The sequence below is a fragment of the Amblyraja radiata genome, chromosome 27 (genome assembly GCF_010909765.2).
Source record: "Amblyraja radiata isolate CabotCenter1 chromosome 27, sAmbRad1.1.pri, whole genome shotgun sequence".
NCBI classification, from domain to species: domain Eukaryota; kingdom Metazoa; phylum Chordata; class Chondrichthyes; order Rajiformes; family Rajidae; genus Amblyraja; species Amblyraja radiata.
Window position 1 is genome coordinate 18,733,538 of NC_045982.1, and position 204,081 is coordinate 18,937,618.

General features: G+C 45.1%; 4 protein-coding genes and 5 long non-coding RNA genes across 19 annotated transcripts in view; 7 read left to right on the forward strand and 2 right to left on the reverse strand.

Annotated features, from left to right (window-relative positions):
- The first annotated feature begins 9,420 nt into the window (after positions 1-9,420).
- On the forward strand, positions 9,421-11,372 carry LOC116988548. Its single transcript, XR_004415986.1, has 2 exons — positions 9,421-9,572; positions 11,214-11,372. It is a non-coding gene; the product is annotated as an uncharacterized LOC116988548 (long non-coding RNA).
- An 11,108-nt stretch (positions 11,373-22,480) lies between these two features.
- LOC116988545 lies at positions 22,481-23,923 on the forward strand. Its single transcript, XR_004415983.1, has 2 exons — positions 22,481-22,605; positions 23,755-23,923. It is a non-coding gene; the product is annotated as an uncharacterized LOC116988545 (long non-coding RNA).
- Positions 23,924-27,049: 3,126 nt separating this feature from the next.
- LOC116988536 (interferon alpha-inducible protein 27-like protein 2B) lies at positions 27,050-170,996 on the forward strand. 8 transcript variants are annotated; one of them, XM_033045336.1, is made up of 14 exons: positions 27,050-27,064; positions 27,405-27,511; positions 29,712-29,738; positions 30,936-30,971; positions 31,644-31,805; positions 61,950-61,985; positions 62,545-62,706; positions 105,233-105,268; positions 105,941-106,102; positions 157,876-157,902; positions 159,730-159,765; positions 160,443-160,588; positions 165,953-166,103; positions 170,617-170,996. In XM_033045336.1, exons 2-14 carry the CDS (start codon positions 27,460-27,462, stop codon positions 170,832-170,834), a joined length of 1,251 nt encoding a protein of 416 aa, XP_032901227.1. In that variant the 5' UTR covers positions 27,050-27,064; positions 27,405-27,459; the 3' UTR covers positions 170,835-170,996. The 8 variants fall into 8 exon arrangements, with proteins under 8 accessions (XP_032901227.1, XP_032901231.1, XP_032901230.1 ...); XM_033045340.1 differs by lacking the exon at positions 165,953-166,103 and having other exon boundaries at positions 160,443-160,592; XM_033045339.1 differs by lacking the exon at positions 160,443-160,588 and having other exon boundaries at positions 165,942-166,103.
- On the forward strand, positions 69,940-98,269 carry LOC116988541 (interferon alpha-inducible protein 27-like protein 2A). Of its 2 annotated transcripts, XR_004415979.1 has the most exons (5): positions 69,940-69,950; positions 86,104-86,160; positions 91,882-91,925; positions 96,882-97,043; positions 98,101-98,269. XR_004415979.1 is itself a non-coding variant. In XM_033045351.1 (4 exons), the coding sequence occupies exons 2-4, from the start codon at positions 91,886-91,888 to the stop codon at positions 98,187-98,189; spliced, it is 291 nt and encodes a 96-aa protein (XP_032901242.1). In that variant the 5' UTR covers positions 86,037-86,160; positions 91,882-91,885; the 3' UTR covers positions 98,190-98,269. The 2 variants fall into 2 exon arrangements, 1 of the variants encoding a protein (XP_032901242.1); XM_033045351.1 differs by lacking the exon at positions 69,940-69,950 and having other exon boundaries at positions 86,037-86,160.
- On the forward strand, positions 79,349-83,383 carry LOC116988542 (interferon alpha-inducible protein 27-like protein 2A). 3 transcript variants are annotated; one of them, XM_033045352.1, is made up of 4 exons: positions 79,349-79,459; positions 80,138-80,181; positions 81,423-81,584; positions 83,225-83,383. In XM_033045352.1, exons 2-4 carry the CDS (start codon positions 80,142-80,144, stop codon positions 83,302-83,304), a joined length of 282 nt encoding a protein of 93 aa, XP_032901243.1. In that variant the 5' UTR covers positions 79,349-79,459; positions 80,138-80,141; the 3' UTR covers positions 83,305-83,383. The 3 variants fall into 3 exon arrangements, with proteins under 3 accessions (XP_032901243.1, XP_032901244.1, XP_032901246.1); XM_033045353.1 differs by having other exon boundaries at positions 79,349-79,439; positions 80,133-80,181; XM_033045355.1 differs by lacking the exon at positions 79,349-79,459 and adding an exon at positions 79,986-80,009.
- Positions 111,323-131,486, forward strand: LOC116988539 (interferon alpha-inducible protein 27-like protein 2B). The gene is made up of 6 exons (XM_033045347.1): positions 111,323-111,466; positions 113,416-113,522; positions 120,481-120,507; positions 121,853-121,888; positions 122,565-122,714; positions 131,080-131,486. Exons 2-6 carry the CDS (start codon positions 113,471-113,473, stop codon positions 131,205-131,207), a joined length of 393 nt encoding a protein of 130 aa, XP_032901238.1. The 5' UTR covers positions 111,323-111,466; positions 113,416-113,470; the 3' UTR covers positions 131,208-131,486.
- On the reverse strand, positions 148,608-153,756 carry LOC116988544. Its single transcript, XR_004415982.1, has 3 exons — positions 153,646-153,756; positions 153,075-153,077; positions 148,608-148,652 (listed from the first exon to the last, which is right to left on the reverse strand). It is a non-coding gene; the product is annotated as an uncharacterized LOC116988544 (long non-coding RNA).
- LOC116988547 lies at positions 167,161-170,612 on the reverse strand. Its single transcript, XR_004415985.1, has 3 exons — positions 170,565-170,612; positions 169,180-169,182; positions 167,161-167,248 (listed from the first exon to the last, which is right to left on the reverse strand). It is a non-coding gene; the product is annotated as an uncharacterized LOC116988547 (long non-coding RNA).
- Positions 170,997-202,453: 31,457 nt separating the features above from the next.
- Positions 202,454-204,081, forward strand: part of LOC116988242 — a 16,915-nt gene continuing 15,287 nt past the window's right edge. Inside the window, exon 1 of the long non-coding RNA XR_004415892.1 lies at positions 202,454-203,007. This is a non-coding gene — a long non-coding RNA (uncharacterized LOC116988242). The remainder of the gene's footprint in view (positions 203,008-204,081) is intronic.

The following is a 204,081-nucleotide window of genomic DNA, read 5'->3' on the forward strand; positions in this document are numbered from 1 at the left end:
TGGCAAGAATGTCTTTCCTCAGATTAGGAGACCAAAACTGTACGCAATACTCCAGGTGTGGTTTCACCAAGACCCTGTTCAATTGCAGTAGAACCTCCCTGCTCCTATACTCAAATCCTTTTGCTATGAATGCTAACATACCATTCGCCTTCTTCACTGCCTGCTGCACTTTCAATGACTGGTGTACCATGACACCCAGGTCTCGTTGCATCTCCCTTTTCCTAATCGGCCACCATACAGATAATAGTCTACTTTCCTGTTTTTGCCACCAAAGTGGATAACCTCACATTTATCCACATTATACTGCATCTGCCATGCATTTGCCCACTCACCCAGCCTATCCAAGTCACCTTGCAGCCTCCTAGCATCCTCCTCACAGCTAACACTGCCCCCCAGCTTCGTGTCATCCGCAAACTTGGAGATGTTGCATTCAATTCCCTCGTCCAAATCATTAATATATATTGTAAATAGCTGGGGTCCCAGCACTGAGCCTTGCGGTACCCCACTAGTCACTGCCTGCCATTGTGAAAAGGACCCGTTTTCTCCTACTCTTTGCTTCCTGTCTGCCAGCCAGTTCTCTATCCACATCAATACTGAACCCCCAATACCGTGTGCTTTAAGTTTGTATACTAATCTCTTCTGTGGGACCTTGTCGAAAGCTTTCTGAAAGTCCAGATATAACACATCCACTGGTTCTCCCTTATCCACTCTACTAGTTACATCCTCGAAAAATTCTATAAGATTCGTCAGACATGATTTACCTTTCATAAATCCATGCTGACTTTGTCCACTTTCACCACTTTCCAAATGTGCTGCTATCCCATCTTTAATAACTGATTCTAGCAGTTTCCCCACTACCGATGTTAGACTAACTGGTCTGTAATTCCCCATTTTCTCTCTCCCGCCCTTTTTAAAAAGTGGTGTTACATTAGCTACCCTCCAATCCTCAGGATCTACTCCAGAATCTAAAGAGTTTTGAAAAATTATCACTAACGCATCCACTATTTCTGGGGCTACTTCCTTAAGTACTCTGGGATGCAGCCTATCTGGCCCTGGGGATTTATCGGCCTTTAATCCATTCAATTTACCTAACACCACTTCACGGCTAACCTGGATTTCACTCAGATTCTCCATCTCATTTGACCCCCGGTCCCCTGCTATATCCGGCAGATTATTTATGTCTTCCTTAGTGAAGACAGAACCAAAGTAGTTATTCAATTGGTCTGCCATGTCCTTGTTCCCATGATCAATTCACCTGTTTCTGACTGCAAGGGACCTACATTTGTTTTAACTAATCTTTTTCTCTTCACATATCTATAAAAACTTTTGCAATCACTTTTTATGTTCCCTGCCAGTTTTCTTTCATAATCTATTTTCCCTTTCCTAATTAAGCCCTTTGTCCTCCTCTGCTTAATTTCTCCAGTCCTCCAGTAGGCTGCTTTTTCCTGCTAATTTGTAAGCTTCATCTTTTGTTTTGATACTATCCCTGATTTCCCTTGTTATCCACGGATGCACTACCTTCCCTGATTTATTTTTTTGCCAAACTGGGATGAACAATTGTTGTAGTTCATCCATGCAGTCTTTAAATGCCTTCCATTGCATATCCACCGTCAACCCATTAAGAATCAATTGCCAGTCAATCTTGGTCAATTCACGTCTCATACCCTCAAAGTTACCTTTCTTAAAGTTCAGGGCCCTTGTTTCTGAATTAACAATGTCACTCTCCGTCCTTATGAAGAACTCAACCATATTATGGTCACTCTTGCCCAAGGGGCCACGCACAACAAGACTGCTAACTAACTCTTCCTCATTACTCAATACCCAGTCTAGAATAGCCTGCTCTCTCGTTGGTTCCTCTACATGTTGGTTTAGAAAACTATCCCACATACATTCCAAGAAATCCTCTTCCTCAGCACCCTTGCCAATTTGATTCACCCAATCTATATGTAGATTGAAGTCACCCATTATAACTGTTTTACCTTTGTTGCACGCATTTCTAATTTCCTGTTTGATGCCATCCCCAACTCCACTACTACTGTTATGTGGCCTGTACACAACACAACAGTGGTAGAGCTGCTGCCTCACAGTGCCAGAGACCTGGGTATGATCCTGACTATGGGTTCCGTCTGTGCTGAGTTTGTACATTCACCCTGTGTCTGGGTTATCCCCGTGTGCTCCAAAGATGTCCTGGTCTACAGGTTAATTGGCTTCTCCTAACTGGGACAGGCCCTTAAGTAGAACAGTTCATAGAAAAAGTGTCTCACCAGTGACATAAATTCTGGTAGAAGCCATTTTCAATTACAATCATTGCTGAATGGATAATATTATATCTATCTTTGTTTCCTTCTTATGCAGTCTCATTGGATCCAGAATTACTTGCTTTCATTTGGGATCTGTGTGATGAGGAATCCTTAAGGACCTGTCCCACTTGGCAATTTTTTTCGGCGATTGCCAGCATCATATCAGTGTTGCCAAAAGATTTTGAACATTTCAAAATCCAGCGGTGACAAAAACAATGTTGCGTCACTTGAAAAAACACCACGCGTCATACGTCATCACTCCGCGTCACGCCGCAAATTTTTCAGTGATCTGATACGTTAGTCAATGATGCTGGCAGTCACCGAAAAAATCGGCAAGTTGGACAGGCCCTTTAGACTCTGTACCTTTAGAGAAAGCCTCTGAGAGATGTGAAGAGGTAGAATCGGATGGATGCACAGAATCTCTTGCCCAGAGTAGAGGAATCGAGGACCAGAGGACATTGGTTCAAGGTGAAGGGGAATAGATTTAATAAGAATCTGAGGGTTATCTTTTTCACACAAAGGATGGTGAGTGTATGCAACAAGCTGCCAGAGGAGGTAGTTGAGGCTGGGACTTTCCCAAGGCCTTACAGATGTACATTGGGAAGCAATCTGAGAAGACTCAAACTACTTCAACAAGCTAGAGTAAACTATAGGAGTTTTATATCCTCATGACACAATGTTTACTTGTGGAGTTGAAATAAACCATCATTAATCAATGTCTGCAACCTTCCATCTTTGTCTTTCCCTAGAGTTAACCTTAACCGTACGTTAGGAAAGGGTTAAGAGGAAAGGAGCTGCACCCTCGAGATGCTGGGGAGATGAGGATGGAGTGGGGAGATTGAGGGAGAGGAGGGGTTAGAAAAGGAGAGGGAGGAAAGTGGGGGAGGTAAGGAGGGAGAGTGGGGGAGGAGGGGAATAGAGGGATAGTGAGGGGGATAGGGGGAGGTAGGGGATAGAGGGATAGGAGGGGGTAGGGAGGATAGAGGAGTTATGGAGGGAGGGAGTGAATGAGGGTAGGGGCAAGGAGAGGGAGGGAGAGGTGAGGAAGGGACTGGGGAGGGGAGGAGGAAAGGGGAAAGAAGAAGGAGGGTGAAGAGGAAGGGAAGGGAGTGCTGCGGGATGAGGGGAAATGAGCCGCGCTTGCGCAGTTGGGGGCTATGCGTGAGTGGTGGAATATTGCGTTGGGGGAACGGGTTGCGTGGGGAACCAGGCCTCCCGTGTGACAGGGACCGAATGGGTCTAGTCTAGTCTTCCTTATAATTGTCAAAATTCCCAGCAATATTCCTTTAATATTTTCTGTTCTTCGCTGTAGAAGCTGAAATAGTTTAATGTTGAGTTTATCACTTCTGGTACAATGAAATTTGCATTTCATCAAAATCGAAACTAGTTCTCAGAAAATGAAACTGATCTGATTATCTTAGAATGACGTCTGGCCAGCTGTTTATAGTGCAGTGCAGCCAACTTGGTATCCTAGGTAACTGCTGGAGTGTAATTTAGGCCAGATTCACAACAAACTGCAATGTGGTATTCTATTTATTTTTGAAGCAGGGTTTGAAATAATCTGAATAATTGACAAAGCATAACAACACACAATTAACCTTAAACTTGCTTTTAACTCCTTCAGTTTGTCTGTGCTGTCTGTTAATACAGAAACTAGGATTTATAGGTTTTTTTAAACAATTCTATATTCCCACAACTCTTGGAATTTCCAATAGCAATTTCCCCAACACCCAGAATGTATTCTGTTGGTAAGAAACTGGCTTGTGGGGACTATTCAGTTTCAAAAGTCTATCAGCGCTCGCTCGATGGATAAGGTGCTGCTAGGCCCTCTCCTCTGCCTGTTGGTGCAACAACTGAAATTGTGGAGATATTGCAATTTTCACCAGTGCTTCATGGTATCAGGGTTGCTAACTCTCACGCATTACGTATAAAAATTTGCATTGCAGACAGCACCTCATCCTAGTTCCCACCCCCCCCCCACCCCAACCTAGTTACAGCGGCCCATCATTCTTCAGTTATATAATTTCACTTTCCAGCCTCTTCCTCTATCTTCTGTCGCCTCTCTCCCCATCTTCCTATCACCCTCCTACCTATTGCACTAGCCTATTTCTAAGAAAACCCTCCTGCTTGCCCTCCCACTCAGTTTCCTTCCACCAACTAACTCCATCTGCCCATCATCCTGCCATTATCTGGTCACTGATTATCTTTCAGTGTCGGAGAGAGGGGGGGGGGAGAGTGGGGGGAGAGTGGGGGGAGAGGGGGGGGGGGGGGGGGGGGGGAGAGGAGAGGGGGAGAGGAGAGGGGGAGAGGAGAGGGGGAGAGGAGAGGGGGGGAGGTGAAGGGGGTAGGAGAGGGGGAGGGGGAGAGGGGGAGAGGGAGGGAGAGGAGGAGAGGGAGGGAGAGGGGGGAGGAGAGGGGGGAGAGGAGAGTGAGGGGGGAGAGGAGAGGGAGGGGAGGGGGGGAGGGAGAGAGAGAGTGCCTTTTTACTTCAACCCAAGCCCAAACAACCATTTGCAGGCAGTGCTTTTTTTTACCTCTAACCATATTTTCTTTTTCAAACCAAATTAAGGGTACTCACAGTGCTGTAGACATTTGTCAGTGTAATTCAAAGCTCTGATTGAGGCACACCACTTGCAGAGACTGATTGAGGCACACCACTTGTAGAGACTGATTGAGGCACACCACTTGCAGAGACTGATTGAGGCACACCACTTCCTGGTTTTATAGTCCCTCCCCCTCCCTCCAACAGGGGCAGCAGAGAGAATGGGGAATTTTGTAAAAACATTAATATCTCTGTCAATTTTCATCAACGGGAGAAATCCTCGGCACACATGTGGCGGAGGGGGGCTCTGAGTGAGGTGGCCAAAAATGACGGCCGTAGGTGGCGGCGTACTCTCGGAAACCACAGCACAGAAAGCCAAAACCAGTAATGTAGAAGATTATCCCCCCCACCTCACTTGGTTACGTCAATCGCCTACCAGCTCCTCTCACCCTCCCTCTTTGTGCTGATGTGGAGTCTCACCCAAAACATCATCCATCATCTGTCCTCTTTCTCCACAGATGCTGTTTGACCTGCTGAGTTCTTCCAACATGAATCTGTCTTTTACACCAGGTTACTACATCTGCAGTCTTTTCTGTTGATAATAATAAATGAACACACAGCTTCTGTTTCAGGCTGGAGAGAAACAATTAAAATTGATCCCAGCTCAGCACCTTTGGAGCATTTAAAATTCATTTTGTATTTGCAAGAATATTATTGAATGAAATGCTGATGTAACATCAGTTCTGAGGAAATGAAACTGAATAAAATAAAAGTAAATTACCGGCAATTTAAGGTATTTACTAAATAAACAGAGCTTTAAGAAGATACTAGACTGTGGGAGCATCACACAGGTGGTCTGGTCCCCCAACGCAATATTCCAGATCTCCACCAATTCCAATATTGGTGGCTAGTGGAGGGGGGGGGGGGGGCTGCTATCTGGAGCGCTAGTATGGGTGTTGTGGGCTGTAGGGACTGGTTTCCAGAGGTCTAGTTTGGTCATTGTGGGCCAAATGGATTATTGGGCTGGCGTCTGTAGCTCAAGCCTGTTGTGTTGGCAGCTCACTCACGGCTGGTGGGCTGGCAGTTGATTCACAGCTATTCCTTGAAATTCCATTTCAAGCAGGGTGCAAGGCCACCAAATTCAAGTGCAGTTTCATACCATTTCAAGCAGGGTGCAAGGCCACCAAATTCAAGTGCAGTTTCATACCACTTCAAGCAGGGTGCAAGGCCACCAAATTCAAGTGCAGTTTCATACCATTTCAAGCAGAGTGCATGGCCACTAAAGACAGCGAGTCGTGACCTCTCCCTCCTCCATATTGCAGAGACTGAGCCACGCCCACACTTCCAGGTTTTATAGTCCCTCCCCCTCCCACCAGAAGGGGCATGGCCTTCATGGTGTGAATGACAGGAGAGAGAATCTCAACATTATTTAAACACTAATAACTCTTTTATTTTTCATCGATGGGAAAAATCTTTGGCACCTGATGAGCGGAGGGGGACTCTGAGTAAGATGGCCAAAAATCAAAGCTGTACGTGGTAACATTTTTCTAAAATCAATATAAAGCACAAACAGGAAGTGATCAAGATTATATAGAAGGCAAGGCAACTTTAATCAGGCAAGGCAACTTTAATCAAGCAAGGCAAATTTAATCAGGCAAGGCAAATTTAATCAGGCAAGGCAAATTTAATCAGGCAAGGCAAATTTAATCAGGCAAGGCAAATTTAGTCAGGCAAGGCAACTTTAATTAGGCAACACAGCTTTAGCATTTCCAAACCAAAGGCAACACAGCCTTAGCATTTCCAAACCAAAGACAACACAGCTTGAGCATTTCCAAACCAAAGGCAACACTGCTTTAGCATTTCCAAACTATATTTTCAAACCACATTAAGGGCACTGACTGGTCAGTAAAACCACTCACAGTTTAGTAGACATGTGTTCAATGTTATTCACAGCTCAGACTGAGAATTGCGACCTCTCGCTCCCCCATCTTGCAGAGAACTGAGGCACTTGCACACCTCCGGGTTTTATAGTCCCTCCAGAAGCGGCGTGAACTTCAGGAGAGAGAATCTCAATATTTTGAAAACACTAATAACTCTTTTATTTTTCATCAATGGGAAAAATTATCTTGTCCTGCGCAGCGGAGGGGGACTCTGAGTAAGATGGCCAAAATTTACAGCCGTAAGTGGCAGCATTTTTTCTTAAATCAATATACAGAACAACAGGAAGTGGTCAAGATCAGATATTTAGTAATATAGAAGATTTAAGCTCCTGAATGCTGTATGATATTTGCAAATATAATTTACTGGTTGGTACACATTCTTGCTCTATACAAGGAAATACTTTAAATCTTGGGTAATTGCCTCAAATAATGACTAACTTTAGGACCCAGAAGAGTACACTTGGCTTGCTATATATATTGGTTCTTCAGCGAATGTTGAGAGAACTTGTTGGCAAAAGACAACAGATACTCACGGAACCATCTGGAAAGGTGATGTAGAAAATATTTAAATTAAGATTTATGCAATTAAATTACAAGGTGGAGGTTGTGTTAACAACTTCCTGATAAATATCTGTGTTTTTTGGGACCAGTGGGGTTTGTCATCTTTTGTAGTCAGACATTGACAAGTAAAATGCAACTTGGATATCTGGGCAGGTTTGCGGAGATGAAGGAAGGAAAAGGGAAGTAAAGAAAATGGTATATAAAGATGGGAACACATAAAGTTGGTTAAAGTAAATGAAATGTAAAGATGCCTTAATTTTTTTTCCTTTATAAAATCTTTGACGTTTTAAACTTCTTGTGCAAAGGGTTTTACAGCAGTTGTAATGGCAGAGGCCAGTTCTCTTTGACAGCATTGAGAACTTTGAAATACATTGAAATACATTTCTCTTTGAAATACATTGAGTGAGTCATTTTTTTCACTGGCCTGGAGAAGTTGGCACACAGAGTGGAAATGTGGAAATCCTGAAGCCACTGCCAGTTCCTGCCTGGATAACAGAGAACTGATGGGAACGAGTGATCGCTGGTTGGTATGGAAAAAGTGGGCCGAAGGGTCTTTTGCATGGTGTATCTCAGAAAAAAACGTTACCTTTAAACTATTTGCTGAAGTATTTAAATACAAGTTCAAAGCAAGGTTTATTTTTAAATGGTTTATTTTTCTCTTCACTGAAAAATGGATTTAGAAATGCTTATACTGGCCGGTTCTGTCGCTGCAAAGATGATGGGTTTAGGAACGCTTATTCTGGCGGGCACTGGTGGTGGTGAGTAGAATCAATAAGTAAACTTTTGATTTATATAACTTTAAGTGACCCCGGCATTCCCTCTCTCTCCATCCCTTCCCCACCCAAGTTGCACCAGCTTCTCGTTTTCACGCGGTCTTCTTGCTCGTGCTGCCGGGAGCGAGTGATTATTGTGTTCGAGAAACTGCCCTCACCTCTGACGACGCACCCCCCTCCCCCCCCCCTCCTCTCCCCGCTCTGTCTCTGCCCCCCTCACACTCCCTCTCTCTCCCCCCTTCCCTCTCTGTGCCCCTCTCTCTGCCCTGCATTAGTCAGGATTCTTCTAACTTGAAGGCCAAAAGCATTTAACAAAGACTATTCTAAGGTCAGATGCCATAAGTATTAGAAATTATTTACTGTATTTTAATAGTGTGGGCAGGACTGTGTTGTGACTACTAAAGCTGCTGCCTCACAGCTGCAGTGATTGGGTTTAGTCCTGACCTGCCTTCGTGGAGTTTGTCAATTTTTCGTGCATAGGTTTCCTCCAGGTACGGAGGTTTCTTCCACATCACCAACGCATGCAGGTTGGGGGATTAATTGTCCAGCGTCAATTGCCTCTTACCTGAAGGTGAGCGGTACCCGAAGGGAGTAGATACAGTAAGATACTTATGTAGGGGGAGAATTAAATGAGATTAGAGTAAGTGGATGCATATTAGTCTGGTTGGGCCGAAGAATCAGAGCACAGAATTTTATTACATTAATACCGCAATTCAATATTTTATTTTTCTGATTGTTGTTCAGAGAGATGTAGCCCTTGTGTAGGAAGGTGCTGCTGATGTTGGTTTACACCAAAGACAGGTACAAAATGCTGGAGTGACTCAGCGGATCATTGTGTTACTCCAACATTTTGTGTCTATCTTAGATGTAACCCTTTCTCCTCAGTGTCTCTGCACTGCACAGTTTCTTGCTACTTTTTTGATCAGGTTTCATTAGAGGCTGTGCTGAGCCGAGGGAGGAAGTCCTGTAAGATACTAAGATGAGATTAGATGTGCTGTGTATGTTCCCCTTCAGTTTTATACCAGCTACAACTTGTGCCCATAGCATAGCCCCTTTGATTTGGTACTGAGGTGACCACAAAAATGTAGTTTGGTGGCACATCTCCCATAATATTCAAGTGAGTAGTGCATTCGCAGGAAAGAATTGCAGATGCTGGCATAAATCAAAGTCTGAAGAAGGGTCTCGACCCGAAAGGTCACCCATTCCTTCTCTCCAGAGATGCTGCCTGTCCCGCTGAGTTACTCCAGCATTTTGTGTCTTACAGTAAATGTGCATGTTGGGTGGAGTGCTATCTTACCCATCATTGCTGCAGCCCCCTTTGTTTTGGGGGCAGCGGGCTTCACCGCTGGTGGGATACTGGCCGGTTGTGTCGCTGCAAAGATGATGGGTGCCGCTGCTGCTGCCAGTGGAGGAGGTGTTGCAGCTGGAAGCATGGTGACTATTCTTCAATCGGCTGGTAAGTTCCAGTGAAGAGAAATGGGCATCTCTCAATCTTCCATGCTTAAATTCTTTGTGCTGAACATGGCGCGGAATAAAATTTTCATATTAAATACACCAAGAATGTATCTTTATAGCAATGAATTTAATTCTGTATATTTTAATTACACCAACGTAAAAATAAAATCTGTTTTGGCTTTTCTGTAAATAGAAATATAAAATTAAGATCATTTGAAGAACAATTCCTCTGAATAACATCAGCTAAGGCCAGTAGGCTGTGTGAGCTTCGGTACATAATAGGGTAATGAAAAGTCTTGGTCTGCAGAAGTGGGAAAGAGTTATCAGTGAAGAAAGCAGACGGGCACTTCTCTGGGTGAGAATGAGACTCCAGAGTGGTCTGGTGCCACTGTGGTTCCATGGTATATGAAGTCTCAGATCAGTAGAGAACATTATGAGGGGAGAGAGAAACAACAGTTAGAGGTTGGGTAGAAAGAGGAATAAGGTCCTGCAGACTGAAATTTAAAAGCCGGATCTTTCTGTTTGTGATCTTAAGATTGCTTGCACTTGTGAGGGTTTAAATAGGTGGACATGATGTGTGCCTAGCTAAAGAGCTTGGGCAGGCGAATAATTGGGATTGCTTCTGGAGGCGGAGGGACCTAAGCAAGAATGATGGATTGCACCTAAATGGAAGGCAACCGTTATCCTAGTAAGAGATTTATGTGTGCTCCTCAGAAGGTTTTTAAACAAAATTGGCAGGTGGAAGGGAAGATTAGTGCAGCAGTTGTGGAGGCATTCTGGGGAACGTAGAGGATTATCAAACAAATCCAGTGGGCAGAGCAGAGACAGGTTAGGAATCATGGAAAGGCTAGCAGAGTCGACTGTGTTTGTGTTAATGAAGCAGACCCCACAGGTAAATCATTTGGGCATAGAGCATGGATCAGCACTTGGAATTATGATGTTATAGCAACCACAGAAATATGGTTGAAGGAAGAGCGGGACTGGCAACTTAATGTGCGGGTGCGTAGAAATTTCAGATGGGACAAAATGAATGCAAATGAGAAGGGAAGCGTCACACTACTCATTATGGAGAAGACAATAGCTGTACAGAGATTCATAGAATATAGAATGTACAGCACAAGGAATGGGCCCTTCGGCATTTAAGAGACTTTTGCATAGGCACATGGATATGCAGGGAATAGAGGGAAATGGATCATATGCAGACAGATAAGACTTGGTCTTGGCATCATGTTCGGCACAAACATTTGGGCTGAAAGGCCAGTTCCTGTATTGTCCTATATTACGTGGGAGAAAAAAAGAAAATGTGCATAAATTGCAATGGTAGTGCAAACCTCAATAGATTTCCATTGTTGAGTTTGGATTCGGGCTGATTTAAGAACCTGATAGATGCAGGAAAGAAACTGTTCCTGGACCTGGTGATGTGTGACTTTGTGGTTCCATACCTCCTGCCCAGTGATAGCAGTTAGAAAAGGCATGGCTTGGATGGTGGGGATCCTTAATGATAGATGCTGCCTTCATGTGTTAGTGCCAGGTGGCATTGTACCTATGCTGCTCAGGGATGAGGTGTCGGTTGTTAATAATTTCAGGGTGTCTCAAATTGTTTACAGTTCATTCTTATTTGTTGTTTCCTGCTTTTCTTTAGGAGCTGCAGGACTGTCTGCCACTGCTAATGCACCAGTTGGGGTTGGAGGTGCATTAGTTGCTGCAGCGATCGCAATCTAAAGAGAAGAATGGCCTAAATAAAATTGAACAAATTACCGTTCTTAAATTCTGAAATTAATAAAACTTACATTGACTCATCTGTAACTGTTCAGGCTGCTTACTTCTTCCTCTTGTGTGTAGCATGCACAGCCTAAAGTTGTAGGACAACTTGTTCTATTTGATCTTATTTGATTGTGCGCATTAGTCGAAACAGGGCGGACCACGTGAAGGTTGCAATCTTGCACCCCGGCTGCTTACTGGGATGGGGAACATAATATTTTGAGAGGTTCTGATGTTTCTTCTCACAGGAGATGTTCTAGAACTGAGGGGCATAGTTTCCAAACAATGGATCACCTATCTCAGGTGAAAATTAGGAAAGATTGCTCTCAGATGGCTGTACCTCAAACTTCTGTACCTCTTGCCTCATGGCAGAGGGGAGATGAAGGAATGACTGGGATGAGACTGGTCCTTTATGATGCTAGATACCTGGCTATGAGGCACCGTGAAGTGTAGAAGCAGACAATAGAAGAGAGGACAATAGAGGTATGGATATGGACGATATGGATATGTAATGCCATGGATGAGAATGTACAAGATATGATTAGTAAGATTGGAGAGAAACCATTAAAATTGATCCCAGCCCAGCATCCTTGGAGCATTTAAAAATGTTGTGCTATCAACCAATTTACTTTGCATTCGCAAGAGTATAGGGAGGTTGCACGAAAGGTCATAGGGCTCGACGCACGGAGCCGCTAAATCCAACTGGAAGTGAATCCGTCACTTCCGGTATATGTTATTAATGCTAGAAACGTGTACTTTCCTACTTGTTAAAAACCGCCAAAATGTTGAATTTTTGCGCTGAAATAAATTGTGGGAGTCGGGGTAAGTGTGAGAGACATCTACCCAACTTTAGAATTCCAAACGTGAAGCGAAATGAAGGTATAGAGAAGCGAGAACTGAAGGGACAACAGCAGCTAAAGTGCTTGGTAAACATTGAAAATATTGGGAATTATCGCGTTTGCTCACTGCATTTCATCAAGTAAGACATTATTTGTGTTTTTTCTTGATTCCTTTGGTATCTAAAAATTCTCAGAAGTGATAAATCTGGCTGTAAATTTTTCTTCAGATTAGTAAATTTGTGGATGACACAAAAATAGGTGGTAACATATGGAGTGAAGATGGTTATAAACTTGTTGCGGGATATTGGTCAGCTGGGCAGGTTGGCCGAGGAATGACTAATGGAGATCAATTCAGATAAATGTGAGGTGTTGCATTTTTGGAAGTCGTACCAGGGCAATGAATAGTAAGGCAATGTGGAGTGTTGTAGAGGTGAAGGATCTCAGAGTACAAGTAAATAGCTTCTCCTCAGACCAATATCCTGACCTTAACTGATTCACTGATTACTTTGTAGGCTCTGCCTCAAACTTCTCCCCTCCCCAACCCCAATCTGACTAAGCATCATCCCCTCACCTCACCTGGTTACACCTGTTGCCTACCAGCCCGTCTCATCCTTCCCTCATTGGCCTGATGCAGAGTCTCGATCCAAATCATCATCCATCCTCTGCTTGACCTACTGAGTTCCTCCAACAGGAACCTCCCTTTTCCACCAGGTTACTACATCTGCAGTCTTATATGTTGAGAATAAATGACCATACAGCTTCTGTTTCGGGCTGGAGAGAAACCATTAAAATTGATCCCAGCCCAGCATCCTTGGGGCATTTTAAAATGTTGTGCTATCAACCAATTTACTTTGCATTCGCAAGAGTATAGGGAGGTTGCACGAAAGGTCATAGGGCTCGACGCACGGAGCCGCTAAATCCAACTGGAAGACATCCGTCACTTCCGGTATATGTTATTAATGCTAGAAACGCGTACTTTCCTACCTGTTAAAAACCGCCAAAATGTTGAATTTTTGCGCTGAAATAAATTGTGGGAGTCGGGGTAAGTGTGAGAGACATGTACCCAACTTTAGAATTCCAAACGTGAAGCGAAATGAAGGTATAGAGAAGCGAGAACTGAAGGGACTACAGCAGCTAAAGTGCTTGGTAAACATTGAAAATATTGGGAATTATCGCGTTTGCTCACTGCATTTCATCAAGTAAGGCATTATTTGTGTTTTTTCTTGATTCCTTTGGTATCTAAAAATTCTCAGAAGTGATAAATCTGGCTGTAAATTTTTCTTCAGATGCGTTTTCATTTTGTACGTAAAAACCCACGAGAACCATGGGCGATTTAAAAAATCACAGCCAGATTTATCACTTCTGAGAATTTTTAGATACAAAGGAATCAAGAAAAAACACAAATAATGCCTTACTGTTGATGAAATACAGTGAGCAAACGGCCAATGTTCGCCAAGCACTCTGGCTGTTGTTGTCCCTTCAGCTCTTGTTTCTATCTACCGTCATTTCTCCTCACTTTTGGAATTCTGAAGTAGGCTAAATGTCTCACACGCTTATCCCGATTTCCATAATTCTTTACAGCGCAAAAATTGACAATTTCAGCGGGTTTTAACGGGCCCGCTACGCTGGAAACAATGGTAAATGCCTACCTGCAGTTCATCGCGTGTAATCCATTTGGAGTAGTGTAGCAACAGTACGGGTCATGGGTCGTGACCAAAGGTCTTAGAGTCCGCTCTAAGATCTTTGGTCGTGACCCGACTGCCGTGAAACCAAAGATCTGCTCTAAGATCTTTGGTGAAACCTCCCTATAACTGAATGCAACGCAGATGTCATTGCCTTGAATAATTGCCTCGAATAATGACTACTAACCTTCGGACCGGGAAGTGTACCATTGGCTTGCTACGTATATTACGCTATTCAGTGAATGAGAGAATCTGTTAGCAAAAGACAACAGAAACAAACGGAGCAACCACGGCAGGTGATGTAGACATTTTAAAAATAAGATTGATGCAATTAAGGTGGAGGTTTTACTAACAGCTTACTGATAAATACCCTGGGTTTTTTTTTAATCGATCATTCATTTTTACTTGTGTATGAAGGAACTGCAGATGCTGGTTTAAACCGAGGATAGACGCCAAAAGCTGGAGTAACTCAGCGGGACACGCAGCGTCACTGGAGAGAAGGAATGGATGGGTCTGAAGAAGGGTCTAGACCCGAAACGTCAGAGATGCTGCCCGTCCCGCTGAGTTACTCCAGCATTTTGTGTTTATATTCACTCGGGGCAGTAAAGGGGTTGGGAGCAGGGTGGGGGTTGTCAACCGTTACGGTCAGACATTGACCAGGGAAATTCAACTTGAATATCTGAGCAAGTTTGCAGGGATGAAGGAAGGAAGGAAGGAAGGAAGGAAAAGGTCAAAAGGTCAAAAACTTTATTTGCCATTTGTGCTTACACACATAGGAACTCTTGTGCGGTTATTCAGAGAGTCAAGTCAAGTCAAAGACACACAGAAGACACATAATCTATAAAAACATATACTACTCTAGAAAGTGAGAGCATTGTAACTTGCACAAACCCTATATCAGGACATCAGTTCATTTTGTTTTGGCCAAGAGTCTCACTGTTGCAGGGAAGAAGCTCTTTAAAAAGCGTGTTCTGTTTGTGGCGATGCTGTCTGCTCGTCTGTGCCTGAGGTTGTATGTGCAGTTTTTGTGTTTGAGCAGGGAGTGAGCTGGATGTAGTGTGTCTCTGATGATTCTCTCTGCCCTTTTTTGACAGCGCTGTGTGTAGATTGTGTACATTGTGTAGTTTGTGTAGAAGGAAGGAAGGAAGGAGTTTGTAGACAAGGCACTCCGGGGAAAAGCAGGGCTGATGTGGAATTCCCGAGTCCGCTGCCAGTTTCGCTAAATTATAGGGAGGTTTCACCCAAAGACCTTTGGTTTCACGGCAGTCGGGTCACGACCCATGACCCGTACTGTTGCTACGCTACTCCAAATGGATTACACGCGATGTACTGCAGATAGGCACTTACCATCAAAGATCTTAGAACAGATCTTTGGTTAAAACCCGCTGAAATTGTCTATTTTTGCGCTGTAAATAATTATGGAAATCGGGATAAGCGTGTGAGACATTTAGCCTACTTCAGAATTCCAAAAGTGAGGAGAAATGACGGTGGATAGAAACAAGAGCTGAAGGGACAAGAACAGCCAGAGTGCTTGGCGAACATTGGCCGTTTGCTCCCTGCATTTCATCAACAGTCAGGAATTATTTGTGTTTTTTTCTTGATTCCTTTGGCATCTAAAAAGTTTCATTAGTGATAAATCTGGCTGTGATTTTATTTAATCGCCCATGGTTCTCGTGGGTTTTTACATACAAAATGAAAACGCACCTGAAGAAAAATTTACAGCCAGATTTATCACTTCTGAGAATTTTTAGATACCAAAGAAATCAAGAAAAAACACAAATAATGCCTTACTTGATGAAATGCAGTGAGCAAACGCGATAATTCCCAATATTTTCAATGTTTACCAAGCACTTTAGCTGCTGTAGTCCCTTCAGTTCTCGCTTCTCTATACCTTCATTTCGCTTCACGTTTGGAATTCTAAAGTTGGGTAGATGTCTCTCACACTTACCCCGACTCCCACAATTTTTTTCAGCGCAAAAATTCAACATTTTGGCGGTTTTTAACAGGTAGGAAAGTACGCGTTTCTAGCATTAATAACATATACCGGAAGTGACGGATGTCTTCCAGTTGGATTTAGCGGCTCCGTGCGTCGAGCCCTATGACCTTTCGTGCAACCTCCCTATACTCTTGCGAATGCAAAGTAAATTGGTTGATAGCACAACATTTTTAAATGCTCCAAGGATGCTGGGCTGGGATCAATTTTAATGGTTTCTCTCCAGCCCGAAACAGAAGCGGTGTGGTCATTTATTCTCAACATATAAGACTGCAGATGTAGTAACCTGGTGGAAAAGGGAGGTTCCTGTTGGAGGAACTCAGCAGGTCAAGCAGAGGATGGATGACGATTTGGATCGAGACTCTGCATCAGGCCAATGAGGGAGGGATGAGACGGGCTGGTAGGCAACAGGTGTAACCAGGTGAGGTGAGGGGATGATGCTTAGTCAGATTGGGGTTGGGGAGGGGAGAAGTTTGAGGCAGAGCCTACAAAGTAATCAGTGAATCCGTTAAGGTCAGGATATTGGTCTGAGGAATTCAACATTTTGGCGGTTTTTAACAGGTAGGATAGTACGCGTTTTTAGCATTAATAACATATACCGGAAGTGATGGGTGTCTTCCAGTTGGATTTAGAGGCTCCGTGCATCGAGCCCTATGACCCAGTGACCTTACGTGCAACCCCACTGGTGAATGCCGGAAGTTGGTGCATCATCATTTACCAGCGCAAAGTCTGAGAGATTCCGCTGAAACTCTATGTTGGTGGTGGAGGACGAAATTGCGGACGGGCTCGGCCACCATAAAAAACACTTTCAGCTGATACCCAGTAGGTTTTGCCGGCAGCCGGAGAAATGGTTCAAATCGTCCAACACAAAATAAAATTACATATCGCCTTGGGCCAAGATCGTACATTTTAGAGACTTGGTAGCTAGCTGTAAGATAGCACCAGCCCAGAAGAGTTTACACTACTCGCCTGTAAAGTGATTTAACTGGGGGAGCACACAAGGGAATGATCCCAGGAGTGAGTGGGTCTACATATGATGAGCGTTTGACGGCACTGGGCCTTTACTCGCAGGAGTTTGGAAGGTTGAGGGGGGGGGCCTCATTGAAACTTACCGAATAGTGAAAGGGTTGGATAGAGTGGATGAGGAGAGAATGTTTCCACTAGTGGCAGAGTCGAGGACAAGAGGTCATAGCCTCAAAATTCCTTCAGCAAAGAAAATGAGGAGGAATTTCTTTAGTCAGAGGGTGGAGAATCAGTTGAATTCTTTCGCGCAGAAGGCTGTGGACGCCAAGTCAATAGATGTTTTTAAGGTAGACATAGATAGATTCTTGATTACTACTTATGACCTTATAACAAGCTGTATCTCCACCAAGTGAGAGTAAATAAACTAAACTAAAAATGAAATTCATGAAGAAAATAACTTATTTTGGGAAAAGAAGATGGAAAAACAATCTCGGCAACATAATAGTTTGGTTACTTTATAATGTTGAGGAGAAATGATAGAAGGGGCAGGCACAGTATTAAGTCCAAGCCGTCACATTTGGAATCTTGGTCTCCCCCACGTTTCCAGCAGCCCCGCAAAGTAGTGCGTACCAGGGGTATCATCGCTAATAAACATCCACTCTGACACTAAGGTTCAATCTTTACTGCAGGGAGTCAAAATCCTGTCTATTAGAAGTTCTTCAAACACATAATTTTAAATTACATTGTTTTATAAGTTTTTTCTGTCCCTCTATTTCCATATTTACAAAGTTGTTCAAAGTGCCCAATTTACCTTCACACTGCCATGCAGAACATCGATAAGCAAGGCAGCTTTAATTATGGGTCTGAAATAGGGCCTCACCCCGAAACATCAGCCATTCCTTCTCTCCAGAGATGCTGCCTGTACTATGTGAGGTCTGCCATATGATTCTACAGGGTTGTATGTACAGCAAAGCATTTGACTGTACCTGTACCTGCTCACACATGACTGCGCTGCCAGATTCAGGGACAATAAGATCATAACATTTGCGGATGACACAACAGTGGTGGGACTCATCAGCGGAGATGACGAATCACTGTACAGGGAGGAAGTAAAACAACTAGTGGACTGGTGCGGCAACAACAATTTAGCATTAAATATCGACAAAACAAAGGAGATGATTGTCGACTTCAGGAGGGTGCAGCCAAAACACACACCCCTCAACATCAGTGGCACCACAGTGGAGGGAGTGGAGAGCATAAAGTTCCTTGGAGTGCAAATTACAGACAGTCTCACCTGGTCCAGGAACAACACTGAGATTGTCAAACGGGCCCATCAGCGACTGCACTTCCTGAGGAAACTCAAACAGGCCTCACTCCCCACCAACATCCTCAGGACTTTTTACAGGGGCACGGTGGAGTCTGTACTCACGTACTGCATAAACACGTGGTACTCCAACTGCAACTGCTCAGATAGGAAGGCTCTGCAGAGGGTAGTGAGGGTAGCAGAGAGGATCATTGGCGTCTCCCTACCCTCGGTACAAGAACTGTTCCAGAGCTGCTGTCTGAAAAAAGCTCTGAGAATAGCTAAGGACAAACTGCACCCCCTCCACACACACCTGGATCTCCTGCCATCAGGTAAGAGATACCGTAGCATCAAAGCCCGGACTACCAGACTGCTAAACAGCTTCCTGCCACAGGCTGTGAGGCTGCTAAACAGTCACTCTGTACTCAGTCACCTGACTCTGCGGCTTTGCACTGACATTTTAATAACTCTGGCACTGGCCACTCAAATCAGCTGCCCTGGACATTTTAATGATTGTTTTTACTGTATTTTAATGTTGCTGTTTTATCTGCTTTTAACTATTTATACTGTTTCATCAGGGACTGGATTGTTTTTACTGTTATTATGTGTGAAATGTTTTAAGTTTCATGTGCGATGCTCTGGGAAAAGTCTTCTCATTTTGCACTGTACAACTGTTGCTTTGCAAGATGACAATAAAGGTTGATTATGATTATGATAATAACGCATCATCATCAGAGAGAGAGAGAGAAAGACTGAGTTAGAGAGAGGGGCTGGGAAGAGAGAAAGTGAGTGGTGAGGGAAGAGGGGGAGACATAAGTTAGTCCCTCTTCTGAAACACTAACTGAACTATTGAGTTTTTCGAGCATTTCTGTGTTTGATAATCATATCAAATTATTTTAATATTTCCCACCTTTCTAGATAATGAGAACGTACTCTTCTCTTTCCTAGTTCCAACTAAACGACATAGCATTCTATGCTTCTACTCACCTGGCGTTCCTTTGCACTTAGTTACAATTTTTTGCCAATGTTGCAGTGAAGGTGAAATTGGGGTAAAAAAACGACTATGTGGTTTACAAGATTAATTTTGGAGTATCCGCAGGAACAAAGAGAGGTTTAGTTTCCTGATGTGTGAGCCATGATAGGGACCTGTGAATCGGGCTTGTACATTCAAGTCACACTTGAGCTTTGAATCCATTCTGAGAACTCAGTGGGGTACTGGTGATTCAATGCTGAATCTGACATCCCTCAAATAAGAAATTCAACCAAACTTCCCTCAAGTCCATATAAATTATTCTCTTTGCTATGAATCAAAGAGTGCCAGGAGAGGGAGTAGATCTTGTTGTCCAGATGAATATACATACTCCTTATTCAATAACATTATCTGAAGAAGGGTCTTGACCCAAAATGTCACCAATTCCTTCTCTCCAGAGATGCTGCCTGTCCCACAGTTACTCCAGCATTTTGTGTCTATCTTTGACATTATAAGAAATGATGTGTTTGTGACCACATTATTGTTTGTTGAAGAGCACATGTTATAGTATACAATTACCTTGCATGATAAATGACAACAGTGGGGCAACGTAAGCGGGATAACGTAGAACTTCTGTGAATGGGCATAGATGGTCGGCATGGGCCTAAAGCCCTTTTACATGGTGTATCTCGTGGGGGAAAAAACTTTACCTTTAAACCGTTCTCCAAAGTATGTAAACGCAACTTCAAGGCAAGATTTATTTTAAATTGGTTATTTTTCTCTTCACAGTGACATGGTTCTTAAGGAAGTTCTTCTAATGGGCGCTGGTGCTGGTGAGTGGAATCAATAAGTAAACATTATGGGAGCGGTTAGGGTTGGCCTATTCATTGGCCTGGACCAGCTGACACTCGTAGAGTAGTTCCAGCCACAACTGCACATAGATCCTCTTATTTCTGAGGTTCTGGGGAATGGGTGGAATCCTTTACCATTACTGAACTGCTTCTATATTTTCACCGTTTAGTGACCATGGTTGCTCAGAACAAAAACGTCTTGCCCTCTGTCGGACGATGCTCTCTTCTTCCTGCAGTTCAGGATCAGCAGGAATATTTGGCAGATCTAGATTACTGAATGACCAGAGGCCTCTGACTGAGTGGGAGCCCAGGAAGGAACTTGTTCTTGGGTCTGATTTGGGACTGTGGAGGGGACGGGGAAAGTGGGGATGGGATTACATGAAGGGGTAGTTCGTTTAGTTTAGAGTTAAGGGCCTGTCCCACGGGCGTTATTTGCGACATCATTTACGCGTCACGATGCACGATGCAACATCATTTACGCTTCACGATGCACGATGCAACATCATTTACGCGTCACGACGCACGATGCAACATCATTTACGCGTCACGATGCACGATGCAACATCATTTACGCGTCACGACGCACGATGCAACATCATTTACGCGTCACGATGCACGATGCAACATCATTTACGCGTCACGCAAATTACGCCCAAGTGGGACAGGCCCTTTACATCGCGGAAAAAGGCCCTTTGACCCACCAAGGCCGCACTGACCATCAATCCCCGCTAATATATCGCTTAACATTGCTAATATATACCAAAATAAAAGATACAACATGCTCAAATGTATCACCTCTTATCTCAACATATGTGTAATTACGTAGCAAACTTAATACAGAATCCATTATTATTCCAGCCTTGTGGTCTTGGACGTATAAACAGTCATAAATACTGGGCCATGTCATTACAACACTTCACACGAATGCGACATTGAGAAAGAGCAAATGACCTGTGACCAAATGGCCTGAGGGGCCCATTGCCTAATCAGACTTTTTAAGATATAACTTCTTTTCAATACAAGATTATCTAAGATACATTTAATATAAAATATACTATACTGCCAGCCCAAGAATCCATTTAGTCCACAATGTCCATACTAGTACTCTGGAAACCAGTCCCTTCAGCCCACAACACCCATACTAGTGCTCCAGAAAGCCCCCTCCCCCCTCCCACTGACCCAACAGGTCCCACTTAGTCTAGTAATCTTATAGAGCAAGGGTTAGTGCTAAGAGCCTGAACCTCCTCTAAATGTTTATATTATAGAGGAGACATTCACGAAGCTGTACTTGTTATCTCGCTTATGTTATATTATTTTCTTAGCCTTGTTAGTGTACTGAGAACAAGGGTTACTGCTTTTTGCTGGCTTTGCAATTTAATAGGAGAAGGTGAAGAGCTTATCTTAGTTTTAGCTGAATCCATTTTGTAAAGTTTAAATCTTTTAACTTCCACACAATATGGGTGGGAAAATAAAATGATACTAAATAAGATTAAACCAACCTGATCTCCCGGAGGCTCAGCACTTCAACTCCCCATCCCATTCCAAATCTGACTATTCTGTCCTGGGCCTCCTCCATGGCCAGATTCCCACCACAATTTGGAGGAGCAGCACCTCATATTTAACTTGGGAAGTTTACACCCCAGCGGTATGAAAATTGACATCTCCAATTTCAGGTAGTCCTTGCTTTCTCCCTCCTTCCCCTCCCCTTCCCAGCTCTCCCACAGCCTACTGTCTCCGCATCTTCCTTTCTTCTACCCACACCCCCACATGAGTCTGAAGAAGGGTCTCGACCTGAAACGTCACCTGTTCTTTCGCTCCATAGATGCTGCCTCACCCGCTGAGTTTATCCACCATTTTTGTCTACCTGAGACTAAATGAGATTAGTGCAAGTGGATACATTGGTTTGGGTGAGCTGAACAGTCAGAGCATAGAATTTTATGACACTGATACCCTAATTCAGTATTTTCTTTTTCTGACTGCTGTTTAGAGAGATATTATCCTTTCTCCTCAGTGTCTGTACTGCACAGTTTCTTGCTACTTATTTGAACAGGTTTCATTAAAGGCTTTGCTGAGTCGAGGGAGGAGGTCCTGTAAGATACTAAGATGAGAGATGTGCTGTGTATGTGCCCCTTCAGCTTTATGCCAGCCACAACGTGCCCATAGCACAGCCCCTTTGATTTGGTACCGAAGTGATCATTAAAACGTAGTGTTGAGACAAATCGCCCATAATAGACGTGAGTAGTGAAGAAGGGTCTCGACCCGAAACGTCACCCATTCCTACTCTCCAGAGATGCTGCCTGTCCCGCTGAGTTACTCCAGCATTTTGTGTCAATCTTCGGTGTAAACCAGCAGTTCCTTCCTACACAGTGAATAGTGCATGTTGTGTGGAGTGTTACCTGGCCCATCATTAAATTGCATAGACTGTACCGCCTAAATGCCTGTGTGTTCTTGGTTGGTGTTCAGCTCCTGTTTTAATGTACTCTGATCAAATGGCATGTTTCTTCCTCTAGTCGCTTTCATTGCTGCAGTCCCTGCCGTTTTAGCGGCAACAGGCTTCACCGGCTCTGGGGTAACAGCCGGTTCTGTCGCTGCAAAGATGATGGGTGCCGCAGCTGTTGCCAATGGAGGAGGTGTTGCAGCTGGAAGCATGGTGGCTACTCTTCAATCAGCTGGTAAAGTCCAGTGAAAAGAAATGAGCATTTTTTAATCTTCCTTGCTTAAATCTTTTGTGCTGAAAATTGATGTAGAATAACTTTTTACATTAAATGCTCAACAGTTACAAAAATGTTTTCAACAAAAGCTTTTCATTATACCTCTTATACGCGACAATAAACTAAACCTAAATCTTGTCTAAATAATATAATTGTGCTACTTTTTAATTTCAACAGGGTGCAAATATAATCTGTTTTGGCCTTTCTGTAAATGAAAAAGAAAGAAGTTAATAAGTTATAGGAGCAGAACTAGGCCATTTGGCCCATCAAATCTACTCTGCCATTTAATCATGGCTGATTTGTCTTTCCCTCTCAACCTCATTCACCTGCCTTCACCTCCCCTTATCCATGACACCTGTACTAATCAAGGATCTGTCAAATTCCACTTTAAAATATCTTTGGGCTATGGTCCTAGACTCTGCCACTAGTAGAAACATCCTCTCCACATCCACTCTAACCAGACCTTTCACTGTTCAGTAAGTTTCAATCCTTCCCCCACATCCTTCTAAACTCCAGCGAGCGAGTGAGTACAGGCCCAATACCATCAAACACTCATCTGTTAACCCAATCATTCCTTGGATCATTCTCCTAAACCTCCACTGGACCCTCTCCAAGACCAACACATCCTACCTCGGATGTGAGGCCCAAAACTTCTCTCAATACAGCCTGACCTGTGCCTTATAGAGCCTCAGCAAAGTTGAGTTAATTGCAAACTAACTTTATGGGAATCCTGCACCTAAACTGTAGGCCCCCAATATCCTAGAATGGAGATTTAAATGTGCTACACGGGAGGGGGAGGGGGAAATTAATGCAGCAGCTATGGAGGCAGGCAAAGGTATGTAGAGGATAATCGAACAAATCCAGTGGGCAGAGATGTAGGAAAGAAGCTGTTCCTGAACCTGGTGATGTGTGACTTCAGGCTTCTGTACCTCCTGCCCAGGCATGGTTTGGATGGTGGGGATCCTTAATGATAGATGCTGCCTTCTTGAGTGAGCGCCAGGTGGCATTGTACCTATGCTGCTCAGAAATAAGGTGTTGATTGTTAATAATTTCAGGGTGTCTCAGATTGTTTGCAGTTTATTCTTATTTGTTTTTCCCTTTCCTTTATAGGAGCAGCAGGACTGTCATTCGTTGCTAAAGCAGCAGTCGGGGCTGGAGGTGCTGTAACCGGTGCATTGCTTGGACTCTGGAGAAAATAACCTCAATAAATTACCATTCTTCCTAAACCCTGAATATGATCCAAAATGTATTTGATTATTAAAAGTCCACATGTAAAGCATTCAGTTTTACTGATCTGAATTAATTATCTTGCTACTGGTTTAATTTACAATTGTTTTGATATTATAAACCACATTTCAATGAACAACCTTAGAAGCATTTGGCATTGCTTCTCATGTGTAGTTTGTTTACACAGTACACCTAATTTGAACTGTTGTGGCTTGAATTAAAGATGTGAGAATTATTCTGAGGTATACATATTTAAATAAACACCATTTTCCTTTATCCATGACTGCATCCTAAATGTCCAGATTTTGGGAAGCCAAGAGCAGATTAATCATTGAAGCACCTTTATCTAGAATATCCAGCCCCAATATTGCCGGTGTAACGTTTGAGAGACTAATACACAAGACCCAGCCCAACTGAGTTCAGGAACCTGGAATTGATCATAACCAAGTCCTCTATATCCCTTTCCAGAGCTTCTTGCCAAACACACTGTCCACAAAGAGGTGGACAATTATTAGGGTGGACAAACCACAGCATGCAATGGGACTGAGACTGGCTGTGCATGAGGTATCTGATGAGGAGTGCCCTCACAACAGCAAACTAATGCCGGAGATTGTGTGTGAGTTATGGTGTTCTTGGTATTCTCCCAAATGACTTAGTCATGGAGTCTTACAGCTTGGAAACAGGCCCTTCAGCCCAACATACCCACACTCACCCACCTCCCCGTGTTTGGCCCATATCCCTCTAAACCTGTCCTATCTATGTACTGTCTAAATTTTTCTTAAATGTTGTGATAGTACCTGCCTCAACTACCTCCTCTGGCAGCTTGTTCCATACACCCACCAAAAGATGCAAAAGGTGAAAAAGATGCCCCTCAGATTCCTCTTAAATCTTTCCTCCCTCACCTTAAACCTGTGTCCCCATCTCCGGAAGAAGAAATCCCACAGAATCAAACATCTTCTCCTCTTGAGGCTGGACCACTGATTCACAAACTTGTGATCAAAGGTGTTTAGAAAGAAACTGCAGATGCTGGTTTACACCAAAGATAGACACAAAATGCTGGAGTAACTCAGCGGAACAGGCTGCATCTGTGGATAGAAGGAATGCGTGACGTTTTGGGTCGAGACCCTTCTTCAGACTGACTGCAGGGGAGAAGGAGTTATCGAGATAAAGTATAAGAGACCAAAAGAAATGAAGATCAAGGACAATGTAGAATAGATCATTGTTAGCTAGGAGAAGGTGAGAACAACGCAAACTGATAAAATGTAATCAGGGGGACAGTCAGACTGGTGTTAGAACTGGGTGGGAGGAGGGATGGAGAGAGAGGGAAAACAAGGGTTACTTGAAGTTAACAAAGTCAATATTCATACAGCTGGGGTGTAAGCTGCCCAAGCAAAATATGATGTGCTGTCCTCCAATTTACACTGGGCCTCACTCTGACAATGGAGGAGGCCCAGGACAGAAAGATCAGTGTGGGACTGGGAGGGGGAAGTTAAAATGTTTAGGACCTGGGAGATCAGGTAGGATTAGACGGACTGAGCGGAGGTGTTCAGCAAAACGATCGCCGAGCCTGCGCTTGGCCTCACCGATATATAGGTCCACACCTGGAGCAGCGGATACAATAGATGAAGTTGGAGGCGGTGCAAGTGAACCTCTGCCTCACCTGGAAAGACTGTCAGTGTCCTTGGATGGAGTCGAAGGGGGAGGTACTGGGACAGGTGTTGCATCTCCTGCGGTTGCTGGGGAAAGCACCTGGGATTGGGGTGGTTTGGGTTGGAAGGGACAAGTTAACCAGGGAGTTGCGGAGGGAACAGTCTCTGCAGAAAGCGGTAATGGGTGGAGATGGGAAGATTTGGATAATGGTAGGATCCCGCTGGAGGTGGCGAAATGTTGGGAGGATTATGTGCTGTTATATGGCTCAATTGTAATCATATGTTATCTTTCCACTGACTGATTAGCACACAACAAAACCTTTTTCACTGTACTTTCACTGAACTGAGCCAGGTGTTTAAGAAAGAACTGCAGATGCTGGAAAAAGCAAATGTGGATATAAATTGCTGGAGAACTTCAGTGGGTGAGGCAGCATCTATGGAAAGAAGGAATGGTGACGTTTTGGGTCGAGACACTTCTTCAGAACTGTACTGGGGATCAGCCAGCAGGTTTAGCCCGATTGCCCCTTCAACTCACAATTGATCTGATCTTTAATCTGCCCCTACAGTATACATCTAACGCAGGGTGCTGGAACATTGCTAACTGGCCCATTCAAGACTGCAGGAATACATGCAGTGGGAGGGAACTGAAGCTTGGTGCAGCCAATGCAATACTGTCGGGAAAGACCACAGTTTGGGGTAGTTTTACTGCTGGATATTGAGGGGTAGAGTTCAGTGGGGGCATCCTTCAAACAAGGGAAGGGAGATTACCCCAGGGGGACCACATGAGTGGCAATGGTGTTCTTAGTTTGGTTTAGTTTAGTTCAGAGATACAGCGCGGAAACAAGCCATTTGGCTGACAGACCACGCCGACCAGCGATCCCCGCACGCTTACATTATCCTACACCAGGGACAATTTACAATTTACCAAGGCAATTATCCTGCAAACCTGTAAGTCTTTTTGGAGTGTGGGAGGAGACTGGAGACCCCGGTGAAAACCCACACAGGTCACGGGGAGAACGTACAAAGTCCGTACAGACGGCACCGTAGTCAGGATCGAACCAGGGTTCTGTTCGGGTGTCAACACAACTCAATAGGACACTATGGAATGTACAGACACTAAGACAATTTTTGCAGGATTTATGTTTTTTTTTACATTAATAAAATTTATTATTGAAATTTAAAAAAGACACCGTGTGGTACAGATCCCAGTTCAAATGAATTCAACTGAGTCAGGCTGGGGGTGGAATCGATTTCAGTGTGACTAGAGATGTAAATAGATCCCAAACAACTCTCGCTGGAAACCAAGCAAAACAAAAGAGCCAATGTTCTTCGAACAATTCCTCTAGGTTTCTTTTCAGATTCCAGCATCTGCAGCCTTTTGTGTGTTTGAGGAAAACGAAACTGAACTTAATGACGCGGTTTAGTTAAATAACGCAGCCGCAGTGGAAGCAATTTTCCGGAGGCAAACTGTGTCTGTGCACAACCTGCGCTTGGAGTCAGTGCATGTGATTACAAGTGCATTTTGCAGCATATTCTAGCCTTTGGTGAGTGTTTTGCTATTTTGTGCTGGATTTGGGTTTAGCAGCAAGGATATGTTGATGCAGTGATTCAAGGCAGAATTTAGTTTCCAATTATATGACTTTTCCATAATGCCATTTCTATATTCATTGCGTATGCATCGGTGTATTTATAAAAGGGACGACGTTGACACTTATTGTGTAGGAAGGAACTGCAGATGCTGGTTTACAAAAAGCTGGAGTGACAGGGAGCATTTCTGGAGAGAGGGAATGGGTGACGTTTCAGGTGGAGACCCTTCGTGCTGAGTGAAGAATTCACACACAATCTTTGCTTAAAACTTTTTTTAATGTAATTTACTTCACACAGGAAAATCACATTGCATTGAATACTGCATTATTGATCCTTGAAGATATTGTGAAAAATGCTGCACCTGGTTTACACCGTGTTGCTCTTATCTGCTGCTTTCAATACAGGTGAGAAATGAATGCATATAATGATCCTGATTGATTTAAAATAATTGAGCATTTATCGTTATTTGTAGTGTTCTAGATACCGTGTAACATTGAACCTGCCACCAGCTTACTGAACAGTCTCTCTTTAATAGTAAAATTATTTTATTAAGAACTAAGTGAGCAGTAAAGTTGCATTGAGAATTTTAAAAATACTGAATAGGTATCTTGAACCTTAGATTTAAAAATGTAATACAAACAGAAAATGGTGGAATTACTCACAAGGTCAGGCAGCATGTATGAAGAATGAAACAGGTTTAATCTTCCTGGTTATCAGATGATCTCCAACCTGAAATATTAATGTGATTTATTTTTCACAGATGCTGCATGACCTTCAAAGAGATTCCAGCATTTTCTCATTTCATTTCAGATTTCCTGAATCTTACAGCTTCTTTGTTTTTTTAGAAATGAAAGGGTTGGGAACAGAAGGAAGCAATGTTTAGGCAGTTGGGACTCGATACTTTCTAGACTCCAGATGCCCAAAGTATTAACTCCACAAACTTCATTCATTAACACACTGTATGTGGGATATGCTTGAGTTTTGGGTGCAAATTCTTCAGCTATTAGGGTGGCACAGTGGTGCAGCAGTAGAGCTGCTGCCTCACAGCGCCAGAGACCTGGGTATGATCCTGACTATGGGTTCCGTCTGTGCTGAGTTTGTACATTCACCCTGTGTCTGGGTTATCTCCGTGTGCTCCAGTTTCTGTCCGCGCTCCAAAGATGTCCTGGTCTACAGGTTAATTGGCTTCTCTAAATTGACCCTAGTGTGTAGGACATGGAACTAGTGTATGGGTGATCGACAGTTGGCGTGGACTTGGTGGACCAAATGGACTATTTCTACACTGCATCTCTGAACTCTAAACAATAGCATCAAAGGAAAAGTTAGAGGGGAAAAAACGACCTAACAATTGAAGTTGGCAACTATACCACCTAAATGGGGAAATGGTCCAAAGGAGGATTGAGAAAAGGTATAGAGGGGTTGCACGTAAGGTCATCGGGTCAAAGGGCGTGACGCACGGAGCAGCTCAATCCATCTGGAGGACATGGCAGCTTCCGGCATAGACTGTTATCACACAAAGCATGTACTTTCTTACCTGTTAAAAAACGCCAAAATTGTAAATATTTGCGCTGTAAATTATTGTGGAGCGTGACTGAGCACTCTGAATCAAATGCTCCAGTATCTTTGCTCTGAACCCGAGCACCAAGGTGTAAACGGCCGAAGGAGCGCATCCCTCGGGTCAGCCCCGACTCACCCCCCAAGGTCAGCGCTGTCCATGCACTGCCGCCCTCCGCCCACCCTCCCCCTGTGCAGCCGCACTGTCACGGGCTATGGGTCTGCAGCGCCCACACACAGGGCTGGATGGAGCGGGGCCGCAGCTCCTGGCATCAGACACACGGGGACGAAAACCCGGAAAGGTCCCCGTGCACACCCCCACCATCGACCACCCCCACAACCCACCACCGACCACCCCCACCACCCACCCGGCAACATCCCTGTCAGCTGCAGCAGATTTGGAGACATTCTGGTCCCTCCGCCCACCCAGAGTCACTGACCACGCTGCATTGGCACTCCCCCTCCCCCCCCCCAGACCACTGCCCCCCCATCCCCCACCCCCCGGCCGTGGGGATAGACAGCCCGGGGTCTGCGAGTGTAGAATCAGTCAATGTGGAGTCCAGATGCTGGGAAAGAAGACGGGCCCGTTACACTGGAAAGATTGGTAGGTGCTTACCTGCAGTTCACTGCGTGTACTCCAGTTGGTGTTGCATGGCAACAGTACGGGTCAGGGGTCATGACCCGACTGCTGATGCAACCTCCCTATTAACAAGTGACCAAGAGGGGCACAACTCAAAGGACTGGAAGAAAATCATTCACATAGAATGAGGATGAGCACGGATGGAAGCTTAAGATCCCTGAGACCCATCAAAATGGAGAACATTGAGAATAAAATTTGTGAGGTAGATAAAAGTTAGAGATTATTACCCAAGATGCAGTGTAATTTGTGATGGACAATATCAATATTTTCACCAAAAGACGACGTGTTGAAGGACGTTAACACATCTGGCAAGGGAATGGGGGATTGGTGAAATAGTTGGCGTGAGTGTTTGTATATGAAAAATTAATATTAAAATGATCTCATTCTGCTATTAATCTGCTCTTTTATAGGTTCAAGCCTACCTTCGTTTGACATAGGTAACTTCCATTTCTTTCCACTCAACCCTCATCTTCTCACCCTCCTTTCTCCCAACATAATGCATATGGATTAATTTTAACTGTTAATATTGTGCTGTAGGGAGTCGCTTGCTTTGCTTGCATTTCTTTCCTTTTTCATGTGTTCATTGATTCAAGCGCTGGCGGACTGAATGTGGAAGCAATTCCCCACTTTGCAGCAGCACAACGGATTTAAGACTCAGATTCACTTTAATGTTCTATATATACACCAGGGTGCAATGAAATTCCTTGTTTGCATGAAGCTCACTAAGTAAACAACGATGAATACAAAAGAGCAGAGTGGTTCAAAGATACGTGGTTCTGCAAGTGACGTTGATTAAGTTTTGTACCTAAAGTTATAGTTTTGAGAAAACAGCCTTGTGACTCTCATGACTCTTGATTCCCCATTATCTATAAAATGAGCAAGATTTTCCTACTCTTGTATTCTATCCATCCTGCACATTGACTTATTTATTACCCGCAATACCTGAAGTTAGTAGCCTATGGAGCAACCTTTTACAGGAATTCTGATGAATGCCTTTAAATAACTAGATAACCCCACCCAGCTAATTATGCCCTATCATATTATGGTTTTCTCAGTATATTTTTTATAATTTCCTTAATAATGGTCACCAACACCAGATGTCAGACTAACCCTCCTCCCTTTCCTTTCTCTCTCCCTTCATGGATAGTGTATTCTATTTAGAGGTTTCCAATCTATTAGAAACTTTGCAGCATCTGGAACATTTTGTAAGATCACTATCAGCAGCTTAGATCCCCTTTCTTACATAATTGCTTATGAATCTGTTTTAGTTTTTCTTCCTCGTTTATTCTCATTTTATTCTCTTTCTCCTTTATACATTAATTGTGTCTGTCATTATTTACACTTGTATCATGAGGAAAAGTACTTTGGACATTGCAAAAATAACCTGCAAAAAACCTGCAGAGAGGTATCATAATTTAGCATGGTTGACTTGTTACAAGTATAGCCATCAGATCAAATGAGAAGGGAGACACAAAATGCTGGAGTAACTCAGCGAGATAGGACTGGGTGACATTTCGGGTCGAGAACCTTCTTCTTTCCTACACATTTTGTCCGCTCCAGGTCAAAATGAGAATCTTGCATTTGGTCTTATTGAATACTCGACTAATGTTTGTATTTGGTCCTTGCATTTACAGATTGGTCGACAGTTGCCTGGGTTGCTGGAGGTGCAGGTACATAAACAGCTTACATTGATGGAACCTTATGACATTTTCTTGAACTTTCTCAAAGTGTTTACAAGCAGTCACTGTTGTTACCAAAGCAGATGTAGCAACCAATTTGTGGGTGGAAATGGCTCATGAACAGGAAATGAACAAATAACTACCTATGGCATTTATTTCATGAGTTGCCCAGAGCTGGACTCCCTGTCCGCTGCTGTTCATTATATGTGACATCTTCTGTTGCACTGTGGAAGCAAATGGTTAATTTGAAGCCTTATCTCATCTAAAGAATAAGGCCTTTGACAAATTGGGTTTTCCCTAGCACTCCAATAACTACACCTCAACTGGATGTCACATTATCAATTGGCATTGAAAGATGGTGGCACAGTGGTTATAATAGTTGGTTAGTGATCTAGACATTACAGTTCACGTCCCTCCATTCAAAGTCAATTAATAAACTGGAATTGATCAAAGTTATTAGTTCTCATTATTAATCACCACAAAATAAATAATTCACCAATGTCCTTTAGGGGAAATCTACCCTTTTTACTTGATCTCCAGATCCACCAAATATGGTTGACTCTTAAATTCTCATTGGTGGCAGCCAACAGCCCAAATGCATTGGTGTGTTATAACACACATTTTTAGTTCTCTTATCACCTCATTTTATGTCCTACTTTGCAGTTACTGCAGTGGTTGCTGCCCCACTTGCTGTCGGGGCACTCGGGTTCACTGCCGCTGGAATATCAGCTGGATCTGCGGCAGCAAGTGCGATGTCCGCGTTTGCTGCTATGAATGGAGGAGCGACAGTGGCTGGTGGTGTTGTGGCAACTTTGCAGTCTGCCGGTATGATTTTATGCTTTTTATTATGGCACCCTTTGTTCCAAAGTCTTTCCAGATTATCCATTTTGCCGGACAAACTGAGGTCACGTTATAATGATACAACAATGTACCTCTGACCCACTCATTATTCCTCTCCCATGTCAGTGTATCATCATGGACTGCCAGAAACCTAAATAAAACAAATATTAAATGTGTTTATGCTTGACACCACGACTGTCACTTGGACCATGGTTCTAATCCATAGCTACTGTTATATGTAAGCAAGATCAGATTGGAATTACATATAGCCGAGGGATTACCACCAACAGCTGCAGATGTAAACAAATAACTAATTTGGGACGGAAAGAGCATTCGCCACACGCAGCGCCACCTGTGGCCACCCAGTGAACATCATGTCACCTCTCGTAATTTAAAGGAGGTGCGGGACCATCAATTGCAGGAAAATCACTGGTGGACCTGTATTGCTATATGTTTAGTTATGTGCTGCTTAGTCGGCACAGTTGCTCGTAAGTTAATGCTGCTACCTGCCACATTTGGTTCTAACTACTCTTGCTGTCAATGTGGATCTTGTACATTCTCCCAGTGATTGTGTGAGCTTCCTCTGAGTGTTTCAATTTCCCTGTGCTGGTGAGTTAACTACCAACTGTAATTAGTTCCAAATCTTAGTGGAAGGCAGGAAAATTGTGGAGCAAATGTCACGTGGACATGGGCTGTTGGGGAATGGGATCGATAGTCATGTACTGTAGCCCAGCTGGTAGAGTTGTTGCCACACAGAACCAGAGACACTGGGCTCAATTCTGACCTCGGGTGTTGTTTGCGTGGAGTTTGCACGTTCTCACATGGGTTTCCTCCCACAACCCACAGACGTGCGGGTTTATAGGTTGATTGGCCTCTGTAAATTGCCCCGTGTGTTTAGGAAGTGGATGAGAAAGTGGGATAACATCAAACTTACCATGTTTGATCGATGGTCGGTGAGCCGAAGGGCCTGTTTCAATGCTGTGTCTCTAAACTAATCTCTGAACTCATAACTAATTATGCTGAATGTCTTCTATGTCGTGGGAAAATATGACAAATATATTTTTCTTCTATTCTTCAAGGAGCCATTGGATTAACTGCAAGTGCAACGGCTGCCGTGGCGGGCACGGGCGCTAGTGTTGGCTATGCTGCCAAATCAGTTATTGAGTAGTCTTCAGATGAAAATTGTGTTATAATGTTGAACGGGTGGGGCTTTCTGTAAGTTTATCACTAAATGCAACTCCAATGTGTTTTTGCCTGGTCCATTCTGAGAATAAAATTATCTGTTCTGGATCATCAGATTGTTAATTTCAGATGAACAAAAGCCTGTCCCAGAAGAAACATTGCAAGGTTGCATTGCTCATCGAATTGTTGCAATAACATTGACAGAGGTCGAATGGAGACTTTTGAAAATGTTGTTAACATTCACGTTTTCCCTATACTTTATAACCTATGAACCTATCTCCATTGATGTATTACAGGTAACCCATTCCACCTCCCTTGTTTTTCTGTTGTGTGTTTTTTTTTTTTTTTTTTGCTTTCTTTTTTATTTGTAACTTTCTACCCTCTCTTTTTCCCTCTTTCTATAAAAAATAAAAACACTAGAAGCAGAAGTAATTGATAATGGAAAAATTTAATAATGTATGACTGATGTATATGAAAAGTTTTTTACTATAATATGTAACTACATTTTATAATATGTCTTCTTCTAATAAATAAATAAATAAATAAAATAAAATAAAACATTCACGTTTTCCTTCAATGCTACTGTTCAAGAGAGATTCTAGATGAATGCAAAATTTAAAAAAGTTATATCGCAATATCTTCGACCGCCGGCCTGCAGCCTACACTAACTTGAAGCCGCGGTCTCCGGTGGCGAATAGCCGATTCTGTACTTACCTGGACTTTAACCTGTCTGCACATCTGGACGCCCACAGCCGCGGCTGCGGAGGGTTGAGGTCCGGTTGAGGTCCCGACCACGGGGGAAAATGGACGTGCCTTGCCATATGTGCAATGTGACGAATAAAACTGATTGATTAATTGATTGATATTCTATCTCAGTATATGAAATAATTGGGGAAAAATTAATATGGTGTTGATGATATCTCTACAAACTATTCTAACATCTAATGTTAGGGTGTGAGGGGTTATGGGGAGAAGGCAGGAGAATGGGGTTGAGAGGGAAAGCTAGATCAGCCATGATTGGATGGCGGAGTTTACTGGATGGGTCGAATTGCCTAATTCTGTTCCTAGAATTTATGAATGTGGCTCCGTAAGAGGTCTTGCAGGGTTCAAAATTAACGGTTGCCAATGGCCAGCTAAATTCCCGCAGGGCAACCTAAAAGCCGTATCATTTTTCCCAGCTTGGCAAGCGAAGGAAAGCTTGGCTGATGTGGACAGCGGACGGCCTGATGCAAACTGTGCCGGCGCTTCTCAGGGAGATCCTGCCTTATCCTTGTTCCCTGCCTTGCCCTGTGGAGTTGCTGCTTGTTTGTGAACCAGCGGCTCAGTCAGCGGATTGGCGCTCGACACGGCTGCAAATTGTTCTGTTGCTGTTGTTCCCGTAAAGGGCCTGTCCCACTTTGCGATTTTTTTCAGCGACTGCGGAGCGTCGGTGTCTGACCCACGTAAAACAGTCACTGACGCTCCGTAGTCGCCGAAAAAATTGCAAAGAAACATGCCCTTAAGCCCAACATACCCTCACCCACCCACCTCCCTTGGTTTGGCTGATATCCCTCGAAACCTGTCCTATCTATGTACCTGTCTAAATTTTTCTTAAATGTTGCGATAGTACCTGCCTCAACTACCTCCTCTGGCAGCTGGTTTCAAACCCCTACCACCCTTTTTGTGTGAAAATGATACCCCTCAGATTTCTATTAAATCTTTCCTCCCTCACCTTAAACCTGTGTCCTCTGATTCTCGATCCCCCTTGATTTCTGACTTTGACCATCTCCTGCAGAAGAAGTCCCACAGAATCAAACATTTTCTCCTCTGGAGGATGGACCACTGATTCACAGGCTTGTGATCAAAGGTGTTTAGGAAGAAACTGCAGATGCTGGTTTACACCAAAGATAGACACAAAATGCTGGAGTAACTCAGCGGGACAGGCTGCATTGTGGATAGAAGGAATGCGTGACGTTTTGGGTCGAGACCCTTCTTCAGACTGACTGCAGGGTAGAAGGAGTTACAGAGATAAGAAAGTATAAGAGACCAAAATAAATGAAGATCAAGGACAATGTAGAATAGATCATTGTTAGCTAGGAGAAGGTGAGAACAATGCAAACATAAAATGTAATCGGGGACAGTCAGACGGTTAGAACTGGGTTGGAGGAGGGATAGAGAGAGAGGGAAAACAAGGGTTACTTGAAGTTAACAAAGTCAATATTCATACAGCTGGGGTGTAAGCTGCCCAAGCAAAATATGATGTGCTGTCCTCCAATTTACACTGGGCCTCACTCTGACAATGGAGGAGGCCCAGGACAGAAAGATCAGTGTGGGACTGGGAGGGGGAAGTTAAAATGTTTAGGACCTGGGAGATCAGGTAGGATTAGACGGACTGAGCGGAGGTGTTCAGCAAAACGATTGCCGAGCCTGCGCTTGGCCTCACCGATATATAGGTCCACACCTGGAGCAGCGGATACAATAGATGAAGTTGGAGGCGGTGCAAGTGAACCTCTGCCTCACCTGGAAAGACTGTCAGTGTCCTTGGATGGAGTCGAAGGGGGAGGTACAGGGACAGGTGTTGCATCTCCTGCGGTTGCTGGGGAAAGTACCTGGGATCGGGGTGGTTTGGGTTGGAAGGGACAAGTTAACCAGGGAGTTGCGGAGGGAACAGTCTCTGCAGAAAGCGGTAATGGGTGGAGATGGGAAGATCTGGCTAATGGTAGGATCCCGCTGGAGGTGGCGAAATGGTGGGAGGATTATGTGCTGTTATATGGCTCAATTGTAAACATATGTTATCTTTCCATTGACTGATTAGCACACAACAAAACCTTTTTCACTGTACTTTCACTGAACTGAGCCAGGTGTTTAAGAAAGAACTGCAGATGCTGGAAAAAGCAAATGTGGACATAAATTGCTGGAGAACTTCAGCGGGTGAGGCAGCATCTATGGAAAGAAGGAATGGTGATGTTTTGGGTCGAGACACTTCTTCAGAACTGTACTGGGGATCAGCCAGCAGGTTTAGCCCGATTGCTCCTTCAAATCACAATTGATCTGATCTTTAATCTGCCCCTACAGTATACATCTAACGCTGGGTGCAGGAACATTGCTAACTGGCTCATTCAAGACTGCAGGAATACATGCAGTGGGAGGGAACTGAAGCTTGGTGCAGCCAATGCAATACTGTCGGGAAAGACCACAGTTTGGGGTAGTTTTATTGCTGGATATTGAGGGGTAGAGTTCAGTGGGGGCATCCTTCAAACAAGGGAAGGGAGATTACCCCAGGGGGACCACATGAGTGGCAATGGTGTTCTTAGTTTGGTTTAGTTTAGTTCAGAGATACAGCGCGGAAACAGGCCATTTGGCTGACAGACCACGCCGACCAGCGATCCCCGCACGCTTACATTATCCTACACCAGGGACAATTTACAATTATACCAAGGCAATTACCCTGCAAACCTGTAAGTCTTTTTGGAGTGTGGGAGGAGACTGGAGACCCCGGTGAAAACCCACACAGGTCACGGGGAGAACGTACAAAGTCCGTACACACAGCACCGTAGTCAGGATCGAACCAGGGTTCTGTTCGGGTGTCAACACAACTCAATAGGACACTATGGAATGTACAGACACTGAGACAGTAAGAAGACTTTTTGCAGGATTTATGTTTTGTATTTTTTTTACATTAATATAATTTATTATTGAAATTTAAAATATACACCGTGGGGTACAGTTCCCAGTTCAAATGAATTCAACTGAGTCAGGCTGGGGGTGGAATCGATTTCAGTGTGACTAGAGATGTAAATAGATCCCAAACAACTCTCGCTGGAAACCAAGCAAAACAAAAGAGCCAATGTTCTTCAAACAATTCCTCTAGGATTCGTTTCAGATTCCAGCATCTGCAGCCTTTTGTGTGTTTGAGGAAAACAAATCTGAACTTAACCCGGCTCTCCCGGCAGAGCCATTGTCTCTGCGTGTTCGTGACCCACCGAACTCATCTCCACATACCTTGACTCCATCCTATCCCCCTTGGTCAAATCCCTCCCCACCTATGTTCTAGACACCTCAGACACTCTCCGCCACCTCCACGCATTCCACTCTCTGGGCCCTCACCCCCTCATCTTCACCATGGATGTCCGGTCACTCTACACCTCCATCCCCCACCAGGATGGCCTCGGAGCCCTCCGGTTCTTCCTCGACCAGAGGAGCAACCTATACCCAGCCACTGACACTTTCCTCTGCTTAGCGGAGTTGGTCCTCACCCTCAACAACTTTACATTTGACTCCTCCCATTTCCTCCGAACACAAGGCGTAGCTATGGGCACACGGCTGGGCCCCAGCTACGCCTGCCTCTTTGTCGGGTACGTTGAACAATCCTTGTTCGAGACGTACCAGGGCCCCATCCCCGACCTCTACCTCCGTTACATTGACGACTGCTTTGGGGCCACCTCCTGCACCTACACACAACTGACTGACTTCATCCACTTCACCACCAACTTCCATCCGGCACTCCAATACACCTGGACCATTTCCGACACTTTCCTACCATTTCTTGACCTCACCATCTCCATCGCAGGGGACAGACTCCTGACCGACATACATTACAAACCCACTGACTCACATGGCTATCTGGACTACATGTCTTCCCACCCTGCCTCCTGTAAAGACTCCATCCCCTACTCCCAATTCCTCCGCCTACGCCGCATCTGTTCCCAGGATGAGACATTCCATACCAAGGCATCGGAAATGTCCTCGTTCTTCAGGGAACGGGGATTCCCCTCCGCCACCATAGATGAAGCTCACACCAGGGTCTCATCCATACCCCGTAAAACTGCTCTCTCTCCCCATCCCCGCACTCGCAACAAGGGCAGAGTCCCTCTGGTCCTCACCTTTCACCCCACCAGCCGGCAAATACAACACATAATCCTCCGCCATTTCCGCCACCTCCATCGTGACCCCACCACTCGCCACATCTTCCCATCTCCCCCCATGTCTGCCTTCCGCAAAGACCGCTCCCTCCGCAACTCCCTCGTCAATTCTTCCCTTCCCTCCCTCACCACCCCCTCCCCGGGCACTTTCTGTTGCAACCGCAAGAAATGCAACACCTGTCCCTTCACCTCCCCCCTCGACTCCATTCAAGGACCCAAGCGGTCGTTCCAGGTGTGACAAAGGTTCACCTGCATCTCCTCCAACCTCATCTACTGCATCCGCTGCTCTAGATGTCAGCTGATTTACATCGGGGAGACTAAGCGGAGGTTGGGCGATCCGACCTCTCTGTCCTGGGTCTCCTCCATTGCCAGAGTGAGCAACAGCGGAAATTGGAGGAACAGCACCTCATATTCCGTCTGGGGACCTTGCGTCCGGATGGCATTAACATTGAATTCTCCCAATTTTGCTAGTCCTTGCTGTCTCCTCCCCTTCCTCAACCCTCTAGCTGTCTCCTCCCACCCTCCCATCCGCCCGCCCTCGGGCTCCTCCTCCTCCCCTTTTCCTTCCTTCTCCCCCCCAGCCCCCATCAGTCTGAAGAAGGGTTTCGGCCCGAAACGTCGCCCATTTCCTTCGCTCCATAGATGCTGCTGCACCCGCTGAGTTTCTCCAGCAATTTTGTGTACCTTCTGAACTTAATGACGCGGTTTAGTTAAATAACGCAGCCGCGGCGCCAGGTGCAGTTGTCGAAGCAATTTTCCGGAGGCAAACTGTGTCTGTGCACAACCTGCGCTCGGAGTCAGATTACAAGTGCAGTTTGCAGCATATTCTAGCCTTTGGTGAGTGTGTTGCTATTTTGTGCTGGAGTTGGGTTTAGCAGCAAGGACATGTTGATTCAGTGATTCAAGGCAGAATTTAGTTTCCAATTATATGACTTTTCCATAATGCCATTTCTAAATTCAATGCGTATGCATCAGTGTATTTATAAAAGGGACGACGTTTACACTGTTATTGTGTAGGAAGGAACTGCAGATGCTGGTTTACAAAAAGCTGGAGTGACAGCGAGCATTTCTGGGGAGAGGGAATGGGTGACGTTTCGGGTGGAGACCCTTCTTCAAACTGGTTTGGGGATATTGGAAACGAGAGATATAGTCGGTGATATAGAAAGGCCATTGTTAGCTGTTTAGCTGTGTAACGATAAGCTAATGTGACATGGGTGGGGAAGGGATAGAGAGAGAGTGAATGTCGGGGCTACCTGAACTGAGACAAACCAATATTCATACCACCTGGCTGTAAGCTGCCCAAGCGAAATATGAGATGCTGGTCCTCCAATTTACGTTTAGCCTCACTCTGACAATGGAGCAGACCAAGCACAGAAACGGCGTCTGTGTAGCAATGGGAAGTAGAATTAAAGTGTCCAGCAACCAGGAGATCAGGTAAGTTCAGGCGGACTAAGTGAAGGTGATCTGCGAAACGATCGCCCATTCTGCGTTTGGTCTCGCCAATGTATATCTTGAACAACTGATACAGCAGAGGTTGGTGGAGGTGCAAGTGAACCTCTGCCTAACCTGAAAGATCTGATGGGGTCCCTGGACAGAGTCGAGGGAGGAGGTATAAGGATAGGTGTTGCATCTTCTGCGGTTGCAGGGGAAGGTACCTGGATGGGGAGGGGGTCGTTTTGGAGGGAAAGGATGAGATAGTCAGGGAGTTGCGGAAGGCGGAAAGGGGTAAGGATGGGAAAATGTGGCTAGTGAGGGTGGAATCCCGTTGGAGGTGGCGGAAATTTCGGAGGAATATGTGTTGTATGCGACGGCTTAACAAAGGTAAGGAATACACTTATTGTGTCACTAATTTAATTGTGCCATTTGTACCAACAATTAAACTCTCTTGAAGGTATACCACCAATGGGCGCCGCACAATGGCTATGGCAAACCAAATTCCTCCTATGTTGCAAAACATACTTGGCTAATAAATTATGATTATGAAACGACAGGTCAATCAGCCTAATATATGCAATTAGCAAACTGCGTGAATCCATTATTGAAGAGGATATATGGAAGTGAGCAGACTCCAGGTGTGTTTTTGAGATGGAAAGTGTGTTTGACCTATTTGCCAGAGTTCATTGAGGATGTGACGCGAGGTGGATGAAGGGGAACCAGAGGGTGGGATGTATTTGGATTTCCCAAAAATACATTACACCTGGAACCAATGGTGTAAAACTTATATTTTCAATGACCAGACAAAATGTTAAGGTACACAAAAATGCTAGAGAAACTCAGAGGGTGAGGCAGCATCTATGGAGCGAAGGAATAGGTGACGTTTCGGGTTGAGACCCTATTTCAACAAGTTAGAGAGAGATACAGCAGGGAAACAGGCTCATCAAGTCTGCATTGATCAACACACATTTATTTATTTATTTACACAAATTGTACATTATTTTACCTACATCCTCATCAACTCCACAAAGATTTACCACTCACTACATACTAGGTGCAATTTATAGTGCCCAAATGTACCTACAAATCCTTACCGCTTTGGGACTTGGGAGGAAACCCACACAGCAAGTGAGAATGTGTAAACCCCATGCAGATGCAACCAGAGGTCAGGTTAGAACCAGATGCAATAACAATTTGAATCAACTCTGATGTTCATATGTTGAAAAGAGCATAATGGCTGATCTATCCTACAATCATCTATATTTCCCTCAACCCCATTCTCCTTCCTTCTCCCCATAACTGCTGACTTCTGCTGAGTGAAGGTTTCACACACAATCTTTGCTTAAAACTTTTTTTTTAATGTAAATTACTTCACACAGGAAAATTACACTGCATTGAATCCTGCATTATTGATCCTTGAAGATATTGTGAAAAATGCTGCACCTGGTTTACACAGTGTTGCTCTTATCTGCTGCTTTCAATACAGGTGAGAAATGAATGCATATAATGATCCTGATTGATTTAAAATAGAAACATATAAAATAGGTGCAGGAGTAGGCCATTCGGCCCTTCGAGCCTGCACCGCCATTCAATATGATCATGGCTGATCATCCAACTCAGTATCCTGTACCTGCCTTCTCTCCATACCCCCTGATCCCTTTAGCCACAAGGGCCACATCTAACTCCCTCTTAAATATAGCCAATGAACTGGCCTCAACTAACTTCTGTGGAGGGAAGTAGTTCAAACAGTCCGTTACAGGGGTGTGATGAGTCTTTATGGATGCTGACGGCCTTGCTGAGGCACCGTGTGTGGTAGATGCCCTCCAAGGCTGGTAGCTCTGTCCCAATGATCCTCTGCGCTCTGTGGACGACGCGCTGAAGAGCTCTCCTCTCCGCCTCCGTGCAGCTGAGATACCACACAGACATGCCATACGTTAATATGCTCTCTGTGGTGCAGCGGTAGAACGTTGTCAGCAGCTGTTGGGGCAGACCAGTCTTTTTTAATGTCCTCAGGAAGAACAGTCATTGCTGTGCCTTCTTGACAAGCGCAACGGTGTTGGTGGACCATGTGAGGTTCTCTGAGATGTGAGTGCCCAGAAACCTAAGGCTGGAAACTCTCTCCACACTTTCCCCGTAAATGGAGATTGGGGCGTATTCTCCATTATGGGACCTCCTGAAGTCAATAATCAGCTCCTTGGTCTTGGAGGTGTTTAGTGACAAGTTGTTACGTGTGCACCAGTCCGCCAGGTTCTGCACCTCCGCCCTGTATTTTATTTCATCACCGTTGGTGATCAGCCCGATCACTGTTGTGTCGTCTGCAAACTTCACGATGGTGTTGGTGTCGAATGCAGGAACACAGTCGTGAGTGAAGAGGGAGTAGAGCATGGGGCTTAGTACACAGCCCTGTGGTGTGCCGGTGTTCAGGGTGATAGTGGAGGACAGGTGCGGGCCCAGCCTCACTGCCTGCGGTCGCTCCGTCAGAAAGTTCAGGATCCAATCGCATATAGGCGAGCTGAGGCCTAGCTGGTGGAGTTTGGTGGTGACCTCGGTGGGGATGACCGTATTGAATGCAGAGCTATAGTCAACGAAGAGCATCCTCACGTACGTGCCCTGTCTGTCCAGGTGAGTCAGGACAGAGTTAAGAGCCAGAGAGATGGCATCCTCTGTTGATCTATTTGCCCTGTATACAAATTGATGAGAGTCCAGTGAGGCAAGGATGCTGGATTTGATATGGGAGAGGACCAGCCTTTCGAAGCACTTCATTGGGATTGGAGTTAGGGTAGTCGTTCAGGTTGGTGACTTTGGACTTTTTCGGCACCGGCACTATGGTGGCTGTTTTCAGGCACTTGGGGACCGTTGCCAGAGATAGAGATAGATTGAAGATTCTCGTGAATACCTCCGCCAGCTGTACAGCACAGTCCTTTAGTACCCTTCCCTGTACTCCATCCGGGCCTGCAGCCTTGCGTGGATTGATCCTACGCAGAGCGCACTGTACCTCCTGAGTGTTCAGTATGAAAATATTGGGAATTGTCGCGTTTGCTCACTGCATTTCATCAAGTAAGGCATTATTTGTGTTTTTTCTTGATTCCTTTGGTATCTAAAAATTCTCAGAAGTGATAAATGTGGCTGTAAATTTTTCTTCAGATGCGTTTTCATTTTGTACGTAAAAACCCACGAGAACCATGGGCGATTTTAAAAAATCACAGCCAGATTTATCACTTCTGAGAATTTTTAGATACAAAGGAATCAAGAAAAAACACAAATAATGCCTTACTGTTGATGAAATACAGTGAGCAAACGGCCAATGTTCGCCAAGCACTCTGGCTGTTGTTGTCCCTTCAGCTCTTGTTTCTATCTACCGTCATTTCTCCTCACTTTTGGAATTCTGAAGTAGGCTAAATGTCTCACACGCTTATCCCGATTTCCATAATTCTTTACAGCGCAAAAATTGACAATTTCAGCGGGTTTTAACGGGCCCGCTACGCTGGAAACAATGGTAAATGCCTACCTGCAGTTCATCGCGTGTAATCCATTTGGAGTAGTGTAGCAACAGTACGGGTCATGGGTCGTGACCAAAGGTCTTAGAGTCCGCTCTAAGATCTTTGGTCGTGACCCGACTGCCGTGAAACCAAAGATCTGCTCTAAGATCTTTGGTGAAACCTCCCTATAACTGAATGCAACGCTGATGTCATTGCCTTGAATAATTGCCACGAATAATGACTACTAACCTTCGGACCGGGAAGTGTACCATTGGCTTGCTACGTATATTACGCTATTCAGTGAATGAGAGAATCTGTTAGCAAAAGACAACAGAAACAAACGGAGCAACCACGGCAGGTGATGTAGACATTTTAAAAATAAGATTGATGCAATTAAGGTGGAGGTTTTACTAACAGCTTACTGATAAATACTCTGGGTTTTTTTTTAATCGATCATTCATTTTTACTTGTGTATGAAGGAACTGCAGATGCTGGTTTAAACCGAGGATAGACGCCAAAAGCTGGAGTAACTCAGCGGGACACGCAGCGTCACTGGAGAGAAGGAATGGATGGGTCTGAAGAAGGGTCTAGACCCGAAACGTCAGAGATGCTGCCCGTCCCGCTGAGTTACTCCAGCATTTTGTGTTTATATTCACTCGGGGCAGTAAAGGGGTTGGGAGCAGGGTGGGGGTTGTCAACCGTTACGGTCAGACATTGACCAGGGAAATTCAACTTGAATATCTGAGCAAGTTTGCAGGGATGAAGGAAGGAAGGAAGGAAGGAAGGAAAAGGTCAAAAGGTCAAAAACTTTATTTGCCATTTGTGCTTACACACATAGGAACTCTTGTGCGGTTATTCAGAGAGTCAAGTCAAGTCAAAGACACACAGAAGACACATAATCTATAAAAACATATACTACTCTAGAAAGTGAGAGCATTGTAACTTGCACAAACCCTATATCAGGACATCAGTTCATTTTGTTTTGGCCAAGAGTCTCACTGTTGCAGGGAAGAAGCTCTTTAAAAAGCGTGTTCTGTTTGTGGCGATGCTGTCTGCTCGTCTGTGCCTGAGGTTGTATGTGCAGTTTTTGTGTTTGAGCAGGGAGTGAGCTGGATGTAGTGTGTCTCTGATGATTCTCTCTGCCCTTTTTTGACAGCGCTGTGTGTAGATTGTGTACATTGTGTAGTTTGTGTAGAAGGAAGGAAGGAAGGAGTTTGTAGACAAGGCACTCCGGGGAAAAGCAGGGCTGATGTGGAATTCCCGAGTCCGCTGCCAGTTTCGCTAAATTATAGGGAGGTTTCACCCAAAGACCTTTGGTTTCACGGCAGTCGGGTCACGACCCATGACCCGTACTGTTGCTACGCTACTCCAAATGGATTACACGCGATGTACTGCAGATAGGCACTTACCATCAAAGATCTTAGAACAGATCTTTGGTTAAAACCCGCTGAAATTGTCTATTTTTGCGCTGTAAATAATTATGGAAATCGGGATAAGCGTGTGAGACATTTAGCCTACTTCAGAATTCCAAAAGTGAGGAGAAATGACGGTGGATAGAAACAAGAGCTGAAGGGACAAGAACAGCCAGAGTGCTTGGCGAACATTGGCCGTTTGCTCCCTGCATTTCATCAACAGTCAGGAATTATTTGTGTTTTTTTCTTGATTCCTTTGGCATCTAAAAAGTTTCATTAGTGATAAATCTGGCTGTGATTTTATTTAATCGCCCATGGTTCTCGTGGGTTTTTACATACAAAATGAAAACGCACCTGAAGAAAAATTTACAGCCAGATTTATCACTTCTGAGAATTTTTAGATACCAAAGAAATCAAGAAAAAACACAAATAATGCCTTACTTGATGAAATGCAGTGAGCAAACGCGATAATTCCCAATATTTTCAATGTTTACCAAGCACTTTAGCTGCTGTAGTCCCTTCAGTTCTCGCTTCTCTATACCTTCATTTCGCTTCACGTTTGGAATTCTAAAGTTGGGTAGATGTCTCTCACACTTACCCCGACTCCCACAATTTTTTTCAGCGCAAAAATTCAACATTTTGGCGGTTTTTAACAGGTAGGAAAGTACGCGTTTCTAGCATTAATAACATATACCGGAAGTGATGGATGTCTTCCAGTTGGATTTAGCGGCTCCGTGCGTCGAGCCCTATGACCTTTCGTGCAACCTCCCTATACTCTTGCGAATGCAAAGTAAATTGGTTGATAGCACAACATTTTTAAATGCTCCAAGGATGCTGGGCTGGGATCAATTTTAATGGTTTCTCTCCAGCCCGAAACAGAAGCGGTGTGGTCATTTATTCTCAACATATAAGACTGCAGATGTAGTAACCTGGTGGAAAAGGGAGGTTCCTGTTGGAGGAACTCAGCAGGTCAAGCAGAGGATGGATGACGATTTGGATCGAGACTCTGCATCAGGCCAATGAGGGAGGGATGAGACGGGCTGGTAGGCAACAGGTGTAACCAGGTGAGGTGAGGGGATGATGCTTAGTCAGATTGGGGTTGGGGAGGGGAGAAGTTTGAGGCAGAGCCTACAAAGTAATCAGTGAATCCGTTAAGGTCAGGATATTGGTCTGAGGAATTCAACATTTTGGCGGTTTTTAACAGGTAGGATAGTACGCGTTTTTAGCATTAATAACATATACCGGAAGTGATGGGTGTCTTCCAGTTGGATTTAGAGGCTCCGTGCATCGAGCCCTATGACCCAGTGACCTTACGTGCAACCCCACTGGTGAATGCCGGAAGTTGGTGCATCATCATTTACCAGCGCAAAGTCTGAGAGATTCCGCTGAAACTCTATGTTGGTGGTGGAGGACGAAATTGCGGACGGGCTCGGCCACCATAAAAAACACTTTCAGCTGATACCCAGTAGGTTTTGCCGGCAGCCGGAGAAATGGCTCAAATCGTCCAACACAAAATAAAATTACATATCGCCTTGGGCCAAGATCGTACATTTTAGAGACTTGGTAGCTAGCTGTAAGATAGCACCAGCCCAGAAGAGTTTACACTACTCGCCTGTAAAGTGATTTAACTGGGGGAGCACACAAGGGAATGATCCCAGGAGTGAGTGGGTCTACATATGATGAGCGTTTGACGGCACTGGGCCTTTACTCGCAGGAGTTTGGAAGGTTGAGGGGGGGGGCCTCATTGAAACTTACCGAATAGTGAAAGGGTTGGATAGAGTGGATGAGGAGAGAATGTTTCCACTAGTGGCAGAGTCGAGGACAAGAGGTCATAGCCTCAAAATTCCTTCAGCAAAGAAAATGAGGAGGAATTTCTTTAGTCAGAGGGTGGAGAATCAGTTGAATTCTTTTGCGCAGAAGGCTGTGGAGGCCAAGTCAATAGATGTTTTTAAGGTAGACATAGATAGATTCTTGATTACTACTTATGACCTTATAACAAGCTGTATCTCCACCAAGTGAGAGTAAATAAACTAAACTAAAAATGAAATTCATGAAGAAAATAACTTATTTTGGGAAAAGAAGATGGAAAAACAATCTCGGCAACATAATAGTTTGGTTACTTTATAATGTTGAGGAGAAATGATAGGAGGGGCAGGCACAGTATTAAGTCCAAGCCGTCACATTTGGAATCTTGGTCTCCCCCACGTTTCCAGCAGCCCCGCAAAGTAGTGCGTACCAGGGGTATCATCGCTAATAAACATCCACTCTGACACTAAGGTTCAATCTTTACTGCAGGGAGTCAAAATCCTGTCTATTAGAAGTTCTTCAAACACATAATTTTAAATTACATTGTTTTATAAGTTTTTTCTGTCCCTCTATTTCCATATTTACAAAGTTGTTCAAAGTGCCCAATTTACCTTCACACTGCCATGCAGAACATCGATAAGCAAGGCAGCTTTAATTATGGGTCTGAAATAGGGCCTCACCCCGAAACATCAGCCATTCCTTCTCTCCAGAGATGCTGCCTGTACTATGTGAGGTCTGCCATATGATTCTACAGGGTTGTATGTACAGCAAAGCATTTGACTGTACCTGTACCTGCTCACACATGACTGCGCTGCCAGATTCAGGGACAATAAGATCATAACATTTGCGGATGACACAACAGTGGTGGGACTCATCAGCGGAGATGACGAATCACTGTACAGGGAGGAAGTAAAACAACTAGTGGACTGGTGCGGCAACAACAATTTAGCATTAAATATCGACAAAACAAAGGAGATGATTGTCGACTTCAGGAGGGTGCAGCCAAAACACACACCCCTCAACATCAGTGGCACCACAGTGGAGGGAGTGGAGAGCATAAAGTTCCTTGGAGTGCAAATTACAGACAGTCTCACCTGGTCCAGGAACAACACTGAGATTGTCAAACGGGCCCATCAGCGACTGCACTTCCTGAGGAAACTCAAACAGGCCTCACTCCCCACCAACATCCTCAGGACTTTTTACAGGGGCACGGTGGAGTCTGTACTCACGTACTGCATAAACACGTGGTACTCCAACTGCAACTGCTCAGATAGGAAGGCTCTGCAGAGGGTAGTGAGGGTAGCAGAGAGGATCATTGGCGTCTCCCTACCCTCGGTACAAGAACTGTTCCAGAGCTGCTGTCTGAAAAAAGCTCTGAGAATAGCTAAGGACAAACTGCACCCCCTCCACACACACCTGGATCTCCTGCCATCAGGTAAGAGATACCGTAGCATCAAAGCCCGGACTACCAGACTGCTAAACAGCTTCCTGCCACAGGCTGTGAGGCTGCTAAACAGTCACTCTGTACTCAGTCACCTGACTCTGCGGCTTTGCACTGACATTTTAATAACTCTGGCACTGGCCACTCAAATCAGCTGCCCTGGACATTTTAATGATTGTTTTTACTGTATTTTAATGTTGCTGTTTTATCTGCTTTTAACTATTTATACTGTTTCATCAGGGACTGGATTGTTTTTACTGTTATTATGTGTGAAATGTTTTAAGTTTCATGTGCGATGCTCTGCGAAAAGTCTTCTCATTTTGCACTGTACAACTGTTGCTTTGCAAGATGACAATAAAGGTTGATTATGATTATGATAATAACGCATCATCATCAGAGAGAGAGAGAGAAAGACTGAGTTAGAGAGAGGGGCTGGGAAGAGAGAAAGTGAGTGGTGAGGGAAGAGGGGGAGACATAAGTTAGTCCCTCTTCTGAAACACTAACTGAACTATTGAGTTTTTCGAGCATTTCTGTGTTTGATAATCATATCAAATTATTTTAATATTTCCCACCTTTCTAGATAATGAGAACGTACTCTTCTCTTTCCTAGTTCCAACTAAACGACATAGCATTCTATGCTTCTACTCACCTGGCGTTCCTTTGCACTTAGTTACAATTTTTTGCCAATGTTGCAGTGAAGGTGAAAATGGGGGAAAAAAACGACTATGTGGTTTACAAGATTAATTTTGGAGTATCCGCAGGAACAAAGAGAGGTTTAGTTTCCTGATGTGTGAGCCATGATAGGGACCTGTGAATCGGGCTTGTACATTCAAGTCACACTTGAGCTTTGAATCCATTCTGAGAACTCAGTGGGGTACTGGTGATTCAATGCTGAATCTGACATCCCTCAAATAAGAAATTCAACCAAACTTCCCTCAAGTCCATATAAATTATTCTCTTTGCTATGAATCAAAGAGTGCCAGGAGAGGGAGTAGATCTTGTTGTCCAGATGAATATACATACTCCTTATTCAATAACATTATCTGAAGAAGGGTCTTGACCCAAAATGTCACCAATTCCTTCTCTCCAGAGATGCTGCCTGTCCCACAGTTACTCCAGCATTTTGTGTCTATCTTTGACATTATAAGAAATGATGTGTTTGTGACCACATTATTGTTTGTTGAAGAGCACATGTTATAGTATACAATTACCTTGCATGATAAATGACAACAGTGGGGCAACGTAAGCGGGATAACGTAGAACTTCTGTGAATGGGCATAGATGGTCGGCATGGGCCTAAAGCCCTTTTACATGGTGTATCTCGTGGGGGAAAAAACTTTGCCTTTAAACCGTTCTCCAAAGTATGTAAACGCAACTTCAAGGCAAGATTTATTTTAAATTGGTTATTTTTCTCTTCACAGTGACATGGATCTTAAGGAAGTTCTTCTAATGGGCGCTGGTGCTGGTGAGTGGAATCAATAAGTAAACATTATGGGAGCGGTTAGGGTTGGCCTATTCATTGGCCTGGACCAGCTGACACTCGTAGAGTAGTTCCAGCCACAACTGCACATAGATCCGCTTATTTCTGAGGTTCTGGGGAATGGGTGGAATCCTTTACCATTACTGAACTGCTTCTATATTTTCACCGTTCAGTGACCATGGTTGCTCAGAACAAAAACGTCTTGCCCTCTGTCGGACGATGCTCTCTTCTTCCTGCAGTTCAGGATCAGCAGGAATATTTGGCAGATCTAGATTACTGAATGACCAGAGGCCTCTGACTGAGTGGGAGCCCAGGAAGGAACTTGTTCTTGGGTCTGATTTGGGACTGTGGAGGGGACGGGGAAAGTGGGGATGGGATTACATGAAGGGGTAGTTTGTTTAGTTTAGAGTTAAGGGCCTGTCCCACGGGCGTTATTTGCGACATCATTTACGCGTCACGATGCACGATGCAACATCATTTACGCGTCACGCAAATTACACCCAAGTGGGACAGGCCCTTTACATCGCGGAAAAAGGCCCTTTGACCCACCAAGGCCGCACTGACCATCAATCCCCGCTAATATATCGCTTAACATTGCTAATATATACCAAAATAAAAGATACAACATGCTCAAATGTATCACCTCTTATCTCAACATATGTGTAATTACGTAGCAAACTTAATACAGAATCCATTATTATTCCAGCCTTGTGGTCTTGGACGTATAAACAGTCATAAATACTGGGCCATGTCATTACAACACTTCACACGAATGCGACATTGAGAAAGAGCAAATGACCTGTGACCAAATGGCCTGAGGGTCCCATTGCCTAATCAGACTTTTTAAGATATAACTTCTTTTCAATACAAGATTATCTAAGATACATTTAATATAAAATATACTATACTGCCAGCCCAAGAATCCATTTAGTCCACAATGTCCATACTAGTACTCTGGAAACCAGTCCCTTCAGCCCACAACACCCATACTAGCGCTCCAGAAAGCCCCCTCCCCCTCCCACTGACCCAACAGGTCCCACTTAGTCTAGTAATCTTATAGAGCAAGGGTTAGTGCTAAGAGCCTGAACCTCCTCTAAATGTTTATATTATAGAGGAGACATTCACGAAGCTGTACTTGTTATCTCGCTTATGTTATATTATTTTCTTAGCCTTGTTAGTGTACTGAGAACAAGGGTTACTGCTTTTTGCTGGCTTTGCAATTTAATAGGAGAAGGTGAAGAGCTTATCTTAGTTTTAGCTGAATCCATTTTGTAAAGTTTAAATCTTTTAACTTCCACACAATATGTGTGGGAAAATAAAATGATACTAAATAAGATTAAACCAACCTGATCTCCCGGAGGCTCAGCACTTCAACTCCCCCTCCCATTCGAAATCTGACTATTCTGTCCTGGGCCTCCTCCATGGCCAGATTCCCACCACAATTTGGAGGAGCAGCACCTCATATTTAACTTGGGAAGTTTACACCCCAGCGGTATGAAAATTGACATCTCCAATTTCAGGTAGTCCTTGCTTCCTCCCTCCTTCCCCTCCCCTTCCCAGCTCTCCCACAGCCTACTGTCTCCGCATCTTCCTTTCTTCTACCCCTACCCCCACATGTGTCTGAAGAAGGGTCTCGACCTGAAACGTCACCTGTTCTTTCGCTCCATAGATGCTGCCTCACCCGCTGAGTTTATCCACCATTTTTGTCTACCTGCGACTAAATGAGATTAGTGCAAGTGGATACATTGGTTTGGGTGAGCTGAACAGTCAGAGCATAGAATTTTATGAAACAATGGTTCTGAACTTAAAGAAAGGTAACTTTGAGGGTATGAGACGTGAATTGGCCAAGATTGACTGGCAATTAATTCTAAAAGGGTTGACGGTGGATATGCAATGGAAGACATTTAAAGACTGCATGGATGAACTACAAAAATTGTTCATCCCAGTTTGGCAAAAGAATAAATCAGGGAAGGTAGTGCATCCGTGGATAACAAGGGAAATCAGGGATAGTATCAAAGAGAAGGATGATGCGTACAAATTAGCCAGAAAAAGCAGCATACCGGAGGACTGGGAGAAATTAAGAGACCAGCAGAGGAGGACAAAGGGCTTAATTAGGAAAGGAAAAATAGATTATGAAAGAAAACTGGCAGGGAACATAAAAACTGACTGCAAAAGTTTTTATAGATATGTGAAAAGAAAGAGATTAGTTAAAACAAATGTAGGTCCCTTGCAGTCAGAAACAGGTGAGTTGATCATGGGGAACAAGGATATGGCGGACCAATTGAATAACTACTTTGGTTCCGTCTTCACTAAAGAAGACATAAATAATCTGCTGGAAATAGCAGGGGACCGCGGGTCAAAGGAGTTGGAGGAATTGAGTGAAATCCAGGTTAGCCGGGAAGTGGTGTTGGGTAAATTAAATGGATTAAAGGCCGATAAATCCCCAGGGCCAGATAGGCGGCATCCCAGAGTACTTAAGGAAGCAGCTCCAGAAATAGTGGATGCATTAGTAATAATCTTTCAAAACTCTTTAGATTCTGGAGTAGTTCCTGAGGATTGGCGGGTAGCAAACGTAACCCCACTTTTTAAGAAGGGAGGGAGAGAGAAAACGGGGAATTACAGACCAGTTAGTCTAACATCGGTAGTGGGGAAACTGCTAGAGTCAGTTATTAAAGATGGGATAGCAGCACATTTGGAAAGTGGTGAAATCATTGGACAAAGTCAGCATGGATTTACAAAAGGTAAATCATGTCTGACGAATCTTATAGAATTCTTCGAGGATGTAACTAGTAGCGTGGATAGGGGAGAACCAGTGGATGTGGTGTATCTGGACTTCCAGAAGGCTTTCGACAAGGTCCCACATAAGAGATTAGTTTACAAACTTAAAGCACACGGCATTGGGGGTTCAGTATTGATGTGGATAGAGAACTGGCTGGCAAACAGGAAGCAAAGAGTAGGAGTAAACGGGTCCTTTTCACAATGGCAGGCAGTGACTAGTGGGGTACCGCAAGGCTCAGTGCTGGGACCCCAGCTATTTACAATATATATTAATGATCTGGATGAGGGAATTGAAGGCAATATCTCCAAGTTTGCGGATGACACTAAGCTGGGGGGCAGTGTTAGCTGTGAGGAGGATGCTAGGAGACTGCAAGGTGACTTGGATAGGCTGGGTGAGTGGGCAAATGTTTGGCAGATGCAGTATAATGTGGATAAATGTGAGGTTATCCATTTTGGTGGCAAAAACAGGAAAGCAGACTATTATCTAAATGGTGGCCGACTAGGAAAAGGGGAGATGCAGCGAGACCTGGGTGTCATGGTACACCAGTCATTGAAAGTGGGCATGCAGGTGCAGCAGGCAGTGAAGAAAGCGAATGGTATGTTAGCTTTCATAGCAAAAGGATTTGAGTATAGGAGCAGGGAGGTTCTACTGCAGTTGTACAGGGTCTTGGTGAGACCACACCTGGAGTATTGCGTACAGTTTTGGTCTCCAAATCTGAGGAAGGACATTATTGCCATAGAGGGAGTGCAGAGAAGGTTCACCAGACTGATTCCTGGGATGTCAGGACTGTCTTATGAAGAAAGACTGGATAGACTTGGTTTATACTCTCTAGAATTTAGGAGATTGAGAGGGGATCTTATAGAAACTTACAAAATTCTTAAGGGGTTGGACAGGCTAGATGCAGGAAGATTGCTCCCGATGTTGGGGAAGTCCAGGACAAGGGGTCACAGCTTAAGGATAAGGGGGAAATCCTTTAAAACCGAGATGAGAAGAACTTTTTTTCACACAGAGAGTGGTGAATCTCTGGAACTCCCTGCCACAGAGGGTAGTCGAGGCCAGTTAATTGGCTATATTTAAGAGGGAGTTAGATGTGGCCCTTGTGGCTAAGGGGATCAGAGGGTATGGAGAGAAGGCAGGTACGGGATACTGAGTTGGATGATCAGCCATGATCATATTGAATGGCGGTGCAGGCTCGAAGGGCCGAATGGCCTACTCCTGCACCTAATTTCTATGTTTCTATGTTTCTATGTTTATGACACTGATACCCTAATTCAGTATTTTCTTTTTCTGACTGCTGTTTAGAGAGATATTACCCTTTCTCCTCAGTGTCTGTACTGCACAGTTTCGTGCTACTTATTTGAACAGGTTTCATTAAAGGCTTTGCTGAGTCGAGGGAGGAGGTCCTGTAAGATACTAAGATGAGAGATTAAATGTGCTGTGTATGTGCCCCTTCAGCTTTATGCCAGCCACAACGTGCCCATAGCACAGCCCCTTTGATTTGGTACCGAAGTGATCACTAAAACGTAGTGTTGAGACAAATCGCCCATAATAGACGTGAGTAGTGAAGAAGGGTCTCGACCCGAAACGTCACCCATTCCTACTCTCCAGAGATGCTGCCTGTCCCGCTGAGTTACTCCAGCATTTTGTGTCAATCTTCGGTGTAAACCAGCAGTTCCTTCCTACACAGTGAATAGTGCATGTTGTGTGGAGTGTTACCTGGCCCATCATTAAATTGCATAGACTGTACCGCCTAAATGCCCGTGTGTTCTTGGTTGGTGTTCAGCTCCTGTTTTAATGCACTCTGATCAAATGGCATGTTTCTTCCTCTAGCCACTTTCATTGCTGCAGCCCCTGTCGTTTTAGGGGCAGTGGGCTTCACCGGCTCTGGGGTAGCAGTCGGTTCTGTCGCTGCAAAGATGATGGGTGCCGCAGCTGTTGCCAATGGAGGAGGTGTTGCAGCTGGAAGCATGGTGGCTATTCTTCAATCAGCTGGTAAGGTCCAGTGAAAAGAAATGAGCATTTTTCAATCTTCCTTGCTTAAATCCTTTGTGCTGAAAATTGATGTAGAATAACTTTTTACATTAAATGCTCAACAGTTACAAAAATGTTTTCAACCAAAGCTTTTCATTGTACCTCTTATACGCGACAATAAACTAAACCTAAACGTTAATAAGTTATAGGAGCAGAACTAGGCCATTTGGCCCATCAAATCTACTGTGCCATTTAATCATGGCTGATTTGTCTTTCCCTCTCAACCTCATTCACCTGCCTTCACCTCCCCTTATCCATGACACCTGTACTAATCAAGGATCTGTCAAATTCCACTTTAAAATATCTTTGGGCTATGGTCCTAGACTCTGCCACTAGTAGAAACATCCTCTCCACATCCACTCTAACCAGACCTTTCACTGTTCAGTAAGTTTCAATCCTTCCCCCACATCCTTCTAAACTCCAGCGAGCGAGTACAGGCCCAATACCATCAAACACTCATCTGTTAACCCAATCATTCCTTGGATCATTCTCCTAAACCTCCACTGGACCCTCTCCAAGACCAACACATCCTACCTCAGATGTGAGGCCCAAAACTTCTCTCAATACAGCCTGACCTGTGCCTTATAGAGCCTCAGCAAAGTTGAGTTAATTGCAAACTAACTTTATGGGAATCCTGCACCTAAACTGTAGGCCCCCAATATCCTAGAATGGAGATTTAAATGTGCTACACGGGAGGGGGAGGGGGAAATTAATGCAGCAGCTATGGAGGCAGGCAAAGGTATGTAGAGGATAATCGAACAAATCCAGTGGGCAGAGATGTAGGAAAGAAGCTGTTCCTGAACCTGGTGATGTGTGACTTCAGGCTTCTGTACCTCCTGCCCAGGCATGGTTTGGATGGTGGGGATCCTTAATGATAGATGCTGCCTTCTTGAGTGAGCGCCAGGTGGCATTGTACCTATGCTGCTCAGAAATAAGGTGTTGATTGTTAATAATTTCAGGGTGTCTCAGATTGTTTGCAGTTTATTCTTATTTGTTTTTCCCTTTCCTTTATAGGAGCAGCAGGACTGTCATTCGTTGCTAATGCAGCAGTCGGGGCTGGAGGTGCTGTAACCGGTGCATTGCTTGGACTCTGGAGAAAATAACCTAAATAAATTACCATTCTTCCTAAACCCTGAATATGATCCAAAATGTATTTGATTATTAAAAGTCCACATGTAAAGCATTCAGCTTTACTGATCTGAATTAATTATCTTGCTACTGGTTTAATTTACAATTGTTTTGATATTATAAGCCACATTTCAATGAACAACCTTAGAAGCATTTGGCATTGCTTCTCATGTATAGTTTGTTTACACAGTACACCTAATTTGAACTGTTGTGGCTTGAATTAAAGATGTGAGAATTATTCTGAGGTATACATATTTAAATAAACACCATTTTCCTTTATCCATGACTGCATCCTAAATGTCCAGATTTTGGGAAGCCAAGAGCAGATTAATCATTGAAGCACATTTATCTAGAATATCCAGCCCCAATATTGCCGGTGTAACATTTGAGAGACTAATACACAAGACCCAGCCCAACTGAGTTCAGGAACCTGGAATTGATCATAACCAAGTCCTCTATATCCCTTTCCAGAGCTTCTTGCCAAACACACTGTCCACAAGGAGGTGGACAATTATTAGGGTGGACAAACCACAGCATGCAATGGTACTGAGACTGGCTGTGCATGAGGTATCTGATGAGGAGTGCCCTCACAACAGCAAACTAATGCCGGAGATTGTGTGTGAGTTATGGTGTTCTTGGTATTCTCCCAAATGACTTAGTCATGGAGTCTTACAGCTTGGAAACAGGCCCTTCAGCCCAACATACCCACACTCACCCACCTCCCTGTGTTTGGCCCATATCCCTCTAAACCTGTCCTATCTATGTACTGTCTAAATTTTTCTTAAATGTTGTGATAGTACCTGCCTCAACTACCTCCTCTGGCAGCTTGTTCCATACACCCACCTAAAGATGCAAAAGGTGAAAAAGATGCCCCTCAGATTCCTCTTAAATCTTTCCTCCCTCACCTTAAACCTGTGTCCCCATCTCCGGAAGAAGAAATCCCACAGAATCAAACATCTTCTCCTCTTGAGGCTGGACCACTGATTCACAAACTTGTGATCAAAGGTGTTTAGAAAGAAACTGCAGATGCTGGTTTACACCAAAGATAGACACAAAATGCTGGAGTAACACAGCGGGACAGGCTACATCTGTGGATAGAAGGAATGCGTGACGTTTTGGGTCGAGACCCTTATTCAGACTGACTGCAGGGGAGAAGTAGTTACCGAGATAAAGTATAAGAGACCAAAAGAAATGAAGGTCAAGGACAATGTACAATAAATTAAATTAAATTAAATTTCTTTATTTATATAGCACATTTTTAGTCAACTTGCATTGACCCCAAAGTGCTTCACATAATTACATTCACACACACAGGCAAAGGTGGGTGAAGTGTCTTGCCCAAGGACACACACAGGCAAAGGTGGGTGAAGTGTCTTGCCCAAGGACACAACGACAGTATGCACTCCAAGCGGGATTCGAACCAGCTACCTTCCGGTTGCCAGCCGAACACTTAGCCCATTGTGCCATCTGTCGTCCACAAGATAGACACAATGAATAGATCATTGTTAGCTTGGAGAAGGTGAGAACAACGCAAACTGATAAAATGTAATCAGGGGGACAGTCAGACTGGTCTTAGAACTGGGTTGGAGGAGGGATGGAGAGAGAGGGAAAACAAGGGTTACTTGAAGTTAACAAAGCCAATATTCATACAGCTGGGGTGTAAGCTGCCCAAGCAAAATATGATGTGCTGTCCTCCAATTTACACTGGGCCTCACTCTGACAATGGAGGAGGCCCAGGACAGAAAGATCAGTGTGGGACTGGGAGGGGGAAGTTAAAATGTTTAGGACCTGGGAGATCAGGTAGGATTAGACGGACTGAGCGGAGGTGTTCAGCAAAACGATCGCCGAGCCTGCGCTTGGCCTCACCGATATATAGGTCCACACCTGGAGCAGCGGATACAATAGATGAAGTTGGAGGTGGTGCAAGTGAACCTCTGCCTCACCTGGAAAGACTGTCAGTGTCCTTGGATGGAGTCGAAGGGGGAGGTACAGGGACAGGTGTTGCATCTCCTGCGGTTGCTGGGGAAAGTACCTGGGATTGGGGTGGTTTGGGTTGGAAGGGACAAGTTAACCAGGGAGTTGCGGAGGGAACAGTCTCTGCAGAAAGCGGTAATGGGTGGAGATGGGAAGATTTGGCTAATGGTAGGATCCCGCTGGAGGTGGCGAAATGTTGGGAGGATTATGTGCTGTTATATGGCTCAATTGTAAACATATGTTATCTTTCCACTGACTGATTAGCACACAACAAAACCTTTTTCACTGTACTTTCACTGAACTGAGCCAGGTGTTTAAGAAAGAACTGCAGATGCTGGAAAAAGCAAATGTGGATATAAATTGCTGGAGAACTTCAGTGGGTGAGGCAGCATCTATGGAAAGAAGGAATGGTGACGTTTTGGGTCGAGACACTTCTTCAGAACTGTACTGGTGTCAGCCAGCAGGTTTAGCCCGATTGCTCCTTCAACTCACAATTGATCTGATCTTTAATCTGCCCCTACAGTATACATCTAACGCAGGGTGCTGGAACATTGCTAACTGGCCCATTCAAGACTGCAGGAATACATGCAGTGGGAGGGAACTGAAGCTTGGTGCAGCCAATGCAATACTGTCGGGAAAGACCACAGTTTGGGGTAGTTTTACTGTTGGATATTGAGGGGTAGAGTTCAGTGGGGCATCCTTCAAACAAGGGAAGGGAGATTACCCCAGGGGGACCACATGAGTGGCAATGGTGTTCTTAGTTTGGTTTAGTTTAGTTCAGAGATACAGCGCGGAAACAAGCCATTTGGCTGACAGACCACGCCGACCAGCGATCCCCGCACGCTTACATTATCCTACACCAGGGACAATTTACAATTTACCAAGGCAATTATCCTGCAAACCTGTAAGTCTTTTTGGAGTGTGGGAGGAGACTGGAGACCCCGGTGAAAACCCACACAGGTCACGGGGAGAACGTACAAAGTCCGTACAGACGGCACCGTAGTCAGGATCGAACCAGGGTTCTGTTCGGGTATCAACACAACTCAATAGGACACTATGGAATGTACAGACACTGAGACAGTGAGACAATTTTTGCAGGATTTATGGTTTTTTTTACATCAATAAAATTTATTATTGAAATTTAAAAAAGACACCGTGGGGTACAGATCCCAGTTCAAATGAATTCAACTGAGTCAGGCTGGGGGTGGAATCGATTTCAGTGTGACTAGAGATGTAAATAGATCCCAAACAACTCTCGCTGGAAACCAAGCAAAACAAAAGAGCCAATGTTCTTCGAACAATTCCTCTAGGTTTCGTTTCAGATTCCAGCATCTGCAGCCTTTTGTGTGTTTGAGGAAAACGAAACTTAACTTAATGACGCGGTTTAGTTAAATAACGCAGCCGCAGTGGAAGCAATTTTCCGGAGGCAAACTGTGTCTGTGCACAACCTGCGCTTGGAGTCAGATTACAAGTGCAGTTTGCAGCATATTCTAGCCTTTGGTGAGTGTTTTGCTATTTTGTGCTGGTTTTGGGTTTAGCAGCAAGGACATGTTGATGCAGTGATTCAAGGCAGAATTTAGTTTCCAATTATATGACTTTTCCATAATGCCATTTCTATATTAATTGCGTATGCATCGGTGTATTTATAAAAGGGACGACGTTGACACTTATTGTGTAGGAAGGAACTGCAGATGCTGGTTTACAAAAAGCTGGAGTGACAGGGAGCATTTCTGGAGAGAGGGAATGGGTGACGTTTCAGGTGGAGACCCTTCGTGCTGAGTGAAGAATTCACACATAATCTTTGCTTAAAACTTTTTTTAATGTAATTTACTTCACACAGGAAAATCACATTGCATTGAATCCTGCATTATTGATCCTTGAAGATATTGTGAAAAATGCTGCACCTGGTTTACACCGTGTTGCTCTTATCTGCTGCTTTCAATACAGGTGAGAAATGAATGCATATAATGATCCTGATTGATTTAAAATAATTGAGCATTTATCGTTATTTGTAGTGTTCTAGATACTGTGTAACATTGATCCTGCCACCAGCTTACTGAACAGTCTCTCTTTAATAGTAAAATTATTTTATTATGAACTAAGTGAGCAGTAAAGTTGCATTGAGAATTAAAAAAATACTGAATAGGTATCTTGAACCTTAGATTTAAAAATGTAATACAAACAGAAAATGGTGGTATTATTCACAAGGTCAGGCAGCATGTATGAAGAATGAAACAGGTTTAATCTTCCTGGTTATCAGAAGATCTCCAACCTGAAATATTAATGTGATTTATCTTTCACAGATGCTGCATGACCTTCAAAGAGATTCCAGCATTTTCTCATTTCATTTCAGATTTCCTGAATTCCAGTAGAGCTGCTGCCTCACAGCGCCAGAGACCTGGGTATGATCCTGACTATGGGTTCCGTCTGTGCTGAGTTTGTACATTCACCCTGTGTCTGGGTTATCTCCGTGTGCTCCGGTTTCTACAGGTTAATTGGCTTCTCTAAATTGACCCTAGTGTGTAGGACATGGAACTAGTGTATGGGTGATCGACAGTTGGCGTGGACTTGGTGGACCAAATGGACTATTTCTACACTGCATCTCTGAACTCTAAACAATAACATCAAAGGAAAAGTTAGAGGGGAAAAAACGACCTAACAATTGAAGTTGGCGACTATACCACCTAAATGGGGAAATGGTCCAAAGGAGGATTGAGAAAAGGTATAGGGGGGTTGCACGTAAGGTCATCGGGTCAAAGGGCGTGACGCACGGAGCAGCTCAATCCATCAGGGGGACATGGCAGCTTCCGGCATACACTGTTATCACACAAAGCATGTACTTTCTTACCTGTTAAAAAACGCCAAAATTGTAAATACTTGCGCTGTAAATTATTGTGGAGCGTGACTGAGCACTCTGAATCAAATGCTCCAGTATCTGCTCTGAACCCGAGCACCAAGGTGTAAATGGCCGAAGGAGCGCATCCCTCGGGTCAGCCCCGACTCACCGCCCAAGGTCAGCGCTGTCCAGCCACTGCCGCCCTCCGCCCACCCTCCCCCTGTGCAGCCGCACTGTCACGGGCTATGGGTCTGCAGCGCCCACACACAGGGCCGGATGGAGCGGGGCCGCAGCTCCTGGCATCAGACACACGGGGACGAAAACCCGGAAAGGTCCCCGTGCACACCCCCACCATCGACCACCCACCGACCACCCGGCAACATCCCTGTCAGCTGCAGCAGATTTGGAGACAGTCTGGTCCCTCCGCCCACCCAGAGTCACTGACCACGCTGCATTGGCACTCCCCCTCCCCCCCCAGACCACTGCCCCCCCATCCCCCACCCCCCTGTCGTGGGGATAGACAGCCCGGGGTCTGCGAGTGTAGAATCAGTCAATGTGGAGTCCAGATGCTGGGAAAGAAGATGGGCCCGTTACACTGGAAAGATTGGTAGGTGCTTACCTGCAGTTCACCGCGTGTACTCCAGTTGGTGTTGCATGGCAACAGTATGGGTCAGGGGTCATGACCCGACTGCTGATGCAACCTCCCTATTAACAAGTGACCAAGAGGGGCACAACTCAAAGGACTGGAAGAAAATCATTCACATAGAATGAGGATGAGCACGGATGGAAGCTTAAGATCCCTGAGACCCATCAAAATGGAGAACATTGAGAATAAAGTTTGTGAGGTAGATAAAAGTTAGAGATTATTAATCAATATTTTCACCAAAAGACGACGTGTTGAAGGAAGTTAACACATCTGACAAGGGAATGGGGGATTGGTGAAATAGTTGGCGTGAGTGTTTGTATATGAAAAATAAATATTAAAATGATCTCATTCTGCTATTAATCTGCTCTTTTATAGGTTCAAGCCTACCTTCGTTTGACATAGGTAACTTCCATTTCTTTCCACTCAACCCTCATCTTCTCACCCTCCTTTCTCCCAACATAATGCATATGGATTAATTTTTACTGTTAATAATTGTGCTGTACGGAGGCGCTTGCTTTGCTTGCATTTCTTTCCTTTTTCATGTGTTCATTGATACAAGCGCTGGCGGACTGAATGTGGAAACAGTTTCCCACTTTGCAGCAGCACAACGGATTTAAGACTCAGATTCACTTTAATGTTCTATATATACACCAGGGTGCAATGAAATTCCTTGTTTGCATGAAGCTCACTAAGTAAACAACGATGAATACAAAAGAGCAGAGTGGTTCAAAGATACGTGGTTCTGCAAGTGACGTTGATTAAGTTTTGTACCTAAAGTTTTAGTTTTGAGAAAACAGCCTTGTGACTCTCATGACTCTTGATTCCCCATTATCTATAAAATGAGCAAGATTTTCCTACTCTTGTATTCTATCCATCCTGCACATTGACTTATTTATTACCCTCAATACCTGAAGTTAGTAGCCTATGGAGCAACCTTTTACAGGAATTCTGATGAATGCCTTTAAATAACTTGATAACCCCACCCAGCTAATTATGCCCTATCATATTATGGTTTTCTCAGTATATATTTTATAATTTCCTTAATAATGGTCACCAACACCAGATGTCAGACTAACCCTCCTCCCTTTCCTTTCTCTCTCCCTTCATGGATAGTGTATTCTATTTAGAGGTTTCCAATCTATTAGAAACTTTGCAGCATCTGGAACATTTTGTAAGATCACTATCAGCAGCTTAGATCCCCTTTCTTACAGAATTGCTTATGAATCTGTTTTAGTTTTTCTTCCTCGTTTATTCTCATTTTATTCTCTTTCTCCTTTATACATTAATTGTGTCTGTCATTATTTACACTTGTATCATGAGGAAAAGTACTTTGGACATTGCAGAAATAACCTGCAAAAAACCTGCAGAGAGGTATCATAATTTAGCATGGTTGACTTGTTACAAGTATAGCCATCAGATCAAATGAGAAGGGAGACACAAAATGCTGGAGTAACTCAGCGGGATAGGACTGGGTGACATTTCGGGTCGAGAACCTTCTTCTTTCCTACACATTTTGTCCGCTCCAGGTCAAAATGAGAATCTTGCATTTGGTCTTATTGAATACTCGACTAATGTTTGTATTTGGTCCTTGCATTTACAGATTGGTCGACAGTTGCCTGGGTTGCTGGAGGTGCAGGTACATAAGCAGCTTACATTGAGCCAAAACCAAGAAGGCCTAAGGCATTTATTTCATGAGTTGCCCAGAGCTGGACTCCCTGTCCACTGCTGTTCATTATATGTGACATCTTCTGTTGCACTGTGGAAGCAAATGGTTAATTTGAAGCCTTATCTCATCTAAAGAATAAGGCCTTTGACAAATTGGGTTTTCCCTAGCACTCCAATAACTACACCTCAACTGGATGTCACATTATCAATTGGCATTGAAAGATGGTGGCACAGTGGTTATAATAGTTGGTTAGTGATCTAGACATTACAGTTCACGTCCCTCCATTCAAAGTCAATTAATAAACTGGAATTGATCAAAGTTATTAGTTCTCATTATTAATCACCACAAAATAAATAATTCACCAATGTCCTTTAGGGGAAATCTACCCTTTTTACTTGATCTCCAGATCCACCAAATATGGTTGACTCTTAAATTCTCATTGGTGGCAGCCAACAGCCCAAATGCATTGGTGTGTTATAACACACATTTTTAGTTCTCTTGTCACCTCATTTTATGTCCTACTTTGCAGTTACTGCAGTGGTTGCTGCCCCACTTGCTGTCGGGGCACTCGGGTTCACTGCCGCTGGAATATCAGCTGGATCTGCGGCAGCAAGTGCGATGTCCGCGTTTGCTGCTATGAATGGAGGAGCGACAGTGGCTGGTGGTGTTGTGGCAACTTTGCAGTCTGCCGGTATGATTTTACGCTTTTTATTATGGCACCCTTTGTTCCAAAGTCTTTCCAGCTTATCCATTTTGCCGGACAAACTGAGGTCACGTTATAATGATACAACAATGTACCTCTGACCCACTCATTATTCCTCTCCCATGTCAGTGTATCATCATAGACTGCCAGAAACCTAAATAAAACAAATATTAAATGTGTTTATGCTTGACACCACGACTGTCACTTGGACCATGGTTCTAATCCATAGCTACTGTTATATGTAAGCAAGATCAGATTGGAATTACATATAGCCGAGGGATTACCACCAACAGCTGCAGATGTAAACAAATAACTAATTTGGGACGGAAAGAGCATTCGCCACACGCAGCGCCGCCTGTGGCCACCCAGTGAACATCATGTCACCTCTCGTAATTTAAAGGAGGTGCGGGACCATCAATTGCAGGAAAATCACTGGTGGACCTGTATTGCTATATGTTTAGTTATGTGCTGCTTAGTCGGCACAGTTGCTCGTAAGTTAATGCTGCTACCTGCCACATTTGGTTCTAACTACTCTTGCTGTCAATGTGGGTCTTGCACATTCTCCCAGTGATTGTGTGAGCTTCCTCTGAGTGTTCTAGTTTCCCTGTGCTGGTGAGTTAACTACCAACTGTAATTAGTTCCAAATCTTAGTGGAAGGCAGGAAAATTGGGGAGTAAATGTAATGTGGACATGGGCTGTTGGGGAATGGGATCGATAGTCATGTACTGTAGCCCAGCTGGTAGAGTTGTTGCCACACAGAACCAGAGACACTGGGCTCAATTCTGACCTCGGGTGTTGTTTGTGTGGAGTTTGCACGTTCTCACATGGGTTTCCTCCCACAACCCACAGACGTGCGGGTTTATAGGTTGATTGGCCTCTGTAAATTGCCCCTAGTGTGTAGGAAGTGGATGAGAAAGTGGGATAACATCAAACTTACCATGTTTGATCGATGGTCGGTGAGCCGAAGGGCCTGTTTCAATGCTGTGTCTCTAAATTAATCTCTGAACTCATAACTAATTATGCTGAATGTCTTCTTTCTATGTCGTGGGAAAATATGACAAATATATTTTTCTTCTATTCTTCAAGGAGCCATTGGATTAACTGCAAGTGCAACGGCTGCCGTGGCGGGCACGGGCGCTAGTGTTGGCTATGCTGCCAAATCAGTTATTGAGTAGTCTTCAGATGAACATTGTGTTATAATGTGGAACGGGTGGGGTTTTCTGTAAGTTTATCACTAAATGCAACTCCAATGTGTTTTTGCCTGGTCCATTCTGAGAATAAAATTATCTGTTCTGGATCATCAGATTGTTAATTTCAGATGAACAAAAGCCTGTCCCAGAAGAAACATTGCAAGGTTACATTTCTCATCGAATTGTTGCAATAACATTGACAGAGGTCGAATGGAAACTTTTGAAAATGTTGTTAACATTCACGTTTTCCCTATACTTTATAACCTATGAACCTATCTCCATTGATGTATTACAGGTAACCCATTCCACCACCCTTGTTTTTCTGTTGTTTTTTTTTTTTTTTTTTTTGCTTTCTTTTTTATTTGTAACTTTCTACCCTCTCTTTTTCCCTCTTTCTATAAAAAATAAAAACACTAGAAGCAGAAGTAATTGATAATGGAAAATTTTAATAATGTATGACTGACGTATATGAAAAGTTTTTTTACTATAATATGTAACTACATTTTATAATATGTCTACTTCTAATAAATAAAAAAATAAAAAAAAACATTCACGTTTTCCTTCAATGCTACTGTTCAAGAGAGATTCTAGATGAATGCAAAATTTAAAAAAGTTATATCGCAATATCTTCGACCGCCGGCCTGCAGCCTACACTAACTTGAAGCCGCGGTCTCCGGTGGCGAATAGCCGATTCTGTACTTACCTGGACTTTAACCTGTCTGCACATCTGGACGCCCACAGCCGCGGCTGCGGAGGGTTGAGGTCCCGACCACGGGGGAAAATGGAGGAGGACTGGCCAAATTTTGTGCCTTCCACCACTGTGGTGGATGCTGTGGTGGATGTTTGTGTTAAATCTTTTGTGTCTTTTTGTGTGTTCTTTATCATTGTACCGATGCTGACAAATTAATTTCACTTGCACTTTATGTGCAATGTGACGAATAAAACTGATTGATTAATTGATTGATATTCTATCTCAGTATATGAAATAATTGGGGGAAAATTAATATGGTGTTGATGATATCTCTACAAACTATTCTAACATCTAATGTTAGGGTGTGAGGGGTTATGGGGAGAAGGCAGGAGAATGGGGTTGAGAGGGAAAGCTAGATCAGCCATGATTGAATGGCGGAGTTTACTGGATGGGTCGAATTGCCTAATTCTGTTCCTAGAATTTATGAATGTGGCTCCGTAAGAGGTCTTGCAGGGTTCAAAATTAACGGTTGCCAATGGCCAGCTAAAGTCCCGCAGGGCAACCTAAAAGCCGTATCATTTTTCCCAGCTTGGCAAGCGAAGGAAAGCTTGGCTGATGTGGACAGCGGACGGCCTGATGCAAACTGTGCCGGCGCTTCTCAGAGAGATCCTGCCTTATCCTTGTTCCCTGCCTTGCTCTGTGGAGTTGCTGCTTGTTTGTGAACCAGCGGCTCAGTCAGCGGATTGGCGCTCGACACCGCTGCAAATTGTTCTGTTGCTGTTGTTCCCGTAAAGGGCCTGTCCCACTTTGCGATTTTTTCCACCGACTGCGGAGCGTCAGTGTCTGACCCACGTAAAACAGTCACTGACGCTCCGTAGTCGCCGAACAAATTGCAAAGAAACAGGCCCTTAAGCCCAACATACCCTCACCCACCCACCTCCCTTGGTTTGGCTGATATCCCTCGATACCTGTCCTATCCATGTACCTGTCTAAATTTTTCTTAAATGTTGCGATAGTACCTGCCTCAACTACCTCCTCTGGCAGCTGGTTTCAAACCCCTACCACCCTTTTTGTGTGAAAATGATACCCCTCAGAATTCTATTAAATCTTTCCTCCCTCACCTTAAACCTGTGTCCTCTGATTCTCGATCCCCCTTGATTTCTGACTTTGACCATCACCTGCAGAAGAAGTCCCACAGAATCAAACATTTTCTCCTCAGGAGGATGGACCACTGATTCACAGGCTTGTGATCAAAGGTGTTTAGGAAGAAACTGCAGATGCTGGTTTACACCAAAGATAGACACAAAATGCTGGAGTAACTCAGCGGGACAGGCTGCATCTGTGGATAGAAGGAATGCGTGACGTTTTGGGTCGAGACCCTTCTTCAGACTGACTGCAGGGGAGAAGGAGTTACAGAGATAAGAAAGTATAAGAGACCAAAAGAAATGAAGATCAAGGACAATGTAGAATAGATCATTGTTAGCTAGGAGAAGGTGAGAACAACGCAAACATAAAATGTAATCAGGGGGACAGTCAGACTGGTGTTAGAACTGGGTGGGAGGAGGGATGGAGAGAGAGGGAAAACAAGGGTTACTTGAAGTTAACAAAGTCAATATTCATACAGCTGGGGTGTAAGCTGCCCAAGCAAAATATGATGTGCTGTCCTCCAATTTACACTGGGCCTCACTCTGACAATGGAGGAGGCCCAGGACAGAAAGATCAGTGTGCGACTGGGAGGGGGCAGTTAAAATGTTTAGCCACTGGGAGATCAGGTAGGATTAGACGGACTGAGCGGAGGTGTTCAGCAAAACGATCGCCGAGCCTGCGCTTGGCCTCACCGATATATAGGTCCACACCTGGAGCAGCGGATACAATAGATGAAGTTGGAGGCGGTGCAAGTGAACCTCTGCCTCGCCTGGAAAGACTGTCAGTGTCCTTAGATGGAGTCGAAGGGGGAGGTACAGAGGCAGGTGTTGCATCTCCTGCGGTTGCTGGGGAAAGTACCTGGGATTGGGGTGGTTTGGGTTGGAAGGGACAAGTTAACCAGGGAGTTGCGGAGGGAACAGTCTCTGCAGAAAGCGGTAATGGGTGGAGATGGGAAGATCTGGCTAATGGTAGGATCCCGCTGGAGGTGGCGAAATGTTGGGAGGATTATGTGCTGTTATATGGCTCAATTGTAAACATATGTTATCTTTCCATTGACTGATTAGCACACAACAAAAACTTTTTCACTGTACTTTCACTGAACTGAGCCAGGTGTTTAAGAAAGAACTGCAGATGCTGGAAAAAGCAAATGTGGACATAAATTGCTGGAGAACTTCAGCGGGTGAGGCAGCATCTATGGAAAGAAGGAATGGTGATGTTTTGGGTCGAGACACTTCTTCAGAATTGTACTGGGGATCAGCCAGCAGGTTTAGCCCGATTGCTCCTTCAACTCACAATTGATCTGATCTTTAATCTGCCCCAACAGTATACATCTAACGCTGGGTGCAGGAACATTGCTAACTGGCTCATTCAAGACTGCAGGAATACATGCAGTGGGAGGGAACTGAAGCTTGGTGCAGCCAATGCAATACTGTCGGGAAAGACCACAGTTTGGGGTAGTTTTATTGCTGGATATTGAGGGGTAGAGTTCAGTGGGGGCATCCTTCAAACAAGGGAAGGGAGATTACCCCAGAGGGACCACATGAGTGGCAATGGTGTTCTTAGTTTGGTTTAGTTTAGTTCAGAGATACAGCGCGGAAACAGGCCATTTGGCTGACAGACCACGCCGACCAGCGATCCCCGCACGCTTACATTATCCTACACCAGGGACAATTTACAATTATACCAAGGCAATTACCCTGCAAACCTGTAAGTCTTTTTGGAGTGTGGGAGGAGAATGGAGACCCCGGTGAAAACCCACACAGGTCACGGGGAGAACGTACAAAGTCCGTACACACAGCACCGTAGTCAGGATCGAACCAGGGTTCTGTTCGGGTGTCAACACAACTCAATAGGACACTATGGAATGTACAGACACTGAGACAGTAAGAAGACTTTTTGCAGGATTTATGTTTTGTATTTTTTTTACATTAATATAATTTATTATTGAAATTTAAAATATACACCGTGGGGTACAGTTCCCAGTTCAAATGAATTCAACTGAGTCAGGCTGGGGGTGGAATGGATTTCAGTGTGACTAGAGATGTAAATATATCCCAAACAACTCTCGCTGGAAACCAAGCAAAACAAAAGAGCCAATGTTCTTCAAACAATTCCTCTAGGATTCGTTTCAGATTCCAGCATCTGCAGCCTTTTGTGTGTTTGAGGAAAACAAATCTGAACTTAACCCGGCTCTCCCGGCAGAGCCATTGTCTCTGCGTGTTCGTGCCCCACCGAACTCATCTCCACATACCTTGACTCCATCCTATTCCCCTTGGTCAAATCCCTCCCCACCTATGTTCTAGACACCTCAGACACTCTCCGCCACCTCCACGCATTCCACTCTCTGGGCCCTCACCCCCTCATCTTCACCATGGATGTCCGGTCACTCTACACCTCCATCCCCCACCAGGATGGCCTCTGTTAGGCGCTTCCCCCTCCTGGTGAATGCTATGTACTTACCTTTCTCTGTTTCTCTCCCTAAGTACAGGCCTCGTGGCTGTGAGTCTGGAATCGAGGGGTTAAAGGCTCCTGTACCCGATTGGCCAAGCTGCGTCAGGTGACGGGTGACTCATCTGAAGTATAAATACCAGAGCTTCCCAGGATTCTCCTCTTCGTCGTAGACTCTGACTGATGAGCAACCTGTTGGTGGGGGCCGAGGAAGCCTGATCACATGGCATAGAACTTTGTGTATTTTCACCATTCCTTGTTAACAGATATTGAATTGGGACGGATAAGGGCTGACCTTAGAGTTTTCGTGTATTTTGGTTTCAGGGTTGTATCTCTTTGGGCAGGTTTTGGAATCTCCGGTTCGACGGCCCATGGCGTGGCTGGCTGGAGCATTGTTAAATTGTTTGTCGGTTTATCCATATCCCTGACTGGGTTGTTTAAATCAGGTTTTGTGTTCCAATGAATAATTAAAACTGTTTTTTGAACCTGAACCTGGTTTTTGACTTGTGTTACGTGGCTCTGAAGTACTTGCATTCGGGAGTCGTAACAAAATGGGGGCTCGTCCTAAGTTTTGAGGACCCTAGACGTTTTTAGGGGGGTTTTTTGGTAGGCTTCTGGACTGAGGAAGTCTGTGTGTTGTGGGGGAATTTTTTCTTCCCTGTTTGTGGTAGCATTAGTGCCCAGGTTTTAGCTGGTGGTTTGGGGCTACATTAGAAATGGAATTTAAGGTGAAAGAATTTGTTGAGGCTCCTAGTCGGGAGTTGTTTGATAGATGTACGAAGGAGCATTTGATTTTGCTGGCTGAGAACTATGCCGTGACTATTGACAAGCATTCAAAGAAACACTCCATTAAATCGGAGTTGTGGGCTGCGTTGGTGGAGGGTGGGGTTTTGCCTGGTGGTGCAGACAGTCCCCCACCTTCTGTTCAGCCAGTTCAGAACATGGAGGCCGTCATTAAACTGAAGGAGATGGAGCTTGAGTCACAGAGAATTGCCTCTTTGTTAAAAGAGAAAGAGCTCATGCATGTTCTTGAAATGAAACGGCTTGAGGAGGAAACCAAAAGGGCTGAATTTCAGCTGCGGGAAAAAGAAATAGATAATTCCCGGGTTTCTTCTAGGGAACGGGAGTTTGATATGAGCAAGAACATCCGCCTGGTTCCCCCATTTCGTGAGGAGGATGTGGACAAGTATTTCACAGTGTTTGAACGGGTGGCTTTGTCCTTGAAGTGGCCTAGGGACGTGTGGACCTTGCTATTGCAGTGTGTCCTTGTGGGTAAAGCACGGGAGGTGTACTCTTCTTTATCTGTTGAAAGCAGTCTGGACTATGAGTGTGTGAAGTCTACAGTATTAAGGGCTTATGAATTAGTTCCAGAGGCGTACCGGCAGAAGTTCCGGCGCTTTAGGAAGTTTGATAGTCAGACTTATGTGGAGTTTGCTAGGGAGAAGGAGGCACTTTTTGACAGGTGGTGCGCTTCTCAAGGAGTGAAGGATTTTGAGCTACTGCGGGCCTTGATGATTATGGAAGACTTTAAGAACTGTCTCCCTGAGAGGGTTACTACTTACCTTAATGAGCAGAAGGTGAATGAGGTGTCTAAGGCTGCGGTGTTGGCAGATGAGTATGTATTGACTCATAAATCTGATTTTGTTGGGCGATCCTATAGTTTTGGTGCACGGCCGGTTGATCGTGGTGGTGTCGCCGGTGGCAGTGTCAAAGCTGTTTCTGTGCCTGCAAATGGCAGCACGTTGATACAGGGGGAGGTCCGAGCTGATAAGGTTGACGGAAATGTAAGGACTGATGAAGGTCCTGTGTGCTACTATTGTAGAAGGAGAGGGCACATGTTAAAGTCGTGTCCCGTTCTGAAGCAGAAAAATGCAAAGCCTGTGGCTTTGGTGGGTGCACAGAAGGCACCTGTCGTACCTGAGGTGCCTGAGTCTGATGAGTGTAGGAATTATTCTGCGTTCATCATGAATGGTTTTGTTTCTCTAGAGGATGGGGGTGATAGAGTTCCAGTATCCATCTTGCGTGATACTGGTGCTACTCAGTCCTTTATATTGGATGGTGTACTGCCGTTTTCTGGGGAATCATCGGTTGGGTCAAGTGTCCCAGTGGTAGGATTCGGGATGGATGACATGGTAGTGCCTTTGCATACCGTGCGTCTCGAGTCCGAGTTGGTTTCAGGCCGGGTAACTGTTGGGTTACGGCCGTGTTTTCCCGTTGGGGGAGTTTCTGTGATTTTGGGGAATGACTTGGCAGGAGGTAGAGTTTTAGTCACTCCTGAGGTGACGGCTGTTCCGATGGTGCAGAGTCCTGATAGATTGGCTATGCAGCATCCAAAGGTCTTCGCAGCTTGTGCTGTCACGAGGGCTATGGCTAAGAGCCAGGCGAAGTTTGAGGATGTGGTGGACCTGAGTGAGAGCATTTTTGGGGATCAGAATGATAGATCCTGTGTTGTGAAGGGTGTTTCTCCATCTCAAGATGGGATAGTGTCTGGAAATGTGCCGGTGTCACTGTCACGTGACCGGCTGGTTAAGGAGCAAAAGAGTGATCCAGGTTTATCTGATCTGTGCGACTGCGCAGTGCCTGAGGGGGATATGGATTCCACAGCAAAGGGGTATTTTCTAAGGGTTGGCTTACTGATGCGAAAGTGGTCTCCCTTGGATATATCTGGGCATGATGATTGGAGCGTGGTTGATCAGATTGTGATGCCTCGTCGGTATAGGGACGAGATACTCTGTTTGGCTCATGATGGTCCTCTGGGTGGACATTTGGGGGTCAATAAGACGTATGACCGCATCTTACGGAATTTTTTTTGGCCAGGGTTGAAAAAGGACGTGAAACAGCACTGCAGGTGTTGTCACATTTGCCAGGTGGCAGGAAAGCCGAACCAATCGATTGTTCCTGCGCCTTTATATCCAATCCCTGTGGTCGGTGAGCCGTTTGAGCGGATTCTAGTTGATTGTGTGGGCCCTCTACCTCGGACAAGGGTGGGCAACAAGTTTTTATTAACAATTATGTGTGCGACTACCCGCTTTCCGGAGGTGGTCCCTTTGCGTAGAATTACTGCCCCTGCAATTGTTAAGTCTCTCACTAAGTTTTTTTCGTTGTTCGGTTTGCCCAAGGTTGTGCAGAGTGACCAAGGTACCAACTTCATGTCGAAGGTTTTTGGTCAGGTAATGAAGTTGTTAGATATTAAGCATTGTTACTCCAGTGCGTATCATCCTGAGAGCCAGGGAGCTCTCGAGAGGTTTCACCAGACTTTGAAATCTATGTTGAGGACTTACTGCCTGGAGTTTGAAAAAGACTGGGATGAGGGGGTTCATCTAGTTATGTTGGCGGTGCGTGAGGTCGTGCAGGAGTCTTTAGGGTTCAGTCCTGCTGACCTGGTGTTCGCGCATTCTGTACGTGGTCCGTTGAGGGTCCTGAAGGAGAAATGGTTGCAGGAGGATACAAAACGTAGTATTTTAGACCACGTCTGTACTTTTCGCTCTAGACTGAGGAGGGCATGCGAACTGGCAATGGGTAATCTTGCCTCTGCTCAGTCTAGGATGAAGGACTGGTTCGACAGGAAGGCTTCTAGTAGTAATTTTTCTCCGGGTGACAAGGTCCTGGTGTTGTTGCCTATTCCTGGTTCCAGTCTGCAGGCTCGGTATAGCGGTCCTTCTAAACCTGTTTTGGCTGCAGTGGTGCTGCCCCCTGACACGGGTGGTGATGTGGGGGAGGCACGGTTGTCTGTGGCAGTAACGCAGGGAAAGCTGAGTAACTCTGAGGCTTTGGAGACGCTTCCCCTGCGGTTGTCTCATTTGACTGGCATATCCGTGGCAAGGATGATGTATTGGCTGATGCATTGTCGCGCCAGTGATGTCTGTGCTACTGAATAGTTGCTGAAATTTGGTGGTGTTTTTTAGTTCATTTTCAGAAACTTATTCAGTATCTTTGGGTGGGGGTGTTAGGCGCTTCCCCCTCCTGGTGAATGCTATGTACTTACCTTTCTCTGTTTCTATCCCAAGTACAGGCCTCGTGGCTGTGAGTCTGGAATCGAGGGGTTAAAGGCTCCTGTACCCGATTGGCCAAGCTGCGTCAGGTGACGGGTGACTCATCTGAAGTATAAATACCAGAGCTTCCCAGGATTCTCCTCTTCGTCGTAGACTCTGACTGATGAGCAGACTGTTGGTGGGGGCCGAGGAAGCCTGACCACATGGCATAGAACTTTGTGTATTTTCACCATTCCTTGTTAACAGATATTGAATTGGGACGGATAAGGGCTGACCTTAGAGTTTTCGTGTATTTTGGTTTCAGGGTTGTATCTCTTTGGGCAGGTTTTGGAATCTCCGGTTCGACGGCCCATGGCGTGGCTGGCTGGAGCATTGTTAAATTGTTTGTCGGTTTATCCATATCCCTGACTGGGTTGTTTAAATCAGGTTTGAGTTTTGTGTTCCAATGAATAATTAAACTGTTTTTCGGCACCGGCACTACGGTGGCTGTTTTCAGGCACTTGGGGACCGTTGCCAGAGATAGAGATAGATTGAAGATTCTCGTGAATACCTCCGCCAGCTGTACAGCACAGTCCTTTAGTACCCTTCCCTGTACTCCATCCGGGCCTGCAGCCTTGCGTGGATTGATCCTACGCAGAGCGCACTGTACCTCCTGAGTGCTCAGTGTTAAGGCCTGTCCCTCCGCCATGGCCGGGGTTATTCCACTCCTGGTGGTGTTGCCAGTTTCGAACCGGGCAAAGAAGGTGTTCAGTTCGTTGGATAGTGTGATATCACCGTGGGGGCAGGCGGGGCTGCTCTTGTAGTCAGTGATGTCCCTGACACCCTGCCACATGCTTCTGGTGTCCGCGGCATTGAAGTGGTCTTCCACCCTTTGCCTGTGGATGTCTTTGGCCTTTTTTATGCCTTTGTTCAGGTTCGACCTGGCCGCACTGTAAGCAGAAGTGTCCCTGGATTTAAAGGCATTGTTGCGTGCCCTTAGCAGATCCTGAACCTCCTTGTTCATCCAGGGTTTCCGGTTTGGGAACATCTTTATTTGCTTGTCCACTGTGACAGTCTCCACACAGCAGTTTATGTAGGAGAGCACAGTGGATGTGTACTCCTCCAAGTCTACCTCTGTATCACTGGTAGCCTGTTGTGCAAACAGGTCCCAGTCGGTGCGATCAAAGCAGTCCTGGAGTTGTAGAGTGGCGTCCTCGGGCCATATTTTGACCGTCCTTATTGCAGGTTTGGTCTTGCGGATGAGGGGTTTGTATGATGGCAGTAGAAACAGTGAGAGGTGATCAGATTGCCCCAGGGATGAGTACAAACCAAGTCCATCCAGTCTTTCTTCATATGAAAGTCCTGACATCCCAGTAATCAGTCTGGTGAACCTTCTCTGTACTCCCTCTATGGCAAGAATGTCTTTCCTCAGATTAGGAGACCAAAACTGTACGCAATACTCCAGGTGTGGTTTCACCAAGACCCTGTTCAATTGCAGTAGAACCTCCCTGCTCCTATACTCAAATCCTTTTGCTATGAATGCTAACATACCATTCGCCTTCTTCACTGCCTGCTGCACTTTCAATGACTGGTGTACCATGACACCCAGGTCTCGTTACATCTCCCTTTTCCTAATCGGCCACCATACAGATAATAGTCTACTTTCCTGTTTTTGCCACCAAAGTGGATAACCTCACATTTCTCCACATTATACTGCATCTGCCATGCATTTGCCCACTCACCCAGCCTATCCAAGTCACCTTGCAGCCTCCTAGCATCCTCCTCACAGCTAACACTGCCCCCCAGCTTCGTGTCATCCGCAAACTTGGAGATGTTGCATTCAATTCCCTCGTCCAAATCATTAATATATATTGTAAATAGCTGGGGTCCCAGCACTGAGCCTTGCGGTACCCCACTAGTCACTGCCTGCCATTGTGAAAAGGACCCGTTTTTTCCTACTCTTTGCTTCCTGTCTGCCAGCCAGTTCTCTATCCACATCAATACTGAACCCCCAATACCATGTGCTTTAAATTTGTATACTAATCTCTTATGTGGGACCTTGTCAAAAGCCTCCTGAAAGTCCAGATATAACACATCCACTGGTTCTCCCTTATCCACTCTACTAGTTACATCCTCGAAAAATTCTATAAGATTCGTCAGACATGATTTACCTTTCATAAATCCATGCTGACTTTGTCCACTTTCACCACTTTCCAAATGTGCTGCTATCCCATCTTTAATAACTGATTCTAGCAGTTTCCCCACTACCAATGTTAGACTAACTGGTCTGTAATTCCCCATTTTCTCTCTCCCGCCCTTTTTAAAAAGTGGTGTTACATTAGCTACCCTCCAATCCTCAGGATCTACTCCAGAATCTAAAAAGTTTTGAAAAATTATCACTAACGCATCCACTATTTCTGGGGCTACTTCCTTAAGTACTCTGGGATGCAGCCTATCTGGCCCTGGGGATTTATCGGCCTTTAATCCATTCAATTTACCTAACACCACTTCACGGCTAACCTGGATTTCACTCAGATTCTCCATCTCATTTGACCCCCGGTCCCCTGCTATATCCGGCAGATTATTTATGTCTTCCTTAGTGAAGACAGAACCAAAGTAGTTATTCAATTGGTCTGCCATGTCCTTGTTCCCATGATCAATTCACCTGTTTCTGACTGCAAGGGACCTACATTTGTTTTAACTAATCTTTTTCTCTTCACATATCTATAAAAACATTTGCAATCACTTTTTATGTTCCCTGCCAGTTTTCTTTCATAATCTATTTTCCCTTTCCTAATTAAGCCCTTTGTCCTCCTCTGCTTAATTTCTCCAGTCCTCCAGTAGGCTGCTTTTTCCTGCTAATTTGTAAGCTTCATCTTTTGTTTTGATACTATCCCTGATTTCCCTTGTTATCCACGGATGCACTACCTTCCCTGATTTATTTTTTTGCCAAACTGGGATAAACAATTGTTGTAGTTAATCCATGCAGTCTTTAAATGCCTTCCATTGCATATCCACCGTCAACCCATTAAGAATCAATTGCCAGTCAATCTTGGTCAATTCACGTCTCATACCCTCAAAGTTACCTTTCTTAAAGTTCAGGGCCCTTGTTTCTGAATTAACAATGTCACTCTCCGTCCTTATGAAGAACTCAACCATATTATGGTCACTCTTGCCCAAGGGGCCACGCACAACAAGACTGCTAACTAACTCTTCCTCATTACTCAATACCCAGTCTAGAATAGCCTGCTCTCTCGTTGGTTCCTCTACATGTTGGTTTAGAAAACTATCCCACATACATTCCAAGAAATCCTCTTCCTCACCACCCTTGCCAATTTGATTCACCCAATCTATATGTAGATTGAAGTCACCCATTATAACTGTTTTACCTTTGTTGCACGCATTTCTAATTTCCTGTTTGATGCCATCCCCAACTCCATTACTACTGTTAGGTGGCCTGTACACAACACAACAGCGGTAGAGCTGCTGCCTCACAGCGCCAGAGACCTGGGTATGATCCTGACTATGGGTTCCGTCTGTGCTGAGTTTGTATATTCACCCTGTGTCTGGGTTATCCCCGTGTGCTCCAAAGATGACCTGGTCTACAGGTTAATTGGCTTCTCCTAACTGGGACAGGCCCTTAAGTAGAACAGTTCATAGAAAAAGTGTCTCACCAGTGACATAAATTCTGGTAGAAGCCATTTTCAATTACAATCATTGCTGAATGGATAATATTATATCTATCTTTGTTTCCTTCTTATGCAGTCTCATTGGATCCAGAATTACTTGCTTTCATTTGGGATCTGTGTGATGAGGAATCCTTAAGGACCTGTCCCACTTGGCAATTTTTTTCGGCGACTGCCAGCATCATATCAGTGTTGCCAAAAGATTTTGAACATTTCAAAATCCAGCGGTGACAAAAACAATGTTGCGTCACTTGAAAAAACACCACGCGTCATACGTCATCACTCCGCGTCACGCCGCAAATTTTCAGTGATCTGATACGTTAGTCAATGATGCTGGCAGTCACCGAAAAAATCGGCAAGTTGGTCAGGCCCTTTAGACTCTGTACCTTTAGAGAAAGCCTCTGAGAGATGTGAAGAGGTAGAATCGGATGGATGCACAGAATCTCTTGCCCAGAGTAGGGGAATCGAGGACCAGAGGACATTGGTTCAAGGTGAAGGGGAATAGATTTAATAAGAATCTGAGGGTTATCTTTTTCACACAAAGGATGGTGAGTGTATGCAACAAGCTGCCAGAGGAGGTAGTTGAGGCTGGGACTTTCCCAAGGCCTTACAGATGTACATTGGGAAGCAATCTGAGAAGACTACTTCAACAAGCTAGAGTAAACTATAGGAGTTTTATATCCTCATGACACAATGTTTACTTGTGGAGTTGAAATAAACCATCATTAATCAATGTCTGCAACCTTCCATCTTTGTCTTTCCCTAGAGTTAACCTTAACCGTACGTTAGGAAAGGGTTAAGAGGAAAGGAGCTGCACCCTCGAGATGCTGGGGAGATGAGGATGGAGTGGGGAGATTGAGGGAGAGGAGGGGTTAGAGAAGGAGAGGGAGGAAAGTGGGGGAGGTAAGGAGGGAGAGTGGGGCAGGAGGGGAATAGAGGGATAGTGAGGGGGATTATGGGAGGTAGGGGATAGAGGGATAGGAGGGGGTAGGGTGGATAGAGGAGTTATGGAGGGAGGGAGTGAATGAGGGTAGGGGAAAGGAGAGGGAGGGAGAGGTGAGGAAGGGACTGGGGAGGGGAGGAGGAAAGGGGAAAGAAGAAGGAGGGTGAAGAGGAAGGGAAGGGAGTGCTGCGGGATGAGGGGAAATGAGCCGCGCCTGCGCAGTTGGGGGCTATGCGTGAGTGGTGGAATATTGCGTTGGGGGAACGGGTTGCGTGGGGAACCAGGCCTCCCGTGTGACAGGGACCGAATGGGTCTAGTCTAGTCTTCCTTATAATTGTCAAAATTCCCAGCAATATTCCTTTAATATTTTAATGTTGAGTTTATCACTTCTGGTACAATGAAATTTGCATTTCATCAAAATCGAAACTAGTTCTCCGGAAATGAAACTGATCTGATTATCTTAGAATGACGTCTGGCCAGCTGTTTATAGTGCAGTGCAGCCAACTTGGTATCCTAGGTAACTGCTGGAGTGTAACTTAGGCCAGATACACAACAAACTGCAATGTGGTATTCTATTTTTTTTTGAAGCAGGGTTTGAAATAATCTGAATAATTGACAAAGCATAACAACACACAATTAACCTTAAACTTGCTTTTAATTCCTTCAGTTTGTCTGTGCTGTCTGTTAATACGGAAACTAGGATTTATAGGTTTTTTTGTTTTTAAACAATTCTCTATTATGGTTGCACACAGATCAACCAAGCAGTGACCTGGTGCACAGACCATGACCTCTCACTCAATTCATCAAAAACAAAAGAACTCATCATCGACCTCAGACGCCAGCCACCCCCCAAAACTCCTGTGCTCATCAACGGTGAATCCATCATCATCACTGACACTTTCAAACTCTTTGGCACCCACATCAGCAACAATCTCAAATGGAGGACAAACGCAGACCACATTTATGGAAAAGCCCAGCAAAGACTTTTCCATCTTCGGCAGCTTAGGAAGTTCAGAGTAAGGCCTCATCTGATGCTCTGCTTCTATACAGCCATTATTGAAAGCATCCTCACTTCATCTATCACAGTTTGGTTCGGCAGCCTCGACTCACTCTCCCGGAAGAAACTACAACGCATTATAAACAGAGCTTCCAAAATTATTGGCTTACCCCTTCCATCACTTGAATCACTCTACCATAAACGGACACTTCACAAAGCCCGCAAGATCATCACTGACCCCACTCACCCTGCACACTATGCCTTTCAGCTACTGCCCTCTGGGAGGCGTTACAGGTCAATTGCCTCCAAAACAACCCGTTTCAAAAACAGTTTCATTCCTACCGCAATTAACTTTTTAAACTCCGTACGGTGAGGAAATACGAATAAGCATGGCCCTTATGTATTATGAAATGTGTCTGTTTGTATGTATATCTACGTTACGAGTTGAATGTTTGATGAAATGTTGGAACCTGTATCGAGCTGTACTGAGAACAAATTCCACCAGCCTGGCTGTGTGGTCATTAAAAAATACAATACAATACAATACAATACAATTCCCTCAACTCTTGGAATTTCCAATAGCAATTTCCCCAACACCCAGAATGGATTCTGTTGGTAAGAAACTGGCTTGTGGGGACTATTCTGTTTCAAAAGTCTATCAGCGCTCGCTCGATGGATAAGGTGCTGCTAAGGCCCTCCCCTCTGCCTGTTGGTGCAACAACTGAAATTGTGGAGATATTGCAATTGTCACCAGTGCTTAATGGTATCAGGGTTGCTAACTCTCACGCATTACGTATAAAAATTTGCATTGCAGACAGCACCTCATCCCCCCCCACCCCCCACCTAGTTACAACGGCCCATCATTCTTCAGTTATATAATTTCACTTTCCAGCCTCTTCCTCTATCTTCCGTCGCCTCTCTCCCCATCTTCCTATCACCCTCCTACTTATTGCACTAGCCTATTTCTAAGAAAACCCTCCTGCTTGCCCTCCCACTCAGTTTCCTTCCACCAACTAACTCCATCTGCCCATCATCCTGCCATTATCTGGTCACTGATTATCTTTCAGTGTCTGCCTCATCCTTCAGTAAAACCACTCACAGTTTAGTAGACATGTGTTCAATGTTATTCACAGCTCAGACTGAGAATTGCGACCTCTCGCTCCCCCATCTTGCAGAGAACTGAGGCACTTGCACACTTCCGGGTTTTATAGTCCCTCCAGAAGCGGCGTGAACTTCAGGAGAGAGAATCTCAATATTTTTAAAACACTAATAACTCTTTTATTTTTCATCAATGGGAAAAATTATCTTGTCCTGCGCAGCGGAGGGGGACTCTGAGTAAGATGGCCAAAATTTACAGCCGTAAGTGGCAGCATTTTTTCTAAAATCAATATACAGAACAACAGGAAGTGGTCAAGTTCAGATATTTAGTAATATAGAAGATTTAAGCTCCTGAATGCTGTATGATATTTGCAAATATAATTTACTGGTTGGTACACATTCTTGCTCTATACAAGGAAATACTTTAAATCTTGGGTAATTGCCTCAAATAATGACTAACTTTAGGACCCAGAAGAGTACACTTGGCTTGCTATATATATTGGTTCTTCAGCGAATGTTGAGAGAACTTGTTGGCAAAAGACAACAGATACTCACGGAACCACCTGGAAAGGTGATGTAGAAAATATTTAAATTAAGATTTATGCAATTAAATTACAAGGTGGAGGTTTTGCTAACAACTTCCTGATAAATATCTGTGTTTTTTGGGACCTGGGGGGTTTGTCATCTTTTGCAGTCAGACATTGACAAGTAAAATTCAACTTGGATATCTGGGCAGGTTTGCGGAGATGAAGGAAGGAAAAGGGAAGTAAAGAAAATGGTATATAAAGATGGGAACACATAAAGTTGGTTAAAGTAAATGAAATGTAAAGATGCCTTAATTTTTTTTTCCTTTATAAAATCTTTGACGTTTTAAACTTCTTGTGCAAAGGGTTTTACAGCAGTTGTAATGGCAGAGGCCAGTTCTCTTTGACAGCATTGAGAACTTTGAAATACATTGAAATACATTTCTCTTTGAAATACATTGAGTGAGTCATTTTTTTCATGGCCTGGAGAAGTTGGCACACAGAGTGGAAATGTGGAAATCCTGAAGCCACTGCCAGTTCCTGCCTGGATAACAGAGAACTGATGTGAACGAGTGATCGCTGGTTGGTATGGAAAAAGTGGGCCGAAGGGTCTTTTGCATGGTGTATCTCAGAAAAAAACGTTACCTTTAAACTATTTGCTGAAGTATTTAAATACAAGTTCAAAGCAAGGTTTATTTTTAAATGGTTTATTTTTCTCTTCACAGAAAAATGGGTTTAGGAACGCTTATTCTGGCGGGCACTGGTGGTGGTGAGTAGAATCAATAAGTAAACTTTTGATTTATATAACTTTGTGACCCCGGCATTCCCTCTCTCTCCATCCCTTCCCCACCAAAGTTGCACCAGCTTCTCGTTTTCACGCGGTCTTCTTGCTCGTGCTGCCGGGAGCGAGTGATTATTGTGTTCGAGAAACTGCCCTCACCTCTGACGACGCTCCCCCCTCCTCTCCCCTCCTCTCCCCGCTCTGTCTGCCCCCTCACACTCCCTCTCTCTCCCCCCTTCCCTCTCTGTGCCCCCTCTCTCTGCCCTGCATTAGTCAGGATTCTTCTAACTTGAAGGCCAAAAGCATTTAACAAAGACTATTCTAAGGTCAGATGCCATAAGTATTAGAAATTATTTACTGTATTTTAATAGTGTAGGTGAGCGGTACCCGAAGGGAGTAGATACAGTAAGATACTTATGTAGGGGGAGAATTAAATGAGATTAGAGTAAGTGGATGCATATTAGTCTGGTTGGGCCGAAGAATCAGAGCACAGAATTTTATTACATTAATACCGCAATTCAATATTTTATTTTTCTGATTGTTGTTCAGAGAGATGTAGCCCTTGTGTAGGAAGGTGCTGCTGATGTTGGTTTACACCAAAGACAGGTACAAAATGCTGGAGTGACTCAGCGGATCATTGTGTTACTCCAACATTTTGTGTCTATCTTAGATGTAACCCTTTCTCCTCAGTGTCTCTGCACTGCACAGTTTCTTGCTACTTTTTTGATCAGGTTTCATTAGAGGCTGTGCTGAGCCGAGGGAGGAAGTCCTGTAAGATACTAAGATGAGATTAGATGTGCTGTGTATGTTCCCCTTCAGTTTTATATCAGCTACAACTTGTGCCCATAGCACAGCCCCTTTGATTTGGTACTGAGGTGACCACAAAAATGTAGTTTGGTGGCACATCTCCCATAATATTCAAGTGAGTAGTGCATTCCCAGGAAAGATTTGCAGATGCTGGCACAAATCAAAGTCTGAAGAAGGGTCTCGACCCGAAAGGTCACCCATTCCTTCTCTCCAGAGATGCTGCCTGTCCCGCTGAGTTACTCCAGCATTTTGTGTCTTACAGTAAATGTGCATGTTGGGTGGAGTGCTATCTTACCCATCATTAAATTGCTTGAATGTACCTTTCATAGAAATAGTGCCACCTAAATCCCTGTGTGTTCTTGGTTTGTGTTGAGCTCCTGTATTAATGTAGTCTGATCAAATGGGGATGTTTCTTCCTTTAGCCGCTTTCATTGCTGCAGCCCCCTTTGTTTTGGGGGCAGTGGGCTTCACCGCTGGTGGGATAGTGGCCGGTTCTGTCGCTGCAAAGATGATGGGTGCCGCCGCTGCTGCCAGTGGAGGAGGTGTTGCAGCTGGAAGCATGGTGGCTATTCTTCAATCGGCTGGTAAGGTCCAGTGAAGAGAAATGGGCATCTCTCAATCTTCCATGCTTAAATTCTTTGTGCTGAACATGGCGCGGAATAACATTTTCATATTAAATACACCAAGAATGTATCTTTATAGCAATGAATTTAATTCTGTATATTTTAATTACACCAACGTAAAAATAAAATCTGTTTTGGCTTTTCTGTAAATAGAAATATAAAATTAAGATCATTTGAAGAACAATTCCTCTGAATAACATCAGCTAAGGCCAGTAGGCTGTGTGAGCTTCGTTACATAATAGGGTAATGAAAAGTCTTGGTCTGCAGAAGTGGGAAAGAGGTATCAGTGAAGAAAGCAGACGGGCACTTCTCTGGGTGAGAATGAGACTCCAGAGTGGTCTGGTGCCACTGTGGTTCCATGGTATATGAAGTCTCAGATCAGTAGAGAACATTATGAGGGGAGAGAGAAACAACAGTTAGAGGTTGGGTAGAAAGAGGAATAAGGTCCTGCAGACTTAAATTTAAAAGCCGGATCTTTCTGTTTGTGATCTTAAGATTGCTTGCACTTGTGAGGGTTTAAATAGGTGGACAGGATGTGTGCCTAGCTAAAGAGCTTGGGCAGGCGAATAATTGGGATTGCTTCTGGAGGCGGAGGGACCTAAGCAAGAATGATAGATTGCACCTAAATGGAAGGCAACCGTTATCCTAGTAAGAGATTTATGTGTGCTCCTCAGAAGGTTTTTAAACAAAATTGGCAGGTGGAAGGGAAGATTAGTGCAGCAGTTGTGGAGGCATTCTGGGGAACGTAGAGGATTATCAAACAAATCCAGTGGGCAGAGCAGAGACAGGTTAGGAATCATGGAAAGGCTAGCAGAGTCGCCTATGTTTGTGTTAATGAAGCAGACCCCACAGGTAAATCATTTGGGCATAGAGCATGGATCAGCACTTGGAATTATGATGTTATAGCAACCACAGAAATATGGTTGAAGGAAGAGCGGGACTGGCAACTTAATGTGCGGGTGCGTAGAAATTTCAGATGGGACAAAATGAATGCAAAAGAGAAGGGAAGGGTCACACTACTCATTATGGAGAAGACAATAGCTGTACAGAGAATCATAGAATATAGAATGTACAGCACAAGGAATGGGTCCTTAGGCATTTAAGAGACTTTTGCATAGGCACATGGATATGCAGGGAATAGAGGGAAATGGATCATGTGCAGACAGATAAGACTTGGTCGGCATCATGTTCGGCACAAACATTTGGGCTGAAAGGCCAGTTCCTGTATTGTCCTATATTATGTGGGAGAAAAAAAGAAAATGTGCATAAAATTGCAATGGTAGTGCAAACCTCAATAGATTTCCATTGTTGAGTTTGGATTCGGGCTGATTTAAGAACCTGATAGATGCAGGAAAGAAACTGTTCCTGGACCTGGTGATGTGTGACTTCATGGTTCCATACCTCCTGCCCAGTGATAACAGTTAGAAAAGGCATGGCTTGGATGGTGGGGAACCTTAATGATAGATGCTGCCTTCATGTGTTAGTGCCAGGTGGCATTGTACCTATGCTGCTCAGGGATGAGGTGTCGGTTGTTAATAATTTCAGGGTGTCTCAAATTGTTTACAGTTCATTCTTATTTGTTGTTTCCTGCTTTTCTTTAGGAGCTGCAGGACTGTCTGCCGCTGCTAATGTAGCAGTTGGGGTTGGAGGTGCATTAGTTGGTGCAGCGATCGCAATCTAAAGAGAAGAATGGCCTAAATAAAATTGAACAAATTACCGTTCTTAAATTCTGAAATTAATAAAACTTACATTGACTCATCTGTAACTGTTCAGGCTGCTTACTTCTTCCTTTTGCGTGTAGCATGCACAGCCTAAAGTTGTAGGACAACTTGTTCTATTTGATCTTATTTGATTGTGCGCATTAGTCGAAACAGGGCGGACCACGCGAAGGTTGCAATCTTGCACCCCGGCTGCTTACTGGGATGGGGAACATAATATTTTGAGAGGTTCTGATGTTTCTTCTCACAGGAGATGTTCTAGAACTGAGGGGCATAGTTTCCAAACAATGGATCATCTATCTCAGGTGAAAATTAGGAAAGATTGCTCTCAGATGGCTGTACCTCAAACTTCTGTTCCTCTTGCCTCATGGCAGAGGGGAGATGAAGGAATGACTGGGATGAGACTGGTCCTTTATGATGCTAGATACCTGGCTATGAAGCACCATGAAGTGTAGAAACAGACAATAGAAGGGAGGACAATAGAGGTATGGATATGGACGATATGGATATGTAATGCCATGGATGAGAATGTACAAGATATGATTAGTAAGATTGGAGAGAAACCATTAAAATTGATCCCAGCCCAGCATCCTTGGAGCATTTAAAAATGTTGTGCTATCAACCAATTTACTTTGCATTCGCAAGAGTATAGGGAGGTTGCACGAAAGGTCATAGGGCTCGACGCACGGAGCCACAAAATCCAACTAGAAGACATCCGTCACTTCCGGTATATGTCATTAATGCTAGAAACGTGTACTTTCCTACATGTTAAAAACCGCCAAGATGTTGAATTTTTGCGCTGAAAAAAATTGTGGGAGTCGGGGTAAGTGTGAGAGACATCTACCCAACTTTAGAATTCCAAACGTGAAGCGAAATGAAGGTATAGAGAAGCGAGAACTGAAGGGACAACAGCAGCTAAAGTGCTTGGTAAACATTGAAAATATTTGGATTTATCGCGTTTGCTCACTGCATTTCATCAAGTAAGGCATTATTTGTGTTTTTTCTTGATTCCTTTGGTATCTAAAAATTCTCAGAAGTGATAAATCTGGCTGTAAATTTTTCTTCAGATTAGTAAGTTTGTGGATGACACAAAAATAGGTGGTAACATATGGAGTGAAGATGGTTATAAACTTGTTGCGGGATATTGATCAGCTGGGCAGGTTGGCCGAGGAATGACTAATGGGGATCAATTCAGATAAGTGTGAGGTGTTGCATTTTTGTAAGTCGTACCAGGGCAATGAATAGTAAGGCAATGTGGAGTGTTGTAGAGGTGAAGGATCTCAGAGTACAAGTAAATAGCTTCTCCTCAGACCAATATCCTGACCTTAACTGATTCACTGATTACTTTGTAGGCTCTGCCTCAAACTTCTCCCCTCCCCAACCCCAATCTGACTAAGCATCATCCCCTCACCTCACCTGGTTACACCTGTTGCCTACCAGCCCGTCTCATCCCTCCCTCATTGGCCTGATGCAGAGTCTCGATCCAAATCGTCATCCATCCTCTGCTTGAGTTACTGAGTTCCTCCAACAGGAACCTCCCTTTTCCACCAGGTTACTACATCTGCAGTCTTATATGTTGAGAATAAATGACCACACAGCTTCTGTTTCGGGCTGGAGAGAAACCATTAAAATTGATCCCAGCCCAGCATCCTTGGAGCATTTAAAAATGTTGTGCTATCAACCAATTTACTTTGCATTCGCAAGAGTATAGGGAGGTTGCACGAAAGGTCATAGGGCTCGACGCACGGAGCCGCTAAATCCAACTGGAAGACATTCGTCACTTCCGGTATATGTTATTAATGCTAGAAACGCGTACTTTCCTACCTGTTAAAAACCGCCAAAATGTTGAATTTTTGCGCTGAAAAAAATTGTGGGAGTCGGGGTAAGTGTGAGAGACATCTACCCAACTTTAGAATTCCAACCGTGAAGCGAAATGAAGGTATAGAGAAGCGAGAACTGAAGGGACTACAGCAGCTAAAGTGCTTGGTAAACATTGAAAATATTGGGAATTGTCGCGTTTGCTCACTGCATTTCATCAAGTAAGGCATTATTTGTGTTTTTTCTTGATTCCTTTGGTATCTAAAAATTCTCAGAAGTGATAAATGTGGCTGTAAATTTTTCTTCAGATGCGTTTTCATTTTGTACGTAAAAACCCACGAGAACCATGGGCGATTTAAAAAAATCACAGCCAGATTTATCACTTCTGAGAATTTTTAGATACAAAGGAATCAAGAAAAAACACAAATAATGCCTTACTGTTGATGAAATACAGTGAGCAAACGGCCAATGTTCGCCAAGCACTCTGGCTGTTGTTGTCCCTTCAGCTCTTGTTTCTATCTACCGTCATTTCTCCTCACTTTTGGAATTCTGAAGTAGGCTAAATGTCTCACACGCTTATCCCGATTTCCATAATTCTTTACAGCGCAAAAATGGACAATTTCAGCGGGTTTTAACGGGCCCGCTACGCTGGAAACAATGGTAAGTGACTACCTGCAGTTCATCGCGTGTAATCCATTTGGAGTAGTGTAGCAACAGTACGGGTCATGGGTCGTGACCAAAGGTCTTAGAGTCCGCTCTAAGATCTTTGGTCGTGACCCGACTGCCGTGAAACCAAAGATCTGCTCTAAGATCTTTGGTGAAACCTCCCTATAACTGAATGCAACGCTGATGTCATTGCCTTGAATAATTGCCACGAATAATGACTACTAACCTTCGGACCGGGAAGTGTACCATTGGCTTGCTACGTATATTACGCTATTCAGTGAATGAGAGAATCTGTTAGCAAAAGACAACAGAAACAAACGGAGCAACCACGGCAGGTGATGTAGACATTTTAAAAATAAGATTGATGCAATTAAGGTGGAGGTTTTACTAACAGCTTACTGATAAATACTCTGGGTTTTTTTTTAATCGATCATTCATTTTTACTTGTGTATGAAGGAACTGCAGATGCTGGTTTAAACCGAGGATAGACGCCAAAAGCTGGAGTAACTCAGCGGGACACGCAGCGTCACTGGAGAGAAGGAATGGATGGGTCTGAAGAAGGGTCTAGACCCGAAACGTCAGAGATGCTGCCCGTCCCGCTGAGTTACTCCAGCATTTTGTGTTTATATTCACTCGGGGCAGTAAAGGGGTTGGGAGCAGGGTGGGGGTTGTCAACCGTTACGGTCAGACATTGACCAGGGAAATTCAACTTGAATATCTGAGCAAGTTTGCAGGGATGAAGGAAGGAAGGAAGGAAGGAAGGAAAAGGTCAAAAGGTCAAAAACTTTATTTGCCATTTGTGCTTACACACATAGGAACTCTTGTGCGGTTATTCAGAGAGTCAAGTCAAGTCAAAGACACACAGAAGACACATAATCTATAAAAACATATACTACTCTAGAAAGTGAGAGCATTGTAACTTGCACAAACCCTATATCAGGACATCAGTTCATTTTGTTTTGGCCAAGAGTCTCACTGTTGCAGGGAAGAAGCTCTTTAAAAAGCGTGTTCTGTTTGTGGCGATGCTGTCTGCTCGTCTGTGCCTGAGGTTGTATGTGCAGTTTTTGTGTTTGAGCAGGGAGTGAGCTGGATGTAGTGTGTCTCTGATGATTCTCTCTGCCCTTTTTTGACAGCGCTGTGTGTAGATTGTGTACATTGTGTAGTTTGTGTAGAAGGAAGGAAGGAAGGAGTTTGTAGACAAGGCACTCCGGGGAAAAGCAGGGCTGATGTGGAATTCCCGAGTCCGCTGCCAGTTTCGCTAAATTATAGGGAGGTTTCACCCAAAGACCTTTGGTTTCACGGCAGTCGGGTCACGACCCATGACCCGTACTGTTGCTACGCTACTCCAAATGGATTACACGCGATGTACTGTAGATAGGCACTTATCATCAAAGATCTTAGAACAGATCTTTGGTTAAAACCCGCTGAAATTGTCTATTTTTGCGCTGTAAATAATTATGGAAATCGGGATAAGCGTGTGAGACATTTAGCCTACTTCAGAATTCCAAAAGTGAGGAGAAATGACGGTGGATAGAAACAAGAGCTGAAGGGACAAGAACAGCCAGAGTGCTTGGCGAACATTGGCCGTTTGCTCACTGCATTTCATCAACAGTCAGGAATTATTTGTGTTTTTTTCTTGATTCCTTTGGCATCTAAAAAGTTTCATTAGTGATAAATCTGGCTGTGATTTTATTTAATCGCCCATGGTTCTCGTGGGTTTTTACATACAAAATGAAAACGCACCTGAAGAAAAATTTACAGCCAGATTTATCACTTCTGAGAATTTTTAGATACCAAAGAAATCAAGAAAAAACACAAATAATGCCTTACTTGATGAAATGCAGTGAGCAAACGCGATAATTCCCAATATTTTCAATGTTTACCAAGCACTTTAGCTGCTGTAGTCCCTTCAGTTCTCGCTTCTCTACCTTCATTTCGCTTCACGTTTGGAATTCTAAAGTTGGGTACATGTCTCTCACACTTACCCCGACTCCCACAATTTTTTTCAGCGCAAAAATTCAACATTTTGGCGGTTTTTAACAGGTAGGAAAGTACGCGTTTCTAGCATTAATAACATATACCGGAAGTGACGGATGTCTTCCAGTTGGATTTAGCGGCTCCGTGCGTCGAGCCCTATGACCTTTCGTGCAACCTCCCTATACTCTTGCGAATGCAAAGTAAATTGGTTGATAGCACAACATTTTTAAATGCTCCAAGGATGCTGGGCTGGGATCAATTTTAATGGTTTCTCTCCAGCCCGAAACAGAAGCGGTGTGGTCATTTATTCTCAACATATAAGACTGCAGATGTAGTAACCTGGTGGAAAAGGGAGGTTCCTGTTGGAGGAACTCAGCAGGTCAAGCAGAGGATGGATGACGATTTGGATCGAGACTCTGCATCAGGCCAATGAGGGAGGGATGAGACGGGCTGGTAGGCAACAGGTGTAACCAGGTGAGGTGAGGGGATGATGCTTAGTCAGATTGGGGTTGGGGAGGGGAGAAGTTTGAGGCAGAGCCTACAAAGTAATCAGTGAATCCGTTAAGGTCAGGATATTGGTCTGAGGAATTCAACATTTTGGCGGTTTTTAACAGGTAGGATAGTACGCGTTTTTAGCATTAATAACATATACCGGAAGTGATGGGTGTCTTCCAGTTGGATTTAGAGGCTCCGTGCATCGAGCCCTATGACCCAGTGACCTTACGTGCAACCCCACTGGTGAATGCCGGAAGTTGGTGCATCATCATTTACCAGCGCAAAGTCTGAGAGATTCCGCTGAAACTCTATGTTGGTGGTGGAGGACGAAATTGCGGACGGGCTCGGCCACCATAAAAAACACTTTCAGCTGATACCCAGTAGGTTTTGCCGGCAGCCGGAGAAATGGTTCAAATCGTCCAACACAAAATAAAATTACATATCGCCTTGGGCCAAGATCGTACATTTTAGAGACTTGGTAGCTAGCTGTAAGATAGCACCAGCCCAGAAGAGTTTACACTACTCACCTGTAAAGTGATTTAACTGGGGGAGCACACAAGGGAATGATCCCAGGAGTGAGTGGGTCAACATATGATGAGCGTTTGACGGCACTGGGCCTTTACTCGCAGGAGTTTGGAAGGTTGAGGGGGGGGGGCCTCATTGAAACTTACCGAATAGTGAAAGGGTTGGATAGAGTGGATGAGGAGAGAATGTTTCCACTAGTGGCAGAGTCGAGGACAAGAGGTCATAGCCTCAAAATTCCTTCAGCAAAGAAAATGAGGAGGAATTTCTTTAGTCAGAGGGTGGAGAATCAGTTGAATTCTTTCGCGCAGAAGGCTGTGGAGGCCAAGTCAATAGATATTTTTAAGGTAGACATAGATAGATTCTTGATTACTACTTATGACCTTATAACAAGCTGTATCTCCACCAAGTGAGAGTAAATAAACTAAACTAAAAATGAAATTCATGAAGAAAATAACTTATTTTGGGAAAAGAAGATGGAAAAACAATCTCGGCAACATAATAGTTTGGTTACTTTATAATGTTGAGGAGAAATGATAGGAGGGGCAGGCACAGTATTAAGTCCAAGCCGTCACATTTGGAATCTTGGTCTCCCCCACGTTTCCAGCAGCCCCGCAAAGTAGTGCGTACCAGGGGTATCATCGCTAATAAACATCCACTCTGACACTAAGGTTCAATCTTTACTGCAGGGAGTCAAAATCCTGTCTATTAGAAGTTCTTCAAACACATAATTTTAAATTACATTGTTTTATAAGTTTTTTCTGTCCCTCTATTTCCATATTTACAAAGTTGTTCAAAGTGCCCAATTTACCTTCACACTGCCATGCAGAACATCGATAAGCAAGGCAGCGTTAATTATGGGTCTGAAGTAGGGCCTCACCCCGAAACATCAGCCATTCCTTCTCTCCAGAGATGCTGCCTGTACTATGTGAGGTCGGCCATATGATTCTACAGGGTTGTATGTACAGCAAAGCATTTGACTGTACCTGTACCTGCTCACACATGACTGCGCTGCCAGATTCAGGGACAATAAGATCATAACATTTGCGGATGACACAACAGTGGTGGGACTCATCAGCGGAGATGACGAATCAATGTACAGGGAGGAAGTAAAACAACTAGTGGACTGGTGCGGCAACAACAATTTAGCATTAAATATCGACAAAACAAAGGAGATGATTGTCGACTTCAGGAGGGTGCAGCCAAAACACACACCCCTCAACATCAGTGGCACCACAGTGGAGGGAGTGGAGAGCATAAAGTTCCTTGGAGTGCAAATTACAGACAGTCTCACCTGGTCCAGGAACAACACTGAGATTGTCAAACGGGCCCATCAGCGACTGCACTTCCTGAGGAAACTCAAACAGGCCTCACTCCCCACCAACATCCTCAGGACTTTTTACAGGGGCACGGTGGAGTCTGTACTCACGTACTGCATAAACACGTGGTACTCCAACTGCAACTGCTCAGACAGGAAGGCTCTGCAGAGGGTAGTGAGGGTAGCAGAGAGGATCATTGGCGTCTCCCTACGCTCGGTACAAGAACTGTTCCAGAGCCGCTGTCTGAAAAAAGCTCTGAGAATAGCTAAGGACAAACTGCACCCCCTCCACACACACCTGGATCTCCTGCCATCAGGTAAGAGATACCGTAGCATCAAAGCCCGGACTACCAGACTGCTAAACAGCTTCCTGCCACAGGCTGTGAGGCTGCTAAACAGTCACTCTGTACTCAGTCACCTGACTCTGCGGCTTTGCACTGACATTTTAATAACTCTGGCACTGGCCACTCAAATCAGCTGCCCTGGACATTTTAATGATTGTTTTTACTGTATTTTAATGTTGCTGTTTTATCTGCTTTTAACTATTTATACTGTTTCATCAGGGACTGGATTGTTTTTACTGTTATTATGTGTGAAATGTTTTAAGTTTCATGTGCGATGCTCTGGGAAAAGTCTTCTCATTTTGCACTGTACAACTGTTGCTTTGCAAGATGACAATAAAGGTTGATTATGATTATGATAATAACGCATCATCATCAGAGAGAGAGAGAGAAAGACTGAGTTAGAGAGAGGGGCTGGGAAGAGAGAAAGTGAGTGGTGAGGGAAGAGGGGGAGACATAAGTTAGTCCCTCTTCTGAAACACTAACTGAACTATTGAGTTTTTCGAGCATTTCTGTGTTTGATAATCATATCAAATTATTTTAATATTTCCCACCTTTCTAGATAATGAGAACGTACTCTTCTCTTTCCTAGTTCCAACTAAACGACATAGCCTTCTATGCTTCTACTCACCTGGCGTTCCTTTGCACTTAGTTACAATTTTTTGCCAATGTTGCAGTGAAGGTGAAAATGGGGGAAAAAAACGACTATGTGGTTTACAAGATTAATTTTGGAGTATCCGCAGGAACAAAGAGAGGTTTAGTTTCCTGATGTGTGAGCCATGATAGGGACCTGTGAATCGGGCTTGTACATTCAAGTCACACTTGAGCTTTGAATCCATTCTGAGAACTCAGTGGGGTACTGGTGATTCAATGCTGAATCTGACATCCCTCAAATAAGAAATTCAACCAAACTTCCCTCAAGTCCATATAAATTATTCTCTTTGCTATGAATCAAAGAGTGCCAGGAGAGGGAGTAGATCTTGTTGTCCAGATGAATATACATACTCCTTATTCAATAACATTATCTGAAGAAGGGTCTTGACCCAAAATGTCACCAATTCCTTCTCTCCAGAGATGCTGCCTGTCCCACAGTTACTCCAGCATTTTGTGTCTATCTTTGACATTATAAGAAATTATGTGTTTGTGACCACATTATTGTTTGTTGAAGAGCACATGTTATAGTATACAATTACCTTGCATGATAAATGACAACAGTGGGGCAACGTAAGCGGGATAACGTAGAACTTCTGTGAATGGGCATAGATGGTCGGCATGGGCCTAAAGCCCTTTTACATGGTGTATCTCGTGGGGGGAAAAACTTTACCTTTAAACCGTTCTCCAAAGTATGTAAACGCAACTTCAAGGCAAGATTTATTTTAAATTGGTTATTTTTCTCTTCACAGTGACATGGTTCTTAAGGAAGTTCTTCTAATGGGCGCTGGTGCTGGTGAGTGGAATCAATAAGTAAACATTATGGGAGCGGTTAGGGTTGGCCTATTCATTGGCCTGGACCAGCTGACACTCGTAGAGTAGTTCCAGCCACAACTGCACATAGATCCTCTTATTTCTGAGGTTCTGGGGAATGGGTGGAATCCTTTACCATTACTGAACTGCTTCTATATTTTCACCGTTCAGTGACCATGGTTGCTCAGAACAAAAACGTCTTGCCCTCTGTCGGACGATGCTCTCTTCTTCCTGCAGTTCAGGATCAGCAGGAATATTTGGCAGATCTAGATTACTGAATGACCAGAGGCCTCTGACTGAGTGGGAGCCCAGGAAGGAACTTGTTCTTGGGTCTGATTTGGGACTGTGGAGGGGACGGGGAAAGTGGGGATGGGATTACATGAAGGGGTAGTTCGTTTAGTTTAGAGTTAAGGGCCTGTCCCACGGGCGTTATTTGCGACATCATTTACGCGTCACGATGCACGATGCAACATCATTTACGCGTCACGATGCACGATGCAACATCATTTACGCGTCACGATGCACGATGCAACATCATTTACGCGTCACGATGCACGATGCAACACCATTTACGCGTCACGATGCACGATGCAACATCATTTACGCGTCACGATGCACGATGCAACATCATTTACGCGTCACGATGCACGATGCAACATCATTTACGCGTCACGATGCACGATGCGACATCATTTACGCGTCACGATGCACGATGCAACATCATTTACGCGTCACGATGCACGATGCAACACCATTTACGCGTCACGATGCACGATGCAACACCATTTACGCGTCACGATGCACGATGCAACATCATTTACGCGTCACGCAAATTACGCCCAAGTGGGACAGGCCCTTTACATCGCGGAAAAAGGCCCTTTGACCCACCAAGGCCGCACTGACCATCAATCCCCGCTAATATATCGCTTAACATTGCTAATATATACCAAAATAAAAGATACAACATGCTCAAATGTATCACCTCTTATCTCAACATATGTGTAATTACGTAGCAAACTTAATACAGAATCCATTATTATTCCAGCCTTGTGGTCTTGGACGTATAAACAGTCATAAATACTGGGCCATGTCATTACAACACTTCACACGAATGCGACATTGAGAAAGAGCAAATGACCTGTGACCAAATGGCCTGAGGGGCCCATTGCCTAATCAGACTTTTTAAGATATAACTTCTTTTCAATACAAGATTATCTAAGATACATTTAATATAAAATATACTATACTGCCAGCCCAAGAATCCATTTAGTCCACAATGTCCATACTAGTACTCTGGAAACCAGTCCCTTCAGCCCACAACACCCATACTAGCGCTCCAGAAAGCCCCCTCCCCCTCCCACTGACCCAACAGGTCCCACTTAGTCTAGTAATCTTATAGAGCAAGGGTTAGTGCTAAGAGCCTGAACCTCCTCTAAATGTTTATATTATAGAGGAGACATTCACGAAGCTGTACTTGTTATCTCGCTTATGTTATATTATTTTCTTAGCCTTGTTAGTGTACTGAGAACAAGGGTTACTGCTTTTTGCTGGCTTTGCAATTTAATAGGAGAAGGTGAAGAGCTTATCTTAGTTTTAGCTGAATCCATTTTGTAAAGTTTAAATCTTTTAACTTCCACACAATATGTGTGGGAAAATAAAATGATACTAAATAAGATTAAACCAACCTGATCTCCCGGAGGCTCAGCACTTCAACTCCCCCTCCCATTCGAAATCTGACTATTCTGTCCTGGGCCTCCTCCATGGCCAGATTCCCACCACAATTTGGAGGAGCAGCACCTCATATTTAACTTGGGAAGTTTACACCCCAGCGGTATGAAAATTGACATCTCCAATTTCAGGTAGTCCTTGCTTCCTCCCTCCTTCCCCTCCCCTTCCCAGCTCTCCCACAGCCTACTGTCTCCGCATCTTCCTTTCTTCTACCCCTACCCCCACATGTGTCTGAAGAAGGGTCTCGACCTGAAACGTCACCTGTTCTTTCGCTCCATAGATGCTGCCTCACCCGCTGAGTTTATCCACCATTTTTGTCTACCTGCGACTAAATGAGATTAGTGCAAGTGGATACATTGGTTTGGGTGAGCTGAACAGTCAGAGCATAGAATTTTATGAAACAATGGTTCTGAACTTAAAGAAAGGTAACTTTGAGGGTATGAGACGTGAATTGGCCAAGATTGACTGGCAATTAATTCTAAAAGGGTTGACGGTGGATATGCAATGGAAGACATTTAAAGACTGCATGGATGAACTACAAAAATTGTTCATCCCAGTTTGGCAAAAGAATAAATCAGGGAAGGTAGTGCATCCGTGGATAACAAGGGAAATCAGGGATAGTATCAAAGAGAAGGATGATGCGTACAAATTAGCCAGAAAAAGCAGCATACCGGAGGACTGGGAGAAATTAAGAGACCAGCAGAGGAGGACAAAGGGCTTAATTAGGAAAGGAAAAATAGATTATGAAAGAAAACTGGCAGGGAACATAAAAACTGACTGCAAAAGTTTTTATAGATATGTGAAAAGAAAGAGATTAGTTAAAACAAATGTAGGTCCCTTGCAGTCAGAAACAGGTGAGTTGATCATGGGGAACAAGGATATGGCGGACCAATTGAATAACTACTTTGGTTCCGTCTTCACTAAAGAAGACATAAATAATCTGCCGGAAATAGCAGGGGACCACGGGTCAAAGGAGTTGGAGGAATTGAGTGAAATCCAGGTTAGCCGGGAAGTGGTGTTGGGTAAATTAAATGGATTAAAGGCCGATAAATCCCCAGGGCCAGATAGGCGGCATCCCAGAGTACTTAAGGAAGCAGCTCCAGAAATAGTGGATGCATTAGTAATAATCTTTCAAAACTCTTTAGATTCTGGAGTAGTTCCTGAGGATTGGCGGGTAGCAAACGTAACCCCACTTTTTAAGAAGGGAGGGAGAGAGAAAACGGGGAATTACAGACCAGTTAGTCTAACATCGGTAGTGGGGAAACTGCTAGAGTCAGTTATTAAAGATGGGATAGCAGCACATTTGGAAAGTGGTGAAATCATTGGACAAAGTCAGCATGGATTTACAAAAGGTAAATCATGTCTGACGAATCTTATAGAATTCTTCGAGGATGTAACTAGTAGCGTGGATAGGGGAGAACCAGTGGATGTGGTGTATCTGGACTTCCAGAAGGCTTTCGACAAGGTCCCACATAAGAGATTAGTTTACAAACTTAAAGCACACGGCATTGGGGGTTCAGTATTGATGTGGATAGAGAACTGGCTGGCAAACAGGAAGCAAAGAGTAGGAGTAAACGGGTCCTTTTCACAATGGCAGGCAGTGACTAGTGGGGTACCGCAAGGCTCAGTGCTGGGACCCCAGCTATTTACAATATATATTAATGATCTGGATGAGGGAATTGAAGGCAATATCTCCAAGTTTGCGGATGACACTAAGCTGGGGGGCAGTGTTAGCTGTGAGGAGGATGCTAGGAGACTGCAAGGTGACTTGGATAGGCTGGGTGAGTGGGCAAATGTTTGGCAGATGCAGTATAATGTGGATAAATGTGAGGTTATCCATTTTGGTGGCAAAAACAGGAAAGCAGACTATTATCTAAATGGTGGCCGACTAGGAAAAGGGGAGATGCAGCGAGACCTGGGTGTCATGGTACACCAGTCATTGAAAGTGGGCATGCAGGTGCAGCAGGCAGTGAAGAAAGCGAATGGTATGTTAGCTTTCATAGCAAAAGGATTTGAGTATAGGAGCAGGGAGGTTCTACTGCAGTTGTACAGGGTCTTGGTGAGACCACACCTGGAGTATTGCGTACAGTTTTGGTCTCCAAATCTGAGGAAGGACATTATTGCCATAGAGGGAGTGCAGAGAAGGTTCACCAGACTGATTCCTGGGATGTCAGGACTGTCTTATGAAGAAAGACTGGATAGACTTGGTTTATACTCTCTAGAATTTAGGAGATTGAGAGGGGATCTTATAGAAACTTACAAAATTCTTAAGGGGTTGGACAGGCTAGATGCAGGAAGATTGCTCCCGATGTTGGGGAAGTCCAGGACAAGGGGTCACAGCTTAAGGATAAGGGGGAAATCCTTTAAAACCGAGATGAGAAGAACTTTTTTCACACAGAGAGTGGTGAATCTCTGGAACTCCCTGCCACAGAGGGTAGTCGAGGCCAGTTAATTGGCTATATTTAAGAGGGAGTTAGATGTGGCCCTTGTGGCTAAGGGGATCAGAGTGTATGGAGAGAAGGCAGGTACGGGATACTGAGTTGGATGATCAGCCATGATCATATTGAATGGCGGTGCAGGCTCGAAGGGCCGAATGGGCTACTCCTGCACCTAATTTCTATGTTTCTATGTTTATGACACTGATACCCTAATTCAGTATTTTCTTTTTCTGACTGCTGTTTAGAGAGATATTACCCTTTCTCCTCAGTGTCTGTACTGCACAGTTTCTTGCTACTTATTTGAACAGGTTTCATTAAAGGCTTTGCTGAGTCGAGGGAGGAGATCCTGTAAGATACTAAGATGAGAGATTAAATGTGCTGTGTATGTGCCCCTTCAGCTTTATGCCAGCCACAACGTGCCCATAGCACAGCCCCTTTGATTTGGTACCGAAGTGATCACTAAAACGTAGTGTTGCGACAAATCGCCCATAATAGACGTGAGTAGTGAAGAAGGGTCTCGACCCGAAACGTCACCCATTCCTACTCTCCAGAGATGCTGCCTGTCCCGCTGAGTTACTCCAGCATTTTGTGTCAATCTTCGGTGTAAACCAGCAGTTCCTTCCTACACAGTGAATAGTGCATGTTGTGTGGAGTGTTACCTGGCCCATCATTAAATTGCATAGACTGTACCGCCTAAATGCCCATGTGTTCTTGGTTGGTGTTCAGCTCCTGTTTTAATGCACTCTGATCAAATGGCATGTTTCTTCCTCTAGCCACTTTCATTGCTGCAGCCCCTGTCGTTTTAGGGGCAGCGGGCTTCACCGGCTCTGGGGTAGCAGTCGGTTCTGTCGCTGCAAAGATGATGGGTGCCGCAGCTGTTGCCAATGGAGGAGGTGTTGCAGCTGGAAGCATGGTGGCTATTCTTCAATCAGCTGGTAAGGTCCAGTGAAAAGAAATGAGCATTTTTCAATCTTCCTTGCTTAAATCCTTTGTGCTGAAAATTGATGTAGAATAACTTTTTACATTAAATGCTCAACAGTTACAAAAATGTTTTCAACCAAAGCTTTTCATTGTACCTCTTATACGCGACAATAAACTAAACCTAAACGTTAATAAGTTATAGGAGCAGAACTAGGCCATTTGGCCCATCAAATCTACTGTGCCATTTAATCATGGCTGATTTGTCTTTCCCTCTCAACCTCATTCACCTGCCTTCACCTCCCCTTATCCATGACACCTGTACTAATCAAGGATCTGTCAAATTCCACTTTAAAATATCTTTGGGCTATGGTCCTAGACTCTGCCACTAGTAGAAACATCCTCTCCACATCCACTCTAACCAGACCTTTCACTGTTCAGTAAGTTTCAATCCTTCCCCCACATCCTTCTAAACTCCAGCGAGCGAGTGAGTACAGGCCCAATACCATCAAACACTCATCTGTTAACCCAATCATTCCTTGGATCATTCTCCTAAACCTTCACTGGACCCTCTCCAAGACCAACACATCCTACCTCGGATGTGAGGCCCAAAACTTCTCTCAATACAGCCTGACCTGTGCCTTATAGAGCCTCAGCAAAGTTGAGTTAATTGCAAACTAACTTTATGGGAATCCTGCACCTAAACTGTAAGCCCCCAATATCCTAGAATGGAGATTTAAATGTGCTACACGGGAGGGGGAGGGGGAAATTAATGCAGCAGCTATGGAGGCAGGCAAAGGTATGTAGAGGATAATCGAACAAATCCAGTGGGCAGAGATGTAGGAAAGAAGCTGTTCCTGAACCTGGTGATGTGTGACTTCAGGCTTCTGTACCTCCTGCCCAGGCATGGTTTGGATGGTGGGGATCCTTAATGATAGATGCTGCCTTCTTGAGTGAGCGCCAGGTGGCATTGTACCTATGCTGCTCAGAAATAAGGTGTTGATTGTTAATAATTTCAGGGTGTCTCAGATTGTTTGCAGTTTATTCTTATTTGTTTTTCCCTTTCCTTTATAGGAGCAGCAGGACTGTCATTCATTGCTAATGCAGCAGTCGGGGCTGGAGGTGCTGTAACCGGTGCATTGCTTGGACTCTGGAGAAAATAACCTAAATAAATTACCATTCTTCCTAAACCCTGAATATGATCCAAAATGTATTTGATTATTAAAAGTCCACATGTAAAGCATTCAGTTTTACTGATCTGAATTAATTATCTTGCTACTGGTTTAATTTACAATTGTTTTGATATTATAAGCCACATTTCAATGAACAACCTTAGAAGCATTTGGCATTGCTTCTCATGTGTAGTTTGTTTACACAGTACACCTAATTTGAACCATTGTGGCTTGAATTAAAGATGTGAGAATTATTCTGAGGTATACATATTTAAATAAACACCATTTTCCTTTATCCATGACTGCATCCTAAATGTCCAGATTTTGGGAAGCCAAGAGCAGATTAATCATTGAAGCACCTTTATCTAGAATATCCAGCCCCAATATTGCCGGTGTAACGTTTGAGAGACTAATACACAAGACCCAGCCCAACTGAGTTCAGGAACCTGGAATTGATCATAACCAAGTCCTCTATATCCCTTTCCAGAGCTTCTTGCCAAACACACTGTCCACAAAGAGGTGGACAATTATTAGGGTGGACAAACCACAGCATGCAATGGGACTGAGACTGGCTGTGCATGAGGTATCTGATGAGGAGTGCCCTCACAACAGCAAACTAATGCCGGAGATTGTGTGTGAGTTATGGTGTTCTTGGTATTCTCCCAAATGACTTAGTCATGGAGTCTTACAGCTTGGAAACAGGCCCTTCAGCCCAACATACCCACACTCACCCACCTCCCTGTGTTTGGCCCATATCCCTCTAAACCTGTCCTATCTATGTACTGTCTAAATTTTTCTTAAATGTTGTGATAGTACCTGCCTCAACTACCTCCTCTGGCAGCTTGTTCCATACACCCACCAAAAGATGCAAAAGGTGAAAAAGATGCCCCTCAGATTCCTCTTAAATCTTTCCTCCCTCACCTTAAACCTGTGTCCCCATCTCCGGAAGAAGGAATCCCACAGAATCAAACATCTTCTCCTCTTGAGGCTGGACCACTGATTCACAAACTTGTGATCAAAGTGATTAGAAAGAAACTGCAGATGCTGGTTTACACCAAAGATAGACACAAAATGCTGGAGTAACTCAGCGGAACAGGCTGCATCTGTGGATAGAAGGAATGCGTGACGTTTTGGGTCGAGACCCTTCTTCAGACTGACTGCAGGGGAGAAGGAGTTATCGAGATAAAGTATAAGAGACCAAAAGAAATGAAGGTCAAGGACAATGTAGAATAGATCATTGTTAGCTAGGAGAAGGTGAGAACAACGCAAACTGATAAAATGTAATCAGGGGGACAGTCAGACTGGTGTTAGAACTGGGTGGGAGGAGGGATGGAGAGAGAGGGAAAACAAGGGTTAATTGAAGTTAACAAAGTCAATATTCATACAGCTGGGGTGTAAGCTGCCCAAGCAAAATATGATGTGCTGTCCTCCAATTTACACTGGGCCTCACTCTGACAATGGAGGAGGCCCAGGACAGAAAGATCAGTGTGGGACTGGGAGGGGGAAGTTAAAATGTTTAGGACCTGGGAGATCAGGTAGGATTAGACGGACTGAGCGGAGGTGTTCAGCAAAACGATTGCCGAGCCTGCGCTTGGCCTCACCGATATATAGGTCCACACCTGGAGCAGCGGATACAATAGATGAAGTTGGAGGCGGTGCAAGTGAACCTCTGCCTCACCTGGAAAGACTATCAGTGTCCTTGGATGGAGTCGAAGGGGGAGGTATAGGGACAGGTGTTGCATCTCCTGCAGTTGCTGGGGAAAGTACCTGGGATTGGGGTGGTTTGGATGGGAAGAGACAAGTTAACCAGGGAGTTGCGGAGGGAACAGTCTCTGCAGAAAGCGGTAATGGGTGGAGATGGGAAGCTCTGGCTAATGGTAGGATCCCGCTGGAGGTGGCGAAATGTTGGGAGGATTATGTGCTGTTATATGGCTCAATTGTAAACATATGTTATCTTTCCACTGACTGATTAGCACACAACAAAACCTTTTTCACTGTACTTTCACTGAACTGAGCCAGGTGTTTAAGAAAGAACTGCAGATGCTGGAAAAAGCAAATGTGGATATAAATTGCTGGAGAACTTCAGTGGGTGAGGCAGCATCTATGGAAAGAAGGAATGGTGACGTTTTGGGTCGAGACACTTCTTCAGAACTGTACTGGGGTCAGCCAGCAGGTTTAGCCCGATTGCCCCTTCAACTCACAATTGATCTGATCTTTAATCTGCCCCTACAGTATACATCTAACGCAGGGTGCTGGAACATTGCTAACTGGCCCATTCAAGACTGCAGGAATACATGCAGTGGGAGGGAACTGAAGCTTGGTGCAGCCAATGCAATACTGTCGGGAAAGACCACAGTTTGGGGTAGTTTTATTGCTGGATATTGAGGGGTAGAGTTCAGTGGGGCATCCTTCAAACAAGGGAAGGGAGATTACCCCAGGGGGACCACATGAGTGGCAATGGTGTTCTTAGTTTGGTTTAGTTTAGTTCAGAGATACAGCGCGGAAACAAGCCATTTGGCTGACAGACCACGCCGACCAGCGATCCCCGCACGCTTACATTATCCTACACCAGGGACAATTATACCAAGGCAATTATCCTGCAAACCTGTAAGTCTTTTTGGAGTGTGGGAGGAGACTGGAGACCCCGGTGAAAACCCACACAGGTCACGGGGAGAACGTACAAAGTCCGTACAGACGGCACCGTAGTCAGGATCGAACCAGGGTTCTGTTCGGGTATCAACACAACTCAATAGGACACTATGGAATGTACAGACACTGAGACAGTGAGACAATTTTTGCAGGATTTATGTTTTTTTTTACATCAATAAAATTTATTATTGAAATTTAAAAAAGACACCGTGGGGTACAGATCCCAGTTCAAATGAATTCAACTGAGTCAGGCTGGGGGTGGAATCGATTTCAGTGTGACTAGAGATGTAAATATATCCCAAACAACTCTCGCTGGAAACCAAGCAAAACAAAAGAGCCAATCAATGTTCTTCGAACAATTCCTCTAGGTTTCGTTTCAGATTCCAGCATCTGCAGCCTTTTGTGTGTTTGAGGAAAACGAAACTTAACTCAATGACGCGGTTTAGTTAAATAACGCAGCCGCAGTGGAAGCAATTTTCCGGAGGCAAACTGTGTCTGTGCACAACCTGCGCTTGGAGTCAGATTACAAGTGCAGTTTGCAGCATATTCTAGCCTTTGGTGAGTGTTTTGCTATTTTGTGCTGGTTTTGGGTTTAGCAGCAAGGATATGTTGATGCAGTGATTCAAGGCAGAATTTAGTTTCCAATTATATGACTTTTCCATAATGCCATTTCTATATTCATTGCGTATGCATCGGTGTATTTATAAAAGGGACGACGTTGACACTTATTGTGTAGGAAGGAACTGCAGATGCTGGTTTACAAAAAGCTGGAGTGACAAGGAGCATTTCTGGAGAGAGGGAATGGGTGACGTTTCAGGTGGAGACCCTTCGTGCTGAGTGAAGAATTCACACATAATCTTTGCTTAAAACTTTTTTTAATGTAATTTACTTCACACAGGAAAATCACATTGCATTGAATTCTGCATTATTGATCCTTGAAGATATTGTGAAAAATGCTGCACCTGGTTTACACCGTGTTGCTCTTATCTGCTGCTTTCAATACAGGTGAGAAATGAATGCATATAATGATCCTGATTGATTTAAAATAATTGAGAATTTATCGTTATTTGTAGTGTTCTAGAAACAGTGTAACATTGATCCTGCCACCAGCTTACTGAACAGTCTCTCTTTAATAGTAAAATTATTTTATTAAGAACTAAGTGAGCAGTAAAGTTGCATTGAGAATTTAAAAAATACTGAATAGGTATCTTGAACCTTAGATTTAAAAATGTAACACAAACAGAAAATGGTGGAATTACTCACAAGGTCAGGCAGCATGTATGAAGAATGAAACAGGTTTAATCTTCCTGGTTATCAGAAGGTCTCCAACCTGAAATATTAATGTGATTTATCTTTCACAGATGCTGCATGACCTTCAAAGAGATTCCAGCATTTTCTCATTTCATTTCAGATTTCCTGAATCTTACAGCTTCTTTGTTTTTTAGAAATGAAAGGGTTGGGAACAGAAGGAAGCAATGTTTAGGCAGTTGGGACTCGATACTTTCTAGACTCCAGATGCCCAAAGTATTAACTCCACAAACTTCATTCATTAACACACTGTATGTGGGATATGCTTGAGTTTTGGGTGTAAATTCTTCAGCTATTAGGGTGGCACAGTGGTGCAGCAGTAGAGCTGCTGCCTCACAGCGCCAGAGACCTGGGTATGATCCTGACTATGGGTTCCGTCTGTGCTGAGTTTGTACATTCACCCTGTGTCTGGGTTATCTCCGTGTGCTCCGGTTTCTGTCCGCGCTCCAAAGATGTCCTGGTCTACAGGTTAATTGGCTTCTCTAAATTGACCCTCGTGTGTAGGACATGGAACTAGTGTATGGGTGATCGACAGTTGGCGTGGACTTGGTGGACCAAATGGACTATTTCTACACTGCATCTCTGAACTCTAAACAATAACATCAAAAGTCAAAGTTAGAGGGGAAAAAACGAACTAACAATTGAAGTTGGCAACTATACCACCTAAATAGGGAAATAGTCCAAAGGAGGATTGAGAAAAGGTATAGGGGGGTTGCACGTAAGGTCATCGGGTCAAAGGGCGTGACGCACGGAGCAGCTCAATCCATCTGGGGAACATGGCAGCTTCCGGCATTCACTGTTATCACACAAAGCATGTACTTTCTTACCTGTTAAAAAACGCCAAAATTGCAAATATTTGCGCTGTAAATTATTGTGGAGCGTGACTGAGCACTCTGAATCAAATGCTCCAGTATCTGCTCTGAACCCGAGCACCAAGGTGTAAACGGCCGAAGGAGCGCATCCCTCGGGTCAGCCCCGACTCACCCCCCAAGGTCAGCGCTGTCCATGCACTGCCGCCCTCCGCCCACCCTCCCCCTGTGCAGCCGCACTGTCACGGGCTATGGGTCTGCAGCGCCCACACACAGGGCCGGGTGGAGCGGGGCCGCAGCTCCTGGCATCAGACACACGGGGACGAAACCCCGGAAAGGTCCCTGTGCATGCCACCCACCCGGCAACATCCCTGTCAGCTGCAGCAGATTTGGAGACAGTCTGGTCCCTCTGCCCACCCAGAGTCACTGACCACGCTGCATTGGCACTCCCACTCCCCCCCCCCCCCAGATCACTGCCCCCCCATCCCCCACCCCCCGGCCGTGGGGATAGACAGCCCGGGGTCTGCGAGTGTAGGATCCGTCAATGTGGAGTCCAGATGCTGGGAAAGAAGACGGGCCCGTTACACTGGAAAGATTGGTAGGTGCTTACCTGCAGTTCACTGCGTGTACTCCAGTTGGTGTTGCATGGCAACAGTACGGGTCAGGGGTCATGACCCGACTGCTGATGCAACCTCCCTATTAACAAGTGACCAAGAGGGGCACAACTCAAAGGACTGGAAGAAAATCATTCACATAGAATGAGGATGAGCACGGATGGAAGCTTAAGATCCCTGAGACCCATCAAAATGGAGAACATTGAGAATAAAATTTGTGAGGTAGATAAAAGTTAGAGATTATTACCCAAGATGCAGTGTAATTTGTGATGGACAATATCAATATTTTCACCAAAAGACGACGTGTTGAAGGACGTTAACACATCTGGCAAGGGAATGGGGGATTGGTGAAATAGTTGGCGTGAGTGTTTGTATATGAAAAATTAATATTAAAATGATCTCATTCTGCTATTAATCTGCTCTTTTATAGGTTCAAGCCTACCTTCGTTTGACATAGGTAACTTCCATTTCTTTCCACTCAACCCTCATCTTCTCACCCTCCTTTCTCCCAACATAATGCATATGGATTAATTTTAACTGTTAATATTGTGCTGTAGGGAGGCACTTGCTTTGCTTGCATTTCTTTCCTTTTTCATGTGTTCATTGATTCAAGCGCTGGCGGACTGAATGTGGAAGCAATTCCCCACTTTGCAGCAGCACAACGGATTTAAGACTCAGATTCACTTTAATGTTCTATATATACACCAGGGTGCAATGAAATTCCTTGTTTGCATGAAGCTCACTAAGTAAACAACGATGAATACAAAAGAGCAGAGTGGTTCAAAGATACGTGGTTGTGCAAGTGACGTTGATTACGTTTTGTACCTAAAGTTATAGTTTTGAGAAAACAGCCTTGTGACTCTCATGACTCTTGATTCCCCATTATCTATAAAATGAGCAAGATTTTCCTACTCTTGTATTCTATCCATCCTGCACATTGACTTATTTATTACCCGCAATACCTGAAGTTAGTAGCCTATGGAGCAACCTTTTACAGGAATTCTGATGAATGCCTTTAAATAACTTGATAACCCCACCCAGCTTGTTATGCCCTATCATATTATGGTTTTCTCAGTATATTTTTTATAATTTCCTTAATAATGGTCACCAACACCAGATGTCAGACTAACCCTCCTCCCTTTCCTTTCTCTCTCCCTTCATGGATAGTGTATTCTATTTAGAGGTTTCCAATCTATTAGAAACTTTGCAGCATCTGGAACATTTTGTAAGATCACTATCAGCAGCTTAGATCCCCTTTCTTACAGAATTGCTTATGAATCTGTTTTAGTTTTTCTTCCTCGTTTATTCTCATTTTATTCTCTTTCTCCTTTATACATTAATTGTGTCTGTCATTATTTACACTTGTATCATGAGGAAAAGTACTTTGGACATTGCAGAAATAACCTGCAAAAAACCTGCAGAGAGGTATCATAATTTAGCATGGTTGACTTGTTACAAGTATAGCCATCAGATCAAATGAGAAGGGAGACACAAAATGCTGGAGTAACTCAGCGGGATAGGACTGGGTGACATTTCGGGTCGAGAACCTTCTTCTTTCCTACACATTTTGTCCGCTCCAGGTCAAAATGAGAATCTTGCATTTGGTCTTATTGAATACTCGACTAATGTTTGTATTTGGTCCTTGCATTTACAGATTGGTCGACAGTTGCCTGGGTTGCTGGAGGTGCAGGTACATAAACAGCTTACATTGATGGAACCTTATGACATTTTCTTGAACTTTCTCAAAGTGTTTACAAGCAGTCACTGTTGTTACCAAAGCAGATGTAGCAACCAATTTGTGGGTGGAAATGGCTCATGAACAGGAAATGAACAAATAACTACCTATGGCATTTATTTCATGAGTTGCCCAGAGCTGGACTCCCTGTCCGCTGCTGTTCATTATATGTGACATCTTCTGTTGCACTGTGGAAGCAAATGGTTAATTTGAAGCCTTATCTCATCTAAAGAATAAGGCCTTTGACAAATTGGGTTTTCCCTAGCACTCCAATAACTACACCTCAACTGGATGTCACATTATCAATTGGCATTGAAAGATGGTGGCACAGTGGTTATAATAGTTGGTTAGTGATCTAGACATTACAGTTCACGTCCCTCCATTCAAAGTCAATTAATAAACTGGAATTGATCAAAGTTATTAGTTCTCATTATTAATCACCACAAAATAAATAATTCACCAATGTCCTTTAGGGGAAATCTACCCTTTTTACTTGATCTCCAGATCCACCAAATATGGTTGACTCTTAAATTCTCATTGGTGGCAGCCAACAGGCCAAATGCATTGGTGTGTTATAACACACATTTTTAGTTCTCTTATCACCTCATTTTATGTCCTACTTTGCAGTTACTGCAGTGGTTGCTGCCCCACTTGCTGTCGGGGCACTCGGGTTCACTGCCGCTGGAATATCAGCTGGATCTGCGGCAGCAAGTGCGATGTCCGCGTTTGCTGCTATGAATGGAGGAGCGACAGTGGCTGGTGGTGTTGTGGCAACTTTGCAGTCTGCCGGTATGATTTTACGCTTTTTATTATGGCACCCTTTGTTCCAAAGTCTTTCCAGATTATCCATTTTGCCGGACAAACTGAGGTCACGTTATAATGATACAACAATGTACCTCTGACCCACTCATTATTCCTCTCCCATGTCAGTGTATCATCATGGACTGCCAGAAACCTAAATAAAACAAATATTAAATGTGTTTATGCTTGACACCACGACTGTCACTTGGACCATGGTTCTAATCCATAGCTACTGTTATATGTAAGCAAGATCAGATTGGAATTACATATAGCCGAGGGATTACCACCAACAGCTGCAGATGTAAACAAATAACTAATTTGGGACGGAAAGAGCATTCGCCACACGCAGCGCCACCTGTGGCCACCCGGTGAACATCATGTCACCTCTCGTAATTTAAAGGAGGTGCGGGACCATCAATTGCAGGAAAATCACTGGTGGACCTGTATTGCTATATGTTTAGTTATGTGCTGCTTAGTCGGCACAGTTGCTCGTAAGTTAATGCTGCTACCTGCCACATTTGGTTCTAACTACTCTTGCTGTCAATGTGGGTCTTGCACATTCTCCCAGTGATTGTGTGAGCTTCCTCTGAGTGTTTCAGTTTCCCTGTGCTGGTGAGTTAACTACCAACTGTAATTAGTTCCAAATCTTAGTGGAAGGCAGGAAAATTGGGGAGTAAATGTAATGTGGACATGGGCTGTTGGGGAATGGGATCGATAGTCATGTACTGTAGCCCAGCTGGTAGAGTTGTTGCCACACAGAACCAGAGACACTGGGCTCAATTCTGACCTCGGGTCTTGTTTGCGTGGAGTTTGCACGTTCTCACATGGGTTTCCTCCCACAATCCACAGACGTGCGGGTTTATAGGTTGATTGGCCTCTGTAAATTGCCCCTAGTGTGTAGGAAGTAGATGAGAAAGTGGGATAACATCAAACTTACCATGTTTGATCGATGGTCGGTGAGCCGAAGGGCCTGTTTCAATGCTGTGTCTCTAAATTAATCTCTGAACTCATAACTAATTATGCTGAATGTCTTCTTTCTATGTCGTGGGAAAATATGACAAATATATTTTTCTTCTATTCTTCAAGGAGCCATTGGATTAACTGCAAGTGCAACGGCTGCCGTGGCGGGCACGGGCGCTAGTGTTGGCTATGCTGCCAAATCAGTTATTGAGTAGTCTTCAGATGAACATTGTGTTATAATGTTGAACGGGTGGGGTTTTCTGTAAGTTTATCACTAAATGCAACTCCAATGTGTTTTTGCCTGGTCCATTCTGAGAATAAAATTATCTGTTCTGGATCATCAGATTGTTAATTTCAGATGAACAAAAGCCTGTCCCAGAAGAAACATTGCAAGGTTACATTTCTCATCGAATTGTTGCAATAACATTGACAGAGGTCGAATGGAGACTTTTGAAAATGTTGTTAACATTCACGTTTTCCCTATACTTTATAACCTATGAACCTATCTCCATTGATGTATTACAGGTAACCCATTCCACCTCCCTTGTTTTTCTGTTGTGTTTTTTTGTTTTTTTTTTTGCTTTCTTTTTTATTTGTAACTTTCTACCCTCTCTTTTTCCCTCTTTCTATAAAAAATAAAAACACTAGAAGCAGAAGTAATTGATAATGGAAAATTTTAATAATGCATGACTGATGTATATGAAAAGTTTTTTACTATAATATGTAACTACATTTTATAATATGTCTACTTCTAATAAATAAATAAATAAATAAAAAAAATAAAAAAAGACATTCACGTTTTCCTTCAATGCTACTGTTCAAGAGAGATTCTAGATGAATGCAAAATTTAAAAAAGTTATATCGCAATATCTTCGACCGCCGGCCTGCAGCCTACACTAACTTGAAGCCGCGGTCTCCGGTGGCGAATAGCCGATTCTGTACTTACCTGGACTTTAACCTGTCTGCACATCTGGACGCCCACAGCGGCGGCTGCGGAGGGTTGAGGTCCCGACCACGGGGGGAAATGGAGGAGGACTGGCCAAATTTTGTGCCTTCCACCACTGTGGTGGATGTTTGTGTTAAATTTTTTGTGTCTTTTTGTGTGTTCTTTATCATTGTACCGATGCTGACAAATTAATTTCACTTGCACTTTATGTGCAATGTGACGAATAAAACTGATTGATTAATTGATTGATATTCTATCTCAGTATATGAAATAATTGGGGAAAAATTAATATGGTGTTGATGATATCTCTACAAACTATTCTAACATCTAATGTTAGGGTGTGAGGGGTTATGGGGAGAAGGCAGGAAAATGGGGTTGAGAGGGAAAGCTAGATCAGCCATGATTGAATGGCGGAGTTTACTGGATGGGTCGAATTGCCTAATTCTGTTCCTAGAATTTATGAATGTGGCTCCGTAAGAGGTCTTGCAGGGTTCAAAATTAACGGTTGCCAATGGCCAGCTAAATTCCCGCAGGGCAACCTAAAAGCCGTATCATTTTTCCCAGCTTGGCAAGCGAAGGAAAGCTTGGCTGATGTGGACAGCGGACAGCCTGATGCAAACTGTGCCGGCGCTTCTCAGAGAGATCCTGCCTTATCCTTGTTCCCTGCCTTGCCCTGTGGAGTTGCTGCTTGTTTGTGAACCAGCGGCTCAGTCAGCGGATTGGCGCTCGACACCGCTGCAAATTGTTCTGTTGCTGTTGTTCCCGTAAAGGGCCTGTCCCACTTTGCGATTTTTTCCACCGACTGCGGATCGTCAGTGTCTGACCCACGTAAAACAGTCACTGACGCTCCGTAGTCGCCGAAAAAATTACAAAGAAACATGCCCTTAAGCCCAACATACCCTCACCCACCCACCTCCCTTGGTTTGGCTGATATCCCTCGAAACCTGTCCTATCTATGTACCTGTCTAAATTTTTCTTAAATGTTGCGATAGTACCTGCCTCAAATACCTCCTCTGGCAGCTGGTTTCAAACCCCTACCACCCTTTTTGTGTGAAAATGATACCCCTCAGATTTCTATTAAATCTTTCCTCCCTCACCTTAAACCTGTGTCCTCTGATTCTCGATCCCCCTTGATTTCTGACTTTGACCATCTCCTGCAGAAGAAGTCCCACAGAATCAAACATTTTCTCCTCGAGGATGGACCACTGATTCACAGGCTTGTGATCAAAGGTGTTTAGGAAGAAACTGCAGATGCTGGTTTACACCAAAGATAGACACAAAATGCTGGAGTAACTCAGCGGGACAGGCTGCATTGTGGATAGAAGGAATGCGTGACGTTTTGGGTCGAGACCCTTCTTCAGACTGACTGCAGGGGAGAAGAAGTTACAGAGATAAGAAAGTATAAGAGACCAAAACAAATGAAGATCAATGACAATGTAGAATAGATCATTGTTAGCTAGGAGAAGGTGAGAACAATGCAAACATAAAATGTAATCAGGGGGACAGTCAGACTGGTGTTAGAACTGGGAGGGAGGAGGGATGGAGAGAGGGAAAACGAGGGTTACTTGAAGTTAACAAAGTCAATATTCATACAGCTGGGGTGTAAGCTGCCCAAGCAAAATATGATGTGCTGTCCTCCAATTTACACTGGGCCTCACTCTGACAATGGAGGAGGCCCAGGACAGAAAGATCAGTGTGGGACTGGGAGGGGGAAGTTAAAATGTTTAGGACCTGGGAGATCAGGTACGATTAGACGGACTGAGCGGAGGTTTTCAGCAAAACGATCGCCGAGTCTGTGCTTGGTCTCACCGATATATAGGTCCACACCTGGAACAGCGGATACAATAGATGAAGTTGGAGGTGGTGTAAGTTAACCTATGACTCACCTGGAAAGACTGTCAGTGTCCTTGGATGGAGTCGAAGGGGGAGGTATAGGGACAGGCGTTGCATCTCCTGCTGTTGCTGGGGAAAGTACCTGGGAATGGGGTGGTTTGGATGGGAAGGGACAAGTTAACCAGGGAGTTGCGGAGGGAACAGTCTCTGCAGAAAGCGGTAATGGGTGGAGATGGGAAGATCTGGCTAATGGTAGGATCCCGCTGGAGGTGGCGAAATGTTGGGAGCATTATGTGCTGTTATATGGCTCAATTGTAATCATGTATTATCTTTCCACTGACTGATTAGCACACAACAAAACCTTTTTCACTGTACTTTCACTGAACTGAACCAGGTGTTTAAGAAAGAACTGCAGATGCTGGAAAAGCAAAGGTGGACAACAATTGCTGGAGAAATTCAGCGGGTGAGGCAGCATCTATGGAAAGAAGGAATGGTGACGTTTCGGGTCGAGACACTTCTTCAGAACTGTACTGGGGATCAGCCAGCAGGTTTAGCCTGATTGCTCCTTCAACTCACAATTGATCTGATCTTTAATCTGCCCCTACAGTATACATCTAACGCAGGATGCAGGAACATTGCTAACTGGTCCATTCAAGACTGCAGGAATACATGCAGTGGGAGGGAACTGAAGCTTGGTGCAGCCAATGCAATACTGTCGGGAAAGACCACAGTTTGGGGTAGTTTTATTGCTGGATATTGAGGGGTAGAGTTCAGTGGGGGCATCCTTCAAACAAGGGAAGGGAGATTACCCCAGGGGGACCACATGAGTGGCAATGGTGTTCTTAGTTTGGTTTAGTTTAGTTCAGAGATACAGCGCGGAAACAGGCCATTTGGCTGACAGACCACGCCGACCAGCGATCCCCGCACGCTTACATTATCCTACACCAGGGACAATTTACAATTTACCAAGGCAATTACCCTGCAAACCTGTACGTCTTTTTGGAGTGTGGGAGGAGACTGGAAACCCCGGTGAAAACCCACACAGGTCACGGGGAGAACGTACAAAGTCCGTACACACAGCACCGTAGTCAGGATCGAACCAGGGTTCTGTTCGGGTGTCAACACAACTCAATAGGACACTATGGAATGTACAGACACTGAGACAATGAGAAGACTTTTTGCAGGAGTTATGATATTTTTTACATTAATAAAATTTATTATTGACATTTAAAAAAGACACAGTGGGGTACAGATCCTAGTTCAAATGAATTCAACTGAGTCAGGCTGGGGGTGGAATCGATTTCAGTGTGACTAGAGATGTAAATAGATCCCAAACAACTCTCGCTGGAAACCAAGCAAAATAAACAAGAGCCAATGTTCTTCGAACAATTCCTCTAGGTTTCGTTTCAGATTCCAGCATCTGCAGCCTTTTGTGTGTTTGAGGAAACGAAACTTCCAGCATCCTGAACTTAATGATGCGGTTTAGTTAAATAACGCAGCCGCGGCGCCAGGTGCAGTTGTCGAAGCAATTTTCCGGAGGCAAACTGTGTCTGTGCACAACCTGCGCTCGGAGTCAGATTACAAGTGCAGTTTGCAGCATATTCTAGCCTTTGGTGAGTGTGTTGCTATTTTGTGCTGGAGTTGGGTTTAGCAGCAAGGACATGTTGATTCAGTGATTCAAGGCAGAATTTAGTTTCCAATTATATGACTTTTCCATAATGCCATTTCTATATTCAATGCGTATGCATCAGTGTATTTATAAATGGGACGACGTTTACACTGTTATTGTGTAGGAAGGAACTGCAGATGCTGGTTTACAAAAAGTTGGAGTGACAGCGAGCATTTCTGGGGAGAGGGAATGGGTGACGTTTCGGGTGGAGACCCTTCTTCTAGCGATAATGGAAACGAGAGATATAGTCGGTGATATAGAAAGGCCATTGTTAGCTGTTTAGCTGTGTAACGATAAGCTAGTGTGACTTGGGTGGGGAAGGGATAGAGAGAGAGTGAATGTCGGGGCTACCTGAACTGAGACAAACCTATATTCATACCACCTGGCTGTAAGCTGCCCAAGCGAAATATGAGATGCTGGTCCTCCAATTTACGTTTAGCCTCACTCTGACAATGGAGCAGACCAAGCACAGAAACGGCGTCTGTGTAGCAAAGGGAAGTAGAATTAAAGTGTCCTGCAACCAGGAGATCAGGTAAGTTCAGGCGGGCCAAGTGAAGGTGATCTGCGAAACGATCGCCCATTCTGCGTTTGGTCTCGCCAATGTATATCTTGAACAACTGATACAGCAGAGGTTGGTGGAGGTGCAAGTGATCCTCTGCCTAACCTGAAAGATCTGTTGGGGTCACTGGACAGAGTCGAGGGAGGAGGTATAAGGATAGGTGTTGCATCTTCTGCTGTTGCAGGGGAGGTACCTAGATGGGGAGGGGGTCGTTTGGGAGGGAAAGAATTAGATAGCCAGGGAGTTGCGGAAGGCGGAAAGGGGTAAGGATGGGAAAATGTGGCTAGTGGTGGAATCCCGTTGGAGGTGGCGGAAATTTTGGGGGATTATGTGTTGTATGCGACAGCTTAACAAAGGTAAGGAATACACTTATTGTGTCACTAATTTAATTGTGCCATTTGTACCAACAATTAAACTCTCTTGAAGGTATACCACCAATGGCTATGGCAAACCAAATTCCTCCTATGTTGCAAAACATACTTGGCTAATAAATTATGATTATGAAACGACAGGTCAATCAGCCTAATATATGCAATTAGCAAACTGCGTGAATCCATTATTGAAGAGGATATATGGAAGTGAGCAGACTCCAGGTGTGTTTTTGAGATGGAAAGTGTGTTTGACCTATTTGCCAGAGTTCATTGAGGATGTGACGCGAGGTGGATGAAGGGGAACCAGAGGGTGGGATGTATTTGGATTTCCCAAAAATACATTACACCTGGAACCAATGGTGTAAAACTTATATTTTCAATGACCAGACAAAATGTTAAGGTAGACAAAAATGCTAGAGAAACTCAGAGGGTGAGGCAGCATCTATGGAGCGAAGGAATAGGTGACGTTTCGGGTTGAGACCCTGTTTCAACAAGTTAGGGAGAGATACAGCAGGGAAACAGGCTCATCAAGTCTGCATTGATCAACACACATTTATTTATTTATTTACACAAATTGTACATTATTTTACCTACATTCTCATCAACTCCACAAAGATTTACCACTCACTACATACTGTACTAGGTGCAATTTACAGTGCCCAAATTTACCTACAAATCCTTATGGCTTTGGGACTTGGGAGGAAACCCATACAACAAGTGAGAATGTGTAAACCCCATGCAGATGCAACCAGAGGTCAGGTTAGAACCAGATGCAATAACAATTTGAATCTGATGTTCATATGTTGAAAGGAGCATAATGGCTGATCTATCCTACAATCATCTATATTTCCCTCAACCCCATTCTCCTTCCTTCTCCCCATAACTGCTGACTTCTGCTGAGTGAAGGATTCACACACAATCTTTGTTTAAAACTTTTTTTTTAATGTAAATTACTTCACACAGGAAAATTACATTGCATTGAATCCTGCATTATTGATCCTTGAAGATATTGTGAAAAATGCTGCACCTGGTTTACACCGTGTTGCTCTTATCTGCTGCTTTCAATACAGGTGAGAAATGAATGCATATAATGATCCTGATTGATTTAAAATAGAAACATATAAAATAGGTTTAGGAGTAGGCCATTCGGCCCTTCGAGCCTGCACCGCCATTCAATATGATCATGGCTGATCATCCAACTCAGTATCCTGTACCTGCCTTCACTCCATACCCCCTGATCCCTTTAGCCACAAGGGCCACATCTAACTCCCTCTTAAATATAGCCAATGAACTGGCCTCAACTACCTTCTGTGGCAGAGAATTCCAGAGATTCACCACTCTGTGTGAAAAATGTTTTCCTCATCTCGGTCCTAAAATATTTCCCCCTTATCCTTAAACTGTGACCCCTTGTTCTGGACTTCCCCAACATCGGGAACAATCTTCCTGCAACTAGCCTGTCCAACCCCTTAAGAATTTTATAAGTTTCTATAAGATCCCCCCTCAATCTTCTAAATTCTAGCGAGTAATAATAATAATATCTTTTATTGTCATTGCACGTCAGTGCAACGAGATTTAGTATGCAGCTCCAACCGATGAAAAAGAAAAGTAAAATAAATAAATAAGCTGTGTGACGTGACCATCCGAGGGAGACAGTCCAGGGGGGGGTGGGGGGCACTCAGCAGGGCCGGTTCAGAGCCGCTATAGCTCTTGGAATACAGCTGTTTCTGAGTCTGGAGGTTCGGGCGTAGAAGGCCTTGTAACGTCTGCTGGAAGGAAGTAGTTCAACCAGTCCGTTACAGGGGTGTGATGAGTCTTTATGGATGCTGACGGCCTTCCTGAGGCACCATGTGTGGTAGATGCCCTCCAAGGCTGGTAGCTCTGTCCCAATGATCCTCTGCGCTCTGCGGACGACGTACTGAAGAGCTCTCCTCTCTGCCTCCGTGCAGCTGAGATACCACACAAAGATGCCATACGTTAGTATGCTCTCTGTGGTGCAGCGGTAGAACGTTGTCAGCAGCTGTTGGGGCAGACCAGTCTTTTTTAATGTCCTCAGGAAGAACAGTCGTTGCTGTGCCTTCTTGACCAGCGCAGCAGTGTTGGTGGACCATGTGAGGTCTTCTGAAATGTGAGTGCCCAGAAACTTAAAGCTGGACAGTCTCTCCACACTTTCCCCGTAAATGGAGATTGGGGCATATTCTCCATTATGGGACCTCCTGAAGTCAATAATCAGCTCCTTGGTCTTGGAGGTGTTTAGTGACAAGTTGTTACGTGTGCACCAGTCCGCCAGGTTCTGCACCTCCGCCCTGTATTTTATTTCATCACCGTTGGTGATCAGCCCGATCACTGTTGTGTCGTCTGCAAACTTCACGATGGTGTTGGTGTCGAATGCAGGAACACAGTCGTGAGTGAAGAGGGAGTAGAGCATGGGGCTTAGTACACAGCCCTGTGGTGTGCCGTGTTCAGGGTGATAGTGGAGGACAGGTGCAGGCCCAGCCTCACTGCCTGCGGTCGCTCCGTCAGAAAGTTCAGGATCCAATCACATATCGGCGAGCTGAGGCCTAGCTGGTGGAGTTTGGTGGTGAGCTTGGTGGGGATGACCGTATTGAATGCAGAGCTATAGTCAACGAAGAACATCCTCACGTACGTGTCCAGGTGAGTCAGGACAGTGTGAAGAGCCAGAGAGATGGCATCCTCTGTTGATCTATTTGCCCTGTGTGCAAATTGATGAGAGTCCAGTGAGGCAGGGATGCTGGATTTGATATGGGAGAGGACCAGCCTTTCGAAACACTTCATTGGGATTGGAGTCAGGGCAACCGGGCGGTAGTCGTTCAGGTTGGTGACTTTGGACTTTTTCGGAACCGGCACTAGGGTGGCTGTTGCGAGAGATAGAGATAAATTGAAGATTCTCGTGAATACCTCCGCCAGCTGTACAGCACAGTCCTTTAGTACCCTTCCCTGTACTCCATCCGGGCCTGCAGCCTTGCGTGGATTGATCCTACGCAGAGCGCACTGTACCTCCTGAGTGCTCAGTGTTAAGGCCTGTCCCTCCGCCATGGCCGGGGTTATTCCACTCCTGGTGGTGTTGCCAGTTTCGAACCGGGCAAAGAAGGTGTTCAGTTCGTTGGCCAGTGTGATATCACCGTGGGGGCAGGCGGGGCTGCTCTTGTAGTCAGTGATGTCCCTGACACCCTGCCACATGCTTCTGGTGTCCGCGGCATTGAAGTGGTCTTCCACCCTTTGCCTGTGGATGTCTTTGGCCTTTTTTATGCCTTTGTTCAGGTTCGACCTGGCCGCACTGTAGGCAGAAGTGTCCCTGGATTTAAAGGCATTGTTGCGTGCCCTTAGCAGATCCTGAACCTCCTTGTTCATCCAGGGTTTCCGGTTTGGGAACATCTTTATTTGCTTGTCCACTGTGACAGTCCCCACACAGCAGTTGATGTAGGAGAGCACAGTGGATGTGTACTCCTCCAAGTCTACCTCTGTACCACTGGTAGCCTGTTGTGCAAACAGGTCCCAGTCGTTGCGATCAAAGCAGTCCTGGAGTTGTAGAGTGGCATCCTCGGGCCATATTTTGACCGTCCTTATTGCAGGTTTGGTCTTGCGGATGAGGGGTTTGTATGATGGCTGTAGAAACAGTGAGAGGTGATCGGATTGCCCCAGGGATGAGTACAAACCAAGTCCATCCAGTCTTTCTTCATATGAAAGTCCTGACATCCCAGGAATCAGTCTGGTGAACATTCTATGTACTCCCTCTATGGCAAGAATGTCTTTCCTCAGATTAGGAGACCAAAACTGTACGCAATACTTCAGGTGTGGTTTCACCAAGACCCTGTACAACTGCAGTAGAACCTCCCTGCTCCTATACTCAAATCCTTTTGCTATGAACGCTAACATACCATTCGCCTTCTTCACTGCCTGCTGCACTTTCAATGACTGGTGTACCATGACACCCAGGTCTCGTTGCATCTCCCTTTTCCTAATCGGCCACCATACAGATAATAGTCTACTTTCCTGTTTTTGCGACCAAAGTGGATAACCTCACATTTATCCACATTATACTGCATCTGCCATGCATTTGCCCACTCACCCAGCCTATCCAAGTCACCTTGCAATCTCCTAGCATCCTCCTCACAGCTAACACTGCCCCCCAGCTTCGTGTCATGCGCAAACTTGGAGATGTTGCATTCAATTCCCTCGTCCAAATCATTAATATATATATATACACTGAGCCTTGCGGTACCCCACTAGTCACTGCCTGCCATTGTGAAAAGGACCCGTTTTCTCCTACTCTTTGCTTCCTGTCTGCCAGCCAGTTCTCTATCCACATCAATACTGAACCCCCAATACCGTGTGCTTTAAGTTTGTATACTAATCTCTTATGTGGGACCTTGTCGAAAGCTTTCTGAAAGTCCAGATATAACACATCCACTGGTTCTCCCCTATCCACTCTACTAGTTACATCCTCGAAAAATTCTATAAGATTCGTCAGACATGATTTACCTTTCATAAATCCATGCTGACTTTTTCCAATGATTTCACCACTTTCCAAATGTGCTGCTATCCCATCTTTAATAATTGATTCTAGCAGTTTCCCCACTACCGATGTTAGACTAACTGGTCTGTAATTCCCCGTTTTCTCTCTCCCGCCCTTTTTAAAAAGTGGGGTTACATTAGCTACCCTCCAATCCTCAGGAACTACTCCAGAATCTAAAGAGTTTTGAAAAATTATCACTAACGCATCCACTATTTCTGGGGCTACTTCCTTAAGTACTCTGGGATGCAGCCTATCTGGCCCTGGGGATTTATCGGCCTTTAATCCATTCAATTTATCTAACACCACTTCACGGCTAACCTGGATTTCAGCCAGATCCTCCATCTCATTTGACCCCCGGTCCCCTGCTATTTCCGGCAGATTATTTATGTCTTCCTTAGTGAAGACAGAACCAAAGTAGTTATTCAATTGGTCTGCCATGTCCTTGTTCCCATGATCAATTCACCTGTTTCTGACTGCAAGGGACCTACATTTGTTTTAACTAATCTTTTTCTCTTCACATATCTATAAAAACGTTTGCAGTCACTTTTTATGTTCCCTGCCAGTTTTCTTTCATAATCTATTTTCCCTTTCCTAATTAAGCCCTTTGTCCTCCTCTGCTTAATTTCTCCAGTCTTCCGGTAGGCTGCTTTTTCCTGCTAATGTGTAAGCTTCATCTTTTGTTTTGATACTATCCCTGATTTCCCTTGTTATCCACGGATGCACTACCTTCCCTGATTTATTTTTTTGCCAAACTGGGATAAACAATTGTTGTAGTTAATCCATGCAGTCTTTAAATGCCTTCCATTGCATATCCACCGTCAACCCATTAAGAATCAATTGCCAGTCAATCTTGGTCAATTCACGTCTCATACCCTCAAAATGACCTTTCAAGTTCAGGACCCTTGTTTCTGAATTAACAATGTCACTCTCCATCCTTATGAAGAACTCAACCATATTATGGTCACTCTTGCCCAAGGGGCCACGCACAACAAGACTGCTAACTAACTCTTCCTCATTACTCAATACCCAGTCTAGTATAGCCTGCTCTCTCGTTGGTTCCTCTACATGTTGGTTTAGAAAACTATCCCGCATACATTCCAAGAAATCCACTTCCTCAGCACCCTTGCCAATTTGATTCACCCAATCTATATGTAGATTGAAGTCACCCATTAAAACTGTTTTACCTTTGTTGCACGCATTTCTAATTTCCTGTTTGATGCCATCCCCAACTCCACTACTACTGTTAGGTGGCCTGTACACAACTCCCACTAGCGTTTTCTGCCCCTTAGTGTTTTGCAGCTCTACCCATATCGATTCCACATCCTCCAAGCTAATGTCCTTCCTTTCTATTGCGTTAATCTGCTCTATAACCAGCAACGCTACCCCACCTCCTTTTCCTTTCTATCTGGTCCATCAGGAAGGATCTTTATTATTGTTATGTTTTAGCTGAAAGGACTCTGCACGGAGAGGACGCTGGCGCTGTTTGTTCGCCGCTTCACCGTCTGCTATTGCCTCTTGTGTTCTTGTTTGTGTTCTGTTTTTGTTTTTTGTTTGCCTTGTCTTGTAAAGCGACTTTGAGTCCTTGAAAAGCGCTATATAAATTCAATTTATTATTATTATTATTATTATCCCTCCGGAATATTGAATATCCCTGGATGTTCAGCTCCCAGCCTTGGTCACCCTGGAGCCATGTCTCTGTGATCCCAACTATATCATAGTCATTAATACCTATCTGCACATTCAACTCATCCACCTTATTACGAATGCTCCTTGCATTGAGACACAAAGGCTTCAGGCTTGTTTTTCCAACACTCTTACCCCTAATACAATTATGTTGAAAAATAAGTGAGCATTTATAGTTATTTGTAGTGTTCTAGATACCGTGTAACATTGATCCTGCCACCAGCTTACTGAACAGTCTCTCTTTAATGGTAAAATTATTTTATTACGAATTAAGTGAGCTGTAAATTTGTATTGAGAATTTAAAAAATACTGAATGGGTAACTTAAACTTTAGATTTGAAAATGAAATAAAAATAGAAAATGGTGGAATTACTCACCAGGTCAGGCAGCATGTATGAAGAAGGATACTTATCAGAAGGTCTCCAACCTGAAATATTAATGTGATTTATTTTTCACAGATGCTGCATCACCTTCAAAGAGATTCCAGCATTTTCTCATTTCATTTCAGATTTCCTGAATCTTACAGCTTCTTTGTTTTTTAGAAATGAAAGACTTGGGAACAGAAGGAAGCAATGTTAAGGCAGTTGGGACTAGATACTTTCTAGACTCCAGATGCCCAAAGTGTTAACTCCACAAACTTCATTCATTAACACACTGTATGTGGGATATGCTTGAGTTTTGGGTGTAAATTCTTCAGCTATTAGGGTGGCACAATGGTGCAGCAGTAGAGCTGCTACTCACAGTGCCAGAGACCTGGGTATGATCCTGACTATGGGTTCCGTCTGTGCTGAGTTTGTACATTCACCCTGTGTCTGGGTTATCTCCGTGTGCTCCAGTTTCTGTCCGCGCTCCAAAGATGTCCTGGTCTACAGGTTAATTGGCTTCTCTAAATTGACCCTCGTGTGTAGGACATGGAACTAGTGTATGGGTGATCGACAGTCGGCGTGGACTTGGTGGACCAAATGGCCTATTTCTACACTGCATCTCTGAACTCTAAACAATCGCATCAAAAGTCAAAGTTAGAGGGGAAAAAACGACCTCACAATTGAAGTTGGCAACTATACCACCTAAATAGGGAAATAGTCCAAAGGAGGATTGAGAAAAGGTATAGAGGGGTTGCACGTAAGGTCATCGGGTCAAAGGGCGTGACGCACGGAGCAGCTCAATCCATCTGGAGGACATGGCAGCTTCCGGCATAGACTGTTAACACTCGAAACGTATACTTTCTTACCTGTTAAAAAACTCCAAAATTGTAAATATATGCGCTGTAAATAATTGTGGAGCGTGATTGAGCACTCTGAATCAAATGCTCTAGTATCTTTGCTCTGAACCCGAGCACCAAGGTGTAAATGGCCGAAGGAGCGCATCCCTCGGGTCAGCCCCGACTCACCCCCCAAGGTCAGCGCTGTCCGGCCACTGCCGCCCTCCGCCCACCCTCCCCCTGTGCGGTCGCACTGTCACGGGCTATGGGTCGTCAGCGCCCACACACAGGGCCGGATGGAGCGGGGCCGCAGCTCCTGGCAGCGGACACACGGGGACGAAAACCCGGAAAGGTCCCTGTGCACACCCCCTCCACCGACCGACCACCAGGCAACATCCCCGTCAGCTGCAGCAGATTTGGGAACAGTCTGGTCCCTCCGCGCACCCAGAGTCACTGACCGCGCCGCATCGGCACTCCCCCTCCCCCCCCCCCGCATCCCCCCTCCTCAATCTGGCAATTGGTGACAAAGGGAAATAGTTGGCGTGAGTGTTTGTATATGAAAAATGAATATTAAAATGATCTCATTCTGCTATTAATCTGCTCTTTTATAGGTTCAAGCCTGCCTTCGGTTGAAATAGGTAACTTCCATTTCTTTCCACTCAACCCTCATCTTCTCACCCTCCTTTCTCCCAACATAATGCATATGTATTAATTGTAACTGTTAATATTGTGCTGTAGGGAGGCACTTGCTTTGCTTGCATTTCTTTCCTTTTTCATGTGTTCATTGATACAAGCGCTGGTGGACTGAATGTGGAAGCAATTCCCCACTTTGCAGCAGCACAACGGATTTAAGACTCAGATTCACTTTAATGTTCTATATATACACCAGGGTGCAAGGAAATTCCTTGTTTGCATGAAGCTCACTAAGTAAACAACGATGAATACAAAAGAGCAGAGTGGTTCAAAAATACGTGGTTCTGCAAGTGACGTTGATTAAGTTTTGTACCTAAAGTTATAGTTTTGAGAAAACTGCCTTGTGACTCTCATGACTCTTGATTCCCCATCATCGCCATAAAGTCCAAAACTCTTTCTCAGCCTTTCATATACTTCCTGACTTGACATTCTCAGTTACCTGAAGTAGATTTACAACTTTCACATAATGCTCTTAAATGGACTCCCTTTTGTGTGAGACATTGTTATATTTCGAGATTACCTCACCAGGAAAATCATCCTAGTCAAATTAAGCCACTTGGTATCTTTAATATTTCAAAAGATCAGCTACATTTCTAAACACAAAGGACTACAGACCCAATATACTTAACCTTTCCTCATAAGACTCCTTCATCAGAGATTGAGACACTTTACTGCATGAAACTGGATGCAATAACTCCAGGTCATAGCTTTCATAGCCTTGTATAAAATGAGCAAGATTTTCCTACTCTTGTATTCTATCCATCCTGCACACTGACTTATGTATTACCCTCTCCCTTCTTGGATAGTGTATTCTATTTATAGGTTTCCAATCTATTAGAAACATTGCAGCATCTGGAACATTTTGTAAGATCACTATCAGCAGCTTAGATCCCCTTTCTTACAGAATTGCTTATGAATCTGTTTTAGTTTTCCTTCCTCGTTTATTCTCATTTTATTCTGTTCCTCGTTTATACATTTATTACCTCTGTCATTATTCACACTTGTATCATGAGGAAAAGTACTTTGGACATTGCAGAAATAACCTTCAAAATACCTGCAGAGAGATATCATAATTTAGCATGGTCGACTTGTTACAAGTATAGCCATCAGATCAAATGAGAAGGGAGACACAAAATGCTGGAGTAACTCAGCGGATAGGACTGGGTGACATTTCGGGTCGAGCCCTTCTTCTTTCCTACACATTTTGGCCGCTCCAGGTCTAATGAGAATCTTGCATTTGGTCTTATTGAATACTTGACTAATGTTTGTATTTGGTCCTTGCATTTACAGAGTGTTCGACAGTTGCCTGGATTGCTGGAGGTGCAGGTACATAAACAGCTTACATTGATGGAACCTTGTGACATTTTCTTGAACTTTCTCAAAATGTTTACAAGCAGTCACTGTTGTTACCAAAGCAGATGTTGCAACCAATTTGTGGATGGAAATGGCTCATGAACAGGAAATGTACAAATAACGAGCTGTGGCATTTATTTCATGAGAAATGTTGCTCAGAGCTGAAGTCCCTGTCTACTGCTGTTCATTATATGTGACATCTTCTGTTGCACTGTGGAAGCAAATGGTTAATTTGAAGCCTTATCTCATCTAAAGAATAAGCCCTTTGACAAATTGGGTTTTCCCCTAGCACTCCAATAACTACACCTCAACTGGATGTCACATTATCACTTGGCATTCAAAGATGGTGGCACAGTGGTTATAATAGTTGGTTAATGATCTAGACATTACAGTTCACGTCCCTCCATTCAAAGTCAATTAATAAACTGGAATTGGTCAAAGTCATTAGTTCTCATTATTAATCACCACAAAATAAATAATTCACCAATGTCCTTTAAGGGAAATCTACCCTTTTTACCTGGTCTCCAGATCCACCAAATATGGTTGACTTAAATTCTCATTGGTGGCAACCAACAGCCCAAATGCATTGGTGTGTTATAACACACATTTTTAGTTCTCTTATCACCTCATTTTATGTCCTACTTTGCAGTTACTGCAGTGGTTGCTGCCCCACTTGTTGTCGGGGCACTCGGGTTCACTGCCGCTGGAATATCAGCTGGATCTGCGGCAGCAACTATGATGTCTTGGTTTGGAGGAGCGACAGCGGCAGGTGGTGTTGTGGCAACTTTGCAGGCTGTCGGTATGATTTTATGCTTTTTATTAAGAAAATTGAGTAAAACAATGAAGAATATTGCTCTGAATGTAATCACTAGCCCAATGACATAAGCTATCCATCCAGGTACAAGTATAGGTATATGGGTATGGTTTTTGAGGATCAGAGGTTACTCAGTTAGTTATTTAATGTGGATATTGATAAACAGAAATTAGCAGCATAGTTAATATAGCTGAGTGGGCACCATGATCAACATTTCCCTCAGATTATGCAAATACAGCTGCACCACCGATTTTCTGGCACGCTTTGTTCCAAAGTCTTTCCGGATTATCCATTTTGCCGGACAAACTGAGGTCACGTTATAATGATACAACAATGTACCTCTGACCCACTCATTATTCCTCTCCCATGTCTCCGAAACATGATGTACTGCCAGAAATCTAAATAAAATCACATGTCAGTGATTCTGCCTCTGGGCTTATGACAGCATGGGCGCGTCTTGAGGAGTGCTATGAGGCACCAGAAACAATTAAGAAGGCTCTTCTGGACAAACTTGAGAGGTTCCCCAAGATTGGTAATAAGGATCCCCTCAAATTTAAGGGAGCTGGGCGATCTGCTACGAGAGTTGGAATCAGCAAAATCAGACGGTTATTTATCTGGGCTCGTCTACTTGGATACATCTCGAGGTGTTAATCCAATTGTAGAGAAACTGCCATATGGGCTACAAGAAAAGTGGATAACACAAGGCTGTTCGTACAAGCTACAACATCAAGTCCAGTTTCCACCATTCTCCTTCTTCACCGATTTTGTCTGCAGAGAGGCCCAGACTCGTAATGATCCGAGTTTCACACTCAGCTCCTCTGGCATGACAGCAGGAAAACCAGACATTCCTGTGAAGAAGTACACTTATGCTAGAGGCCAAGTCTCATCCCACAAAACAGAGATCATGCCAGCACCTGCCACTAAGACTGCCTTTAACAAGTTGGATGTCGACGGACAGTGCCCGATTCACAATAAGCCTCATCCCCTTAAGCGATGCAGAGGCTTCTGAGCCAAGACACTAGAGGAACGCAAAACATTTCTTAAAGAGACAGGGATTTGTTTCAAATGCTGCTCCTCAACCAATCACATGGCTAAAGATTGCAAAATGACTATTCAGTGCAAAGAGTGTGACAGCAATAAACACGTCACAGCTCTTCATCCGGGACCAGCTCCATGGACCATCAAAGACCACGACTTTGTGGATGGCGGGGAGAAAAGGGAAGAGGTTTCTCCTGACATCATTTCCAAATGCACTGAAGTGTGTGGTGAAGCCAATCACTCCCACTCTTGCTCAAAAATCTGCCTCATAAAGGTGCATCCTAAAGGACAACCAGACAGGTCAATGAGAGTCTATGCTGTACTTGACGACCAAAGTAATAGGTCTCTCGCTCGGTCAGAGTCCTTTGACCACTTTAACATCGGGGGCGCAAATTCTCCTTACACTCTGCGCACATGTGCTGGAGTAACAGAGATGTCTGGGAGAAGAGGAACCAGCTTTGTTGCTCAGTCTGTAGATGGGAGTCTCAGTGTGCATCTCCCCACACTCATCGAGTGCAACCATATGCCAGATGATAGATCAGAAATCCCTACTCCTGAGGCTGCCAAACACCACTCCCACCTTGAGGCTATTGCTCACCTCATCCCTGAACTCGACCCTGGTGCACAAATTCTGCTCCTTCTTGGCCGAGATGTCTTGCAGGTCCACAAAGTAAGAGACCAACATAATGGGCCAAACAATGCTCCCTATGCCCAAAGACTCGACCTTGGCTGGGTCGTAGTTGGAGACGTTTGTTTGGGTGCTGCTCACAAACCAAAGGTAGTCACCACATATCGTACTAACGTTCTGGAGAATGGCCGTCACTCTCACTTCAGCCCATGTCCCAACCATCTTGTTCTGAAAGAGAAGCTCACCGTAAGGACAGGCACAAACCCTCTCAGCTCCCAAAACCTACAACACTCTCATTTCTCTGGCAGCACAGTTCAGAAATCTGATGATTATTCACTAGGAAGTGAGATCTTTGTAAGAACAGAGGATGACTACAAGGTTGCCCCATCTATTGAGGACAAACGGTTTATTCAGTTGATGGACAAGGAAATGTTCATGAATAATGCCAACAGTTGGGTGGCTCCTCTTCCCTTTCGTACACCAAGGCCACGGCTGCCCAACAACAGAGAACAAGCTCTGACCCGCTTCACCAGCCTCTGTCGTACTCTCGAACGAAAACCTGAAATGAAGAACCATTTTCTGGCTTTCATGCAGAAAATCTTTGACCACGATCATGCTGAAGTGGCTCCACATTACACGACGGAGAAGAATGCTGGTATCTTCCCAGTTTTGGTGTGTACCACCCACGTAAGCCTGGTCAAATCCGCGTCGTGTTTGACTCCAGTGCTCCACATCTTGGCGTCTCATTGAATGATGTGCTCTTGACAGGACCAGACTTAAACAACAGCTTGCTGGGAGTACTGATCAGATTCAGGTGTGAGCAAGTAGCTGTCACAGCGGATATTGAACAAATGTTCCACAGCTTTGTCGTCAGTGAGGACCACAGGAACTTTCTCCGATCCCTGTGGTTCAAAGACAACGACATCACCAAAGAAGTTGAGGAATATAGGATGAAAGTCCATGTATTCGGCAATCGTCCCTCTCCGGCAGTTGCTACCTATGGACTACGACGAGCCGCTCTACATGGAAAGGACGAGTTTGGTGCAAATGCAAAGCAATTCATACACAGGGACTTCTATGTTGATGATGGACTAAAGTCACTGCCATCTGCAACTGAAGCCATCAATTTATTGAAAGCAGCCCAAGGTATGCTCGCCATCTCTAACTTGAGGCTTCATAAGATAGCATCCAACTGCACAGTCGTCATGCAGGCATTTCCGTCAACGGACCATGCAAAGGACTTGAAAGACCTTGACTTAGACATTGACTCCCTTCCTGTACAATGTAGCCTAGGGCTAAGCTGGAACCTTGTAAATGACACCTTCACATTCCATGTTGCTAGCAGTGAGAAGCCATTCACTCGAAGAGGAGTGCTTGCAACCATTAATAGCCTATTCGATCCACTTGGTCTTGTGGCTCCTATTACCATCCAAGGTAAACTCTTACTACGTCAGCTCATGAGCGATGCCAGCGACTGGGATGCTCCCATACCATCTGAAAAGGAAGCAGAATGGATTGCTTGGAGAGATTCACTGCAAGATCTCGAACAGTTTCAAACCCCTCGAGCATACACCACATCTTCCCTTGCTCAACTTACAGAGATCCACATCTTTTCTGACACTTCCATAAAGGCCATTGCAGCTGTGGCATACCTTAAGGTGGTGGATGTTGAGGGAAAATGCCACATTGGTTTCATAATGGGTAAAGCCAAGCTAGCGCCCATGTCAGTTCACACTGTTCCCAGGCTTGAGTTAGGTGCTGCCGTTTTGGCAGTGGAGATTGCTGAGCTGGACATCAACCCCAACAGTCTGAAGTTCTATACTGACAGTAAGGTGGTGTTGGGGTACATCAATAATGAAATCAGGAGGTTTTATGTATACGTCAGCAACAGAGTGGAACGGATAAGAAAATCCACATGACCTGAACAGTGGCATTATGTTCACACAGGTCAGAAACCTGCAGATGTTGCTACCAGGTCAGTGTCTTCAGCCCAACTCTCCAACACCAACTGGCTCACCGGCCCAGATTTCCTGTTAAATCTTGTGGAGACAGACAAGGCAGAGGAGACATCCTAAGACCTCATCGATCCAGAATCTGATCTGGAGGTCCGATGCCACGCTAACACAGCCACAGACTCCCACCAAGGTATTGGCTCACATCGCTTTGAAAGGTTTTCCAAGTGGCAACCCCTTGTCAGAGCTATGGCTTCCCTCATCCACATCATTCACACCTTTAAGCCTAAGAAGGATAGCAGCACACAAGGTTGCAATGGTTGGCATTACTGTTCAAAAGCCCACACAGTTGAAATACTGTCACAAGCAAAGGCTGTCATTATCAGATGTGTACAAAGGGAAGTATACCAAACTGAGGTGTCCTGTCTAGAGAAAGGAAGGATCATTCCCAAAAACAGTTCCCTAAAGAAGCTCAATCCGATCCTTGATGGTAAAGGACTCTTGAGAATAGGAGGCCGGTTTCAGCATGCTCCACTTGAGATAGAGGAGAAACACCCTCTCATTATTCCTGGTCGCAGCCAAGTCAAGTCAAGTTTATTTGTCACATACACATACGAGATGTGCAGTGAAATGAAAGTGGCAATGCTCGCGGACTTTTGTGCAAAAGACAAACAACCAAACAACCAAACAAATTATAAACACAATCATAACACACATATTCTTTTACATAATAAATAATGGAAGGAAAAACGTTCAATAGAGTTAGTCCCTGGTGAGATAGGCGTTTACAGTCCGAATGGCCTCTGGGAAGAAACTCCTTCTCAACCTCTCCGTTCTCACCGCATGGCAACGGAGGCGTTTGCCTGACCGTAGCAGCTGGAACAGTCCGTTGCAGGGGTGGAAGGGGTCTCCCATGATTTTATTGGCTCTGGAGTTGCACCTCCTGTTGTATAGTTCCTGCAGGGGGGCGAGTGAAGTTCCCATAGTGCGTTCGGCCGAATGCACTACTCTCTGCAGAGCCTTCTTGTCCTTGGCAGAGCAATTCCCAAACCAGATGGTAATATTTCCGGACAAGATGCTTTCCACCGCCGCTGCGTAGAAGCACTGGAGGATCCTCGGAGACACTCTGAATTTTCTCAATTGCCTGAGGTGGTAAAGGCGCTGCCTTGCCTTACTCATGAGTGCTGAGGCGTGTGATGCCCATGTCATATCCTCAGAGATGTGGACTCCCAGATATTTAAAACAGTTCACCCTATCCACAGGATCCCCATTTATCCTCAATGGAGTGTACGTCCTCGGATGATGTGCCCTCCTAAAGTCCATGATCAACTCCTTCGTTTTTTTGATGTTCAAGAGGAGGCTGTTATCCTGGCACCAGAGTGCTAGATCAGCCACCTCCTCCCGGTAGGCCTTCTCGTCGTTGTCTGAGATCAGGCCCACCACCACAGTGTCATCAGCAAACTTAATTATTGAGTTGGAGCTGAACCTAGCCACACAGTCATGTGTGTACAGGGAGTAAAATAGGGGGCTGAGGACGCAAACCTGGGGCGATCCTGTGCTCAGGGTGAGGGACTTCGATGTATTCCCTCCCATCTTGACTACCCGGGGCCTGGCGGTGAGAAAGTCCAGGACCCAGGTGCACAGGGAGGTGTTGAGCCCCAATTCCATTAGCTTCCTGGCCAGTCTGGTGGGGACTATCGTGTTGAAGGCTGAACTGTAGTCTATGAACAGCATCCTCACGTAGCCCCCCTTCTGGCTGTCCAGATGGGAGAGAGCGGTGTGCAAGACCTGGGAGACCGCATCATCCGTGGATCTGTTCGGACGGTATGTGAACTGCAATGGGTCCATGTTCCGAGGGAGGAAGGCACAGATGTGTTTCTTCACCAGCCTCTCAAAGCATTTCATGACTACCGAGGTAAGGGCCACCGGACGGTAGTCATTCAGCCAGGCTGGGGAGGCATTTTTTGGTACCGGTACAATGATGGATTTTTTGAAGCAGGCAGGGACCACGGACATATCCAGGGAGAGGTTGAATAATGTGGTGAGCACTGGAGCTAGCTGCGTAGCACAGGACTTGAGTACTCGCCCCGAGATGCCATCGGGGCCTGCAGCTTTTCTAGTGTTCACCCGTGTCAGAGCCCTCCTCACGTCGTGCTCGGACAGCGAGATTGTGTGCACATTCCTCCCTTCAGCTTCGGTAGCCAGCCCGCTGGCGTTATTGTCGATAGTCGGCAGACCTGGGGTGGTGTTGCCCCTCTCGAAACGAGCGTAAAAGGAGTTCAGGTCATCAGCTAGGGAGGTGCCGGCACTTGCGGATGAGGGTGGGGTGCTCCGGTAGTTGGTTACAATCCGTAACCCCTGCCACAGGCTTCTGGTGTCCTGCTGCTCCATCTGTAACTCCATCTTGTCCCTGTACCTTCTCTTTGCGTACTTCACCGCCCTTCGCAGTCGGTAGGACTCTGCCTTGTAGACGTCTATGTTTCCTGATGCCAGGCCCAAGTTGTAGGCAGCGGTGCGAGCATTCAAGGCCACACGAACGGACCTGTCTACCCAGGGTTTTTGGTTCGGAAAGGTGCTTACCCTTACCGTGGGGACAATGTTGTCGGTTACTGTTGCGATGAAGTCCGTGACTGCTTCCGCGAACTCACTGACGTCACTGGAGCTTGCTTCGAACATATTCCAGTCGACATCACTCAGTGCATCTTGCAGCATGGCCTCTGACTGGTCGGACCATCGCTTTACGTCCCTCGTCTCTACCGCTTCCCGAACTATCCTCTGTTTATACTCCGGCAACAGGAAAATGGCAGCGTGGTCAGATTTTCCTAGGGGAGGGAGTGAAACGGCCTTGTAGCCTTTCCTGAACGGCATGTAGCAGTGGTCCAAAGTTCTCTCCCCCCTGGTGGCACACGTGATGTGTTGGTAGAAGTTCGGCATGACCTTCTTGAGATTTGATTTATTAAAATCTCCAGCCACCACCATAGCCGCATCCAGGTACTTGTTTTGATGTCGACATAGCACATCGTGTATGTACATGTGTATGTACAGCCATGTTGCGAGCTTACTTGTAAATCACTACCATGAGAGAGTTAGACATCAAGGCAGAATTTTCACCGAGGGAGCTGTCCGCACAGATGGTATCTGGATTGTGGGAGCTAAGAGATGCATTGCCAGCAATCTGCATAGATGTGTCACATGTATCAAACTCCGTGGAAAGACAGCAGAACAGAAAATGGCAGATCTTCCATCTGATCGTCTCAGCACAGAACCCCCTTTTACAAACGTGGGTTTGGATGTGTTTGGCCCCTGGAATATCTCTACTCGCCGTACCCGAGGAGGTGCAGCGAATAGCAAAAGGTGGGCTGTATTGTTCACATGCCTAAGCATACGTGCTGTTCATATCGAGCTGATTGAGTCGATGGACACATCAAGCTTCATCAATGCTCTACAACGCTTCTTTGCAGTGCGTGGTCCAGTAAAGGTGATCCGCTCTGACTGTGGGACGAATTTTAAGGGAGCCTGCAAAGAGTTGCAAATCATCCTACAAGATGAGAATAACATCTCAAAGTATCTTAATGAGGAAGGATGCATGTGGCTTTTCAACCCACCCCACTCTTCCCATATGGGGGGAGTGTGGGAAAGAATGATCGGGGTTTCAAGACGGATCCTTGACGCCATGCTTTCTCAGACTAGCTCCTCGCATCTTACTCACGAAGTGCTTTCGACTCTTATGGCTGAGATTACCACAATACTAAATGCAAGGCCTCTCGCACCTATCTCAGCTGATGCAGAATCACCCTTTCTTCTGACCCCAGCCACGATCCTGACACAGAAGGTCTGCACCACTTCTCCTCCACCAGGATCCTTTGAAAATGCAGATCTATATCATCAGCAGTGGAAAAGAGTCCAGCATTTGGCAAATGCCTTTGTAAGCTGCAGTTGTAAACAAATAACCCATTTGGGACGGAAAGCGCATTCACCACATACAGCGCCATCTGTGGCCGCCCAGTGAACATCATGTCATCTCATGTAATTTAAAGGAGGTGCCGGACCATCAATTGCAGGAAAATCACTGGTGGACCTGTATTGCTATATGTTTAGTTATGTGCTGCTTAGTCGGTACAGTTGCTCGTAAGTTAATGCTGCTACCTGCCACATTTGGTTCTAACTACTCTTGCTGTCAATGTGGGTCTTGCACATTCTCCCAGTGATTGTGTGAGCTTCCTCTGAGTGTTCCAGTTTCCCTGTGCTGGTGAGTTAACTACCAACTGTAATTAGTTCCAAATCTTAGTGGATGGCAGGAAAATTGTGGAGCAAATGTCATGTGGACATGGGCTGTTGGGGCATGGGATTGACAGTCATGTACTGTAGCCCAGCTGGTAGAGTTGTTGCCACACATAACCACAGACACTGGGCTCAATTCTGACCTCGGGTGTTGTTTGTGTGGAGTTTGCACGTTCTCACATGGGTTTCCTCCCCCATCCCACAGACGTGCGGGTTTGTAGGTTGATTGGCCTCTGTAAATTGCCCCTAGTGTGTAGGAAGAGGATGAGAAAGTGGGATAACATCAAACTTACGATGTTTGATCGATGGTCGGCGGGCCGAAGGGCCTGTTTCAATGCTGTGTCTCTAAACTAATCTCTGAACTGGCATTAACTTATTATGCTGAATAAGTCGTTAAGTCTTTCTATGTCGTGGAAAATATGACAATTATATTTTTCTTCTATTCTTCAAGGAGTCATTGGATTAACTGCAAGTGCAAAGGTTGTCGTGGCGAGCACGGGCGCTGGTGTTGCCTATCTTGCCAAATCAGTTTTTCGGGAGTCTTCAGATGAACATTGTGTTATAAAGTTGAATGGGTGATGTTTTGTGTAAGTTTATCACTAAATGCAATTCAAATGTGTTTTTGCATGGTCCATTCTGAGAATAAAATTATCTGTTCTGGATCATCATATTGTTAATTTGTTAATTTCAAAGGATGAACAATAGTCTGTACCACAATAAACATTGCAAGGTTCCCTTTCTCATCGAATTGTTGCAAAAAATTGACAGAGGTCGAATGGAGACTTTTGAAAATGTTGTTAACATTCACGTTTTCCTTCAATGCTACTGTTCAAGAGAGATTCTAGATGAATGCAACATTTTAAAAAGTTACTAGACTAAGTGGGACCCGTTGGGTCCCATGTTCACACGGGAGGGCTGGTCCCCCGACGCAATATTCCACCTCTCCACCAATTCCAATATTGGTAGCCAGTGTGGGGGGGGGGCTTTCTGAAGTGCTGGTATGGGTTCTTGGGGTGGCAGCTCAGTCCCTCAAGCCTGATCTGCTGGCAGCTCACTCACGGCTGGTGGGCTGGCAGTTGACTCATGACTATTCCTTGAAATTCCATTTCAAGCAGGGTGCAAGGCCACCAAATTCAAATTCATGTTCCTACCATTTCAAGCAGGGTGCAAGGCCACCAAATTCAAGCGCAGTTTCTTACCACTATGAGCAGGGTGCAAGGCCACTGAATTCAAGTGCAGTTTCATACCACTTCAAGCTGGATCCAAGGCAACCAAATTCAAGTGCAGTTTCATACCACATTCAGCAGGGTGCAAGGCCACCAAATTCAGTGCAGTTTCATACCACTTCAAGAAGGATGCAAGGCCGCCAAATTCAAGTGCAGTTTCATTCCACTTCAAGCAGGGCGCAAGGCCACCAAATTCAAATGCAGCTTCATACCATTTCATGCAGGGTGAAACCACCATAAAACCACACACAACAACAAACTCACAGTTCAGTAGACATTTAGTGTGTTCAGTTGATTCACAACTCAGACAGAGTCATGACCTCCCCCTCCCCCTGAGCCACACCCACACTTCCAGGTTTATAACCCATCCCCCTCCCACCGGAAAAGGTGTGGCTTTCATGGCGTGATTGACAGGAGAGAGATTCTCAACATTTTTTAAACACAAATAACACATATTTTTCATTGATGGGAAGAATTCTCTGCACCTGCTCAGCGGAGGGGGGATTGAGTAAGATGGCCAAAAATCACAGCTGTAAGTGGTAGCATTTTATCCAAAATGAATATATAGTGCAAACAGGAAGTAAGTGCATTTGCAGTAGTGCATTTTGACTTCAAGACAAAGCACCCAAGCCACCATTTGCAGTGAGTAGTGCCTTTCAACTTCAATTCCACAATTTGCAGTAAGTAGTGCCTTTCAACTTCAAGCCAAAGCACCCAAGCCACCATTTGCAGTAAATAGTGCCTTTCAACTTCAAGCCAAAACACCCAAGCCACCATTTGCAGTAAATAGTGCCTTTCAACTTAAAGCCAAAACACCCACGCCTCCATTTGCAGTAAGTAGTGCCTTTAAACTTCATGCCACCATTTGCAGTAAGTAGTGCCTTTCAACTTCAAACCAAAGCACCAAAGCCACCATTTGCAGTAAGAAGTTTCTTTCAACTTCAAGCCAAATCACCCAAGCCACCATTTGCAGTAAGTAGTTGTAGATCAGTGCATGCTCCTTTAACATAGTGACCTCACCACTACTAACCACTCCCCATTGTCTCCAGTATAATTGTAGGTTCCCCACCTCCAGCTCTCTCTCTAGCTCCAGTGATGATCACGGACAGCTAGTGCATAATGTGTGTAGTGCGTATAATAAAGTTATATAGTAAAAGACTTTGTGTGACAAGCAAGACATTTTACATGGTGTCACAGCGGTAGACTCGCGTCTCCTGTTCATCGGCTTTATTTTTATTATTTGTTTTCTCCCAGTTGTGTCCCCACCCCCCCCTATTCTTATTATGTCCAACTCGTGTCGTCGTCCCGACACGCTCGTTTTTGACACGGACATTGTACACCGCTGGACTGTCTTGAACACTATATCGCAATCGCTCATCCTGGTGCCACTCCTGCAGTACAGGCTCACCTGCTCCTCAACCTGGCTGGTCCAGAGGCAATGGAACACTATGCCTCGTTCGAGTTCGCCCCTCCTGAAGACCGTCACGACCCGGTATGTCTCATAGCCAAATTCACTGCCCTCCGCGATATCCCTACCAATAACATTATCGAGCGCTTTAAGTTCTTCCAAAGGCGTCAGATTCCCGGTCAGCATATTGACGCTTTCATTGCCTCTTTGCGTCATATGGCGCGGCGGTGCCGCCTTGAAGCGATAACACCGGACAAAATGATCAGGGACGTCCTGGTCAACGGTCTCCTGAACTCTAAGCTGCGTGACGAGCTCCTGATGAAGCCTGACCTCACGCTAAGGGATGCTATGGATGCCGCTCGCATGGCCTCTGCTGTTGGCTCCGTATCTCAACCGGTGTCCCAGGACATTAACTTCACCGGTACTGCTGGCCGCCGGCGGATCAATGGCCCGCCACGCCAGGGCACCGCCGCTGCGCCCGCTAAGGTCACCCCTCGTCGCTGCCCAAATTGTAATTTCTCTTCCCACCAATTCAACGTGTGCCCAGCTCAGGGTAAAACTTGTAATTCCTGCGGGAAGCTGAACCACTTTTCTGCGGCATGTCGATCTCATGGGAAACCTGTCCCTGCTCCTAGAAGGAGTCTAAACAACCTTGTGGACTGTGATAGCGCGCCTGGTTCCCTGTACCAGCCGGATGAACTCCCTGACTCTGATACGAGCTCCTCCCACGGTGATTCAACTGTGTTTTTGCTTTTGGGTGCACCTGCATTGATAACAGATCCCTCTGTACATGTCACTGTGAATGGCCACTCCTTCCCTGCGAAGGTCGATACTGGTGCTTTTGCCAATGTTATGTCTGCTAGCCTCTTCAAACAGATAAGTTCTGGGGAGAGGGTTACTCCCGATGGCTCCCGCCTTCATGCCTATGGGGGAGGTGTTCTGGTCCCTGTGGGGAAGGCCACGTTTATCTGTACAGTTCTTGAGACCTCTCGGCCCCTCACTTTTCTCCTGCTGGATTCTGAAAACGTCACCCTGCTGGGCGCCTGTGCATGCCAGGACTTTGGCTTGGTCTCTTTCCACCGCAACATCCACTTGATGCAGGCCCCCATGGACCCCCCGAGCGAGTACCCCGACCGCTTTGATGACGTTCTGGGCAAATTGCCCTGTGCTTACAAAATCGTTGTTGACCCGGGGGTCAACCCGGTGATTAGACCGGCCCACCGCGTTTCTTTTGCCATGAAGGGCCGCGTGACGTCCACACTACGTGACATGGTGGCCATGGGCATCCTCAAGGAGGTGAGTGCTCCCACCCAGTGGGTCTCCACCATGGTGGTCGCTGCCAAGAAGGACAAAAGCGAGATCAGGATCTGCATCAACCCGAAATACCTGAACCTCGCCATCAAACGCCCGCACTACCCCATGCGGACAGTGGAGGACGTCGCTGCACAGGTCGGTCCGGCCGCAGTCTTCTCGGTCCTAGATGCCAAGAGCTCCTTCTGGCAGATCCCTCTGGATGAACGTTCCTCCTTTCTGACCACCTTTATCACACCCTTCGGCAGGTTCCATTTTCTCCGCATGCCTTTTGGGATCAACTCAGCAAGCGAGGTTTTCCAGCGCACCATGGAACAGCTGTTTGCCGGGTTGCCGTGCGCTATCATCGTGGATGACATCCTGGTGTACGGGAGGGACGTCGCTGAGCACGACCTGCACCTCCACCAGGTCCTGGACAGGGCTCGTGAGATCAATCTCAAACTCAACCCGAAGAAGTGTCGGTTCCGCGTTCCGGAAGTCACTTACGTAGGCCACGTTTTCACGGCCGGGGGTCTAAAGCCAGACCCCCAGAAGACGGCAGCGGTCACCGAAATGCCCGCTCCCACCGACGTGCCCGGCCTGCAGCGCTTTCTGGGCATGGTCAACTACCTGGGGAAGTTCATACCCGACCTCAGTGAACTGAGTGCTCCCCTGAGGGAGCTGATCAAGAAGGACAATGCCTGGGTCTGGCTCCCGCATCACCAGTCGGCATTCGTGGCCCTGAAGTCCAAGCTCGCACGCACCCCGACTCTCAAGTTCTTCGATTTAAACTGGCCAATTGTCCTCACTTGCGATGCATCTCAGTTCGGCCTCGGTGCCGCCTGCCTGCAGCTCCATGACGACCAGCAGCTGCCTGTTTCCTATGCTTCTCGCACCATGACCCCTGCTGAGCAGCGCTACGCTCAGATCGAGAAGGAGCTCCTTGCCGTGGTGTTCGCCTGCTCCAAATTCAAGGACTACATTCTGGGCAACACCTTCACCATTGAAACTGACCACCAGCCGCTGGTCTCTATCTTGAACAAGCCCATCCATGTTGCCTCTTCCCGTTTGCAGCGAATGACGCTGCAGCTCCAGCGTTTCACGTTCCAAATTGTGTACCGCAAGGGCAAGGATATGTTCGTGGCCGACACATTGTCCCGTGCGCCGCTCCCTTCCGTTGCCCGCCATCCATACGAATCGTCTGACCTGATGGTACTGAACGTTAACATTGTTCCTTCCCAGCAGATGCAGTCCCTGGTCAAACACACTGCTGCTGATCCTGCCCTGCAACAGCTTGCGGGCGTCATCCGCCGTGGCTGGCCTGACCGACGCTCCTCCCTGCCGGCTGGTGCCATGCCCTACTTCCTGGTTCGGGACGAATTGGTGCTGCACAACGGCGTGGTGGTGAAGGGTCACAAGGTCGTGGTGCCGGCCGCTCTGCGGGATCATTACTTTCAAACCGCCCACAACGGCCACCCCGGGGTTGATGCCACTTTGTCCCAGGCCCAAAGCCAGTTTTACTGGCATGGCATGGCTCAGGACATCCGGGACAGGGTCTCCGCCACTTTTCAACCTTTGGGTCCCCGGTGACTCTCCAATCCGACAACGGCAGCCAGTTTTCCAGCACAGAGTTCCGTGCCTTCGCCGCCCGTTGGAACATTCGCCACATCACCAGCATCCCAGAGTACCCACAAAGCAATGGCCTTGCGGAGCGCGCTGTCCGCAGCGCCAAGGAGCTGCTGGAACATTGTCGGCTTTCTCATTCTCACTTCTACCTTGCCCTCCTCAACCTCCGCAACATTTCCCGGGACCCCGCACTCGGTTCGCCTGCCCAGCGCCTCATGTCCCGCACCACCCGCCCTCCTCTCCCAGTCTCTCAGCAATCCCTCAAGCCCACGGTCCGGAGCCCTGCCGCTGTCAAGGAGCGCATCGTCGAGAAGCAGATCATCCAGAAGCGCTCCTTTGACAAGTCGTACCGTCTCCTCCCCCGTCTGTTCCCAGGCCAGGTTGTCCGGATGCAGTCCCACTCCGGTCGCCACCGGCTGGCCGTTGTCGTTGGCAATGCTGACTCTCCCCGGTCATACCTGGTTGACTACGAGGGCACCGTGTACCGTCGGTCCCGCCAGCACCTGCTGCTTGTCAACGAGCCTGCTCCGCCTCCCACAGACCCGTTTTCTCCGCCTGTCCCTTCCCCCCTGCCCGAAACTCCTCCTGCCCCTGTCACTCCTCGCATGCCCTGGAAACTGCCCTCTCAGCTCTCTGTGCCCCGCACACACCAGCATCCTTCTCCTGCCCCACCTCCGAGTGTACCTGTTTCGCCTCCCCATTCTCCTCCTTCCCCTGGGCACTCTTCACCCGGTTCTCCCATCTCTGTCCCTGCCCCCGTCCCTGCAGCTCCTGCGGTTGAAGGGGAAGGCGGGTTGCGCACCCGCTCTGGGCGGTTGGTCAAGCCGCCTGCCCGGTACGGGGTGTTTGAGTTGCCTGTATCATGATATGCTCTAACCGGTCCCTGCGCGGTTTCTGATTCTAGCGTATGAGCCGTGGTCGCACTTGTTTCCAAGAGGAAGGATGTAGATCAGTGCATGCTCCTTTAACATAGTGACCTCACCACTACTAACCACTCCCCATTGTCTCCAGTATAATTGTAGCTTCCCCACCTCCAGCTCTCTCTCTAGCTCCAGTGATGACCACGGACAGCTAGTGCATAATGTGTGTAGTGCGTATAATAAAGTTATATAGTAAAAGACTTTGTGTGACAAGCAAGTCATTTTACAGTAGTGCCTTTCAACTTCAAGCCAAAACACCCAAGCCACCATTTGCAGTAAGTAGTGCCTTTCAACTTCATGCCATCATTTGCAGTAAGTAGTGCCTTTCAACTTCAAACCAAAGCTCCCAAGCCACCATTTGCAGTAAGTAGTGCCTTTTAACTTCAAGCCAAAGCACCCAAGCCACAATTGGCAGTAAGTAGTGCCTTTCAACTTCAAGCCAAATCACCCGCCACCTTTTGCCGTAAGTAGTGCCTTTCAACGTAAAGCCAAAGCACCCAAGCCACCATTTGCAGTAAGTAGTGCCTTTCAACTTCAAGCCAAAGCAACCAAGCCATCATTTGCAGTAAATAGTGCCTTTCAACTTCAAGCAACGCACCCAAGCCACCATTTGCAGTAAGTAGTGACTTTCAACTTCAAGCCAAAGCACCCAAGCCACCATTTGCAGTCGGTAGTGCCTTTAAAATTCAAACCAATGCACCCAAGCGACCATTTGCAGTAAGTATTGCCTTTCAACTTCAAGCTAAAGCACCCAAGCCACCATTTGCAGTAAGTAGTGCCTTTCAACCTCAAGCCAAAGCTCCCAAGCCACCATTTGCAGTAACTAGTGCCTTTCAACTTCAAGCCAAAGCACCCAAGCCACCATTTGCAGTAAATAGTGCCTTTCAACTTCAAGCCAAAGCACCCAAGCCACCATTTGCAGTTAGTGCCTTTCAACTTCATGCCACCATTTGCAGTAATAGTGCCTTTCAATTTCAAACCAAAGCACCCAATTCACCATTTGCAGTAAGTAGTGCCTTTCAACTTCAAGCCAAAGCACCCAAGCCACCATTTGAAGCAATAAGTGCCTTTCAACATCAAGCCAAAGCTCCCAAGCCACCATTTGTAGTAAGTAGTGCCTTTCAACGTCAAGCCAAAGCACCCAAGCCACAATTGGCAGTAAGTAGTGTCTTTCACCTTCAAGCCAAAGCTCCCAAGCCACATTGCAGAAAGTAGTGCCTTTCAACTTCAAGCCAAAGCACCCAAGCCACCATTTGCAGTAAATAGTGCCTTTCAACTTGAAACCAAAGCTCGCAAGTCACCATTTGAAATAAGTAGTGCCTTTCAACCTCTAGCCAAATATACCAAGCCACCATTTGCAGTAAGTAGTGCCTTTCAACTTCAATGCACCATTTGCAGTAAGTAGTGCCTTTCACCTTCAAGCCAAAGCTCCCAAGCCACATTGCAGAACGTAGTGCCTTTCAACTTCAAGCCAAAACACCCAAGCCACCATTTGCAGTAAGTAGTGCCTTTCAACTTCATGCCATCATTTGCAGTAAGTAGTGCCTTTCAACTTCAAACCAAAGCTCCCAAGCCACCATTTGCAGTAAGTAGTGCCTTTTAACTTCAAGCCAAAGCACCCAAGCCACAATTGGCAGTAAGTAGTGCCTTTCAACTTCAAGCCAAATCACCCGCCACCTTTTGCCGTAAGTAGTGCCTTTCAACGTAAAGCCAAAGCACCCAAGCCACCATTTGCAGTAAGTAGTGCCTTTCAACTTCAAGCCAAAGCAAACAAGCCATCATTTGCAGTAAATAGTGCCTTTCAACTTCAAGCAACGCACCCAAGCCACCATTTGCAGTAAGTAGTGACTTTCAACTTCAAGCCAAAGCACCCAAGCCACCATTTGCAGTCGGTAGTGCCTTTAAAATTCAAACCAATGCACCCAAGCCACCATTTGCAGTAAGTATTGCCTTTCAACTTCAAGCTAAAGCACCCAAGCCACCATTTGCAGTAAGTAGTGCCTTTCAACCTCAAGCCAAAGCTCCCAAGCCACCATTTGCAGTAAGTAGTGCATTTCAACTTCAAGCCAAAGCACCCAAGCCACCATTTGCAGTAAGTAGTGCCTTTCAACTTCAAGCCAAAGCACCCAAGCCACCATTTGCAGTTAGTGCCTTTCAACTTCATGCCACCATTTGCAGTAATAGTGCCTTTCAATTTCAAACCAAAGCACCCAAGCCACCATTTGCAGTAAGTAGTGCCTTTCAACTTCAAGCCAAAGCACCCAAGCCACCATTTGAAGCAATAAGTGCCTTTCAACATCAAGCCAAAGCTCCCAAGCCACCATTTGTAGTAAGTAGTGCCTTTCAACGTCAAGCCAAAGCACCCAAGCCACAATTGGCAGTAAGTAGTGTCTTTCACCTTCAAGCCAAAGCTCCCAAGCCACATTGCAGAAAGTAGTGCCTTTCAACTTCAAGCCAAAGCACCCAAGCCACTATTTGCAGTAAATAGTGCCTTTCAACTTGAAACCAAAGCTCGCAAGTCACCATTTGTAATAAGTAGTGCCTTTCAACCTCTAGCCAAAGATCCCAAGCCACCATTTGCAGTAAGTAGTGCCTTTCAACTTCAATGCACCATTTGCAGTAAGTAGTGCCTTTCACCTTCAAGCCAAAGCTCCCAAGCCACATTGCAGAACGTAGTGCCTTTCAACTTCAAGCCAAAACACCCAAGCCACCATTTGCAGTAAGTAGTGCCTTTCAACTTCATGCCATCATTTGCAGTAAGTAGTGCCTTTCAACTTCAAACCAAAGCTCCCAAGCCACCATTTGCAGTAAGTAGTGCCATTGAACTTCAAGCCAAAGCACACAAGCCACAATTGGCAGTAAGTAGTGCCTTTCAACTTCAAGCCAAATCACCCGCCACCTTTTGCCGTAAGTAGTGCCTTTCAACGTAAAGCCAAAGCACCCAAGCCACCATTTGCAGTAAGTAGTGCCTTTCAACTTCAAGCCAAAGCAACCAAGCCATCATTTGCAGTAAATAGTGCCTTTCAACTTCAAGCAACGCACCCAAGCCACCATTTGCAGTAAGTAGTGACTTTCAACTTCAAGCCAAAGCACCCAAGCCACCATTTGCAGTCGGTAGTGCCTTTAAAATTCAAACCAATGCACCCAAGCCACCATTTGCAGTAAGTATTGCCTTTCAACTTCAAGCTAAAGCACCCAAGCCACCATTTGCAGTAAGTAGTGCCTTTCAACCTCAAGCCTAAGCTCCCAAGCCACCATTTGCAGTAAGTAGTGCCTGTCAACATCAAGCCAAAGCACCCAAGCCACCATTTGCAGTAAGTAGTGCCTTTCAACATCAAGCCAAAGCACCCAAGCCACCATTTGCAGTTAGTGCCTTTCAACTTCATGCCACCATTTGCAGTAATAGTGCCTTTCAATTTCAAACCAAAGCACCCAATTCACCATTTGCAGTAAGTAGTGCCTTTCAACTTCAAGCCAAAGCACCCAAGCCACCATTTGAAGCAATAAGTGCCTTTCAACATCAAGCCAAAGCTCCCAAGCCACCATTTGTAGTAAGTAGTGCCTTTCAACGTCAAGCCAAAGCACCCAAGCCACAATTGGCAGTAAGTAGTGTCTTTCACCTTCAAGCCAAAGCTCCCAAGCCACATTGCAGTAAGTAGTGCCTTTCAACTTCAAGCCAAAGCACCCAAGCCACCATTTGCAGTAAATAGTGCCTTTCAACTTGAAACCAAAGCTCGCAAGTCACCATTTGAAATAAGTAGTGCCTTTCAACCTCTAGCCAAATATACCAAGCCACCATTTGCAGTAAGTAGTGCCTTTCAACTTCAATGCACCATTTGCAGTAAGTAGTGCCTTTCACCTTCAAGCCAAAGCTCCCAAGCCACATTGCAGAACGTAGTGCCTTTCAACTTCAAGCCAAAGCACCCAAGCCACTATTTGCAGTAAATAGTGCCTTTCAACTTGAAACCAAAGCTCGCAAGTCACCATTTGAAATAAGTAGTGCCTGTCAACCTCTAGCCAAAGATCCCAAGCCACCATTCGCAGTAAGTAGTGCCTTTCAACTTCATGCCACCATTTGCAGTAAGTAGTGCCTTTCAACTGCAAGCCAAAGCACCCAAGCCACCATTTGTAGTAAGTAGTGCCTTTCAACTACAAGCCAAAGCACCCAAGCCACCATTTGCAGTAAATAGTGCCATTCAACTTCAAGCCAAAGCACACAAGCCACAATTGGCAGTAAGTAGTGCCTTTCAACTTCAAGCTAAATCACCCGCCACCTTTTCCCGTAAGTAGTGCCTTTCAAAGTAAAGCCAAAGCACCCAAGCCACCATTTGCAGTAAGTAGTGCCTTTCAACTTCAAGCCAAAGCAATCAAACCATCATTTGCAGTAAATAGTGACTTTCAACTTCAAGCCAAAGCACCCAAGCCACCATTTGCAGTCGGTAGTGCCTTTAAAATTCAAACCAATGCACCCAAGCCACCAATTGCAGTAAGTATTGCCTTTCAACCTCAAGCTAAAGCACCCAAGCCACCATTTGCAAAAGTAGTGCCTTTCAACCTCAAGCCAAAGCTCCCAAGCCACCATTTGCAGTAACTAGTGCCTTTCAACTTCAAGCCAAAGCACCCAAGTCACCATTTGCAGTTAGTGCCTTTCAACTTCATGCCACCATTTGCAGTAATAGTGCCTTTCAATTTCAAACCAAAGCACCCAAGCCACCATTTGCAGTAAGTAGTGCCTTTCAACTTCAAGCCAAAGCAACCAAGCCATCATTTGCAGTAAATAGTGCCTTTCAACTTCAAGCAACGCACCCAAGCCACCATTTGCAGTAAGTAGTGACTTTCAACTTCAAGCCAAAGCACCCAAGCCACCATTTGCAGTCGGTAGTGCCTTTAAAATTCAAACCAATGCACCCAAGCGACCATTTGCAGTAGGTATTGCCTTTCAACTTCAAGCTAAAGCACCCAAGCCACCATTTGCAGTGTAGTACCTTTCAACCTCAAGCCAAAGCTCCCAAGCCACCATTTGCAGTAACTAGTGCCTTTCAACTTCAAGCCAAAGCACCCAAGCCACCATTTGCAGTAAGTAGTGCCTTTCAACTTCAAGCCAAAGCACCCAAGCCACCATTTGCAGTTAGTGCCTTTCAACGTCATGCCACCATTTGCAGTAATAGTGCCTTTCAACTTCAAGCCAAAGCACCCAAGCCACCATTTGAAGCATTAAGTGCATTTCAACATCAAGCCAAAGCTCCCAAGCCACCATTTGCAGTAAGTAGTGCCTTTCAACGTCAAGCCAAAGCACCCAAGCCACAATTGGCAGTAAGTAGTGTCTTTCACCTTCAAGCCAAAGCTCCCAAGCCACATTGCAGAAAGTAGTGCCTTTCAACTTCAAGCCAAAGCACCCAAGCCACCATTTGCAGTAAATATTGCCTTTCAACTTGAAACCAAAGCTCGCAAGTCACCATTTGAAATAAGTAGTGCCTTTCAACGTCTAGCCAAATATACCAAGCCACCATTTGCAGTTAGTAGTGCGTTTCAACTTCATGCCACCATTTGCAGTAAGTAGTGCCTTTCACCTTCAAGCCAAAGCACCCAAGCCACCATTTGTAATAAGTAGTGCCTTTCAACTTCAAGCCAAAGCTCCCAAGCCACCATTTGCAGTAAGTAGTGCCTTTGAACTTCAAGGCAAAGCACCCAATCCATCATTTGCAGTAAGTAGTGCCTTTCAACTTCAAGCCAAAGCTCCCAAGCCACCGGTTGCAGTAAGTAGTGCCTTTGAACTTCAAACCAAATCTCTCAAGCCACCATTTGCAGTAAGTAGTGCCTTTCAACTTAAAGCCAAAGCACCCAAGCCACTATTTGCAATAAGTAGTCCCTTTCATCTTCAAGCCAAAGCACCCAAGCCAACATTTGCGGTAAATAGTGCCTTTCAACTTCAAGCCAAACCACCCAAGCCACCATTTGCAGTAAGTAGTGCCTTTCACCTTTATGCCAAAGCACCCAAGCCACCATTTGCAATAAGTAGTGCCTTTCAACTTCATGCCACAATTTGCAGAAAGTAGTGCCTTTCAACTTCATGCCACCATTTGCAGTAAATAGTGCCTTTCAACTTCAAGCCATAGCACACAAGCCACTATTTGCAGTAAGTAGTGCCTTTCAACTTCAAGCCAAAGCACGGATGCCACCATTTGCAGTAAGTTGTGCCTTTCATCTTCAAATCAAAGCAGCCACCACCATTTGCAGTAAATAGTGCATTTCAACTTCAAGCCAAAGCACCCAAGCCACCATTTGCCATTAGTGCCTTTCAACTTCACCAAAGCACCCACCACAATTTGCAGTAAGTAGTGCCTTTCAACTTCAAGCCAAAGCACCCAAGCCACCATTTGCAGTAAATAGTGCCTTTCAACTTCATGCCAAAGCACCCAAGCCACCATTTGCAGTTAGTGCCTTTCAACTTCAAGCCAATGCACCGAAGCCACCATTTGCAGTAAGTAGTGTCTTTCAACTTCAAGCCAAAGCACCCGCCACCATTTGCAGTAAATAGTGCCTTTCAACTTCAAGCCAATGCTCCCAAGCCACCATTTGCAGTTAGTGCCTTACAACTTCAAGCCAAAGCACCAAAGCCACCATTTGCAGTAAGTAGTGCCTTTCAACTTAAAGCCAAAGCACCCAAGCCACCACTTGCATTACGTAATGCTTCAACTTCAAGCCAAAGCACCCAAGCCACCATTTGCAGTAAGTAGTGCCTTTCAACTTCAAGCCAATGCACCCAAGCCACCATTTGCCATTAGTGCCTTTCAACTTCAAGCCAAAGCACCCAAGCCACAATTTGCAGTAAGTAGTGCCTTTCAACTTCAAGCCAAAGCACCCAAGCCACCATTTGCAGTAAGTAGTGCCTTTCAACTTCAAGCAAAGCACCCAAGCCACCATTTGCAGTAGGTAGTGCCTTTCAAATTAAAGCCAAAGCACCTAAGCCACTATTTGCGGTAAGTAGTGTCTTTGAACTTCAAGCTAAAGCTCCAAGCCACCATTTGCAGTAAGTAGTGCCTTTCAACTTTAAACCAAAGCTCCCAAGCCACCATTTGCAGTAAATAGTGCCTTTCAACTTTAAACCAAAGCTCGCAAGCCACCATTTGCAGTAAATAGTGCCTTTCAACTTCAAGCCAAAGCACCCAAACAACCATTTGCAGGCAGTGCCTTTTTACTTCAAACAAACTATATTTTCATTTTCAAACCACATTAAGGGGACTCACAGTTGTGTAGACATTTGTTCAGTGTTATTCAGATAGACGTGACCCTTGGCTTCATCCATCTTGCTGAGACTGAGTAAGGCACACCACTTCCTGGTTTTATAGTCCCTCCCCCTCCCTCCAGCAGGGGCAGCAGAGAGAATGGTGAATTTTTAAAAAACATTAATATCGCTCTGATTTTTCATCGATGGGAAAAATCCTCCGCACGCGTAAGGCGGAGGGGGGCTCTGAGCGAGGTGGCCAAAAATGACAGCCATAGGTGTGACGCCATTCTGTCCGAAATTGCAGCACAGTGGGCCAAAAGTTGTCAAGACCAGAGTTTTAGTAATATAGATATCACAATATCTTCGACCGCCGGCCTGCGGCCTACACCAACTTGAAGCCGCGGTCTCCGGTGGGGAAGAGCCAATTCTGGACTTACCTGGACTTTTACCTGTCTGCACATCTGGACGCCCGCAGCGGCGGCTGCGGAGGGTTGAGGTCCCGACCACGGGGGAAAATGGAGGAGGACTGGCCAAAATTTGTGCCTTCCACCACAGTGATGAATGCTGTGGTGGATGTTTGTGTTAAATTTTTAGTGTTTTTTTGTGTGTTCTTTATCATTGTACCGCTGCTGGCAAATTCATTTAACTTGCACTTTATGTGCAATGTGACGAATAAAACTGCTCGATTGATTGATTGATATTCTATCTCAGTATATGAAGTAATTGGGGAAAAATTAATATGGAGTTGATGATATCTCTACAAACTGTTCTAACATCTAATATTAGGGTGTGAGGGGTTATGGGGAGAACGCAGGAGAATGGGGTTGAGATGGAAAGCTAGATCAGCCATGATTGAATGGCAGAGTTTATTGGATGGGTCGAATTGACTAATTCTGCTCCTAGAATTTATGAATGTGGCTCCGTAAGAGGTGTTGCAGGGCTCAAAATTTATGGTTGCCCAGTTGCCAATGGCCAACTAAAGTCCCGCCAGGCAACCTAAAAGCCGTGTCATTTTGCCCGGCTTGGCAAGCGAAGGAAAGCTTGGCTGATGTGGACAGCGGATGGCCTGATGCAATCTGTGCCGGCGCTTCTCAGAGAGATCCTGCCTTATCCATGTTCCCTGCCTTGCCCTGTGGAGTTGCTGCTTGTTTGTGAACCAGGAGCTCAGTCAGCGGATTGGCGCTCGACACCGCTGCAAATTGTTCTGTTGCTGTTGTTCCCGTAAAGGGCCTGTCCCACTTTGCGATTTTTTTCAGCGACGGCGGAGCGTCAGTGTCTGACCCACGTAAAACAGTCACTGACGCTCCGTAGTCGCCGAAAAAATTGGAAAGAAACAGGCCCTTAAGTAGGTATGTTAGAATACTTACCTTCAGCGGCGCTGCAATTCTGCCACTGGCCGTGTGTGCGATTTTGGCGCATTTGAGGGGGGGGGGGGGGGCAGGGATAAAACGTGTTTTTTTTCCTACCTTGTCCTGTATTATATTTTGTTGGAGTGCAAGATTTTGCCGAAGAATCGTTCCGACGGGCGTTCTGTGTTTTAAAAAAAAAAATTTGCCTGACAAGTTAATCGTTGGAGTGATTTTAAAATCAGCTTCTGAAGCCGTCAACGCCGACAACGGGGCAGGATTTTACGTAGGGGACAGGTAAAAGAAAGTAGTTTATTTTTATGTAAAAAAAGTGTTTCTTAAGATGCATTTAATTCACATTTTAAGTTGCAAAACGGTGATTTTCCCCCCCGAACGAACCGGCAGTGTATTTGCTGCCGATATGGGGGACTAAAATCATCGCAACCGCAATGTTCCAAATGTTCGCGTTCCAGAAAAACCCACTCGCAAGCTTATTTAAATGGCCATTAATTTACAGGTATTAAACATTAAATTCCTGCCATTTGGCCTATAAACCCATGACAATGAGATTTAAAAATTATGTTATATTGTGAATTCTTGTGTGAATGTTATTTGGACACAGGCTATTTAAAAATGTTAATCTATTCTTAAGAAATGGATAGATGTTTAGATCTAGTAACTGAATTTTATAATTAGCTACAATTAGGTAACTTACTAATTATATGCTTTAATTTCAAGTCATCTAAGTAAGATTGTTTCATATTTGTTTCAGAATGCTTCAATCTATAATAACTGAACATTTCTTTCAGTTCTCTTAATTTTTAAGAAAGTTATGGGCTTTTGACTATTCTCGATCACAGCTTTGGTGTTATGTCAATGAAAAAGCAATAGGGAACAAGATGCTAATTTCTTCAGACTGACTGCAGGGGAGAAGGAGTTACAGAGATAAGAAAGTATAAGAGACCAAATGAAATGAAGGTCAAGGACAATGTAGAATAGATCATTGTTAGCTTGGAGAAGGTGAGAACAATGCAAACTGATAAAATGTAATCAGGGGGACAGTCAGACTGGTGTTAGAACTGGATAGAACGGGATGGAGAGAGAGGGAAAACAAGGGTTACTTGAAGTTAACAAAGTCAATATTCATACAGCTGGGGTGTAAGCTGCCCAAACGAAATATGATGTGCTGTCCTCCAATTTGCGCTGGGCCTCACTCTGACAATGGAGGAGGCCAAGGACAGAAAGGTCAGTGTGGGAATGGGAGGGGGAGTTAAAGTGTTTAGCCACTGGGAGATCAGGTAGGATTAGCGGACTGAGCGGAGGTGTTCAGCAAAACGATCGCCGAGCCTGCGCTTGGTCTCACCAATATATAGGAGTCCACACCTGGAGCAGCGGATACAATAGATGAAGTTGGAGGCGGTGCAAGTGAACCTCTGCCTCACCTGGAAAGACTGTCAGTATCCTTGGATGGAGTTGAAGGGGGAGGTATAGGGACAGGTGTTGCATCTCCTGCTGTTGCTGGGGAAAGTACCTGGGAATGGGGTGGTTTGGGTGGGAAGGGACAAGTTAACCAGGGAGTTGCGGAGGGTACAGTCTCTGCAGAAAGTGGTAATGGGTGGAGATGGGAAGATCTGGCTAAGGTGGCTAAATGTTGGGAGGATTATGTGGGTTTACATGGCTCAATTGTAATCATGTATTATCTTTCCACTGACTGATTAGCACACAACAAAACCTTTTAAACTGTACCTTCACTGAACTGAACTGAACCAGGTGTTTAAGAAAGAACTGCAGATGCTGGAAAAAGCAAAGGTGGACAACAAATGCTGGAGAAATTCAGCGGGTGAGGCAGCATCTAAGGAAAGAAGGAATGGTGACGTTTCGGGTCGAGGCCCTTCTTCAGAACTGTACTGGGGATCAGCCAGCAGGTTTAGCCCGATTGCTCCTTCAACTCACAATTGATCTGATCTTTAATCTGCCCCTACAGTATACATCTAACGCAGGATGCAGGAACATTGCTAACTGGCTCATTCAAGACTGCAGGAATACATGCAGTGGGAGGGAACTGAAGCTTGGTGCAGCCAATGCAATACTGTCGGGAAAGACCACAGTTTGGGGTCGTTTTACTGCTGGATATTGAGGGGTAGAGTTCAGTGGGGGCATCCTTCAAACAAGGGAAGGGAGATTACCCCAGGGGGACCACATGAGTGGCAATGGTGTTCTTAGTTTGGTTTAGTTTAGTTCAGAGATACAGCGCGGAAACAGGCCATTTGGCTGACAGACCACGCCGACCAGCGATCCCCGCACGCTTACATTATCCTACACCAGGGACAATTTACAATTATACCAAGGCAATTACCCTGCAAACCTGTACGTCGTTTTGGAGTGTGGGAGGAGACCCGAGACCCCGGTGAAAACCCACACAGGTCACGGGGAGAACGTACAAACTCCGTACACACAGCACCGTAGTCAGGATCGAACCAGGGTTCTGTTCGGGTGCCAACACAACTCAATAGGACACTATGGAATGTACAGACACTGAGAGAGTAAGAAGACTTTTTGCAGGATTTATGTTTTGTATTTCTTTTTACATGAATAAAATTTATTATTGAAATTTAGAAAAGACACCGTGGGGTACAGATCCCAGTTCAAATGAATTCAACTGAGTCAGGCTGGGGGTGGAATCGATTTCAGTGTGACTAGAGATGTAAATATATCCCAAACAACTCTCGCTGGAAACCAAGCAAAACAAAAGAGCCAATGTTCTTCAAACAATTCCTTTAGGATTCGTTTCAGATTCCAGCATCTGCAGCCTTTTGTGTCTTTGAGGAAAACAAATCTGAACTTAATGACGCGGTTTAGTTAAATAACGCAGCCGCGGCGCCAGGTGCAGTTGTCGAAGCAATTTTCCGGAGGCAAACTGTGTCTGTGCACGCCTGCGCTCGGAGTCAGATTACAAGTGCAGTTTGCAGCATATTCTAGCCTTTGGTGAGTGTTATGCTATTTTGTGCTGGAGTTGGGTTTAGCAGCAAGGACATGTTGATTCAGTGATTCAAGGCAGAATTTAGTTTCCAATTATATGACTTTTCCATAATGCCATTTCTATATTCAATGCGTATGCATCAGTGTATTTATAAAAGGGACGACGTTTACACTGTTATTGTGTAGGAAGGAACTGCAGATGCTGGTTTACAAAAAGCTGGAGTGACAGCGAGCATTTCTGGGGAGAGGGAATGGGTGACGTTTCGGGTGGAGACCCTTCTTCAAACTGGTTTGGGGATAATGGAAACGAGAGATATAGTCGGTGATGTAGAAAGGCCATTGTTAGATGTTTAGCTGTGTAACGATAAGCTAGTGTGACTTGGGTGGGAAAGGGATAGAGAGAGAGTGAATGTCGGGGCTATTTGAACTGAGAGAAATCAATATTCATAGCACCTGGCTGTAAGCTGCCCAAGCGAAATGTGAGATGCTGGTCCTCCAATTTAAGTTTAGCCCCACTCTGACAATGGAGGAGACCGAGGACAGAAAGGTCTGTGTAGCAAAAGGGAAGTAGAATTAAAGTGTCCAGCAACCAAGGAGCCAGGTAAGTTCAGGCGGACTAAGTGAAGGTGATCCGCGAAACGATCGCCCATTCTGCTGTTGGTCTCGCCAATGTATATCTTGAACAACTGATACAGCAGAGGTTGGTGGAGGTGCAAGTGAACCTCTGCCTAACCTGAAAGATCTGTTGGGGTCCCTGGACAGAGTCGAGGGAGGAGGTATAAGGACAGGTGTTGCATCTTCTGCGGTTGCAGGGGAAGGTACCTGGATGGGGAGGGGGTCGTTTTGGAGGGAAAGGATGAGATAGCCAGGGAGTTGCGGAGGGAATGGTTTCTGCAGAAAGGGGTAAGGATGGGGAAATGTGGCTAGTGAGGGTGGGATCCCGTTGGAGGTGGCGGAAATTTCGGAGGATTATGTGTTGTATGCAACGGCTTAACAAAGGTAAGGAATACACGTGTTTAAGAAGGAACTGCAGATGCTGGAAAATCGAAGGTACACAAAAATGCTGGAGAAACTCCGCGGGTGCAGCAGCATCTATGGAGCGAAGGAAATAGGCAACGTTGTCTAGTTAGTCCTTGCTGTCTCCTCCCCTTCCTCAGCCATCGGGCTATCTCCTCCCATCCCTCAGCCTCTGGGCTCCTCCTCCTCCTTTTACCTTTATTCTCCCCGCCCCCCATCAGTCTGAAGAAGGGTTTCGGCCCGAAACGTTGCCTATTTCCTTCGCTCGATAGATGCTGCTGCACCCACTGAGTTTCTCCAGCATTTTTGTGTACCAAAGGAATACACTTATTGTGTCATTAATTTAATTGTGCCATTTGTACCAACAATTAACCTCTCTTGAAGGTATACCACCAAGTAAAATGTAATTCCAAGAAATGCCGCCAATTTCTTTTTAAATACTTATTTATTATTTTACTAATAAGTGTACATATGTGTCAATGGTTGTCGTGTTTGTATTTTTTTAACCGGAGGAGATTTAATGGAATTTCGTTGCACAGTATTGTGCAATGACAATAAACGTATTCATTCATTCATTCATTCATTCATTCATTCATTCATTCATTCATTCATTCAAGGGGCGCCGCAGGATGGCTATGGCAAACCAAATCCTCGTATGTTGCAAAACATACTTGGCTAATAAATTAAGATTATGATTATGAAACGGCAGGCCAGTCAGCCTAATATATGCAATTAGCAAACTGCGTGACTCCATTATTGAGGAGGATATATGGAAGTGAGCAGACTCCAGGTGTCTTTTTGAGATGGAAAGTGTGTTTGACCTATTTGCCAGAGTTCATTGAGGATGTGACGCGAGGTGGATGAAGGGGAACCAGACAAATGTATTTCCCAAAAATACATTACACCTGGAACCAATGGTGTAAAACGTAATTTTTGAACTTGTATTTTCAATGACCAGACAAAATTTGAAGGTAGACAAAAATGTTGGAGAAACTCAGCGGGTGAGGCAGCATCTATGGAGCGAAGGAATAGGTGACGTTTTGGGTTGAGATCCTATTTCAGCAAATTAGAGAGAGATACAGCAGGGAACCAGGCTCATCAAGTCTGCACTGATCAATACACATTTATTTATTTACACAAATTGTACATTAATTTACCTACATTCTCATCAACTCCACAAAGATTTACCACTCACTACACACTAGGTGCAATTTACAGTGCCCAAATTTGCCTACAAATCCTTACGGCTTTGGGACTTGGGAGGAAACCCACACAACAAGTGAGAATGTGTAAACTCCCTGCGGATACAACCAGAGGTCAGGTTAGAACCAGATGCAATAACAATTTGAATCAACTCTGACGTTCATGTTTACTAGACCAAGTGCAGACCCGTTGGGTCTGTTTCCCCAACGGGCGTTTGCGGGGGGGGGCTGCGGCATCACACTCACACTCACACCCCCCAAACACACAGGTGGGGGGAGAGGGAGACGGGGTGGGGAGAGGGGAGGGTGAGAAGAGGGGAGGGAGGGGAGAGGGGGAGGAGGAAACGGGAGAGGTTTGGGAGGAAGAGGAGAGCGGGGTAGGGGCTGAGAGAGGGGGATGGGGAGGGAGAGCGGAGTGGGGAGTGGGAGGAGAGCGGGGAGGGCAGGAAGGGGGAGGAGAGGGGTAGGGGGGTGGGAGACGGGTAGCGGGGAGTGGTGCAAGAGAGAGGGGAAGGGGGTGGGGGGAGATGGGGGTGAAGAGGGATGGGAGAGTGGGGAGAGAGGGGGTGGGAGGGGAGGAGGGAGGGGTGAGGAGAGAGGGAGATGGAGGAAGGGGGTTGAGAGGGGGGAAGGGGAGGAGGAGAGTGGATGCAAGGCGGAAGGAAGGGGAGAGAGAGCGGTGGGGGAGGGAGAGGGGGGGGAGAAGGGGAGGAGGGGAGAGAGGGGTGAGAGGGAGGGAGAGGGGGGGGTAAGGGGAGGGAGAGGACAGGGAGAAGGGAGGGGGGGGGGGGGAGGAGAGGGGAAGGGGGGGAGGGAGAGGGAGGGGGAGGGAGGGAGAGGGGGGGGGGGGGGGGGGGGAGGAGGGGGGGGAGGGAGGGGGGGGGGGGAGGGAGGGGGGGGGGAGGGGAAGAGAGGGGGGGAGAGAGGAAGGGGGGGGGGGAGGGGGAGGGGGGGGGGGAGAGGGGGGGGGGAGAGGGGGGGGGGGGAGGGAGGGGGGGGAAGGGGGAGGGGGGGGAGGGGGAGGAGGGAGGGGGAGGAGGGGGAGGAGGAGTGGGGGGAGGGGGAGGGAGAGAGGTGGGGAGGAGGAGGGGGGGGGGGAGGGGAGAGGGATGGGAGAGGAGGGTGGGAGGAGGGAGAGGTGGGGGAGGGGGAGGAGGGAGGGGGTGGGGAGGGGGAGGGAGAGAGGAGGGGAGGGGTGGGGGAGAGAGGGGGTGGGGGAGGGGGGAGGAGAGAGAGGGAGAGGGGGTGGGGGAGAGGGGAGGGAGGAGGGGGATGTGGGAGAGAGGGGGGAGGGAGGAGAGGAGAGGGGGAGAGAGGGGAGGGGGGGGGGGGGGGGAGGGAGGGAGAAGGAGAGGGAGGGAGGGGGGGGGAGAGAGAGGGAGAGAGGGGGGGGGAGTGGGAGAGAGAGGGATGGGGAGGGAGAGGGTGGGGTAAGGGGGAGAGAGGTGGAAGAGTGAGGAGGAGCGGTGGAAGAGGCATAGAGGGGTAGGGGGAAGGGGGCAGGGGAGAGAGGGAAGGGGGTGGGGTAGAGAGGGAAGGGGGGTGGCGGAGAGAGGAATGGGGGTGGGAGGAGAGGGAGGAGAGGGAGGAGAGGGTGAGGGGTGAGGAGAGGGAGATGGAGAGGGGGAGGAGAGATGAGTGGGGGAGGGTAGGTTAGGGGAGGGGGAGAGAGGTGTGGGGGAGGGGGATGGAGGCGAGGAGGGTGATGGGGTAGGGAGTAGAGGTGGAAGAGTGTGGATGGAGGGGGAAGAGTGGGGAGGGGGAAGGGGGTGGGGGAGAGAGGGAAGGGGGTGGGGGAGGGAAGCGGGTGGGGGTGTGGGGGAGAGGGAGATGGGTGAGGAGAGGGGGAGAGAGGTGTGGGGGAGGGATGTTGGAGGGAGAGGAGGAGGGAGTTGGGTGAGGGGAGGGAGGATGGTGAGTGTGGAGGGAGGGGGAGAGGGGTGGGGGGAGAGAGGGGAAATAGTGGGGAGGGAGAGTGGAAGGGGGAGGGGGAGGGACAGTCCATCTGTTCCCTATTCCCTATGACCCCCAATCCTCTTTCTCTATCCCCACACACGTGATGACGCGCTTCGACACAGGCTGTGGGGGTGGGGGGGGGGGATGGGGCTGGGTCTGGTGCAAAGGCACAAGTAAATGGATCCATTCCGATTGGACAACTGTGAGCATTGGGCATTGTGACATCACACGATGGAACGTTCACCAACATTCTATGGGTGAGAGCTGTTTACTTTTAACATTTTGAAATTTGGGGGGGCGGGGGGTGGTGGAGGGGGAGAAGGATTTTATTAAAGATGTGTACATAAACACGACAAAATTCAATCAGGAGTGTATACTTGGAATGAAAAGTGAAATCTCTACCGAAATGGAAAAAAAGCTCGGCTTTTCTGCGTGTGGTGTTGGCGTAGCAACGAATCAAAGGCTGGCACCCACACGACAGCCAGGCAGAAACACACACACACACACACCCAGCCACAGAGGATAGATAGATAGATAGATAGATAGATAGATAGATAGATAGATAGATAGATAGATAGATAGATAGATAGATAGATAGATAGATAGATAGATAGATAGATAGATAGATAGATAGATAGATAGATAGATAGATGCAGAATTAGGCCATTTGGCCCATAATCGCTGATCTATCCTACAATCATATATCTTTCCCTCAACCCCATTCTCCTTCCTTCTCCCCATAACTGCTGACTTCTGCTGAGTGAAGAATTCACACACAATCTTTGCTTAAAACTTTTTTTAATGTAAATTACTTCACACAGGAAAATTACATTGCATTGAATCCTGCATTATTGATCCTTGAAGATATTGTGCAAAATGCTGCACCTGGTTTACACCGTGTTGCTCTTATCTGCTGCTTTCAATACAGGTGAGAAATGAATGCATATAATGATCTAAAATAAGTGAGCATTTATAGGTATTTGTAGTGTTCTAGATACCGTGTAACATTGATCCTGCCACCAGCTTACTGAACAGTTAATTTAATAGTCAAATTATTTTATTAAGAATTAAGTGAGCTGTAAAGTTGCATTGAGAATTTTAAAAATACTGAATAGGTATCTTGAACCTTAGATTTAAATTTGTAATAAAAACAGAAAATGGTGGTATTATTCACCAGGTCAGGCAGCATGTATGAAGAATGAAACAGGGTTAATCTTCCTGGTTATCAGAAGATCTCCAACCTGAAATATTAATGTGATTTATTTTTCACAGATGCTGCATGACCTTCAAAGAGATTCCAGCATTTTCTAATTTCCTTTCAGATTTCCTGAATCTTACAGTTTCTTTGTTTTTTAGAAATGAAAGACTTGGGAACAGAAGGAAGCAATGTTAAAGCAGTTGGGACTAGATACTTTCTAGACTCCAGATGCCCAAATTATTAACTCCACAAACTTCATTCATTAACACACTGTATGTGGGATATGCTTGAGTTTTGGGTGTAAATTCTTCAGCTATTAGGGTGGCACAATGGTGCAGCAGTAGAGCTGCTGCCTCACAGCGCCAGAGACCTGGGTATGATCCTGACTATGGGTTCCGTCTGTGCTGAGTTTGTACATTCACCCTGTGTCTGGGTTATCTCCGTGTGCTCCGGTTTCTGTCCGCGCTCCAAAGATGTCCTGGTCTACAGGTTAATTGGCTTCTCTAAATTGACCCTCGTGTGTAGGACATGGAACTAGTGTATGGGTGATCGACAGTTGGCGTGGACTTGGTGGACCAAATGGACTATTTCTACACTGCATCTCTGAACTCTTAACAATCGCATCAAAAGTCAAAGTTAGAGGGGAAAAAACGAACTAACAATTGAAGTTGGCAACTATACCACCTAAATAGGGGAAATGGTCCAAAGGAGGATTGGGAAAGGGTATAGTGGGGTTGCACGTAAGGTCATCGGGTCAAAGGGCGTGACGCACGGAGCAGCTCAATCCATCTGGAGGACATGGCAGCTTCCGGCATACACTGTTAACACTCGAAACGTATACTTTCTTACCTGTTAAAAAACTCCAAAATTGTAAATATTTGCGGTGTAAATTATTGTGGAGCGTGACTGAGCACTCTGAATCAAATGCTCTAGTATCTTTGCTCTGAACCCGAGCACCAAGGTGTAAACACCGAAGGAGCGCATCCCTCGGGTCAGCCCCGACTCACCCCTCAAGGTCAACGCTGTCCATGCACTGCCGCCCTCCGCCCACCCTCCCCCTGTGCAGCCGCACTGTCACTGGCTATGGGTCTGCAGCGCCCACACACAGGGCCGGATGGCTCCTGGCAGCGGACACACGGGGACGAAAACCCGGAAAGGTCCCCGTGCACACCCCCACCACCGACCACCCCCACCACCCACCGACCACCCGGCAACATCCCCGTCAGCTGCAGCAGATTTGGAGACAGTCTGGTCCCTCCGCCCACCCAGAGTCACTGACCACGCCGCATCGGCACTCCCCCCCCCCCCCCCCTCCCCAGAAGTTAACATAACCTGGCAATTGGTGACAAAGGGAAATAATTGGCATGAATGTTTGTATATGAAAAATGAATGTTAAAATGATCTCATTCTGCTATTAATCTGCTCTTTTATAGGTTCAAGCCTGCCTTCGGTTGAAAAAGGTAACTTCCATTCTGGGGGGGGAGGGGGGGGAACATGTCCCTCCCATGTTTTGAGAGGTGGGGGACAATCCCACCCATGTTTTGTAATCCGGATTTTGAAATTTGGTGAAAAACAAAGATTCAAGCGGGTATCAGACTCTTTCTAAGGGCTGAATCGGACCGTTCGCGTGGTCTTTCATCGCCCGGCGTGACTTAAAATCAATCTGCTACATAGAGGTGATCGAGGCTCCCGATGTTGAAGCCCCCGCCGGCCAATTTTAAGCAGTGTCAGGCGATGAAAGGCCCCGTGAACGGGCCGATTCGGGGCGGACGAAGCTGCTGTTGTTGGAGTTCGGAGTCGGTCACCAACCAGGTCAGCACCCGAGATTACCGTCCACAGGACACACGGCTGAAGCCTCCGAAGCCTCGCATGTGTGTGCGCATGCGTGCGGGCGCATGTGTATGTGTGTGTGTGAGTGTGCGCGGGCTGCCAAGAAATTGTGTCCCCCCCATGTTTTGATAGCGGTTTCCACCCCTGACTGTCTGTGCTGAGTTCGTACATTCTCCCTGTGTCTGCATGGGTTTTCTCCGCGTTCTCCGGTTTCTGTCCGCGCTCCAAAGATGTCCTGGTCTACAGGTTAATTGTCTTCTCTAAATTGGCCGTAGGGTGTAGGACATGGAACGAGTGTACGGTGATCGACGGTTGTCATGGCCTATTTCCACACTGCATCTCGAAACTCTAACAATCCCAACAAAAATCAACGTTAGAGGAAAAAAAACGAACTAACAATTGCAGTTGGCAACTATGCAGCCTAAATGGGGAAATGGTCCAAAGGAGGATTGAGAAAAGGTATTAACAAGAGACACTACTCAAAGGACGAGAAGAAAATCATTCACATTGAATGAGGATGAGCACGGATGGAAGCTTAAGATCCCTGAGACCCATCAAAATGGAGAACATTGAGAATAAAGTTTGTGAGGTAGATAACAGTTAGAAATTATTACCCAAGATGCAGTGTAATTTGTGATGGACAATATCAATATTTTCACCAAAAGACAAAGTGTTGGAGGAAGTTAACACAATCTGGCAATTGGTGACAAAGGGAAATAGTTGGCGTGAGTGTTTGTATATGAAAAATGAATATTAAAATGATCTCATTCTGCTATTAATCTGCCCTTTTATAGGTTCAAGCCTGCCTTCGAATGAAAAAGGTAACTTCCATTCTGGGGGGGGAGGGGGGGGAACATGTCCCTCCCATGTTTTGAGAGGTGGGGGACAATCCCACCCATGTTTTGTAATCCGGATTTTGAAATTTGGTGAAAAACAAAGATTCAAGCGGGTATCAGACTCTTTCTAAGGGCTAAATCGGCCCGTTCGCGGGGCCTTTCATCGCCCGGCGTGACTTAAAATCAATCTGCCGCATCGAGGTGATCGAGGCTCCCGATGTTGAAGCCCCCGCCGGCCAATTTTACGCAGTGCCAGGCGATGAAAGGCGCCGCGAACGGGCCGATTCGGGGCGGACGAAGCTGCTGTTGCTGGAGTTCGGAGTTGGTCACCAGCCAGGTCAGCTCCCGATATTACCGTCCACAGGACACACGGCTGAAGCCTCCGAAGCCTCGTGTGTGTGTGCGCATGCGTGCGGGCGCGTATGTATGTGTGTATGTGTGTGTGTTTGTGTGTGTGTGAGTGTGCGCGGGCTGCCAAGAAATTGTGTCCCCCCCATGTTTTGATAGCGGTTTCCACCCCTGACTGTCTGTGCTGAGTTTGTACATTCTCCCTGTGTCTGCATGGGTTTTTTCCGTGTCTTCCGGTTTCTGCCCGCGCTCCAAAGATGTCTACAGGTTAAATGTCTTCTCTAAATTGGCCGTAGTGTGTAGGACATGGAACGCGTGTACGGGTGATCGACTGTTGTCATGGACTTGGTGGACCGAATGACCTATTTCCACACTGCATCTCTAAACTCTAACAATAACAACAAAAATCAACGTTAGAGGGGAAAAAACGAACTAACAATTGCAGTTGGCAACTGTGCTGCCTAAATGGGGAAATGGTCCAAAGGAGGATTGAGAAAAGGTATTAACAAGAGACACTACTCAAAGGACAAGAAGAAAATCATTCACATAGAATGAGGATGAGCACGGAAGGAAGCTTAAGATCCCTGAGACCCATCAAAATGGAAAACATTGAGAATAAAGTTTGTGAGGTAGATAACAGTTAGAAATTATTACCCAAGATGCAGTGTAATTTGCGATGGACAATATCAATATTTTCACCAAAAGACGACATGTTGAAGGAAGTTAACACATCTGGCAAGGAAATGGGGGATTGGTGAAATAGTTGGCGTGAGTGTTTGTATATGAAAAATAAATATTAAAATGATCTAATTCTGCTATTAATCTGCTCTTTTATAGGTTCATGCCTACCTTCGTTTGACATAGGTAACTTCCATTTCTTTCCACTCAACCCTCATCTTCTCACACTCCTTTCTCCCAACATAAGGCATATGTATTAATTGTAACTGTTAATAATTGTGCTGTAGGGAGGCACTTGCTTTGCTTGCATTTCTTTCCTTTTTCATGTGTTCATTGATACAAGCGCTGGCGGACTGAATGTAGAAGCAATTCCCCACTTTGCAGCAGCACAACGGATTTAAGACTCAGATTCACTTTAGTGTTCTATACACCAGGGTGCAAGGAAATTCCTTGTTTGCATGAAGCTCACTAAGTAAACAACGATGAATACAAAAGAGCAGAGTGGTTCAAAGATACGTGGTTCTGCAAGTGACGTTGATTAAGTTTTGTACCTAAAGTTATAGTTTTGAGAAAACTGCCTTGTGACTCTCATGACTCTTGATTCCCCATTATCTCCATAAAGTCCAAAACTCTTTCTCAGCCTTTCATATACTTCCTGACTTGACATTCTCAGTTACCTGAAGTAGATTTGCAACTTTCACATAACGCTCTTAAATGGACTCCCTTTTGTGTGAGACATTGTTATATTTCGAGATTACCTCACCAGGAAAATCATCCTAGTCAAATTAAGCCACTTGGTATCTTTAATATTTCAAAAGATCAGCTACATTTCTAAACACAAAGGACTACAGACCCAATATACTTAACCTTTCCTCATAAGACTCCTTCATCAGAGATTGAGACACTTTACTGCATGAAACTGGATGCAATAACTCCAGGTCATAGCTTTCATAGCCTTGTATAAAATGAGCAAGATTTTCCTACTCTTGTATTCTAACCATCCTGCACACTGACTTATGTATTACCCTCTCCCTTCTTGGATAGTGTATTCTATTTAGAGGTTTCCAATCTATTAGAAACGTTGCAGCATCTGGAACATTTTGTAAGATCACTATCAGCAGCTTAGATCCCCTTTCTTACAGAATTGCTTAAGAATCTGTTTTAGTTTTTCTTCCTCGTTTATTCTCATTTTATTCTGTTCCTCGTTTATACATTAATTACCTCTGTCATTATTTACACTTGTGTTGATTCACGTTTTTTTCTCTCACATCAGTTGTTTCGACAATAATCGACCAGGCACCAGGGTTGCTTTAAACGTACGTTTATTGAGCAGGAGTCTTCACACAGGTTACAACCCGGCAAAGAGTCAAGCTCTCTGCCCTTAATTGCAATGCTTTTTATATGTTAATGCGACTGTTTAGCACCTCCCACATTCCCCAATCAAAGAACCGACACGTACGCAAAATACAGGAAAACAGGTATGTACATACAAGGAGATGTTAGAGGAACCACACTAGATCTCAGACCAGTACATTCCTTAGTCTTCCTGGCGAGGGGGATTGTGTATTCCTCAATCTTGTCAGACGGGGCGAGTGATCCCCTATTCATGACTATGCAGTAACTGCAAGACATTGTGTATTCCCTTCCTGAAACCTGCAGCCTCAGTTCCAGCAAGCCTGGTCAGCAGCCATCTCATGCTCTTTATTTCAGTCTACCTGGCCAACCATTTTACCTTTACAGAGCAATCTTACAGCGTTGATTCAGGATTTCCATTCACACTTGTATCATGAGGAAAAGTACTTGGACATTGCAGAAATAACCTTCAAAAAACCTGCAGAGGGATATCATAATTTAGCATGGTTGGAGTAACTCAGCGGACAGGACTGGGTGACATTTCGGGTCGAGCCCTTCTTCTTTCCTACACATTTTGTCCGCTCCAGGTCTAATGAGAATCGTGCATTTTGTCTTATTGAATACTTGACTAATGTTTGTATTTGGTCCTTGCATTTACAGGGTGTTCGACAGTTGCCTGGGTTGCTGGAGGTGCAGGTACATAAACAGCTTACATTGATGGAACCTTGTGACATTTTCTTGAACTTTCTCAAAATGTTTACAAGCAGTCACTCTTGTTACCAAAGCAGATGTAGCAACCAATTTGTGGATGGAAATGGCTCATGAACAGGAAATGTACAAATAACGTGCTGTGGCATTTATTTCATGAGAAATTTTGCCCAGAGCTGGACTCCCTGTCTACTGCTGTTCATTATATGTGACATCTTCTGTTGCACTGTGGAAGCAAATGGTTAATTTGAAGCCTTATCTCATCTAAAGAATAAGCCCTTTGACAAATTGGATTTTCCCTAGCACTCCAATAACTGCACCTCAACTGGATGTCACATTATCACTTGGCATTCAAAGATGGTGGCACAGTGGTTATAATAGTTGGTTAATGATCTAGACATTGCAGTTCACGTCCCTCCATTCAAAGTCAATTAATAAACTGGAATTGATCAAAGTTATTAGTTCTCATTATTAATCACCACAAAATAAATAATTCACCAATGTCCTTTAGGGGAAATCTACCCTTTTTACTTGGTCTCCAGATCCACCAAATATGGTTGACTCTTAAATTCTCATTGGTGGCAGCCAACAGCCCAAATGCATTGGTGTGTTATAACACACATTTTTAGTTCTCTTATCACCTCATTTTATGTCCTACTTTGCAGTTACTGCAGTGGTTGCTGCCCCACTTGTTGTCGGGGCACTCGGGTTCACTGCCGCTGGAATAACAGCTGGATCTGCGGCAGCAACTATGATGTCTTGGTATGGAGGAGCAACAGCGGCAGGTGGTGTTGTGGCAACTTTGCTGGCTGCCGGTATGATTTTATGCTTTTTATTAAGAAAATTGAGTAAAACAATGAAACATATTGCTCTAAATTTAATCACTAGCCCAATGACATAAGCTTTCCCTCCAGGTACAAGTATAGGTATATGGGTATGGTTTTTGAGGATCAGAGGTTCCTCAGTTAGTTATTTAATGTGGATATTGATAAACAGAAATTAGCAGCATAGTTAATATAGCTGAGTGGGCAGCCTAATCAAATGTTTCCTCTGATTTTCTTTATTCAAAGAGAAACTGGTAAAATACCAAGTAAAAGCAAAAACAATTGATAACAAAATGTTGCCGTTCATTAGATTGCTGATTTTAAATCAGAAAAGGCATAAAAGGACGAATAGAGAGAGATAATTTTAAGAGTGAAGAAGTGAAAACATTCATGCTGAACCCCTGGCATTGATGTCGTGAATGTGCTTTTCACTGTCATTGAATATCAGAAATGGAGTGCAGCACCGAATATAGCAGAAGGGAAATAATTCATCTTAGGTCCCAAAAAAAAGAGACAAACTACTGAACTACCCAGCATGTCAGGCAGCATCTCTGGAGAACATAGATAAGTGACATTTCTGGTCAGGATCATTCTTCAGTCTGATGTTTTCCAGAGATGCTGGCTGATCTTCTGAGTTACTCCAGCACCCGTGTCCTTTTTTTTGTTGCAAAAGCATTGCCCACTGGTCTCATGTGAACGCTGCAGTGTACATCCATCCTGTTGACCAGTGTTCCTGTAAGTGTTTGCTGTTGTGCATAAAAACTGAGTGCAGGAATAAAATCCAGATTTTAATTATTCAGGGATTATGCAAATACAGGTGCACCATCGATTTTATGGCACCCTTTGTTCCAAAGTCTTTCCAGATTATCCATTTTGCCGGTCAAACTGAAGTCATGTTATAATTATACAACAATGTACCTCTGACCCACTCATTATTCCTCTCCCATGTCACTGAATCATCATGGACTGCCAGAAACCTAAATAAAACAAATATTAAATGTGTTTATGCTTAACACCACGACTCTCACTTGGACCATGCTTCTAATCCATAGCTACTGTTATATGTAAGCAAGATAAGCATGGAATTGCATAGCTGCAGATGTAAACAAATAACTCATTTGGGACGGAAAGAGCATTCGCACATGGGTACCGTCTGTGCTGAGTTTGTACATTCACCCTGTGTCTGGGTTTTCTCCATGTGCTCCGGTTTCTGTCCACGCTCCAAAGATGTCCTGGTCTACAGGTTAATCGGCTTTTCTAAATTGACCCTAGTGTGTAGGACATGGAACTAGTGTATGGGTGATCAACAGTCGGCGTGGACTTGGTGGACTGAATGGCCTATTTCTACACTGCATCTCTGAACTCTAAACAATAGCATCAAAAGTCAAAGTTAGAGGGGAAAAAACGAACTAACAATTGAAGTTGGCGACATTATCACCTAAATGGGGAACTAGTCCAAAGGAGGATTGAGAAAAGGTATGGGGGGGGTTGCACGTAAGATCATCGGGTCAAAGGGCGTGACGCACGGAGCAGCTCAATCCATCTGGAGGACATGGCAGCTTCCGGCATACACTGTTAACACTCGAAACGTATACTTTCTTACCTGTTAAAAACCGCCAAAATTGTAAATATTTGCGCTGTAAATAATTGTGGAGGGTGACTGAGCACTCTGAATCAAATGCTCTAGTATCTTTGCTCTGAACCAGAGCACCAAGGTGTAAACAGCCGAAGGAGCGCATCCCTCGGGACAGCCCCGACTCTCCCCCCAAGGTCAGCGCTGTCCGGCCACTGCCGCCCTAAGATCCCTGAGACCCATCAAAATGGAGAACATTGAGAATAAAGTTTGTGAGGTAGATAACAGTTAGAAATTATTACCGAAGATGCAGTGTAATTTGTTATGGACAATATCAATATTTTCACCAAAAGACAAAGTGTTGGAGGAAGTTAACACAATCTGGCAATTGGTGACAAAGGGAAATAATTGGCGTGAGTGTTTGTATATGAAAAATGAATATTAAAATGATCTCATTCTGCTATTAATCTGCCCTTTTATAGGTTCAAGCCTGCCTTCGTATGAAAAAGGTAACTTCCATTCGGGGGGGGGGGGGGGAAACATGTCCCTCCCATGTTTTGAGAGGTGGGGGACCATGTTTTGTAATCGGGATTTTGAAATTTGGTGAAAAACAAAGATTCAAGCGGGTATCAGACTCTTTCTAAGGGCTAAATCGGCCCGTTCGCCCCGCCGGCCAATTTTACGCAGTGCCGGGCGATGAAAGGCCCCGCGAACGGACCGATTCGGGACGGACAAAGCTGCTGTTGCTGGAGTTCGGAGTCGGTCACCAGCCAGGTCAGCTCCCGATATTACCGTCCACAGGACACGCGGCTGAAGCTTCCGAAGCCTCGTGTGTGTGTGCGCATGCGTGCGGGCGCGTGTGTATGTGTGTGTGTGTGTGTGTGTGTGTGTGTGTATGTGTGTGTGTGTGTGTGTGTGTGTGTGTGTGTGTGTGTGTGTGTGTGTGTGTGTGTGTGTGTGTGTGTGAGTGTGCGCGGGCTGCCAAGAAATTGTGTCCCCCCATGTTTTGATAGTGGTTTCCACCCCTGACTGTCTGTGCTGAGTTTGTACATTCTCCCTGTGTCTGCATGGGTTTTCTCCGTGTTCTCCGGTATCTGTCCGCGCTCCAAAATGTCCTGGTCTACAGGTTAATTGTCTTCTCTAAATTGGTCGTAGGGTGTAGGACATGGAACGAGTGTATGGGTGATCCACGGTTGTCATGGACTTGGTGGACCGAATGGCCTATTAGAGACTGCATCTCTAAACTCTAACAATCACAACAAAAATCAACGTTAGAGGGAAAAAAACGAACTAACAATTGCAGTTGGCAACTGTGCTGCCTAAATGGGGAAATGGTCCAAAGGAGGATTGAGAAAAGGTATTAACAAGAGACACTACTCAAAGGACAAGAAGAAAATCATTCACATAGAATGAGGATGAGCACGGATGGAAGCTTAAGATCCCTGAGACCCATCAAAATGGAGAACATTGAGAATAAAGTTTGTGAGGTAGATAACAGTTAGAAATTATTACCCAAGATGCAGTGTAATTTGTGATGGACAATATCAATATTTTCACCAAAAGACGACGTGTTGAAGGAAGTTAACACATCTGGCAAGGGAATGGGGGATTGGTGAAATAGTTGGCGTGAGTGTTTGTATATGAAAAATAAATATTAAAATGATCTAATTCTGCTATTAATCTGCTCTTTTATAGGTTCAAGCATACCTTCGGTTGAAATAGGTAACTTCCATTTCTTTCCACTCAACCCTCATCTTCTCACCCTCCTTTCTCCCAACATAATGCATATGGATTAATTTTTACTGTTAATATTGTGCTGTAGGGAGGCACTTGCTTTGCTTGCATTTCTTTCCTTTTTCACGTGTTCATTGATACAAGCGCTGGCGGACTGAATGTGGAAGCAATTCCCCACTTTGCAGCAGCACAACGGATTTAAGACTCAGATTCACTTTAATGTTCTATATATACACCAGGGTGCAATGAAATTCCTTGTTTGCATGAAGCTCACTAAGTAAACAACGATGAATACAAAAGAGCAGAGTGGTTCAAAGATACGTGGGTCTGCAAGTGACGTTGATTAAGTTTTGTACCTAAAGTTATAGTTTTGAGAAAACTGCCTTGTGACTCTCATGACTATTGATTCCCCATTATCTCCATAAAGTCCAAAACTCTTTCTCAGCCTTTCATATACTTCCTGACTTGACATTCTCAGTTACCTGAAGTAGATTTACAACTTTCACATAACGCTCTTAAATGGACTTAAGTGAGACATTGTTATATTTCGAGATTACCTCACCGGGAAAATCATCCTAGTCAAATTAAGCCACTTGGTATCTTTAATATTTCAAAAGATCAGCTACATTTCTAAACACAAAGGACTACAGACCCAATATACTTAACCTTTCCTCATAAGACTCCTTCATCAGAGATTGAGACACTTTACTGCATGAAACTGGATGCAATAACTCCAGGTCATTGCTTTCATAGCCTTGTATAAAATGAGCAAGATTTTCCTACTCTTGTATTCTATCCATCCTGCACACTGACTTATGTATTACCCTTCTTGGATAGTGTATTCTATTTAGAGGTTTCCAATCTATTAGAAACGTTGCAGCATCTGGAACATTTTGTAAGATCACTATCAGCAGCTTAGATCCCCTTTCTTACAGAATTGCTTAAGAATCTGTTTTAGTTTTTCTTCCTCGTTTATTCTCATTTTATTCTCTTCCTCCTTTATACATTAATTGCGTCTGTCATTATTTACACTTGTATCATGAGGAAAAGTACTTTGGACATTGCAGAAATAACCTGCAAAAAACCTGCAGAGAGGTATCATAATTTAGCATGGTCGACTTGTTACAAGTAGAGCCATCAGATCAAATGAGAAGGGAGACACAAAATGCTGGAGTAACTCAGCGGGACAGGACTGGGTGACATTTCGGGTCGAGCCCTTCTTCTTTCCTACACATTTTGTCCGCTCCAGGTCTAATGAGAATCTTGCATTTGGTCTTATTGAATACTCGACTAATGTTTGTATTTGGTCCTTGCATTTACAGGGTGTTCGACAATTACCTGGGTTGCTGGAGGTGCAGGTACATAAACAGTTTACATTGATGGAACGTTGTGACATTTTCTTGAACTTTCTCAAAATGTTTACAAGCAGTCACTCTTGTTACCAAAGCAGATGTAGCAACCAATTTGTGGGTGGAAATGGCTCATGAACAGGAAATGTACAAATAACGTGCTGTGACATTTATTTCATGAGAAATGTTGCCCAGAGCTGGACTCCCTGTCTACTGCTGTTCATTATATGTGACATCTTCTGTTGCACTGTGGAAGCAAATGGTTAATTTGAAGCCTTATCTCATCTAAAGAATAAGCCCTTTGACAAATTGGGTTTCCCCTAGCACTCCAATAACTGCACCTCAACTGGATGTCACATTATCACTTGGCATTCAAAGATGGTGGCACAGTGGTTATAATAGTTGGTTAATGATCTAGACATTACAGTTCACGTCCCTCCATTCAAAGTCAATTAATAAACTGGAATTGGTCAAATTTATTAGTTCTCATTATTAATCACCACAAAATAAATAATTCACCAATGTCCTTTAGGGGAAATCTACCCTTTTTACCTGGTCTCCAGATCCACTAAATATGGTTGACTCTCATTCTCATTGGTGGCAGCCAACAGGCCAAATGCATTGGTGTGTTATCACACACATTTTTAGTTCTCTTATTACCTAATTTTATGTCCTACTTTGCAGTTACTGTAGTGGTTGCTGCCCCACTTGCTGTCGGGGCACTCGGGTTCACTGCCACTGGAATAACAGCTGGATCTGTGGCAGCAAGTGCGATGTCCACGTTTGCTGCTATGAATGGAGGAGCGACAGTGGCTGGTGGTGTTGTGGCAACTTTGCAGTCTGTTGGTATGATTTTAGGCTTTTTATTATGGCACGCTTTGTTCCAAAGTCTTTCCAGATTATCCATTTTGCCGGAAAACTGAGGTCATGTTATAATGATACACCAATGTACCTCTGACCCACTCATTATTCCTCTCCCATGTCACTGAATCATCATGGACTGCCAGAAACCTAAATAAAACAAATATTGAAGAAGGGTTTCGGCCCGAAACGTCGCCTATTTCCTTCGCTCCATAGATGCTGCTGCACCCGCTGAGTTTCCCCAGCAATTTTGTGTACCTAAAACAAATATTAAATGTGTTTCTGCTTAACACCACGACTGTCACTTGGACCATGCTTCTAATCCATAGCTACTGTTATATGTAAGCAAGATAAGCTTGGAATTGCATATAGCCAAGCAACAGCTGCAGATGTAAACAAATAACTTATTTGGGACGGAAAGTGCATTCGCCACACGCAGCGCCACCTGTGGCCACCCAGTGAACATCATGTCACCTCTCGTAATTTAAAGGAGGTGCGGGACCATCAATTGCAGGAAAATCACTGGTGGACCTGTATTGCTATATGTTTAGTTATGTGCTGCTTAGTCGGCACAGTTGCTCGTAAGTTAATGCTGCTACCTGCCACATTTGGTTCTAACTACTCTTGCTGTCAATGTGGATCTTGCACATTCTCCCAGTGATTGTGTTAGCTTCCTCTGAGTGTTCCAGTTTCCCTGTGCTGGTGAGTTAACTGCCAACTGTAATTAGTTCCAAATCTTAATGGAAGGCAGGAAAATTGGGGAGTAAATGTCACGTGGACATGGGCTGTTGGGGAATGGGATCGATAGTCATGTACTGTAGCCCAGCTGGTAGAGTTGTTGCCACACAGAACCAGAGACACTGGGCTCAACTCTGACCTCAGGTGTTGTTTGTGTGGAGTTTGCACGTTCTCCCTGTGCTCACATGGGTTTCCTCCCACATCCCACAGACGTGCGGGTTTGTAGGTTGATTGGCCTCTGTAAATTGCCCCTAGTGTGTAGGAAGTGGATGAGAAAATGGGATAACATCAACCTTACGATGTTTGATCGATGGTCGGTGGGCCGAAGGGCCTGTTTCAATGCTGTGTCTCTAAACTAATCTCTGAACTCATAACTAATTATGCTGAATGTCCTCTTTAGAAACATAGAAACATAGAAAATAGGTGCAGGAGTAGGCCATTCGGCCCTTCGAGCCTGCACCGCCATTCGATATGATCATGGCTGATCATCCAACTCAGTATCCAATCCCTGCCTTCTCTCCAAACCCCCATATCCCTTTAGCCACAAGGGCCACATCTAACTCCCTCTTAAATATAGCCAATGAACTGGCCTCAACTACCTTCTGTGGCAGAGTATTCCACAGATTCACCACTCTCTGTGTAAAAAATGATTTTCTCATCTCGGTCCTAAAAGACTTCCCTCTTATCCTCAAACTGTGACCCCTAGTTTTGGACTCCCCCAACATCGGGAATAATCTTCCTGCATCTAGCCTGTCCAACCCCTTAAGAATTTTGTAAGTTTCTATAAGATATCCCCTCAATCTTCTGAATTCCAGCATGTACAAGCCGAGTCTATCCAGTCTTTCCTCATATGAAAGTCCTGCCATCCCAGGAATCAGTCTGGTGAACCTTCTCTGTACTCCCTCTATGGCAAGAATGTCCTTCCTCAGATTAGGAGACCAAAACTGTACGCAATACTCCAGGTGTGGTCTCACCAAGACCCTGTACAACTGCAGTAGAACCTCCCTGCTCTTATACTCAAATCCTTTTGCTATGAATGCTAACATACCATTTGCTTTCTTCACTGCCTGCTGCACCTGCATTCCTACTTTCAATGACTGGTGTACCATGACACCCAGGTCTCGTTGCATCTCCCCTTTTCCTAATCGGCCACCATTCAGATAACAGTCTACTTTCCTGTTTTTGCCACCAAAGTGGATAACCTCACATGTATCCACATTATACTGCATCTGCCATGCATTTGCCCACTCACCCAACCTATCCAAGTCACCTTGCAGCCTCCTAGCATCCTCCTCACAGCTAACACTGCCCCCCAGCTTCGTGTCATCCACAAACTTGGAGATGTTGCATTCAATTCCCTCATCCAGATCATTAATATATATTGTAAATAGCTGGGGTCCCAGCACTGAGCCTTGCGGTTCCCCACTAGTCACTGCCTGCCCCTCCTTACCCCTGCACCTCCTTACACCTCCTCCACACTGCTTCCTCTCCCAGTTTGACCTGGTCACCCCTATTGAAATCTCCAAACTCATCAGCTCTTCCAAACCCACTACCTGCTCCCTCGACCCTCTCCCCACTCCCCTGCTGAAGTCCTGCCTCCCCGTTCTCTGCCTCTACGTCACTAATCTCTTCAACTCCTCATTGACCCAAGGAATTGTCCCCTCCGCTTTCAAAACTGCTGCTGTCACACCAATCTTAAAGAAACCTGGTCTTGATCCCTCCTCTCTCATTAACTACCGCCCAATCTCAAACCTCCCCTTTCTTTCAAAAACCCTGGAGCGTATCGTTGCGTCGCAACTTCATTCCCACCTCCTTGCGTATAACCTACTTGAACCCCTCCAATCTGGCTTTCGCCCCCTCCATAGCACAGAAACTGCTCTCCTCAAAGTCCTCAACGACCTCCTCACCTCTGCTGACACTGGTTCCCTCAACATCCTCATCCTCCTCGACCTGAGCGCAGCCTTCGATACAGTGAACCATAACATCCTGCTTACCAGACTCAAAGACCTTGGCATTGAAGGCTCTGCACTCAGCTGGCTCCGTTCCTACCTTTCCAACAGATCCCACTTCATCTCTCTCCACAACTACACCTCTGCTACAGCCACAGTCACTCAAGGCGCTCCCCAAGGCTCCGTACTCGGCCCCCTCCTCTTCATCATCTACATCCTCCCCCTTGGTCAGATACTCCGCCACTTCAACCTGGACTTCCACTGTTACGCCGATGACACCCAGATCTACCTTGGCACCAAATCCCCCCACAACCCCCCCCCTCTCCCATATCAACTCCTGTTTGTCAGCTATAAAAACCTGGATGCAACATAACTTCCTCAAACTCAACAGCGATAAGACAGAATTCCTCCTCATAGGCTCCAAAGCCACACTCAGCAAAATCAATAACCCCACTCTCACCATCGACGGCACCACTGTCTCCCCATCTCCCCAGGCCCGCAACCTTGGCGTGATCTTTGATTCCACCCTCTCCCTTGAACCTCACATCCGCCATGTCATTAAAACCTCCTTCTTTCATCTCCGCAACATCGCCAAACTCAGACCCTCTCTCACACCTCCCAGCTGCTGAAATACTCATCGATGCCTTCATCTCCTCCCGACTGGACTATTGCAACTCACTTCTCCTTGGCATCAGCTCCACCTACATCAACCGACTCCAACTGGTCCAGACGCAGCCGCCCAACTCATCACCCACACCAAATCCTGGCATCACATCACTCCAGTCCTCAAACAACTTCACTGGCTTCCCATCTCCCACCGGATCACCTACAAAATCCTGATCGTCACCTACAAAGCCCTCCACCTTCTGCCCCCCCCCCCCCCATATCTCACTGACCTCCTCTCCCCCTACCAACCCTCACGGTCTCTCAGATCCACATCAGCCGGACTCCTCTCCATCCATAAGTCCAACCTCCGCAGTTTTGGGGACAGAGCCTTCTCCAGGGCAGCTCCCAGGCTCTGGAACTCCCTCCCCCAACTGATCCGCAATTCCGTGTCCCTCACCATCTTCCAGTCCCGCCTTAAGACCCATCTCTTCACCTCTGCCTATCCTTAGCCCCACGTCCCCCTCCCTTTTCATCTGTGCATTAATTACCTCATATTGTGTTTTGATTTGTATTCTGTCTTTACTTTGTGTACTAGTCATGTCTCTACTATTTATTTCATTCCCCTTACATGTTTTTCCTCTACCTGCTAAATTTTTGTAAGGTGTCCTTGAGACTCTTGAAAGGCGCCCATAAATAAAATTTATTATTATTATTAGTATTCTGAAAAGGACCCGTTTTTTCCTACTCTTTGCTTCCTGTCTGCCAGCCAGTTCTCTATCCACATCAATACTGAACCCCCAATACCATGTGCTTTAAATTTGTATACTAATCTCTTATGTGGGACCTTGTCAAAAGCCTTCTGAAAGTCCAGATATAACACATCCACTGGTTCTCCCTTATCCACTCTACTAGTTACATCCTCGAAAAATTCTATAAGATTCGTCAGACATGATTTACCTTTCATAAATCCATGCTGACTTTGTCCAATGAATTCACCACTTTCCAAATGTGCTGCTATCCTATCTTTGATAACTGACTCCAGAATTTTCCTCACTACCGATGTTAGACTAACTGGTCTGTAATTCCCCGTTTTCTCTCTCCCTCCCTTTTTTAAAAGTGGGGTTACATTAGCTACCCGCCAATCCTCGGGAACTTTCTATGTCGTGGGAAAATATGACAAATATATTTTTCTTCTATTCTTCAAGGAGCCCTTGGATTAACTGCAAGTGCAAAGGCTGTCATGGCGAGCATGGGCGCTGGTTTTGGCTATGTTGCCAAATCATTTTTTTGTGAGTCTTCAGGTGAACATTTTTTTATGAAGGCAATTCCAATGTGGTTTTGCAAGGTCCAGTCTGCGAATAAAATTATTATCTGTTCTGGATCATCAGATTATTATTTGTTAATCTCAAAGGATGAACAATAGCCTGTACCACAATAAACATTGCAAGGTTCCCTATCCCATCGAATTATTGCAATAACATTGACAGAATGGAGACTTTTGAAATGTTGTTAACATTCACGTTTTCCTTCAATGCTACTGTTCAAGAGTGATTCTAGATGAATGCAAAATAAAAAAAAGTTATAAAAAATTAATATGGTGTTGATGAAATCTCTACAAACTGTTCTAACATCTAATGTTAGTGTGTGAGGGGTTATGGGGAGAAAGCAGGAGAATGGGGTTGAGAGGGAAAGATAGATCAGCCATGATTGAATGGCGGAGTTTACTTGATGGGTCGAATTGCCTAATTCTGCTCCTAGAATTTATGAATGTGGCTCCGTAGGACTGCAGGGCTCGAAATTAACGGTTGCCCGGTTGCCAATGGCCACCTAAAGTCCCACCAGGCAACCTAAAAGCCGTGTCATTTTTTCCGGCTTGGCAAGCGAAGGGAAGTTTGGCTGATGTGGACAGCGGACGGCCTGATGCAAACTGTACCGGCGTTTCTCAGAGAACTTCTACCTTATCCTTGTTCCCTGCCTTGCCCTGTGGAGTTGCTGCTTGTTTGTGAACCAGCGGCTCAGGCAGCGAATTGGCGCTCGACACCGCTGCAAATTGTTCTGTTGCTGTTGTTCCCTTAAAGGGCCTGTCCCACTTTGCGATTTTTTTTCAACGACTGTGGAGTGTCAGTGTCTGACCCACGTAAAACAGTCACTGGACTCGAACCCCCAATATTCTGCATGGGAACTAAACTGTTGGCCACGAGTTGTCCCAGAGGCAGATCTCTCTCCCAATGGTCTCTCCAAACCCCCAGATGCAGCGGGCTTTGCAACTGGATGCAGGCAATGTTTCAATGTATCAGTAGCACCCATCTAATCCGGCCACTGAGTCTAAATACCCAGCACCCATTTTGAAGCAAGGCGAGGGGGCGGATGAGGGGGGGGGGGGAAGGGGGTGTTCCCAAAGTCTGCATTTATCCCATAGTCAATGTTACTAAAACAGATGATGTGGAGTAGACTTTGTGCAGCACTATTAGTGGGATCTAGGTGTCACAGGCTCGGTCCACAAATGGGGGGCGTCGGGGAAAGTGGGGGGAGGGGGGTGATGGGAGAAGGGAGGGAGAGGGGGAAAAGGGGATGTGAGGGAAGGGGGGAGAGTGGAGAAGGGGGAAAAGAGTGGAGCGGGGAGGAGGAAGAAGGGAGTAAGGGAAGAAGGGTGGGATTGGAGAAGGAGGGATGGGGCCGGAGGGGGGAAGAGGGGAGTAGAAGGGAGTTCAGTCTACACTCACTGAATCCATCCCTGTGGAAAGTTAGAGACGGTGATTTGGATCTGGAAGCGGACCAATGCAAGATAAAACTGAACGATTCAGACATCTTTTCATTTGCACAGTTGATTTTATTGTATTAAATGTAATATATTAATGTTTAAAATCCATGCATTGAAGGAAGAATATTTTACAGCCCATCTGTGGTCCCTAACCCTAACCAGGTGTCACTAACAGGGCAGCATACGTCAGCGTGTGACACAGCGCACGACATGATGAGACACCCAAATGTCGCCCCTGGATTTTGAACATTCCAAAATCGTGGGGCAACAGGGAGACACCGCCTGTCATTACATGCGTCACAACGCGTCACGTCCCGACCACTACCTGACAACCTCTTTTCAGGCTGTCGCCGAAAATGTCGCCCAAGTGGGACAGGCCCTTAAATCCCTAACCCACGGGAGGGGGAGAGAAACTGCAAAGCCACCTGCCCGCGTTTGGTCCTTATCCCTCCAAACCTGTCCTATCCATGTACCTGTCGCTGTCCCTGTCTTTCTATCTGTCTCTGTCTCCGCCTCTGTCTATCTCTGCCTCTGCCCTTTCTGTATCTCTCTGTCTCTGTCTCTCGCTTGCCAGTCCTCCCCACTTTTTCATCAAAAACCCACCCCGAAATTTGGACATTGAATCTCCCCCTAATGCTCCAGTGTAGTGCCAAGTAACAGCCATGTTGCTGAAAGGGTTGTTGTGATACAGCATGGTGTTCCTGAAGTCCCACACCAGAAGAGCTACCCAACATCTGCACTCTCCTTGACCTCGTCCTTACCATACCGGCAAGTTCAGCTGAGGCTGAGCGAGGCTTCAACCGGCTGAAGCAGCTGAAGACCACCATCAGAAGTTCCCTCCAGGACGACCAGGTGACGGATCAGCTCCTCATCATGCTGCAGGCCAGTAACATCAAGGACTTTGATCCCCAGCCAGCCATCAACTTGTGGCATACAGGAGGGACGTGGGAAAGGAGGCCTGACACAGGAGAAGACTCAGCTGCAGCATCTGCCTCGGGACCTCACCCTGACAGTGACAAGTCTGATGAGGAGGATGCTCTGCTCAAGAGTGACTCAGATGACAATTAAAGTGACTTTTAGAAGTGTTTGAACAGCTGTGTCTTTACTTTGCTTTTCCGGAGATGGTTCAAATATCAAGCAGAATAGTTACACAAGTTCTCACAAATATAATGTTTCTGGTCATTTAACTTTGATATCCCCCCCCTCCTCCCACCAAAAATAAATAAATAACCACTTCAGCCGTTTTTAATGCCCTGCTGGACACTTGCCAAGTTCCATGATTGATTCAATATAGTCACCTACTTCCATGACTCATCTTCTTAGTGGGCACAGAGTAAAAGAAGTACTATGTACATTCAAAAGTATGGTATAGGACTAGTCAGGCAATAATAAAACAGTAACAAGTATGTTACAAGAAAAATAAAATCAAAGGACACTTCCATTCTCTTTATTTCTTTTAAATTACAAAATCCTAGAGCAGAAGGGATATTATGTATCTATTTTTCCCCTCTTGATGTCACTGCGTCTACCTTCAAAGGTATCAAACAGATCGATTCAATTTTTTATCAACTTACCTTGCTGTGACTGGGCACAACAGAGATTGATGATTGAAGATTCAAGAGGCAAAGACTCGTGCTATGGCCATGTCATGATAATTATATGTTACCATGGTCCAGGATTTATTGACAATAGGTTGATCATACGCTGAATAATCCAACCACATTTTTGTTTGCAAGTGGAAAGAAAAAATAGAAATTGCATTCGTTGCAACGTGTAAAAAAAGTTGAGATACTGTATTATAATTTTGCTGCATCCACCTAAATGACCACGTAAACTGTCATTCGGCAACCTAAAAAGCTGCCAAGGTTGCCCGGCTGGCAACGGCGAAAAAAAATTAAGTGAGAGCCCTGTTTTGCTTCCCCAAAGAGCCTTGGGATGTTAAATCATTGACGATATTGGGCTGGATTGTCCACTGATTCTGGAGCTAACCAGCCTCAGAAGCACAATGCTTTCAGATTATTAATGCTGATCGGCTGAGAGTGTATAAGTGTGTGAAATGTAATTTTGAGGACTGTATTAATAGAAAGCATGTGAATACAAGGTGTCTCTGAGCTTTAGATGTTGTTCTTGAGAAATGGAGATGCTTGGTATGAAGCTTAGAGTAGTTTGAGACTGGTGTTGCCACATCTGGGAAATTGTACTTCCATTTTAGAGGTATACCATGGAAACATGCTCTTTGGCCCATCATGCTGATCATCGTTCACCCGTTCATATTAGTTGGATATTATCCCACTTTTCCATTCACTCTCTACACACTAGGGGCAGTTTTACAGAGGTCAATTAACCTACAAATCCGCAAGTCTCTTGGGATTGTGGGATTAAACCAAAACGCCCAGAGGAAGCCCACACGGTCACAGTGAGATTGCGCAAATTCCATACAAACGGGATCTGAGGTCAGGATCAAACCTAGAATTCTGGCATTGGAAGGCAGCAGCTCTAACAGCTGCACCATTTGTGGATCTGGTCAATTGAACCTCAGATACTGAACTTTCTTTAGTGTTCCATGCATGTCCTTGGTTTTTGAATTCAGACCTTGACCTCCTGTCGATTTCTTCCATTATCTCAGTGCAATATTTGAAAAACATACGGGACTCGCTCTCCCAGTGTTGTTCTTAATATGCTCTGACATTCAATGACATCACTACCGCTGATCCCTGTTAGAAATTTTCCAACAAAGACTATTACAAAAACGGAGGTAGAAACTGAACGAACTTTATTATGAGAGAGAGAGAGTCACACAGAGCCCAAGTGTCTGTGGGAGTCGTCTCTGAGCTAATGCTGAAAACCATCTCTTTTATACATTGATTTAGACAAAAAGCATCCAGACAAATGGTAATGAACAAGGACACTCAGAATTCAAAGGAAATAACATTTAGCTGTGGAAAGTTACACTGGAGCAAGATTAGTCGTTCTGCAAGTTCTGTGATAGACTCTTAATCTCCGAGACCTGTCAATTACTTGTGCCCTAGGCAGTTTCGGTAAACAATCTTGTGCAGACACAGATAGAATACACAAGGAAATAGTTACATAAATGTTTCCATCATTTTCCTCCTCTTTATACAAATTTACTGAATTATAATCTAAAACAAATTTATGTCCTTCGAGTTGAAGTCCCCAAGTTTCTTCACAGAACCACATGTTCTCTCGACTTTCTGTAGTTCGATCATTCGTGAGGGTTCAATCAGTCAGGAATGTTTCTCTCAAGTCAATTTCATAGCATTGTCTCGCTTCTGCTTTGGTTGGTATTAGTTCTTATAACATAATCATTTTCTTAGTGAGGGCCGTTTCAATCAGTTGCTGGGCGAGTCCTCTCACACAGGGGATGATGCAGCAGCCCAGGCAGACCAGTACCCCTGCAATGACTATGAAAGCGGTTAGTGCAGAAATAACAACATTTTTCCATTTCCCGAAACATGAGTCCAGGAACCAAGTCCAGGAGGTGACGACTCCTGAATTCTCAGCCAATTCCTCTGCCAGTGAAGTGAGTCCAGCCAGGGCCCTGGAGACTGACCCATCAGGTGCGGTATTATTTGGAATAAAGGTACAACAAGATGATCCGAACATTACACATACTCCTCCCTTGTCTGCTAGTAGCATGTCCAAGGCCATTCTATTCTGCCAGGCCATTAGACTGGTCCGATCTAGTTGTTCGGCTAACCCTTTCACAGCATCTCTTGTATAATTGATAAATTGCTGCTGATTATAATATAAGTAATTTATCCAATCTACATTTTTATTAATGGTTGACCACCAGAAGATGACAGACTCAAATCCTGCAGCTATCTGATTGCGTGCCTTAAATTCATCTGGAACCCCTCTGGGCACTCCAATTTCATCTATGTAAATGTGTGCATCTAAAGAACCTTTAGCAAGTTCCCTTTTCACTCTATTCCCTGTCTCGGATTTCTCCTTCACATCTTTCAGTGTTACGAGAGTAAACGGCATCATCAGCTGTATCAATGCACAGGTACCTTTCCAGTTCTTAGGTAGCTTTGCCCTCAATATTCTCCCTCCACAGTACCACCAAACATCTGCCCTCCCGACCTCATGTTCAACCAGAGCAGTTGTGTCCAACCCTGACAAGGGACCAGATGATAGTACAGGGGCAGGAACGGAAACGTTTACTATAATCTCGCATAACTCCAGTGTTCCCAGCTCCTTACCTCCAAGATCCCATCTAGTGAAACAATTACATTTTCCGTCGGTTGGTACAGTGAATGGAGGTGGGATCATGTCCTTAACTATGGGGGGGAATAGAAAATGCAAATCTGTGCAATTCTCATTCTGTGGCTTGCGTTTACTAAGGTACAATGATAACATGCACTTGACTCCGCCTGGTGAGTTGGTAAAATTTAACGGGAAGGGTGTTGGAATAAGTTGTGGTTTTGCGGATGCACAAGCATAACAATCCGTCCTGTCTAAGGACTTAGCTGTGTAACGCATCCATTCCAGCCATGCATTATCATCCGTATATCCAGTCTCAATTTCCAGACTCTTCCGGAGGTCTGCTACTGGGATGACCTTAATTACTTGTTCTCCTGTCTTTGGTGGTGGCCGAGTTTCCTTATCTACCTGGGCCTTACTGTAACTTCAGTGCCTGCTGGTTCGACTTCTCTCACTTCCAACTGGCTACAGGGATCCTTCCAACTAACTTCGACACACACGTAATACCACCCTACATCTTTCTTCTGGATGTTTCTCACGGTTATATACGTTTTCCAAGTAGGCTGTGTATTTCCCCATCTTCCCCGGTTACTCCAGCCAGGGTTCGTATGGGTGTAGGACTTTCTTTTTAACGACCATCGCTGGTATTGCTCCATTTCGGTCTCTTTCTAGCCTGAGGCCTCATAGTGTTGGAAAACATAATGCCATTTCGAACAGGGTGCTAGACAGACATACACCCCATCCGTTACGTATGCTTTGTCCTCGCAACTGTCAGTTTTATACTGACATGGGTCGATTTCAAAAGTGCTACTACTTCCTCGGGTCAGGTATATTGTATACTTCGCATAGGCTGTGGTGATTAATGCAATTCCACTCAGAATAATCAGCCCCCACTTCATGGTTTCGGAGGTGTAGGTTTCCGATCGTTACTGGACCTATACAGGCTGTCAGCCGTCGTCGGTCCCCCTTTCTCCTAATCTACTTGGGATTTTTACTCTTTTGCCGTGTGTGATATGTACCCACGTTGGCCTTTCGGCAATTCTTACCGCAGTGGGAGTAGTAAGTAGTACTTGATACGGACCTTCCCACCGAGGGCTTGACCACCCTTTTCTTTTGATAATTTTTACGAACACCCAGTCTTCTGGCTTTAATTCCTCCACGAGATCCCCTTCCGCTTGGTCAAGACCTGTTAAACCTTTCAACACACGAGATTTGTTTATTAGCATTTTCTTCATGTACTGTGCTAGGGTACTATCTTCACTTACTGTCTCAGAAAGCTTTTGTAGAACAGGGTATTGGAATGGTTTACCATACAATATTTTGTATGGGGACATTCCCCTCGTACTTGGCAGCATTCTCATATTTAATAAGACTGATGGGAGACAATCTATCCAGGAAATTCCTGTTTCTGCCATTGCCTTCCTTAATTTGCTTTTAATAATTCCATTAGTCCTTTCTACTAACCCTGCAGACTGTGGGTGGTAAGAGCAGTGATGTTTTAATTGTATCTTTAGGGTCACCGTGAGCTTCTCTATTACCTCATTGACAAAATGGCTCCCATTGTCACTATATATTTTCTCTGGTATCCTGAACCTTGGTATGATATACGACTACCTGACGGGTCGACCACAGTTTGTCAAGCTGGGGACCAGTGTCTCTGGCACAGTGGTGTGCAATGTTGGAGCCCCACAGGGAACGGTTCTGGCCCCGTTCCTCTTCACCCTGTATACAGCAGACCTTAACTATAAGTCTGACACATGCCACGTACAGAAATATTCAGATGATACAGCGATTGTGGCATGTGTAAGGAACGGGCAGGAGGAGGAATACAGGAACTTGACCAGTGCCTTTTGTGCCTGGAGTGAAGAGAACTGTCTCATCCTGAACACAACTAAGACTAAAGAGATGGTGGTTAACTTTGGCAGGTCCAAGCTCCCCCTTCGGCCGGTCAACGCTGCAGGGGCTGACATTGTGGTGGTGCAGACATATAAATACCTTGGAGTGCACCTTGACAACAAACTGGACTGGTCTGTCAACTCTGACTCCCTCTACAAAAAAGGCCAGAGCAGACTCTTTTTCCTCAGAAGGCTCAAATCCTTCAATGTGTCTAATGATATGCTGCACATGTTTTACAACACTGTGGTTGCAAGTGTTATTTTCTACGCTGTTGTCTGCTGGGGCAACAGCATTAGTGCAAAAAACAACAAGAAGCTGGTCAAACTGGTTAAACGAGCTAGCTCAGTGCTGGAGGGGAGAGTAGACTCTGGGATGGATGTGCTTGAGAGGCGTATGAGGCACAAGGTGCAGGCCATCCTGAAAAACCCCGGGCAACCCCTCCATTAATTCTGGAGAGTCAAAAGAGCACTCGGAACAACAACCGGCTCCTCTCCCTGCCCTGTAGAACGTAGCGGTTCAGGAGATCCTTCACCCCTGCAGCCATTAGATTTTATAATTCGGACCGCTAGGCTGTAGGGGGATGCATTTTGCAATTTTTAATTTTTAATTGTTAATTATTGGTCTTTTTAAGTATTTATTGCTCTCAGGTAGTGTCCACATTGTATTCTATGTATTTTCTGTCTGCGTTCGTTTTGAATCTGTGGGTTTGTTGGTTGGGGGCTTCTGGACATCTGAATTTCCCTGAGGGGATCAATAAAGTATTTATTATTATTATTTATTATTATGTCCCTGAGGAGAGCTTTTGCCACTGTCAATGCATCCGCATTGGCAGAGGGAAAAACTTCAACCCATCGGGAAAATACATCAATAATCACTAAACAATATTTCTTCCTTTGCGAGGGGGTTAATTCAATAAAGTCCATATTTAAATTTTGAAATGGGTACCTTGGTTGTGGGTACTTCCCTTGTTGTTTCTTCATGTTTCCTTGTGGATTGTACCTGGCACATATCTCGCACGTTTCGCAGTACTTCTTTGCATAACTCGTGAACCCATAGGTTTTGAACACCTTCTCGACTAGTTGCACCATTCCTCCTGTTGAGACATGGGTTACCCCATGGCTCATAACACAGGCAATTCTCCACAGTCCATCCTCCTGTTTTTCCACTTCATCCATTTTCCATTAGGGTTTGCCTCAAAGTTCTTGCTAACAGTACTCTGACGTTTGGCACAGGATCAGATGTTAGCTGTAGCAAATGTGGCATCAAATGCTCAGCAAATTGTGCTATTGGTATATAATCATCTTCTATCACTGCCTGGCGACAAAGACAAATACAAAGGCTTGACGACCTGACCACTTCACACTGTGGAAAAACTTATCAACAAGTTCACTGATCAAGTCCACCGCTAAAGCAGGAGTTGAAGCTGCATAACATTTTCTGATCATCTCACTCACCAGTCTGTAGGCAATCCATCGGACTGAAGATGCCTTATCCGCACAGAGGCTGAGAGATAAGGGGCGCAGATAGTTATACACATCTTTGGGGTTGTACAGTTCCAGCAGCAAAATAAGTTGTTCGGAAAGATCAGCTCTGAAGCCCCAATTCCTGCTGTTATCTGTTACCATTGTAGAGAAGGGTGGTGCAATGTGTGATTGGTCGATATGCATTGTATCACTAACACAGTCTTCCTCAACGGTGGCTGAAATGTCGGCAGTTAAAGACACATTGCCTTGCTCAACCCTTCTTGGATCAACTGCAGCAGATTCCGTTTGCAACTGTGTTTGATTAAACAGTGACTACAAATTTTTCTTCCTCAAAGTCAAGATCCAAAGCTTGCAGTGCAGCAGTTAAAATATCCACTTGTGCTTTGACATCTGGGTCATCTATGTGTGGTGGGTATTATACTAATCCACAATCCCATCATAATATCTCGGCCTAGCAAATTTACTGGACAAGTCGCTGAGACCAGTACCTGTTCCTCACAACACACATTAGATATTGGTTCTTGGAACTTAAGTGGTATTGTCAAGAACTCCACGTTAGTATGCTCCGTGGCGGACTTTACTGTTAATGAATTCTTGGAGTATAGTGTTCCCGGGGGCTCTTCGTCTTTTATTAGATGCTATCGCATAAGAATGTCATCCTTTCCCCATTCACTATTAAACTTATCGTAGGCTTTTGGTAAGGCGTAGAAGATTTCTTCTAGATCCAATATTTGCAGAGGCTCTTTGTCGGCTGGGGGAGTGGGAGTATCTCTGGTAGATTTGTCCCTCCCTTCAGCCTCGGTCAGTCAGGATCGGTCATAGCTTCGGGACCTTGAACCCTCCTCGCCTTCTCTTAGTGTAATATGCTTAGCCTGGGGACAATCTCGAACCCAATGGTCGAGTTTTCCGCAGACAAAACATCCCTCCCCCCTTGGGGACCTACTCCCTCTATCTCTGCCTCTACCTCTTCCTCTGCCTCTCTGGCATCCCCGCCCCTGATCTCCTTGTTTTACCCGGTAGAATACAGGGACGGTATTTTCGCTTATTTCCTCAACATCGGCCAGATAAGCGTTCTTTACAATCTTTTTCTGTTTGGTGTTTTCCTCCGCATGTACTGCCCAATCTTTTACATCATTGAGTGCCTTTGTTTCCCATCCCACCATGTGCTTTTTTATATATAAACTAATCTCGGGTTTTAATCCGTTTAACAGTTCGATTTTAAACTGTTGGGCAAACGGTCCATTATCCACCCACGGGATCGGTACTTCTTGTCCACTATTTGCCTCAAAGACAACCCTAAGTCTGGAGAAATAGTGTAGCATAGGCTCGTCTTTATTCTGTGTACATTCCCTAATTTTATTGTAATCGACTCCTCTCTGGAAGTGTGCTCTTATTCGATTTTCAATAGCTATTCGTCTGTTATGATAATCATTCTGACCTGGTGCCCACTGAAGGGGTGCTCCATTTACAATAGCATTCCAGTCTCCTTCAATTAAACACCAATCACACCCGATAAGACTTCGCAACGCTTGTTCATATTCTACCGTATTTAAACGATAACTTACAACCAGGTTTCCAAAGTCCCTCTGCCACTTTGTGAAATTATCTCTAGGATGTGGAATGCCCTCCAGTGCCTTTTTAATATCCTCCATATTCCATGGCCTGTACACATACATTGGCCCCACTGTGCCGGCATCTGGATTAGGCATTGCAATCATAGGATACATTTCAGCCCTGCTTGGTCTTATTGACCGTGGAGATTTAGGCTCAAATATAGGACCTGCATGAAGATTATAAACGGTACCTGAGCGAGTGGTTTTCGGACTGTGCAAACCTGGGTGCAGCTGGCCGCTTTCCTTAATGGTTGGTTTTTGTTCCAGTACAGGGGTTGGAGCCCTTGTTGAGTCCGATCCGACGGTTTCTTCCACTGGTGGCAAGGCCACCCCCTTTTTCTCCGGTGTGAACGGAGGGGGGGGGGGGGGGGGCACTCGCCATACCCGGTGATCGGTGGGAGACCTCGTTGTCCCCCTTCTGGAGGAAAGCTTTTGGTAAGTTGTTCCTTCTCTTTTTCCTTTCCGTCTCTGCGCGATCTGGCTTTCTGAAGCCACAGACGTGCTTCATGGTAGCCCAACTTGTCTTTATCCTTCCTTCTTTTTGTTGCATCTTTGGCAATAGCAGACATTAATTTACAACAATCAACAAGTAACTTACCACTAAAATCATACCTTTCTTTCCACTTGTTTAAGTACTTACAATTACGCTTACTTTGTATAAACATACATTTCTCATCACCTTCATAACCTTTTGAGTTTGTCGAGCCCATTCTGATTCCCTCCTCGAGAATTACGACTATACTTTTTCCCCGTCAAGTCCAACTTGACTGAAGTCCCAGACTTCTTACCTTGGACGACCCCGTTCGTCGTCCGAGTAGTCCAACCACTCTTCTCAATTGTCCCCGACAATTCTTTGGTAACCCCGTCACCTGAGTAGTCCAATTACTCTTCTCCTGTCAAGTCCAACTTGACCTCTGAAGTCCCAGACTTCTTTGGCGACCCAGTCGCCGGAGTGGTCCAACTACTCTCTTCAATTGTCCCCGACAATTCTGTATGCCGTCCCGGGTTTCTGAGGAAGGTAACAAAATACAACTCGGCAAAGTCAAAATTACTTAGCTGGGGCCCCACTATCTACGGAACGTTCAGTCCTACCTCCGGCGTGACAGTTGAGCCCCGTCACTCTGCCCCGGTGTCCGTAAGGAACCTTAAAATGAGCGCTATTGGTTCCCCTGAAAACCGGCAACAGAGGTATTGGGGCCCCACGTTGGGCGCCAATTATGTTAGAAATTTTCCACAAAGACTATTACAAAAACGGAGGTAGAAACTGAACGAACTTTATTGTGAAAGAGAGAGTCACACAGAGCCCAAGTGTCTGTGGGAGTCGTCTCTGAGCTAATGCTGAAAACCATCTCTTTTATACATTGATTTAGACAAAAAGCATCCAGACAAATGGTAATGAACAAGGACACTCAGAATTCAAAGGAAATAACATTTAGCTGTGGAAAGTTACACTGGAGCAAGATTAGCCGTTCTGCAAGTTCTGTGATAGACTCTTAATCTCCGAGACCTGTCAATTACTTGTGCCCTAGGCAGTTTCGGTAAACAACCTTGTGCAGACACAGATAGAATACACAAGGAAATAGTTACATAAATTTTTCCATCAATCCCACTATCAATATCCTGGGTGTTACCATTGACCGGAAACTGAACGGGAATGGTCATAAACATTATGTGGCTCTCAAGAGCAGATCAGAGGCCTTTGGTGAATTATTCACCTAGCGGCGGCACGGTGGCACAACAGTAGAGTTGCCACAGCGTTAGGGTTCGATGCTGACTACAGGTGCTGCATGTACGGAGTTTGTACGTTCTCCCCATGACATGTGTGAGTTTACCCCAGGAACCTCGGTTTCTTCCAATGTTCCTAAGATGTACAGGTTTGTATAATTGTATACATTGATTGTAAATTGTAACTTGTAAACTGATGTGGTCACATTGTCCATTTTTCTCCACCTTTCAACGACCTCACCCATCATTTAAAATCATCCTCTCTACCAAATATCTTTGTTGCTTTCCTCCTTCAGATGTTGCATGAAGTTGTGGAGCGAAACGTCAAGATAACAAGCTCCAGCCCATACCAGCATTTAGGCACTTGTTTACATTAATCTGACACCAGTCACACTTTATTCTAGCCATATTCCCATCAACTCTGTTTCCACCCAGAATCTTCTACTCACCAACACTTGTGGGTCGGTTTAGAGTACACATTTACAGTAATTAACCCACACAATGTTTGGTGTGTTTCCCGCACATGACATTGTATCAGTCTGACCAAGCCCAGGGTATGTGGTATAGGAATAAAGGACCAAACGTAGACTGGGCGATGGTTTCACTGAATGCCTTCACTCAGTACACCTGGAGCTACCTGATGTCCCGGTTGCCAAATACTTTAATTCCCCTTCCCATTCCCACCCGACCTTTCTGCCCTAGGCCACCTCCATTGTCAGAGTAAGGCCAAACTCAAATTGGAGGAACAGCATCTCATATGCTGCTTGGGCAGCTTACAACCCAGTGGTATGACTTGATTTCTCTAACCCCTGCACTCCCTCTCTATCCCTCCCCTACCCAAGTCGTACCAGCTTCAAAGTCGTCTTGTTGAGTCTCATTGTCTGCACTCATTCTCACCTAACAAACAGCTAACAATGGCCTGTTTCCTTTATCATTGTTACATTTTTGTATGTCTTTCGTCCATTTGTTCTATATCTCTACATCACCATCTATATCTCTCATTTCCCTTTCCCATGACTCTGTCTGAAGAAGGGTTTCGACCCGAAACGTCACGCATTCCTTTTCTCCTGAAATGCTGTCTGACCCGTTGAGTTACTCCAGCTTTTTGTGTCTATCTTCAGCTACTGTTTACTTTGTTTCTGGACCAAGTTGTATAACCACAGACGTAAAAGCTAATAGTCATTTAAATTGAGGTATATGGAGGCAATATTGCAAGGCAGTGAAAGCCTATTTGGTCCACAACCATTGGGGCTCTCTCTGGACATAGTAAACTGACGGTATTCTCAACAAAATGCTCCCTATGTCTTGTGCGGAGTACATTGCACCATATACCCTTCCCATGGATAACAATCTCCTGCAAAACTCCTCAACATTTCCTTTATTTAGATTTGGGGCAAAACTGGTGGCAGGCTTTGGGAGAAAAATCATAACTTTAATTTAGTCTGAATGTATGGCTCTTTCAGGCAGCTAATATGACCAGTTATACCCGTAAAAGACAACTTTTCCTTATTGGCTCATCAACATCGAGAGTGGGCAAAGGATACCTACATAAATCATAATGCCATTCCCTATTCTAAAGACCTCAGCAGTGGTCATGTTTCATTTGATTGCTTCTCAACCTCTTTTGAACTGGATGAAGACAGTTTAGTTGAGAGTTACAGCATGAAAACAGGCCTTTCGGCCCACCAAGTCCGTGTGACCAGCGATCACCCGTACACAAGTTGTATGTTATCCCCAGTTTTGTATCCTACACACTAGGGGTCTCTGGCGCTGTAAGGCAGCAACTCTACCGCTGCACCACAGTGCCTCCTCAAATCATCGCCACACAGGCCTTCATGATGATGGCAAACGCTCTTAACGTCAAATCCATATTTGTGGCGGCTTGGTCTATAAGGATGCTAATCATTGGCATTTTCGTTTGTATATTAGTAATCACCATGCATTGTTATAATTTTTAAGATGAAGCCACAGAGCCAGAAGGTAACCAGAGTAAAATGCAAGGGAGAGATGTGGCAGATAGAATTACGTCTGAGAGGCAGGGGATGGTGGTGGGGAGGGGGGGGGGGGGGGGGGAAAAACAAGGGAAAAGGAGCTAGCAACAGCTGACTGAGGAATACGACAAGAGATCTGCCAGTTACAAGGTAACAACTAACTCATCACCTCGCGTTAACAGTTATGAGAAATAATACAACCACAAATATTTGGTAATTTGCAGAAACAGTAGAGTTACAAAAGTGCTGTTCCGTGAAATGGGAAATGAAACTTATCTTTGAATATGCTGCCAAAGGGTTGTTGGGCATGTGGGCAGATTTCTGAAGAAAAACAAAAACTTAACAACAGTTTCTAAACTGGAATCAATATTACCACATAGTTTGCACAATATGTGAAGTGCATTCTATTGTTTTCTTACAAAACTTGTGCAACTACTTTGTTTAAAGCATCATACCAACCAATTGAAAAGGTTGTCAATTCCCTACTTTCTTTTGGAGACTCAGGAACGTGCAGATGAATGAATGAATAAGTTTAATGGCCAAGTATTCACATACAAGGATTTTGCCGTGGTGCTCCGCCCGCAAGTGACAACATGACATACAGTGAGAGTTAGGAATGACACATAAAACATTAAACATTAATAATAAAACATTATTGATTAAACATGTGAATTAAATAAAATACCAGAGCAAAAGGAGGTTTTTGGTTATTGAGTAGAGCTATTACTCGTGGAAAAAAAAGCTGTTTTTATGTCTGGCTGTGGCAGCTTTGACAGTCTGGAGTCGCCTTCCAGAGGGAAGTTATTCAAAGAGTTTGTGGCCAGGGTGAGAGGGGTCAAAGATGATCTTACCCGCTTGCTTCTTGGCCCTTGCAGTGTACAATTCACCATTGGAGGGAAATTCGCAGTCAATAACCTTCTCAGCTGATCGGACGATTCGCTGCAGCCTCCGGGTGTCGTGCTTGGTGGCTGAGCCAAACCAGACCATGATGGAGAAGGTGAGGACAGACTCTACGAAGGCCGTATTGAATTGGACCATCATTGCCTGTAGTTCCTCAGCTACCACAGGAAGTACATCCTCTGTTGTGCCTTTTTGACTGTGGAGTCGATGATAGTCACACACTGAAGTTCCTTGGAGATGATGTTGGAGAGATTTAAGTTCCCAGGAACTTAAAAGACTCCACAGATGTGACTGTGGTGTTGTTGATGGTGAGTGGGGTGAGGGGAGGGGAAGCTCTCTTAAAGTCTACACTCAATTCCACTGCAATCTGGAGAAAAATATACAAACCACTGGATGAATGCAGTGGGTCAGGTGTTCAGATTAGTTTAGTGTAGAGATACAGAAAAAGGCCCTTCAGCCCACCAAGTCTACCCTGACCATTGATCACCAATATATTTGTTCTAAGTCCTACACACCAGAGACAATAATCGGGTTCGGTATTACAACTGCGCATGCCCAGGTCATGGGTCATTCGGGATAAACATTCTCGCCAGCTGAGCTACTGTGTGTGTACGGACCTGCGTATTCATTTCAATGAGATTGATAAATAAATGTATCCGTCAAATATGTCAGCAGTAGGCCACAGCGTACTGCAGGCTGTACAAATCCACAATTGTATCTATTTAAATTATTGAATCAAACAGCACCAGCCTTGAAAACGCAAGAATGCCTGGAACGAACCTGTCAATTATCAAATCCCTGGCATTAGCCCGAGTCACAGCCATTCAAATTCGATATTGATTTACATGAATTACAAGTTGTGTGGTCAACCAATTTGAGACAGTCCATACATTCCTATCTAAACAACCTTCCTGGATTGAAGGAAACGAGGAGAATGTGCTGTGTGGAGGGGTAGGTCGGAGAGTTCAGATTGGATTCGAACAGGCTGGTTAAATTTTCGAGGTGGCGCCGCCCACCTCAGCTAGAGGAAAAACGCGGGGCCAACCTGTAATATGAATGGGAGCATTTTCTGAATCAGACTTAGTCGACAGTTGTGGTGGGGGATCAGGGAGAGAGAGAACTGGCAATGGCGCACAGACGGAACGGTTTAATAACGACCCATTAAAATCTGCTCTTCTGTTCCTATTCCTACTCTGACATCACTATCCGGAAGTGGCGGCGCTGCTCTGGCAGCAGCGGCTCGCCTGCAGTCCGTTTGTTTTTTGGTTTTTAGTTTGTGTTTATGTGGGGGGGTTGGGGGGGGGGGGGGGTTGAAACAGGGCTTGCTATCTCTCCCTTCGGGGGAATGCTAATTTTTGGCGTATCCCCCTTCTCTGCCTCCGTCTGCGCTGAGGCCTAATGGCAGAGCTGGCGACCTCGAGACTCCGGAGGCAGCCTGTCAGGACTCGCGCTTTGCTCGCTACCGTGAGGGCGGTCCGGCTCAGAGCTGGAATGGCGCTCCCGTGAGGGGCTGACGCTCCCGTGAGGGCGGCTTGGCGCGGAGCTGAGACTCTCCCGTGAGGGGCTGTGGCGCTTCCGTCGCTCCCGTCGGGGTGGCCCAGCCCGAGGGTGGAATGGCGCTCCCGTCGGGGCGGCCCAGCCCGAGGGTGGAATCGCGCTCCCGTCGGAGCGGCCCAGCTCGAGGGAGGTACGGTGCTCCCGTCGGAGCGGCCCAGCTCGAGGGTGGAATGGCGCTCCCATCGTAGCGGCCCAGCTCGAGGGAGGAACGCCACTCCCGTCGGAGCAGCCCAGCTCGAGGGTGGAATGGCGTTCCCGTCGGAGCGGCCCAGCTCGAGGGAGGAACGGCACTCACATGAGGGCGATCCGGCTCGGGGCTGGAACGGTGCTCCGGTGGCTGGGACGGCGTTCTGGCGGCGGTGACCTGAGTCCGGGGTTCAACCGCGGGCCAGCGGCTGCATCCGCTGGACTGGAGGGCGGAAGCTTCGACCACCCCGGGCCGCGGTGTTTCAGCCGGCCCGTTTGCGGGGTTCGGTGAGCCGCGGGACTGTTTGTGCCATCGCCCGGTGGGGAATCGCCTCAGCGCAGAGGGAGAAGAGGAGGGAAGAGACTGCAGCCCTAAGATTTTTGCCTCCACCACAGTGAGGAGGTGCTTGGAGGACTCACTGTGGTGGATGTTAATTTGTGTTTATTGTTGTTTATTATTGTATTATTGTATGTATGACTGCAGGCACGAAATTTCATTCAGACCGTAAGGTCTGAATGACAATAAAGGTAATTCTAATTCTAATCATTGGCCTCCCCCATAGTTCCGACAAAACATGGCACAAATTGTAGGAACACAGTGGCACCGGGGTAGAGTTGCTGCCTTACAGCACTTGTAGTGAGTGGTATGTAGGTTAACTGGCTTGGTGTATGTGTAAAATTGTCCCTAGTGCGTGTAGGACAGTGTTAATGTGCGAGGATTGCTGGTCGGCGCGGACCTGGTGGGCCGAAGGGCCTGTTTCCGCGCTGTATCTTTAAACTAAACTGAACTAAACTGAACTAAACACCATCCCATTATCCACCTGGGCACACGGTAATCTTCAAGATCTAGTATTAAAATTCCACGTTATCAAGTAATTATTGTTTCCAGCTTGCTGTTAATGTTCATTCGGCTTTTATTTCTCCACAGGTGTCACCTGACCTGCTGAATATTTCCAGTTCTTTTACTTCAGATTTCCAACAATTACTGGGTTTTGCATCGTGGAGTTCCAGCACTATGTTTCTTTCTTCTATACTAATCCATCCTCCCCTATTCACACCTTCTTCAGGCAGATCAGACATGATTAACACACCCTCAATCACCTTCTTTCAAATGGAACCAACACTGCTCTGCCACCTGGATCCTCTTGGTCTCCATCCTATTGTACATATTCCTTTAGTCCTATACATCAGTCATCTCTCTGCAGCTTAAAATACAGAGTTCTGAAGAAATTTCAATGGCCCAAGTATTAATTCTGTTTCTTTCTCCACAGGAGCCACCTAATCAGCTGAACTTGCTAATTAACATTGCTTCCTCCTGTAATCTTAATAGCGTTGAAGTCTGAACGGCAATTGCTAACTCATTGTTCATATAATTACTTGCAAAACAATGTTTCAAAAACCCACACCTTTTTTAACTTTTCGCTCTCTAAATACCTGACCTGCACCAACTATTTGCTAACCATTGTCACCACCCTATCTCAAACATTCCATCTCCAGCCCATCCTTTCACTGCAATTTGTTTTCTTACTTTTCCAGTTCTAGTGAAGAGAGATTAACCTGAAATATGGACTCTGTTTCTCTTTCCACAAATGCCACCTGACCTGCTGAGTGTATCTGATTGTGCTTCACATTTCCTGCATATGCAGCTTTTTCCTTCAAAGACATTAGAATACCCATATTTAAGCACAGTAATTGTTAAAAATCAATTAATTTGTTGAATCGTCAACAGCTACAAACTATTTTTACAATCAATTGAACAGCAAACGTATAAATTGAAGTGAATCGGATTCAAAATTAAAATTTATTGTCAGATAAATTCACAAACAACAGCAAAATGGAACAAATCCAAATCAAGTCAAGTCAAGATTATTTGTCACATACACATACGAGATGTGCAGTGAAATGAAAGTGGCAATGCTCGCGGACTTTTGTGCAAAAAGACAAACAACCAAACAAACTATAAACACAATCATAACACACATATACCTTTACATAATAAATAATGGAAGGAAAAACGTTCAGTAGAGTTAGTCCCTGGTGAGATAGGCGTTTGCAGTCCGAATGGCCTCTGGGAAGAAACTCCTTCTCAACCTCTCTGTTCTCATCGCATGGCAACGGAGGCGTTTGCCTGACCGTAGCAGCTGGAACAGTCCGTTGCAGGGGTGGAAGGGGTCTCTCATGATATTGTTGGCTCCGGAGTTGCATCTCCTGATGTATAGTTCCTGCAGGGGGGCAAGTGAAGTTCCCATAGTGCGTTCGGCCGTACGCACTACTCTCTGCAGAGCCTTCTTGTCCTTGGCAGAGCAATTCCCAAACCAGATGGTAATGTTCCCGGACAAGATGCTTTCCACCGCCGCTGCGTAGAAGCACTGGAGGATCCTCGGAGACACTCTGAATTTCCTCAATTGCCTGAGGTGGTAAAGGCGCTGCCTTGCCTTACTCACGAGTGCTGAGGCGTGTGATGCCCATGTCATATCCTCGGAGATGTGGACTCCCAGATATTTAAAACAGTTCACCCTATCCACAGGATCCCCATTTATCCTCAATGGTGTGTACGTCCTCGGATGATGTGCCCTCCTAAATTCCATGATCAGCTCCTTCGTTCTTTTGATGTTCAAGAGGAGGCTGTTATCCTGGCACCAGAGTGCTAGACCAGCCACCTCCTCCCGGTAGGCCTTCTCGTCGTTGTCTGAGTTCAGGCCCACCACCACAGTGTCATCAGCAAACTTAATTATTGAGTTGGAGCTGAACCTAGCCACACAGTCATGTGTGTACAGGGAGTAAAATAGGGGGCTGAGGACGCAACCCTGGAGCGATCCTGTGCTCAGGGTGAGGGACTTCGATGTATTCCCTCCCATCTTGACTACCTGGGGCCTGGCGGTGAGAAAGTCCAGGACCCAGGCGCACAGGGAGGTGTTGAGCCCCAATTCCATTAGCTTCCCGGCCAGTCTGGCTGTCCAGATGGGAGAGAGCGGTGTGCAAGACCTGGGAGACCGCATCATCCGTGGACCTGTTCGGACAGTATGCGAACTGCAATGGGTCCATGTTCCGAGGGAGGAAGGCGCAGATGTGTTTCTTCACCAGCCTCTCAAAGCATTTCATGACTACCGAGGTAAGGGCCACCGGATGGTAGTCATTCAGACAGGCTGGGGAGGCATTTTTTGGTACCGATACAATAATGGATTTTTTTAAGCAAGCAGGGACCACGGACTTATCCAGGGAAAGGTTGAATAATGTAGTGAGCACTGGAGCTAGCTGCGTAGCACAGGACTTGAGTACTCGCCCCGAGATGCCATCGGGGCCTGCAGCTTTTCTCGTGTTCACCTGTTTCAGAGCCCTCCTCACGTCGTGCTCGGACAGCGAGAATGTGTGCACATTCCTCCCTTCAGCTTCGGTAGCCAGCCCGCTGGCGGTATTGTCGATAGACCTGGGGTGGTGTTGCCCCTCTCGAAACGAGCGTAAAAGGAGTTCAGGTCATCAGCTAGGGAGATGCCGGCACTTGCGGATGAGGGAGGGGTGCTCCGGTAGTTGGAACGGCGCTCTCGTGAGGGGCTGTGACGCTCCTGTGAGAGCGGCCTGGCGTGGGGCTGAGACTCTCCTGTGAGGGGCTGTGGCGCTCCCGTCGCTCCCGTCGGTGCGGCCCAGCTCGAGGGAGGTACGGCGCTCCCGTCGGAGCAGCCCAGCCCGAGGGTGGAATGGCGCTCCCGTCGGAGCGGCCCAGCTCGAGGGAGGAACGCCACTCCCGTCGGAGCGGCCCAGCTCGAGGGTGGAATGGCGCTCCCGTCGGAGCGGCCCAGCTCGAGGGAGGAACGGCACTCACGTGAGGGCGAACCGGCTCGGGGCTGGAACGATGCTCCGGTGGCTGGGACGGCGTTCTGGCGGCGGTGACCTGAGTCCGGGGTTCAGCCGCGGGCCAGCGGCTGCGCCCGCTGGACTGGAGGGCGGCAGCTTCGACCACCCCGGGCCGCGGTGTTTGAGCCGGCCCGTTTGCGGGGTTCGGTGAGCCGCGGGACTGTTTGTGCCATCGCCCGGTGGGGAATCGCCTCAGCGCAGAGGGAGAAGAGGAGGGAAGAGACTGCAGCCCTAAGATTTCTGCCTCCACCACAGTGAGGAGGTGCTTGGAGGACTCACTGTGGTGGATGTTAATTTGTGTTTAGTGTTGTTTATTATTGTATTATTGTATGTATGACTGCAGGCACGAAATTTCGTTCAGACCGTAAGGTCTGAATGACTATAAAGGTAATTCTAATTCTAATCATTGGCCTCCCTCATAGTTCCGACAAAACATGGCACAAATTGTAGGAACACAGTGGCACCGGGGTAGAGTTGCTGCCTTACAGCACTTGTAGTGAGTGGTATGTAGGTTAACTGGCTTGGTGTATGTGTAAAATTGTCCCTAGTGTGTGTAGGACAGTGTTAATGTGCGAGGATTGCTGGTCGGCGCGGACCTGGTGGGCCGAAGGGCCTGTTTCCGCGCTGTATCTTTAAACTAAACTGAACTAAACTGAAATAAACACCATCCCATTATCCACCTGGGCACACGGTAATCTTCAAGATCTAGTATTAAAATTCCACGTTATCAAGTAATTATTGTTTCCAGCTTGCTGTTAATGTTCATTCGGCTTTTATTTCTCCACAGGTGTCACCTGACCTGCTGAATATTTCCAGTTCTTTTACTTCAGATTTCCAACAATTACTGGGTTTTGCATCGTGGAGTTCCAGCACTATGTTTCTTTCTTCTATACTAATCCATCCTCCCCTATTCACACCTTCTGCAGGCAGATCAGACATGATTAACACACCCTCAATCACCCTCTTTCAAATGGAACCAACACTGCTCTGCCACCTGGATCTTCTTGGTCTCCATCCTATTGTACATATTCCTTTAGTCCTATACATCAGTCCTTTCTCTGCAGCTTAAAATACAGAGTTCTGAAGAAATTTCAATGGCCCAAGTATTAATTCCGTTTCTTTCTCCACAGGAGCCACCTAATCAGCTGAACTTGCTAATTAACATTGCTTCCTCCTGTAATGTTAATAGCGTTGAAGTCTGAACGGAAATTGCTAACTCATTGTTTATATAATTACTTGCAAAACAATGTTTCAAAAACCCACACCTTTTTTTACTTTTCGCTCTCTAAATACCTGACCTGCACCAACTATTTCCTAACCATTGTCACCACCCTATCTCAAACATTCCATCTCCAGCCCATCCTTTCACTGCAATTTGTTTTCTTACTTTTCCAGTTCTAGTGAAGAGAGATTAACCTGAAATATGGACTCTGTTTCTCTTTCCACAAATGCCACCTGACCTGCTGAGTGTATCTGATTGTGCTTCACATTCCTGCATATGCAGCTTTTTCCTTCAAAGACATTAGAATATCCGTATTTAAGCACAGTAATTGTTAAAAATCAATTAATTTGTTGAATCGTCAAACACTGGTACACAGCTACAAACTATTTTTACAATCAATTGAACAGCAAACGTAGAAATTGAAGTGACTCGGATTCAAAATTAAATTTATTGTCAGATAAATTCACAAACAACAGCAAAATGGAACAAATCCAAATCAAGTCAAGTCAAGTCAAGTTTATTTGCCACATACACATACGAGATGTGCAGTGAAATGAAAGTGGCAATGCTCGCGGACTTTTGTACAAAAAGACAAACAACCAAACAAACTATAAACACAATCATAACACACATATACCTTTACATAATAAATAATGGAAGGAAAAACGTTCAGTAGAGTTAGTCCCTGGTGAGATAGGCGTTTGCAGTCCGAATGGCCTCTGGGAAGAAACTCCTTCTCAACCTCTCTGTTCTCACCGCATGGCAACGGAGGCGTTTGCCTGACCGTAGCAGCTGGAACAGTCCGTTGCAGGGGTGGAAGGGGTCTCTCATGATATTGTTGGCTCCGGAGTTGCATCTCCTGATGTATAGTTCCTGCAGGGGGGCAAGTGAAGTTCCCATAGTGCGTTCGGCCGAACGCACTACTCTCTGCAGAGCCTTCTTGTCCTTGGCAGAGCAATTCCCAAACCAGATGGTAATGTTCCCGGACAAGATGCTTTCCACCGCCGCTGCGTAGAAGCACTGGAGGATCCTCGGAGACACTCTGAATTTCCTCAATTGCCTGAGGTGGTAAAGGCGTTGCCTTGCCTTACTCACGAGTGCTGAGGCGTGTGATGCCCATGTCATATCCTCGGAGATGTGGACTCCCAGATACTTAAAACAGCTCACCCTATCCACAGGATCCCCATTTATCCTCAATGGAGTGTACGTCCTCGGATGATGTGCCCTCCTAAAGTCCATGATCAGCTCCTTCGTTTTTTTGATGTTCAAGAGGAGGCTGTTATCCTGGCACCAGAGTGCTAGACCAGCCACCTCCTCCCAGTAGGCCTTCTCGTCGTTGTCTGAGATCAGGCCCACCACCACAGTGTCATCAGCAAACTTAATTATTGAGTTGGAGCTGAACCTAGCCACACAGTCATGTGTGTACAGGGAGTAAAATAGGGGGCTGAGGACGCAACCCTGGAGCGATCCTGTGCTCAGGGTGAGGGACTTCGATGTATTCCCTCCCATCTTGACTACCTGGGGCCTGGCGGTGAGAAAGTCCAGGACCCAGGCGTACAGGGAGGTGTTGAGCCCCAATTCCATTAGCTTCCCGGCCAGTCTGGCTGTCCAGATGGGAGAGAGCGGTGTGCAAGACCTGGGAGACCGCATCATCCGTGGACCTGTTCGGACAGTATGCGAACTGCAACGGGTCCATGTTCCGAGGGAGGAAGGCGCAGATGTGTTTCTTCACCAGCCTCTCAAAGTATTTCATGACTACCGAGGTAAGGGCCACCGGACGGTAGTCATTCAGACAGGCTGGGGAGGCATTTTTTGGTACCGGTACAATGATGGATTTTTTGAAGCAGGCAGGGACCACGGACTTGTCCAGGGAGAGGTTGAATAATGTAGTGAGCACAGGAGCTAGCTGCGTAGCACAGGACTTGGGTACTCGCCCCGCGATGCCATCGGGGCCTGCAGCTTTTCTCGTGTTCACCCGAGTCAGAGCCCTCCTCACGTCGTGCTCGGACAGCGAGAATGTGTGCACATTCCTCCCTTCAGCTTCGGTAGCCAGCCCGCTGGCGGTATTGTCGATAGTCGGCAGACTTGGGGTGGTGTTGCCCCTCTCGAAACAAGCGTAAAAGGAGTTCAGGTCATCAGCTAGGGAGGTGCCGGCAGTTGCGGATGAGGGAGGGGTGCTCCGGTAGTTGGTTACAATCCGTTAAAATCAAAACATCTTGTGTTCTACAGTGCATGTAGTCAAACGAGGGAGAGTTTTGGAAGTGGACAGAGAAGCCCTTGTAGTGCAGCCAAACTAACAAACTAACTGGGTCCTTAACTTTTTATCACAACGGCAGCAGACAGTCAGGGTGGGCAGTCGGACATGAAGAACCATCACTGTGAGCACTGGCTCACCCCAAGGCTGTGTCCTAAGCCCCCTGCTGTTAAATCTGCTTACACATGACTGTACTGCTAGACTCATTAACAACTATATCAACAAGTTCGCTGATGACACAACAGTGGTGGGTCTCATCAGCGACAATAATGAGTCGGCGTACAGGATGGAGGTGGAGCTGCTCACAGGATGGTGCAGATCCCACAACCTCACTGTCAATGTGGAAAAAAACAAAGATCCTATAGCGGAGCAAGATAGGCTACTCCTGCGAAATGCAATGGGCTGACGTGTAGTACGCTATGGAGGGGATCATGGGCATTTTTCCACGCCCATTTTAGTAACCTGAGCCTACCTGACCCGACCCGACCCGACTCGCAGTGTAATCAATGTTGTGGGGCAACAGTTTGTGTGGGTTAGATTCATAAATCTGTCAGTTCATATTTCTTGTCAACAATAAAATTTGATTCTGGTAATTGTCTTTTTTAATGTTTTTTAAATCATTTCTTTTTAAATGGCTCACAAGCAGTGTTTGAGTTGATTTTGTAGTAACCGGAACCGACCCGACTCGCAGGGTAATTGACATTGCGGGGGAACTTTTTGTGTGTGATATAGGGTTAGATTCATAATTCTGTTAGTTCATAATTCTGTTAATTCTTGTTAAAGAATAAAATGTTTATAAACACACATACATGAAAATTATATAAATGTATATAATCATATAACACACACAATTATATTTCTTCTGATCCAATAATGAACTTTATTTCAGACTAGACAAGGGACATTAAATAAGAAACATTGTAAATAAGAAACATTGTAAACCTCCCCGCAACTTCACACACACTAGGCCTTATCCCCCCCGGCACTCCCTCGCCTGCCCCCTCACTACAATGTCTCCCCCCCATCCTATGCCCCTCTCCTCGCTGCCCCGTACTCTCTCTCCCCGCTGCCCCGCACTCTCTCTCCCCGCTACCCCGGGCCGCGCACTCTCTCTCCCTGTCCGGGCCCCGCACTTCCTCTCCCCGCTGCCGCGGACCCCCGCACTCCTTCTCCTCGCTGCCCCGCACTCCTTCTCCCCGCTGCCCCGCACTCTCTCTCCCCGCTGCCCCGGGCCCCGCACTCTCTCTCCCCGCTGCCCCGGGCCCTGCACTCCTTCTCCCCGCTGCGGATCCAATCTTTGGCCGGAAGCAAGAAGGCGGAGCAAAATGGCGGAACAAGATGGCGGAACAAGATGGCGGGGGCAGGTTGCTAAAATGGGTCATAAAATCGCCCATGAATCCGCCCATGAGCGTACTACACGTTTGCGTGAGAGTAACCCATCTTGCTCTGCTATAGGATCTTTGGAAAAAACTAAGGAGATGGTGATCGACTTCAGGAGGGCTGGAAAACAACATCACACTCTGCTGCATATTGATGGAGCTGCTGTGGAGAGGGTCTGCAGTGTGAAGTTCCTAGGACTCCACCTGGCGGATGACCTGACCTCTACGACCAACACCACAGCAGTGATCAAAAGAGCTCAGCAGTGGCTCCACCCTCTCCGGAGACTAAGGAAAGCAGGTCTCCCTACTGCTCATCTAAGGACCTTCTACAGGGGCACCATCGAAAGCATAATGACCTACGGCATCACTTCCTGGTTTGGGAGCTGCAAGGCTTACGAACAATATCAACTCAACAGGATAGTGAAGACAGCCAGCAGGATCATTGGTGCCCCGCTCCCTTTCCTGTTGGAGATCTACAAGAAGCGGAGCATCAGTAGAGCCAACTCCATCATCAAGGACCCCTGTCACCCATCACACCACATCTTCTCCATTCTGCCATCTGGGAAGAGGTACAGGAGCATCTGCTGCAAAATCAGTAGGATGCTCCACAGCTTCTTCCCACAGGCAATAAGACTGATTAACGGACTGTGTCCCCTCCCCAAATAATGTTCACCAACACATTCAACCTCGTCCATACTTTGACAGTTAGGTACCTGTCAAAGTAAAGCCACTGTCGGTCGGAATGTCTGTTTTTATTCTATTGTAAATTTTAGGCCTACTTTCTGTTTTTAGACATGGTAATCTTAATTTGTTTTTAAAGCTCTATGTATTTATCCTTTTTACTAACTACACTGAATGGAAACTGATCGAGCAACGTTTTTTCGTTTCCTCTGTGTATGCAGTGAAAATGATATTAAAGAAATACTGAATACTGAATACAGAATACTGAAGGAATTCTGAAAGACGTGTTGCTGCAACAGGTGTGAATTTCCAATAAAAACCTGGAATGAGATCTGCTTTCATAATCATAGATTTTTTTACTTTTGAAACGTAATCATGAATTATGTGTATTTAAGCTCCGCATAGTGTTGCCATACAGCAATTCAAAATATTATTGCACCTTTGCTTATTCCTAGATTCCGATTGTAAACAGTCAAGTGTCAAGAGTATTTTATTGCCATATGTCCCAGATAGAACAACAAAATGCAGCAACACAATAGAATATGTAAATATGTGTTTTTTTAATTTATTCGTTCAAACTAGTGGGCACTGTTGATAAGGCCAGTACTTGTTGTCCATTCCATCATTGTTCTTGCAAAGATTGTGGTGAGCTGCATTGTTGAACTGCTGCAGTATTTCTACAGTGCTGTGGCTGCAGAGTTCTATGACATGGACTCAGTGGCAATGAAAGTCAGTGAGAATGATGTGGGATTGAGGAGGGGGACCTGCTACTGCTGATATGGCAATGACCCTGCTGCCTTTGGCTTTTTTGATGGTGGGGTTTACAGGCTTTAGAGATACTGCTGGAATAGCCAAGTGAGTAACCAACCTAAGCTCATTTTGGTTGATAGTGCACACTGCAGCCACTGTGAGACAGTGGTGAAGGGACTGAATAATAGGCTGTTAATCAAGTGGGATGCATTGTGCTGCATGGTGTCGAGCAAATATCCTATAGCGGAGCAAGATAGACCACTCCTGCTAAATGCAATAGGCTGACGTGTAGTACGCAACGGAGCGGAACATGGGCCTTTTTTTCATCCATTTCAGTAACCCGGCCCGACTTTGTAAATCCCTCTCGGCGTTGAGGGGAACAGTTTGTGTGTGTGATATAGGGTTAAATTCATAATTCTGTTCATTCATAATTCTGTTACATTTTGTTAAAGATTAATATGTTAACAAATTATGATTCTGTTAATTGTCTTTTTAAATGTTTTTTTGAAAAGCTTTTCTTTTAAAATGGCTCATGTGCAGTGTTTGTGTTTGAGTTGATTTCTGTATTACTCTTGCACTCTGTAATTCATCTAATCACACTGTTCACAACTGCGGTATTTGGAAAATAATAGCAATATGAAGATTCCAGTGGCTTTGCTCTTGGAATCTTGGAATGTTCCTTAATGTTTTTTTGGGTCTATGGAATTGTTTTCCAACAATAAAATGGGTCTGGTCTTCCCAATAGCCAGAGAGTGAAATGAGATCTGTCTGTAGTGGTGGGGTTATCTAAATGAAGTATATAACAAAATAAAATTTGTTTTGAGCTAGATTAAAAAACGATGTATGACTTAAGGATGGTTTTATTCAGATACCATACAACCGATTAGATTGTGTAGGAAAGAACACACATACACACATATATGTTTAAGAAGGAACTGCAGATGACGGAAAATCGAACCTACACCCGCTGAGTTTCTCCAGCACTCTTGTGTACACACATATATGAATATGATATAGATGTACAAAATCATATAACACACACACATATATATTTCTCCAGATTTTTATATATAACTAAACTAAGTGGGACCTGTTGGGTCCCAAGTTCACACGGGAGGGCGGGTCCCCCAACGCAATATTCCACCTCTCCACCAATTCCAATATTGGTGGCTAGTGGGGGGGGGGGGGGGGGGGGGGGGGGCTTTCTGGAGTGCTAGTATGGGTATTGTGGGCTGGAGGGACTGGTTTCCATAGGGCTAGTATGGACATTGTGGGCCAAATGGATTCTTCGGGTGACAGCTCAGTCACTCAAGCCTGATGTGCTGGCAGCTCACTGGTCTGGTGGGCAAGCAGTTGACTCACAGCTATTCCTTGAAATCCCATTTCAAGCACGGTGCATGCAAGGCCACCAAATTCAAGTGAAGTTTCTTACCACTTCAGCCAAATTCAAGTGCAGTTTCTTACCACTTCAAGCAGGGTGTAAGTCCACCAAATTCATACCACTTCAAGCAGGATGCAAGGTCACCAAATTCAGGTGCAGTTTTCTACCACATCAAGCAGGGTGCAAGGCCACCGAATTCAAGTGCAGTTTCCTACCACTTCAAGCATGGTGCAGGGCCACCAAATTCAAGTGCAGTTTCCTACCACTTCAAGCAGGGTGCAGGGCCACCAAACTCAAGTGCAGTTTCATGCCACTTCAAGCAGGGTGAAACCACCATAAAAGCACACAAAACACCAGGTAAACACCACACTCACAGTTCAGTAGCCATTCAGTGTGTTCAGTTGATTCACAGCTCAGACAGAGTCGTGACCTCTCCCTCCCCCATCTTGCAAAGACTGAGCCACATCCACACTTCCGGGTTTTATAATCCCTCACCCCTCACACCAGAAGGGGCGTGGCTTTCGTCATGATTGACGAGAGAGCTTCTCAACATTTTTTTAAACACTAATAACACTTTTATTTTTCATTGATGAGAAGAATACTCTGCGCCTGATGAACGGAGGGGGACTGAGTAAGATGGCCAAAAATCACAGCTGTAAGTGGTAGCGTTTTATCTAAAATTAATATACAGTGCAAACAGGAAGTTGCAGTTACCACCACCAACAACCATTTGCAGTGCGGCATTTCAAAGCAGTTGCCACGACCAACAACCATTTGCAGTGCGGCATTTCAAAGCAACCACATTTTAATTTTCAAACCATATTAAGGGCACTCACGGTTGAGTAGACATGTGTTCAGTTTTATTCACAGCTCAGAGAGATGTGACCCTCTCACTTCCTCCATCTTGCAGATACTGAGTGAGGCACAACACTTCCGGGTTTCATAGTCCCTCCCCCCTCCCACCAGCAGAGGCAGCAGAGAGAATGTTAACATTTTTTAAACATTAATAACTCTTTTATTTTTCATCAATGGGAAAATTTGCTTGTCCTGCGCAACAGTGGGGGACTCACAGTAAGATGGCCAAAAATCACAGCCGTAAGTGGCAGCGTTTTCTCTAAAATCATGAAACTGGAAAACAGGTAGTGGTCAAGATCTTACTTTTAGTAATAGAGATGTTAAATTCTTTAATGTTGTATTTTAATCTTATTGGTGTGCTGCAAATGGCAACTCAAATTTCACTGCACCAATTGATGTACGTGACAATACATGTCCTTTGTCCTGCCCTAATTATCCATGAACCTGGATTAACTGGAGTTGTAACTGTCATTGATTCATAGAGGGATACAGCAAGAAAACAACCCCTTTAGCTCATTGAGTCCATGCTGACCATCAAACACCCATTTTTTACCTGCATCTACAATTTATTGATGGAATTAACAGTTTGAAGAAGGGTCTCGATCCAAAATGTCACCCATTCCTTCATTCCAGAGATGCTGCCTGTCCCGCTGTTACTCCAGTATCTTGTGTCTATCTACATGAGTTTAGATTGTAGGAGTAAACTGGAGATTAGGAGGAAAAAAAACACTCAGCCCACAAGGAGATTGTGCAATGTCCGATGGCCCCAGAGGTCAGGTTGGAACTTTTTTCATTGGGGCTACTGATAATATTGGCAATTTTAGTGTCTGACAAAATGGAGGATTTCTGTCTTTGGCATCTTTTTGCAAAGATCATGAAGTTCATGGCTCTGGAATGTCTGGGTCCTGGGAAGAAGCTAAGTACGGGGTGATGTCCAGATGTCCCCTCAATTGTTAATATGTATGAGGGTTTTGCAGAAAGAGCCGGGCCTTGCTGCAAATGCACGATCAGGATTGGTTGGGGAAAGGTATGATATAATACCACTATTAACTATGTTGCATGGTCTTTGCACTGTTATCTTGTGGTTGGTCAAGGCGAGGGGACTTGCCTGAATTGTTTATATCACTTGGTAAAATGCTTCTTTACTTAGGGGAACTGACTTCCATTAGGAACTTTGTGTAGAAACAATGTAATAGGGTATTTTGTGATTGGGTTATGGAACTGTCAATTTATGTATTGTATGAACTTTATTTGATTGGTTTGTAGGGGTTTCCCTCCCCGTGTATTTCGGGCCACGGGTCCGATACAGTATATGAGAGGGAACACCACAAGAGTCGGTGTCGATCTTCTAGAAGTGCACTTGGGACCATGCTGACTTGCTGGAGATGTCTATTCGCACAAGGCTGAAGGGCTTGGTTGACTAGAGACAATGACCCACGGTATTGGTGAGGTATTGTATAGGTTAGTGTGTTTGTGTTGAGAAATAAAGAAGTTTAGTTGATCCAGTGCTTGACTCAATGTTTTACTGAATTAGACTAACGGGGTGAGAATAGGAGCAGAATTACACTACAAGGCTCTACCAGCTTGCCTGTTGAAACTTGCCTTTGAACGTTTTGATGGCAACAGTTCAGAGCTAGAGGTGAATTTACTTGTAAAATATATTCTCAAAATCACACCTCTCTTTTCACAAAATAACAATGAAGAGCCCAGAAAATCAGGAGTTAATTGCTCTTGGGAGAAAAGTCTTACCAAGTTTTGGAGTCTGACTTTTAGAAGTCCCTGACTGTTATATTCTAATTATGACCAAAGTAAGAATTTATGTTGAACTCTTTTGTTGGATCAGCAAATCACAGAGCAGGTGATATTTCTTTTTATTGTTTCTGATGCTCATGCAGCTGTTTCCAGTCATCAGTGCAGGACTGTACTCGTTGCCAATAAATGTTCCGTTCTTGTTGCTCCATTGCGGAAATATCAGGCTGACTGCGAATAATGTTAAGACATGTCTTTACAATATCAACCATCCAGTTTCACTATTTAAACTGAGCATGGTTTTGGCTTTCAAAATTATGTTGCAATTTCTTGTGGGATTCCATTCACGCTCTGTGGTTATGATATGATATGATACAACTTTCTTTATCCCAGGAGGGAAATAAATCTGCCAATAGTCATAAAACACAAGATACATGAAATTAAAGTGACAAGTGGAAAGGATAGGGGATGTGCAAAGATTTGGGGTGGGGAGGGGAGTCAGTCTACCCCACGACAGAAGGGGGAGGAGTTGTACAGTTTGATAGCCTGTACTATCAAATCTGTACTGCGGGTTTCTCTCAAGTGGGGTGGTGCATTGGTCTTAGATCTTGTTCTGCTGAAATAGTCCTTCTGTTTCCTCACAGCTCCAATGCCCAGCTTCAATTCTGACTCTGGGTGCCCTCTTTGTGGCGTTTGCATGTTCTTTGGTAACTGGATGAGTTTCTCACAGCAAGACCCCCACATCCCAAAACATACTAGTTGTCAGGATAATTGGGTGCTGTAAACTATTCCTTACATAAGTGGAAGGAAAATCAAGTTGGAATTGAGGGGCATTGCATACAGGATAGGTTACAAGGAAATACTTGGGGTATTCTGTAAATCCCAAAACAAAAAAAAGAGCCGAATAGATGTTTTTCGAACAATTCCTCTAGGTTTCAGTTCAGTTTCCAGCATCTGCAGCCTCTTGTGTCTCTCTTGAAGAAAACGAAACTGAACCTAACGGAAGACCCGGCTTAAATAACACAGGCGCGGAGCCAGATGCCACTGTCGATGCAATTTTCCGGAGGCAAACTTTGGGGTTTGTGCACAACCTGCGCTTGGAGTCATATTTCGTGCAGTTTGCTGCATATCCTTTGGTGAGTGTTATGCTATTTTGTTCTGGAGTTGGGTTTAGCAGCAAGAACATGTTGATGCAGTGATTCAAAATTTAGTTTCCAATTATATTACTTTTCCATCATATAAAACCCGGCTTCGACAGATAGATTATGAAAGAAAACTGTCAGGGAACATAAAAACTGATTGCAAAAGTTTTTATAGATATGCGAAAAGAAAGAGATTAGTTAAAACAAATGTAGGTCCCTTGCAGTCAGAAATGGGTGAGTTGATCATGGGGAACAAGGATATGGCGGACCAATTGAATAACTACTTTGGTTCCGTCTTCACTAAGGAAGACATAAATAATCTGCCGGAAATAGCAGGGGACCGCGGGTCAAAGGAGTTGGAGGAATTGAGTGAAATCCAGGTTAGCCGGGAAGTGGTGTTGGGTAAATTAAATGGGTTAAAGGCCGATAAATCCCCAGGGCCAGATAGGCTGCATCCCAGAGTACTTAAGGAAGTAGCTCCAGAAATAGTGGATGCATTAGTAATAATCTTTCAAAACTCTTTAGATTCTGGAGTAGTTCCTGAGGATTGGCGGGTAGCAAACGTAACCCCACTTTTTAAGAAGGGAGGGAGAGAGAAAACGGGGAATTACAGACCAGTTAGTCTAACATCGGTAGTGGGGAAACTGCTAGAGTCAGTTATTAAAGATGGGATAGCAGCACATTTGGAAAGTGGTGAAATCATTGGACAAAGTCAGCATGGATTTACAAAAGGTAAATCATGTCTGACGAATCTTATAGAATTTTTCGAGGATGTAACTAGTAGCGTGGATAGGGGAGAACCAGTGGATGTGGTGTATCTGGACTTCCAGAAGGCTTTTGACAAGGTCCCACATAAGAGATTAGTTCACAAACTTAAAGCACACGGCATTGGGGGTTCAGTATTGATGTGGATAGAGAACTGGCTGGCAAACAGGAAGCAAAGAGTAGGAGTAAACGGGTCCTTTTCACAATGGCAGGCAGTGACTAGTGGGGTACCGCAAGGCTCAGTGCTGGGACCGCAGCTATTTACAATATATATTAATGATCTGGATGAGGGAATTGAAGGCA

What these genes read in the sequence shown, in the direction of transcription:
- LOC116988539 (XM_033045347.1), top strand. Translation starts at nt 113,471, where the DNA reads ATGCTGCACCTGGTTTACACCGTGTTGCTCTTATCTGCTGCTTTCAAT. An exon ending in CTGGATTGCTGGAGGTGCAG is followed by an intron (nt 121,889 to 122,564) that starts GTACATAAACAG and finishes CCTACTTTGCAG; the next exon opens with TTACTGCAGTGGTTGCTGCC. An exon ending in GGCAACTTTGCAGGCTGTCG is followed by an intron (nt 122,715 to 131,079) that starts GTATGATTTTAT and finishes CTATTCTTCAAG; the next exon opens with GAGTCATTGGATTAACTGCA.
- LOC116988542 (XM_033045352.1), top strand. Translation starts at nt 80,142, where the DNA reads ATGGGTTTAGGAACGCTTATTCTGGCGGGCACTGGTGGTG. An exon ending in TCTGGCGGGCACTGGTGGTG is followed by an intron (nt 80,182 to 81,422) that starts GTGAGTAGAATC and finishes TTCTTCCTTTAG; the next exon opens with CCGCTTTCATTGCTGCAGCC. An exon ending in GGCTATTCTTCAATCGGCTG is followed by an intron (nt 81,585 to 83,224) that starts GTAAGGTCCAGT and finishes GCTTTTCTTTAG; the next exon opens with GAGCTGCAGGACTGTCTGCC.
- LOC116988541 (XM_033045351.1), top strand. Translation starts at nt 91,886, where the DNA reads ATGGTTCTTAAGGAAGTTCTTCTAATGGGCGCTGGTGCTG. An exon ending in TCTAATGGGCGCTGGTGCTG is followed by an intron (nt 91,926 to 96,881) that starts GTGAGTGGAATC and finishes TTCTTCCTCTAG; the next exon opens with CCACTTTCATTGCTGCAGCC. An exon ending in GGCTATTCTTCAATCAGCTG is followed by an intron (nt 97,044 to 98,100) that starts GTAAGGTCCAGT and finishes TTTCCTTTATAG; the next exon opens with GAGCAGCAGGACTGTCATTC.
- LOC116988536 (XM_033045336.1), top strand. Translation starts at nt 27,460, where the DNA reads ATGCTGCACCTGGTTTACACCGTGTTGCTCTTATCTGCTGCTTTCAAT. An exon ending in CTGGGTTGCTGGAGGTGCAG is followed by an intron (nt 159,766 to 160,442) that starts GTACATAAACAG and finishes CCTACTTTGCAG; the next exon opens with TTACTGCAGTGGTTGCTGCC. An exon ending in TTGTGGCAACTTTGCTGGCT is followed by an intron (nt 160,589 to 165,952) that starts GCCGGTATGATT and finishes GTTACTGTAGTG; the next exon opens with GTTGCTGCCCCACTTGCTGT.